This window comes from Notolepis coatsorum, assembly GCF_963971535.1.
Source record: "Notolepis coatsorum genome assembly, chromosome: 3".
Lineage (NCBI taxonomy): Eukaryota > Metazoa > Chordata > Actinopteri > Aulopiformes > Paralepididae > Notolepis > Notolepis coatsorum.
In genome coordinates, this window is record NC_140167.1 from 19,017,278 (window position 1) to 19,294,833 (window position 277,556).

The window sequence follows — 277,556 nt, forward strand, 5'->3', positions numbered from 1 at the left end:
CGGCTACGTGGCGTAGTGGGCAAGGCGCTCGCCACGAATGACTGAGACGCTGGGCTTGCCTGTTCGAGCCCAGCGCTCCACATTGCTTTCAGTTTAGCTGGTCGTTCATACTAATACACATTAGGGGGTGGGAAACTGATGGGTGGGGATTGGGCGTTGTGGACAGCGACTCCTACAGGTCGGTTGGTGCGCCTGCGCAGTAGAATCAGGAAGTGTCGGGGGCAGCGTGAGCCTCCCACGCGTTACTCCTCGCCACTGAGAGATCGAGCTGCGCAGGTGAAAAGATGCGACTGCTGTTACCTCAAGTACCGGAGGGGACTTGTGCTATGTATGACTTAGTCCACATTGCAGCCGGCTTGTGGGAGGCAAGAAACAGCGTTCGTGACAGGGGAGGGTTGAATTGGATGATACGAAATTGGGATGGGAGAAAATATAGAAAATGGGAGAAAAAGTGTATAAAAAAAAATAATAACAGTTATGTATGTAATCAAATAATTACTTTCATAAATCTTGACCAATGTTTTTAATAATTTTAACTCCAGGCCTCCTTGTGGGCCCCGGCCCCCTTGTTGAGAACCACTGATCCAGTTGCCTGCTGGTTTGCTGTAAGGAGGAGAGGGCTGTCTTCAGTGTAAGGAGGGTTGTTGCTCCTTCTCATGAGAGGGCTGTCTTCAGTGTAAGGAGGGTTGTTGCTCTTCAGGAGATGGCTGTCTTCAGTGTAAGGAGGGTTGTTGCTCTTCAGGAGATGGCTGTCTTCAGTGTAAGGAGGGTTGTTGCTCTTCAGGAGAGGGCTGTCTTCATCAGTGTAAGGAGGGTTGTTGCTCCTCATGAGAGGGCTGTCTTCATCAGTGTAAGGAGGGTTGTTGCTCCTCATGAGAGGGCTGTCTTCATCAGTGTAAGGAGGGTTGTTGCTCCTCATGAGAGGGCTGTCAGAAAAAAGACAACCAAAGATATTTTTCTGACTACAATCCCCATTTGACTTCATCTTGTCTGATGGAAATAGGACCAATCTGGCTCTTTCCAGCATGATGCTATCATGCGCATCAATTCAACACTGGATCAAAGCTACTCATCAACTGAATGACATTTTAGGATGCATTCAGCCTCATTAGAATAAAAAGTTTGTTCCAGGATAATGTTGCAAAAAAGGTATCATGGTAGTTTATGTTTTACCATGGTACTGGCCATTGTACAAATACTTTACCATGGTACTGTCATGGTAAAGGTCATGTCACCATGGCAGGCACGTGCACACATAGAGCCCAAGTTGTGCTTGAGCACCTGCCTTTTTGAGCCTCATAAAAAAAGTGCCCTTTTTGGAGAAAAAAAAAATCGTTACGCATATAGACTGCCCTTCCAACTGACAAATGTCAGGATAGAATCAAAATATTAGGTAAAGAGAGAGAGATGCCCCATATTCCATTGCAGTTTGCACGGCCTCAGCGTGCCTCTCCGTGGACCTATATATTTTATGCATAGCGTGGGTGATGATGATGATGATAGAAACCGCTGTGGCCCATACAGTTGAATGCTGGTATTATACTCACTGAGGGACACGAAGCAGTCATGTCTGATGGGATTTGGGAATCTCAAATACAAATAGGGATTGGAATAAAAAATGCATTTATATTTAACAATACAGAATATACAGCACTTCTTGGGGTCTGTAGGGTAAGCACTTATTCCCTCCCCCCTGAACATTTATGGAGATGTATGGGCCTTTTAACAGTCAGTGATAAAAGTGTCTTTCAAGGATAAGTGAGCTCCTGCACTGATTATTATAGTTCAATATTCAATATTTGATCACCAAAACCCCCCAAAAAGCATAAAAAGGGGGCCCCCTGCCCGAAAAGGGCCCTTAAAAATCGCGCGCGCGCTCGGTTAATGTATACACACAAGTGTAGTGCCCTTTTCAGCCTTTGAGCACCTGCCCCTCTAAAGTCCTGTGCACGTCCCTGCTACTGTATGTACATTGTTTTCAAAGCATGATGAGATCCAAATGACGAAACACTTTCCCTTCATTGCTGTCAGCAGCTCAGCACCGCAACTTGTCATTCAAGTTGAACTTGTGGACGGTCTTTCTCAGCAATGAGGCACATCACATCCAGAACAACAATGCGCCAGAAGAGACATTCAACTCTGAGTCTGCTTCACATTGAAAGTGATCTCACAGACAAAGTTAAAGCAGAAAAGATCATTGATGCCAAGACGAAACGTCGCATTTTGCTGCATTAAAGACAATGGTTAATCTATTATTGGATGCCTTATTTGAACACTTAATTTGCACTATAATTATATTAAATGAGTGTGGCTCGCCTCGCATAGCCTAGTGGGTGTGTGTATTGACAAAAAAGGGGGGGGGGATGCGCGATCTGTTCGGCTCACCCGCCGCCTATGCGAGAGCCATTAACATTATTATAAGGTAAGTCTCTGACCGTGTCGCGTTCGTCATTTGATACCATGGCAACCGCCAGGTGTCTGTGTCAGTCAGAGCAGGTGGAGTGGCAGGTAACGTTTTGCTAAATTGATCATGTATCTCGCCTGAAGACGTAATTATGTAAATGCTGTAAAATTGTTCTTGCTTGTCTTTTCTTGTACTGACTCTGACTCGACCAGGACTAACGTTTTTCAATCGCTCGCACTGAAGTCTTTGTGATGTTTGTAAGTGAGCTTTTCAGTTAATGTGTATGTTTGCGCTATTTTCATTATGCTTAGTTGCAGGAAGCCCACATATACTTCACTAACGTTAACCCTGTCACAATAGCCAACACAACATTTCCTCCAGTAAATTACATTTGCAAGATACAATAGCCAATCCAAAACCGAGGTGGTGTTGTCGTCATCTCAATCGAACTTTAGCAGCTACCCAGCAGTGGTGCAGTCGTAACATGGGAACTGCCCAAACTTTTTGATGTTGATGACCACTACCAACCGTTATTTCATCATTAGGCCTATAGGCTTAAACTGTTTATATGTATCGCATATCTAACGCTAGCTAACGTTACAAATTATCAAGTGCCAGTTTCCGTTACTTCCAGCCCCTCAGCTGAAGACATTATTTTGCCAGTGTATAGCAGCTCACAAAGTCGGAGCCCCGTTACTTGTATAAGGAGCCACCCCAGTTAGCAGTTACACCTGTGTTCTCTCTTGATTTATAGCTTTAGGAGAGTCAGGCATGTTCACACACACATTGACTGAACTGTCCTGGGACACGAGAAGAAATTAATTATTTAAATGGATGGCACTGCCATAGTGTATTTATACCTGTATCACTGCACATATTAATACTATAACTCTGTACATCTGATTAGTACTATTACTCAGTAGTACTCATTTATACACAGTTTAATCACCTGAACATTGTATATTACTATTATTGCACTCTGGTTGGATGCCAAACCTCTTTCTGTTGTACTGTACTTGTGCTGTATACATTACATTTTAATCTAATTCCCTTTTAAGTTTGGCTGCAATAACTCCCATTCGAGCTGCTGTGGGGAAAACTTGAGGACACGATGTGCAATAATTCCACCAATTACATGTTCTGTGCCCTGAGCAACTTCATGGCAACTCCTCGGATAGAACACCTTGCTCAGCCCAAACCCAACCTGCTCAGATATCCTGACCGGTAGGCCTTTTGTAGTCTCTCTCTCTCGCTCTCGCTCTCTCTCTCTCTCTCTCTCTCTCTCTCTCTCTCTCTCTCTCTCTCTCTCTCTCTCTCTCTCTCTCTCGATCTCGATCTCGCTCTCTCTCTCTCATATCAATCACTAGAATCCTCTTTTCTTTCCCCAGTCCCTCTGTATACTGGAGGGATGAGCTACCACTACAGAGGTCAAGCTCCACTACTACTACATTTGGTATGTGACTCTCTCTTCATCTCTCATTCCTTTTGTTGTGACATATAGGCTAATCCTGTTATTTTCTTTTGTAGAATTGACACCTCGCTGGTCCCAGCTGTGTAGAAGCAAAAGATCACATACTGGTGTTGAAGAACAGTTCAGGTGAATATGTATCAATCAGTCTGTTTTAATACTATAGTTGACTCAACCCAAGGTACCCATGTACATGTCAAAATACTTCCCAAAGGTCAGTGAATACCACGACCACAACACCAGAGGGAGCTCAACAAATCATGTTAAACCCAGATTCGGCTCAAACAAGGGACTAAACACGTTTCGCAATTATGCCACATCAATGTGGAACGCCCTACCCAAAGCTGTAACAGAATGTGAATCCCTACCCACATTCAAAACCGCTCTTTTTTTTTTATCCACTTTTTCTCCCATTTTTCTATATTTTTCTCCCATCCCAATTTCGTATCATCCAATTCAACCCTCCCCTGTCACGGACGTTGTTTCTTGCCTCCCACAAGCCGGCTGCAATGTGGACTAAGTCATACATAGCACAAGTCCGGTACTTGAGGTGACAGCAGTCGCATCTTTTCACCTGCGCAGCTCGATCTCTCAGTGGCGAGGAGTAACGCGTGGGAGGCTCACGCTGCCCCCGACACTTCCTGATTCTACTGCGCAGGCGCACCAACCGACCTGTAGGAGTCGCTGTCCACAACGCCCGATTCCCACCCTTCAGTTTCCCTCCCCGTAATACGGCCAATGTGTATTACTGTGGACGACCAGCTAAACTGAAAGCAAATGTGGAGCGCTGGGCTCGAACTGACGAGCCCAGCGTCTCCAGCATTTCGTGGCGAGTGCCTTGCCACTACACCACGTAGCCGCCCCAAAACCGCTCTTAAAGAGCACCTACGGGAGGCTGCAATTCGAAACTGGCCACCGTAAATGTCCAAACCCCCCCACCCCCACCCCCTCCTAATAGACAGTCTCCTCCCCACCGTATGTATATATTCTCTCCTCACCGTATGTATATTTCTCTCCCACCCACCCACCCCCTCCTAATGTACAGTCTCCTCCCCATCATATGTATATATTCTCTGTTAGGAGCTATGGGTAACAGTACTGTATATTTGCATATCGTATATGTCACAAATGTAACAGTACTATATGCCTGTATGTCATGTATGTCCCTATGCCATAAATGTCATGATGTCATGTATGTTGTGTATGTCATAAATGTCACTATGAATTGAAAATGGGGGACCCTGATGTAAACAAGACAAACGTCTTTCTCTGGTCTGCATCCCCTTAACAATTGTGTGTATTGAGCCGTACTGTATTGTACCCATTCTGCAATCTGTTAAATAAAGTTTTCATTCATTCATTCATTCATTCATTCATTCATTCATTCATTCATTCAACCTGTGCCATTTTTTCTACCTATTTTAAAGGCACTTAATAACATTCTCTTATTTGAACCATTATTAACTCTCCGGTCATCTCTCCCCCTTACTGCCTCTCTGTTGACTTATCTTCCCCTTCCCTCTCTCAACCTCCTCTCCTCCTTGCATCTGCTCCTTCCTCTCTTCCCCACTTCTTCTCTCTCTCTCTCTCTCTCTCTCTTCCCAGGGACTCTCCCACATGGGTAGTAAATGAATGGGCGCTGAGGGCCCATCCCTCAGAAAGAGTGTGTTCTCTGGCTCTACCTCACCCACCTACAGCTGGCTGGCAGCCGGCCCGCCCACTATTGGCCCCTGTGAGTGGCAGCTAAAATTCTCACAGTGCAGCCTAGTGTTTCCCCCATAATTATGTGTTCTACTGTGTGGTGGATCTATAACCTTCACCGACCGCTGAACATAGTTGATCAATATACTGTATATTTATTCTCCTGAACATCCGTACAGGCAGTGTGAATACTTTCCCCAAGGCAGTTGTCCTTCCGCATTCGGTTTACGCGGCCTGATTGGCCACTGACGCTTCTCTCAGCGCCCAATCGCGTTAGCCCTACTATTAGCCTAACTACTCGCTCAATATACCACTATCACTCAACTCGCTACCGCCGTGCACAATATACTAAAACTGCTACCGCCGTGCACAATATACTAAAACTAACTAACTATCGCCTAATTCGCTACCGCCGTGCACAATATACTAACTCAATAGCTACCGTGCTGGAACTTTATTCTGTCAACCTTGACAATGTGCTATTGATGTAGACTAATCAAAGTATTTTTAAATGCTTTATGTCTAATAAACTAGACTAAATATAGCCTATAGAACAGATTTTTACAGCCTAACGTTAATATAGAGAGATGAAAACAATACGTTATTTATATTTTGATGTGATGTCGATTGATATGAATAGCGTGTTACGTTAATATAGAGGCGAAAACAATACGAGGAAATGGGCTACGTTAATATAGAGAGATGAAAACAATACAAGGAAATGGGCGAGGACTTGGGCTGTGGAACTGAAAGCTAGGCGCAACGCGATTGAGCGCTGAGAGAAGCGTCAGTGGCCAATCAGGCCGCGCAAACCGAACGTGGAAGGACAACTGCCTTTGGGAAAGTATTCACGCAGGAAAAACATACACAACCTATATAAAATTACACACAACAGTCAAAAATAATATCACTTAAAATACACATCAATGTCCCACAAATAGACAGCTGTGCCAATGTCTCCACATAGATGAGTGGTAAGTAACGTGTGACACTCTCACATGGTGCTTTGTCCTCTTTGTGTGCTCATCCTGCTCATGCATCAAAACTGTCTGACTGTAGTTGAGCGGCGCGGGACAGACTGCAGTAGCCACTCCGAGGACCTGTCAGCTGGCCCAGCCAAAGAGAAAGCTGCTTCTGGACACATCCATCCATGAGATCAAGACTACGTTGTCGTCTAGCAAACCTGCCAAACCATCCCCCCGCATAGAGCTTCTCGCTAGTAAGATACTTTTATTATGTTTATGGCTTGTATCTGAGGATGGTACTGGTAGCCTGGACGTTAGAGAGTCTGATCTCCGGCCATTGACCAGTTGCTGGTTCAGACCCCTGGACCCAAAGTGTCTGTCTTAAAGGAACACACCAACATTTGGGGAAATTAGCTTACCGTCTTCTCCAGAGAGAGCCAAGAAGATAGATACCAGTTTCCTCTCTGTGCGTTCAGTAGAAAGCTATCTGGCTGCACGTTAGCCTAGCTTAGCACAATGAATGGAAGCGGACCGTGCCGGTTAGCCTAGCCCTAGGCATTGTTCAACTAACACCTCTCCTGAAGGCTAACCGGCACTGTCCGCTTCCATTCATTATGCTAAGCTAGGCTAGTAGCCCAAATAGCCAAGCCAATGGTCAATGGCAAAGCAGCTTGGTCAGCGGCTCCTTAACTGCGGCATTCCTTATGGGATTGTAATGCATCATATAGCAGGATGGTACAAACTCAGCTGTGTTTCCAACCACCATAATTGCATTCCTTAAAGGAACACGCCAACATTATGGGAAATGTGCCTACCATCTTCTCCAGAGTCAGACAAGAAGATAAATACCAATTTTCTCTGTGCATTCAGTAGAAAGCTATCTGTCTGCAAGCTAGCCTAGCTTGGCCTAAATTAATAGAAGCGGATACGGACCATTAGCCTAGCTTAAAACTCCAACAGCTAGGCTAGTGGTCTGTATCCGCTTCCATTCATTTATGATAAGCTAGGCTATCTTGCAGCCAGATAGCTTTCTACTCTCTCTCCCCCCTGCTCTCTCTCCCACACACACACACACACACGGTTGTCTGGTAATCAGAAGGTTCCCGGTTAGATTCTGGCTCCTCCCAGGCAGCGTGTCAAAGTGTCCTTGAGCAAGACACTTAACCCATAACTGCTCCCGATGAGCAGGCTGGCACCTTGCATAGTCGCCTCCGCCGTCGGTGTGTGAATGTGTTGAGTGAAAGGGTGAATGTGAGTTTACGCTTGTTAAGCGCTTTGAATAAAAGCGTTATATAAAATGCAGGCCATTTTCCACGTCACAACACAACCTCTCCTCTGTTTATTTGTCTCTCCTTCCTGTAGCCCCTAAGCACAACCACCCCAAGTACGTTGGTGATCGTCCAGCGAGCTGGCCCATCCCCGGGGCGGTGAGGAGGGCAGTGGCCAGCCACAGGGTCCTGGCGCTGTCCCATCCAAAGGAGAGGACGGCTCTGTTTGAAGGCTACGACCCTTACATCGTTAGCCAAGCGGCACTCTCGGCCAATCCATCGCTTCGGTTGCAAGAGCTCTGTAAACCCCTGCCCCGCAAGAACAGGCCAATGTAAACCAGCGCAGAGAAGGGAGAGGAATAAAGAACAACTCCAGTATCTGCTCCCCTGGAAGAGGGACCCCCCCCCCTCTTACTTTAAATGGTAAATAAATATAAATAAAAAGGTTACGTCCTCCTCGTCTTTGATTTGATTAGACTTGCACACGTAAAAATGTATTATACAAATGCAATACAGTATTTATAAAGTGGGTGTGCAGGTGAGGTAAGAAAAAGTAAAGTAAAAAACACTTAAAACAATCGAATAAAAGCAACAGCAAAACAACACAATATTGATGGAAATGTAGGTTTGTAGGCCTATGTGTGGTGTTCTTAGAATTATATAACTATGGTGTTCTCAATGTGGGGTCTGGGGACTCTCAATGTGGGGTCTGGGGACCCCCAGTGTGACCCCCAGTGGGCCTGAAGGGGGTCCCGGGGGGGGGGGGGGGGGGTTCCCCAAAAAGGGGTAATGATTTAATATAATTATTTCATTCACTAGAATTCAACCCAATGACAGAATATAAATGTGACGATTCTGATAATAGGTTTCACTTTCTCCACTTTTTTCACCTGAGACAATCAAATGGGCATATGCAGCCTAATGTGTATCAGGAGGTCCTGTGTATCAGGAGAACCACAGTGAGTGTCTTCATCGCTTAGGCTATTTATACAGTGATGAATTATTGTTACTGAAAAAGAGAAATGACCTAACCAAGCTCTCGTTGCAATTAAGATGACTTTGAATCCTACATTTGTTGGTCAATTATATTATTTATTATTCATTTGAGAGCTGGTGAGTCAATCGCGCGCCTGGTTAAATGAAAAGTAGACCTTATCATAGAGCAGAATATAATCAGCGCTTGAACTGAAGCTCAATACTTGTAGGCGGTACACGAAAGGCTAGAAACCAAGGGTGGAATTCAACAGTTCTCATGGCGCATTATGATCTTTGAGAATGCTGCACGCACCTGTTAACTGGTCTATAACCTGTGGATCGGATGTGAGACGCACGTGTTGACAAATCAGGATTACACACCGGTAAGTATGGAGGTTATACTGTAGTTTTGGTCTAGACATTGTGATCTTCACAGCATTTGTTAAAGACGAATCCGTAATCCAAACATAAATTCATCTGTAGGCATAAAAGGAGGCCATTCATGGAGAAATATATTTGGATTAATTCAATGACTAACTTGATAACAGATTGACAGATATCTGTATTGTCTATATTATATATGTGTGCAGGCTAAGAATGATTATTTTCCATCTGCAAATCAAACAATGTACGTCTATCCTTATATGAATATGAATCCCCGACCCCAACAAACGTTTATTTTGACCTAATAATCCCATGTTCACGATTACTGATTCGCCAGGTCACCCACACTAATAAAAACCCTCAATGGTAATCTATACTATTCTTTATTTCTTTATTTATTCCACCGATTTTGCAAACACTACCCGTGCCAGAGTGTTCGCGCCCCATACACGTGAAAGGTATCTAAACAACCGGCTTGCCTATGGCAACAACGCTATTCAAACTCGGAAAGTTTCACCACACCGCTTGGCTACGAATCGACTTTAAACGGGAAAATGTCGGTCCCATTGGAAATGCATTGCAAGTTAGAGTGCGGTAGCCGGAATAATTTTTTTTCACTACCTTGGGTAAATTGCGAGAGTGATCTCAATTTTGGACGTAGAAAAAAACACATCAAAACGATGACACGGCTGTCAGTTCACTCACAAAAGAAAAATAAATGGAATTGGACATTTCTATCTCAACTGATGACCATTTGTTTGAAGGTTCTCCTCCCCATAGACACCAATGTAATCCCACTCTAGGAATACGATGATTTTTTTGCTTTTTTCCCCTTCTGTTCCGATCGCCACCAGGGCCACAATTGTCGACGGAATGCCACAATATCGCACACAACCCTTCGCCTACTCCTTGAAGTGCTCATGTGCGCTTCACAACGCTTCATCTCTTATGGTTTGCTTTTAATCATCGTGACAATGCAGTCATGCATCTGCTCCCATTGGAATACATTCAAAGTGAAAATGCAAAGTCATTCGTGATTGCATCACCTGTGTGGCTCATGGCTCATGATTGGTTCAGCCTAACAGCTGTGAGGCTCATGGCTCCATAGATATATATAGAACACTAGATAGCTTGCCCGCGCTGCCGGCCAATGGAGAGCGACGTCACTGAACCGCCGCCATCTTGCGGAGGTCAGCCTTGAGTGAGAGTGAGTGAGCTGCACAGACAAAAATACTCATAACTCGCTGAAATATTGACGGATTTACAAACGGTTTGGTTTATTACAAGCATTATTAACGTGGCTATGATTCAAGCGGTTTGTAAAAAAAAACATCTTTAATTTTTTTTTTATAAGTATGCAGTATCTACATCTTTGATGTTTATAGCAAACCAACCCGTTTGTAAATCCGTCAATATTTCAGCGAGTTATGAGTATTTTTGTCTGTGCAGCTCACTCACTCTCACTCAAGGCTGACCTCTGCAAGATGGCGGCGGTTCAGTGACGCTGGTGACTCCGCCTTAAGCTATCTAGTGTTCTATATATATCTATGGTCGCAATCATGAGCCATGAGCCACACAGGTGTCATATGCTATACACTAAGGACGCAAGGGGCTGATTCTCTGACATATATACACACATTACATATATACACATACACATATATATATATATATATATATATAATATACACCAGCGCCGCCAATAGATACAAAAAATTAACTAATCAATCTCACAATTTTCTGTAATCAATCTAGATTAATCTAGATTAAAAACAGCATTTTTCTACATAAAACCGAAGCTTGTAACAGATATTTACTTGAGTAAAATCATGGAATTAATGTAAAATCAACACAAAGAAAGTATATTTAGATTCAAAGACTATTTTAATAGCTTTCTTTGAATACAGTTTCTCTCCTGTGAAATACAAATGTTCAACAAAACTATCATTTACATAGCATTTACACTTAAAGTAGGAAAAGTTTACCCTACAACGAATGGCTGGGTACATACAGGTTTTGACCAGCAGATGGGAGCGACGAGGCAGCTCCATTGGGAGGGGGCGGGGCCGGGTGGGAGGGGGCGGGGCCGAGGGGGCGGGCCGGGGGAAGGGGGGGGGGCTAAAATGTACACGTTTTGTCGAGTAGGGGGTATCTGCAGAGCCGCAGAGCCAGGCTGGACGGGTATAAGTGGTCTGGACAAGTATAAGTGGTCTGGACAAGTAGTTGCGAATGGGGGGGGGGGGGGGGGGGGTTCGTCTCGTTTACATAGGTACATTATACATAGACAGTAATGTTACATCTAGACATGTAATAATAGAGTAAACTTGTACCCATACAGTGTTACATCTAGACATACCAGATCTAGTAATACTAATAATAGAGTAAACTTAACTTTCGTCTCAGTAACAATGTTCATAAAGTGTTGAGTGCTACAGTGTAGGTTAGTTTATTAGGACAATTCCACCATTGTGGGGCAAGGACTAAGAATAGGCGACTTCTCTTTGATGACCCGACTTCTCTTTGATGACCCTCCCGGAGCTTGGATAGGAGTAGGAATAAACTGTACATATACAGCACTGTTTGAACCTGGCACACAACATACTTCACATGTCATTTTTCTTTTTGTGGAGACGAAGATGATGAGTACCGGTCTTCTCCTCAGACATAAAATCAGTTTTTCAATACAAGTACGACTCAAGACACAGAACATTAGTATGCAAAACAAAAAATGTAGAGGGCAGAAGAGTTTCAGCCATGATTTTGTTCTGCTTTACTCTCTGTAGAGAAGCCAAAGCTATATATTTAGGTTATTGTATTTATGCATGTTTATATGTTTATTTTTATAACCTTACATTGAAACGGCATTAGTAATATTGATTGGATTTAGATAAAGTCATTTAACCATCTTTTTTGTCATAACATTCTAGAACATTTGTGATGTCACAGTATGATGTCATAATCAAACATTCTAGAACATTTGTGATGTCACAGTACGATGTCATAATCAAACATTCTAGAACATTTGTGATGTCACAGTATGATGTCATAACCAAACAGAGTGGGAAAGGGGGACCAAGGGAAGGCACTATTTCTCTCTGCAGCCTCGGGTCAAGATCACGGTGGATGGATATGGGTCAAGGAGTGATAGGGTGAAGATGTGTAGACTGAGGCTGGGACACTGTGGGTTGAACAGTAGCTTGTGCATTGTGGGCAAACATCCAGATGGGGTGTGTGAATGTGGAGAGACTGAAACTGTCGGGCATGTCTTCCTAAAATGTGAAAGGTATAGGAAAGAGAGGGAAATCTTTTATAAAAGTCTGGTAGAGCTGGGAGTCTCTTCCTTCTCTCTTAAATCATTCTTTGGCATGGATAATGAGAACCACCAGCTGATCACAGAGGCAGTGCTGACATTTCTGCATGCTTCAGAGTTGTACCAGAGGATATAGCGTTAGTGTATGTATTAGTATTGGACAGGCAAGAGGAGCAGAGAAGAAGGAGAAAGTGTGAGTTGAAGAGGCCTAAAGATGGCACACCACTAGTGTAGTATAAGAACTGAGGAGGGAAGAAATACGCCAAGAAAAAAGAAGAAGAAGAAGAAGAAGAAGAAGAAGAAGAAGAAGAAGAAGAAGAAGAAGAAGAAGAGATCATCAAAATAAGTGCGGAGGGCAGTAATACGCCACGATGCGTCTACACTGCCGGAAATTTAAAAGAAGAAGAAGAAGAAGAAGGGAGGAAGAGATAGGCATTTCAATGGGAATTGTGTGTATTGAGCCGTACTGTATTGTACCCATTCTGCAATCTGTTAATAAAATGTTCAATCAATCAATCAATCAATATTTAACAGATTGCAGAATGGGTACAATACAGTACGGCTCAATACACACAATTGTTAAGGGGATGCAGACCAGAGAAAGACGTTTGTCTTGTTTACATCAGGGTCCCCCATTTCCATTTTGAAACATCTCTTACAAAAATGTATCCTGGCATTTCTATGATAACAAATGATGCCATGTACCATTGATATCATGGTTTAAAATTGACTATACCATGTTATAACCATGTTATTAATGGTTCCATTACATTTACTATATGGCTGTACCATGGTAAATAATTTATATGACTGGTACCATGGTAAAACAGAAAATATTTTTTTTGTAAGGGCATATTCAGAGCACCATGTGAAACATAAAAGCAACTATTGAGCTGCTGATCAGTTTGATCAAAAGTGTCCTTATTAGTAAATACTGTTCAGAAAAGTTAGGCCCTAATCTGTGATTTTATGTTGTATGACAGAAACACATCTAGAGAAATTGTGACTAGATTTGAAGCATTACCATTATGAGTGGAGAGAGCATGGTGTGGTTTATCAGTGAATTTGTTGAAGTCCAAACCACAGGGGATGCCTGATGAGCAGAGTAACCTTTCAGCCAGATGTGGAGGCTGTGTATCCTGCTAAACATGGAGGGAGAGGGGACCGGAGATGATCAGTATTGCTGAGGGTTACTTATGAAGTCAGATTTTAGACTCTGATTGCTGGAGTTTGATGTCAACAATAACGTTATAAAAGGTTATTGTTGTTGTAATAATGCATTTAACATACAACGCAAGGTTGTAAATTGTACAGAAATAGAGCTCATATGATCAAATAATGAATACTATTTGCACTTGACTATTGGAAATCATAAGACCTGTGTTTGGCTATGGGGTAGTTCATATTTTTCATTATAATTAAATTAGCCTGGAATGTATTATTTTTGGAATAGCATTTCCACTTTGAAAATGATAAAATCAACATTATCGATGTGTATTATAAAGTCCAATAATGTATTATTGATCAGGGTTCTAATACGGCAGGTGATGATATATTAATTGACTGTATAAATGTGATGTACTAAGCTAGTCTATCCAATCTAGCTACTTGTCAACAACCTAAAATCACAGGATTTTGACTAGTAAATATAATTTGCAACTTAATAGCCATCCAAACTATGATTAGTTATTTAGTAGTTAGTTATAATTTATTAATCAATTAGTAACATACAACTTCATCTCCCGACAGAACCCCCTACCATGATAATAACTGTTCAAACTAAAGGCAATACGGGGCACTCAACCACTTTGATGAATAGCGCGATCATTATAATAATAGGAATAACTCTCTCAGGACAGAGTGGGTGGCTCTTAAAAGAGCCTTTGGGTTCATCTTCAGTGAACAGGGTAGTTTACTTGGAGCTAGTGTACTTGGTCACAGCCTTGGTTCCCTCAGACACAGCGTGCTTCGCCAGCTCACCGGGCAGCAGCAGACGCACAGCGGTCTGGATCTCCCTGGAGGTGATGGTGCGACGCTTGTTGTAGAGAGCCAGGCGCGAGGCTTCTCCAGCGATGCGCTCGAAGATGTCGTTAACGAAGGAGTTCATGATCCCCATGGCCTTGGAGGAAACGCCGGTGTCGGGATGAACCTGCTTCAGGACTTTGTAAATGTAGATGGCATAACTCTCCTTCCTGGACTTTCTGCGCGTCTTGCCTCTGCCTCCCTTGGCAGCGGTCTTGGTGGCGGCTTTCTTGGAGCCCTTCTTGGAGCCCTTCTTGGGCGCTCGCTTGGCTGGCATATTCGACGGCTTATCAGAATCGAATGGTGACGGTCGCTTACGGTTTCCTGCCTTATTTGTAGGAGGTCGATGCAAATAGTACTACGATACGATTGGTCGGTCGTGGCGCACGTGTGTAAAGCTAATAGAAGTTAAGTTCTCATTTAGCCAGTAGAGGGCAGAAGAGTTTCAGCCATGATTTTGTTCTGCTTTACTCTCTGTAGAGAAGCCAAAGCTATATATTTAGGTTATTGTATTTATGCATGTTTATATGTTTATTTTTATAACCTTACATTGAAACGGCATTAGTAATATTGATTGGATTTAGATAAAGTCATTGAACCATCTTTTTTGTCATAACATTCTAGAACATTTGTGATGTCACAGTATGATGTCATAAATTAATCAAACATTCTAGAACATTTGTGATGTCACAGTACGATGTCATAATCAAACATTCTAGAACATTTGTGATGGCACAGTATGATGTCATAACCAAACATTCTAGAACTTGTGCTGGCAAAGATGGGTGGTGGAAAGAAGAAGATGAAGGGAGAGGAAGAACGGCAAATGGAGCTACGAATAGTAGATATTCGCGATCAGTGGAAGGGTAAGGGGTCGGGTGAGAGTAGGGGGGAGGAGAGTGGGGGAGAAGGGAAGAAAGTGCGGGACGATAGCTAAAGTGGAAGAAACGATGGTGACATGAAAGGGAGTGACAACAAGGGGTGGGAATTGATGAGCCTTGACGAGCTGGAGAGGTGTGACGACGAGTGGTGGAAATTGTTGAGCCTTGACGAGTATAACTCGGTCTTGGCGAGACTGAAACCTGACTGACATGCTGTGCTTTTTTTTTTTTTTTTTTTTTTTTACATACCCATTATAGGTCTTGAAGCCACGCATACAGGAGATTCTATTATTGGACTCGAAATACATAGAGCATACCTCTGGCTTTGGCGATGAAGACTACAGAACTGTTTTTAGGTACACAGATGAGAGCTACTTTTTGTTGTGTTCATATGGCATTTAGATGTGATGGTTCACCGATGAGCGATGCTGCCCTTGGGGGGAGGGAGTGCAGAGACTCAAACGCATCAGCGACCCAACTAACTGCGTGTCTGTCTGCATGAATAAAGACTTCTCAAAGTCCAGTTATTATACTGATATTGAATAATTAATTCTGCTCCCTCCCTCCAACCTTGGTTGCTATGCCAACACAAAACGGCAAAACTTCACCCTGGACTCCGGTTTTCAAAGACCGGGGTTGCAGTGTAGCAAATCCCCGGTTGTGTGTGGCCGAACAGTGCAACTGCGCACATACAATCATGGTTATATTAAATCCAGCGCTCGTGTGGACTGGGCCTAACTTGCCTGCCATTACGTTGCGTTCTGAAAAGCGAAACTGACCCTGAAAACGAAACGAAAATGGCCCTGTGTGTAACTGCAGCCGTCTCTGTGCTAACAGTCACGTTTTTAGTACGAGAAGACAAGACAAAACTTCTTTCTCTGGTCTGCATCCCCTTAACAATTGTGTGTATTGAGCCGTACTGTATTGTACCCATTCTGCAATCTTGTTGAAATAAAGTTTTCATTCACACTCAAAATCTGTGTTCATTTTTTATTTTGCATACTAATGTTCTGTGTCTTGAGTCGTACTTGTATTGAAAAACTGATTTTATATGTCTGAGGAGAAGACCGGTACTCATCATCTTCGTCTCCACAAAAAGAAAAATGACATGTGAAGTATGTTGTGTGCCAGGTTCAAACAGTGCTGTATATGTACAGTTTATTCCTACTCCTATCCAAGCTCCGGGAGGGTCATCAAAGAGAAGTCGGGTCATCAAAGAGAAGTCGCCTATTCTTAGTCCTTGCCCCACAATGGTGGAATTGTCCTAATAAACTAACCTACACTGTAGCACTCAACACTTTATGAACATTGTTACTGAGACGAAAGTTAAGTTTACTCTATTATTACTAGGGATGTCCGATATTATCGGCCGATATTGGCAGTAAAATGTGATATCGGAAAATATCGGTATCGGTAAAAAAAAAAAAAAAAAACAATAACAATATTTGTTATATAAATATCCAGTGAAATTATTAGTTACCTAAAATTATTTCGTTTTTTGGGGGGGGGGAAACCCTGCATATATCGGTATTGGTTGATATCGGTTGATATCGGTATCGGAAATTAAGAGTTGGACAATATCGGAATATCGGTATCGGTAAAAAAGCCAATATCGAGCATCCCTAATTATTACTAGATCTGGTATGTCTAGATGTAACACTGTATGGGTACAAGTTTACTCTATTATTACATGTCTAGATGTAACATTACTGTCTATGTATAATGTACCTATGTAAACGAGACGAACCCCCCCCCCCCCCCCATTCGCAACTACTTGTCCAGACCACTTATACTTGTCCAGACCACTTATACCCGTCCAGCCTGGCTCTGCAGATACCCCCTATTGGTTTTGTCTCCTGCCAATGTTGACAGCTATGCACCCTCCCCAGACTGACAGTAGGGCAGCATGTGATACTTAGTCTAGAGACTCTACACACCCTCCTCAGACCGACAGTAGGGCAGCATGTGGTAGTCTATACACTCTACACACCCTCCCCAGACCAACTGATTTTGGTCTGGCACACATGCTGCATTCGCTCACACACAAATGGTCACTTTAATTCAATTATGAATTGAAAATGGGGGACCCTGATGTAAACAAGACGAAAGTCTTTCTCTGGTCTGCATCCCCTCTCTCTTAACAATTGTGTGTAATGAGCTGTACTGTATTGTACCCATTCTGCAATCTGTTAATAAAGTTTTAAATCAATCAATCAATCAATTGTACTGTAGGTGGCGGTATGCACCTTTCTGTGGTTGCGACCCGCCATTAACCCCATAGAAGAAGAAGAAGAAGAAGAAGAAGAAGAAGAGATAGATAGTCTGCCTGCCTGGGTCAGCAGCTCAGCTAACGTCAGGAAACAAAGCAAAGCATGTTTTATTTTTCGGTCGGATAAAGCTAAAGCGGTGGATGTTAACCAGACTGGTCTACTTTGAACTGGGGACCGTCCAGGCAAAGCGGGTGAGAGAGAAACGAGCTCACGTTCATGTTGACGCCAACTGTAGCTAAGCTAGCCTGTAGTTAACAGCAAAAGCTGTTAGCTGAGTAGCAACTACGACCAACATTACCCTATCAAGTGATCAAAACCAGGCCATCGTTTTGTTATGACTAGGGGTTGGCGATGTTACTAGTTTAACTAACGAGATGTACGAGCTAGTAGTTAGTGACACTTTCTCCACTTCTAACTAACACCAACGTCTTTGACTCAGTTTAGGCATCGTCGTAAGTAACTACGTTAAATTGTTGATCTAAGATTAACGTTTACTGTGTTGGTATTGACGATACGTTTTGATTTGAATATTGAGGGGGGATCCTAGTCAACCAGTTGTAGTTTAGAGAGCATCAAGGCAAGAAAACAACTTTTTATTCACGGCCAGACCAGTGCGACTTTGATTGATTGATTGAAAACTTTATGAACAGATTGCAGAATGGGTACAGTACAGTACAGCTCAATACATACAATTGTTAAGGGGATGCAGACCAGAGAAAGACTGGTGGTTACGTGCATTTCTCAAACTGGCAATACACAGTAATACTGTTTTTACTCCTCGTTTCCTAGATCCATGGCAAAGTGGCTGAAGGACTACTTAAACTTTGGCACCAGGCGCGACCCACCACAGCCCCCAAGGCCAGATTACACCGAGAGTGAGATTCTGCGGGCTTACAGGGCCCAGAAAGAGTTAGATTTCGAGGACCCATACCAGACCTCAGAAAAGCAACTCCAGAATGGTGGTTTCAGTGCATGCAGTGCCACAGTGAGCTTGCCCTCATTCTCGGCATTTGGTTCAGTCCTGCCCAACGGGTTGGAGGTATGGCATGCATAATATTATTTTCCTATATATTGGTCTATGACCAGTTTACCATTTGGGCCATAAATTCTACCTCATATGTCTCACACTGCTCTCTGGCGTTGTATAGTAATACTTGACAACTGAATATTATTAAGCGATGAAATTATGCACATCCATATCAGTGTGTTGACATCCAATGATGTTTATATTCTAGGTAAAAGTGGTGTCTCCCAAGCATCGACTCATCAAGGTGGACTCTCAGGAGTTTGGGCGCTGCAAGGTCCCCCTGAGCCCAGTGACCATTCAGGAAGAACCCGTGAGAACTGTTCTGCTTTGTTATCAATTACCTTTATTCTGCCAGGGATCCAACCGCCGACCTAAACGGTCACAAGCCCTCTTCTCCAAGCTTTAGGCCAATGCTTCCTGGTCACTCATGCACACATTACCCCCATTCCCTTCTAGGTGGTTCCCTCTGCCCCAGCAGCGGGGGGAGACGACACGGACTACTCCGATCCGTTCGACGCCCGCCCCGACCCGAGGGTCCGATCAGACTGGGAGCCCATCCCCGCCCCGCCCGACTGCTGTAGCTACATGGAGCCGTTTGAGGCCCAGCGGATCATCTCGGGTCAGTCGTCTTCCTGCCTGTGACCATCACCTGTCGCTGGTGGATTCATTACTGTCTAGCCGTGCTTTATGAGAAACTATATAGATATCCACGTCTTTCTGCTGAAATTGACTTTTTCTGTGTTTTGGGAGGGAAAAAAAGCTTTTCGGGCACGCACACGTATTGGTAAAAGTAGCGTGAGAGCCAGAAATCTCAGGGTGGCGCTCTTTACCAGATTACCGGGCGCTAGGGTGGTGCCAACGTGTATCCAGCTGCATCACCAGCCTATAATTACAGTAAAGAAGGCCTCACAGGGATTATCCTTGTAATGACATGGTGTGTGTGTGTGTGTTCCGTCCTCCGTGCAGAGCTCCAGCACAGCACTATGACTAACAGGCCGGGGACCAGTGACGGGGGCCAGCTGTACGACAACCCCTACGAGGAGAGGGCCCAGCACTACCACCAGCCGATCGCCTCGGCGCCCCAGCTGCAGCCCCAGGGGGTGGAGGGGGACGGCAGGGAGAGCAGGCTGCCGCAGGATGACGAGAGGCCCGCCGATGAATACGACCAGCCCTGGGAGTGGAAGAAGGATAACATCTCTAAGGCGCTAGCAGGTAACTTTACCTGTTAGGATGGGTGGGATTATACTGTAGGGTCTGTGTTGTTGTTTTATTTTTATTTTTTTATCTTTTTCCCCCTCCTTTTTCCTCCGATTTTCTCCCATCCCAATGTTAGTCTTTATGCCAATTCCCAATCCCCTTCCTGGTCGCTGCGCACCTACCCCCCACAGTCGGTCTGGGAGAGTGGAGGCTATCACGTGCTTCCTCCGACACACGTCTAGCCAATCAACCGCTTCTTTTCACCTGGCAGCGCGGATTCTCACTGAGAGGGTGTAACGTGTGGAAGGATCACACTACCCCCCCTTAGATCCTATCCGCGCTGAGCAGGCGCCCCGACCGAACTGTAGGAGTCGCTGTTTACAACGACCCGGACCCACCCCGCCAGCTTTCCCACCCTCTAATACAGCCAATTGTATTAGTGTGAACGGCCAGCCAAGCTGGTGACAACGCCGGAGCTGTGAGCTGGATTCGAACAGGCGAATCCAGCCGCTCCGGTGTTGGTGACGAACGCAATCTCCGCTACGCCACCTGACCGCCCCAAGGGTCTGTGTTGTTTTATTGATCTGTTGGATTCGATTATTCATTATTGTCATTAGTACAGTACAACGGAAATAAGTTTGGCATCCAACCAAAGTGCAAATGTAGCAGTAAAGTGCAACAGCAATATACAATGTACAGGTGATTACACTGGGTACAAAATAAAATATATAAATTAGTACTACTGAGTGTAGTGCTAATCAGATGTATTTACAGAGTTGTAGTATAATATGTACAGTGATACAGGTATAAAGACACTATGGTATAGTAAGTCATACTGGCCAGCAGCGTAACTAGTAAGAGTAGGTAAGGGATATGTACAGATATAGAATCTACAGATATGTCAAATGATTATGTTCAGGTATGTACAGACAGATGTGGATAGATGGATATGCTGAGTGTAGTGCTAATCAGATGTATGTACAGAGTTGTCATATAATATGTACAGTGATACAGGTATAAAGACAGTATTGTTGTCAGCACTTGAATCACTGGTGTCTTTATGAATACATTTGATTACCACTGTTCTCCCTTTCACCTGAGAGACGTAGAGAAATCAAAGCAACATGGCTCTTCTGGTTGCGTTTGATCGCTCCCATGTTCTCCCCTCCCTGTCTGTACGTAGTTCAGTTTGAAGGAGCAGAAAGGGAGCGTTCCCGCGCTCAGACGGACCAGGCCAGGCTCCCCAGGACCAGCCCCACATCCACCACCATCGCAGGGGCCTCAGCCACTCTCCGCATGGTCGGCGATACCCCCCCTGTCCTGGGGGAGAGAGTGGATCCATTCCTGGCCCTGGAGAGACAAGTGTAAGTGTACAATCTTATAATACTGTATGATTAGAAGATAACTCTGTTCATTTTTTTAAATTAATATAAATAAGTATTATTTTAATTTAAAAAAAATTCCAAGACAAATTTTAGAAAAAAAAAACGTAAAGATCAAATCTTAGAGAAAATATGATAGGGTATCGGGACAGAATGTAGGCTACTCATAATACTAACGCCTAAATGAAATTGTCCTGTTTACAGAAAAAAAATAAAGGAAATATGAGTAATTTAAGTGAACATTTTATTAAACTGTACATTTAGGCATATTTCTAACATAATGTATATCCAAAGTGAAAAATAAAACCATAGGTTATATTTCAGTTCGACTGACTCCTTGATCACCATGATCTTAAAATGTGATTTATAACTCCTGACCTTGGTTTCAACCCTCTGAAACCTACTGGTTAGCCAGTAGAACAGCTGCTAGGAGGAGAACTGGCAGGGGTCAGCAGTTGGCTTTCGGACAACAGGCTTTCTCTACACCTAGGTAAGACAGAGGCAGTATTATTGGGCTCCAAGCTCAGGAAATCTCGGGAGTTCAATATCCAGTTAGGGGCTGAAATGGCAAAAAAAAGTTAAGTATCTAGGCTGCATGATAGACGGGAGTCTAGATGGGGAGGCTATGGCCTCCCAAGTACTGGGCAAAGTCAACGCCTGCACCAGGTACCTATCTAGGAAAGCCAACCTCCTTGGCAGAGATAGTCTCAGGCTACTAGCAAATAGCTTAGTACTCTGCCACTTTGACTATGGTAGCGTGTCTTGGTTCGAGGGCCTGACAGGGACCATAAAAAAGGAGCTTCAGGTCAGGTTTCCCAAAATATGTTGGTAAGGGTGGTAATGGGTTTTGGCCCCTGCACCCACATAGGGAGGAGTCACTTCCAGGAGCTAAACTGGCTTCGTGTGGAGGCCAGAGTTACTCGGCTCAGACTCAACGTAGTGCACAATATTATCAACCAAAGGTCCCCTAGATACCTTCAGAACTACTTCACCCCGGTCAGTGAATCCCACAACCACAGAACTAGAGCAAGCATAGCAAACCTGAAGCCTGCTTCCTTCCATTCCAAACTGGGCCAGTGCTCCCTTGCTTTCTCTGGAGCCCAGGATTGGAACAAGCTGCCTATCCCCATCAAGCAGAGCTCGTGCCTCCACAGCTTCAAGAGAAACGTCAGGAAGTGGCTCATGGACAGAGTATACTATGAATAGGATTCCAATTTCCAACTGTTTTTAGTTATTGTGTGATATACAATTTTAGCTATAGCAGGTTAGTCTTTAATGTATGTGTTTTGTGTCATTGTCGTGATTTTGTTGTGGCCTAACAGCCCTGAGACCATGATGGAAATAAGGGTCTTACTCTTTTTCATGTTATCCTTTGGATCCTTGTTGTGTGTTTTTAATCCATCAATAAAATAAAATCAGCTAGTGGATCACCCAACATTAACATCACTGTCTTTTGAAGGTCGTATTTGGCTCTTTTTTTAAGCTTGCGCGAAGCCAGTCATATCATATGGATCTTGAGATTGCTATCATTGATATCAAACATGTCATACTAGCTTACCGGGAAAGGGACTAAAGTCAAATTAAAATGTTCACAGTGTAATTTGTGGCTTATATTTGGGACAATGCTGTGCGTCTGCGTCTGCTAGGTATTTGCGGTCGTGCTGTTTTGTTTATTCATTGGGTACAAAAAATGTTGTAACTTCCAGAGCACTCAACACGCAAGGTTTAGTGATTGCTTACCTCACACCTACCAGTGACCACCGATCAAGCCTATCTGTATGCCAGCCTGTCATGATAAGACCATAGGTGGTGAAAGTGGCCTTGCCAGATCCCCAATTCAGCTCTGTAAACGTGACCAGGCACAGAGAATAGGGTCTTGTTGAGCAATCTTCCAAAAAACTAATTTTACATGATATGAAAGTACAGGTTAACCTCTTAAACCCTAGCCCTATTTTCAGAAAATCCGCCGAAAAATACATACCTAAGTAAATGGAAGATTGCTCCACTTCTACAAGGTCCATGTGCATGTTCTTGGTATCTAGGAACATCAATGGGTTTCAGGGAATGTATTCCCAGTGTCAGAAATATTGTGTCTGTTACTAGGCTTGAGTAAATTGTAATGAACTAAAGGAGAATATCAATTATATATATTTGTGAATAACACCATGCTAAAATTGACCAGACATGAACAATTTACACTGAGCTCATTCAGCACCTACTTGAGATCACATGTACAAAAAAATCTAAGCAAATTAATAAAGGGCAGATGATTAAACAGAAGGTTTTGTAGATACAGTACTGAATTCTGCCACCAATTTGAAATAGGATTATAGAATATCAGGCCTATAAATGACCTTATTATGGCCAAGTCGCACATCTATGGATCGGGCCAAATCTCCCCTTTCCAATGGCAAAGTTCAATCTGGATTTAGTATCACCAGGCATGCAGGAAAAAGTGTGAATGAAATCTACTGTAAGTACAGTTACTTTTTTATAATCTACATTTTTCATCCGATTGCAACGCCGTTTTTGCTAGACGTTAACAGAAAGCTAGAGAAACTAACTGCGTTCTAATTTATGGCAATAACGTTCAGGTTAGTTCCACCTGTGAGATATGATCCCGAAAATAAAGAGGAAGAAGACTAATGAAAAAAAGTCATGGCGTGAGCTTGGAAGTGTAGTTTTCTTTATTTATTCGAAAGCCCTGGGTCTCAAGTCAAGTCAAGTCTCTTCTCTCAATAGGCTACACTCAAGTTAGGTTGCGCCAAATCCTCACGTCAATCCTCTCCTTTTTCTGACTCGATGCCCTGAGATTTATATAAACTAATATTTCACTAATAACACTTAAAATCATTGCTAAACAAACGTAGTGCTGAAAATATACACTTTGACTGCTGTTTTGACAGCAGTCAAGAGTGTCTGGGTGTAATGATGGTAGAGCGCTGGCGTACTGCACGGCCCTGTTGTGACCTTTCCCCTGGTCGTCTGCAGGTGGTACCACGGCACCCTGGGCAGGTCGGAAGCTGAATCTCTGCTCACGCTGTGCAAAGAGAGCTCTTACTTGGTGAGGAAGAGCCAGAGCTACCAGAACGACTACTCTCTCTCCCTCAGGTACATTCGCACACTCTCTCCTTCATCCACACTCTCTCCTTCATCCACACTCTCCTTCATCCACACAATCTCCTTCATCCACACTCTCTCCTTCATCCACACTCTCTCCTTCATCCACACTCCCTCCTTCATCCACACTCTCTCCTTCATCCACACACTCTCCTTCATCCACACACTCTCCTTCATCCAGACACATCTTCCTTTATACCTGCATGGTATTAAGAAGCCTTAAAAAGTAGTAAATTCATAATTCTCAATGTAAGGCCTTAAAGTATTTAGAAAGTCTTAAATTTTATTTGCACTGGTATTATATTTGGGGGGGGGGGGGGGGGGGGGCAGTCCGGCTGGAAATGAAATAATATTAAATATATGAAATGTTTTTGTATTTTGTGTCGTTGTTTTTTCCGGGACTACCGGGAGCTTGGTGCTTCTGGCGAGCGCTTGTATGGAACATGCAATAATGGAAATTGTAGCGCAAGTGCAGCCGCGAGTTCAGTGTCGCTATGTTTGGCTGTGGTATTAAAAAAATCTAGAATTTTGCTTGTTGAAACGGATACCCTGCTGTTAATTGTACTTTCCCGCGCAACTCCCTTCTCTTATTCAGTCAGTGAAATTTAAAAAGTGAAATTCCCCCAAATCCAGAATATGAAGGGTTCCATTCCCAAATTCATGTTGTAAAAGAAAATGTTTGCAAAATGTATCTAATCAGTTTTTCCCCAAACACACATATTTGCATTGCTTTCAGTTGCTCTTCTAAATTGTGTATATCTCAATTGGGAATGAAACATTTTAGTTGCATCTACCCTTTGTTTGTACTGGTTGTGGGAGATGAATGTTTGTTTATCCCGTCCCTGTATCTTCACCAATGTTGACCTCCTATCAGGCCTAATAGTCAACTGCAGCCGGCCAATTAGACATTCCCAGTTTCACCAGGCCTGTAATTGGAGCAACATCATAATTGGAGCTTTCCAAAATGATCTGATCAATGTGTCAACAGACTTGTGAGACAATGAAAATCTTACATTGCTAGTCCACCCTTTACACCAAATAAATTTTACTTAAAATAAGAAAAATAAGAAAATGCTAACTTTCTTTAACTATTTCTCTGCCAGCTATGATCTCATCCTGTAGTAAATGCGCCACGCTTTAAAATATTGGCATTTTCACTGTGTGTTGCGGTGTTTGCAGGGCTATATCTATATTCTATATTATAGCTATGGAGACAATACTATGGCTCATTTGCACATTCAGCTCACAGTGTCGTGGTAGAAAGGATGTAAAGTGCACTATGGCTGACTTTTTTTTTTTTTAAACTTTGGCCATTTCCCTGGCTCTTTTATACGTTTATCGCATTTATACTTGGTCTAGTTCGACCGACAGAAGCAGGCTGAAAGGGTTCAGATGGGGGGGAAGACACTCTGGGAAAGGCACGGCTGCAGTCCGGGATTCGAACTCGCTCAGCCCCAGATCCGTGACGAGCACGGTTGTCCACGGCGCTGAAATAGCACTCGCGGTACGTGGTGAGCTACTGGAGCTCCCTCACTATGGCTGACTTTAGCTAACTGGGTGTGAACAAGCTCCGAGAGGGAACATATGTTGAACAATACCAGCCTAGGATCCACAATAATATGTGCAATAACATTTTAAAGCAGAAAGTGATTTAAGTTGGGAGGCAGATACCTGGGGCGAGCTGAGCAGTGCTCTGCCCGTCGCTAGTCCTCCAAACAGCATCCCTGCTTTCTGATGACCGGGGCGAATTTAGAGAAATCACAACGGACAGATACGGAGCAGATAAGCCACATGGGGTCAATAGCGCTCTACCTACAAACTGCCACTCCACTGTTAACCCTTTGTAGTGTGGTAGTGAAAGGGTTATTAGCCTTCTGTAGTGTGGTAGTGAAAGGGTTAACCCTTTGTAGTGTGGTAGTGAAATAGTTAACCCTTTGTAGTGAAGGGTTAAGGAAATAACATGGTAATTTTAGGTACTACAACACAAATGTTGAAATGACAATAGCTGTATGTTGATCCCCCACTGAAGGCAAGAGGGGGCAAAGCAAAGACAATAGAGACAACTCTTGATATTAATTTCAGAGTTGTAAGCATTAGCTAGCTAGCATTCCTTACACAATGAGACAAGACAAGAGTGGCCATTTTCTGCATCACCGGGAAATTAAAAAAAGCATGTCTACTAAAGTTAAAAAAAATACGTGATTTTAAGTATAATCTTTTGAGTGTGCATTGCATCCGAGTCGGAGCTGTCATGTGTTGTCATAGTTCAATAAATAACAATGGATTTCTTTCTTTCTCTCTCCCTCCCTCTCCCCTCTATTGTTTTTTAAAGGAGCTGTAAGGGCTTCATGCATATGAAGTTCGCTCGGTCTGTAGACGGCCGCTACGTGCTCGGAGAGAACAGCCCTCCCTTCTCCACCATCCCTGAAGTCATCCACCACTACACCACCCACAAACTGCCCATCAGAGGAGCTGAACACATGTCCCTACTGTACCCCGTCATAGTGCAGACCCTTTGACACACGCACACAGGTTTTGTATTTCTATCCTCGTGAGGACCTCCCATTGACTAGTCCACTCCCTCGCCTTAAAGGGGAATATCGCCCAAATGAAAGTTCCAATATGTTATTTCTGTAGTCCAGTCAATATTTGTGAACATAAGCTACTCTCTCCTAAGAAGTAAGACTCAAAATGTGTGTCATCATCAGGTATAAAGTCTGGAGCTGCTCCATTGACATCGAATGGGAGACTTGATTTTGTGGACCCACAAAATATTGTTATATATATTTTTTTTTATACCCAAATGAGCTTTATTCTCCAGTAGTGTTCTGAAACAGAAAATGTACCTGTATACTCAGAACATTCCCCTGGGTGCTGTCAGTGTTGCCTTTACCGTCTTACCCAATTCATTGTCTATGGAGCAGCTTCAGACTTTCTACCTGATGACATCACAGATTTGAGATGTACTGTAGCACTCCAGTTTTAGCATTTGGGAAAGGGTTGTTCCATGTTCGCCAATATCTTTCGACTGTCTCGGATCACGGCAATAACATGTATCAATTCTGAATTTGGTTCCTCTTTCTTAGTCCCATGTCCTACTGAGAACGGACAAATTGTATTATCTTGGAAGGATTTGTACTCCTTTCTATCCTTGTGAGGATATTTGGTCCTCACAAGGATGGAGATACAAGAGACACACACACACACGCTCTCTTAATTCTCCTGGTGCTACTGAAGACATACTCCGATCCCTGCCCCTCGTTTACCCGCCTCCCCGTGCCATACATTCTGTTTTTTACCTATATCGTTTCCCCATAACCCAACTGACCACACTGGTAGCTCAGTAGGAGCAACGCACTGCCTCGTGAAATTAAACCTGTGAGCTGGTATCGTTACTGAAACCCCCCTGCATTTTATTGCATTTTGGACCCTCAGAGATGGGCAATCCTGGAACTTATATTTGGTATTACTTGTTGTTATTATGAGATCTAGGCTCATCGTCACACTCTCCAGAGAATATGAGAGGGATATTATAATTCTAACCTAAGAACAAGAGTCTGGAGACAATGGAAGTTGTTTTGAGATTCTCAACTGTACTGTTAAGTTACTTGACTGTTAAAGGAGAAGGCCTGTCATTTAAATTTTTTCTTATTCTCAACCTAGCCTATGAAAATACCAAAACCTACATGTATTTCTTCAGCTGTATGTAGCCAACACCAGATTATACCTCCGTTATATTTAATGATTTTAGCAGACAAATGGGAACGTATGACTTCCTGGTTGAGAGCAAGAAAACTATAAAAGAAGGAAGGGTCATTGTGTAGCGTGTGTGAACGCACATTGGTGCCACGCATAGGTGGAAACCTTCAGTTCAGGCCAACATTGAGTTGAATGGGATCAGCCATTTCCTTTTTAAACAGGCCTTGGATGTCAGAATCATCTGCAATTTGTTGCGTTGTTAACGAGCTAACGTTTGATGTGTTGATTGATGTATATTTCCTCAGATAGCTGGTATATATTTTTTATTTTAATACAGGCTTTACTAGAACCGGCACCGAGCAGAGCTCGTAGCAGAGCTGAGGCTGGTATTCTGATGTAATGACCCTTCCTTCTTTTATAGTTTCCTTGGTTGAGAGCTCCTAATGTTAGGAGAGAGCAGGGAGAGTATTGCGAGTAGATTAAATCCAATGTAGGTTTTGGGGCTTTTTAATTAGGCTATGTTGACAAAAGCAAAACAAAAATACACTGGCCTTAACCTTTTTAACGATGCACCATTTACATTTGAACCCTGGCTATGGATTTCTCCACGTGTTTTAAGTGAGGCCTGTGAATGTGATATGATACTGTAGCCTGTAGGTGTGTGCCCCTACAGTGTTTCTCCTGTTATTGTCTCGTGTCGATTCAGAAGCAGTAACGGTTGGTAACCATGTCAGAGGCACATGTAGTTAGTAGGGTTTGTGTCGATTTTAGCTTTCGGTTCAGAATTTAAATATATTGAAAACCTTTGGGGGTTGGCCCGTCTTAATTCTATTAACAAATAAACTATCAAATACAGCGTGAGCCGTTTTGGTTAACACTTGGAATTTTTAATTGAAAGTGAATGGACCTGTACCCTGGTAGTTAGCTCGGCACAGCTACGACTTGACTCCTGCGGTAGGCTACTAGTGTAGAGAGTAACTCTAATATTATATTAAAAGCTTATTGCTTTATGATCATGAATATTAAAGAAGCATTGGTAGATTCTTTACTGTGCTGTTTTATAAGATTGAAATGGTCTGTTGAAAATAAAGTGTTGTTTTTGTTTTTAAATGTTTGATATTTGTCCTTTTTTTTGGTGGTTTGGTCAATTGTTTTTTGTGTGCATTTGATATTTTGAAATAACTTGAGTATAAGTATTTGAATCAATTGGAGACAAGATTTTGCTAAATAATTTGTGAATCTGCCACATGTTGAGGGGACCCTGATGTAAACAAGACGAAAGTCTTTCTCTGGTCTGCATCCCCTTAACAATTGTGTGTATTGAGCTGTACTGTATTGTACCAATTCTGCAATCTGTTAATAAAATATTCAATCAATCAATCAAAGCTCATGGTTGATGGGGCATCAACCAAAGCACCTCAAAGGCACTTAAAAACTCAATTTACAAACGTCACAAAACAAACTGGTCAGACTACTTACTGTTTGACCTTACTCCTAGAACCCACCTCACCCCTGCCCACTTTGACAACCTAGGATGGCTTAGAGTAGACGACAGAGTACAGCAACTTGCAATGGGCCTGGTCTACAAGATACACTATACGACCAAGGTACCCATGTACATGTCAAAATACTTCCCAAATGTCAGTGAATACCAGAGGGAGCTCCACAAATCATGTTCAACCCAGATTCGGCTCAAACAAGGGACTAAACACGTTTCACAATTATGCCACATCAATGTGGAACGTCCTACCCACAGCTGTAAAGGAATGTGAATCACTACCCACTTTCAAAACCACTCTCAGAGCACCTACGGGAGACTGCAATTCGAAACTGGCCCCTGTAAATGTCCTAACCCAACCCCCTCCAATGTACAGTAAATGTCCTAACCCAATAATACACAAGACCCTCTTCTTGGGACCAAGGAAGGTTTAGTCGATAATCCAATGTACAGTTCCCCACCTACCCAACCCCCCCACCCCACCTCCAATGTACAGTTTCTTCGTCAAATGTATATACTCTCTTTTTTAAACTATTTTTGTATCACAAACGGTACTGTATTTGTAAATCTGGTATGTCATAAATGTATAGATGTAGCAGTACTGTCTATCTGTATGTCATATATGTTATGATGAATTAAAAATGGGGGACCCTGATGTAAACAAGACTAAAGTCTTTTTCTGGTCTGCATCCCCTTAACAATTGTGTGTATTGAGCTGTACTGTATTGTACCCATTCTGCAATCTGTTAATACAATTTTCAATCAGCAAACTGTTTAGATCTGGGCTACGAGCCATTAACATTATTATAAGGTAAGCCTCTGATCGTGTCGCGTTCGTCATTTGATACCATGGCAACCGATTTTTTTGTTTTGCTAAATTGATCGTTTATCATGAGAGTAGGCGGCAGCCTAATAATAATAATAATAGATAAAATGTATATAGCGCCTTTCATAGAACCCAAGGTCGCTTCACAATCGGGACAAAAAATAGGGCTAGGGAAATAGGGGGGAAAAGGGGGGTGAGGGAAGGTAAGGGATAATGGACCTAATCTAATCTAAACTAACTGATGGGGAAAAGCCTTGGTGAAGAGGTGTGTTTTTAGAGCAGATTTGAAGGTGTCCAGGGTTGGGGCGTTGCGGATTTCGGGGGGAGAGAGTTCCAGAGGGTAGGGGACGCCACGCTGAAGGCTCTGTCCCCAAAAGTCCGTAACCTGGTGCGAGGGATGGAGAGGAGACCTAGATCAGAGGATCGTAGGTTCCGGGATGGAGTGTGCTGGTGGAGGAGATCAGACGGGGATCGGGGGGCGAGGGCATGGAGGGACTTGTAGGTGAGGAGCAGGAGTTTAAAGGTGATGCGGAACTTGACTGGGAGCCAGTGGAGGTGGATGAGGGTGGGGTGATGTGCTGCCAGGGCTTGGTGTGAGTGAGAACCCTGGCAGCTGAGTTCTGAACATACTGGAGCCTGTCCAGGGCTTTGCTGGGTACCCCGAACAGGACTCCGTTACAGTAGTCCTACTGGGAGGTGATGAATGAGTGGATCAGGGTCTCAGCCACAGAGTCTGAGAGTGAGGGTCGGAGACGGGAGATGTTTTTGAGGTGGTAGAAGGCAGACTTGGTGACGGATTTTTATGTGGGAGTGAAATGAAAGTGTGGAGTCAAGGGTGACGCCCAGGTTACGGACTTCGAGAGACGGGGAGATGGAATAGCCGTCAACGTGGAGGAGGAGATCTCCAACCTTCCCGAGCAGTGCCTTGGGGGCCACAACCATGAGCTCTGTCTTTTTGCTGTTGAGTTTCAGTAATTTGGTTGACATCCAGGTTTTTATGGCGTGGAGGCAGTTGACTACAGACTGTGGGGGGAGCTGGGAGGATGGTGAGATGCTGATATAGAGCTGAGTATCATCAGCATAACAATGAAAGTTGAGTCCATAGTGACGTATAATCTTACCGAGGGGGAGCATGTAAATGGTGAATAGTGTAGGGGACCCAGCACGGAGCCTTGGGGGACACCGTGGTTGACTGGGGCCGGGGGGGAGGATGAGCCGCTGACAAACTGAGATCTATTTGTGAGATATGAATGAAACCAAGACAGAGCTGTACCGGTGATGCCAAGGTTGTCGGAGAGGTATTTGAGCAGGACTGAGTGGGATATTGTATCGAATGCCGCGGAGAGGTCGAGAAGGATGAGGAGGCTGATGTGTCCGGAGTCTGCAGCAAGGAGGAGGTCATTAGTGATCTTGATGAGGGCAGTCTGTACTGTGATGTGCTCGTTAGGCTGACTGAAGGGGTTCGTAGAGCTCATGGTTGGACAGCCTACACAGATCTGTAATGCCTGATGAGACCAAACACCCTTATATTCTGCCCAAAGATGCTCACACTTCAGATCTCCTACTACGACACATCCACAAACACTCTGGACACAGCGGGAGAAATTACATGCTTTCAGAGCTCCGTAAAAAGTATTGGGTTTTAAAGGGAAACTCGGCAGCAAGGAAAATAGTCTCAAAGTGTGTTGTGTGTCGGCGTGTGAGGCAAGACGGGTGAGCAGAAAATGGCGCTCTCTCTCTCTCTACTGGTGCGCTTTGAAAAGGTTCCTCCATCCTAGTGTATCTGCCAGTACAGGTGGGTGACTGTCAATCATGGGTGGAGCCCAGCCAAAAACAGCTTGTACTTTGGAAGGGGGGAAAGTGGTGCACCAAAGTACTTGATTAAAAATACAAAACAATGAATTTTATTGAAAGAAAACCTTACAGATGTGTTCCATAGACTCACAGGAATTGTGTAAAATTGCCCAAATAGTGAACAATAGGGGACCTTTAACTCGTAGCACTTTGTGGCCTGATCACTAAAAACATGAACCAATGACAGACCGAAGCCTGGGTTGAAGAGACAGATCCCCCATTCACCTCCTGGTAGAACAAGGTGGACATTGGTCGAGTCATTCGCAAGATTGAACGGTGCGACGATGGTCTGCAGGAAATCTGTGGAGCTGTGGTGTAGAGCAGGCGGGGGGGGGGGGGGGGGGAGTTAATCTGGGTTAAATTTTCCAGTGATATTGCCGGGTGCTTCATCAGTGTAGCACCACCAAGTCACTTCAACTCAAAGAACGCAGCGGCTTGCCTGATCTCCAACCTACCAAAGTCAGCCCACGTTACCCCACTTCTAGAGAGCTGCACTGGCTTCTCATTGCTGCACGAATTCGCTTCAAGGTCCTTGACCTGGTATACCATGCAGCGAACGGCTCCCTCCTACCTCTGGTCAATGGTCTCTAACTACACACCCTCAAGACCCCTACACTCTGCATCTTCTGGCCGCCTCAGACCCAGTCCTATCTGAGCTCCTGGGGGGTCATCAAAGCGAAGCAGGCTATTATCAGTCCTCGCTCCACAATGGTGGAACGAACTCCCCACCACAGTCAGAACAGCTGAAACCCCCGCCAATTTTCCGGGTGAATACAAACCAGTTCAAGAGAGTGGGAAGATGTAACACCAGGAGCAGATAGGATGTTGTCATGACAAAGGTTCTTGTGTGAGGATGGCTGACTTACCTGACTTCAATGTGCAACAGGTGCACAGCCACATCTGCTCCCATGTCTGATTAGGTAGCTTGACCCGGGGCCGGTGTGGCTGATCCCAGGTCTGATTAGCTTGACCCAGGGCAGGTGTGGCTGATCCCAGGTCTGATTAGCTTGACCCAGGGCAAGTGTGGCTGATCCCAGGTCTGATTAGCTTGACCCAGGGCAGGTGTGGCTGATCCCAGGTCTGATTGGCTTGACCCGGGGCAAGTGTGGCTGCTCAAATCAGTCATCCCCGCGTCTATACTTTCCATAGCCGCATTTCTGGCAGACGTTTCTGGTCATGTGACATGTGCGCCCAATAGCGTGACGAGCTGTGTCTTTGCCCATTTCCACGTCAAACAGCCTGCAAACTACCTGGCGTTCTATCACCATGCTCTAAGACAAACTCTAACCTTAACCAACTTCGAAAGAGTGCCTAAGCTTAACCGTCGAAAGAACTTGCCTAACCTTAACCAACTTCGAAGATTGCCTAAGCTTAACCAGTGTAGAAACTGACGTCGGCCAATCAGAGAGTGTCTGCCAGAAATGCGGCTACCTTTGGTAGAAATGCGTCATCCCCACACGACACCACAATCATTTTTCATGGCGAGTTGGTTCAGTCCTCTCCTGCCTGTTCTGAAGAGCTCCTGTTATGAAAAGCATCCTTCCTATGCTTCCTAACATGCATGATTGTGGACTTTAGGAGGACGGTTTTGCTCACAGTCACAGCACACACGTTTTCCATCTCGAAAGTCATGGAAAAAATAGTATACGAACAGGTCGAAAAGTACCTAGCGGAAAAAAATCTAATCTACGAATTCCAATCTGGCTTCAGAACATCCCACTCCACTGACATATGCCTTCTCTATTTGAACGACCACATCAAGCAAGAGGTGGATGCGGGCAAATACTGCGGCATGGTCATGCTGGACCTACAAAAGGCCTTCGACACTGTCAATCACACCATTCTGATTGACAAGCTAAAAGCAATTGGTTTTGATAGTTTATCAGTGAGCTGGATACAATCCTACCTGGAGGGGAGAGAACAGATGGTGGAGGTAAACCGTACCCTATCCCCCCCCCCTCACAGTGAACTGTGGTGTTCCACAAGGAAGCATACCTACAAAGCAGCCCCCCCACCCCCCACCCACCCACACCCATCAGCAACGGCACCCCACCCCCAACACCAGCAGACTGCCCACCACCCCCACCCCCAACCCTGACGATCACAACCAGTCAGGTCAGTAGGCAGCTCTCCAGAATTAATGTCAACAAGGCCAGAGGACCGGACAACACCAATCCCAGGGTGCTCAAGGTATGTGCAGAGCAGCTGGCAGCACCGCTCCAGCATCTTTTCAACCTCTCCCTGAGGCTGGAGAGGGTGCCCCAGCTCTGGAAGACCTCCTGCATTGTCCCGGTGCCCAAGAAGGGACGTCCCAGCACCCCCAACGACTACAGGCCAGTCGCTCTGACGTCACACGTCATGAAGACGTTTGAGAGACTGGTCCTGCAACACCTCAAGCCCCTGGTGCGTGACTCCCTCGACCCCCTGCAGTTTGCATACCAGGCAAACATCGGGGTGGAGGATGCCATCATCTACATGCTCCACAGAGCGTACACGCACCTGGAGAAGCCGCGCAGCTCAGTGAGGATTATGTTCTTTGATTTCTCCAGCGCCTTCAACACCATCCAGCCGTCACTGCTAGCGGAGAAGCTCTCTGCGATGCAGCTGGAGCACGGCTTGGTGGCCTGGATCAAGGACTACCTCACTGAGAGGCCACAGTACGTCAGACTAAAGGACAGTCAGTCTGACGTACTGGTGAGCAACACCGGCGCCCCCCAGGGAACTGTGCTGTCACCCTTCCTCTTCACCCTCTACACCTCAGACTTCTGCCGCAACTCCAGCGGGTGCCACCTGCAGAAGTTCTCAGACGACTCCTCCATCGTAAGCTACATCACCGACGATGATGAGGAGGAGTACAGAGCCCTGGTGGAGAGCTTTGTGGGGTGGAGCGACAGCAACCACCTCCAACTCAACACCAGTAAGACCAAGGAGCTGGTGGTGGACTTCCGGAGGGGCAAGAAGAGGCCCCCCCCGATTGCCATCTCCATCCGAGGGGTGGATGTGGAGATGGTGGACTCATACAAGTTCCTTGGGGTACACCTGAACAATAAACTGGACTGGTCGGACAACAAAGAGGCCCTCTACAGGAAGGGACAGAGCAGGCTGTTCTTCCTGAGGAGACTCAGGTCCTTCAATGTGTGCAACAAACTGCTGCAGTCTTTTTACCAGTCTGTTGTGGCCAGCATCCTCTTCTATGCTGTGGCATGCTGGGGAGGCTACATCAACTCAAGGGACACCAACAAGCTCAACAAGCTGGTGAGGAAGGCTAGCTCCGTGGTGGGAGTCGAGCTACCTAGACTTGAGGTGATGGTAGAGAGGGGGATGATAAGGAAGCTGGATGCCATCATGGAGAACCCCTACCACCCCCTCTACGACGAGCTAGTCAAGATGAGAAGCTCGTTCAGCCACAGACTCATTCCCCCCCGACACTCAACTAACCGCCTCGGACAGTCCTTCATACCAGCGGCCATCAGGCTCCACAACAGTGGGCAGCGACTAGCAGCCTCCAGGCCCCACAACAGGGGGCAGCGACAGCGACTGCTACCAGACATTGACCTGGGACTTATAGGAACCCAAGGGGGACAACGTAGACTACCCTGGTACTTTGATTAATGTATACTCAGTAGATAGTAAATTATAACACTACCTCATGCATACTGCACCTTATGTGACACTGTGAATAATGTGAATATTCCTCAGCTAGTCAGATAGTAAATTATATTGACCATATTGATCAAATTGTTTACACTGCCTGTGTTGTCTTTTACTACCTGTATACTGTGTTGTTTTACTACCTGTACCCCTCCCCCCCCCTCCCCCCATGCTGCTATGATGCCTGAATTTCCCCAAGGGGATCAATAAAGGAATATCTTATCTTATCTTATCTTATACTAGGACCGCTACTGTTCCTAATTTATGCAAATAACATGTCGTCAGCTTGTGACTGCAACTTGTTCCTGTTTGCGGACGACTCAGCCCTGCTGGTCTCTGACAAGAACAAGTTACAGGTTGAAAAAACCCTCAGCTTGGAACTAGGCAAAATCTGCATATGGCTCGCCGACAACAAACTATCATTACACATGGGCAAAACAGAGTCCATTCTCTTCGGTTCAAATAACAAACTCAGCAAGACCAACGGCTTCTCAGTTATAGTGGGTGACAATATTGTCACAAGGAAAGATGAAATGACCTACCTGGGTTCCATCCTAGAGGCTAATCTTTCCTGTGACAAAATGGCATCCAATGTAATAAAAAAAAGTCAACCAACGAACTCGATTCTTGTACCGGATCTCCTCTCTGGTAAACAAGAATACCCTGAAGACTCTGGCAGAAGCACTCATTCAAGGGTACTACGACTATGCTTGCACATCATGGTACCAAAGCACCTCAAAGGCACTAAAAACCAAATTAAAAACATCTCAAAACAAACTAGTCAGACTACTGCTTGACCTGACTCCTAGAACCCACCTCACCCCTGCCCACTTTGCCAACCTAGGATGGCTTAGAGTAGATGACAGAGTACAGCAACTTGCAATGGGCCTGGTCTACAAGATACACTACACGACCAAGGTACCCATGTACATGTCAAAATACTTCCCAAAGGTCAGTGAATACCACGATCACAACACCAGAGGGAGCTCCACAAATCATGTTAAACCCAGATTCGGCTCAAACAAGGGACTAAACACGTTTCGCAATTATGCCACATCAATGTGGAACGCCCTACCCAAAGCTGTAAAGGAATGTGAATCACTACCCACTTTCAAAAACACTCTCAAAGAACACCTACGGGAGACTGCAATTCGAAACTGGCCCCTACAAATGTCCTAACCCAGTTGTACAGTAAAGACCAAGTATGGCTTTGTCAGTATTCCAATGTACAGTGTACAGTGTCCCCCCCCCTACCCCCCCCCCCCCCCCCCCCCCCCCCCCCCAATGTACAGCCCCACCCACCCAACCCCACCCCACCTACCCAACCTCCTCCAATGTACAGTTCTATGTCAAATGTATATACACTCTTTTTCTGGACACTTTTTGTATCACAAACAGTACTGTATTTGCAAATCTGGTATGTCATAAATGTATAGATGTAGCAGTACTGTCTATCTGTATGTCGTGTGTGTCATATGATGAATTGAAAATGGGGGACCCTGATGTAAACAAGACGAAAGTCTTTCTCTGTCTGCATCCCCTTAACAATTGTATGTATTGAGCTGTACTGTACTGTACCCATTCTGCAATCTGTTAATAAACTTTTCAATCAATCAATCAATCAATCAATCAAACTAAAGCAGTGGTTCCCAACCCCCACTAGGCGTCGCCAAAGCTCCATGGGGTGTTGCGAAGCCCTCTTGATTTTAAGGGTGTCGAATGTCTCAGCATTTAAGTAATTTCTGTGGAGAAGACAAGTACATTTAAGGGTTACTTTAAAAGTTGATATCTTCATTTTAGGAATTGTATTAACCCTTTCAATATCACACTACAGAAAACCTTCTGTAGTGTGATAGTGAAAGGGTTAACCCTTTGTCGTGTGGTAGTGGAAGGACTGATTGATTGATTGAATTGATTGATTGATTGATTGATTGATTGAAAACTTTATTAACAGATTGCAGAATGGGTACAATACAGTACAGCTCAATACATACAATTGTTAAGGGGATGCAGACCAGAGAAAGACTTTCGTCTTGTTTACATCAGGGTCCCCCATTCTGTATTGTATTTGTCGCAGTGAAAGGGTTAACCCTTTGGTAGTGTAGTAGTGAAAAGGTTAAAGAAAAAGATTTTAGCTAGTTTTACACAAACTTCCTGCAGATTTTCAATTATTAATTTAGGTTCATTGTACAGCTAATTGTTCTGTGTTATGGGTTTTTTATGCAATGAATATAATGAAATGTACATGGAGATATTTCAAAATAAGTTGGCAACTCTTTCCCCATTTTCTGTAACTGTATGTGGGTGGGGGGGCGTTAGTGTATACAATGGTAAAACAGGGGTCACTTAAAGGGGCACGTCACCAAAAAACAATGCTGATTTCCACATCCATACAAACTAAAGTATTGCACACATTCATTTAGTTTGACAGTTATTGACAATAAATGAATTGGGGACATCAGGGACATTGAATCCTTGTGTATTTGTATTTGTATTTATTGGTTTAAAATACAGACAGTGCATATTAAGGAACATTTGACTGTAAATATGCCAGTTTAGCCAAGTTGGCTAATTTTCAACTGTAGTCTCTGGGGCAGGTGACATGAGTACAACAATAATTAAAACATAGTACAATAATTAAAACACAGTAGGAATCAGTATATGTTACAATACACTAAAATACATACAAATAAATACATTAAAATACATTACAATACAAACCCCTCAGTTAAATGGTCGCACACTTGACCATCTCTCAACCATGATTTTTAAGTTAGTTTTAAATGAAATGTATCTTTGATACTCCCTGAGCCGTGTTGGCAGACTGTTCCAGGTGTGGGCTGCTCTCACGGAAAAGGCTGTCTGACTAAAAGCAGACCTGTTTGGGACTACACAGTCCCCTCTGACTACAGACCTGGTATATCTGTTAATCACAGCTCAATGGACTGATGTAGATAATAAAAATACCAACACCTTGTCTTATAGGGACGGATACCTAATCATTTCATTGAGCTGTAATTAACACAAGGATTTGGTGTCCCTGATGACATCACAGGTGGCCATATACAAACATATTGGTATAGAGGCCTTATGACATCCTTTTTAAAAAATATTTATGTAATGTGATGACACACATGACAAGATAGCTTGAATGAATATGTTACTTATTACACACATGCTTAAGCTCAATGGAGCTTTAAATCAGTGCATGATCATACATGTGCACAGCATTCATGATATAGGTGAAAAGGTTCTCTCTCACTTTTGAATCTGCTTACGGGGAAATAAAAATGGAGTGTAAAGGTTTAGAATACGTGTGTCGGTCAGAAACATAGGCCTACATTAAGAAAAAGAACGGGTCTCGTGAGGACTTTCCTCCTGTAGAGTGAATGTATTGTGTCTCTTGAAGAGTCTTGATTCATAGAATAAATACCTTCTTTTAGTGCTTGACTTTGTGTTTTAATCGAAGCAAATAACCATTATGCTCTACAGCAGATGTGTTCATAGTAGGATGGAGGATCTCCGGTGACTTGGTGGCAAACAATAGGTGATTGTAATCAAAGAGCAGGTGATTAGTATCAAATGACCAAATTAGCTGCTGCTGCCATTGTATTTGTAATTTTTTTTTAAAATACTATCAATAAGAAATACTTCATAGGTTTTGTCAACTTTGAATAAAAATCTCATAAATCTAGCCCAGACTAATACTTTTCAAACTGGGGTCTGGGGACCGACAGGGGTCCCCGCAAATGTTTGGTTATGACATCATACTGTGACATCACAAATGTTCTAGAATGTTTGATTATGACATCATACTGTGACATCACAAATGTTCTAGAATGTTTGATTATGACATCATACTGTGACATCACAAATGTTCTAGAATGTTTGATTATGACATCATACTGTGACATCACAAATGTTCTAGAATGTTTGATTATGACATCTTACTGTGACATCACAAATGTTCTAGAATGTTCTATTATGACAAATAATATAAGATGGTTCAATGACTTTATCCAATCAATATTCCTAATGCCGTTTCAATGTAAGGTTATAAAAATAAACATATAAATATTCATATAATACAATAACCTAAATATATAGCTTTGGCTCCTCTACAAGGAGGAATAAAATATTTTAACTTTTATATATTTTTTCTGGATGTTAGAACAACAAGGAAAGATAGGGTTATTGTGATTTATAGTGATCCTAGTTTGATCATCATCACTTATTTTTCATCTTCAAACTTTAAAATAATAAAAATCACCCAGAGTTTTCCTTAACACACAATCCTCTCAGATTGGAGGGTCCTTGACATTAACACATTTGTGAACCCCTGGACTATTAGTTTGACCTAGTTTGATCTCTCCCCCCCCCCTCTCTCTCTCCCCCTCCCTCCCTCCCTCCCTCCCTCCCTCCCTCCCTCCCTCCCTCCCTCCCTCCCTCCCTCCCTCCCTCCCTCCCTCCCTCCCCTCTCTCGTCAGGAAGGGTTTATTATCTGTCAGTCTTCGCTGACACCCACCACAATGTGTGTGAACTGGACAACGCGCGTGCCTCTCGTATTCAGATTGTGTTGAAAAGGCGCAGAGCAGCCGCGTCCTGTTGCCGTGCGACACTCTCTCTCCACTGTCCGCTGTGAGCAGCGCGCCGCGTCCACTGCCGCTCCGTGCCGCGCCGTGCCGCGCTCACCTGGCCGCGTCAACAACAGCAGGACAGGTAGAGGAGGAGTGGAGCCGGAAGAACGAGCATATCGGGTTGCTGCTCTCATTTTTGCCCACCTTTGCATGAGAAAGGCACCTGAACTTCTCTCAAAAACACTTGTTAGATGACAGCGATGTTGATGTAAGGTCGTTGTTTACCGAGGAAAGTGAACAGGCAACGGGGGAAAAAACATGACGGAGCAAAGAAAGAAGATGATGTTGATTGTAGTGGATGTTCTCTGTGTCTTTGTTGGTAAGTGAGCCTTTTCCTGATAACAACATGGCTGAGAATATGATTTGCTCTGTGCTTTCTTTTACTAGTCTATTAAAAAAAGCTTCGACGTGTGCGCTTCTTCTACTGGGGGTGATTAATAATAGACACATCTAGACAAATATAAATAACAAGATAATATCATAATTTACGTATGGGCGTAGTTGGAAAACTAAATTGCGCAGATTTACCTAACACACCCTCTCTCACTCACTCTCACACACGCACACACACACACACCCTCTCTCACTCACACACACACACAATCACGATCAAGGTGTATTGGTATACAGATACTCACGTGTTGACACTGGTTGAGCCATAAGGAGACGGATAGATACTGATGAATTGAAAATGGGGGACCCTGATGTAAACAAGACGAAAGTCTTTCTCTGGTCTGCATCCCCTTAACAATTGTGTGTATTGAGCTGTACTGTATTGTACCCATTCTGCAATCTGTTAATAAAGTTTTCAATCAATCAATCAATCAGTCTTGATGGCAGTGATTGTAGGCTTGACTTGACTCATGCATCATGTAAATATCAGTATTGCTCTCATTCTCTTGTTGCAACAAGCCACACTCTTTCACAAGAGTCAGTGTAGAATGCTGTTATACCGTTAGACATGTTGTGGGGGGGCTTTGGGTGTTCATTGATTTGAGTAATGTTCAGCGACCAAACTCACTACTTGTCGAATACTGTGATTCAGCTGTTATCTTTGTGTGCTTACTGGATCTTATTAACGACAGATAGTCATGGTGATGATGATGCACTCAAGTCATTCAACGCCCACTGTAGGCTACTGCATGTGGCCTGAGTGACAAGCTGCTTATGAGTTTGAGTTTATATGCCAGTAACGTAGGTGTTTGTAACCCCAGTTACCATCTCTCTCTAGTCTGTACTGATTATAATTGTTTGTGTGTTTTCCTACCAAATATCCCCACAACAAGGCATGACAACAAGATTAATTGTATTCCATCCTGTGGGGACCTTGACTGGACCCTACAAGGTACAGGAGTTATTTGAGCACAAGGCAGGGTTATGGTTTAGGGTTAGGCTAAGGCAAGGGGTAGGGAAAGTGATCTGTGTAATGTCCCCACAAGGCATGGCAACAAGCGTGTCTGAGTGTGAGAGGTTTATATTAATTTGTAATATCAGATTCTGATAATAATAATCATCATCCCCCTGGCTGCTGGCTAATGGCTCTCTATGAAACGAGTATAAGAACACGCGTTGATCTTGTTCGGTTTCGGGCTCCTTTGCATATGATTTTCCTGTTGCCCCTGACTCTGGTGGAATTAGACCGAGCTGAAGTGTTCTGTGTATGGATGTTTCTTTGACAGTTTAAATCCCATGTTTTGTTGAAGTCTCCCCCTCTACACACACACAGAAAGTATGGACCACCAGACTCTGTGTGTGTGTGTGTGTATACATGTTTGTATGGGAGAATACCATGCAGAGAGCCGCCTGTTGGGACTTGCTCTGGACTTTCAAACCTACACAAGCCATAGTTGGAGTAGACATGGATGAATGGACAATGTCTCCTCTCCTTCCCTCCCCCTACCCCCCTCTCCTTCCCTCCCCCTCTCCTCTCCTTCCCTTCCCCTCTCCTCTCCTTCCCTCCGTTCTGTTCCTCTGTCTCCTTTGATCCCTTGGGTCAGTGATTTACAAACTGGGGACTTTAGAGTGTCAGTTTTTGTCAGGGCTTTTCTATACTAAATCAACATCAAAAATCTTCTCAGACTGTGGTCTCTGGCACAACATGTAGTGTTGGTTTGAGTGGTTGGAGGGGGGGGGGGCAGCATCCCTCATATCACAATGTGATTCATCACAGCCCCCTGGATTTATGGGGAAATGATTTGCCTGACATTTCTTTTTAAAGTCTGCACACCGAGAGACTCCTTTTTAAAGTGATGATCGGTAATTGCGGGCGTGAATTTTACTGTCTGTTTTCAAAAACATTTCCCACAAGCATCTTTGTTCTGTTGCATCAGTGTGCTTTTGTTGCATGCGCAGGTTTTGTGAATTCTTGGTGGTCGAGATGGCATGCAAATTAGTTTTCCATTGTTATAAAAAGAAAAAACTCTTTCTGTGTGAATTTTAATTGTTAGACTAGAAGTCTTTATTTGTCATGCAGTTTTAACACACACGCGAGATGGGCGACCCACAGGAACACACATGCACTGAGTCGCAGATGAAATGTCTCTCTGCACTTTTCCCATCCCGTCGTCCTTCCCCCCCAAGGGCAGCCGGGAGCAGATAGGGCGTCAAAGTGAGCCGCGCCCCGGGGACCTGTCCGTCTTCGTCAAGGACGCCACAGCATTAGCGATCTGTTGTGCATGTTTTTCCATTGGGTTTATCTTATCGGGGGGGGGGGGGGGGGGACCCTTGCGAGCACGGGGAGAACATGCAAACTCCACACAGAAAGGCCCGGGAGATCCCCCACCTGAGTACCTGGCATCATGGAAACCTGGTCCCCAAGCAGGAATCGAACCCTGGACCTTCTTGCTGTGAGGCGACAGTGTTCACCACTACACCACCGTGAAGAAACTCACGTCTGGTATCATGAGAACAGCGGGCCGCACCAGTCCCACTTGAGGCTAGAGAAGCGAACGTGAGTGGTGGTGGTGCTCTCAATTTGTTCTGTACACGCTTCTGGAACTGAATTTCATTCATAGAAAAATTACACATTGTCGCTTTAATCTTGTGTGACGTTTATTTGAAGGAAATCGTCTGCCGTCTGTAGGTAAGAGGAAGACCAGAGGCCTAGGCAGGTAGTCTAGTAGGTACCATGGTGCTTGACGTATAGAGCTCCTAGACGTTCTTCTCCTTGTGTGTGTGACTGACTGTGTGTGTATGTGTCCAGTTGAGGAATGATAATGACTACCCTTCCCTTTAACCCACTGTACCCCCGGGCAGTGTGTGTGTGTGTGTACACTTGGATCTGTTTGATAAACAGCTTTACGATTGGCCGCTTGGTCCCAGGTCACTCTTTAATGCTTTTATCACCCCCTCATTTCCCGCTCTTTATTTCCTCTTTCAATCTTTCCTCTAAGTCTTCCTGTTCCATGTCGTCCACCTCGCCCCTTGCTCTCTCTCTCTCTCTCTCTCTCTCTCTCTCCTGTCTCTATTTGTGTTGGCCCTCCATCAGAGCAGTCATCCGCTGCAGCCTATATGGTCCGTGTGTAGAGGATATACCCTCGTCAAGGTTGATTCCCTGCTTCATATTGTATGTGTGTGGCAGCAGATTGATATAGTTGGAATGTGCTGAGTGTCCAAACTGTAACTGATCTCCTGAACTCGCTCGTTCTTATCGTCCTAATCCCTCCGTCTCTCCCTCTCTCTTTCCTCTGTGCTCCCACTCTCTGTTCCTCTCTCTGTTCTGTCTCTGTCCCTTTCTCTTTCTCTCTCTCGCTCTCTCTCTGTTCTGTACCTTTCTCTCTCTCTCTCTCTAGTTGCCTTCACCTCTCCCACCCTCCTCTTTGTTATAACACAAAGATGTGTCACGACTCACCACCCTTGCGCGCACACACACACACACACACACACACACACACACTTATTCATCACAGCACATTCAGTTCTCACATTGACACAAAGCAGCAGCAGAACACCCTCAGCAGGGCATCAGCCCTGTTCAACAAAACATGCTACTTTTTGTCCTGCGTTCAGATCTTAGTCAGAGAACGGACCGTGCCTTTTTAGGAGAACCTTTTTCTGTTTTTGTTACTCGTCTCGACTTCACCCCGAGCAACGCCGGACAAATCGACTGGAAAGTGACTAGTTGGAGTTGTTGCCGTTGGCCTTTTGCTCCGTGTTTATCTCTTCCAGAATGTTATTTGTACAATACGACACATTGAAGTGCCGTAGTCTCTCCAACACCCCCCCCCCGTCAAGCGAGGCTGCGCACAGCTGCGCACAGCTGCCGCTGCTCTCGCCAAGTCAAGCCCCCATTGACGAGGGTTCTTCTGAGAACCGGTGATTCGACCGGCCTGGTCAGTTCTGGTTAAAAGCCCACGGTCCGGGAATAGATGATTAGTGAACTGAAGACGATGAGGCACACGCCGTGTTGGAGGTGTTACGGGGACACAAGTAGGCTATACTTAAAACCTAGGCGACCCCGCTTATTATTTTAAAGGGGAACTATTTTACTATTTCTTTCACTATTTGGGCACTTTTACACAATTCCTGTGAGTCTATGGAACACCTCTGTAATATATATATATTTTTTTATTCATTGTTTTGTATTTCTAATCAAGTCCTCAAAAACAGCATTTTTCTACCTCAAGATCTTAAGCCGTTTTGAGCCTGGGCTCCAACCACAATGGTTGCACCTGGTTCGCCTGAACATTAACATGCAGCGGTGTCTCTCTGACATCACAAATCGCGCACATTTTCAAATGACTCAGTTCAGTGAGGGTGAATATTGTGAGAGGAGAATTGGAAGAATGCGCCAATATGAGAATTTTGAGACATGGATCATATTAATATAAGTTCACATAGCTAGGAAACAATGCTAAACACTCAAAAAGGCCATTTATAAGATAGTTCCCCTTTAAGAATTCACATATATATATAGGCCTGTTCTTTTATGAACATGGAACAAATCTGTCCCAAAGCTAGAAGTGAGAGCACTGAGACTCGAGAGTCCGAGACGGGACAAGACATGATTATGAGAAGCCAGACTCTATTGGAGACTCTATCCTACTTGTATAACTACTACCACATAATAGTGGCATTTAGACTAATTGAGAGATATTAGGAAAAATATCAATGAATTCTTCTGTTTCTGTTTTTGAGAACTTGGCCTTTTTGGCAGACGTGAGGTTCTCGTTACAACACAGCTGACCCAGGATCTGATGTTGGGGACCAGGCGACACACACTGCCTGATTGACAACGGCTGCTGCTGTTTGTCACATTAGTTTGTTATTTATGTGCCATTTTAACATCATGCAGACATGTTTGGGATGTTCCCCTCCACACACACACACACACACAGACACACACACACAGAGAAAGATATGCACACATTTGCACTCAGAGAAAACACACGTTGACAGAAAACACACACACACACACACACACACACACGCATAATACACACACAGAGAAAGATATGCACACATTTGCACTCAAGAGAAAACACACGTTGACAGAAAACACACACACACACACACACACACACACACACACACACACACACACACACACACACACACAGTATCTGTTTCTGCCAAGTATGTGTCTTGTGTAAAGTGTTGACTTCTGCTCCCTTGCATTCCTGTGTGAAAATAACCAGGATTCTGACAGAGAGGGAGGTGGGGAGGGGGGGAGGGAGGGAGGGGGGGGGGGGGCAGAGAGAGAGAGAGAGAGAGGGAGGGAGGGAGGGAGGGAGGGGGCAGAGAGGGAGAGAGGGAGAGGGAGGCCACCATCTAAACCCCACTGTGAGAAAAGCTGCTGTGTGTAATATGTAATGATGCACTTTAATGATGCACTTTATTCACATCGCCGCCATATTGGTCAAGTTTGATACACTGTGAGGCACGGAATGTGGAGGTGTCCCCTTCACGTCAGTGTTAAAACCTAGCTCTAAAAACTCCACCTCGATAGTCAAAACGACTATAACACTGTTGGAATGACAAGCTCATGATGACAGGATGCTGAGTCACCGCTGAATTTTTTTGTATTTTTAAAATACATGGAAGTGAATTAGTCATTGATTGATTTAAAACTTTATTAACAGATTGCAGAATAGGTACAATACAGTACGGCTCAATATACACAATTGTTAAGGAGATGCAGACCAGAGAGAGACTTTCGTCTTGTTTACATCAGGGTCCCCCATTTTCAATTCATAACATTTATGACATACATACAGATAAACAGTACTGTTTAACCCATTCAGTGCCAACCACGAGTATAGTCGGGTTAACTCGCCATTGCTTGAGAGTGCCAATCACGAGTATAGTCGGGTTTTAATCGTTATTTCTTTTATTAGTGATATCCATTCATTTTTCATCCATCCAGCCTGACGTTATCATTGGGAATGGGTCTGAGCTTGCAAAGGGCAAATACCGCCGCCTATCGTCTCCCGGATGGTATTGCACATCATTAGATTGGATTGGCTGGGACTGCATCAAAAAAATAAGTCCGGTCCAGGTTTTACTTCTCGGGCATGCAGCTGGTTACTATTGCATTGACTAGGGGGACTGCGAGCATCGTGGATTATGTGTTTTGGACTATAACGTTAGATCAATGGACGCGATCGATATTTGGAATGGCGATCAGGAATTGGAGTCATCTTTTTGCATGACATCAGATGTCAGGTAAGGCCTTTATGTTACGAATCTTGGGGTAATCAGATGTTCCTTTCTCCTCCATCGGAGCGTGTGTGTGTGTGTGTGTGTGAGGTTCGCGCCGACCAAAGTACGGAGAAGCGATTTTTCAGACCCCGCTTCTCTTTGTGCATGAGGACGCATATACTATCGATAATCTAGCGTTTATTTGAAAATGATTCATAAATCAGCTGAAAAATGACAACGTGTTTTGTGTATTCCACTAAAGGGTTATTATCGTGTCTTTCTCTGGAATTACTAGAAATCCCAGTTTAGAATTGCAGCCTCCCGTAGGTGCTTTTTGAGAGTGGTTTTGAAGGTGGGTAGGATTCACATTCCTTTACAGCTTTGGGTAGGGCGTTCCACATTGATGTGGCATAATTGCGAAACGTGTTTAGTCCCTTGTTTGAGCCGAATCTGGGTTTAACATGATTTTTTGGAACTCCCTCTGGTGCTGTGGTCGTAGTATTCACTGGTATTTCGACATGTACATCTTAGTGGTGTAGTGTATCTTGTAGACCAGGCCCATTGCAAGTTGCTGTACTCTGTCGTCTACTAAGGCCATGGTTAGACTAGTGTATTCCTGGCGTTTTTTTATGCGTTTTTGACGACGTTTGATGTCCCTATTACACAGAAATGCTTTTTTTGGCGTTTTTTTGTGGATACGGCTGAAACGCAAAATTGTGTTTGCGTTTGGAGATACGCCAAAAAAACGAATCGACAACAGCGTGTAGTCAGCACGCTAGCCGTTGTTGCGAAAACGCCCATGCGCAGTAGATACCATCTGCGTGCCCTTCCGGTGACAACAGTGTGTGTGTTTGTGTTTGGGACATCGCTCCGTGTCCCAAATAGCTTCAGCTACCATGTGTTGTCAAGTTATTGTTATAAGGACCCCAGTCCAAGCTACAACAGTCTGCATTCCCTTAACAATTGTTTGTATTGAGCCGTATTGTATTGTACCCATATGCAATATGTTAAATAAAGTTTACATCCATTCATTCTGCTAGCATTACCGATTGCATGAGCAGCTGGCTAACGTGAGCTATCAGGATTCAGACCCTGTTAGCTCAGAGCTCCTCTTTCAACTTAACAAGCATTAAACAAAATGGCCCAGTCATCTATTCACCTTTGTTTAATACACACAGCGTTGTCTCTAATGTTATCTAACTACTGATAGTTTTGGTGCTGGCTAAGTAACGTGAGCTAACGTTAGCTTCTAGCCACAATGCTATATTGTTATAATGGCATACTCCATTGACGTTAGCATGCAGCTAACAATGCTACAGATCGTTTTTTAGACTAAACTATCCGCTCTTGGTGGTCACTTGTGTTGATGTTAGTTTTGTTTCATCAACAAATGACAGGCAGAACACACAGTGAATGTATCCGTTTTGTTTATTGCACTTTTATTAGGCTTTGCTGAAAAATAATTGCTGCATTGAGTAAATAGGCAAGATGGTGGCGCGGCATAGGCGCCTGCCTTATTGACATTTTCTTTGCTGGAGCTTCCAGGAAGTGTATTGGCACATTCGTTCTGATTGGTTGAAATTGCCTTCATGTTTGCCACCTACTGCCACCTACTGCTTTGGCAGTGTACTACATCAGTGTGCTCGGGTGACAGAAACGGAAAAAAAACGAAAGTGTGACTCGAGGCGCACGACGTCGCGGCGATACACATATGAAAACAATACGAAGATGATACGAAAGGTGTAACCGCCGCCTAAGCCATCCTAGGTTGTCAAAATGGGCAGGGGTGAGGTGGGTTTTAGGAGTAAGGTGTGATGTTTGTAATCTTGTTTTTAGTGCCTTTGAGGTGCTTTGGTACCATGAGGTGCAAGCATAGTCGTAGTACCCTTGAATGAGTGCTCCTGCCAGAGTCTTCAGGGTATTCTTGTTTACCAGAGGAGATCCGGTAAAATAATCTTGTTTGTTGGTTGACCTTTTTTATTATATTGGTTACCATTTTGTCACAGGAAAGATTTGCCTCTAGGATGGAACCCAGGTATGTAATTTCATCTTTTCTTGTGACAATATTGTCACCCACTGTAACAGGGAAGCCGTTGGCCTTGCTGAGTTTGTTATTTGATCCAAAGAGAATGGACTCTGTTTTACCCAGGTGTAATGATAGTTTGTTATCAGCGAGCCAGGTGCAGATTTTGCAGAGTTCAGAGCTGAGGCTTTTTCAACCTGCACCTTGTCCCTGTCAGAGACCAGCAGGGCTGAGTCGTCCGTGAACAGGAACAAGTTGCAGTCACAACAAGCTGACGACATGTCATTTGCATAAATTAGGAACAGTAATGGTCCTAGTATACTTCCTTGTGGAACACCACAGCTCACTAGGAGGAGTGGGGGGTATAGTGTACCGTTTACCTCCACCATCTGTTCTCTCCCCTCCAGGTAGGATTACATCCAGCTGAGCTCACTGATGAACTATCAAAACCATCACGTTATAGCTCATTCAAATGAATTCATATAGCGAGCTACCAAAACAAAGATGGCGGTGATGTGAATAGATTAGATTATCAAATGTATTGTCATTATACAGCACAAGTACAGTACAACGAAAAGAAGTTTGGCATCTAACCAGAATACAAATGTAACAGTAAAGTGCAATAGTAATTTACAATGTACACGTGATTAAACTGGGTATAAAATATATAAAGTAGTACTACTGAGTATAGTGCTAATCAGATGTGTTGACTATGTGTATTAATATGTTCAGTGATACAGGTATGAAGACACTATGGTAGTAGTCATACTGGCCAGCAGCGTAACTAGTAAGAGTAGGTAAGGGATATGTACAGATATAGATAGGGTGTCTCTACAGATATGTAAAAAGGATTATATGTAGGACATGTGGATAGATACGGTAAGAATGCATATATATAATATATATATATATATATTTATTTACACAGCATTATTGTACATGCTATCATACAGAGTTATATGGGTTATATTTAGGGATGCTCCGATATTGGTAGCGGTATCGGCCGCCGACATCTGTTAAATTTGCTGGATCGGGTATCGGTAAAAAAAAATATATATATATATATATATCTGATTTCTTTATTTATATTTTTTTATAATAAATAAAATAAGAAATAACCATTCAGTACATTTATATCTATGTGTTAATTTGTTACATTTAGTTTCACTAAGTTAGGAAAGTAATGTTTTAAGTCAAGCCTGATGTTGCCTTGCACAAAAGAATGATCCCAGTCTCTTCCACACAGTGACAGTGAGGCATACAGTTTATTAATTGAATGAATGAAGTTTATTTTCTGTCTTTGTTTAAATCAAAAACACACTTGTGATCCTTTACAATTATAAAAAAAAAAGAAACATGAATTTTTTTTTGAAAAAATATTTGGACAATGGCTATCGTATCGGTATTGGCCGATACCCAAACCCAGGTATCGGTATCGGGACTGAAAAAGTCGGATCGGTGCGTCCCTAGTTATATTATATACAGGTGTATAGAAGGATTATATGCAGCCAGGTAGACCATCTAAAACCCGCTGTGAGAAGAGCTGCTGTGTGTATAATATGTGTGTAACGGTTGTGACATCGTCACCTTAAACTTCGATGCCCCGAGGGAGTTTTGAACCCGTGGTCTCCCACACCGCGGGCAACAGCACAGACCGCTATACCAAGAAGTGAACTCACTGCTTTGTAACGTGTCTTTTGAGGATGAGAGTGAGTTTAACCCATAGCACCGCTACTCGCCCCAGTCACTTCACAACATCGAAAGTCCATCGTGACTGCGCTCCGCGGTGCCATCCGTTACAATGACGCACCGGTACTGCTTTCTCATTGCTGTTCCAACCAGTCCTCCTGAGTCCTGAGTGGTCTGTTGCATTCAGGCCTTCCCCCTCAGCGTCCAGTAGTCAATCCATCGGATACCAGTTTTCTCTCTGTGCGTTCAGTAGAAAGCTATCTGGCTACATGTTAGCCTAGCTTAGCACAATCAATGAAAGCGGACATGGTCGGTTAGCCTAGGCATTGTCCAACTAACACATCTCCCCCGAAGGCTAACCGGCCATGTCCGCTTCCATTCATTGTGCTAAGCTAGGCTAACGTGCAGCCAGATAGCTTTCTACTGAACGCACAGAGAGAAAACTGGTATCTATCTTCTTGTCTCTCTCTGTCTATGGAATAAACTTTCATTGTTTTGTCGTCATCGACATCGAGAACAGACGGCCCCATTTCCGTGGCGCTACTTACAGTATTGACGAAAAACAACATGCATCATAACCCTCCTTTCACTATAAGTGAAAATACTGTCATTTCAGTGATAGCTTAAATTGCACCCGTCTGTACTTTCATTTATAGTGACAGGAGGTTGATGATTTATATTTTCTTTCAACCCTCAGGGACTTGGAATAATCCATACGTCGACTACATGACATCCATACGTCGACTACATGACATACTGTACTGTCTGTTCACCATAAAATATCATTAAGTCCCATTCAATATATTGAGGGACTTTGGTCTCTGCTTTGTTAGCAGGAAAGACTAAATAATATCATGAATGCGTTCCCAAAGACTCGGATGAACTTTAACAAGCGCTAATCCGCGACAGAGCTGCAACCTTTTACAGACCTGCATGCATTGTGTGTACACACCTTAAACACACACGCACACTTGACCTCCACGGCACATTTCAGCCTCTAAAGGGTGAAAACTGTGGCTGCGGGTGGGGGTGGGGAAATGGGTGGGGGTGGGGAAATGTTTGGTCCAATCAACAGAGCGAGCTCTAGAGCTGCTCGTCGCACCGCAAAACTAAACTCTTAATTAAAATATCTATTCGATATTTTAATTAAGAGTTTCTCTGTGCTTACAATTACGACATGCATGTTTTTTTTTTTTTTATACACCTTTTCTCCCATTTTTTCTATTTTTCTCCCATCCCAATTTCGTATCGTCCAATTCAACCCTCCCCTGTCTCGAACGCTTTTTTTTTTGTTGGTCTTTTTCCCCCTCCATTTTCCTCCGATTTTCTCCCATCCCAATGTTAGTCGTATGCCAATTCCCAGTCCCTTCCTGGTCGCTGCGCACTTACCCCCCACAGTCAGATCATCTGGGAGAGTGGAGGCTACCACGTGCTTCCTCCGACACACGTCCAGCCAATCACCGCTTCTTTTCACCTGGCAGCGCGGATTCTCATCGAGAGGGCGTAGCGTGTGGGAGGCGCCCCGACCGAACTGTAGGAGTCGCTGTTTACAACGACCCGGACCCACCCCGCCAGCTTCTCCCACCCTCTAATACAGCCAATTGTATTAGTGCAGACGGCCAGCCAAGCTGGTGACAACCCCGGAGCTGTGAGCTGGATTCGAACAGGCGAATCCAGCTCACAGCTCCGGGGCTGGTGACGAACGCAATCTCCGCTCGGCCACCTAACCGCCCTCTCGAACGCTGTTTCATGCCTCCCACAAGCCGGCTGCAATGTGGACTAAGTCATACATAGCACGAGTCCCCTCCGATACTCGAGGTAACAGCAGTCGCATCTTTTCACCTGCGCAGCGCTATCTTTCAGCGTCAGGGGTCTGCGCTTTGGAGGGACGCCGCCCCCGTCGCTTATTGATTCTACTGCGCAGGCGCACCAACCGACCTGTAGGAGTCGCTGTCCACAACGTCCGATCCCCACCCATCAGTTTCCCACCCCCTAATACTGCCAATTGTATTAGTATGAACGACCAGCTAAACTGAAAGCAATGTGGAGCGCTGGGATCGAACCCAGCGTCTCCAGCATTGGAGGTGAGTGCCTTGCCCACTGCACCACCTAGCCGCCCCGACATGCATGTTTCTAAGAAAAAAATTTATTTCTTGATTTAGAAGAAGACGAAAAAAAGAAATCGAAAGCTCCCGGTGGTTGGTCTGGTTGGGAAAATTCTCCAGTCTTCTTATTCCAGCCTGGTCTCGGGTTGATATCTGATACCGGCATCAATGCATCCCTGCTAGTAGCCCCAGAGACGGGAAGGAACTGAGACATGGAACTCTCTCTATACTTCCGTCACCAGCTCTGGGAAAATAAGCAGAACCGGGACTCTACGAGATGAAATGTGAGTGAAGGAGTGAGACATAAAATAGCTTGTAAAAGTAGAGGAGGCTTATTTGATTGAGCAACAGATGTGCCATGTTTAGGGTCTTGGAGACATATTGACACTTTAAACTCTTTTTAAGGGAATTTTTGTTATATTTTGGGTGCACTGCATGCTGATGACGTATTTGACCTCTTTTTGGGCGATTTCCAAAAATGTTGGGCGAACTAGATTTGGAACAAATTAAGAACATAATATTTAGACATTTGAAATTGACATTCTTGATATTTAAGCAGTTGGTTGCCAATTCAGCACAAGTCAGTTTATCTAATGAGGTGAATGATGTGTGTTGAGTTTTCAGTGATGACATCACCTCCTGTTCATTTCCCCACCTGTCTTCCCTCTTCCTGTATCCAGCCTCTTTGGTACCACCACAGTAATGTAGTACACTTAGTCAGAATGTGGAGATTGTTGAGGGGAATTGGAGCGCTGCTTAGATGTTCTAATCATAATAATACGAGAGCGTATTATTTCCCTCCTGATGTTTGCTCCTATATGTACATAGTCACACTCACCCTTTCTGGTGTCGAGATATACAATTCCAAGGCATGCATAAATGATCGATAAATTATTGGCTTAAACTTGAATCCTTCTTGATTAATTATTGGGTGAATCGTATGGGCCAGCAAAAAGTGTTCACTACTGGACAACGCTAGACTAGCATTAGGTTAACAGAATTTTAATGTTACATTTTAGTTTGCTTTGCTTTGCTTTATATTGATTTTTGTTTTGACAACCTCTTGGCACTCTCCGGCTTTCCCAGTGGCACACACCACTAAACGGTCGGGATTAAACAACCGGTCGTCAAAGAGGCAGAGCAGCTAATGTCAAGATACGTGGCTTTCAGAGTCATCCATGTCCATCCAACATACAGGCTTATAAGCAGGTTTTTTATAGTAAAACACAACATACTTGTGCCCTAATGATGAGGATAACCGCTCAATGAAGAAACCCGCTCCCATTGCCAAGGGAATGTCAAGTTTCAAGTTTCTTTAATAGTTGTCATACAGAAGTACAGAATACTTTTGTACAAAATGCTTCTTACTGTTGCGCTCCAGAGACTGTGCATGACAAGATAAGTATGAAATAAAAACATAGTAAAAATTTGAAGTAAAAAAAGAGGTCACAGTGTTCAGTTTAGACATATGTACAATGTTCGTAGACGTAGTTACCATACAATATACAATACTGTGCAGTGTACTAATATACAATGCTATATAGTGCAAGGCATAAATGGACGAGGTGCAGTTTAGGTACAATTCACAGTAGGTGTACGAGTTGTAGTGCAAATCCTTTATCAATAAATATAAAGTGTAAGTGTGTTTGTGTGATCTAAAGTGTGGAGAGTGGGTGCTGCAGTGTGTTGTTTGTTTGAGTGAGTGTGTGCGTGTGGGTGTGTGTGCTGTGTGCATTTGATGGTTGTTGCATAGTGATTATTGTTCGTTTAGCGATTATTGTTCGTTTAGCAGCCTGATGGCCTGGGGATAGAAGCTCCTTCTGAGTCTTTCTGTGCTCGCCATAAGACTCCGGTATCGCTTGCCTGACGGCAGCAGTTCAAAGAGGCAGTTGTTCGGGTGGCTCGAGTCCTTAATAATTCTCTTAGCCTTCCCCTTGCACCGCTTGTTGTAAATGTTCTGGAGGGTGGGAAGCCCCCCTCTAATTGTGCGTTCGGCTGAACGTGTCACTCTTTGTAGTCTGCTACGGTCTTGTGCAGTGCTATTCCCAAACCAGGAGGTGATGTTGCCGGTCAGGATGCTCTCTATTGTACATGAGTAGAAGTTCCTAAGGATCTTCTGACTGACTTGGAACTTCCTTAGGCGCCTGAGGAAGTAGAGGCGTTGTCGTGCCTTCTTCACAACACTGTCAATGTGTGTGGTCCATGTCAAGTCCTCGGATATGTGGGCTCCGAGGTACTTGAAACTGTTCACTCTCTCAACTGGTGCCCCGTCGATGCTGAGGGGGCTGTAGTCCTTGACCCCCGACCTCCTGAAGTCCACAATCATCTCTTTTGTTTTGCTGACGTTCAGGGAGAGGCAGTTCTCCTGACACCACTGTGACAGGTTCTCTACCTCTTCCAGGTAGGCCCTTTCGTCGTTGGCAGAGATCAGGCCCACCACTACTGTGTCATCAGCAAATTTGATGATGGTGTTGTTGTTCCGCTGTGCTACGCAGTCATGTGTGTACAGGGAGTAGAGGAGGGGGCTCAGAACACAGCCCTGGGGGGCCCCTATGTTGAGCGTGATGGATGAGGAGGTGCAGTTGCCGGCTCTTACCACCTGGGGTCTGCCCGTCAGGAAGTCCAGGACCCACTGGCACAGGTCATAGTTCAAGCCCAGGTCCCTGAGCTTGGCTATGAGTTTGGAGGGGACTATGGTATTGAATGCTGAGCTGTAGTCGATGAACAGCATTCTCACATAGTTCCCCTGCCTCTTGTCCAGATGTGATGCTGCTGTGTGCAGCACATGGGCTATGGCGTCCTCCGTGGACCTGTTGGGGCGATATGCAAATTGCAGAGGGTCCAGGTTGATGGGGAGGGAGGAACAGATGTAGCCCTTCACTAGCTTCTCAAAGCACTTCATGGCTATGGAGGTGAGGGCTACAGGGCGGTAGTCGTTGAGGCAAGCGGGCGTAGATTTTTTGGGTACAGGGATGATGGTGGACTTCTTCAGACAGGTGGGGATGACGGCCTGTTCCAAGGACAGGTTGAAGATGTCAGTGAATACCGGGGCCAGTTGGTCGGCACAGACTTTTAGGACGCGGCCGGGGATGCCGTCCGGTCCTGCTGCCTTCCTGATATCCACTTTTTTAAAGATCCGTCTCACCTCATGCTCTGTTACCCTGAACACTGAGTCTCCATCAGCAGACCCCCCCCCCCCCATTGCCGTGGTTTGTAGGCTGGTGTTGTTATTCACAGCCTCAAACCTCGCATAGAAGGAGTTGAGATCATTTGCTAAGGAGATGTCACTGTTCAGTTTGAGGGGGGTTCCTTTGTAGTCTGTCATTGTTCTGAGGCCCTGCCACATGCCTCTAGAGTCAGCCTGTTCAAACTGAAGTTCAACTTTATCCCTGTAACGCCGTTTTGCCTCTATTACTGCTCTCCTGACGTTGTATCTTGCCATCTTGTGTTCTTCCATGTTGCCTGTCACCAGCCCGGTGTTGTATGCTGATGTGCGCACTTTCAGAGCCTCACGGACGGATTTGTCTACCCAGGGCTTTTGATTTGGGTAGATATTAATTTTGGTGGAGGGGATTATTACTTCTACCTGAGTACAGACATAGTCAATCACCGTTTCGGTGTATTCGTTAATATTGGCTGTGTTATCACGGAATACACTCCATTCTGTGCTTCCCAGCACTGCTTGGAGTGACTCCACTGACGTCACGGCCCAACGCTTAACCTCTCGCGAGACCACCGGCGTTCGCTTGAGACTCTGTTTATACTTTGGCAAAAGAAAGATGGCGGCGTGATCGCTTTTACCGAATGGACTAAGAGCCTGTGACTTGTACCCATTCTTAAATTGCGAGTATACATGGTCTAATATGTTCTCGCCTCTGGTGGGACAGGTCACATGCTGATAGAAATTCGGCAGCACCTTTTTAAGACGCGCGCTGTTGAAATCCCCCAAGACCAAAATGGCAGCGTCAACATTAGCTGCCTGGAGTTTGTTTACCTCGTCGTGAAGTTTTGAAAGTGCGACCCCAGTGTTCGCGTGTGGTGGAATGTACACTCCGATGAGGATGATGGACGTTAACTCTCTTGGGAGGAAGAAGGGTCGACATTTTATCGTGATAAACTCCAGGTCTGGGGAGCAGTGGTTAGACAGTTCCTTTGTGTTGCCTAAATCGCACCACTCCTTGTTTATCATGAAGGCAATGCCGCCTCCTCTCGTCTTTAGTGACTCTTCTGCCGTCCGATCTTTTCGGAGAACGAAGAAGTGGTCTGCCGGTTCTATTGCGTGGTTCGGGACATCTGGACTCAGCCAAGTTTCTGTGAAACAGAGGACGTTACAATCCCGAATGTCCCTCTGGAATTGGATCCTTGCTCTGATGTCGTCCAATTTGTTTCCTATCGATTGCACATTGGCCAACAATATGCTGGGCAATGTGGTTCTGTGTCGTTTGGACCTCAGTCTGTTCCGGACCCCGGCTCTCTTTCCTCGTCTTCGCGGCGGCTTTTGGTCTTGGCCATGGCCGGCATAACAAAGGATCTCGGCGGGCCATTTCTGCTGTTCAGCGATCCGATCCAGAGAGCAATCCAAACGGTAAGTTTTTCTTAATCCAATGTCAATGATTGACTGACGGTCATACACATATAATGCACCAACAGTTGGTGCAAATAAAACTCCTAATACTATAAAAATTAACAAAATAAAGCACAGTCTCGTCGGAGCGATCAGAAAGGCAGCCATCAGAGCAGCGCCAGTGCCGTGCATACTAATATGCCTATAGTATAAATACTACTGTAGATGTATTACATGGTCATAACGGGCCCAAGCAGCGTTGCCAACTTCAACAGAATATAGTGGAGTGGTAGCTGAGGGTGACCCCCCCCCCCTAAACCTAGTTTACCTAAACTGTTGAAATCTTTTATGACTGAAATTCATAGCATATATTATTTTAATTGGTATCATAAAAACCTGGATGTCAACCAAATTACTGAAACTGAACAGCAAAAAGACAGAGCTCATGGTTGTGGCCCCCAAGGCACTGCTCGGGAAGGTTGGAGATCTCCTCCTCCACGTTGACGGCTGTTCCATCTCCCCGTCTCTCGAAGTCCGTAACCGGGGCGTCACCCTTGACTCCACACTTTCATTTCACTCCCACATCAAATCCGTCACCAAGTCTGCCTTCTACCACCTCAAAAACATCTCCCCGTCTCCGACCCTCACTCTCAGACTCTGTGGCTGAGACCCTGATCCACTCATTCATCACCTCCCAGTTGGACTACTGTAACGGAGTCCTGTTCGGGGGTACCCAGCAAAGCCCTGGACAGGCTCCAGTATGTTCAGAACTCAGCCGCCAGGGTTCTCACTCACACCAAGCCCTGGCAGCACATCACCCCCACCCTCATCCACCTCCACTGGCTCCCAGTCAAGTTCCGCATCACCTTTAAACTCCTGCTCCTCACCTACAAGTCCCTCCATGCCCTCGCCCCCCGATACCTGTCTGTTCTCCTCCACCAGCACACTCCATCCCGGAACCTACGATCCTCTGATCTAGGTCTCCTCTCCATCCCTCGCACCAGGTTACAGACTTTTGGGGACAGAGCCTTCAGCGTGGCGTCCCCTACCCTCTGGAACTCTCTCCCCCCGAACGCCCCAACCCTGGACACCTTCAAATCTGCTCTAAAAACACACCTCTTCACCAAGGCTTTTCCCCATCAGTTAGTTTAGATTAGATTAGGTCCATTATCCATTACCTTCTCTCATCCCCTTCCCCCCCCCCCCTATTTACCTAGCCCTATTTTTTGTCCTGATTGTGAAGCGACCTTGGGTTCTATGAAAGGCGCTATATAAATTTGATTTATCATTATCATTATTATTATTATTATTATTATTATTATTATTATTATTATTATTATTATTATTATTATTATTATTATTATTATTATTATTATTATTATTATTATTATTATCATAACTGATGCAAGTTATGTGAAAATAAGGTCTGATTGAGGAAATAAAACGAATAATACTTGTCTGAAAATAAATCCATTGTAATATATATATAATATATACTTAACCTTCTATATACATTTTGTAGGCTATTTGACTGGACTTAATTTTACCACTGCATCACAGGGGAGACGGCGGCTCAGGAGGTAGAGCAATCGTCTGGTAGTCGGAAGGTTCCCGGTTAGATTCCCGCTCCGCTCCTGGGCAGCGTGTCGAAGTATCCTTGAGCAAGACACTTAACACTAATTGCTCCCGATGTGCAGGTTGGCACCTTGCATGGCAGCCAGCTTCCCTCAAATACACGTCTGGCTTCTTCCCTCCCATGTCTACCCCCTCCTAGCTCACCACCCCGTCACCCCTCATCCCCTCTTCAGTCCTCCCTAGCCCCAATCCTCCTATCTCATTCCTACCTGGGCAGACCAGACCACACACCCCTTTATCCTGGTATAAAGGTCTATGCTCCAACATGATTCTGGAGCTCTATGGAGGATACCAGGCCTGTACCTTCCTGGAGTCATCCAGCATGACTCTTGATTACTTTGTACTTCGATACTCTGTTTGAGCTAAATATACCTGTGTTAACTAAGTCTATATTTGACTGAGTACACCCTTCATCCGGCAAAATTCCTCCACACTCCACCATCGGTGTGTAAGTGAATGGGTGAATGTGAGGAATAAAAATTGGAAAGTGCTTTGGATAAAATCTGCTATATAAATGCACCATTTACCATTTATTTACTGTATAAGCTATGGCCACAAGCCTAGTGGCTTTGTTGGGAAGAGACCCAGGGGTTTGTTGCTGTTGGATGGGTGTGTGTGATGTGACAGTCCTGGACGATTAGGGTCTTATCTTGAAAGCTGAATAACAGGAACACTTCCACTTCCCGTTGGGGTCAAAGGTCAGGGGGAAGTCGTACTCGCGTCTGATCCCAAATTCCAGAATGTTTATTTTCTCAAAGAGGAATTCGAGGGGTTTTTCCCGCCAGTAGATTGTGAAAGAGTATAACAATACTTTCTCCTCTTCCTCTATCTGTCCCGTCGACCGCTCTCTGTCCGTTTGGTTCCCGAGGACAAAAAGACTCCTTGTGCCGAAACTGCTACTAGTGTTTATCAGAGAGACAAGGGGAGTGTTCTTGGTGTTCTCTGATAAACGGGTTTGTCTCAAACTGAAGACTCAAATGATGGAAGTAACTATTCTTTCGTACAATAAAATTAAATGGAATATTATTCATTATCTACCAAAAGACGGACGTCTTTCCATTAGTCTCACCAGAGAAGAGTAAAATGTTAAGGCCCATTTACTGTAGGCTAAATTAATTTCTTGGACTGTAGAATATGGGCAGCTGTATAATCACATACACTTGGAAGAGTTTGATTTTAGAGATGGAAAAAGGACCTTTTCCAAACGTTCTTAACTCATTGCAAATAGAATATTGCAGAACATAAGAACATTATCAGCGTAAAAACATTTTACAGTCACGAAATACACTAAATCCAAACTCACGTAATATGCAAGTTATCAATTCCTGTTTTTGTTTTGTTTTTTGGTGGTCTGTCCATTTGTTTACTTTTGGATCATGGATTGGGCCTTTTTTAAGATGACGTCTCTTGAGTAGAGCTCTAGTCGTGTTGAATTTCTTTCATCTGTAATAGGTCCCTCTCCCTCTCTCTCTCTCTCTCTCTCTCTCTCTCTCTCTCTCTCTCTCTCTCTCTTATCCTCTGTACCAGTTCAGCCCAGCCTCGGGAGGGGGCAGCCGCACCAATAACACAGGCCTATAAAAATAATGGTTGGTTTCAGGTTGCCGACCGACCCTGCCGATTTAGGTGCGACCCAATATATTTTATGAGTTTTAAAAAAAAAATTATATATTAAAAAAAAAAAATCGTTTTTTTTTTTTTTTTTTTATAATAAAGTTTCATAGAAATCTTAGTCAAACATTTAGTATTATGGATATTAAACATGCTGGCAGAGTACATGCATCCATGTTGTTGTGAACATTTTAACCCTTTCACTGCCACACGACAGCCGGTTAACCCTTTCACTGTGACAATACAGAAGGTTAGCCCTTTACTATCACACAACCGACGGCGATGCTCCATCATTAGCATCATTAGCTCCGCATCCGCGGAGCTAATGATGCTAATGATGGAGCATCGCCGTCGGTTGTGTGATAGTAAAGGGCTAACCTTCTGTTGTGTGGCAGTGAAAGGGTTAATTAAATAAAGAAATTCCCTATCCATAGTCGCCGTGGGAAAGAATAAATTAAAAAAAAAAAAAAAAATTCCCTACCTACCCATGGCCAAACTGACAACCAACCTGAAACCAACTATTATTTTTGTTAGGCCTTATCCTCTGTACCAGTTCAGCCCAGGCTCGGGAGGGGGCAGCCGCACCAATAACACAGGCCTATAAAAACATGCCAGGCCTTCTGGAATAATAGAGCAGATAAAAACAGCCAGCATCGCTAAGATAATAGGAACTCTCCACGGGCTCCCGGAGAAGACTCCAGAGAGAGAAACGGCTGGAGTGTGTTTAGTTTGATATAAAGTAGAGCCGGCTTCCGCCAAGATCCTGTTGTGAAATGATGTGTGTGTGTGTGTGTATGTATGTGTGTGTGTATGTGTGCGTGTTTGTGTGTATGCACACAGGCAAGCTTGTATCTGTGTTTTTTCATGCGTGCGTGTGTGTGTGTGTGCACGTGTCGGCGTGAATGTGTCCTGATCCTGTTATTAAAGGAGCACGCCAACATCATGGGGAAACGCGCTTTACCGTCTTCTCCAGAGTCGGACGAGAAGATTGGATACACAAATGTCCTCTCTGTGCGTTCAGTAGAAGGCTATCCCGCTGCAAGCTAGCCTAGCTTAGCACAAACGAATGGAAAGCGGATACGGACCAGTGGTCTGCGTCCGCTTCCGTACGTGTCCAACTCTTTCCACCCCACGTCTCCGCCCCCTCCTGGAGCTAAAGCCACCAGGGAGGGACCGCTGTTAAACAAGCCCTCTCTTATCGCTGTTATCACGGCACCATGCAGAACAAACAGCAGTACTTGGGACACACTTCAAAGAGGGCCCGAGAGCATGCTTCTGACCCGGTGGAAGCATGGCTGACCAGAGAGATAGGCTATATTCATTACATCAGCCATTCACTGCTTACTTCCATCATATTGTATATAGAGTTGGGAGCTGCCCTGCACTGTACTTTAAACATAGTCATGAATCTACGCAAAGATGTGCCGTTTTCAACACACCAGCACCAACATACATAATGCAGTCTGCTTCTGGACATGCATTTGCTTGTGTATATAACAGGAGTTGCACGTAAATAATTTTTGCTGGGAATTCGAGATTATATTTATTTGGTGTATTTACATTATATATATCATTTTGAATGAAGTGACACTATTGCATCATCATGAGACGACCATATTACCAATACAAGACATCATATCACACCTGTAATGGGAAATATTAAAGGGACAAACGATGAGCCGTTTACATGAATGATTCTGAGTCATTATTAATAATAGGAGCGTTTATTTCATCCGTGGCCACAAATGAAAGGACCGTTTACAGTCAGAGACAACATGTTAATACAGTAGCGTCTGGCCATAGACTGACCAAGTGTTCTGTTCAGACGTATGTTAAATACACAGTTGTCAGACGTAACATAATATCAGATATGATGATGAGAATGGCCCAGTTAGGAGAATCAACCTTGGCTAGTAGGCGGTGATGTTCTCAACCGGAATGTTAAACAGTCTTGCTAACAGAGTAGAAGATTTAAAGAGACAGTAGTGTAAAAGTGCACCAGTCAAGCTGTCTAATGACATGATAATATATTCCACGACACACCTTTTTGTACTGGATCTTTTCCAGATCATCGAAACAACATTTTAGTTATAATATGATGCATGGCCATATTGCCCCAAACCCTAATTATATGCTTGCATATAACAGCGGCCTAGTGCTGTTCGTCATGGTGCTTGCATACCGCTGAGGCCTTGCATCCATGTCCGTGTGTTACTGTTCACACATGCTGCGACTCCACAGACTCCTCAGTGTGCTTGTGGTTGAAACTCCCGACCGCACTGGCAGATTAGCGGGACGTCTGACTTCTCTGCTCGATGCAGTCAGCTGAGAGGAGCTCCGCGAGCTCCAAAACAGAAGAGAACCTGGGGGAGAGGAGGTATGGGAACGTTCAGTGTGAAAGATGACACCTGAATGATTACACTACACAGTATGACCTCAGACTTAATGGATACCGCTGGCTGGGTTGTAGAGAGAGAGACACACGCACACACACACGATACAGAAAGGTAAACATGTCGCAGACAGGTAATTTTGGGAAGGGAATTCGGACGTGATGTCATTGATGAAGTGCGTGCGTTCCCGTTTGTGTGTGTGTGTGTGTCCCTGTGTTAAGTCTGCATGTGGTTGTACTAAGTCCTGGCTGTCAGAGCGAGCGTCTCACAGTGTTAGGAAGGAAACAATCTGTTAACCGAGAGCTCTCCGTGGCGTTCCCGTGTAAATATACGCCTCGCGCTTGGAAAAACAAGCAGCGTTCCTCCGCTCTTATTAACTCCACCGGTGCAGCGCGGAGCTCTTGAAAACAGGAAACGTATTTAAAGGCTCCAGTATAGAACGTTCCTGACATCAGGTTAGCGGAGCGGCCATTGTCCTGGTGAGATTTAAGAGACAGCTTTACGTTCTGCCGGCCGGCCTGTGCCTTTTGTCTCACTGCTCTGAGTCACCGCTGGACAGTCTCTCTCACACACACGCACGCACGCACGCGCGCACACACACACACACACACACACACACACACACACACACACACACACACACACACACACACACACACACACACAAGCATGCATGCACACATAGGCTACACCACACCCAGACACACACACACACGATCGCACACACATGCATTGCATACATACCGGTACACACACATACACAAAAGCATGCATGCACACATACTGTAGGCTACACCACACCCAGACACACAATCGCATATACATGCATACACACACACACACACACACACACACACACACACACACACACACACACAAGCGTGCATGCACACATAGGCTACACCACATTCAGACACACACACACACACACGATCGCACATACATACAAACAAACACACACGCAAGTGCGCAAATGCAGGCCACGTGCAAACACCACACACACACACACACGTACAGTACAAAGTAAACACCACAACCCACACAGTTGTGGTGAAATTCTGCGGGTTACATTTTGTCAGGACTTACTCTCTCTCTCTCTCCTCTTTCTCCCCCTCTCTGTGTACACAAGTGCATGTGAAAGACGGGGGAAGAGGGAGAGAGACCGAGAGAGAGAGGGAGGGAGGGAGAGCACACAGGACTAGTGGGGAACAAGGCCTCTATTCCTAGGACTCTTTTGTGGGAGATCAGTTTGGGGGAATTTCTCATAACTCTATTTATACGTGATTCAATTGGAGCCCCCCCACCCTGTATGTACAGTATGTGGAGACCACTGGCTCTGTGCAGGCTGCCTCTTACACAGCAGAGCGGAGCCACCCACCCGGCTGTATGTATGTGGACCACTGGCTCTGTGCAGGCTGCCTCTTACACAGCAGAGAGGATGTAGCGAGTGAGGGTTGGCATGTAGGAGCGTACATGCCTTTGCACTTGTGTGTGCACGCTTATGTGTGTGTGTGTGTGTGTGTGTGTGTGTGTGTGTGTGTGTGTGTGTGTGTGTGTGTGTGTGTGTGTTTCCATCCAGTGTTAGGCTCCCAGGCCCTTGACTTTGTCAACTGTACCCTGAGGTCAAAGTTCAAGGCTGTTCTGTTCAGCATTGTCACCATGGTGATAGGAGCTTCCTCCATGGTGATATACACTGGGTGATGAATACCTTCTCATGGATTGTTGTATGGCACAATAGAGCCTTCTGCCTCCCTTCCCCCATCCAGTACATCAGTCTGTCAACTGTATTTTTAGCTGTGAAGTAGACAAGTAGTGTGGCACAGTACACGAGGAACCTGCCAATTATGCCTTCAAGATATACCACAAAATATCATATTGTGAATATTATTATTATTTTTTTTTTACCAAATATGCTTCAGAGGAAAGCAACAGTGGTGATTGGAGGATCAAGAGAAAAGAGGGCGGGTTTGAGGCAGGTCAGTAGATCAGTCGGTCTGTCAGTAATATCGGTGTAGCTGTTTCCTGAGGCCCACTGTATGTGTGGGACCTGTCAACGCAGCGCTGATGGATCTGAGCTGAACCCCGCTCTGCTCCGCCGTCAGGCTGGATTTCCCAAAGAATGTCAACTCCTGCAGTCAGGAACCGCTCGAGGCGCGCCGTCCGAGACCTCTTTCTGCTGACAGAGTACGAGTACTCGCTTGTTGAGTACTCGGCGATATACAGAGTGCTGATATGAGTACTTTACTTGATGTTGAGCATTTTTTGTGACAGCTACCGTACTTTATTTTGTAGAACATTGTTTGTGTGTGTGTGGGGGGCATTATCTCTACAGGCAGTTACATTGTATGCGTTATTTATTTTTAAACATTTTACAAATAATCCTTTCATGATCATTCGATAGCATTCTACTAATACTCTAGTTCTTGGTGTCGGTGACATTAATCGACAAGAGTATTTCATCCTGGTATTCGGCCAATAATACTGTACCTTTAGAAAATACTGCTATTTGCTGCTAATATTGTACACAAATCCAGTTGTTGCGTTGTTTATTCTGTAGTTGCTCCAACCAACACTAATCGATTATTCGTCTTGTTGAGCTTTATTACTATTATAGTGTACCATGATTAAAGGCATTGTTGGACATGAGCACAGTTATTAATGTTTTAGATAAAATGCAGTCTATATGGTTTATAACATATTTATTCAGTTTGTATTTATCGTTTTGAATCTGAGAGGACAAGAAGGACAAACCAACTTCTATTATTTGGACATATTTTTATTATTAGTTCAAGTTCAAGTTCTTTAATAGTTGTCATACAGAAGTACAGAATACTTTCATACAAAATGCTTCTTACTGTTACGCTCCAGAGACTGTGCTAGACAAGATAGTATCAAATAACATAATAACATAATATAGCATGAATTTAGAAGAAGAAAATGAGGTCACAGTTGTTCGGTATAGACATATGTACAATGTTCTGAGTTACCATATAATATACAATACACAATACTATGCAGTGTACTAATGTACAGTACTATCTAGTGCAAAGCAGAAATGGGATGAGGTACAATTTTAGGTACAATTTACAGTAAGGTGTACGAGTTGTAGTGCAATCCTTCATCCATAAATATAAAGTGTGGGGAGTGGGTGCTACAGTGTGTTTGTTTAAAGTGGGTGTGTGCTATAAAGTGTGTGTAGTGGGTGCTACAGTGTGTTTGTTTAAAGTGAGTGTGTGCGTGTGGATGTGTGTGCTATGTGCGTTTGGTGGTTGTTGTTGTGTAGTGTTCATTCATTGTTCGTTTAGCAGCCTGATGGCCTGGGGATAGAAGCTACTTCTGAGTCTTTCTGTGCTCGCCTTGAGACTCCTGTATCGCTTGCCTGACGGCAGCAGTTCAAAGAGGCAGTTGTTCGGGTGGCTCGAGTCCTTAATAGTTCTCTTAGCCTTCCCCTTGCAACGCTTGTAGTAAATGTTCTGGAGGGTGGGGAGCCCCCCTCCAATTGTGCGTTCGGCTGAACGTGTCACTCTTTGTAGTCTGCTTTGGTCTTTTGCAGTGCTATTCCCAAACCAGGAGGTGATGTTGCCGGTCAAGATGCTCTCTATTGTACATGAGTAGAAGTTCTTAAGGATCTTCTGGCTGACTTGGAACTTCCTTAGGCGCCTGAGGAAGTAGAGGCGTTGTCGTGCCTTCTTCACCACACTGTTAATGTGTATGGTCCATGTCAAGTCCTCGGATATGTGGGCTCCGAGGTACTTGAAGCTGTTGACTCTCTCAACCGGTGCCCCGTCGATGCTGAGGGGGCTGTAGTCCTTGACCCCCGACCTCCTGAAGTCCACAATCATCTCCTTTGTTTTGCTGACGTTCAGGGAGAGGCTGTTTTCCTGGCACCATCCCGCCAGGACCTTGACCTCTTCCAGGTAGGCCCTCTCGTCGTTGGCAGAGATCAGGCCCACCACCACTGTGTCGTCAGCAAATTTGACGATTGTATTGCTACTCCGCTGAGCCACACAGTCGTGTGTGTACAGGGAGTAGAGGAGGGGACTCAGAACACAGCCCTGGGGGGCCCCTATGTTGAGGGTGATGGATGAGGAGGTGCAGTTGCCTGCTCTCACCACCTGGGGTCTGCCAGTCAGGAAGTCCAAGACCCACTGGCAGAGGTCATAGCCCAAGCCCAGGTCCCTGAGCTTGGCTATGGGTATGGAGGGGACTATGGTATTGAATGCCGAGCTGTAGTCGATGAATAGCATTCTCACATAGTTCCCCTGCCTCTTGTCCAGGTGTGATGCTGCTGTGTGCAGCACATGGGATATGGCGTCCTCCGTGGACCTGTTGGGGCGGTATGCAAATTGCAGGGGGTCCATGTTGATGGGGAGGGAGGAGCAGATGTAGCCCTTTACTAGCTTCTCAAAGCACTTCATGGCTATGGAGGTGAGAGCTACAGGGCGGTAGTCGTTGAGGCAAGCAGGCTTGGATTTTTTGGGTACAGGGATAATAGTGGACTTCTTCAGGCAGGTGGGGATGACAGCCTGTTCTAAGGACAGGTTAAATATGTCAGTGAATACTGGGGCCAGTTGGTCGGCACAGACTTTTAGGACGCGGCCGGGGATGCCGTCCGGACCTGCTGCCTTCCTGATATTCACTTTTTTAAAGGTCCGCCTCACCTCATGCTCTGTTACCCTGAACACTGCGCCTCCATCAGCAGCCGACCCCCCCCCCCCCATTGCTGAGGCTTGTGAGCTGGTGTTGTTATTACCAGCATCAAACCTCGCATAGAAGGTATTGAGGTCGTTTGCTAAGGAGATGTCACTGTTCAGTTTGAGGGAGGCGCCTTTGTAGTCTGTCATCGTTTTGAGCCCCTGCCACATAGCTCTAGAGTCAGCTTGTTCAAACTGGAGTTCAATTTTATCCCTGTAGCGCCGTTTGGCCTCTGACACTGTCCTCCCTACGTTGTGTCGCGCCACCTTGTGGTCATTCATGTTGCCTGCCACTAGGCCGTCATTGTATGCTTTGGTGCGCTCTCTCAGAGCTTCACGGACGGATTTGTCTACCCAGGGTTTTTGATTTGGGTAAACTTTCATTTTGGTAGTGGGGATTGTTTCTTTCACCCTAGTACAGACATAGTCCAGCACTGTCTCCGTGTAGGCATTAATGTTATCTGTGTCGCGGAACACAATCCAGTCTGTGTTGTGAAACACTGACCGGATCGTATCCTCTGACGTCACATCCCATTTCTGCACCTCTCGCGAGACTACGGGAGTACTTTTAATTCTTTGTCTGTACTTTGGTGTAAGGAAAATGGATGCGTGATCTGACTTGCCAAAGCCACTATCAGAATGAGCCTTGTAGCCACCTTTAAATTGCGTGTAACAGTGATCTAGGATGTTACCGCCTCTGGTGTTGCAAGTCACATGCTGGTAGAAATCAGGCAATACCTTTCTCAGATTGGCGCTATTGAAATCTCCCAGTACTAAAATGGCGGCGTTAACGTTCGTCGCTTGTATACTATTTACCTCGTCGTGGAGTCTGGAGAGCGCGGCGTTGTTGTTGGCTTGCGGTGGAATATACACTCCGACCAGGACGATCGCCGTTAACTCCCTCGGGAGGAAGAAAGGACGACACTTGATGGTTATATATTCCAGTTCTGGGGAGCAGTGGTTGGATAATTCCTTCACATTCGTTGGATCACTCCAATTTTTGTTAAACATGAAGGCAATACCTCCACCACGTTGTTTACCGGACTCTGATTGTGTCCGATCCTTCCTATGGATAAAGAAGTGATCCGCTGGTTGAATCGCGTGATCTGGAACCTCCGGTGTTAGCCATGTTTCGGTGAAGCAAAGGACATTGCAGTCCCTAACGTCTCTTTGATATTACTTTATTTTATTTATTATTACTACCATTACTAGTACTACTACCACCTACTAGTACTAGTACTACTACTACTATTGCAACAACTTACTACAAGGCTTGCCTACTACTGTATATCACTACTACCCCTAGACTCCACTGTTTGCAGTGCTTGTGACCATGTGATGCTGAAAAAGGCTGAATGAATTTATTTGACAAATTAAAATACAATGTGCCCACGAGCACATCACATTAAAACAATCGTAATAATGACTTATTTCCATCTTTCTCTCACTAGTGCTAACATTTGATCACTCTATCCTCATGTCTTCTCTCTCTCTCTCTCTCTCTCTCTCTCTCTCTCTCTCTCTCTCTCTCTCTCTCTCTCTCTCTCTCTCTCTCTCTCTCTCTCTCTCTCTCTCTCTCTCTCTCTCTCTCTCTCCCTCCCTCCAGCGGCCCTCCCCTCGGCCATCCTGACGCTGATGTTCACCCCCTATCAGAGGGGGATCTACTGTGATGACGAGAGCATCAGTTACCCTTACCGTAGAGACACCATCTCCCACGGAGCCATGGCTGCCGTCACCATCACCAGCTCCATAATCATCGTGAGTCACAGCACCAAGTCATTAAAGTAATCAGTAGTGTTTATACACTACATACACACTGTTTATAACCACTGTGTCCTCTGCTGTCCTCGAGTCCACTAATAGTTAGGGATGCTCCGATATTTATATCGGATATCGGCCCCGATATGACTAAAATAGCTGGATCGGGTATCTGTATAAAAATATATATATATATATATCGGAATTTTTTTTTTTTTATAATAATATAATATAATAATAAATAAAATAATAAATAACAATTCAGTACATTTATATCTGTGTTAATTTGTTACATTTTGTTTCACTAAGTTAGGAAAGTAATGTTTTAAGTCAAGCCTGATGTTTCCTTCCACACAGTGAGGCATACAGATTATTCATTTTTATTACATTTTAAAAATTTTGTAATTTTTTTGCTAGATATATTTTTTTTTCAGGGCAGTCCGGTACAGAGAGAGAGGACGTATGGGAGGATAGAGGGGGAAGACATTCGGCAAAGGTCGCCGGGTCCGGGAGTGTTGCACCGCAGTGCTGTACTCTTTTTTTTCAGTTTATTAATTGAACAATGGGTATCAGATCGGTACTCGGTATCGGTACACGCAAAATCGTACTCGAGTAAAAGTCGAGTATCTGGCTAAAAACACACTTGAGTAAAAGTAAAAAAGTTTCTACTTTTAAATGTACTAAAAATTTAAGTAAATCCCCCCCCCCCCCTGACTGTCTATTCTTCTGATAGCAGGTGTTTAATCAAAGATCTCCACTTTCTAGTCTTGCACAAGGACAAATCAGCATGGGTATGGGCGGGTTCACTTTCCATTTGATTGGCTATTTTTAAATAAAGTGCGGCCGCAGGATTAATAATGTTAGTTCAGCCAGAGAAACAAATTATACTAATTAAAATGGTTGGACCTGCGAGATTTGTACTTTGTAGATCTGCATTTTAAATGTAAGGAGTCAAAAAGTGTGTTTTTTTTCCTCTGAAATGTAATTGGGTAAAAGTACAAGTATACAAACCTAATAATAGTACAAGTATACAAACCTAATAATACTTGAGTAAGTACAAATCCCCAAAAACAGTACTTATAGTGGTGCATCCCTACTAATAGTCATAGGATGCATCTATTCAATACCACACTTTAAAAGATAGGAGTCCGTCACCTTGTTTGTAGAGCTATAACTATATTCTATATTATAGCTATGGATACAATACTATGGTCATTTGACAGTGACTTTCTTCCGGTCAAGATGCAAAAAAGAGATAATTTTTACATGCATACATTCGCGCATTATACCGTGGTGAATATAATTGTTTTTAGATCGGTCTGGGGTAATTCCTGAAATGCTGAGGAATAGCATTATTCCTGTATTATACTATAACCATTGCCGTTTCTTGCCTGGACCCGCTATTATTCTCAAATCAAATCTATATCATAGGGGGGGGGTTTGATGCTTTGATCGCCACCAACGGCATACGTTGTGGACTACCGTTACACACACACGTTCGGATCGAGGTGAAGACATGCTTGGATCAACGCAAGATTGATATCATATAGCCCTTACCTTGACTAGGATGTCCCCCAAAAAGAATATTCCAATTATCTGATCGCGATTCCAAGTATTGATGTCCATCGTGTCGCCAACATAATCCACCACACATCATGCGTCGGGAGCATTTCATTCTTCTCAATCCGACCGTTATAACCGCTCAGCTTGAACAAAACAAATAAAAAGGCGAGGCAGACCCATTAGATCGACGCACAGGCCAATAAACAAGGTTTCAAAGGGTGCTCGATACCGCCGTCTAGCTGGATGCGGCCGGTATTGCACTTTGGCGACCTCAGACTCATTCCCTCGATGGTAACAACAGGTTCCCTGGGTGGATAATGAATAAAAATATCGACCCAGAAACTACGTAAGTAGTTTTTGGCACTGAAAGTGTTAAAAGGGGCAAAACTGTATTTAGCACATAATCTCACACGTGTCCGAAAACTCAAACAGTCTTGCACACATTAATTTCGTTTGAGAGTGAATGAGTTTGAATATGGCCACCGGTGATGCCATCGGGGACATTGAATCCATGTCAATGTATGTATGAAAAAGTAGCAATATCTTGTCTTATAGGGACTGCTAGCTTATCGTTTCATGGAGCTGTAATTAACACGACACAGGGATTCAATGTCCCCGATGACATCAGTGTTTCCCACATGCAGTCAGGCTCGAGGGGCCTCTTTTTAAATCTGGTGCAACATTTGGCTCAATCTTCCACACAGAGAGAGGACGCCACACCCTGGGGCTAATTTAGTTACCAAAACATTGCCACATAAAACCAAAACTATGGTAAGCCTGGAGGCCAAAAGGAACAAAAGGAGGGGTTAGCCTGGGTCAACCACACAATACACACAGACCCCACAACTTCCCCCTGAGCGACCAGAACAGTGTAGTACTAAACTGACAAATAAACCTGCGGAAACTGGACTACCAGGCCTCCGTCCTCGAAAGGAAATATAAACACAAAATTAAAGAGCAAAAGCAACAAAACACTCAAGGCGGTCAGGAAGGCTGCTTCTTCTGGGAGAGAGGGCCCCTCCTCCCCCAGCCTCCCTCACATGGGGGGCAGGGCCACCCGCTAATCAACAGATCATGAGCACCTGAGAGAGGGAGAGGGAGAGAGAGAGAGAGAGAATGAGAGAGAGAGAGAGAGAAACAGAAAAGGGGGAGAGTGTGACAGACATGCTTATCATTTTTCAGGAAATGACTCATTCAGCATGGAAAAAAGCATAAAAAATTAGTATGGACATAACAAAATCTTTCTTGGTGAATAAGGGGTTAAGTATTGGCTCACACAACTGAGGAACAAGGAACAACATGATTTGTCTACACTGATATCTTGGTAAATTAGGTCCAGAATGTGTTTTGTTGGGCGAGGTCGATGAATCACAATCGTGTTTATTGCCAAGAACTTGCATACAAGGAATTTGTCTTGGTTATTGATAGCATACATTCAGATTCAAAATTCTTTATTGTAATGTATAATATAATCGACCGGCATACAGACCCTCATCTGCACCTTTGTTTACACTGAATATAAAAATATGAGAAAGATAAACGGTTAATTATATCGTTTATGCATTTTTTCCCCCCCTCATTTTTATATTCGGATCAAATTCTATTGCCTAAATGTATGTCTTTCTACTATTACCCTGCCCAATACCTGTACCTCTCCTCCCCCATGCTGCTATGACGCCAGAATTTCCCCAAGGGGATCGATAATGGAATATCTTATCTGGATCACATCTATATAAAAGGGGAATTGTCCGTGTGAGAGAAACCAAGTCACCAAGCCCCCCCCCCCCCCCCCCCTTTGATCCCACAGGTCACGTCGGGCGAGGCCTACCTGGTCTACAGCAAGCGACTCCACTCCAACTCCCAGTTCAACCGGTACCTCTCGGCGCTCTACAAAGTGGTGGGCACCTACCTGTTCGGAGCCGCGGTCAGCCAATCGCTGACCGACCTCGCCAAGTTCACCATAGGTCGCCCCCGGCCTAACTTCCTGTCTGTGTGCAATCCGGTCGCCTGCAATGGATACATGCTGCAAATCAACTGCACCGGCAGCCTCCGCAGTGTCACCGAGTCCAGGTGGGACTTAACCCTTTCACTGCCACACTACCAAACAGTTAACCCCTTTCACTGCGACACGACATAAGGTTAACCCTTTCACTGCCACGTGACAAAGGGTTAACCCTTTCACTATCGCACTACAGAAGGTTAACCCTTTACTATCACACTACAGACGGTTAACCGTCTGTAGTGTGATAGTAAAGGGTTAACCGTTTGTAGTGTGGTAGTGAAAGGGTTAAAGGATAACACGCCACTCAAATAAAAACAAATCGAATATGTTATTTCCATGGCCTATGAGCTACTCTCTTCCAAAGCCAGAAACCAGAGAAGGGAGAATCAAACCTGTGATGTCATCTGGTACAAAGTCTGGGAGCTGTGCCGTTGACAATGAATGAGACTGATTTTGTGGACCCACAGGACATTTGTTTTAATATTTCTTTTTTTATATCCACTTGTAGTGTTCTCGGTTCTGGAACAGAAAATGTACCTATGAACTCGGAGCATTCCCCTGGGTGCTCTCGGTGTCATCTATAAAAAAATCTTTCCCAATTCATTGTCTATGGAGCAGCTTCAGACTTTATGTTTGATGTAGTGCTGTCAGGCGATTAAAAAAAATTAATCTAATTAATTACAGGATTTGTAATTAATTAATCTAATTAATCGCATTTTAATCGCATAACCATTTTATGCCTGATATTCTATATTCTATAATCATATTTCAAATTGCATGTGTCCGGATGGCAGAATTCAGTACTGTATCTACAAAACCTTCTGTTTAATCATCTCCATCTATTAATTTGTTTAGATTTGTCAGGTCTGGTCAATTTGAGCATGGTGTTATTCACAGTCAAAGATTAAAAAAAATGTATTGATATTCTCATTTGGTTCATTACAATTTACTCAAAATAAAATTTTCATTCAATCAATCACCGCGCAGATTGATTGATTGAATGAAAATGTTATTAACAGATTGCAGAATGGGTACAATACAGTACGGCTCAATACACACAATTGTTAAGGGGATGCAGACCAGAGAAAGACTTTTCGTCTTGTTTACATCAGGGTCCCCCATTTTCAATTCATAATGAATTGTAAGTAAGGGTGCAACTTGCACTGTACTGCAATCCATTCTTTGTGGATCTAGCCCACAGTATTTCTGACACTGGGAATACATTCCCTGAGATTCATGTCGCTAGAATCAGATACCAAGAACATGCAAATGGACCATATTAAAAAAAAAGTCTGTAAATGTGTATTCTACATTCTTATGGAATGAATGAGATACAAAAAAAAAAAAAAAAAAATTGTAATTAATTTTGAGTTAATTTTCATAACGCGATAATTTGCTGTGTAATTCATTAATCTAATAAACGCGATAAACTGACAGCCCTAGTTTGATGACATCACAAGTTTTGAGTTTTGGCACTACTTGGATTTGGGAGAGTGGCTCATTTCCCCTCATGTTTTCGTACTGTCTTAGACCAGAGGAATAACGCGCATGAATTCTGGAATTGGGCGGAGTTCCCCTAATACCTTTTTTATATTCTCTTGTTTAGCATATTTCCACTTGTGCCTTAAATGAACACACCAACATTATGGGAAATATACTTACTTTCTCCAGAGTCAGACAAGAACATGGATACCAATTTTCTCTCTGTGTGTTCAGTAGAAAGCTATCCGGCTGCAAGCTAGCCTTAGCTTAGCACAAATGAATGGAAGCGGATACAGACCACTAGCCTAGCTTAAAACTCAGTTTTGGCCAACAGCTAGCGTAGTGGTCCATATCCGCTTCCATTCATTTGTGCTAAGCTAGGCTAGCTTGCAGCTGGATAGCTTTCTACTGAACGCACAGAGAGAAAATTGGTATCTATATTCTTGTCTGACTCTGGAGAAGACAATAAGCATAATTTACCATAGTGTCTGCATGTTCCTTTTTAATTCTTTCTTCTCCTCTTCACTTGATTACTTCAGATGCAGTAAAATCAACTAAATGACTTGATGTCTTTGTCTGGTTTTCTCTCCAGGCTCTCTTTCTACTCTGGCCACTCCTCCTTTGGAATGTACTGCATGATGTTTCTAGCGGTAAGTGCACAGTTGTCGCTAGTTGGTGTTTATTGTGGTTTGATGTGTTCCTGGATGAAATAGGATGCTGTAGAGGGACTTTAACATTGGAAGGGACTTGATTTGAATGAAGATTATTTTATTGTCAATGTACACAAGGCAATTGAAATGTGTCTTTTCCCGCCTAGTTACACATACACACAGTCTTCATATCCCTCCTAGTTACACATACACACAGTCCTCATATCCCTCCTAGTCACACGTATACACACAGTCCTCATATCCCTCCTAGTCACACGTATACACACAGTCCTCATATCCCTACTAGTTACACATACAGTCCTCATAAGATAAGATAAGATATTCCTTTATTGATCCCCTTGGGGAAATTCAGGCATCATAGCAGCATGGGGGGAGGGGGGGGGGGGGGTACAGGTAGTAAAACAACACAGGCAGTGTAAACAATTTGGTCAATTTGGTCAATATAATTTACTATCTAACTAGCTGAAGAAAATATTCACATTATTCACAGTGTCACATAAGGTGCAGTATGCATAAGGTACACATACACATACCTAGTTACACATACACACAGTCCTCATATCCCTCCTAGTTACACATACAGTCCTCATATCCCTCCTAGTTACACATACACACAGTCCTCATATCCCTCCTAGTTACACATACAGTCCTCATATCCCTCCTAGTTACACATACAGTCCTCATATCCCTCCTAGTTACACATACACACAGTCCTCATATCCCCCCTAGTTGCACACACAGTCCTCATATCCCTCCTAGTTACACATACACACAGTCCTCATATCCCCCCTAGTTACACATACACACAGTCCTCATATCCCTCCTAGTTACACATACACACAGTCCTCATATCCCCCCTAGTTGCACATACACACAGTCCTCATATCCCTTCAGTGCATTGCTCAAGGGCACTTAGGCAGGATGGTGGGTACCGTAGATATAATACAAGCCAATTTCCAGTCACCAGCTCACAGCTGGAATACACCCTCCTGTTGGGGCCAGGGATCGAACCAGCGACTTTTCGGTTACTGGTCGGCCTCTTTAACCTCTAGTCTAGCCCATTCTGCCTCCTCATACCGGTAATATGGAGGGAAGATCTACGGGGAGTTGTATTATGTTTGATGGGAGGAGTCTGCCATCGATTTTTCATATTTTTTTCGGGTGGAATTCCTAGGTGGGTCAAAACCTTTTTCTTTTTTTCACATAAAATTTTATTTCCATATAAAGATACAATGGAATGGAATGTCCATGTCCATTTATGGCATGTATTTGGACATATAGTAGATGCACATCACCTGGTGGAGAGCAGACCTCTAGTGAACTGCAGACCTCTAGTGAACTAGGGCGGCACGGTGGTGTAGTGGTTAACACTGTCGCCTCACAGCAAGAAGGTCCAGGGTTCGATTCCCGCTTGGGGACCAGGTTTCCATGATGCCAGGTACCCAGGTGGGATATCTCCCAGGCCTTTCTGTGTGGAGTTTGCATGTTCTCCCCGTGCTTGCAAGGGTTTCCTCCCCGATAAGATAAACCCAATGGAAAAACATGCACAACAACAGATCGCTAACGCTGTGGCGTCCTTGACGAAGACGGACAGGAGCACTTGGATTGGTCCCCTGGCGCGGCTCACGTTGACGCCTGTCTGCTCCCGGCTGCCCTTGGGGGGGAAGGACGACGGGATGGGTTAATCGCAGAGACAAATCGCATCTGCGATCCTAAAGAGACAATGCATGCGTGTGTGTTCCGGTGTGTGTGCTAAACTAACCGCTGTGTGTACCACTAAAACATTGAGTGTCGTTGCATGCCGAATAATGACCTCTGCAACAGGTCCTGCATTATTATTATTATTATAACTGCAGACCTCTAGTGAACTGCAGACCTCTAGTGAACTGCAGACCTCTAGTGAACTGCAGACCTCTAGTGAACTGCAGACCTCTAGTGAACTGCAGACCTCTAGTGAACTGCAGACCTCTAGTGAACTGCAGACCTAGTGAACTGCAGACCTCTAGTGAACTACAGACCTCTAGTGAACTACAGACCTCTAGTGAACTACAGACCTCTAGTGAACTACAGACCTCTAGTGAACTACAGACCTCTAGTGAACTACAGACCTCTAGTGAACTGCAGACCTCTAGTGAACTACAGACCTCTAGTGAACTGCAGACCTCTAGTGAACTGCAGACCTCTAGTGAACTGCAGACCTCTAGTGAACTGCAGACCTCTAGTGAACTACAGACCTCTAGTGAACTACAGACCTCTAGTGAACTGCAGACCTCTAGTGAACTACAGACCTCTAGTGAACTACAGACCTCTAGTGAACTGCAGACCTCTAGTGAACTGCAGACCTCTAGTGAACTGCAGACCTCTAGTGAACTGCAGACCTCTAGTGAACTGCAGACCTCTAGTGAACTACAGACCTCTAGTGAACTACAGACCTCTAGTGAACTACAGACCTCTAGTGAACTACAGACCTCTAGTGAACTACAGACCTCTAGTGAACTGCAGACCTCTAGTGAACTACAGACCTCTAGTGAACTACAGACCTCTAGTGAACTGCAGACCTCTAGTGAACTGCAGACCTCTAGTGAACTACAGACCTCTAGTGAACTACAGACCTCTAGTGAACTGCAGACCTCTAGTGAACTACAGACCTCTAGTGAACTACAGACCTCTAGTGAACTACAGACCTCTAGTGAACTGCAGACCTCTAGTGAACTGCAGACCTCTAGTGAACTACAGACCTCTAGTGAACTGCAGACCTCTAGTGAACTGCAGACCTCTAGTGAACTGCAGACCTCTAGTGAACTGCAGACACCATTTCCTCAACTGTTTTCGTCAACCGTCCTGGAGTGGGGTCTACTACAGTTGAAGAAATAGCTTGTGCAGTTCATTAGAGGTCTGCTCTCCACCGATGAAGTCATCTAGCAGAGTCTCTGGGGGAGGAAGCTGTCGATACACAGAACACATTGGTACGCTATGTTATGTCTGATTACCACAGCAGCGTGATAGGATTAAGGTTGAATATCAGCAAAGTGGCCCTTTAATGAATGATCCATAACTCTGTGTGTGTGTGTACAGCTGTATGTTCAGGCCCGCATGCAGGGAAAGTGGACCCGCCTGGTCCGGCCCACCATCCAGTTCTTCCTGGTGGCGTTCTCTGTGTATGTAGCGTACACACGTGTGTCTGACTACAAGCACCACTGGAGTGATGTGGTGGTGGGTTTACTGCAAGGGGCTCTCATCGCCGTGCTCACTGTGAGTAGACCTATGCGCTTGTGTATGCACATTTGTGTGTACGTAATATGTATTTACATGTGTGTGTGTGTGTGTGCAATCCTTGCGTGTGTCGTTGTCTCAGAGCTATTATTTGTATTCTTATTTAAGTCTTCTCTCCTCTCTTCCATGATCCATTATTCAGTCCTGCACATTTTGTAGATATGGTGTACATAAAAACCTTGGAGCCTACCAGTTTGTATTCAATGTCTCTTTAAACCAAGAGAAGGAAAGTATAATTTAAGAGGGTTATGTATTCTTAAAACATGTAAAAAAGTAAGAACTCATGTAAAAGCTAGATGTGTTTAAAATTTTGGGAGTTAAATGATGGAATAGCCTTAGTGACGGGTTGAATAATTGTGTACTTCTCAGGGGAGATTTAAAAAAGCTTTAAAGGATAAAATAATTCGGGAGTACAGTTGAGTAAAACATCAAACATTTGTTTTTTTCAAAAAATGATATCTTGCAGCATATTTTAAGTATTTTTCTTTTTATATTAAAATATATTTACTTTTTAAGAATTTGTAAAAGGATAGGCAAAAATAAGCATGTGCTTCAGCCTATTCCTTTTTTTCGGTCATTGATTTTGGATTTTGTGTGTGAGCTTACCTTGAAATTATGTACATTTGTGATTATTTTTTTTTTACATCAATTCTTTTTTGGGCAGTCCACACACGTGTGTTTTTGATTGATCTGTAAACAAGACAGAAAATAAACTTAATTCATTCCTTCTCAGGTTTGCTACGTGTCGGACTTCTTCAAACACCCCCAGGTTCGCCCCCCCAGCTGCACACGAGCGGCAGCGGAGACGGTGGAGAGTGAACAGCTGGAGTGTAAACCCAGCCCCCAGCCCCCCGACTCCCAGCATGGAAACCACTACAACTACTCTGCTCCTGTATGAGCACACTACTACTACTACTACTACTACTACTACTACTACTACTACATCACCACCATCACCACCAGCCAAACTACTACACCAACTCCATACAACACTGCTGCAACTAACCTGAACTTAACATTTCTATCTACCACAACAACAACAACAACAACTGAAGGATCGCAAAGTATCCAGAACTTGTAAAGGCAACTAATCAAGACAATCAGAATGAACCACTACCCGAGACTCTTGTTCTCAGGCTAGACCTGTTTCACCTGAAGGCGACTTAACAGTTTTTACAATACTCGCTGCAGATGTCCAAGGCCTTTTAGTGGAACAAACCCTTTTTATTGTGTGTGTGTGTGTGTCTGTATGTATGAATGCTGTAGAAATGCACAAAAGACGCAGTGCATTGACAGTGTGCAATTCTTTTTTATATATATATATATATCATATTTTGCTATGTTTCTTTTAAAATTCTATGTTGGGTTTGTTGACAGATTTTAAATGTAACATAGGCGGTGTGCTGTGGAATTATACGTGCACTATGCAGTTTCAGGGGAGGGACGTTTTTATTTTATTTTACATTTACAGTGCCTACAACATAATGACTATAATTCTTAAATTATTTCTTGTCGTCTTGAATCAAAACTAATTTTGAGGCACTGAACCAAACTTAAGACTAGAAGATACTTCTGTAGACAAAATGGTCGCCACCTGCCATTGTAAACAAGGATGAAAACAGTACATTTTCAGGTTTCTGATTCCCAGCTGTGTATGTACTGCTACGCTTTGTTCGCAGCCGGGCAAATTAACATGGACTGAAATGAACCAGTTAATTTCCAGGTCGCTTCTAGCTCCAGTGTTCCAGGGACCCAGTTTTCCTCTGAGCACAGTTTGTTTATTAGGTTATATTTTTCTCCTAAAACTGCATAGTGGACATTTAAGCCTGTAATGTATGACATACTACCGAAAAGAACTGTCCATACATTAAAAAAAAAAAAAAAAAAACACCAACTAAAGACTAAAGAGTCTGTTGGAGCAATTCAATCGTGATGATTGTTTGGGGTCAGCCCTCATTGGCAGTCAAATGAGTCATATCGTTTTTATTTTCAAAGGATCAGTGTCTACACTGGAAATAGATATATCTTTCTCCCCTTTTACTGTGTCGTGTCTCCGTATTCTTACTGTCTTTTTTAGGAGACATGAATGTGTATCGATGGACTGCTACAAGTGTAACATATGCCAACAATTATGTATAGTACTAACAATTTTGGTTTTTATACTACTCTACTTTATAAACTGTATAATTTGACGAATGTATTATTACCACTATTTTGCGTACGTCACAGCCTGCCAAACACATCTGTCTCTACAGCTATACGTCACAGCCTGCTAAACAGCTCTGTCTCTACAGCTGTACGTCACAGCCTGCTAAACAGCTCTGTCTCTACAGCTATACGTCACAGCCTGCTAAACAGCTCTGTTTCTACGGCTGTACGTCACAGCCTGCTAAACACCTCCGTCTCTACAGCTATACGTCACAGCCTGCTAAACAGCTCTGTCTCTACAGCTATACGTCACAGCCTGCTAAACAGCTCTGTCTCTACGGCTGCACGTCACAGCCTGCTAAACAGCTCTGTCTCTACGGCTGTACGTCACAGCCTGCTAAACACCTCTGTCTCTACGGCTGTACGTCACAGCCTGCTAAACAGCTCTGTCTCTACGGCTGCACGTCACAGCCTGCTAAACACCTCTGTCTCTACAGCTATACGTCACAGCCTGCTAAACAGCTCTGTCTCTACAGCTGTACGTCACAGCCTGCTAAACAGCTCTGTCTCTACAGCTATACGTCACAGCCTGCTAAACAGCTCTGTCTCTACAGCTATACGTCACAGCCTGCTAAACAGCTCTGTCTCTACGGCTGCACGTCACAGCCTGCTAAACAGCTCTGTCTCTACGGCTGCACGTCACAGCCTGCTAAACAGCTCTGTCTCTACGGCTGCACGTCACAGCCTGCTAAACACCTCTGTCTCTACAGCTGTACGTCACAGGCTGCTAAACACCTCTGTCTCTACAGCTGTACGTCACAGGCTGCTAAACACCTCCGTCTCTACAGCTGTACGTCACAGGCTGCTAAACACCTCTGTCTCTATGGCTGTACGTCACAGCCTGCTAAACAGCTCTGTCTCTACGGCTGCACGTCACAGCCTGCTAAACACCTCCGTCTCTACAGCTGTACGTCACAGCCTGCTAAACGTCTGCTTGAGAGACTAAATCTGTACCAAATCCTTATATCTCTGACCAAATTAGTCTGAAAGAAACTGTGGCTGTAACTTTGAATTGGGTGTACACACAGAGTATCACTAATAACCAAAGATTAGGCATGTCTGACCATTTAAGTATTTATCATAAAAGTAAACGCACGTTCTTTTTTGCATAAGGAAACCATACCCTTTATAGCTGTGTTCATTGTCGTTTCCATGGACGCTGTGAAATAAAATTATTCAACTTTTTTCAAAGAAAGAAATTCAGTTCTTATTCATAAAGGAGGCAAGAAAATATGGGAGGAACGATAATATATTATTTATTCAATATGTTTTATATATAATAATGCGTATAGGTTAGCAATGGTTAGTTTGCGTCCTCTTGGGGCAGAGATGTTTAACAGTGGAATGCTCTGTGTAGGAGACTGGCTGATACAATCGCTAATTAAGCAATATGGCACGAGAGGGAGTGAATATGAGCACGGCTGCCACCGCAGGCTGAGTGCCAAAGATGATAATCAGCCGTGCTCATATTCAGTACAACGGCACAACCTCTAGTGTGATATTGCTTTTATACAATCGTCATATTAGTTAACATTAATAAGAAACAACAGATTATGATTTATTTGTTTATTTCATCATTTATTTGGCTTTGCCAACACATAGTTCTACAACTGGACTGTTGCCAAGCAACATAAACATTCTCCTGCACAGTGCACACTAGCTTGCTACTTTATGTAGGTCTACAGACAGTAGGCTACATGTTACAGCATGCCAGCTACTTTGTATCATGTACATGTATCTGTATGTTTGATTCAGACAAGTTAACAGCTTCTGTTATTTAGAACACCAGTAAAGTGGAGTGATACAAAGTCTCAGTGCTGTTATTCTCTATGTCAGCGCTCATGGAACGCCTCTCGTCCAATCAAATTACTTGGTCGGAACCAACGGTTGTATAACAGGGAATACACTTGGGTCCAAACTGTCCCATAGCAACAGAATTCCAGTGACTAGAGCCACCTTTCCAACAAGACTGGTCGGACAAGAAATTTGTCTTTTGTCAAATTAGAGTGAAATACTGCCTGTATTTTAATTGTTTCCATAGGAGGGGGGGGGGGGACAAAACAAAAGTTGTTGGTCAAGAATTGCCTGTATTTTAATTGTTTCCATAGGAGGGGGGGGGGGGGGAACAAAACAAAAGGTGTTGGTCAAGAACTGGCAAACATCACTGATTCTAAGTCAGTTTTCTTTTTGTTCTTTTGATGTACCATCAAATGTTGCCTCATGTCGTGCCACACCCTTGTCCACAGTATGTAACAGTTACATTATGCCATGTTAAATGCTATGTGCTTTGTTTAATCAAATGTTGGCATTAAGTTTGCCGAGATGAGCGTTAAATACCCCATTGTGGACTCTGAAAATGCAGCATTTTAGCCATTCTATCGTGACTGCGTCCCACTTTGAACTTGACACTATGTTAGTCAGTTTCCAGGTTACAGGCATATTTTCTCAGCCATTTAAAGGGAGAGAGATGCTTCCTGTTTCACGAGGTGTGCCTTGTACCGTGGAACCACCACATTCACTTTTCATGGATGTAATGGATTGATTACGCATGACCATGGATCATGTACGGGCAAGAATAAACCCCACCCCCTCCCCACGAGGAAGTTGGTGTGTAACTATTACACACTCACGAGATAAAGCTGGGAACGAGGTTAGTGTGTAACCCACATGTTGACATTGCAGATTGTAAAAGCTTTTTTTCATTTGATGCTATTGCCCCCCTCCTATATTCTGTGTTTTTTTGTGTAGATCCTGTATAAAGATTGGCAAATATGTTTGTCTATAGTGCTTACTTGTACAACAGACAAAAAGGCAGTGGTGGAAGAAGTACACAGTTCCTTTACTTAAGTATAAGTAGAAATACCCAGATAAATGAGTACTCTGGTAAAAGCAAAAGTCCATTCAAATTCTACGTAAGTAAAAGTAGAGAAGTGTTTGCTATTGAATGTACTTGCGTATCTAAAGTAAAAATATGTATTCTACATGATGTTTGTGTATTCCAGTGCTTGGGGGCATTCGATCCTTGGTCTATTGACCTCTGAAGGTTATGTTAAAATGGTTTGTGGTCCAGTTATGCTGCTCTGATTACGTCCTCTTGAAGTTAACAGGCTTCAAATGTGAAAGTACATAATATTCATACATTTTTGCCATGTTTTCTATGCAGTGCTTTTCTTCAAAGTAACTGAAAAATGTAGTGGAGTAAAAAGTACAATATTTAAAAGCACAAAGTTCCCTAAAATGAAAATACTCACATAAAGCACCAGTAGCTCAAAAGTACAGTACTTGAGTAGAAATACTTAGTCCACCACTGCAAAAAGGAAATACATTGTTTGTGAATGAGAGGGAGCATGAATGTGGTTAGATACCATACAGGGGAACATTTTCTCCACTGCAGTCTTTCATCTTGAAAATGGAGCACAATGCAGGCGAGGTTCATGTCTGGGCCTGTTGCAAGGGGTTGTGGGATTCCTCTGTGCCAGAGGAATGGGGCTGTTACGCTGTGTCAGAGAACCTTTCAAGACGGCGGCCCTCTTAAAGGTGTTAAGCTGGCTTTGTGCAGGCATAAATGATTGTTAGAAAATTCATCAGAAATCGGTTACCATCTCTCCACTCAAGGATTGAAGGCCCAGATTAGGTCCATACGTTATTGAAGTAATTGAGTTGTGAATGGAAATTAAACCTTTGTAATCTTTCTCATCTGAGCATAAGTGAAAATAGCTATTTTACTCCCAATTTTGCAACCAATCTTCTGTTTTGAATTCTGCTGCTGGGGCTCCTTTATTCATATATCTCGATTGCAGATTCTGCTTTTAACCACATAGAGCTTGATTACCCCCTTTTTGACAGCCATATACGAGTCAGATTTGTCTCACAGGGGGTTCAAATCCAGACGATTGTTCAGCCTCATATTTCTATGGTAAGACTCGCCATCTGTGAACCATGGAAGTGATTAATCCAGATAGAATGTACAATCCATAACCATTAAATTACTTACACTGCCCGTCACGTCCTAGGCTGTAGCATATGAAATCGATTAATTTCTCACAATACTAATATACATCTATTAGCAATATCCCTATTTGATCCCGTACGGAGGAATCACGTACATTCTTTCTGTGTCCTAGGAGAGTTGAGTCAGTGTTTGTAAACACGCACCACTCTCCTAAAGCTAGAAATCAGAGACATTCCAATTGGTGATGTCACTGGGATGAAAAATCTGAGGATGCTCCGTAGACAATGAACAGGGCTCTGACTTTATGAGACCATAAAATGTTTGTATGGGCTCTTGCGCCCCAATGAGGGTTATATTCTAGAGATTGACAGGTGTGAAGGTAGACTATATTCACACCTGACTTGAGCACAGAATTCTGATCTTACAGGCTCTTCTTGGAAGAGATTTTCACCTTAAGAGAGATAGAGCGGGGGCAAGGACATTTGCTTTCTTTCTGTCTGTCCCTCTTTCCATCTTGCGCTCTCTCTCAACAGTTTACCAACTGTGACAGAAGTCCAGGTTTACCAAGTGTTCTGGTAGGTTAGGTTGGTGGTTTGGGGATATTTTCCCAGACTAGAACAAGACTTTGGTTCGTCTTCATCTTTTGTCGAAACGGCTGTGAAATTATGCCATTGGAAAAATCCCTAACCCACCACTCTTACTAAAGACGACGTGGGTGATCATAAGACATCACACTTGGCTTGACCCTTTGTGGTGCAATTTTGTCTCTCCTCAAGTAGTTGCTTGTTGGAAAGATAATTCTAGTCTTGGGAAACGCCCTCCAGCGATCCCTGACCCGTAATCAGGCTACAACACAGGATGACTCCAGTGGCAAAGCAATAGTCTGTCCTCCACACCTGTCCATCACACATATAATAAGCAATGAGACATAATTCTGGCCACCCGACACCTGTTCAAATTCCTGTTCAGTACACCCACGATCATTCAGTGACTCATAGTTGGCAGTGCACTGCTACCGAGTGCCAAAGTAGAACAAAAGGGCTCGGGACAGTCTTCACTGACAAAATACTTACAGAGAACAACGTTTTGGTATAAAGACTTTCATAGTCTTGTCAATCTACAGGTGTGCAAAGGTTCTGCTCTTTTGAGTAGACTGAGTGCAAAATTGTCAAGGACTTTTATAATATAAACCGCTCAAGCACTTCTTGAGCAGTTTACTGGATGATGACACAAGACATCTGTGCCACATACAGAGCAGTTTGTGGACAGCCTTGGGTATTGGAAATACAAGACGGACTCCCTGACAATGGGTATTTGATATATGAAGATCTCGTCGCTGAACTTGCTGGTCATCTACATTTCTCTGGCGACAGAGTCGACGCGCAGCAGAAAGTGTAAATCTGAGTTGGCTACCAGTGCAAGGCTCTTTTACTTGTCGTATGGTGTACGTTTTGTACCCCGTGTTTTCCCCCTGACACAAACACACATACACGAGATGGAGGTAATTGACAATATTCACGTGGGGGCCATTTTGCTCTTTACAGTATATGGAACCCAACCTGAGCGTGACATAAGTGCAAAATGGACAGTGTGTGATTAAGGTCAATGAGAAACAGAGACAAGAGTATCCATCAGGTATTTTATTTGTAAGGCACCAGAGACGCATCCTTACTGCTGAATGGTTCATTCTGTTATTAAGAGTACAGAGTTGCTTGTTGTAGGTCTCCCCCCTCCCCCTCCCCCAGGCCCACTACTTTTTTTTTTAATGAGGCTATAGTATTGATTTAATAAACAACATACATTATAAACAAGTCCATGTTTAAGTTTTACACAAGAAAAAAAAAAAAAAGACAAAATGACATTTACAAAGCTCAAAAAAAGGTTGTTACTGCCTCATTGTTACAGAGAGAAGGGGTGGGGGGGTGGGGTGGTATTCAATATAGTGCCTCTCTTACTATAGGCACGTGATGCACACACGCAATACCAATGTATTCCATGACATTTGCTCGCTCACACACACACACTACAAAGCAGCTTTGAAACATACAAAAATGCTTTAAAAAATTATATGTATATCGATATATTTATATATGTATATAAATTGGCCCTTCACAACAAAAACAAAAACATATACCATTCATATGTCTGAGTTTTGCCATGGAGGTTGTTTTAGTAGAGATTTGCTTCAGCGTAAAGGGTGCATCTCATTCTCACCTCCTCCCTAGGTCTGCTTTCCTCGATCCGCACTCCTACTGGACAAGTAGTGGGCGAGACTCCCGGTAGGTGACCTCTCTATTCTAAGCAAAGACTAGAACAGATGAAGGAAAGGAAAGCAACCAGAGAGGAGGAGGGAGAGGGTGTGTGATTAAAGTATTGAGACACAACCTCAATGCTGTTTTAAGAGGGGAAAGTAGGCGCTCTTACCACACTGTCAAAACATGAACACAGTCATTAGAAGTACAGATGAGTTTGCTAATGCTCTGTAGAAACACTCACATTACAGGGGAATACCATCAGTGTAAGAACCAATTGGCCTGCCGTCAACAACTAGTGGCATAAAGAGAGTACAGAGTTGTGTGACTCCACTCAAACGCCTGCAAAATGTGAACGGAACGTGTCCATTTGTACCCTTTTCACACTCTTCACCTCGAGCTTTGAGTACAACAGTATAATGGCGGCCTCCCTGACGTGCCTGAATGTAGGGCTTTGCCGCCATCTACTGGCGACTAGATGGAAGATATTATATTCGAGGGAACACCAGGTGAAGCGGTTTGCAGTTTCTTACAGAAGTTTATAGCAAGTCACACTCTTCCGTTGAAAACAGGGGGGGAATGAAGGGAAAGAGACGTTCCACTCCGTGGTGTTTCACACCGACAAAACACAACACTACTAGGAAAGATGGGATAGTTATCAATATAAACTCAAGTGCTATATGCTAAAATTTTATGTTTTATGTGGAAATGCAGTACTCTCAAAATCATGCTCTATTTTTCTTTTTATAACCGACTTGGTTCTAAATTTTAGGTCCTATTCAAGTTCATCTTGGTCAACGATAGTGGACCGACAAGGGGGGGGGGGGGGGCAGGAGAAGGGAAATGTGAAGGGCGCATTATAAAAACAAAACTACTGAATAACCATCAAACCCCGTCTCATTCACTTGTGAACATGCACACACATTCTGAATCCCTAAAATCAGCCTCTCTACGACTTTAACCACCACACTACAAAGGGTTAACGCTTTCACTAACCACACTATAGAAGGTTAACCCGGTCAATACCGCACTAGGTTAACAGTCTGTGGTGTGATAGTGAAAGGGGTTAACCTTCGGTAGTGTGGTCAGTGAAAGTGTTAAGGAACAAAATGTCAATGTTCTGGGGAAGAGACTGTTAGGGCAACGTTCCTCAACAGAGAAGGAGGAATACCAGGGAAAGATGGAGGGTAGCCAATCACGAAGATGCCAAAGATGTCCTGAGCCAATCACGTCATATCTTCATTGATTGATTTAAACCTGATCCAATCCCTTCCCTTTTTTTGTGTAAAAAAAAATCTATTAAAACCATTAAAAAGAATGCTGTGATGCAGGTTATTTTATTGTATTAATGCAGAGCTACTCAATTGTAAACCATATCTTACCTACATTGGATTGTTTTTTACTAACGTTTGAGTGTGCACTGTACTATCTAGGAAAATACAAATGATGGAATCGGGAGTAGGGACTTGGTACGGGCAGACACTCGATATTAAATGACTCGGATCGGGAGCGACAAGTAAACAAAAATGTATGACGAAATCCGTGGCTGTCGGCCAATAGGGGAAGAGGGGCGGGACAAGTGAGGGGAGGCAACAACAACAACAAAATCACATACATACAAACAAACTACACTGATATTAATAATGTAGAAGAACTAACAAAGCAACTGAAAGAAGTAGAGGTGTTTGAATGAGTACTCCTGCCATAGGGCCGTGTGTGTAGGGGGGGCTGTTACACCCTCGTCTCTCATGTCAGTCTCAGGTTGTCACAACCTTGAGTCTTGCAAAGTATGAGAAAAGGCTGAGAGCGAGTTTCCTCATTCCTCAACTCGGAAGGTTGACCTTGGTCAAGCCTAACAACAGTGGCATCCTACAAAAAAAAAAGGGGGAAAAAAAGCAGTCTCTCGAAAGCCTGGGATGCGGAACTGAGTCTATCGCCGCTAAAATAAGACGTTCAACTCCCACTCTCCCTCACTTTCGTTCTCTCAGTCGCTCTCTCTCTCTTCAAAACCTTCTTTTCACACCAACCCTGTCACCAAGGAACAATGGGAAAGACTAGATGGGAATCAAGGTGGATGGGCTTAATGCTCCCTCTTTGTGATTGGCTGCCAGTGGCACCAGTGGGGGTGGGGAGGGGACGACAACAAATGAGGCCAGGCAACAACAGTAGAAAAAAAGAAAAGAAAAATATCACATAAACAAAATTGATTTGATAACTGATAAAAAATAAAAAATAAAAACGTGAAAGCAACCGAGAGGAGTAGAGGTCTTTGAACAAGAAGTGAGAAACATGTACTGCGTGTCTGAACCATGGGGGGAGACTGCCAACATTCATCCTCATCTGTCACTCCTAAACTCTAAGGTTTACCATGATAAAGCCTAACAATAGTGGCTTACAAAACACAACAAAAGAAATCCCCACTGAAAGTCCCAGGATGTGGAACTGGGGTCTATCACCACTAACTAATATCAACATTCACCTCCCACTCCCCCCCAGCGTCAGCCATTCTCTCCCTCTCTCTCTCTCAACATCCAAACCCCTCACCTTCACACCGACCTCCACACCGTAAGACAAGTCAAACCTCAGCCCCTCTCTTCTGATTCACTCCTTCAGACTCTCTTGGCACCTTCAAGTGCTGTCGGAAATACCGGAAATACGAGCCGAGCGCGACCCAGCGGGTGGAATTATGAGCGGGGGAAGTCAGATCCTTTTCTCTTTACGATACTAGAGTTGCACCGTTTAAGGGGGGCAGGGAGGGGCGCATGCCGATACACACACATGCGCACAGATTTGTTTGTCTTTCTTAACTTAAGTCTAGCGTAGATAATTTAGCGAGGGAATCAATGTTTGCGGTTCGAAAGAGACATATTAAAACATCAATCACATACATAATGCGTTAGAATAGGTTTGTGCTGCATGATTTCCGAGAGATAAAAACGAGCTCCACAAGAAAATTATTATTCGTCATTTCACCGCATCCTATCGTTATTTCCGACCAAAAGCACTTGAACGTGTGACACGTCGTATTTTTTACGACTTCCGAACTCGAGAAGTAGTAGGAACTTCCCAGGAGGACTCGAAGGCAACATTTATCCACCTCTCCGCAAAAAAAACCGGGCATTTGAAGTTAAAAGACTACAACTCCCAGTTTCTCTCCACCTCCAGCTCCTTCCATTATCCCGTCCCTCTCTCCCCCCCCCCCCCCTCGCGTCTAGTCTGACTTGTCCCCGTCCTCTTCCCTCTGCTCCCGCTCCGCCGCGTCCCGGGCCTTGTCCTCCTTCGCCAGCTGCGCCTGGGCGTGGGAGTGGTTGGCCAGGATGGAGGAGAGGGAGAGCAGGCCCTGGCTGGAGGAGACGGCGGGCAGCGTGGGGGCAGTGAGTCCCAGGGGCAGGGGGGTCATGGGCAGGGCCAGGCCCTGGAGCTGGGACAGCTGGTGTACCTGGAGCTGTTGCTGCAACACAGAGCACACACACACACACAGGTTAGTGCGTACATACTGAACATGTAGAGCACACACACAGGTTAGTGCGTACATACTGAACATGTAGAGCACACACACACACAGGTTAGTGCGTACATACTGAACATGTAGAGCACACACACACACAGGTTAGTGCGTACATACTGAACATGTAGAGCACACACACACACAGGTTAGTGCGTACACACTGAACATATAGAGCACACACAGGGGTTAGTGTGTCGTACATACTGAACATAGAGCACACAGGTTAGCACATACATACAGAACATATAGAGCACATACAACAAATTAAAAAAAGATAAAAAAAGGAATTATAAACAAAACGTCAAGAGCAATGTGTTTGGTTAGCAGACATGTCCAAAAAAGGAGTAGAGGGAAGCTAAGCTTATTGATCCCTACCCCCTTACATTTATGTTTGTTCTTCCATACATTTGACTAGATATAACATAATTTAGTATTATTACAATATAGAATATACTTTTACTTATATAAAAAATTAAAATATTGATTCACTTGACGGCAGTGAATACAGTACAGCACGACATAACACAATATAACATAACTTTGTTTATCCTCATTACTCATTTCTGTATTTCTCTAATGTGTATTTTTTTTTAGCTGCTTTTTAAATTGTGACACATGTTTACTCAGTTTGATGTATTCAGGTAAATTATTCCACAACTTCACTCCACACACCGATATGCACATGCTTTTCAGCGTAGTAGTGTGTACCATTGGTTGTTTAAGATTCCCTCTCCCTCTTAAGTTATATTCTCCTTGGATACAGAACATAGAGCACAGACAGGTTAGCAGTAGCACAGACATATAACATATAGAACACACACGCAAACGTCAGTGCATACATACTGAACATATAGAGATAACACACAGGTTAGTGCATACAGAACATATAGAGCACAGACAGAACATATAGAGCACAGACAGAACATATAGAGCAGGGACAAGATAGCATACAGAACATAATTAGATTAAATTAGATTCATCTTATTGTCATTGCACAGTGCACACAAGTACAGAGTAGAACGTAATGAGGTTTGCATCTAACCAGAGTGCAAATGAGCATTGTGGTATACTTGTATATATGAAAAGGCTATGGAGTAATATGCTAAGCTAATGTATGTACACAGTAATAGTATATACAGTGGTATGAGTTTGAATACAGTATGATAATAAATAAAGACTTTAATGATGATACAAATCTAGCAAGTGGTTTAAATCAGGGCGCGACCCCCAAATAACAGTGTCAGAGAGCCGCGACCCCCACTATTATAGGAGGTAAAAAAAAAAAATATATATATATATCTTTTTATTTTTTTTTATAAATGGAAATGTATGGTTGAAACATGCAAACGTTCAAACGCACACACACTAATAAGCATTGGAGGCTTTTAACCAGGGCCGGACTGGGGAAATCATTCAGGCCAGGAAATATACAGTAGTGCAAAATATAGCCCCAGTCAGGCCACCTTTTAAGCGGGGGGTCTGGGGGTTCCCCACCAGGATTTTTTTTGTTACAAAGACTTAATTTCCTGCATTTTGGTGCAGGAATTTTTTTATTTGTACCCTTTAAATGCCAGTGTTTGTGATGGCATCACAAATTATTGTTAAAAAACAGGCTAGCATATTATGATTAGCAACAACACTGATTGATGGATTTTCTGTTTTTTTGTAATGTCAGATTGAAAAAAATACAATCTTTTATTCAACTTCAGCCCTGATCATAACACCACATATTCATTGTATAATTCTAACCCTTTAAATGCCAGTGTGTGTGATGGCATATATTTGCAATATATCAAATGCAAAGTAGATTTTTCTGGGGGGGATTATTACAGGCTAGCAGTTTTTTGTAAGGGTCCCGCCTCCACCAATCACATGCGGCTCCCTGTGTGTGTGTGTGTGTGTGAGAGTGAGTGAGTGAGTGAGTGAGTGAGTGAGTGAGTGAGTGAGTGAGTGAGTGAGTGAGTGAGTGAGTGAGTGAGTGAGTGAGTGAGTGAGTGAGTGAGTGAGTGAGTGAGTGAGTGAGTGAGTGAGTGAGTGAGTGAGTGAGTGAGTGAGTGAGTGAGTGAGTGAGTGAGTGAGTGAGAGAGAGAGAGAGAGAGAGAGAGAGAGAGAGAGAGAGAGAGAGAGAGAGAGTGAGTTCTCCAACTTGTGTGAGTTGCAGTGATCTCCTGGTTGTTCCCCACCTAGGTTATCTAATTCTAACTATTGCGCTGCTGCAACTAGAAACACTGGCCTGGCCTGCTTCTAAGTTCAGTGGCCTGACTGCATAATTAAAAAGAAAAATCATCTGGTGACCCGCACTTTGGGAACCCCTGGTTTAAATAATATGAGTATACCGGTACATATATATGCACACACACACAGATAAATATATATATACAGTGTGTACAGTGTTATATGAATAAAGTAGGTATGAGTACAGTGTAAGACAAATGTAGGCAGTAGATTTCTTTTTGTTTTGACCATATTAATGTGGGGTATAATCACATATTCTTTTTTTTTGATCCACTTTTTCTCCCATTTTTCTATATTTTTCTCCCATCCCAATTTCGTATCATCCAATTCAACCCTCCCCTGTCACGAACGCTGTTTCTTGCCTCCCACAAGCCGGCTGCAATGTGGACTAAGTCATACATAGCACAAGTCCCCTCCGGTACTTGAGGTAACAGCAGTCGCATCTTTTCACCTGCGCAGCTCGATCTCTCAGTGTCGAGGAGTAACGCGTGGGAGGCTCACGCTGCCCCCGACACTTCCTGATTCTACTGCGCAGGCGCACCAACCGACTTGTAGGAGTCGCTTGTTCACAACGCCCGATCCCCACCCTTCAGTTTCCCTCCCCGTAATACGGCCAATGTGTATTACTGCGGACGACCAGCTAAACTGAAAACAATGTGGAGAGCTGGATTCGAACACGCGAATCCTAGAGTCTCCACACTGGTGGCGAGTGCCTTGCCCACTACACCACCTAGCCGCCCTATTCACATACATTCTTGAAGAGTTTGTTCTGTAGATGGAAAATATGTTAAATGGAACATTCTTAAAACCCTCACTCCATACAACCTGTAGGTCTGTGTGTGTGTGTGTGTGTGTATATGCGCACGCTCACAGCTTACCCGTATGATGGAGTTCATCTCGGGGGGTGTGACTTGTTTGGCTCTTTCTATGGCACCCATGACCTGTTGCTGATGCTAGAAACACAAACATGATGCACAATCAGACGTTCCACTGGAGACAACAGGTTCACAGCTATTATGCACATTCATATTTCAGATGCTATGGCGCTTACATGCATTTTCACACGATTACCGATACGCCTTTATACACGGGCAAACGGAAAACTGCAGGCTGCTTTACCATGGAAACGGAACTCACGCAGAACAACAAACAATCGTATTTTCTCGCCGTCGGATTATGAGCTCGTCCAGGCCATTATAAAACATAATACGACGTAATATATCGGAATATATAATGCAATGATGTGAATGTAAACTAAACAAATTCCTTACATCTGGCCATGTGTTTTCTGATTCCAAGCAGAAGACAAGTGGTATATATATACTCAACTTATACCTACCTACTGCTTCACTGTCTACCCATATACTCTGTATGATAGCATGTACAACAGTGATGTATATACCACATATTTACATTTATATCTTTATATTACCACATACTCATATTTGTCTGAATATACTCTGCATATATCCCTATATACTTGCTTGTACACCTGCGCATAACTCTTGGCTCTGTATGATAACATGTACAATAATGCTGTATATACCATATATATACGTATATATACCCATCCTCACCCGTCTGTACTTACCTGCACATAGTCCTTTACTAAATCTATATCTGTACATATCCTACTCTAACTAGTTACTCCGCTGGCCAGTAGTAGTCATACTGTCTCTATTATATACAAATACAACTCTGTACATACATCTGATTAGCACTACACTCAGTAGTACTAATTTTAAAATGTACAGAGTTTAATCACCTGTGCATTGTATATTGCTGCTGCACTTTACTGCTACAATTGCATTCCGGTTGGATGCCAAACTTCTTTTCGTGTACTGTATAATGACATAATATATAATGCCAATAAATTTGAATCTAATCTAATGAGTTCACGGAGGTGCATTGTGTTATCAATGAGTTGCTAAACGTCAGCACGCGGACAGAGAAACACTCGACTACAGCTGTGGGGGCGAGGTGGGGTGCGTGTGTCCAGTTTACGACGGGCCATACCTCCTGTGAGAGGTAAGGGATCACCTGAGCACATATCCCATTCAGTCTCTTGACTATTTCAGCCTGCAAAGAGAAGAAGAAAGGTTCTCAGAATTAGACTAGAACAACATGGCATTGAGACAGAGACAGACGACAGGTTTTTGGAAGGACAGACGGCAGAACGGAGTATTGAGGGTGAAACTGAGGCTACGTTATAGAGAGTAGTAGACTGTCAATCATCACTTGCCTGTTTGTGCATTTCAATGTTGAGTCCATAGGACATCTCGTAGTACTACAAGAAAAAGAAGACAATGACAAAAACAGGTTAATACTGAACTACATATGGACTATACTCATTCAGTAGTATGCACTGTGTCCTTTATGAGAAGGTTGGTAGGTCCTCTTGATGAGACACATTTTTCATCTGCATTTAGCTACGATGCCCCTCTAGCTCATGGAATGTTCTCCAACCGTCCTTAAAGCTCGAGATTCTCCCCTCTGTTGCAGAGTAAAACCTTGATCTCCAACCTTTGTCAATCAAGTTCAAGTACGCGTTCTAATTTATTTGTTATCCTCACTTTTGCCTTGCCTCGTCTTATTGTTATGATTTTATAGGCCCTTTTTTGTACACTCAATGAGACTGTAAATGAGGGGAAATCGAGTCGCTTTTTGAGTAGTGGTGCACTCACACCACAGCAAGACCGGCACCAACCATGCGCGAGGGAGGGGAACAAATATTCCCCCTCCTGAAACACAAGCATATATGAGGCCAGTTGACCTCAGCCACACCCCAGTGGCGTTTGATTTCCAGCTGCTGAACTTTACAACAAAGATACTGGAGACGATTCCCAAACCAAATAAATAATGCACCATCTATATATATATATATACATACACACATATACATACACACATATACATACATACAGCTGCTTTGCTAGCTCATTCTTCTTATAACAAAGCTCTTCGTCAAGTAAAAGAACAAGGGGCATGTTGTTTTGCAATTCAAAAACCACTGACCTCCAAGGCTAATATAGCCCTTTCTATGCACGCTGTCGAGTGTACATCAGAAATGGAATACGAAATAATCAACCTTTTTATTTTATTTGATAAAGTATCCAATACGATACATTTTAACACTGCTATCTGCAGTAGAGCCAAAACAAGGACGGGGTAGTGCAGGGAACCAACGGCTAGTTTTTAGCACACCCTACGAATACAGTATAACAGAGTACGGTCCAGGGTGGGAAATTGTCACCCGTCAAATATTGGTAGAAATCCGTTGGTACACTTGGAATCCATGAAGGATCTTTTTTTTTATGCGAATTCCCCTCTGGCCGTTGCACTGCCCAGGGTCCCCGTAATTAACCATTTATTTTACTGGTAAAAATCTGTTGAAGTCCCGACATACTTCAATCTCTTCCGTAATAATGTCCTGTGAAAATAATTGCCTCTTATTTTGATTTGGTTACCAAGTAACGCATGGCCACTAAAAGTGCTATTTTTGTTGCCACTGAAACAGAAATGTAGCTCAAACAAACAGAAGTCTCGCTCTCCTTTTGCCAACGGTATGGTATTTATGATTTTGTATGAAAAACTCTCCGATTGTATTGTTTCCATGTGGCAAATAAAACTCTGAATCGGAAACCCTGTGAGACGTGTGTTTACCGTGTGAACCTGCAGCTGTGTGATATGTGTGAGCCAGGAAAACAACAAGGATTCTATGGACTAAAGTAACATGACCAAGAAAGGTTTTTTTTGCATTGGAATACAGGCGCCATAGCATTATCCAAAAGATTAAAAAAAAAATAGTTAATAGATTATTGATATGGATGAGCATGCTGAAGTTGTGGCTAGCCAACTGCTAACATGGACCTAAACACTTGAGACAACCTGGTTACTTGCACCAAAACACTTTTCTTTCTCAAGAAATCCGCCGTTCCATGAGTGGAAAGAGCCGCTGCCGTGTAGAGAGTGGAGGTAACATGTTCCCCATTACTAACTAACTAACTAACTAGTGACGCTGCATCTCTCACTACTACTAACTCACCATGATGTAGTGACGCTGCATCTCTCACTACTACTAACTCACCATGATGTAGTGACGCTGCATCTCTCACTACTACTAACTCACCATGATGTAGTGACGCTGCATCTCTCACTACTACTAACTCACCATGATGTAGTGACGCTGCATCTCTCACTACTACTAACTCACCATGATGTAGTGACTCTGCATCTCTCACTACTACTAACTCACCATGATGTAGTGATGATGCTGCATCTCTCACTACTACTAACTCACCATGATGTAGTGACGCTGCATCTCTGACTTCTCGCTGGCCAGTTTGTCACACTCCAACTTCAAACTGCAGAGAGGAAACAACAACAACAACACTCAGTGCCATCTTTAAAAGGACCATTATGGGAAATGTGCTTACCATCTTCTCCAGAGTCAGACAAGATGTATACCAATTTCCTCTCTGTGCATTCAGGAGAAAGCTATCCAGCTAGCCTAGCTTAGCATAAATTAATGGAAGCAGATAGCCTAGCTAAGACGGTATGTGAATTTCCCGTTGGCATGTTCCTTTAAGGCTTAATCCTGCTGCTTGATGTGCTCATTAGCACCTGCGGCTGGAACGGCGTCATTGTGGCCAAAATGACCATCCGTCTTCATTGCACAAACAACAATCTGTTTAGTAAAAGTCATGCCACTAAGAGTTGACCATAAAAAGAAAATGGTTGGAGTGGAGGGGATCTTTAATAACATCGTGTCTCTCAAGATTTGTGACAATGAGGTGTCGCTGACACGTGTCATATTTCTGGTCGATCCTTGTAGCCAACTGTGATCAGGAAAGCACAGATGGTTAAAGAGTAAGGAGAGCTTTGCAAACAGTATGCGAGGAGATTGTATGCAGACTGACGCCTGATGTTTGTTTAAACTTGGTGTGTTTGTGTAGCATGTACGGTTCCCCTACTAGGCGATGTGGGGGTTGGAAGCCTGTCTAAAATGTATTTCTTTGGTTTCGATTAAGACTGCAGCTAATTTTAGTAATAAGAGTATTCTACTCGTGATTCCATCGATTAATCGGATAAGAAATAACTTTTGCTTTTAAAGAGCAATAGTAAATACAAAAGAGAAAATAAGACTTCTTCCTTTTTCAAATTTTTTATTTTCTATGGTTATTTTCTTGAGCAACTTGGATAATTTAACATAACTAGCCACCATATTGATTTATGTTCATAACCAGCCATTACATGTAGCCACGGTTAACGTTAACGTACAAAAAGTATTTGCCTTGATGCATTTTTTGTAATAGATTTTAGAAACAGCATTTTGTCCATGTGGCAGCAGAACCATATTCCTGGAATTGTTTCAGTTCTAGTTTCGACAGAAGGTTCTGCTGCCACATGGACAAAATGCTGTTTCACAAGCCCTTCGCCCCAAGTGTCTTCTAGTGTGTGTGTGCTTGAGCTAGTGTGTCCGTTCGGGCTGGGCGACTAATCGAGTTTCAAATTCAATTTTGCCTTCCCACAATCAACAAGGTAATTGAGATTAAACTGGTATTGTGCTGCATTGCTCTCATTGTGTCTTGTGTTGTAAACACGGCGCCTCCCTTCCTTCACACCGGTGCGCTCCGCACCTCCCCATGCCCCCCCCCCCCCCCCCCCCCCCCCCAAGCTCTAACAGTAGTTTCAGCTTGTGTTGCGACGGGGGAAGAGGGAGCAACGGCATGCAGTTATTTTGAAACGTCTTTGGTAACTTGTAGATGATAGAAAGGCAGCCTTTGGTCGAGAAAAAACGTTGTCGTCATATGATGTTCTCGAATCAATGAGTAATAGTGTTTAATAATCGTGCTTTCAATCAAAATAATCGCGATTATAATTTTTACAATAATCGAGCAGCCCCAGTGTCCGAGTCTCTGTATGTGTAAAAGACCGAGACTGTACCTGTGGTATTGTGTGCGTGTGTGTGTAATAAATAATAACTGGACTTTGGAGAAGTCTTTATTTGGCATAACTGGACTTTGGAGAAGTCGTTATTCAGCATGCAGGCACACGAATGCGATGGGCGGCACACACACACAGGAACACACACACACATGCAGTTAGTTGGGTCGCCGATGCGATGAGTCTCTGCACTTGACCCATCCCGCCGTCCTTCTCCCCAAGGCCAGCCGGGAGCAGATAGGGGCGCCGACCAATCCAAGTGTTCCTTTCCGTCTTCGTTAGGGACGCGACAGCGATCTGTTGTGCATGTTTTTCCATTGGGTTTCTCTTATCGGGGGGGGGAGAGAAACCCTTGCAAGCACGGGGAGAACATGTAAACTCCACACAGAAAGGCCTGGGAGATAACCCCACCTGGGTAACTGGCAACGCGAAAACCTGGTCCCCAAGCGGGAATCGAACCCTGGACCTTCTAGCTGTGAGGCGACAGTGTTAACCACTACACCACTGTGTGTGGTATTGTTTGTGTGTGGTATTGTGTACCTGTGGTATTGTGTGTGTGTGGTATTGTGTACCTGTGGTATTGTGCTTGGAGGAACTGGAATTCATCCTTGATGCGGTCGCAGGAGTCTGAGGTGGTGAACTTGAGAGGCTGACTGGACTGAGACGATGCCTGGGAAACAAAGACTCTCGTCAGCTACACACTCATTCAACCTTGTTTATTATTTTGCTAACATGGATCCCTAAATAAGCAATATAGACCCTGGGACACTCAGTAAAAAAAATTATGAATTGCTACTCTTATGTGGGGAACCCACCAGAAATAACTCCATGACCCATTTGAGGCCAACCCATAGTTTAAGAAACCACAACTTAATCGAATGCGCTATAAACACTACCCTCGCTCAACAACAACTTCCCAATGCAGACAGGAAGACAGTCCAAAACCAGACCACCCGACGGACACAACTTTCCCTTCACTAAACCCTGTGCAACCACAAAGCAGATAAGATGGTTGCAGCCATAGCCGAGAGGTGAATGACTAAAAACCACTACTGTCAGCTATGTGTGTCTGTTTGTGATGTATTTTAAGTTTGTTTAGTTACAGAAGGCTGACCTCTGCGATTAACCCTTCCTTATCTGTGACTTTTTTTTGTATCTACTTTTTCTCCCATTTTCTATTTTTCTCACATCCCAATTTCGTATCGTCCAATTCTACCCTCCCCTGTCTCGAACGCTGTTAGGCCATGCCTCCCACAAGCCGGCTGCAATGTGGACGAAGCCTTATATCACGTGTCCCCTCCGGTACTCGAGGAAGCAGCAGTCGCATCTTTTCACCTGCACAGCGCGATCTCTCAGCGGCGGGGGTCTGCGTTTGGAGGGCACGCCGCCCCCGTCACATCGTGATTCTGCTGACCTGTAGGAGTCGCTGTCCACAACGTCCGATCCCCACCCCCTAATACTGCCAATTGTATTAGTATGAACGACCAGCCAAGCTGATAGCAATGCGGAGAGCTGGGCTCTAACCCAGTGTCTCCGGCATTGGTGGTGAGCGCCTTGCCCACTGCACCACCCCCTATCTGTGACTTTTGAGGACAGTAAAGCAAACATTAAAGCCTCTGTCTATGTGTGTATGTACGAGATATGCATCTGCCTAGTTTCCTACTGCTAGCAAGGTGTGGAGAACAAATTAGCTTCATGATCGTTTGAGGTTTTTCTAGAGTAGACAACCTCACAACAACCTCTACAAACAATATGCAACGTATCCCAGTCACCAGGAGAAACCTTCACACAAGGTTCCTTCATACGTGTGTAGTATTGATTGGAGGCAAGTGTTCGTTTACACGAGGCTAGATTTAAATGTATGCCACGCTGGCCATATGGTAGCTCTGAAACGGACCCTATGAACTCCAATACAAACATTAGAGTGTGTTTCAGAGCTGGCCATATGCGAGTGGTGCTTAGAGGACCATTGCAGTCTGGTTAGGTATGTACAGCGACAGACTACACTCAAAACTGCAAGCCAAGAGCTGTAATCCATGGTTTAATCTGGTGCCCTAAACCTTATTACTCTCTAAACAAGGGCATGAGGTTTCCAGAGGGGATTATAAGACTAGAGAGAGAGAGGGAGAGAGAGAGGATCCAGTCACATGGTGACTCAGAGGTCAATGCTGTACTTCCAAAACACAATGACAGCATAAAATGAAATACTGCACGATTGTGCAGTACAGTAGTGCTGTGCTCGACAAAGCACACAGCTAGAAGCTATGCACACGAAATGTCACACACACACAACAGTGTGGTGAAGTGGTAGTGAGGTAGATGGGTATGTATTAACATTATCTTACTGGTGAGAGGAGACGGGTATACTGGACCCTACCATCAAATACATTTATGGCCTGTACCGCACTTTATGGTCTCTTTGCAAGTGGATGGGTTTAACACGATTCTCAGACTTGACCACTCTTCAGCATTATAACACTAACTACGTTAGCTCTGATTGATTGAAAACTTTATTAACAGATTGCAGAATGGGTCCAATACAGTACAGCTCAATACACACAATTGTTAAGGGGGGATGCCGACCAGAGAAAGACTTTCGTCTTGTTTACATCAGGGTCCCCCATTTTCAATTCATCAGGATTGCTAACGTTCATTTAACAAGTGACTATGTTAGTTACCTGTTAGATTGTAACTAACGTTGTCTATATTTACACACTCACTGTAACGTTGCGTTGTTATTAAATCGGTCCCGATTGAGCTGCTATAGGGGGCTGAGTTGGAAAATAAATGGCAAGTAACTTAGCGATCACTTGCTAACGTGAAGCTAGCTAGCAGTTAACGTGAGGTTAGCTACTGATGTGAGACGGCGAGGCCAGCTAGTGCCATGATCACGTTAGCTATAGCTAGCTGTGGCTAACTGGGGCTGATCATAACCACGTTAGTTAGCTCAGCGACGCTAGTTTGTCAACTGATCCGAGTCAGCTAGCTCACCCTGCCAACTTACCGAGTGTCTTGATTGTGGAAACATCATGTCAACAATAGATCTGACGGTGTTTCCTTGTGATTAACCGAATAAACAGGCTAACGTTATAGCTTGCTAAGCTAACAGACTCTCGCCTTTTTTCTTTTTTATGATTGAAGAGGCCGTTTTCAGAATGTCATCGTTTAGCTTCTAACGTAGTAATCACTGCTGCAGCGATATTGTCTTTCTTCAATCTCTGCAGGACGATCACTGTCCCAAAGGATATGAGAAATGGAGCGACATCAAAGGGCCGTCGCGTTGTTCGGAGAACGCCTTTCTGGAGTGATCCTTGATGTTGACATACGAGCCCCAGACATTCCTCTGCCGTGTAAAGAGGAACCGCACCGCCGACGGATTACACCGAGCTGTCGAGGAACGGGCGCCCCGCGCGCTGCAGGACAGAAGTGGCGGTGCACCGAGGGGCCATTCACTTCTACAGCGTGTGTCGCTGACGAAATCACGGCTCACTGAAGTGTATGGCGTGTGTGCTGCCCCCTGTGGGAAGTGTGGGAGTAGGGCATATCTGCAGAGCCGCAAGCCCAACGTCTGGGCGGGGCTTCGTGGCTTGTGCTCGGTTTGAGGCGGAGCTTCGGGGCTTGTACTCGGTTTGACTGTGCGTGGGCGGGGCGTCGTGGCTTGTACCTTGTTTTGTTTCCTGTAAAACCCGGAAGTAGTCAGTTTGTGCTGTTTATTTTTTAACCCTAAGCTTAACCCTAACCCTAACCTGCAACATGGAACAAAGTCATGGAAAGAATTGTATACGAACAGGTCAAAAAATACCTTGCGGAAAAAAATCTAATCTACGAATTCCAATCTGGCTTCAGAACATCCCACTCCACTGACACATGCCTTCTCTATTTAAACGACCACCAGTTTTGTTTGTATAGTTGTACAGTGTCCCCCACCCACCCCTCCTAATTAATTTAATTTGTTTTCTCGTGATAACGGGATAATTTTCTCGAGAAAACGAAACGATAGTCTAGTATATATTAAACCACTGCAGGAAACATCATTCAGTGTCGCAATGTCAGAGGAGCAGGTAGCCCCTTTCGTGACTGTGATGAAGGGCCTAAAGGAGCAGGAGGATATTGATCACCGCGTCACATATCTCTTCAATGAAGGCCTGACACAGGCTGAAATAGCTTTATGCCTTGCTGTTACAGATAATATATATATATACACATTAGTGTGTGTCAAAGTGAGCTCTCAAAGAGCACCTGGGCTGGCTATGGGAGGCTGCAACTCGAAAATGGCCCCTGTATGTCCAACCCGCCCCCCCCCCCCCCCCTCCAAATGTATACAGTTTCCTCTCCCTCATACGTATATTTTCTGTTAGGATCTCTGTATATTTTCATATCTTGTATGTCACAAATGTAACAGTACTACCTGTATGTCATGTACCCCCCTGAAATAAATTAATCCGTTATCACGAGAAAACGGAATTTGTTATCTCGAGATAAAGAGATAAGTCGTTATCACGAGAAAATGGACTTTGTTATCTCGAGATCGAGAAAATTATCCTGTTATCACGAGAAAACAAATTAAATTAACTCGTTATCACGGGAAAACGGAGTAAGTAAAATGTATGAATGTATGGCCTCTTAGGGCTTCCGTACATACATAAGTTCCCTGGCAGAATACTTAAATTGTTTGCGAGGACAAAGGTATACAAAGAGGAGAGAACCATTTTAAATCGGGGCATGTTAGGAGTTTCCGGATAGCCGGCTAGCAAGCTAGCTAGCTACTAACGTTATAAACTATACACAATATGTACAACGACACAATGATTTACATTAGTATTTACAGTGATTTAATATGCAGCAAAATAACGTTATACGATTTAAATTATAAATACAAATATGGTAACGTGGTTGTGGCTTTTACAAATAGTGGTTAGCTTTAGAGATAAATGGCTACGATCACGGAGCAAGTGTTGGGTGAAACAGATACTAGCCACAGATTCAGGGTCAGTTATTTTCCCATTGTACGAATTGTTAAGCTTATGGAATGTAAGGGAAATCTGATCCTAGGTCTGTGACTAGTAGGCAGGAGGCTACGCTGTGGTGACGTCATGTCAGCAGCGCCAAATAGCAGTGTAGTTTACCAGCGAACGAAAACATAAACGTTATTTTGCTACCTTTACGATTAATTGCGAATATTTTCATGTTGAGCTATAGATTGTGGATAAATACGCACAGAAAGGTACACCATGCCAACGTTCATGCTTTATTTATCTAAAACCAGCCGATTTAGAAATGCTCAATGGGGAAATACATTGCATTCCACAGAGGGTGGAACAGGAAAAAACGAAAATGACGTAACCACTACACCTCCCTATTGTGTGCGTGTGTGTCAAAAATAGACTAAAACAAATAAAAACGGATTGACAAAAAAACAAAAGATACGAGACCAGTCATTTTTGTGCACTGTTATTTTGAGTTCCGAGCCTTGATATTTAGGATTTAGCCTTTATCCTATTGTCATACTAGCGCTCGTTTCCCTCAAGTTTCAAGTTTCTTTAATAGTTGTCATACAGAAGTACAGAATACTTTTATACAAAATGCTTCTTACTGTTGCGCTCCAGAGACTGTGCAAGACAAGATAAGTATGAAATAAAATAACATAGTAAAATTAGAAGTAAAAAAAAAATGAGGTCACAGTGTTCAGTTTAGACATATGTACAATGTTCGATGCAGAATAGACGTAGTTACCATACAATATACAATACTGTGCAGTGTACTAATATACAATACTATATAGTGCAAGGCAGAAATGGAGAAATGGGACGAGGTGCAATTTAGGTACAATTCACAGTAGGTGTACGAGTTGTAGTGCAAATCCTTTATCAATAAATATAAAGTGTAAGTGTGTTTGTGTGATCTAAAGTGTGGAGAGTGGGTGCTGCAGTGTGTTGTTTGTTTGAGTGAGTGTGTGCGTGTGGGTGTGTGTGCGTGTGGGTGTGTGTGCTGTGTGGGTGTGTGTGCTGTGTGCATTTGATGGTTGTTGCATAGTGATTATTGTTCGTTTAGCAGCCTGATGGCCTGGGGATAGAAGCTTCTTCTGAGTCTTTCTGTGCTCGCCTTAAGACTCCGGTATCGCTTGCCTGACCGCAGCAGTTCAAAGAGGCAGTTGTTCGGGTGGCTCGAGTCCTTAATAATTCTCTTAGCCTTCCCCTTGCACCGCTTGTTGTAAATGTTCTGGAGGGTGGGAAGCCCCCCTCCAATTGTGCGTTCGGCTGAACATGTCACTCTTTGTAGTCTGCTACGGTCTTGTGCAGTGCTATTCCCAAACCAGGAGGTGATGTTGCCGGTCAGGATGCTCTCTATTGTACATGAGTAGAAGTTCCTAAGGATCTTCTGACTGACTTGGAACTTCCTTAGGCGCCTGAGGAAGTAGAGGCGTTGTCGTGCCTTCTTCACAACACTGTCAATGTGTGTGGTCCATGTCAAGTCCTCGGATATGTGGGCTCCGAGGTACTTGAAACTGTTCACTCTCTCAACCGGTGCCCCGTCGATGCTGAGGGGGCTGTAGTCCTTGACCCCCGACCTCCTGAAGTCCACAATCATCTCTTTTGTTTTGCTGACGTTCAGGGAGAGGCAGTTCTCCTGACACCACTGTGACAGGTTCTCTACCTCTTCCAGGTAGGCCCTTTCGTCGTTGGCAGAGATCAGGCCCACCACTACTGTGTCATCAGCAAATTTGATGATGGTGTTGTTGTTCCGCTGTGCTACGCAGTCATGTGTGTACAGGGAGTAGAGGAGGGGGCTCAGAACACAGCCCTGGGGGGCCCCTATGTTGAGCGTGATGGATGAGGAGGTGCAGTTGCCGGCTCTTACCACCTGGGGTCTGCCCGTCAGGAAGTCCAAGACCCACTGGCAGAGGTCATAGTTCAAGCCCAGGTCCCTGAGCTTGGCTATGAGTTTGGAGGAGACTATGGTATTGAATGCTGAGCTGTAGTCGATGAACAGCATTCTCACATAGTTCCCCTGCCTCTTGTCCAGGTGTGATGCTGCTGTGTGCAGCACATGGGCTATGGCGTCCTCCGTGGACCTGTTGGGGCGATATGCAAATTGCAGAGGGTCCAGGTTGATGGGGAGGGAGGAACAGATGTAGCCCTTCACTAGCTTCTCAAAGCACTTCATGGCTATGGAGGTGAGGGCTACAGGGCGGTAGTCGTTGAGGCAAGCGGGCGTAGATTTTTTGGGTACAGGGATGATGGTGGACTTCTTCAGACAGGTGGGGATGACAGCCTGTTCCAAGGACAGGTTGAAGATGTCAGTGAATACCGGGGCCAGTTGGTCGGCACAGACTTTTAGGACGCGGCCGGGGATGCCGTCCGGTCCTGCTGCCTTCCTGATATTCACTTTTTTAAAGATCCGTCTCACCTCATGCTCTGTTACCCTGAACACTGAGTCTCCATCAGCAGACCCCCCCCCCCCCCCCCCATTGCCGTGGTTTGTAGGCTGGTGTTGTTATTCACAGCCTCAAACCTCGCATAGAAGGAATTGAGATAATTTGCTAAGGAGGATCATTCCCTATATGCTTTCTCTTTTGTTGTTGTCGTTCTTAGCACTATTCTATTTAAATCTTTCAAAACATTTATGTACCCCAGTTGCTATTGCATGTACATGTGTTTTATTACACGTATACATATTATGTAGATAGTTACATACCAACTATTTCGCCTGTTTTATTCTACACCCATAGCAACACTATTACCGACATCCAAGAAGGGGGATCCCCCCTTGAACAGCCCTTCTAAGGGTTCTCTCCTCCATAATACCTGTGGTGCTTTTTTCCTATTGCTAGGTTTTTAGTGAGTTTTTCCTTACCTTCGCTGGGTTATGTCCGGGAGTTTTGTTTTGGATTTTATGATGGGTTTTTTGTTCTTGATTTATTGTGGTTTCTTCTTGACTTGTTTAAAGAAGACTTGTCCAGCCCATGGGGACATTAACTTGCGATTGCAGGCTTTACAAATCCATTTGATTTGTGTCTTATTGTTATGTGAACTTACTTGTTGCGTCTGTTATGAGATACACGTTCACTTAGTTTTTCCAGATTTTAATGGTTGCACAATTCCTGTATAGTGTATAAATTGGATGTACAATAGGGAGTATATTATATTCCTTCAGCAGAAGATCCTTCACTATCTGCTCTTTCTGACTGACCAGTACTCAACATATTCCACTGGTCTGAGTAGGGGGCGGGGCCTTATGATTACCTGACCAATGTGATCAGTTACTCGTTCTCAAAATGTTATATTCATTCTCATTAGACTAATGTGACAGTACTGACGATACTGTCATTGTCAATTAGCAATGACACATTCCAAGGCACACCTTGGAATTATTTTGCTTGTAAATGTCATATAAAGCATATAATGACCATATAAGAGGATATAGTCAAATAGGAGCACCACTGATTACATTTGATTGAGAAAACGATCATCAAGGCTGATCTTATTAGCTATTCGAATGATAACGTTTTTTTCTTTGATCTCAAAGCACACCAGCTGAGACCCACTGGTCTACACTAGGAATGAGCACTATCTGACAAATCAGCTGTTATGGCCCAAGTAGACACTTTATTCTTTTATGCTGAATGAGTTGGATCACAAAAATGATATGCTTTGCTTTTTAATGAACACCAGATTTAAGAGGTCCTTCTGCATCGACGGTGGAATTTACACACTATCCCACACGCACAATCACATACACAGCCTTCAGTTCAGACATACCCATCTACACACACCACCCCTTTCGCAGTGTGCGCGCATGGGAGAAAGATAAGTGTGTTGGTAAATCTCCCATCATACATTATTGTTTGCATTTGCAGGACAATGTGAGAAATGCTGTTTCATATATATATATATATCCATTAAATGGATGTTTAGCCAACAAAATAATTGAGTTAACGAAGGATGTTTCCCCAAATGTAGGCTACACATTTTACTTCAGCTAGATCTTCCTTAAACGTGTTCAGCCAGGGGCCCTCGCCCTGGAACCTGGGCTGACTAAAACACATCGCCGCTCGCCATGTTCTCTCCCACTGTGTTGTTATTTTTATTCTAATTTGTGTATATACACTGAACCACAATTATATTCTATTGTACTTCCATTTTAATTTATATACAATTTTATTCCACTTTAATTGTCTGTCCGTTAATGTCGCATGAAACGACCAAATACAATTCCTTGTGTAAACTACCTGGCAATAAAGACCTTTCCGATTCTTATTCCGATTTGGGAACACATGAAACCGGGCCACAAGCCTCTTCGGTTCATGACCCATAGGTTCAACATTTTAGTTTAGGATCAAGGGATTAAGCCAGTTAAAAATGTCCAGACCCAGAAGCAATGCTGATCTGATGTAAAACAAATACATTTAAAAAAAAAAATGACCACGAATACAGCGTTACCTTGATCCTCCAGACACCATGAGGACATTTCCATGACAGGAAGGACTACCATACACAACATTTACATGATCCTAGGTGCTGGGTAATCATATTTATTTGTATAGCACTTATTCTAAAACAGTTTACAAGGTGCTCCACACAAAACAGATCAATGATTCAATATAACAAGGATATCTGTTTGGACATTGTCAGCTGCGATTTAGTGAGTGACCTTCGAAAAAAAAAAGGTCAACCGTAGAGGAAGTTGAGGCTCCGTGACTTCTCGGGCTACCCGCATTAAAAACTGGACGGCGCTGCTACGTACTAAACACAAGCAGCAATGATGAATCACACTTACCACACACCCTCAGCAAGTATAGGAACAAATTTATTTCAATTTAAAACGGATACCTTGTCATTATGTTTCTCTCTTAGAAGGCGGCAATGATCATAAGTCATGTTCATGTTTGAATGAGGATCAGGCAACAGTGGTTGAAACAAATACATGAAACACATAAAAAATAAAAATATATATGGCAAGAGTAATGTAAATCAATTATCGATAATAATCAACCGATTCAACCCTTTTAATCAAGGGCTCTGCATCAATGAATACATCCAAGCCCTCACTTCCAAAAAAAAAAAAAAAAAAAAAAAAAAAACGGCACATGCAATTATAATTACACAGTTTCTTAGAAAACAGCAGATTATCTTTTAAATCTTCAATCTTAAATACAGAGTAAAGTCTTTTTGTGTGTGTACTTAATCATCTATCTTTTCGTGTAGTCTCTTGGGTGTGTTTTTCTTTTAAAAAGGGGACCGTCTCAGGTGGGCAGTCCTCCCGATGATGACCTCAGCGTTGGCACTTAAAGAGAGCCTGGCTCTAGAGTGGGGTTGGCACACTCAGTATAATACATCATTTACATTTGGTTTACATACAAAATAAAGAAAAAAAATAACAGCATTGTATACACCACTACACATTTAACCATCAGGTCTCAGTTTAAAAAAAATGAAAAGAAAAAAATGAAGAAAAAAGATCAAGTGGTCCTAAATACAATAGCGTTCCGTAAAGTATTATGCTTTTTTTTTTATTATCTTACAAATAAAAGAAAAGTGAAAAAAAAAAACTTTCTTGAAAAGGAAACCAAGCTTGAAGTTCTGAATATGCACTAAACTCCATGTTGATTCCGCTTTAACAGGACACCTCATGAGTACCAACGGGGCCCCACAGGAAGTTATGCCATATACATTTACCACCCGGGTCATCTTAACGGGTCATAGAACATGCTAGGTATCGCTATAAGGTTTCAACCTATTAGGCTATAACAGGCCTTCATTATTAGTCTCATTTCCTTCATGACCACATAATAAAAATAACTCGATAACAAGGGAAAAGTATTATAGCGGGGAAACCCAATTGGGTCTTCTCACCGGTCAGTGCTCATAGGGTTAAAAGGTGACAAAGAAAGGACACTGTTGGAAAAAAAATGAAGTGAACTGATTCTCATGTCGGCCACCTACAGCTCATATGTAGTGAGATAGAAAAAACAAAAGAGTCAAAAATACATTGTGCAACAGGGGCCTTACTGAACCAAAACTCATAGCCAGTCAGCCCTCAACTATCTACCACTAGATTTGTAGTGTCAAGTATGAATGTGACCTGAAAACACAGGCTTCTCAGGGTATTATAGGTCACCACTGAAGTGGGTTGCACTCAAAACACATGAGTAAATGCTTACAAACTGTAAAACGGCAAAAAAATAAGAAATACTTGAGTACATCTATACTGGGATATCCATTCCATATTAATACTGACATCCTGAGCCACGCAGAACCTCTTAACACCAGATATCTGTCTAACGGTTGGCTGTCTGCTCCCGCAGTATTAAACTAGTGTAACTTTCAGGGAACGAAATGGCAGTAGAGGTTTGTTGGCCATTAGCTCAAACACTTGGGGGGGGGGGGGGGGGGGTCTTGATAAGTGTGTAGTATCAAGTCTTTTGTGACATTAGTGTTTATATACTGTATGAGGTCAACTGTAAAATAGAGATAACACCATGCAGTCAGGGCAAACAAAAAAAAGGACTTGTGAAGGTAAGGGGGCATATTTACATCTAAGGGATAAAGACTGGGTTCATTTGATTCACTGCTGAGACAGTAGTATATAAGGGAAAAAAGGAGAAGTTGAAAGAAACTGCTTAGTGTTGGTCATCTCTACACACACCTTCAATTTGCTTTAACACCTCGACTACTACTCTTAGAGCACACAAGTAATCTCCACGCAGAACTTGAATCAATAGAAAGGTCCTTTCCCAGTGTATCATGGTAATTTCCTTTGGTACACCCAAGGTGGCTTTCATAGAAGTTCGACATGTTGTCATGGAAACAAGGATCGCTTTTGAACGGCGCACAAGACTCAAAAGTTAGAACGCTCGACACCGCTGGAACGCTTGTCCAAATGATTCCGTTGCCGCAGTAATAGGCTCAACCTTGCGAGTCTCGCGTGCGCGCAACGAACAAAACTGATTTTCGAAACGTTCCAAGGAAACGTCAACTTTGAGGCGTACCAACTGAAACAACCAGTTGGGGCATGTAGGTGTTGTAGATTTGCACGGGAACAGCTGTTCCATCGATTCGAATTATATGAATTTCCATTTTTAAAACAAGCAATAGTGGATTTCTAGTGTCACCGTGGTCCTGTATTCCACTCCCACTGTCTGCCTGATGCACTGTGATAGCCCTTAATGACAATGAAGGTTAAGTCGCCTGTAGAAAAGTATATCTGCACATCACTGGCACTATCAAAGCAAGCTTCAAAACTGGAAATTAACAATGCAAACCAACGACAGAACTTTTCTTGTGTTAAATTACAAATAGCAAGCATGGACCGCGATAGGTCTTCAATCACTGATAAAAATTCCACCTACTTTCATATTGTACATTTTCTATGTATGCATTACAGCGCTGAGTCTATAAACCCAAGAGGAAATACAAGTCGTTTTTTTCCTTTTTTTTTAAAATCAAACAAAACAAATGTGAGGGCTGCTAAAGAAACCATACTGATTTATCATGGATGGAGATGTAATAATGGCAAGAACAACTGGAAATGTCTTAAGAGAAATAGTAAGCAGAGATCAAGTCCATACTATACCAGACTTTTCTTTTTTTTCCTTTTTAAATGTTTTTCCTTTTTAAAGTTTTTTTTTCTTTTTTTCTTTTTTTTTACACAGCAGGTTAGACTCAAGTAGGCTCCACCAATGAGAAAGGAGCAATTCAACATGACAGAATCAAAAGCAGTCAAATTATCAACACCTTCAAACCTGGTCCATAAATTAGATAAATAAATAAAAAGAAAAGAATTACTCTTTTTTTTTAATAATTTCTTGTCACCGTATGTGAAGAATCTTATCAGCCCTAGTGTTAGTATTACTGTGGAGCTGGAGCTGTTGCAGTAGTGTGGAGTTGTGAGGGTAAAAGAAAGAAAGAAAAGAATACAAGCACGAAACCGTCCGGACCCAAGGCGCAACTAACATTATGTGTTTTGGCGCAGCCAGTTGTGGAATGTGAAAGTTGTTTGGTTAACGTTACACTTACTTGGTAATGCTAGCAGCCCATATATCATCCCGACCTTGACCACTGTCCTCTGAAGGCCGTACCGGGCTGAGTTCTTAAGCTAGCACAAATTCATTGATATCATATGAATCTGATTGCAGGGAATCCATTGATACCAAACATGATACATTAGCTTACCAGGAAATGGGCTAAATATCGCTCCTACGTAGCGGCGTCTTCACAGGGACGCCTCCACTCCCTAAAGCGCAATTATAAGACGACCCCTTTTAGTACAGGTGGTATTCAGAGCCGAGGCTGTTAACGTAAACGACCGTTCACTCACAATGTGAGCTAGCGCACCTCGGCTCATCAATTCCTTTTTACGAACACAAACTGGGAAATACACAAAGGTATGCATGTTAACAGGAAATAAACTTGCTCTACAGTTGAAGAAATGCGAGTAGATTCTCACCTTAAATCACTGACGCACACAAAAAACAAAACAAAAAGGTGAAGAGGGTTAATTGTCCGTGCCGAGCTGAAATGAAGCTGCCTCCGGCGGATCCGTGCACATCCCGGTGTGCGCACGAGAGTGCTCGTTAGCAGCTGGGGGCAGCTTTTGTGTCGTTAATACCGTGCGATTGAAAGCGGGGGGGGGGGGGGGTAATGCCGTTCGAGGATGATTTGGGGAGATGCAGAGAAAGGCGTCGCTTAGTGTGTGTGTGTGTGTGTGTGTGTGTGTGGTGCGGCCAGACCCCGCTTCCACGCCACGTTAGCGCCGTGCCAGCGCAGGAGAGGAGTCGCTAGAAGCGTGTAAATGATCTGCGCATGCGTTCGACTAAATGTCCTTCACGGAACGTCCATGAGTGAGTGAGTGAGTGAGTGACCACAATTTGCCACGTTACAGCCCCACGGCGGCAGTCCTGCGCGCCGCGGGGGGAAAAGGTTCTTGGTGGACAATCCCCCCCCCCCCCTGCCCCCCCGCCCGACTATTGCTCCTGGTCTCTCGTTTTACTCAACAGCACTCATCTGTGTGGAGTCCTCTAATAAACAAATAAAATAAAAAAAAGCCATAATCACAGTATCATTACTACCGTAAATTCATAAGAAAACAAAAACAAAACAGTACACTATCGAAAGAAGTGGATTATTATTTTTCTCTCTTTTTTTTCTGTTTTTTTTTTTTTTTGCCAAAGATGGTGTACCACAGAGCCGTCTTTTCTTTTTTGTACAGGAGCGTTTTCTGTGTATATGTATTTACAAACATAAATATACACAAACAAGAACGTTTGCAAACGCCAGAGTGCGTGTCTATGAGAGAAGGGTCACAGCTCTCCTCTCACCACTCAACAGCAAGCAATCTTTTTTATAAACAAACAAAGTGACTATACAGTACAAAAGTAAACAGAAGCAGGCCCTGTGTGTGTTGATATAATGGATGTCACCACATCACCGCCAGGCTGTGTCCAATAGGACTGCCGAGTGACGAGCGGCGTGACATCTTCAAAGATGCCACGGCCTGGATTCAAACCCTCGCCCCCACCCCCCTCCCGGACATGATTTATGTACAAAACTTGACGGTTTTTGATTTTGGTCAAAATACGCCCCTTGCATTGAAAAGCCCATCCAGGCTGCTAAGAAGATAGAATCTCGTGGTTAACTCTACTGGCAGATGCATACCGATGACATCGCGCTCACCTCAGCTCTGCCCGCCCGCCCGCCCTGATCTTGGCATAGCCTGTGTCAAAATGTTAAGTCTTCTCACTCACTCCTAGTGTCATGTAGTAGTGTGTATCTCAATGGAACCAGGCGATGTCACGTGGAAGGTTTACAGACAGGTTTCTGTGAATCTGTACAGAAAACATCTGGAGGGAAGCAGTATGATCAACTTAAAACGAAAAGAAAATAAAAATAAAAAAAACAAAACAAACGGAAATCTGCAAAGGATACCTATTGTCAAGTAAATTTCTGGTTACTTGTTTTTTTTACATTTCCGTTTTGCGCATTTTTAAGTTTTTGTGTTTTTCGAATGTGCCGTTATTTCGTTAAATAGAAGTAGACGTAGCAACTACTATCATTAAAAATGTTTAAAAAATCTCAGCGATGAACAGAGATTTCGATTAGCCTTACTGCTCCCCCTCGTGCTTTTTCTCTTAGTGTTTACATAATGCATTTACTTTATAATATATATATATATTTTTTTTTCTCTTTTCTCTTTTTTGCGATTGCAACGCTCACACGGGAGGGTACATTCATAGATGCAAGGTGGAGACAGAATCCTATGCCCGCCCACCCCCCCCCCCCCCCCCCCCCCCCACTTCCTGTGTGCAACATCACATCCCGTCGAGGTTACGTCGTTACCCCGCTGTGAGCTCGTGGCGAGTCCCTGTGATTTTCCTCGCGCGTTCCGCTTTACTTATCTGTATCGCCGGTCAGGAGCTACGATAACGACTTCCTCCTTCCCACGCCGCCGGGAGCTCCGACGAGGAGACAAATCTCAGGATCTGATCTCACACCAGCTAAAAGATCAACTCCTAAAAGGGGCGGGGCCTTGGAACCCACAGTTCATCCAATACACAGCTCCTCACTGGTCCTTGTTGCCCACACACACACACACACACACACACACACACACACAACACAAACACAAACACCAAAGTCCCCTCCGTAGTCACCTGTGGGATACAGGCCATGTGCCAGACCAGTGTGCCAGAGACAGCAGTCGGGGGGGCAAATTTGAGACGAGGACCAGAATCGGGGAGGGAGGGAGGACTCTGACACAAGCTGCCGAGAGGAGGAGGAAGAGGGCAAGCTTTGGTGAAAGAGGAGGGGTGTATGGGAGGGGGGGGCGGGGCGGGGTCTGTTTGAATCCGTTATACTGAATAAACAAAAAGGGAAGGGTTCTATCGGTGTGTGTGTGTGTGTGTGTGTGTGTGCGTGCGGGCGTAGTATGTGTTGCGACGCATGTGGAGTCGAGCGCACACGTGGTGTGCGTTTGTGCAATGGGAAGGTGTGCGCTGTGTGTTTGTGTTTGTGTTGTGTTGTGTTGTGTTGTGTTGTGTGTGTGTGTGTTGTGTGAGCTCCTCAGACAAGGTTGTACTCTTTGAGGTTGAGCTGTAGGATGGTGTCTTTGACCGCCGCAAACACGAAGCGGATGTTCTCAGTGTCCGTAGCGCAGGTGAAGTGGGAGTAGATGATCTTGTCGCTGTCCGGATTCAAGTCCACAAACATCTTCAGGATGAACTCCCGCGCTGCCTGGGCATCTCGCTGGGGACCTGCATGCACACAGAGAGGAAGAGCAAAGAGATGAATAAATCTATAGAGTTCCGTTACATCTCCATTGCAGCAGACGTCATACGCATGCAGTTAACGGAACGTAGACCAATCTCAGTCACTCTCATTGTCTCGGACCAAATTCGGCCACGCCCCATTCCCAGTAAAAAGTGGGAATCTCTAGAATGGGTTTTGGGCGACGGTGTTTACGGAAGTGCCTCTCAAGTTGACGATACAAAACACTTTCTGTTGTCAGTAGATAGTAGCATTGGTTTAAAATTAAAAGGTGAAAATGTTGAAAACTACATGAATACATTTCCCAAGACCTTTAGCACAGGTCACTGGGACGCGTCTATTCTTTGACGCGATCTGAACAGCGGTCAACTATTAATGCGACCTCAGTACAGTGACCGCGAATGGTAAACTAATTATCTTAACAAAAGTGCATCATTAGCATTATGTTTGTTGTCTAAAGGGAAACAAAATGGTACAATTTAAGATTTTAAATGTTATCCGCATATATAGGACAAATAAAACATTGTTAATTTGTAAGAAACCTCAATGAAAATGGCGCAGGGTAAGTAATATTCGCTATTGTTATGAAAATGTGATAGAATCCTATAAAAATGTGGACGCATTTGGTCACCGTGACGCTACTCAAACAGTGAACAGTGGGCAGAGCGCTGCCAGCAGCTGGGGAACTAACGGCAGCAGAACTCGAGAACTGCTAGGAATGTCTGATCACTAAGTGCGTCCGACTCTTAAACCACCTAAACTGCACGGACTACAATGTATGACGTATATCATGCCAGTTAGGGTACCTTATGTATACTGCACCCGTGTATACTGTAAGGCTGAGACGATATGCCATTTGGAAGAATAGATAAAAATCGGGACAAAATTAACGGTAAATATCGATTTTTGAATGAATGAAGTTTATTTTTCGGTCTTGTTTAGGTTAGTTGTAACGTTAGTTTAGGTTCGTGTTAATGTTAGATAATGTACAAAATAAACGTATTCCGCTGCTATAGACGTCGCTCTTTTATTTTGAAAACCCCCAGAAAGGAAGTCATTATATTAGCTTTAGTATTAGCTCCGGTTAGCTCTGAGCGTACAGTAGTTAGTAGTATATTATCAATACCAGCCATTGGATTACTGTTTTCTAAATTGGGGAGGCTTTTAATGGTCAAGGTAAGAGGATTTTAAGTCATGGTATCCATAAACTTCAATCGGTTCGGATCCTTTGAATGAATGAGAATGTAAACAAACACGGCTTCCACGTAGAAATCACTGACTGCGCGCAAAAATAAGTTCTGAGTATATCCGTTTAGAAAACGTAATTGTCTAATTCAATTATTTTTTATTTCTCCACGTGGTAAATACACAGGTCACAACATGTTTACAGGAACGTTTTGGAGTTTTTAGTACTGGGAGATTTCAATAGCGCCAATCTGAGAAAGGTATTGCCCGACTTCTATCAGCATGTGACTTGCAACACCAGAGGCGGTAACATCCTAGATCACTGTTACACGCAATTTAAAGGTGGCTACAAGGCTCATTCTGATAGTGGCTTCGGTAAGTCAGATCACGCATCAATTTTTCTTTCACCAAAGTATAGACAGAGAATTAAAAGTACTCCCGTAGTCTCGCGAGAGGTGCAGAAATGGGATGTGACGTCAGAGGATACGATCCGGTCAGTGTTTCACAACACAGACTGGAATGTGTTCCGCGACACAGATAACATTAATGCCTACACGGAGACAGTGCTGGACTATGTTTGTACTAGGGTGAAAGAAACAATCCCCACTACCAAAATGAAAGTTTACCCAAATCAAAAACCCTGGGTTGACAAATCCGTCCGTGAAGCTCTGAGAGAGCGCACCAAAGCATACAACGACGGCCTAGAGGCAGGCAACATGAATGACCACAAGGTGGCGCGATACAACGTAAGGAGGACTGTGTCAGAGGCCAAACGACGCTACAGGGATAAAATTGAACTCCAGTTTGAACAAGCTGACTCTAGAGCTATGTGGCAGGGGCTCAAAACGATGACAGACTACAAAGGCGCCTCCCTCAAACTGAACAGTGACATCTCCTTAGCAAATGACCTCAATACCTTCTATGCGAGGTTTGATGCTGGTAATAACAACACCAGCTCACAAGCCTCGGCAATGGGGGGGGGGGGGGTCGGCTGCTGATGGAGGCGCAGTGTTCAGGGTAACAGAGCATGAGGTGAGGCGGACCTTTAAAAAAGTGAATATCAGGAAGGCAGCAGGTCCAGACGGCATCCCCGGCCGCGTCCTAAAAGTCTGTGCCGACCAACTGGCCCCAGTATTCACTGACATATTTAACCTGTCCTTAGAACAGGCTGTCATCCCCACCTGCCTGAAGAAGTCCACTATTATCCCTGTACCCAAAAAATCCAAGCCTGCTTGCCTCAACGACTACCGCCCTGTAGCTCTCACCTCCATAGCCATGAAGTGCTTCGAGAAGCTAGTAAAGGGCTACATCTGCTCCTCCCTCCCCATCAACATGGACCCCCTGCAATTTGCATACCGCCCCAACAGGTCCACGGAGGACGCCATATCCCATGTGCTGCACACAGCAGCATCACACCTGGACAAGAGGCAGGGGAACTATGTGAGAATGCTATTCATCGACTACAGCTCGGCATTCAATACCATAGTCCCCTCCATACTCATAGCCAAGCTCAGGGACCTGGGCTTGGGCTATGACCTCTGCCAGTGGGTCTTGGACTTCCTGACTGGCAGACCCCAGGTGGTGAGAGCAGGCAACTGCACCTCCTCATCCATCACCCTCAACATAGGGGCCCCCCAGGGCTGTGTTCTGAGTCCCCTCCTCTACTCCCTGTACACACACGACTGTGTGGCTCAGCGGAGTAGCAATACAATCGTCAAATTTGCTGACGACACAGTGGTGGTGGGCCTGATCTCTGCCAACGACGAGAGGGCCTACCTGGAAGAGGTCAAGGTCCTGGCGGGATGGTGCCAGGAAAACAGCCTCTCCCTGAACGTCAGCAAAACAAAGGAGATGATTGTGGACTTCAGGAGGTCGGGGGTCAAGGACTACAGCCCCCTCAGCATCGACGGGGCACCGGTTGAGAGAGTCAACAGCTTCAAGTACCTCGGAGCCTACATATCCGAGGACTTGACATGGACCACACACATTAACAGTGTGGTGAAGAAGGCACGACAACGCCTCTACTTCCTCAGGCGCCTAAGGAAGTTCCAAGTCAGCCAGAAGATCCTTAAGAACTTCTACTCATGTACAATAGAGAGCATCTTGACCGGCAACATCACCTCCTGGTTTGGGAATAGCACTGCAAAAGACCGAAGCAGACTACAAAGAGTGACACGTGCAGCCGAACGCACAATTGGAGGGGGGCTCCCCACCCTCCAGAACATTTACTACAAGCGTTGCAAGGGCAAGGCTAAGAGAATCATTAAAGACTCCAGTCACCCGAACAACTGCCTCTTTGAACTGCTGCGGTCAGGCAAGCGATACCGGAGTCTCAAGGCGAGCACAGAAAGACTCAGAAGTAGCTTCTATCCCCAGGCCATCAGGCTGCTAAACGAACAATGAATGAACACTACACAACAACAACCACCAAACGCACATAGCACACACATCCACACGCACACACTCACTTTAAACAAACACACTGTAGCACCCACTCCACACACTTTATAGCACACACCCACTTTAAACAAACACACTGTAGCACCCACTCCCCACACTTTATATTTATGGATGAAGGATTGCACTACAACTCGTACACCTTACTGTAAATTGTACCTAAAATTGTACCTCATCCCATTTCTGCTTTGCACTAGATAGTACTGTACATTAGTACACTGCATAGTATTGTGTATTGTATATTATATGGTAACTCAGAACATTGTACATATGTCTATACCGAACACTGTGACCTCATTCTCTTCTTCTAAATTCATGCTATATTATGTTATTATGTTATTTGATACTATCTTGTCTAGCACAGTCTCTGGAGCGTAACAGTAAGAAGCATTTTGTATGAAAGTATTCTGTACTTCTGTATGACAACTATTAAAGAACTTGAACTTGAACTTGAGTTGTATTTGGAGTGTATTTGGTGACTGTAGGGCACTGTAGGGAACGTCAGGCTCTAAAACCCCCCCACTTCCAGTGATGAAGCTAAGCTACGCTAACGGAGCGACTGTTCCCTAAGCTAAATGCACGCACAGAGACAAAAAAGGTATGTATCTTCTTGTCTAACTCCAGGGAAGATGTTAAATAAGCTAATTTCCCAAAATGTTGGAGTTTTCCTTTAAAGTTTAAAGGTCAATATATCAAAACGTGGCACTTTACAGTGAACTGCCGCCTCTTTGAACTGCTGCGGTCAGGCAAGCGATACCAGAGTCTCAAGGCAAGCACAGAAAGACTCAGAAGAAGCTTCTATCCCCAGGCCATCAGGCTGCTCAACGAACAATGAACACTACACAACAACCATCAAACGCACATAGCACACACATCCACACGCACACACTCACTTTAAACAAACACACTGTAGCACCCACTCCCCACACTTTATAGCACACACTCACTTTAAACAAACACACTGTAGCACCCACTCCCCACACTTTATATTTATTGATGAAGGATTGCACTACAACTCGTACACCTTACTGTAAATTGTACCTAAATTGTACCTCATCCCATTTCTGCTTTGCACTATATAGTATTGTACATTATATGGTAACTCAGTTACGTCTATTCTGCATCGAACATTGTACATATGTCTATACTGAACACTGTGACCTCATTTTCTACTTCTAATTTACATGCTATACTATGTTATTTGATACTATCTTGTCTAGCACAGTCTCTGGAGCGTAACAGTAAGAAGCATTTTGTACCGAAGCATACCGTGCGGCAAAGGGAACTGCTCCCGCCTACCTCCGGTCAATGGTCTCTAACTACACACCCTCAAGACCCCTACGCTCTGCATCTTCTGGCCGCCTCAGACCTACTCCTATCCAAGCTCCGGGAGGGTCATCAAAGAGAAGTCGCCTATTCTCAGTCCTTGCCCCACAATGGTGGAATGAACTACCCACCCCAGTTAGGACAGCCGAAACACGTCCAATCTTTCGCCGTCGACTAAAGACGCACTTCTTCAACCATTATCTGAATTAAAAAAAAAAAAAAAAAGAAAAAAAAAAACCTAACCCTAACTAACCATACTGTCATGCACTTGTCCTAATAAACTAACCTACACTGTAGCACTCAACACTTTGATGAACATTGTTACTCAGCTGATAGAGTTGTGCCCTTCCTGATGGCTTGTCGTACAGAACTTGTAAGTCGCTTTGGATAAAAGCGTCAGCTAAATGACTAAATGTAAATGTAAATGTAAATGTATGAAAGTATTCTGTACTTCTGTATGACAACTATTAAAGAAACTTGAAACTTGTATTGAAAACAATATTGTTTTTCATTTAAATGTCTGGAAGAGCTAAAAAATAAAAATGTCAAATGATATTTTCGTTGCCTTTTTTGAGTTGATCTAAAATGTTACAGATTGTTAATATTGTTCATATTTATTTACCTAATTTATGTGCAATCCTTTAATTTCAGCTCAGTGTAGAGAAATGCACCAATGCTAACAACCGCCTTACTACGTGTGTCTATGACAACACTGTTGACGCCACGTATCCGTGACACGCGCGCCCGGCAACAACACTATTAGTTTCGGGGGCCTACCACCCCCCTGAAAAAATCCTAGGGAAAACACTGAAATGTATAAAACCGAGATTTTGGACAATCATTATGCTTTAATAACTTAAACACAGTGTGTGTGCATTTGTGTGTGTGGGGTATATACTATATGATCAGTCCTCCAGCTCATCTTCACTCCCCGTCAGCACCAGCTCATCTTCCTCATCTCCCCTCTCTCTTGACGACCAGGGGTTAATCCCTGGTCTACGCTGAACGATTTTGGGAAAATATCTAATTGTGATAACAGGTATTGCGATTGCGGTTCAATTTGCGATTATATTTAAATTCTTTTTTAACTCTTTGGACGCCAGACCCGATAATAGTCGGGTTATCTCGCCATGCGTTGAGCGCCAGGACCCCCGAAAACCTGTGTATAGTTGGGTTTTCATCGTTTTTTTTTTTTTTTTTTATTATCATCTTTTTCCTCCTCCTTTTTCCGTTTTTCTCCCATCCCAATGTTAGTCGTTATGCCAATTCCCAATCCCCTTCCTGGTCGTTGCGCACTCTACCCCCTACCGTCGGTCTGGGAGGGCGGAGACCAGGGCTCCAGACTAACTTTTTTCACCACCGTCCCAGAACCGTCCCGAAATACAATCTTAACCGTCCCAAAGTGAATGTAACTGTAAATCAAATGTCGTTTCTTTACTTTGGTTTTGTCGTCTATAGTTGTTATTGCCATAAGAAACACCATTCAGAGAAGGGGAGAATAAATTGATTTAGTCAAAAGGCTCCCAGGTGGAAAGATTTCACAAGAATAATTATGATTAAAAATAAATAAATATATATATATAAAAAAAAAAAAAAAGTGTTTAACAAGGTGCTAGTATAGGGATATTTGGTCACGGTCAGTGGTGCAGTCGTAATATGGGCCAAGGCCAAACGCCACGTGCGCTCCCGCACGCACGCGCATACATGTATCTCTCCTCTTTCATGAGTCGGAGCTGGGGACGAGACGGGCGGTCTTTTGTCACATAACACACGCCCAACACTCCACACACACACAGTCTAGGTGATAAGTACCGGCCGGCACTTATCACCTAGACTTTGCATAATAATAGGATGCGCGCAATTCTGCCTCAGTGACGAAGCCCAAACGTCGTTTGACCGCGTATGCCCAGCACTGCACCCCTGGTCACGGTGCTGTTATAGTCAACCAATTGGAGCCATGTTGATTATTCCTTCCATAGGAAAATATATTTATATTTAAATGTATTTGTATTTTATTTCGTTTTAGTTTTTTTTGTTATTACAAATGTGTGTGTTTATGGTTGAAAATGTTAGAGATAAATAAAGATCAAATCAAATCCAACTGAATAAGTTATCCCTCTCCTAACAAGAAAGAAAAACGTAGTTTAGCTCTAAACTATATAATATCATTGCGTCCAGAGATTCCACCTTTGATAACTAAAGTAATGACACTTGACTAGTAATGAAACATGTCCCTTAGATCGCGCTGTCCTCCTGGTCGATATTGATGATAACTGCTGCTAAAATAAAATAAAATAAGTCCCGAGTCGAGACTCCGTGCTGCTGTTCCCAACGAATCCCAATAGTATGCAACTGCAGAGCCAGGGGCGCTTTCAGGTCCGGTCACAGGCCCGCTCAACAGCGCCCCCCACCCAACGGCTGAATTGCCAATGGCTGAATCAGAGTATTGCACACAAAAAAATGTATTCCATTTTTATTGCTAAATTCCGCGATTCCGTGAACGCGGATTTCATATGGCTCTACTCTAGAGGTATGTGGCAGGGCCACAGATTACAAAGGCACCTCCCTCAAGCTGAACAGTGACATCTCCTTAGCAAATGATCTCAATACCTTCTATGCGAGGTTTGAGGCTGTGAATAACAACACCAGCCTACTGCAATGGAGGGGGGGGGGGGGGGGGGCGATGCTGATGGAGATTCAGTGTTCAGGATAACAGAACATGAGGTGAGGAGGACCTTTAAGAAAGTGAATATCAGGAAGGCAGCAGGACCGGACGGCATCCTCGGCCGCGTCCTAAAAGTCTGTGCCGACCAACTGGCCCCGGTATTCACTGACATCTTCAACCTGTCCTTGGAACAGGCTGTCATCCCCACCTGTCTGAAGAAGTCCACCATTATCCCTGTACCCAAAAAATCTACACCCGCTTGCCTCAACGACTACCGCCCTGTAGCTCTCACCTCCATAGCCATGAAGTGCTTTGAGAAGCTAGTGAAGGGCTACATCTGTTCCTCCCTCCCCATCAACCTGGACCCCCTGCAATTTGCATATCGCCCCAACAGGTCCACGGAGGACGCCATAGCCCATGTGCTGCATCATCACAGCAGCATCACACCTGGGCCCCGTTTCATGTACCTGGATAACTGAGTTAGCCGGATAACTTTAGCTGGATAACTGGGTTAGCCGGACTTTCCGGTTTCATGTACGTGGATTTTCCAGATCACCATGCCAACAGATCCAAAAGTTTGAGCCTGCTCGAAAGCAGAGTTCAAGTTCAAGTTAGCCCGATCACGCAGAGCCACGCCCCCGCAAAGAAGTGACAGCTCGTTTCCTGAAACTATTCCCACAGTCTACGATCTGCATTATACCATTCTGAATTACGTTTTTGTGCTCCATTCTTCCAGAGGGGGCTTTTGAAATGTAAAATAGACCCAAAATGCTGATATTAAATTCACTTTGTCCTAAATAATGCACGTTATATATACCGTGGCGACGGTGGCGCTCGCTCGTGCGATGTACACATGATGTGGTTATTTTAATTGTAACTGGGATTAAGATGTCTGATGAGATGCGCTGTTTGACGGATTTGAGAAATTGAATGAGCCGTTGACGTCACATTAATGAATGAGGATAAAGAGATAAACTTCATTCAAAACAAAGGATATTCTAAACACGGGTCTCTCGTTCATTAATGTATAAACAATGAATTTATCCCATCTGGCCCAGTGGCCCAGCGGTAGTGCTCAAGCCTGCCAATCCAGCGACCGGGGTTCAAATCCCGGTGTTTCCAATATGATTTTTTTGAATATAATATTAATGATTATACGCCAAAGTAGCCTGGTTTTAAGTTAAAATATTATAAATCTACATGCATTGAGGATGTCATTCTTTATATAGCTCTCAACGTGCACCAAATTGAATTATTCCTATATTGCAAAAAGAAGGAAAAGACTAGGGTCTTGAACCCCGGTCGTCCGTGTGAAAGTCAAAAGAAGAACCCGTTACACCACAGAGAAGATAAGTAAAAGATTGACTATACATCAATCAATGGGTAAGAGAGCCGTATCGTAATTCTGTATAACAGTTAACTAATAATTTTCGCTAGCAAGATCTCATTTGATTATTCAATCCAGCAGGCAAGTTTAAAGAAATATAATCTGATTGATTGAGGTAATGAGGGACTTAGAATTAGCCTATAGATAACGCATTTAACTTGTCGGCGAGGCGATTGAGCCGTATTGCAATCTGTCAATAAAGTCTTAAATCAATTAATCAATCAATGCCGTTGAGAATCAGGGTCTCTGCCATCGATACGTGCTGGCTTTTCACCTAAAACGGCCGCGCGCATTTAGCCTGACTCGCAAGTCTGGCTTGAGTTAACGAGACTGAATCCACCTTTGTGAAACAGGAAAATCCCGGCTTCGAACATCGGGTTAACTGAAGCTGGATAATGGACATCTTGATCGACTTAGTTGAACCACGTACATGAAACAGGGCCCTGGACAAGAGGCAGGGGAACTGTGTGAGAATGTTGTTCATCGACTACAACTCAGCATTCAATACCATAGTCCCCTCCAAACTCATAGCCAAGCTCAGGGACCTGGGCTTGAACTTTGACCTCTGCCAGTGGGTCTTGGACTTCCTGACGGGTAGACCCCAGGTGGTAAGAGCAGGCAACTGCACCTCCTCATCCATCACGCTCAACATAGGGACCCCCCAGGGCTGTGTTCTGAGTCCCCTCCTCTACTCCCTGTACACACATGACTGTGTGGCACAGCGGAACAACAACACAATCATCAAATTTGCTGATGACACAGTAGTGGTGGGCCTGATCTCTGCCAACGACGAGAGGGCCTACCTGGAAGAGGTAGATAATCTGTCGCAGTGGTGTCAGGAGAACTGCCTCTCCCTGAACGTCAGCAAAATAAAAGAGATGATTGTGGACTTCAGGAGGTCGGGGGTCAAGGACTACAGCCCCCTCAGCATCGACGGGGCACCAGTTGAGAGAGTGAACAGTTTCAAGTACCTAGGAGTCCACATATCCGAGGACTTGACATGGACCACACACATTGACAGTGTTGTGAAGAAGGCACGGCAACGCCTCTACTTCCTCAGGCGCATAAGGAAGTTCCAAGTCAGTCAGAAGATCCTTAAGAACTTCTACTCATGCACAATAGAGAGCATCCTGACTGGCAATATCACCTCCTGGTTTGGGAATAGCACCGAACAAGACCGCAGCAGACTACAGAGAGTGGCCCGTTCAGCCGAACGCACAATTGGAGGGGGGCTTCCCACTCTCCAGAACATTTACAACAAGCGGTGCATGGGTAAGGCTAAGAGAATTATCAAAGACTCCAACCACCCAAACAACTGCCTCTTTGAACTGCTGCGTATTCATCCACACGCACACACTCACTTTAAACAAACTGACTGCAGCACCCACTTTAGAACACCTAAACACACTTTATAGGTAAAGAATTTGCACTACAACCCATACCTCATTACACCTTACTGTAAATTGTACCTCATCCCATTTCTGCTTTGTACTGTATAGTATATTGTATTGTAACTCAGTTACTTCTACTCTGCATTGTACATTATATATGTATATACTGAACACTTTGTCTACGTACTTGACTTCTATTTTATACCGATACTTATTTTATACTTATCTATTTTTCTCTAGCACAGTCCCTGGAGCGTAACAGAAAGAAGCATTTAGTATAAAAGTATTCTGTACTTCTGTATGACAACTAATAAAGAAACTTGAACTTGAACTTCGAGTCCAAAAGTGTCTTGAATCAAACAGGATCAATACATATAATGTTAGGTAGCCCTCATGAGTCTTCTTCATCTGCTCGAGCCAGACTATATATATATGATTATATATTTTTTTACATTTTACCAGTAGTGCTGAGTCCAACATAGTCCATAGTCTGGTGGAAACGCACCTTATCAACCATAATCATCATCCATATAATCCGTTTTGTCTTTCTCATAATATCCAATAGTTCACTCTAGGCGATCGCGATTGTCGAACGTGTCCTGCTCATTTCTGCCCTAGGTGTTTGGGGGCTGGCACTAACACACTAATAGCTGGCCCATGCATGTTCATAAGGTAGGTGATACTGCCAACTGGCGAGATTCAACAGTCATTGCAATTCCAACGTAGGCAGATGTGCCAGGGAGCTCCGGCTGAATGTTTAGAACGGGGATCAAAGGGAAAATATCAAAGGATCGAAAAAAACGAGATATTACGTTTTTGGCGCTCAAGCGTTTGCGGCGAAACACGATATATTAAGTTTTTGGCGCTCAATGAGTTAAGAGGATAAGAACGTTCTAAATTAAGTTAATTTATCCGACTGTTTGTATCAATTGATGAAAAAGTAGGCATGTGCAGTAATGTAGATTAGAAAATTGAGGATGCAATATATTATCGAGATGCCACTTGGACAGCGGAATCGTAAACGAATCACAGCTCTACGGGACAGACAAAGACATTAACAGTGGTAACAGTGCTTGCACTGCACACAAGAGTCTTTTTCACCAATTGACCATATTAACATACTCGGGTGGGAACAGGGAGGAAAGGAACCGGACCTGAGCATGACAAGCAAAACGTATTTTCTATTCCAATTGAGTGTATATACCGTAATTCCTCTAATAGTAACCGGGTCTCAAATACAAGCCGGGTCTCTATTAATGGCCGGGTGCGCTCTTGAGCTAAGCAATTATAAGCCGGCCTCCTAATACAAGCCGGGTTACTAATATACTGAGCTGCATACTGAGCTGGTTACTTGATTTCACTTTGAAAATGTTGAATTGACCAGTGACCACCTGTAATTGCACTGTTTACTATTTCATACAGTACTTGGTTTCAATAAATGAACCCAGTACATTTTACTGGGTTCAAACTGACACAAAATGTTGATTTATTCATTATGATCCGTTTGAAATCTGAAATATAGGCCTCCCTCTTATACAGGCCTCCTCCTAATACAAGCCTGGTACCCGCTACAGTTGAAACAAATACAAGCCGGGGTTACTATTAGAGGAATTATGGTACTCTACTACAATCCTGGACAATTTCATAGCCCTGTCCTATATTCTATTCTACCTTTATTTTCATTTAGTTTATATATCCTATTTTATTTTATTCTACTTTAATTGTCTGTTAATGTACCAAATGACCAAGACAAATTCCTTGTATGTGCAAGCTTACTTAGACATTTCTGATTCTGATAACTTAGCATTCATCCGACATAATCAACGATCCAAGCCTTCAGACGAAGAACCATATATGTCAGTTTTTGAAAGGTTTCAAACAGCCAACATCATTACAAATATAAAAACAGTTTCAGTGGAATTGCATTTACTAGGGAACGGCCTGGACCAAAGTGTATTCCCTGTTGCGGTGTTTGCCATTAGCAACTTGCTAACATCAATAGCAATCCATTTAGAATGTTTTATGTTGCCAAGTTTTAAACAGTCTAGTCGGTCCCAATCATTTGGAGAGGGAATGTTGTACACAAAGAACCAAATGCCGCTGGTTTAAAGTTCTACATTACCTTTAATGATGAATATGCACACAACACTCAAAACGGTCTTCAGGTGATGGAATTTGGAAACATCACTCATCAAAAACGGACCGGTATGGTTCTCCCTCAATATAGTATTCAATCGTCGCTATTCACCATTTCACCATAACTCTCCCCCTCCCCCACAAGCACTAAAGGATGATTTCACCATCGCTCTCCCTCTCACACACAAGCACTAAAGGATGATTTCACCATCACTCTCCCTCTCACACACAAGCACTAATGGATGATTTCACCATCACTCTCCCTCTCACACACAAGCACTAACGGATGATCTCACCATCACTCTCCCTCTCACACACAAGCACTAACGGATGATCTCACCATCAAACTCGGGGAAGTAGTCGACCAGGTGCGAGTAGGAGATCTTCTCCTCCAGCAGATCCTTCTTGTTGAGGAAGAGGATGACGGAGGAGTTCTGGAACCACGGGTAGGTGATGATGGTCCTGAACAACGCCTTGCTCTCCTCCATGCGGTTCTGGTGTGGAGGGAAGGGAGACGAGAGTTACTAGGACCGCATCCACACCACGTCTTCACCACCCATACAGAGCGCCTGAACGTTGAGTATGGGTCCATACCAAGTACCCATCTGATCCATGGATCTTTACTGAACAGTATAGACAAAGTATTGAGATATATAATCAACGTGTCTCCATTAGAGAGAGCCAACATAATTTTATATGTAAAAGAAATCCAGCAAATCAAGTCACTTTGCTTTGATTTATGGCATGTTGCACATTTCTTGTTATCAGATTTTAGTATTGGGGAAATTCTCCCATACAGATACCCTATTTTAGCCTGGTATCAAACCGATATCCCATACTACCATCTAGTTTAGTCTGGTATCAGACAGATATCCTATACTACTATCTATTTTAGCCTGGTATCAGACAGATATCTTATACTAGTATCTATTTTAACCTGGTATCGGCTGATATCTTATACTAGTATCTATTTTAGCCTGGTATCAGACAGATATCTTATACTAGTATCTATTTTAACCTGGTATCGGCTGATATCTTATACTAGTATCTATTTTAGACTGGTATCGGCTGATATCCTATACTAGTAGGGGTGCAACGATGCATCGAAATGCATCGATCCTAATGTGACGATTCAACTGCATCGATTTGAAAATGTTAGAATTGATTAGAAGAAAAAAAAAGAAAAACAAAATCTTTTTTTGTGTGTGTTGTTTTTATTGACCTATAGTCCATTCATGCCGAGTGAATCAGTTCCCCCAGCCCCATTTGTGTATTCAACATTTTTCGAGGAATTAACCGATAGAAAATTAATTGAATCGAATCGTGGTCAAATTAAGAGATTTCATGATGCATCGAATCGTTGCCTGAAGAATCGTAATCGAAACTAATCGTTGCGAGGTCGAATTGTTACACCCCTATATACTAGTATCTATTTTAACATGGTATTGGACCAATATCCTATACTAGCATCTATTTTAGCCTGGTATCAGACCAATATCCTTTACTAGTATCTATTCTAGCCTGGTATCGGCCGATATCCAGTACATCCTTAAGAACTAACAGGTGTTCTGTGTAGGAATGCACCAATGACACTTTTTCCACTGCTGTTATCAATGGACCCTTTTCAGACATATCATAGCAGGGTAAACTGTTGTTCTTTTTGTTGCAATAGATCCGCAAGATGCTGGCCCAATAGATGCAAGTGGGCCAGCATTTACAATGCTAGTACCAACTAGTCAATGCCGGCTCACTGGCACATCCAAATCAATTAATGTTATTAGGTGCAGCTGTATTTCCGCTGCTATGTCCGAGTCCTAAACTTGAAGTACTGGCAGGTATTGAGTACAGGTTCCATCCATTGACCATAGTAATACAGCAGCCATTTTGATTTTATGTCAAACCCCAACCTGATGCAACCATGACATAAGAGCAAAATGGCCACCGTGTGAATATGGTCAATTACTTTTACTGAACAGCATAGAGTTAGTTTGGGGGGTTATTGGACAAAAAGGAGTGATACGTAATAACAATCTTTCTCCATTAGAGATTCGACATGCCAAAGATAAGGAAACAAATCAAGTTACTTTGCTTTGATATCCGACATGTTTATACATGGTTCTTGGTATTGGCTTTTCAGTACCTGGGAAATTCTGATACTGATGCCCCGTTTTAACCTGGTACCGGCATGATATCTGATAACCAGCGGAAGTATCAGTCAATCCCTTGTTTTGTGGTATAAATCTTTGATAGAATTGTTTTTGTATGTCTCTCTCAGACCAGCCATAGTTAACTAACAAAACAGCCTCAATGTGTCATTTCACATCCACAGTAATAGGGAGTAGGAAGCAAAAAATATCAATGTGTCGCTGTCCCTGTCCCAATACTTATGGAGTCCAGTGTGTATGTTGTGTGCTGGTTTTACTATACTTGTGAGAACAGACTCTCGACAGACCACCTATAATGTGCGAATATTTTGAGTTGTAGGGACATTTTGGCCAGTCCAAAAACAATGCTTATAGGGTTATGGATGAGCATATAGCGGGCATGGTTAAGGTGTGTGTGTGCGCGCGCCTGTGCCTACCTCGTTGTCCGATTCCACCAGGACCTGGTCGTACTCGCTGAGGGCCACCAGGAACATGATGGAGGTGACGTTCTCAAAGCAGTGGATCCACTTCCTCCTCTCTGACCTCTGACCCCCCACATCCACCATTCTGATTGGAGGGACGGCGGGGAACAGAGGGAAAGGACGAAGGAGCGAAGAAACAAAGGAAGGGGAAACATATTAGAGCGCATCCCTCGCTGTGCGTCGACCTACAGTCAGGTACCTAAATATTTGGACATTGACACAATTTTGGCTCTGTACACCACCACAATGGACTTGAAATGAAACAATCAAGATGTGCTGTATGTGTGGACTTTCAGTTTTAATTTGAGGGCATTTACTTCAAAATCAGGTGAACAGTGTAGGAATTACAACAGTTTTTACATGCCCACCCCCCTTTTTTTTTAAGGGACCAAGTAATTGGACAAACTAAGAATCATAAATCAAATTGTCACTTTAAAATACTTGGTTGGAAATCCTGAGGTCTGGGACCCATAGACATGACCAGACGCTGGGTTTTGCTCTGCCAGGCTTTGACTGCAACAGTCTTCAGTTCCTGCTTCAGTTTTGTCTTCAGCGAGTGAAATGCATGCTCAATTGGATTCAGGTCAGGTGATTGACTTGGCCATTGCATAACATTCCACTTTTTGCCTTGAAAAAACGCTTTGGTTGCTTTCGCAGTATGCTTCGGGTCATTGTCCATCTGCACTGTGAAGCGCCGTCCAATGAGTTCTGAAGCATTTGGCTGAATATGAGCAGATAATATTGTAGAAATACCACAATTGAAATTAACTCTAGGCCTTTTAGCTGCTCCTTGTAAATGAATTAATGAAGGAATAACACACACCTGGACATGGAATAGCTGAGCAGCCAATTGTCCAATTACATTGTCCCTTAAAAATGGGGAGGCACATGTTGTAATACACCATTTACCTGGTATGGATGTAAATACCCTCAAATTAAACTCTACACTTAAAGCACATCTTGATTGTTTCATTTAAAATCCATTGTGGTGGTGTTCAGAGCCAAAATGATGAAAATTATGTTGATGTCCAAATATTTATGGACCAGACTTGCTAAGACGTGATGTTTAGTCAAGTTACACATTCCAACATCAAGAAAGACAAAATCATACAGAGCTCCAGTGGGGAGGGGGAGGGGATCTCAATATTCAAATAGCTGGCACGATGTTGTCTTTCAGTTTTGAGGTTATAAATCCATCAGTGTCATTTTGTTGGACGTTTAACCATCTTTACTACCCTTCCAGTGCAGACTAGTCTGAAAGAGAGAGAGAGTCTTAAAAATCGAAACGTTTTTCATTCCCAGAACAGAGGCTCCTGAGCGCACGCTGTTGCCCGACACGGTGGAGCGCACCAGAAGCAGGCCTGCCCTATACGGTCCTGTCCCGAGGTTCTGACCCACAGTTTAAGAAAACAGTCCCTCATAGTGTTTATTCTGCTGCTTCAATAAGAACATGCGTCTCAGTATTCCGTGTCATCAGGGCTTTATAATTTTATAATATATAATTTTACCTCTCTCCACTGTCCCAGAACAGAAGTTAACCAACATTTTGTTCATTAACACCAGGATTTGGTTCACCCAGCACCCCAGGGCTGTTCCTAGGTCTGTTTTGCAGCGCCCCAGACGCAATTTACACTACATCTTCCCAGGGGACGCGCTTAATTTCAACACTGCGTATTATGTAGACTTGCTGATGATTGCTGGCCCTAATTAACAACTGATGGATTTAACACCTCAAGTGGGGGTTAGAACCAGAGTCCTGGAATAAAGAGTTCAGCAAGCGTAACCATGATCAACATAGGACGCTGTCTCAAAGTTAATACGGTTTGATGAACTCTGCTATTTGGTGGAAGATCTTTTCAAACAGACACATATATAGACACACGGGAGGCAAACACAGGTGATGCACACAGAAATGTCTTCCGTCGGAGTGAATGAGTGAGTTGTGCCCGTCACCAGCACCGCATAGTTTAAACTAAAGCATCCCCTTTGAGATGGATCTAGGATCGATTCGACCTCCCTTGATCAAACAAGAGAGGGGTGGCGTCGACAGTATTTCTAATGCTAGATCAGTCTCTAGGGTGAACTTCTATTTAGTCATTCCACACAGAAACGAGGGTGATGGAGGATCTTTTACCATTCAGGTCTTCGATCCAGTGACAAAGTGAGTGCAGTAGTAGAATAAAAAGGTGGATAAAATGCAAAAAAAACGATGACCACAGCAATGGCAGTGATCACAGATAAAACAATAGATACACACGCGGGTGAAGTGTGCGACAAATAAGCACCAACACCATGGTGAAGCCGTGGACACCCGTGTGGAGGAAACAAACCGCAAGAGCAGAAGAAGAACGAAGGGCGAAAGGAGAAGGAGAACAGACAAAGAGGAAGACAGGTAGAGAAGAAACAGGTCAGGGGATAGAGAGCAAGGGAAGAAAAGGAGGGAGAGAGAAAGAGGGAGAGAGCGAGAGAAAGAAGGGAACGAAAAGCAAAGGGTACAGAGCAGAGGGCACCTCCGATGAAGGGATCCCTCCCGATGGTTGAGCGATGCAGTCTTACGTCATCCGAGGACTACGGCACAGACTGAGAAAGATCCATCTCGAGAGTACGACCTCGAAGGAAGACGACACATCGAAACTGGCTTCGCTTGCAAAATGTCAACTCTTTTTCCCAAATAGCAAGCAAGGCACTTAACCCCCCCAGTTTCTCCTGTGATGCTCAGTGGCTGGCTGACAGCCCAACGCTGTGGTTGTACAGGGGGGCGGCTCACGGCCCGGGTGTGAATGTGTGGAATTGTGCGAGGTGAGCGTGTGCGGCAGGGCGTTACTGAACAAGATTGTACATGCTCAGCGTATCTCCCCTGTGTAAATAAAAGGTTCATATATATATATATATATATATATATATATATATATATATTTATAATAATAATAATAATGGATTGGATTTATATAGCGCTCTTCTCTGACTCAGAGCGCTTCACAGAGTCCATTATTCGTTCATACACAGTCATGCCGGTGGTGGTAAGCTACAATTGCAGCCAGAGCTGCCCTGAGGCAGACTCACGGAAGCGTGGCAAATAATCATCGCCTACGGCCCCTCCGACCACCACCAACATTCATTCACATGCGTACACATTCATATTTGTTATATATATTTCTGCAGACCAGCATAAGCTGAGCCATAAGCGGGCAATAGCCATTCAGTGACAGCAACCGTGTCAGTCTGCTCTAGTGAGCGAGAAGTGTCTCGACTTCCTCACAAGATTTTCCTCAGAGATTCTCCTGGACAAGGTCACCCTCTCCTCGTCTGGGAGTTTAGGTCCCAGTTTCATTAAACCCTTCATCTGAGACAACTGATCTCACACTAAAATGCTTTCCAACAAGCCAATGGAAGAACTCTTGTATTTAAGCACATCTATACCCGACGCATGTAGAATCTGACACACGCAAACCATGAGCATGTTGCCCACCGTGAGGTTGACCCGTGCCGTGCACACACAAGTCTCGACAACAGGATACTAATAAGTGGTCTCTCATTGAGCTGAGCATACACACAGTACATCTCTTATCCAATTGTCTGTGCGAGAACGCCCCCTGGTGGTGGCCCACTCCACTGCGGTCTACAGAGACCGGAGGGCCAATCAGGGCCCTGCAGGACCTGCGGCCCAAAATAACAGTCCTCCACAGCGGAGAGGACGACCTCGTTTCCACTGCCAGCCGGAGAGGAGAGGAGGAAGAGAGGAGAAGAGCGAGGTGACCCATTTAAAGAGAGACTTGGCTCCAAAAATGTAGGCAAGGGTGTGTGTGCGTCTCTATGTACAGTGTGTGTGTGTGTGTGTGTGTGTGTGTGTGTTTGTATGCACTTACACGCCGTGGTCGTTGCTGGGGGTGAGGGGGCAGTGGAAGTGAGAGAAATGTAGTAGTGTGTGTACGTTTTTAATGTCTTTCTGTCAATGTCCATGACTGAGAGGGGGGGGGGGGGGGGGGGGGGGGGGAGACAAGGCTGGGCCAACGGTTATGCTCACAACTCATTCCTACAATGATTAATGGATTCTCTCAGTTATTGAAGGAGTCAATGTAAAAAAAATAAAAATAAAATAAAAACAAAAAGGGGAGGACAAAGACACATCAGATGATTCATCACGGGGGTTAAAAGACTCGTCACTGAGCAACATAGAGGAAGTCAGGAGGAGGCACCGGTTTCAGGAGCATCTCTCTTTCTACCTGAAGATGATGCTCTGCAAGTCGAAGGGGTACTCTATGATCCCCGTGGTGGGGATGCGCACCCTGAGAACGTCCTGCTGGGTGGGAAGATAGCCGGATTCTGAGATACGATCCAGATCGGAAAGATAGCTACACAGAGACAGACCAGTCGAGAAGGAGAGTGAGGGAAAGAGACAGGGACACAAACAGTTATATAAAGCGTGACAGGCGAGTTACCACAACACCCCCCCCCCCCCCCCATTCCAGGAAGAGTGGATCGGTCCTGTGGAGAAGAAGGCTTTATGGAAAATGCCACACCTCAGAAACAGGGGTGTTAGTTGAACCACTGCTCCACCACCACCAGTGCCGGACCCCTTGACACCTCTGAGATTAGATCTTACTAGCCTCTGGCTACAGATTTGAGCTCCTCTCTTCTCTACTACCCCCCCCCCCCCCTCTTCTCTACTATACCATTCTCTCACAGCAAAGGCCTTCATTATGAAGCCGTTCTGGCCAATTGACTAGTTTTAAACCCCGCCTTCTCTTTCCTCGATCCTCCAATAACAAAAAGGTTGCTTCTCGCGGACAAACTAAAAGAAAGTAAAGAGGGCAGAGCTTGAGATGGGGTCAATTTGCAAACGAGAACATTTCTCCATTTGGCTGCGAGGCTGCATCACGTCTCAAGTGTGTTTGTAAGCACGGAGGCTGATGGTGGAAGCAGTGGCGGCAGTCGCAGTGGCCTTAGCAGCAGAAATACAGCCACCTGGAATGGGATGAAGAAGGTTAAGACAAGAGAGGCTGTTGTCAAAGATAAACCAGGAAGCATAATCCCACATTTTCACATGAATATATATACTGTATATATAATACATAATATATATATAAAAAAAAAAAAAAAAAAGGTCCATTTCAATATCAATGAGTTCTACGAGTTCCCAATATATAATATAAGATTATAGGGCAACTTCCTGGAAAACCTATGACATCAGTGTCTAATCCTTCCCCGTCTCCGTGCTCGGTGGCGGCTCCCCCTCACGCTCCAGCGGCGACCGTCCGGCTCCTCTTCTACGCCGGGCCCAGAACATCAGCAGAAGCCTGACCCCAAACCACTGATCTAAATACAAACAACTTTAATTTCCTAATTTTTTACATTTTACAGTGACCTAGAGGCATGGATGTTTGTCCACAGTGGTCTTTAGCGGCAGCCATGTTAGCTCCGCGTCCATAGTAGTCTTCAGTGACATCCATGTTAGCTCCACGGTCATTACTAGGCAACTTGTGATTCGGTGACGGGTGCTTTAGTTTAGCATGGCACCATGGTACTGTTATGAAGGGGAATATATTACATAACAGCACGTGCTTCTCCATTCCATAGAATGGGGCACCAACATGGCCCCCACACACCACAGTACAACATGACCAAACTAGTATTGTTTTTTTTCTCTGCGTACCGATCTCGCCAAGTAGCAGTGTGTGGGTAATGGGTATGTATTTAATATCCTGACCGACTGTCCCGTCAGTGGTTTGGGGGTCAGCCCTATAGCTGCTGAGGTGCTGTGGTCCTGGTACCACAGGGGTACCTGAAGATGACGTTCTCCAGGTCGAAGGGGTACTCAATGATGCCCGTGGTGGGCACACGGACCCTCAGCACGTCTTGCTGGGTGGGAACGTACCCCTGCTCACTCACACGGTCTATATCGCTAAGGTAACTGGAGACACACATTACAACGTGAGTAACAATGAAGTAGAGAAGCACTCTCTCTCTCCCTCTCTCCTCTACCTTACACACACTTACCCAAACAGTCTAAAATCATCAAAGATAAAAGAAAACACAAAATCATGGGTGCATAAGCGCGCACACACACACACACACACACATCCTCGTCTAATGGAAGCTGAGAAACGGAGCTAAACTGTAATACATTAGGCCCACATCCAGGGGGCAGTGTGATGAGTAGAGTACATCAAGTATTTGGCCATTTATCCCTGAGTGGCATATTTGAATGGCACACTGAACAAGGCAGTCAATCAACCTTCTTGATCTAAGCTGAGAGTTTATTAGATACTAATCATAGCAGTGTTGCGTCTGTCAAAGCCATGACATCAGCCCCTCTCTCGCTCTCTCTCTCTCTCTCTCTCTCTCTCTGGCATGATTCTGTGCATCACACACACATTTTAAATCCAATGCACCGATTGGTTGGTTGGCCGGGTGACCAGAAGCGGACGGTTTTCAGCGTGATCGGCTGTGACCGGCTGACGGGTCTTGTATACGAGAGTGAAATTTACAGGCATGAGGTGCATGATGCATGTGGATTTTATTTGTATTTAATTTTTTATTTGTGAATTTTATTTGTAGTGTGAGAGTGAGAGAAGGCCCTGTAGCCTGGTGCAGTTTGAGAAAATGCAAGTTATTTAATAGTCAATGTTTCATTATGAATGTTTTTCCATTAAAGAAAAGTTACAAAACAACGTTATGTATGTTGTCAATTATACTAGTTCTTAGAAAGAAAATAAGAATCGGCTAAAATCGGAAGGTCAGACGTTTAAAAAAGAATATATCAGAAAACAAAATTGGCCAAGAAAATTGCAATCGGTGCACCTCTAGTTAATCTGTTTCAGCATTTTTGTAAATTTGCTGTAGGATTGCTAGGTGATGTACTAGTCGACTAGATATATACTCAAGTCATAAAATCAGATTCACATATTTAATGTCTAGGCTAATTTATTAAGAAATTAAGTCCAACATTCGATGAATGGGTTTTTGCTTTCACAATAAATCAATAATTTCTTTTAGAATAGTTACATAAATTACATAACGTTCAGATCAGTCGTCAAGACAAAATTCCCATCCCTAGTTTGTTAGCTTTGACCGCTAGTGCCGTAGACGAGAGACCGTTTCCAATCCATCTTAAACATTTTTTAAAACATCTTTAAAAAGGTCGAGCATGTTGAAGGAAATTAAACTGCCTGCAGTGAGATAAGAAAACCATCACGGTGAGTTTCTGGAGATCCAGTTCTGCTCTCAATTAGCCGGCAGGTTTAGATGGGTCAAAGAGACCGCGAACTCTGCTGTCCGGGTCAAGGCTCTCCGTCTCTCTATTTCTGTCTGCCTCGCAAGAGCCCCGGTGTTAACGCACTGCAGATTGCACTTATAGCTCAGCAGGGTATCACACACACACACACACACACACACAGGAGATATAGATTGTACAACTCCCCAAGCCCCAGCGCCCCCCATTACAACATCGTGGCAACGGCACGAATGCAGATAAGACTTTACACGCGTTATTATGAAACCGCTTCTCCTTGAGAAGTCCTTGACACATGTCACACACGCGCCACATACATACACAAATACACCTCTATGTATGCACAGTCGCATGGACACAGAAGCACTCCCCAAGTCACATACACAGTATACTCAATTCCTGAAGAAAGACACAAAATATACCCGATTGACCCATCTCAAGCCCCGCCCTCTTTTCTTGATCCTCCAACCGCAAATGTTGCTTCCCTCAAAGTTTGTCCGAGGGAGGCAACAATTGTGATCGGAGGATCAAGAAAATAGGGTGGGGCTCGAGATGGGTAAATTCCTGTATCCACACACATCCACCATCTGCAATTCCCTCACTCACGCACACGCTGCGCACACTTAGCGGGACATACTATTTGGTGGAGTCTGAGAGCTGGTACTCTCTGCGGCGGTCATAGGCCTCCTGGATGCCCGGGTCGGCCCACAGGGTCTTGATGGCCGTGATGTAGGGCTGGTCGAATCCGTTGATCTTCTCGATGTCCACCTCCTTCACTATCATGGCATTAGACTGGGGGGGGGGGGGGGTGATATGGGGGAGATGAGGATGGAGGAGAGGGATGAGGGAAAGTGGAATATGAAGGGAAGACGGTGAGATAAGAGAGATGGGGTGAGACAGGGATTCTTAAAACCTTTCCAGCACTCGACCCAAAGGAGAGTGAATTGGTCTCACCCTGGGAACCAATCCAATTAAAAAAACATACAGGTTCTCTCATCGGGTGGAGACCCACCAGAGACAGGCCTGAGACCACTTTTGGGTACGACCCATAGCTTAACACATTGAGCGCCACAAGCTTCCCCCATCCTTCACTGTCTAGCGCCAGCTTTTCTTGACCATTTTCACGATATTTCACGATCTTTGCGGAGCTAGTATTGTATATTCTATATTATAGCTATGGAGACAATAGTATGGCTCATTTGACACACTATTTCTAGTCCAACATGTAAAAAAAGAGTTTGTTTCTACACACTGTAGTTTGTAGTTTATTACATGCTAAACATCGCCCATTTCCGAAATAGTCCAGTCTTTTTCCATAGATCACGAGATAAAATGCGTTATACGCAATAAGCCCAAATCGTTCTGGTTGATCCCTGAACCACCAAATACTCCCAAATCAAAAAGGTACCATGTACACATGTGCCTTCACAAGATCATCCAGGGGGGGGGGGGGGGGGGGGGGGGGGGGAGTAAAATGCGATTGTTACAAAACGCTTGGTTTAGGTCCGGTTGAGGAAGATACTTGTGATCGTTACAGAAACATGTTTCAGGTTCGGTAAAATAGACATAGGGGGTCCTTACCTTAGCAGGGCTGTACGTTAACTTTTTTTGCACATAGCACTGGTGCTACAGAGGTTGATAGTTTTGTAGCACAGGCCAAAATCTTGTAGCACAAGTATAAAACATGTTATATTTGTAACAGTCACAAATGTGCCTATTGTATTTGTGTTATTTAGTTGCAGTGCCATGTTTGGCTGTAATTTTCATGCTGACAAGTTGACGTCACACAGCCAGACATGTTACATGTAAGGAATTATGGGATTTGGTGTTGGGTGTATGGACTCATCACAATACGATATTGATTCTTTGGACAACGATACGATATTTGCCGATATCTGCCGACTGCCATGATACGATGCAGGTGCCTGCAATCGATATGAGATGATATCATAAGCCCATTTAACACAATCAGTAACATTTAGATCAAGTCAAAAAAGGGAACGAAAATAAAAATGAATTGAGCTCTTCCAGACATTTAAATGAAAAACAATCTATTGTTTTTAATACAAATAGACCTCCTGTTCACTATAAAGTGCCACGTTTTGATATATTGAGCTTTAAACTTTAAGCACCGTAAAACATTTTGGAACTCACAACACGCAACCTAAAACCCCTTCCTCTCCCAAACCATTCCTGCAATTGTTTTATGTTGCATGATGATCATGAATACATTTATAATGTATTGTATTTTTTACATTTAAATATCAACATTATCTGTCCACCCTCAGTACATTTACTATCAATATAATATACTCGTCTGACTTCATCTGATCTTTTCAAATGCACACACACACACACACACACACACACACAAAGGGAGAATGCCTGGCCCCCCATTCATTTGTGCTAAGCTAGGCTAGCTTACAGCCGGACAGCTTTCTACGGAAACCATCTTCTTGTCCGACTCTAGAGAAGCATATTTCCCATAATGTCGGCGTGTTCCTTTAATAAACCCCATTGTGGGTGTTGGGGGTGAACAGATTGATGATCATATAGCGTGAGCTTCTTTATATCCTGACAATACTTAACGTTACTACATCTTTATATCCTGACAATACTAAAGCTGGGATCAACACTGTCCCATTTACTGTAAAGTTCTGTTCCCATGAACATATGCAGCACTCTTTATACTCTATATTTATTCATGCTATATTCATGTTAGTCATCAGGAGATGATGGCATATAAAACACCATATTCAGATAAATAGCTTAATATTGGGTTTATTCAGATAGAAATCACTCATATCTGGAGTGTTAATGTGCCTGCAAACAAAAAACTGTGCGCTATAATTATCTGGGCAGTGTGATGCACTCCGTTGTTCAGATTCAACAATAGTTGTGTCCAATAGTTTACCCATCTGTGCCACTCAACACTCAACACCAGCAGACATCTGCTAAATCTCATCTGTGGCTGGTAGGCTGGTCTGCTCTCCTAGATGCTTAACACATCCACCGCCGGAAACGCTTTATTGCCCGCCATGCTTATACCACCAGACCACGCTGTACAGCGATATTGAGATCAATATTTCATTTTTTCGCCATGGCATTCATATATACACCTCCGGCGCTGCAGCTGGACCCTACGGCTAAAAAAAAACGACGGCTCAATACCGCCGCCTGGTGGATGGTCGGGGGCGAGTTACACTGGTAAACAGGATATGACTGCTGTGCGTCCATTAAATTCATCCGGCCGTCAGATATTGTCGCAAGGCTCCCGACAGATACTATAGTACATATCGATCGCTTTATAAACTTAATAATCGATATGATTTAGGCGTTTATTGCAACATACAAACCGGAAATGGACCTAGGCGACCTATACCTGGGATCTTTCACTGCCAGTCTCATTGATGCACGGTAGGCTTGGGCGGTATGACGGTATTACGGTATACCATGGTATTTAGAAATACCGACGGTATTGAAAATCAATACCGTCAAAATCAGTTGGGTTTCAGTTTATATTTACACTGAAACGGAGTTTCGACGGGGACTGCGAGGTGCATCACACTAACCTCAGTAACCTGTATGCATTTCCTCTATCTCTGAGCACTGAGCAGACTGTTAAAGCTTAAACATCCTCAAACTTCCAGAACGTTCTAGCCTGTTCTAACCGGTTCTACTATGACATCATACTGAAGCGTAACTTGAATTACACTGTGACACGACTGCAGTTACAATAATAATAATACGTTACAATTGAACGATGAAGCGTCGAAGTTAACCAACGTCACTCCACCCCACGATGAGCTCCCTGACCACAGATGGCTAACGTTTTGTCAAACGAGCTAAACTTGCACACACTGTCGCATTTGGACAATTAAAGGACTGGAGTCTGTTCGGATTTAAGCAAAACCCTCGCCTCCACGAGTCGCCAGTGACTTCATCCAGCACAATGAGACTACGAGAGACGGAGGCACTTCTTTGGGAATGTACTATAAAACGGGGTGAGTGAGTGTTGACATTTTTTAATCATAATGCAACTGGCTCACGTTGATACGAGGCTAACTAGCTACCGTTAGCTCACGTCGATACCTGGATGGTGGCGGCAGTGGCTACTGGCTACCTTCTGTGATTTCTTTACTTCGAGGTTGAAGAAAGTGCACTTTCAGGTTGAAAGAACGGCCCTAATCTCAACGTGTTTCAATATAAGCAAGTGTTATGTATGGTGATAATAACAAGTATATTGTTAGCTCCGCCGCTGGATGCTGCGGGCTTCTGGCTACCATTCTGAGAGCTAACGATAGTAGTACTGGATGCTGCGGGCTAACTGGCCATCTCCGTGATTTGTTTACTTGGTAACACAGGTTTTTAAATAGCGTGTATCGGGAATAAACGGCAGTTGATAATCTATATATGCGTTTATGCCTATAACTCACGTTCTATGAATTACTGCCGAAAACGATAAAAACATACTTATATTCTAGAAGGTATTTTTGGAAGAATCTATGAATGAAAAAGTATAACGTTCCTACATCCTGAACGATAGATAATCGATGTTGAATGGGCCATAGTAATGTCAATTTAGCAATACAATTTAAAAGGTTATAGCCCTGCAAAGAAGGTGAACATCTCCATAGGCTTAGAGTGGTGGCAGTGAGGCTACATTGATGGATATAACCGTGGCAGGGAATGTGTTAAGCTGCAAGCATGTAAAGAACTATGCTATATAGGGGTCTAACGATGCATTGATTAATCGAAATGCATCGATTCTAATGTGACGATTCAACTGCATCGATTTGAATATGTTAGAATAGTTTATAATCAAAAAAATTGTTTGTGTGTGTATTGTTTTTATTGACCTATATGAGTGAACCAGTTCCCCCAGCCACATTTGTGTATTCAAATTTTTTTGGGGAATTAACTGATAGAAAGTGAATAAAAAATGTATCGAATCGTGGTCAAACTAAGAGATTTCAAGATGCATTGAATCGTTGCCTGAATAATCGTAATCGAAATTAATCATTGTGAGGTTGCATCGTTACACACCCCTAATGCTATAGTATCTCCTGTTCTATAAATCATCTTTTGCCAGAAGTGTCCAACCGCTGTAGCCGTGTCATGAACGAGTATGCCAAATCACACACAGTACACAAATTACAGGGTAATTACTGTGTAATAACACAGTAATATCACCTGCTCATTTCTGTTAGGTCTGGTAATGATAAGTAATTACCGGTATTTTGTAATTATGGACCAGCGCTTTCTGAGGTAGGTTTTGCCTAGTCTTGTTGGACGAGGCAACTGAGAAAGCACTGGTCCAACGAGACTAGTGAAGCCTAGTCAAGCCGGACCACGGCACGCACCCATGATGTGTGTTTTAATAACGGGGAAACAGCCAGCCAGTCAGTTAGGAACATTAACAAGTATGTAGGTGATTACTACGTTATTACACAGTAATTATTACAGTCATTCGTGACAATACGAGGCGAGACCAACGTGGGGTTCCTGCTCTGTGTCAATGCCCTTGGATCAAGACCTCACCCGGTTCTGTTCGTATTTGAAGGGGATCTTGAGGTTCTCTGTCGCACGGATCATGGACTGCATGGAGGTGAAGATATTCTGGTAAACCAGGCGGATGAAGCCCCTCTTATCCTCGTCTGTGTAGCCCGCTCCGTGGATGATCCTCATCTGCTTGATGAAGGTGCTCTTCCCACTCTCTCCCGTACCTGGAGCGCGACACGGAACACACAAGAGAGAGAGAGAGAGAGAGTCAGACGATGAGAGAACGAGAGGGGAGGCAGGACGCCCCAGAGGTTTACAGAAAGGTCCGCGGGTTTGATCCCCGACGGCCGAAAAGGAGGGTGTGTTCTAGCTGTGAGCCGGTAAGTGCAGGGCAGCTGGTATTACGTCGTCTATGGTGCCCCACCATCTTTGCAAGCACAGAACAAAGCGTTGAACTCCCCGAAAAACGCTCCAGAGGCACTGTACGGCGGGCGACCCTGCGCTCTAACCTGTGATTAAATATATATGTATGTGTGTGGGGGGGGGGCTGTGTGTATGTGTAACTAGGAGGGGATGTGTGAAAAAAAAAGACACATTTCAATTGCCTTGTGTAAACTGACCATAAAGTAATCCTAAGAGTCGGCACAGAGCAAGGTCACAGTGGGGACACACACGAACACACACACACGGACACACACACAGAGCAGCGAGCTGACAAACTGGCACACTGAGAACATAGGCTTGCTGGGGAGTCACACAAAGAAACCAGGAAGCCAGTCACAAAGAGAAGAGTCGGGCACAATGAGAACACAGAACCTTTAGAACAGAATTGAAAGAACCCCCCCTCCAACCCCACCCACCCCCAACACACACACACACAGTAGTCGGGTTTTCTGCTGTTGAAGAACAGTGCACAATGTGTCCATCAAGGACAACCGGGCTTGGAAGAGGGAGAGAGAGAGCGAGGGAGTTCTGTCTGTCAGACAGACTGAGGAGGAATTCAGGGAGGAGGACATCTCCGTTTGAGGAAGATTGACATTCTTCAAACTCCAATCTGAGAGCACGACGACTCTCCGGGAACAAGCGGTTGGAACACACAGACACATACATACCATATACACATACACACACACACTAGAGAAAACAATATTTGTCAACGCCACAGACAGTTGCTATATGCTATACATGGCTATATTCAGCTAAATCTCTGTTCGGGTTGGATCTACTTTGAGGAAGAAGACCTATGCAATATCTCTCAATGCCAATTAAAACATGAGGTATGAGAACATATCCAGTGAGTCTGCTTGCTTCTGACTGGCTGATGTTAACGTGACGTATGAGAACATATCCAGTGAGTCTGCTTGCTTCTGACTGGCTGATGTTAACGTGAGGTATGAGAACATATCCAGTGAGTCTGCTTGCTTCTGACTGGCTGATGTTAGACAGACAGTTCAGGCAATCAATCAGCAAACAAAATCAGCTCCCCCCCCCCCCTCCTCTACAACCCTGGGGATTAGGGGTGGGACGGTAAACCTTCCCCAAATGTTCCTGTGGTATACGGTACTACCGGCTAATTTAACAAGCGTGGAATCACAATAGCTGCGAGCGTGTATGTGCATGCATCCCTATTTCCTACACACACAAGAGGGCGTGGCCATGCGTGTGTCCTTGCCCCATGATCAAGCTTTCCACAAGGTATGGCCATGTTTTACGTGAATCCTTTTAGAGGTTCTGCACCGTTCTGTTCTAGGCCACTCCCACTGCCACTCCCTTTTGGGCCAATTGGCATCAACAGTTAATCAGCTGCCCTTTGGCTCATGACCAACCTTTCCACAAAATCTTGTGCAAGTCTGTGAATCCATTTGGAAGTTATGCGCCTTTTTGCGATAGGCCACTCCCGTTGCCACGCCCCCTTTCAGCCAATTGGTATGGACATGGACACACACACACACTTGACCTCCATGCACACTTTCAGCCTCCTAGGGTAAAAACTGTGGCCACTAGAGGGTGGGGAATTTTGTGGAATGACCAACCGGCAGAGGAACCAATAGAGCTGCTGGTCGCAGCAGATCATGAGATCTTTGGCCGCAGCAGCAGGAGGAGGAGGGGTGGTGGGCTCTCCCTTGTCATTCGGTCAGAACCCGAAATGCTGGCGAAGTGGTCTTCTTTTTAGAGACCAACTCGCTTGAGCTTGCCCTCTTTTTTTCTCTCTCTAATCCTCCCTTCTGAGGAGAAGCCGTCACATGACAACATCACATCCACAAAGAAATGTCAACATTCTAGGGCTGTCCCCGACTAAGGATTTGGATGGTCGACCGTCGACTAGGATTGGCCAACATTTGCCGTTAGTCGACTATTGGCCGACTTAAAAAAAAAAAAGTATGATATATTTATTTTTTTTTAACTTTTTTATCATTCCATTTGGGCTGTGGGGGGTGCTTAATGTCTGAAGGAGTCGACTGAAGGCTTCTTGTCCTCTGCAAAAGCATGCAATTGGTCCACTGATGGATACATCTTGATATTTGTCTAGTCTAGTGTGTTCATTAGATGGGTGAAATCCTCTTTCAGTGCCTCTGTGCCTGTTTTCGTAGGCAGTTAGCCTCTGGTATGCGCGCCATTAGCGTTAGCCACGCTTCTAGGCCTCTTTTCTTTTGGAAAGAATGATAATATTTTTTTTATATATTTTTTTTACTAAGAGGTTGGCAGTCGACTACGGCTCCTTTCGATCGATTAGTCGACTAATCGATTAATATGAGTCAGCCCTACAACATTCTAACAGAAACATTCTACTGGGGGGGGGGCGGCTGATTGGCGCAGTGGGCAAGGCGCTCGCCACTAACGCAGGAGACGCTGGGTTCGAGCCCAGCTCTCAGCGTTGCTACCGGCTGGCCGGTCGTTCATACTAACACAATTGGCAAGTGTTAGAGGGTGGGAAAGCCGGTGGGTGGGGATTGGACGTTGTGGACAGCGACTCCTACAGGTCGGTTTGGTGACGCCGGTGCGGCGGAAGCAGGAAGTAGCGGGGGCAGCGTGAGCCTCCCACGCGTTACTCCTCGCCACTGAGAGATCGCGCTGCTGCGGTGAAAAGATGCGACAGGCTGCCTCCTCGTGTACCGGAGCCGGAGGGGACACGTGATGCAAGGCTTCTGTCCTCACTACAGCCGACCAGTGGGAGGCATAGTGTAGCAACGTTCAAGACAGGGGAGGGAAGAATTGGATAATATGAAATTGGGATGGGAGAAAAATAGAAAGTGGGGACCGGCGGCACGGTGGTGTAGTGGTTAAGCACTGTCGCCTCACAGCAAGAAGGTCCAGGGTTCGATTCCCGCTTGGGGACCAGGTTTCCATGATGCCAGTTACCCAGGTGGGGTATCTCCCAGGCCTTTCTGTGTGGAGTTTGCATGTTCTCCCCGTGCTCGCAAGGGTCCCCCCCCCGATAAGATAAACCCAATGGAAAAACATGCACAACAACAAGATCGCTAACGCTGTGGTGTCCTTGACGAAGACGGACAGGAGCACTTGGATTGGTCCCCTGGCTGCTCCCGGCTGCCCTTGGGGGGGGAAGGACGACGGGATGGGTTAATCGCAGAGACGAATCGCATACATGCCGATTGATGACCTCTGAGAAGGTCCTAAATTATTATTATTATAATAAAGTGGATAAAAAAAAGAAAAAAAACATTCTACTGGAGAGACCAACTGAAAACTCACCCACACAGACTGTAGTGCTGGACATTTAGATACACTAATTTAGATACTATTGCATACATGTATAGTCATTGAAAAGAGTACAGTTGTATTACAGATAAAACAGCAAGAGAAATAATGTCACGCTATGATAATGCATATTACATTTCTTAAATTTTTTGTAACAACTAATGATAAAGTACCATAGGAGCTAACGAGGAACTATATTAATGAGGTAAGCAGGTAGAACCTGGGGATTCCAGAGTCAAATAGGTTTAGGGAAGTGAAGTAGAAGCCTTTCTGGAAGGATTTCCCTGTGCCAAGGCATCAAGTCGGTGGTTGTTGTCGTTTGCCATTTCTCAAATACCACGGGACACACCGTATTACCGGCCAACCCTACTGAGGATGACATCATATTCAGTTCAAAACAACAAGGTCAATCTTGGCCACCCGCCTCATTGGTGACTTTATCATGCAGCATTACAGAACCCTTCTAGGAGAATATCTCAAATTGATTAAGCTAAACGGTTTACGATGCGTCCACTAATATGTCAGGGGCTCTTTGTCCAACATGGAGAACATCAGAGAGAGAGAGAGAGCTTGGACGGCGAACAAAGTAAAATAACACAACAAAATGCTTCCAAGGAGGAGGAGGAGGGAAATACTGGGGGAGAAAGTCAACTGAATCAAAGGGGAGATCCAACTGCTCGTCTGCCTTTCCTTTGAGGTGACGGCAGGGATGGGGAACGTCGTGTCATATAAAGACGCGTGCGCCGTTAAGTTTTTATCTCCTGGCTCCTGGCTGTGTGTCCTTATCTGGTTGTGTAGGTACATGATGTTATTATTTCAACTTGTGTCTCGTGGAGTTTCCTCTCTGTAGCCGCTTTGAAGTCGTCGTGGGTCAGTTGGTTCCGTGCCTGTCCCCCATTTTTTGTCCAAGTTTTGATGCTTGTAGTGTAGCGCAGGTCGCAGCACTAACACTATTCTTAAATGGATTTGGTTGGTTAATAAAATATTGTTAAACATTAATACCCCACACTTGTGCATTTTGAGTGAAATCGGGCGACAGTGGCTCAGTAGGTAGAACGGTCGTCTGGTAATGGGAAAGGTTCCCGGCCTCTACCATCGGTGTGTGAATGTGTACGTGAATGGGTGAAGCGTAAGTTGTAAAGCCATTTGGATAAAAGCCGTTATATAAATGCAGTAATTTTTTTTTTACCTCAATCACTATAAAAGTCTACACCTTCATCTTTCCGGAACTATGTAGAGGGGAAGCCGCTGAAGGTGGAGGAGCCATAAAACCATTCAGCCTACTTACTACATTTCATAATTTTTTTACATTTTACAACTTGGTAATATTCAGAAAACACAATCTGAAGATTCCCTCGTGTTTAACCGAGGTTTGAGGAACAGCCTATCAAAGCATGGCTCATGTTAAACCGAGGTTTGAGGAACAGCCTATCAAAGCATGGCTCGTGTTAAACCGAGGTTTGAGGAACAGCCTATCAAAGCATGGCTCATGTTAAACCGAGGGTTGAGGAACAGCCTATCAAAGCATGGCTTGTGTTAAACCGAAGTTTGAGGAACAGCCTATCAAAGCATGGCTCGTGTTAAACCGAGGTTTGAGAAACAGCCTATCAAAGCATGGCTCATGTTAAACCGAGGGTTGAGGAACAGCCTATCAAAGCATGGCTCGTGTTAAACCGAGGGTTGAGGAACAGCCTATCAAAGCATGTGGTTTCTAGGGACAATGCCTGTTTTTATACCCTGGCAAAATGTCCAACGCTTGCCAGAAAAATCCCCATTTTGCCGAAGGGGGCTAGTAGGCCTAACCCACATTTCATACCATGCCTTCCTGTCCCACATGGCCAGAAACTACCCACCTCAGGCCCCCAAACGACTGCCGTTTCAAGCCTCAACGTTCACCAAATCAAAAGCATTCAACACAGATCCATGATATCTGCGGACGACACACGCACACATCATCACCACCACCTACATTCAAGGTTTTTGAAGAGCAGCCATATTTCCGTTACCATAGCAACCCCTCCTCTGTCTCCCTCTCTTTTTTCATTCCTGCGTTTTCTCTCCCTCTCTCTCTCCCCTCTCTTCTTTCCTAGCGGATAGTAAATATAACTGTGTGCCCTGCAGGCCGGCTCTCTGTTCTCCATTTCTGCTGCTGTGCCAAGGAGAAGAAGGGCTCTCTCTCTCTCTCTCTCTCTCTCTCTCTCTCTCTCTCTCTCTCTCTCCTAAAAAAGATCAAGATAGAGAGTTAAGCAGGTCCCGGTTCAGCTAGCGAATAAGCGAAGACTCCTCACACCAAAGATCACGGTCAGGGTTCGGAGAGAGAAAACTGATTCTAGACACACAAGCTACTTCCATCAGAGATGCAGAATACATCATCATCATAAGAATAATGGCTAAACACAGTGGGGGTTAACAGAACATTTTATTGATTGCCTGCCTAATCCTATTTTTACCACAAATGTCAATTTTGGCAAGCAAAGATGTGCCCAACGACACAATAAATAAAAGGTCTAAACTTCTAAACTCAGACTCCAAGGCAAATTCTCTTTCCTGAAAACAAAAGATTGACAACACATGAATGAATCTGACACAGTGGATGCAGACGCCCACCGATGACCGTCGGGTACAGAGCTGAATCAAAACAGTCAGCTACAGAGTATCAGAACAGTCAGCTACAGAGTATCAAAACAGTCAGCTACAGAGTATCAAAACAGTCAGCTACAGAGTATCAAAACAGTCAGCTACAGAGTATCAAAACAGTCAGGTACAGAGTATCAAAACAGTCAGCTACAGAGTATCAAAACAGTCAGCTACAGAGTATCAAAACAGTCAGCTACAGAGTATCAAAACAGTCAGGTACAGAGTATCAAAACAGTCAGCTACAGAGTATCAAAACAGTCAGCTACAGAGTATCAAAACAGTCAGCTACAGAGTATCAAAACAGTCAGCTACAGAGTATCAAAACAGTCAGCTACAGAGCTGTATCAAAACAGTCAGCTACATAGTATCAAAACAGTCAGCTACAGAGTATCAAAAAAGTGAGGGGAATGAGGTGAAGGGCAAAGCATGTCTGGGCAAGGGAGCAGGAAAGGAGGCGAGAGGCAGAGAAGGGACGGGGCAAGGGAGCAGGGAAGGAGGCGAGGGGCAGAGCAAGGGAGCAGGGAAGGAGGCGAGGGGCAGAGCAGGGACAGGGCAAGGGAGCAGGGAAGGAGGCAAGGGGCAGAGCAAGGGAGCAGGGAAGGAGGCGAGGGGCAGAGCAGGGACAGGGCAAGGGAGCAGGGGGATCACTCTTCAACTAATGTGATTTATTTCTCGTGACCCCGTCACAAGATCTTCCTTCGCCCGCTCCCTCTCAACCGCCGCTTCCCCCCCGTCCTCCAGACAACACACTACCAGCCTCTGTCTCCGTACACCCCCCCCCTCCTCCATCCCTCTTCTCCTCCCCCCTCCTTGATTCACCAGGCCCAAACCAGGGCTCTACGCTAACCTTTTTCCCAAGGAGCACATGTGCTTCTAAATGAAAAAATTTAGGAGCACACAAAGAAATTTAGGAGCACAGTGAAAATATTTCAAGTAACAGTTTTTTTTTTTTTTCAAAATACATGTATATTTGTACTGTGCGTGCGTGGGCAAACGGGAACGGGACACACATCTGTGCAATAGCATACCACCAAAGTCACTGGCCCACTGTGTGCGTGTGTGTGTATCTGTGTGTGCAAACGGGAACGGGACACAGAGATTTGAACTATTAAGTGATTAATGCCTACTGTGGCAACGTTGTAGCCAACAACTAGGCCTAATAAAAAAGGCAGTGACATTGAACTACTGCTACAAAAGTAACAGTCACTTAACTTTAGCCCCTTTTATGCATACAATGGGGTTCGAAATTAACAGGGGCTTGGGGCAAAATGCCCTAAAAAATTGACCAAATGCCCTCGAAAATCAGTTAAGTGGGACAAAAAAAGCCCCAGACAGTTTACCAATTATATATATATATATATATATACAGGGAACAAAATAAGCACCCGCAAAGCGCCAATGGCGGGAAGATTTAAACAGAATAGTCATGTAAAATAAAGGACAGTCTTTTTTGTAGCCCTCAATCTCTCCTTGTTTACACTGCTTGCACTGTAACGTTACGCCCGATTAGCTAACGTTAGCTTAATAACGTTAATGGGTTATAAATATGTGGAACCATATGGAAGGAGTAAGCCGGCCGCTAAAAAGAAAACCCACCGCGGCTTTCTCAGATGAAAAGGATGAGCGGGACCACCTGACAAAAGAAAGTTTCCAGAGCAGTGGAAGTTTGATTGAAGATAGTTTCAAGAGACTGGCTAGGCTACAGTATGATGCGGGGGCTGTAGACAGTGGTGAGTTGTTAACTTGTTCCGTGTGCCGCAAGTATGTCAAAAAGAAAAGCAGAAACAACACGTTTGTCATTGTCGTGTTACTTCACAGTACAAATACGTGAGTCCTCTGCTGTGGTTGTGAGTATCCATCCCTCCCACCCCTTTTACTGCCTTCGCCCCAGTTGACTCCTCCTTCATCATGGACCTCATGACCACCTCCAAGACCACTACCTGCTCCCTTGACCCCCTACCCACTACTCTCACCAAAGCCTGCCTCCCTGCTCTCATCCCCCACCTCACCGCCCTTTTCAACCAGTCACTATCCCTAGGCCACGTCCCCTCCCCCTATAAACTCGCCGCTGTCACCCCTGTCCTCAAAAAACCCACTCTTGACCCATCCAGCCTCTCCAACTACCGCCCCATATCCAATCTTCCTTTTTTCTCTAAAACACTGGAACGTATTGCTGCCTCCCAACTCCACTCCCATCTCCAGTCCAACACCCTCTATGAACCCCTTCAGTCTGGCTTCAGTCCCGCTCACAGCACCGAAACTGCACTGGTTAAGGTTATCAACAACCTCCTCATCTCCGCTGACTCCGGTGCCCTCAACATCCTGATCCTACTCGATCTCAGTGCAGCCTTTGACACAGTGTGTCACTCCATCCTCCTCCAAAGGCTATGCGAGACTTTTCCGAGACCGTAACATTAAGTTAATGTAACTTATTCTAATCTTACCAATAGCAATAGATTTTAGAACACCTAGATTTATCGATAGCAATAGTAATATATATGTAACGTTAATGCAACAAAACGAATGCCTTGTTTTGTTAATCATAACGTTGACGCAGTAGCGTATGTCGTTGTGTTGGCTGTACCGGACATGAGAATAACATAACACTGTACACATTAAAATTGCGCTTCTAATAGATTCTAACATTTTCAAATCAATGCAGTTGAAATTTCCCCTTAGGATCGATGCATTGCGATGCATTGTTACACCCTTACACCAAAGTCACTGGCCCACTGTGTGCGTGTGTGTATGTGCTAACTTGGCTAGCGCTATCAGCCGTGTACCGTGTTCTCATTTCCTTTCTTTCGCTTGAAACCAGTCACGTCACTCTACTGTGATTGGGCCCTTGGCTTGAGTGAAATGTGGGACTTGTAGTTTTTGAACGATTAGCAGCAGAGAGAAAAAAGCAAGACTGAGGTTGTAATCTTCACTCGCACACTGTGCAGGTAATTGATTTTTCCGGTTCACACACACATATTCTTAGGGGCAAATGAGAGTAAAATGGTCGCACTGTAGAGCCCTGCAAACCACAACCACTCTGCACCACCACCACCCCCCCCCCTCTCACCCCAATCACCACCCTCTCTTCTTCCACCCCGACCAATCTCCCATAGACTAGAAATATGCCTACCCATTCTCATCTACCTCCCTGTCTAGAATTTTGGATATTCATAACTAGAATCTGTACATTCTTTTTTTGGTGATGACCTAGAAAAAGGAGGTCACCTTTTAATAGCTCACACACTACTTGGGCTTGATAACGCTTTCCTTTCCAGCTAGCAACAAGAGACAGAGAGAGAAAGAGAAGTGCTTAGAATACACCCCCAATGCAACAGTGTATGGTAAAGTAACTACACTGCCCACACACGCATACTCTGGTTCTATGTGTGTGGAACCAAATGGTTCCGTAGAATAGAGCTGAGTCAACAGGGTCGAGGGAAATCTAACTCCTGACTCGTATGAAGAGAAAGGGGGGGAGAAAACCATACAAGATCACTTTGAGGGAAAAAAAGGCAAAAGAAGGTTCGCTACTGGCTCATAATGAAATGAAAACAATGTCTAAAACAGCAGCAGCCATCCATCACGTAAAGACGGCCGGCCGACGGATCACCTGTACCTCCCGCCCCCCTCCCCGTTACTAGGCTAGCTTTCATAAGCCTTTACATAACGTAATTGATGTCAGCTCATGACACGAGACCTGATGGACTTGACACCATTGCCTTAGTAAAGCAGATTTGGTAGGCCAGTCAGTGTGTGTGCGTGCGTGCACAGGCCTGCCTATAACAATGCTTGTTAATGACCTATATTTCTTTTGCTCTCACAACACATACACACAGAGAGAGGGAGAGAGAGAGAGAGAGAGAGAGAGAGAAGTGACATCTCTGCTACGCTGGTAGCTTTCTATGAACCAGGGAAATCCTGAGTTAGATATTTGCATCGTGGTAAAACTATATGCAAATAGGAGGTACATTAGGCTAAATTGTGTCAGCTTATCTCTGCTTTATGACTGTTCAGCCTTATTCAAACAGATCAGTCGGTGTGAGCCAAGCCAATCTCAGCGCCCCGACACACTATGGGGCAGCAGAGGTACCATGTTATTAACAAAAACATCAAGACTTGTACGACGAGGCAAAAACTAGGGATGTGCCGCGATGCCGCTTCCTCACCACTCGTCTGATCCATCATCACCTTCACTGGATTGAACCCGTCTCAAACCCTGCCCTCTTTTCTTGATCCTCCAATCACGACCGTTGCTTTCCTCTGACAAGCAAAGGTGCAACGGACAGTCACAATCACAACGAGGCAAACCAAAATGTAGTGCGTGTGCCTCGACTGATGGAAAAATTCTACTTGGGAGCCGGCCTCTTTCTTGCGCACACACACACACACACAAAAGGGACAAGTTTGAGCCAAGGCAGCCTGGAGCTACACAACACACACACCAGCTGCCTACCAACTGTGAACACGCTGGGATCCTGTGGTCAACCTCCAGGCGTGGATGTTACCTCCACTGTGATGGCCCACTTCCTACATCTCTCCCTGACACACAAGCACACAAGTAGACTTCTAATACAGACACACAAGCACACAACACAAAACATTCTGCACTTGCACACACAAACGCACCATAGGTCACTTTAAACACAAGAAAAGGACACTTTAAAGGAAGGAAAAAGGACAAGAAAATAACTTGTTGTGATTGTTGCATAGTATAGTTAGTAACAGCAAGTATAGCATAGGGACATAGAAGAAAAACTGCACATTGTATAGGAGTGTACATAGGATCCAGTGCCTTTAAGCCAGGGCTATTCAACTGGCGGCCCGCGGGCCAGATCCGGCCCGCGGGATGATTCTGACCGGCCCGCCAAAGATTACATGATAATAAAAAGAAAAAAAAAAGAAAAATATTTTTTTTTAATATTTTTTTTATATTTTTTTTATGTCAACGTTAACACGCACAATTGAGCCAAAAGTCACTCAATTAATGACAGATTTCATTGATAAATTGAGGGAAAACTTCGATTTGATGAATTTGACATGTCCAGAGAATTGATGCATTTTGTGAGCAACCCATTTGCCAATGTAGCTGCTATTTCCACAAAAGGACAAGAGTTCCTTGCATCACTTCACATTGATGAAGGTCTCCTGCAACTTGAAATAATTGACATGCAAGCATCATCTGCTCTGAAGCAGGCACTTGAGAATGAATCCACCACAACATTTTGGATAAAGTGTATTCATGTCAAGACATTCCCCAAAATAAAAACGCTGGCAATATCTGTGCTAACAATGTTTGGCTCAACATACACCTGTGAATCCAGTTTCTCTCACATGAATGCCATTAAAACAAGCAACGTGCCTCCTTGACAAATGAGCATTTGCATCACTGTTTGCGGGTAGCCCTCACTTCCTATGAACCCTCTTTCTCTGCCATTGCCCAGTCAAAGAAGTGCAATCGCTCTCATTAGATGTGTGTATGTAGGCTAGGCCTGTCTGCCCCCCACCCCCCTGATGTTTGAGAGTTAAGAGTGGACAATAAGTGCTAATAAGATGCTGTGATTTGCTGTTGTTGCACAGACATGAAGCACTTTTTCATAAGCTCAGCTGCACTATAAATGTGTTTTTTTGTTCAAGTGTTGATGTTAGAATGTTCAGATGCACATCATGCACTTGTTTGTTTTTTTATTTTATTTTTATATTGAAATGTTGAAGAGGAGATGTTGCAGTTGTTGCACAGTCATAAATGAAGCACTTTCTGCAGGAGATGTTGCAGATGTGGCACATAAATGAAGCACTTTTTTTGAAAAGTATACTACTTTTGCAATGTAGTTAAATAAAAGTTGTGAAAATGTGGTTGCGTGTTGTGTCAAGTGTACATATATTCATAGCACGGGGAGGCGCCGTGGCAGTCCGGCCCCTGGCCCCTTGGGTTTCTGACAATGTGGCCCCCTGAACAATTTTGTTGAATAGCCCTGCTTTAAGCGATTTATTAACATGTCTATTTACCATGTGTACTATTCTAGTTATCTTATTATACTACTATTACTATTGTTTTTATTGCACAATCGTAGCGTGCATGGCCAACCGCATTTCACTATATGCCCTGGTATGTATGTGATGAATAAACTCTTGAATCTAATACAGACACACACACAAGTAGACTTCTAATAGACACACACAAGTAGACTTCTAATTAGGGTTGGGCATCGTTTGGATTTGAACGATTCCGATTCTCCATTTCTATTCCTGTTCTAAACGATTCTCGATTCCGATTCTTTGAGGTGCAGGTCAAAACCGGTCACAGCTTATTTCGCAGTAGAATTTTTCATACTATTCAGTATTCACATTGTCAGTTGACTTGATACAGTTTAATTTGGTTGGTGTACTGTAAGGGCTTGTGTCCACAGCGGATGTTTTATAAGTTGTCAGCTCCTTTCTGTCATTCATTTCTATGCTACAGACGCGACAGGCGCGCTCCTTTTCCCAGCGCCGCGCCTCGCGTTTATGCGCTCTCTGCGGCAGCGTTTTTGGCCGGAGCGCTCCCAGCGCATAAAGTTGAAACTAGTTAAACTTTGAGAGGAGCGCCGCTCATCAAGGTAACTTTTTCCGACTGACCAATCAACATCGAGGAAGTGGCGAGACTCAGGAAAACGCTGAGCTTTTTTTTTTTGCTTTTCAAAGCGGTCCGCCTTGAAAAAAACATCCGCTATGGACACAAGCCCTAACTAGGGTATTAATTAACAAATTTTTTTTTTTTTAAGAATCGAAACTTCCGGTTCCGGAACCCAACCCTACTTCTAATATACACACACACACACACACAAAGTAGCCTTCTAATAGACACACACACAAGTAGACTTCTAATACAGACACTAGGGCTGACCTTCGAAGCTTTTTTTGGCAATCGAAGCCAAAATCGAAGATTTTAATTCGAAGCTTCGAGAAAAAAATATATATATATATATATATTAATTCTAATATTTTTATTTTTTATTTTTGTGGGACTTGTACAGCACTTTGGTAAACTTTGTTTTTAAATGTACTCTATAAATAAAGTGGATTGGATTAATTAATTAAGTAGCCCCTTTCGTGACTGTGATGCAGCAAACAAGGTTTCACTCGGCTGCGCTGCCTGGGTGCAGTGGGGCTGCTCTCACAGCCAACGACATGACATGTTGCAACCTTAGTCTATCAAGCAAACAATTATATTATATTTAATTTATAATTATATCAGACAATGCACCTACAAAAGCAGATGATTACAATTAAATTAGCCAACTTGGTAACACATTAGTCATAGCAGCATAGGCATAGCCTTATTAATGTTTTGTGTGGCGTCGCCGTCGTGTACAACGATACTTACGTTTTTTAGGTGATTTGACAAAATTGTTGTAGAGTTGTGATATGCCATTTTCTTCTGGCATATCTGGCACTTTTTGGGCATTGTCTTTGCATATTTTAAAGTGTAACCACACGTCTGATGACTTCTTCGTCTGACATGTCTGCTGCACATGTCCTTTTTGTTTTCAACACAGATAATCTCCACGTGCTTGTTGTAGAGAGGTGGAGTCGAGGCACCGCTACTTTCGTTTCATTGGAATGGAGGCGCAAGATTTTGGAGGCAAAAATAAATATATATTTTTTTTTTGTGTTCGAAGCTTGTGCCATCAAACGAAGCTTCGAAGCTTCGAAGTATTTAAGACAGCCCTAATTATCACTCCATTCTGATTGACAAGCTAAAAGCAATTAGTTTTGATTAGGGATGCACAGATATGAAAATTGGCCACCGATACAGATGGTTCAACTAACACAATCGGCCGATACCGATATTTGTGGTAAAAAATAAGTATTTGTAATTTTTTTTAATATTTTTTTTGTAATTTTTTTTTGTAATTTTCTTATTTTTTTTTAATGAAACTACTGTATATTTGTATGTGTATGTTTGTATTTGTAGGCCTCTTTACTTACTTAAAAAAAGGAAACATCAAGAAATATATTTATGGTATTAATTCCACCATGCCATGTAGCACTATCCCTCTCCCAGTATCGTCTGGCGGCCTGCAGATGGATACTATTCTCTCAACCAGCGCTCTCAACCAATGCAATAGAACCATTTTGATTGACAGTCGATTCGGCCAATTACGTCACACTGCCGCGGTATTGATTATTTCCTTACCGCACAAATTTGCAAAATATTTCCTACCGCGCGGTTATTACCGCACGCACACAAAATTTAAAAAAAAAGTTTGAATGCATTTTTTTTTTTTAGTAGTAGTCTACTCTTTATAGCATATAGCCTGCCTCTAGTCTAAATGTCTATCTTTAGAGGATGACTTTGCAGCATGAATATTGTTTGGGATTCGGCAAGCACGCATTAGTTATTGAAAGTGAAACACGGATTCGAAGTCTCCCCTCTGGTCGTGCGCCGTTCACTCGGTGTCGCGGGCAGGGTTGGTTACCCCTAACCCCCCCGACCCTTTCTTATTATTATTACTATAAAGTTACTACTTTATAATAAAGGCATTCGTTTTGTGGCATTGACATTATATAGTTATACGTTCAATGACATCAGCGTATTTACCGGACCATAGCAAGCAATACTCTATTCATATCTCAGTTCCTTTCTTTGCTCAGAGCGTGCCGAGTTGTCCCATTCTGCGGTCTGTTAATAAAGTTTTCAATCAGACAAGTGTATAGAACGAAGGGCTTTTATTGTAACATTCGTTGCAGACAGTAAAATCATTATGTCTCGTTTAGTACTCCTGAGGCGCGATGGTAGTCCACTCCGGCGGAGAGTTAAAGCTAACGTTATTAGCCGTGTTGTGATGAGGAAGTAAAAACCTAATACGCGCTTGCCGATTGGTGGTAACACACTGCATGACGCTACAACGTGTGACGCGTCTCTCTTCTGACCAATCAGTGGTCTGCAATGTTTCATGTGACTTTTCTGGTACCCAATAGGGTCGCTTGGAACCTCGATAGTGGAGTAGGGTATATCTGCAGAGCCGCAAGCCCAACGAGAGGGGGGTAATTTATTATTATTATTATAAAAAACAGCGGTGACGCGGTATTCAGCCTACTCTGCGGTGGCCGTGATGTAACAGCGATACCGCGGTAATGCGGTAATCGCGGCAGCTCTACCGCTAGCACCCACCTCCTGCTGTTCTTACCAATCGGCAAGCGTTTATTAATTTTCTACTTCCGGGCATGCCGCCATTGATCTGCTTGCGAGAACCACAACAAGCTAATACGTTAGCTGCCCGCCGACCAGCGCTCCACAAGATGACCAAACGAGACAATGATTTTACTGCAACAAATGTTATAATAAAACAAAGCCTTTCTATACATTTGTCTGGTTGAAAACTTTATTAACAGATTGCAGAATGAGTAGTTGGGTACGGAATGAGCAACGGAATGGAACTGAGCTATGAACGGAGTAATGCCTTGCTTACTTGCTATCTTCGGGTAAATAATATGCTGATGTTATTGAACGTGTAACACTAACTATATAACGTTAATGCCACAAAACGAATGTTTGTGTCATTTTAACAGATACTTTCTTAAATGCCATCTTCCCGAGAGAGGGGTGTTGACGGGGAGCTGTGATGGGTTCGCTTGGTTGTGTTATTAATAGCATTGAACAGCTAACCGAAAGCTAGCGTTAACTAACGTTAAAGGTTTAGCCATAACGTTACCTTGGCTAAAGTTGGGGCTATTCATAATCCAGCAATAATGGCTGCAGACCTGCAAGCAAAGTACAGCAAGTTGGCAAAGGAGTATTCCAACGTAAATCACATTTTCACCAGTAACGTTAGTCTTCCATCTGCCGGTAGCTCATGCTAGCTAACCTAGCTCATGTTAACATAGTCACTGAGCGACCACCTCGCGTACACAATTAATGACATGTTGCGGACAGCCATATCGGTGACAATGTTTAGCTTTTAGTGCCAAATGATAAGAGTCTGAAGCGGAGTCTCAAAAGAGAATGTTGAATATTTAGTAGTAACTTTGATGCAGTAGTTTGTGTGTGTGTGGGGGACTGGGGGCGGCGCCGTTGTGCAGGACGCCACTGAATTTATCGGCTACTGCCATCGGCACATTTGAGCTTATCGGCCGATAGGCCGATTGCAGTCAACAAGGCACTTATCGGCCGATACCGATACCCGACCGATACATCGGTGCACCCCTAGTTTTGATAGTCTTATCAGTGAGCTGGATGCAATCGTACCTGGAGGGGAGAGAACAGATGGTGGAGGTAAACGGTACCCTATCCCCCCCCTCCCAGTGAGCTGTGGTGTTCCACAAGGAAGCATACTAGGACCGTTACTGTTCCTAATTTATGCAAACAAGCTGTGTGGTCAGACAGACACATAACAAGCTCAACATAGCAATGTGTCATGTTTATTTAAATTGTTTAGCAAATACCCTGTTTTGTCTCTGTGCTCACACTTGGTTCCTTGTAGAATATCTGGCTGCCCAAACGCTTAATCATTTTAGGCAACCAGCTTGCGCCTAGCCACGCCCCCGCGGCTCTGCCGCGGCATTATGCAGCCGTAATCCCCCCTCTTTTAACATCGACGGTTAGCTCAACTGGTTCGCCGCCTTGCTGTGGATCCTGCGGTGCGTTGGTGACAAGTTCGAATCCCTTCAATTTTTTTATTTATTTTTTTTTTTTAACATGCATTCTTTTGCCGGTTAAGTTTAGGCATTGTTTCGGAGTTGGTTAAGGTTAGGGTTAAGTTTAGGCATTGTTTCGGAGTTGGTTAAGGTTAGGGTTAAGTTTAGGCATTGTTTCGGAGTTGGTTAAGGTTAGAGTTTGTCTTAGAGCATGGCAATATTCTTTCGGAGTTGGTTAAGGTTATGGTTAAGTTTAGGCATCGTTTCGGAGTTGGTTAAGGTTAGGGTTAAGTTTAGGCATTGTTTCGGAGTTGGTTAAGGTTAGGGTTAAGTTTAGGCATTGTTTCAGAGTTGGTTAAGGTTAGAGTTTGTCGCAGAGCATGGCAATAGAATGCAGCCTATTTCCGCACTGCCGCTGTCTCGCGCTGCCGCGGTCACATGGGTGTCGTGGCCAATCAGAGAAACGCTGAACACAAGTTGGTTGCCTAAAATGTTGACGCTGCCAAAAAAAAGAACTGGGAGAGGCTAATGAGAGCATAATGTAAATGTAAACTACGGATGAGTCGGTCGCAGTCTAGCACCTGCTAACAGGTCTGAACCTTTAGCTCAAATGGTTAGTATGGCCGCCTGTTGATCCTATGGTTCAAATCCACTTGGTTACATAAACAAGAATGTAGTCAGAAGTGTCTCTCTCTCTCTCTCGCTCACACACACACAGTGACAGTGCGCTCTCAAAGTGAACACACACACACAGTGACAGTGAAAGTGAAACTTCGGGACAGTTAGTCAAATTAACCAATGTCTATAATACGATCTGCATTTGTGGGAAGTACCTAGGTCTTTTCGTGGAAGACGATTACTCATCCTTTCACAATGCAGATGCTGGTAATATTTCACAATACAGATGCTGGGTGGTAATATTAAAACGGACTAATGTTATGATGCACAACAGCAAGAACATTTTCTCACTGATTACTGGTCACAAAAACATGCTTTTTGCTCAAAATGCTGACAACACTTTCAGATTGTGGACAAATTGAGTATGCAGCCTTGTTTATTCACGGTGCCAATGGCAATGACAATGAACAAAGCCATAAAGGTATGGTTTCCTTACACAGAAAAGACATACAGTAGCACTATAGTCTGTTTACTTTTCTGATAACTACATCACTGCATAAGTCATAAATGTTCAGACAAGCTAAATTTTTTATTAGTGATACTCTGTATACACCCAAAAGTTATGGACACACAGACATAGAGACAGCTCTGCATAGGAGTGTGGAATCCCCAGCGCCGCGCCTCGCGTTTATGCGCTCTCAGTGGCAGCGTTTTGGGCGGAGCGCTCCCAGCGCATAAAGTTTAAACTAGTTCAACTTTGAGAGGAGCGCCGCTCATCAAGGTAACTTTTTCCGACTGACCAATCAACATCGAGGAAGTGGCGGAGCCGCGAGACTCAGGAAAACGCTCCAAGCTTTTTTTTTTTGCTTTTCAAAGCGGTCCGCCTTGAAAAAAACATCCGCTATGGACACAAGCCCTAACTAGGGTATTAATTAACAAATTAATTTTTTTTTTTTTTTTTTTTTTTAAATAATCGAAACTTCCGGTTCCGGAACCCAACCCTACTTCTAATATACACACACACACACACAAAGTAGCCTTCTAATAGACACACACACAAGTAGACTTCTAATACAGACACAAGCAGCCTTCTAATAGACACACAAGTAGACTTCTAATACAGACAGTGACACTAGGGCTGAAGCTTTTTTTGGCAATCGAAGCTTCGGGGGCCGAGCTTCGATTTTAATTCGAAGCTTCGAGAGAGAAAACATTTATTCTAATATTTTAATTTTTAATTTTTTTTATCTTATGTTGTGGGACTTGTACAGCACTTTGGTAAACTGTTGTTTTTAAATGTGCTCTATAAATAAAGTGGATTGGATTAATTAATTAAGTAGCCCCTTTCGTGACTGTGATGCAGCCAACAAGGTTTCACTCTGCTGCGCTGCCTGGGTGCAGTGGGGCTGCTCACAGCCAACATGACATGTTGCAACCGTCGTCTATCAAGCAAACAATTATATTATATTTAATTTATAATTATATCAGACAATGCACCTACAAAAGCAGATGATTACAATTCAATTAGCCAACTTGGTAACACATTCGTCATAGCAGCATAGGCATAGCCTTAATGTTTTGTGTGGCGTCGCCGTCGTGTACAACGATACTTAAATTTTTTAGGTGATTTGACAAAGTTGTTGTCGAGTTGTGATATGCCATTTTCTTCAGGCATATCTGGCACTCTGCTTTTTGGGCATCGTCTTTGCATATTTTAAAGTGTAACCACACGTCTGATGACTTCTTCGTCGACATGTCTGCTGCACATGTCCTTGTTGTTTTCAACACAGATAATCTCCACATGCTTGTTGTAGAGAGGTGGAGTCGAGGCGCCGCTTACTTTCGTTTCATTGGAATGGAGGCGCAAGATTTGAGGCAAAAAATATATATATTTTTATTTTTTTAAACTTCGATTTTTTTTCATGTTCGAAGCTTGTGCCATCGAACGAAGCTTCGAAGCATTTAAGACAGCCCTAACACACACACAAGTAGACTTCTTCTAAGTTCTAATACTGACACACACAAGTAGACTTCTTCTAAATACACACACAGTGACACACATACTAGGGATGAGCCCAAACGTTCGGACCTTACGTTGGCATTCGAATTCTAAATCAACATTCGAATTTTTAATAAAAAGAAAAATATATTTTTTTCTGTGTCTATTCATTCTGTTTAAACCAATGGGTTTTTTCTTCACGGTTCCAGATAAAGATTAGGCTACAGTACACTAATATACTATTATAGTATATGATTCGTCATAACAATTTTAATAAAACATTTATCATAAATGATGTACTTGTAGCCGCTTGGCACTCTGCGCTCCATCAAGACGTCACCATCACTTTCGTACCAAGGCATAAAATAAAATATTGTTCGTTTCCTGTTGGTTGTCAGTTAAGGCCATGGGTAGGTAGGGAATTTATTTTATTTTATTTTTTATTTTATTCTTTCCCACGGCGACTATGGATAGGGAATTTCTTTATTTAATTAAAATGTTCACAACAACATGGATGCATGTACTCTGCCAGCATGTTTAATATCCATAATACTAAAGGTTTGACAACGATATTTATTAAACTTTATTGTATTTAAAAGAAAAATAAAAAAATTGGGTCGCACCTAAATCGGCAGAGTCGTCAGCAACCGGAAGCAAACCATTTTTTCTTTTAGGCCCAACCGTGCCCTTATTGGATTATTTATGTTGATGAAACTGATGAGTTATATTCATTAAAGAAAGTTGATTTAATAAAAAAAATACTTTATTCAAATTGAGGATTTAGTTAGAGGATCATTTCTTTATTAAAAACTAAGGTTCGAAAAACCCTGACGAAGTTCGAATCCCAAAAACAGGCTTGGGGGACAGCCTTAACACACACACACAAGTAGACTTCTAATACAGACACACACAAGTAAACTTCTTAATACAGGCACACAAGTAGACTTATAATATAGAGAGTCAACAGCTTTAAGTACCTCGGAGCCTACATATCCGAGGACTTGACATGGACCACACACATTGACAGTGTTGTGAAGAAGGCACGACAACGCCTCTACTTCCTCAGGCGCCTAAGGAAGTTCCAAGTCAGTCAGAAGATCCTTAAGAACTTCTACTCATGTACAATAGAGAGCATCTTGACCGGCAACATCACCTCCTGGTTTGGGAATAGCACTGCACAAGACCGAAGCAGACTACAAAGAGTGACACGTTCAGCCGAACGCACAATTGGAGGGGGGCTCCCCACCCTCCAGAACATTTACAACAAGCGTTGCACGGGCAAGGCTAAGAGAATCATTAAAGACTCCAGTCACCCGAACAACTGCCTCTTTGAACTGCTGCGGTCAGGCAAGCGATACCGGAGTCTCAAGGCGAGCACAGAAAGACTCAGAAGAAGCTTCTATCCCCAGGCCATCAGGCTGCTAAACGAACAATGAATGAACACTACACAACAACAACCACCAAACGCACATAGCACACACATCCACACGCACACACTCACTTTAAACAAACACACTGTAGCACCCACTCCACACACTTTATAGCACACACCCACTTTAAACAAACACACTGTAGCACCCACTCCCCACACTTTATATTTATTGATGAAGGATTGCACTACAACTCGTACACCTTACTGTAAATTGTACCTAAAATTGTACCTCATCCCATTTCTGCTTTGCACTAGATAGTACTGTACATTAGTACACTGCATAGTATTGTATATTATATGGTAACTCAGAACATTGTACATATGTCTATACCGAACACTGTGACCTCATTTCTCTTCTTCTAAATTACATGCTATATTATGTTATTTGATACTATCTTGTCTAGCACAGTCTCTGGAGCGTAACAGTAAGAAGCATTTTGTATGAAAGTATTCTGTACTTCTGTATGACAACTATTAAAGAACTTGAACTTGAACTTGAATATACACACAAGTAGACATCTAATAGACACGCGAATAGACTCCTTCCTTTCTCACACACCATCTGCAGTAATATTTCATCTTTTAACAATGTTGCTTGCCGTCTGTATCTGGGCAAAGCTGGCTGCTTTGCTCTGGACCCCTCAGTATCTGCTGAGTGCTCTGCTCAGTGTGTGTGGGTGTGAGAGAGCTGCACATTGCATATAGACTCTATAGTGCAACACACACCAGGGTTGTCCCGACTCCCGAAGACCTTTTTCTGGGCGGCAAAGCTTCAGCACCAATTATTAGCAAATATTCAAAGCCTTGCGACTTTTTTCAAACTTGCCGTTATTATTAATTAATTATGTCTTCATCATCGCATGCTGTTATTAGGCTTTATTATTGTAATCATTAGGCTATTGAGAGATCAGCTCCATGACACGATTTAAATGGAAAAATGGCAACACCTCGTTTTATAGGGACTGCTACCATATAATTTCATTGAGCTGTAATTAACACAACAAGGATTCAGTGTCCCTGATGACATCACTGGCGGCCATATTACAACTCATTCACTCTCGATAACGGTCAAACTAAATGAATGTGTGCAAAGCGGTTTTAGAGTTTTTGCTCAAATAAATCAGCATTGCAACATAAACTAACATACCTGGAGCTTTGAATGGTATGTTTTAGGTTTAGGTCGTATGACAGAAAGACCAAACTGTACACGTTCTTTGGCAAACACAGGGAATTTCTCGTTTTGCTTACAATAAAGCCAGCTTCCGGGGGGGAAATGTGCCCTGGAGGCGCTGTAGTGACAGGGATGTGTAACTACCGTCACCAGCCGCAGATAACAATCTGCATTTTGTCTCCACCACTCAAGAGGGCCGGAATCAGTCTTTGACCCGTCTTTTTAAAAAGTGTCCCAGTTCCTTCTGTTATTGTAGGTGCCATCACAATGATGATTAAGCCCATTACAGATAACTGAAAGCCAGTCACAATAACGGATGCTGTGTGTATCTCATTCATTGCTCAAGACAAGTCTTGCATCAATATTTCGGAAGGGGAAGGATTTAAAGGGTTAATGAAAACACTGGAGCCATGGGTAGCCAACTCTCTGTGTAAAAGAGATATCACCCGTGTGCGGACAGCGAGGCACAATGACATACGGGACAAAGAAATGTAAACCTCGTCAAGAAGCGCAAAGTTTCACGGGTAGACGAGAGCTAAACAGGTAGCTGGGTTTTCTGAAAGTTCTAAACATCCTTGGTTGAGACCGATTAATGTTGATTCCTAAAGGAATAACGTTGGGATATTCTTTCAATAAGCAAATTCTTATTTCTGGCGGGGTAAAAAAAGAAAGAAAAGATTTTGGCGTCGATCATCATGGCAACGATTGGAGCTTTGAAGCATTGGCAGTGAGCCCTTGCGCGCACATCCTCACACCTCCTCAGTGCCGATACCTGAGATAATACAGATCCATTACCTTTAATGAACAATATAGACTTTGGGGTCATTAGACTAAAAGAAAACATAATACAGGAAAGACAGTTAACGTGGCAAAAACGCAGCAAAATCAAGTCACTTTGCTTTGATTTCCGGCACGTTAAGACGCATTTCCCTGTATCGGATTTTAATATCAGTGGAAATTCTCCTATCGTGATATTGTATTTCAGCCTGGTATCGGACGGATATCCGCTAAAACGGTATCCGTGCGTCCGCAAGTGCGGAGTGGGTGGGCGAGCAGCAAATCAAACACTGGCCTTACAGCGCTATCTTAGCCCTGCAGTGCACTTCACAGAGGCTGCTACCAAATAAAGACAATAGCCTGGTCCTGCAGTACGCTGGAGTTTTCTTTGACTTTGATGGTCCTATCCTAACTTTTCACACTGAAAGGAGGAGATGGGGGTGGGGGTGTTGGTTTGAAAGCGTAAGAGGATAAATGTGGGCTCGGTGGCACGCACACACACACACACAGAACACACACACACAGAGCTGGTAAAAGGAAACGAGCGAATATGCCACCCTGACGGCGAACAGAGGGGCGAAGAAGATAACGGTGGCGAACAGAAAGCCAGTTGATGTGACCGTCCCGTCGGGGGACCGGGGTAGCAGCAGTATGTGGGACAGTCACCATCAAGCCTCATACACGCGGCCCTTCTACATCTCCTGAGGAACACACATGGCCCCGTTTAGGAAAGTGTGAGTGTGTGTTCATCCATGCACAAGTGAGCAATATGAGAGTAACTGTGTTCTAAAGACAATAAGTAATTGAGAGAAAGGGTGAGTGAATGTGTGTGTGCGTGTGTGTGTGTGTGTGTGTGGCTGAAGCAAAGAGTGTACGTGTGCATTTACTGCAACCTGGCTGAGATCTAAGCTATACAAGGCATTACCTCACCTCCTGAAGTGTGAGCCAGGATGGACTTACTGTAGCTACACTCAATTGAAAGGGGAGCAAGAAGTGAGTGTGTGCTGTATTCAACTACATAAGTTCTTAATTGACTATGATAGCATGTACAATAATGCTGTATATTATTTACCATATATATATATCTCACATCTGATTCTGTCTAATGTATACACTTGCATACGAATATATATGAACTTGTAAGTCTCTTTGGATAAAAGCGTCAGCTAAATGACTAAATGTAAATGTAAAATGCATATAATTTTGTACATACCTGTAGATAAGATACTATATCTGTACATATTCCTTACCTTACCAGTATGACTTACTACCATAAGGTATTTATACCTGTATCACTGTACAATAATAGTATAACACTGTACATACAGTCAGGTCCATAAATATTTGGACATTTGACATCATTTTCACAATTCTGGCTCTGTACACCACCAGAATCGACTTGAAATTAAACAATCAAGATGCGCTTGGTGTGTGCAGCTTTCATTTTATGGTATTTACATCCAAATCAGGTGAACAGTGTAGAACAGTTTCTGTTGTTGTGTGCCCCCTCTTTGCAACTTGGTTGCAAATCCTTTGCAGTCAATGACAGCCTGAAGTCTGGAACCAATAGACATTGCACCAGATGCTGGGGTTTGCTCTGCCAGGCCTATATACTGCAACCGTCTTCGGTTCCTGCTTGTTCTTGGGGCATTTTCCCTTTAGTTTTGTCTTCAGCAAGTGAAATGCATGCTCAATTGGATTCGGGTCAGTTGATTGACTTGGCCATTGCAAAAATTCCACTTCTTTGCCTTAAAAAACCCTTCACAGTTAACACAGTATGCTTTGAGTCATTGTCCATCTGCACTCACTGTGAATGAGTTCTGAAGCATTTGGCTGAATATTATGAGCAGATAATATTGCCCAAAACACTTCAGAATTCATCCTGCTGCTTTGCTTTTGTCAGCAGTCACATCATCAATAAATAAATCCGACACCATAACACTACCACCACCATGCTTCACTGATGAGGTGGTATGCTTTGAATCATGAGCAGTTCCTTTCCTAATCTCCATACTCATCTCTTCCCATCATTCTAGTACAAGTTAATCTTTGTCACATCTGTCCATAATATGATGTTGTTCCAGAACTGAACAGGCATTTTTAGATGTTTTTTGGCTAACTCTAATTTGAGCTTCCTGTTTTTGAGGCTCACCAATGGTTACATCTAGTCGTGAACCCACTGAAAGTCTTCTCTTGGTCGTTGACTATCGCACTGCGCAGCCTACCTCCTGGATAGTGTTCTTGGTCTGGCCAACTGTTGTGAAGGGTTTTTCTTCACCGGGGAAAGAATTCTTCCGTCATGCACCACACAGTTGTTTTCTCTGGTCTTCCAGGTCATTTGGTGTTGCTGAGCTCACCAGTGCGTTCTTTATTTTTAAGAATGTACCAAACAGTTGATTTGGCCACACACCTAATGCTTTTGCTATCTCTCTGATGAGTTTGTTCAGATTTTTCAGCCTAATGATGGCTCGTTTCCCTGATAGTGACAGCTCTTTGGACCTCATATTGAGTCGACAGAAAAAGATTCCAAATGAAAATACCACATTTGTAATGAACTCTAGACCTTTGATCTGCTCCTTGTAGGTTTGCCCTGAGAGGGAGGTTTGAAGAGTCAAAGAGGGTATCAAACAGGAGGGAAGACTGTCAGTAGGCCTGTCACGATAACACATTTTGCTGGGCGATTAATTGTCCCAGAAATTATTGCGATAAGTGATATTATTGCGGTTTTGAGAGAAATTATTTTTTTGAGAAATGTATTTCCCAAACGTTACATTACTAATATAATGATAATAGCATAATAATGCAAGGAAACCGTTTCAAAGTGCAATAAACCTTTATTTAACATTGGAAGACATTTTAAATATCCTAAATTACTACCTAACCAATCAGATATGAGGTAGCGTCAGAAGCAGAGTAACCTCGTTCCCAGTTTTTTATCTCCGTGAGAGCAATGATAAAACGAGCAGAGCAATGTGTGTGGACAAGAGGCGGGTTGCTACGTTTACTGTAGGAAGGGGCTTTTAGACCCATGTTTTTATTTTTTGCTTCGAAAAGAGGGACATCCTCTCAATATGCGGGACGTGGGACATTCGGTCAAATGGCTGTGCAGTATACAACCAAAAGCGGGACACCTGGTCACCCTAACTGTGGCTCGCGTTTGTTTACTGTGGCTCGCGGATTATGTGATGGGCAAGCTACTTGGAAAATGTAGTAAGCTACACTACCAGTTACTCTCGATTAAAATATAGCTCAACAATAATCAAATAAACACAAATATATACTATCTCTATTGGAATGGAGACTTTTCAGCACAGGATAAACTAGGGATGGGCAAAAAAAACAGATCGATTGATCACATGATGTACTCGAGTACTCGTGGAGGAAAACGCTGTACAAAATAAATTTCTTTTCCGGTGTTTTAGACTTTGCTCTTTTATTTTGAAACCCACCGACCGGAAGTATTGTTGTTATTATCCTAGCAGAACCTATGAGCGGACAACTTGTGTCGTCCGGTTCTGTGTTTTTGAGCTAATGATAAAACAAATGTTGAGATTGTTGGTGAACAACTAACTTTAGGTTAGTTTTAACGTTAGCTACTAACGTTAGATGCAGCTACTACAGGCAATCAACGATGAGGAGGAAGCGTCATAGCATCAACGCTAGATCTTTAATCTTTATTTAGCAGTCCAGTTTCTCCGGGCAGTAGCGTATAGCGTTTGTTCACGCTACATCACTACTTGGGTCTAAAAATAGCTACACTACAAAGAACGCTACTTGGTTCAAAAGGAGCGACGCTACCATCACGCTACTGAGAAATGTAGTTAAGCTATGTAGCGTTGCTACTGCCCAACATACGCATGGTGCTCACAGGAGCTCCCGTGCTGTACTCTGTAGTAACGCCAGCGGCCCGCCTCCCCACACTGAGAGGTACTGGTTCCCGCCTCATTAAAACAAACACGCAAATAGCAATTAATTGCGCCCGTCAAAATCATTGCATTCATTTTCATTATTGCGTGATAAATTGATTTATTGCTTATTGCAACAGGCCTAACTGTCAGGTTTTAAACTATGGATACCAAAGAGAGGGAAGGTAACAGGTTTTAAACTATGGATACCAAAAAGGAAAGGTAACCGACTTTAAACTGTTAAACCGTAATCAATAACTATTTTATTGCACCGTCTGCTGCATCATTTTACTGTATTCTATTCTACTATTTTATTGCACTGCACTATTTTATTATCGTTTATTTTTTATAACTGAATCCAACCATAAACAAGGTGGCCTATTGGGATGTTAGATCCTAATGTGAAAAACTGATTTTATACGTCTGCACTTTATGTATTTTTATATTTAAACAGACATTGTACAATTTTACACTTACTGTATATTTTATATTAGAATGTATACACATAACATAGGAAATGTATATCCCAGACCGTATTTTATAAAATTTTAATAAAAGTCTTATTTTTATTCTAATTTGTGACTTTGTTTTTTGTCTACCTAAATCATGTTTACCGTTTAATGTGAGCGATTAGTAGTGCCAAATTCCCCTCGGGATGAATAAAGTATTTCTATTCCATCTATGTGCTCTTTTATGCCTGTCTTTTTTCCGTTGTGAAGCACTTTGCGCTGCAATTTCTGTATGAAAGGTGTTATACAAATAAAGTTTATTATTATTATTATTATTGTAAATTAAATAATGAGAATAGCACACACCTGGAGGCTGGAGTAGCCAATTGTCCAATTACTTTGTCCTTTAAAAAGGGGATGAACATATAGAAATTGTTGTAATTCCTACACTGTTCACGTGATTTGGATGTAAAATACCATCAAATGAAAGTCTTTCACTTAAAGCACATCTTGATTGTTTCATTTCAAATCAATTGTGGTGGTGTACTGTACAGAGCCAAAATGATGAATTTGGTTGTAAAGCACTTTGGGTTGTGTATGTCAGATTCTAGTCGTGTTATAGTTGTATACAAGACAATTGACCCATCTCAAAACCATGCCCTCTTTTCTTGATCCTCCAATCACAACTGTTGCTTTCCCTAAAGAGGATCGGGCTTGTGAATCAGGTCAATTGACATCAAACCGCAATGCCGCCTATAAATCAACAGTTTCACAAGATCTGCTCAAGCCTCAAGCAATACAATTTCATTCATAACACTGCTGGACATACGCACATGTGAAAAACAAACTACACAGCTAATGCATCATATTTGCTGAGAAATGCCAACATACTTTGATTGCCACGTGTTTACATTATTGTACAGAGGAAGATCACACCGGGAATCCGCTTGTACGCGGTTAGGGTCTGTGCAACTGTAGGGGACAGAGGGAATTATTACAATATCAAATCTAATTTTCCATAACTGAAATCTTGCTCTGGTGGGATGTTTTGAAATGATTTCAAACATTAAAAAAAGAAAGTGAAGGCTCTGTCTGTTGTACAGACAATGTTCCTCTTGTCTGGTGATGATCAGCCCATTCCACAAGTCACTGTCAGTCAGACCTGACAATGACAAATGTAACTTCAGTAATAACGACCAGGAGCATCTCTCCAGCACTCTGACGTAAAGTGACATTAATAATATGAGCACGCAAGCACACGCACACACACAAACCACTGAGGAGTAAAGCCAAGGGGGGACCACATTGCCTTATATGATCAAAATAAGTCGGCTTGGCAGGAGAGAGGAGGTCAGCAATAAAAACCTCAACCTAACCGAACACACTTCCTGGTTGAACCAGAGACAAACCCACTAGGAGGTTCTGCCGACCAGGTAACATGTGTCACAATAAATCCATCTGCTCCGTATGAAGCAACTCCCATGTAGTCGGGTAACATTGTGGTTTTGAATTTGATAACCCTACGATGAAACTAGAACACTTACGCAATAATAAAAATAAAAAACAGCTGCATAAAGAGACTTAAAGCTGTACTTTTTGGAGAACATTTGACTATATATGTTCCTTACGCCCCAATTACAATCCATTGACTGTAATTGGCCGAGAGGTGGCCATTGTTTCTGCACAACGCCCCGAATACACCCGGCTAGTCACTGTTCTTCTAAATCAAATCAAGATTTACACGTCTGTACTGAACATCTTTGGACATGTATCGGCTTTCTAATAAATGACTGCTGTTTACTTCGACTGCAATTCCTCTCGGTGGCGGTAAGGCATTAGCCTCGCAAGCCGGAAGAAATATTGCGTTGTGAAATCACGTACGATTTCCTTCTGGCTTGTGAGGCTAGTAACGCATTACATTAAGTCTACAATGTTCAGCGACGTCACTACAGTATTTCATTCGATGGCGATTCCCACAAATGAATGATGTAGATATAAAAACAGTGACAATCTACCGAAGTCGGCCCATGTCACCCCACTTCTTAGGGACCTGCACTGGCTCCCCATTGCTGCACGAATCCGCTTCAAGGCCCTCGACCTGGTATACCATGCAGCAAAGGGAACCGCTCCCGCCTACCTCCGGTCAATGGTCTCCAACCACACACCCTCAAGACCCCTACGCTCTGCATCTTCTGGCCGTCTCAGACCCACTCCTATCCGAGCTCCGGGAGGGTAGTCAAGGAGAACCTGCCTTTTCTCAGTCGAAACCCGTCCAATCTTTCGCTGTCGACTAAAGACGCACTTCTTCAACCATTATCTCAAATAAAATTAGAACATTTAAAATATCTAACCCTAACTAACCTTACTGTCATGCACTTGTCCTAATAAACTAACCTACACTGTAACACTCAACACTTTGATGAACATTGTTACCCTTCCTGATGACTTGTCGTACAGAACTTGTAAGTCGCTTTGGATAAAAGCGTCAGCTAAATTACTATATGTAAATGTAATATAAACACAGAGCTAAACAGCATACCATTATCTTGAGGTAAAGATAGAGTTTAGAGCCATATGAAATCCGTTTTATTTTTTTCCAAATTCCATTTTATTTTTTTCCAAATTCCGTTTTTTCCGTTTTAATATTTCAGAATTCTGTATTTTGCTTTGTACGCTCATTTTACCATCAGAAATAGTGTCCGATAAGTGGGAATGAATAAATGTCCACAATTTAATAAGATATAACAGTCCATTTAATAGGGCTGTCTTAAATACTTTGAAGCTTCGTTCGATGGGCATGGGATTCAAATATGAAAATAAAATTCGATTATAAAAAAAAAAAAAAAAAAAAGTATATATATTTTTGCAAAATCAACCCTGCCTCTCTTTGTTAATTACAACAAGCAATGCTGTTTGTTATTTAAGATGAGGTCGGACTCGGCACTGACAGATTTGTGTTCATTGTGCTGCTTTTATAAAGCCTCAAATGACGGCTTACAATATTTCATGAAAGCAAAGTGTTTTGTTTGTCTAAGATTTAAAAAGGTTTAAACTTTACAGCACTGACAAAGTTGAACAAAGTGCTGTACAAGTCCCACAACATATAAAAAAAAAAAAAAGTAAAAACAAAAAAGTTTATTTATTTTTTATTTTTTTTAATAGTCGATTCCATTTTTATTGCTCAATTCCGCGATTCCGTCTGCGATTCCGTGATCGCGGATTCCATATGGCTCTAATAGAGTTAAACATCCTCTCCAAAGATAAACTTTCCCAGGTCTGAAGGATGATTTTTGGTTCATTTCCTGGGGTACCCAAATTAATTATTATTTTTCCTAATTTACTCATTGCCTTCGTTTGTGATTGATTGATGTCGCTATGAAATGAGGTATGCATGCTGTCATCACATTGGCACCTGGGGAAGACTCTCTGGAGCTGAAACACATTGGTGGAATTTCTTTTTAACCGACGGTCGCCGTCGGTTGTGTGATAGTAAAGGGTTAACCTTCTGCCGTGTGGCAGTGAAAGGGTTAACCGGCTGTCGTGTGGCAGTGAAGGTTAACCTTCTGTGTATTGTCGCAGTGAAAGGGGTTAACCGTTTGATAGCGTGGCAGTGAAAGGGTTCATTGTTGTACTTTCGGCCACATCACAATAAAGGCCTTTTATTTTTGCTATGGAACAGTGTGCCTTGGACATTTTTTTATGTATCTAGAGACGACCAAGATTTTGAACTATTCTACTAAAGGAGACAAACTTAAAAACTCTTAATTGCTTTCGATCCCAACCCGTCCCAAAGAGCACCTGATTCCCGTTGGTATAATTGAGGTCCCGCGAAGCGCTCCCATCCAATATATTGTATTATACCATTATCTTGATTTTGTTAACATTTTAGAAGCCACTGAAATAACATTAGACAGCTTTCAGCTCAATTATCATGAATGATCATCAGCTGCAGCAGCAGGCTGTACAATATTAAACTCATGAGGATGGATGGAGAGGGGCTTCTCTACTGCTTTTGATTGTCTGAATCCAATGCCTTTCCTTTCCATTTACAATACAGTAGCATATTAGCTAGTTTGGTCTCCAGACAATATATGACATTTAGTCAGATATTGGTGGAGGAACTATGAAAGCTACTAGTTGCTACATCTTCACTAGGGACTCGACTACTAATCCAGACCATTTCCATTGCATAGGAATCCAATGGTCCCGGAACGCCGTTTTCTAGTCATTAGTCTGAACACATGTTGCTATGGAAACTGTAAAACTGACCACAAATTATCAACTTTTCAAAGCTAATATTTACGTGCAATAGATGGATTTTGTTTTCAGAAATATGTTTTCCATTGAAAAGCCGCTGTGCGAGTGGGATAATGGACTTCTGGTCTTGGCATTTCGCAGTTCTAAATGACCTTCGCTCTTACACCCAAATTAGGTTTTAATCTAGCGTTGCTAGGATATAAACCTAATTTGGGTGTAAGAGATCACACAAAACATTTTATGGCCTCAAAGTCTGAGCCCCGTCTTGGCGTCTATGGAGCGGTTCCAGAATGTACATCCCGGTTACATCACAGATTTGAAGGTGCACGGATACCGACTGCATGGTCCTGTGGAACAGGAAGAACATACGGCACAACGCTAGGCCCCTCGTTCATTATCCCACATACTCAATCCTGCCGCTGACTATCACCAGTAGATTCTGTGTGGAGAATGAATATTTACCATTTCCCCCCTCTCCATTCACTTCCATGTGTTTTGCAAATGACTTCAAAACATGGAATATGAAGAAAGTCTATATCAATAAACGTCAGAGTGTCAAGAGTTCTATTTTCATTATATTTGCAGAAAATTATGAAAAACGTGTTCACTACTGTAATGTAGGCTAAATTAAATTGGAACCAATGGCAGACAGGGGGAGGTCTGAGCCAGAGACCGGAACATATGCAGACCTGGGAGCTGAACAAATGGAGTGGGATGTCAGATTTCTTGCGTGAGCCCTACCTCACATTGCATTAACCCATTCAGTGCCAACCACGAGATTAGTCGGGTTAACTCGCCATGCGTTGAGTGCCAAGACCCGAGAAAACTCTGGTTTTAATCGTTATTTCTTTTATTAGCAATATCCATTCATTTTTCATCCATCCAGCCTGACGTTATCATTGGGAATGGGTCTGAGCTCGAAAAGGGCAAATACCGCCACCAGGGGAGGAAATTAGGCCACTTTACTGGCCAAATGCTAGTATTTTTTACGTTTGGCTGGTAAAAAAAATCAGATACCCGCCAGTTGGCTGGTAAGCCAAAAAGTTAGTTTCCTCCCCTGCTGGCGAGTATACAAAAAAATAAAACATTCTGCAATCACTGCACTGGCAAACGGTGCGCGTCTTCTGAGTGTTCGCTTTAGTTGACAGTGCCACGAGAGCACTGCACAAGACCACCCGCGGACATATAATGTTTAATAAACGTTTGCGCAGTACTGGCCAACCCGCGGACATATAATAAAAGTCCCGCGGTACTAGGCTAGCCATCAGGAGCACTCGCAAACAGATAACGTTAAACACAGCAGAAGATGGAAAACAGACTGACTGACCAACGGGGAACTGCATCCAACCCTAGTACAACCCTCGAGTATAAGTTACTAAGGACACATTTAAATCACAGAGGTGTAATGTTAGTCTACTGGAACTGTATACAGTGGTTAGCTTCTAGTTAGCGTTTTAGCTATAGCTGCTTGCTAGCTAACGTTAGCCCCGTGTGCTCAAAGCAGCCAGCTAGGTGTATCTGTTTCTGTTATGACTATAATGTTTCCAAAAAAGCACCGGACTACGACGTAAGGTTAGACATTTTATTTCATGCTCAAAAGCCCCTGGCTTGCACATCGCAGTCACGAAAGGGGCTAGCTCAACCAGTGCACTGTGCACAACAGCACACCAACCCAACTGACGTTACCACAACACTTGACGGTACTTCACAGCACTGTCGTAAGACCACCGTGCTGTATTAAAGGCAGTGTGCCTACCCAGATGCATACACAACGCAGCTTGACATACAAAGAAGTAATTATCACAATTAGCGATTTTTTTTGTCTGGTAAAAAATCTGTTTGGCTGGTAAAAAAAATCAGATACTCGCCAGTTGGCTGGTAAGCCAAAAAGTTAGTTTCCTCCCCTGACCGCCACCTATCGTCTCCTGGATGGTATTGCACATCATTGGATTGGATTGGGTGGGACTGTGCATCAGAAAAAAACTCCGCTCCAGTATCAGTTACCACATTCACTGGGGAGGCTCGGAGCAGCTTTCGATTATGTGTTTTGGTGCTATAACGTTGGATCAATAAACGTGATCAATATTTGGAATGGCGATCAGGAATTGGATTAATCTTTTTACAGAACATCTGATGTGAGGTAAGGACTCTATGTTACCAGTCTTGGGTTAATCAGATGTTTTTTTCTCCGTCATGGCAGCGTGTGTGTGTGTACGTAACGTTAGCCGTATCCACTGCATGGATATTAGAATTAGATAATCGATTTTTCAGCCCGCTTCTCTAGCGTGCATAAGTACACATATACTATAGATAAACTAGCGTTTATTTGAAAACGATTAATAAATCAGCCGAAAAACAACAATGTGTTTTGTGTATTCCAGTAAAGGGCTATTATCGCGGAATTTCTCTGGAATTACTAGACATCTCCAAAACTATACTATAAAACGGAAATGTACCAATGAAAAAACAATCCGTTTCGTACATGTTGACTGCAAGCAAGTCATTGATAAGCGAGGGGTGTTTTAGACCCATAGCCATAATTTAAGATATAGTTTAGGCGTTCGCAAATTTCCCCGTCCTCCCATCGACTTCCTTACTGGCACGCTAGCCCTAATATGGTCAAAGGGGCGTGGCTCTGAATGAGTTAAACTTGACCAATATGGCGGCGAAGCGAGTAAGGCAGATTCCGCAGACAATTGTAGGTGTGCACATATGAGATTCTTCAGTGATGCGGTCGTGCTGGACCTCTGTATGCAAACACTGTCTTTCCGTTTGTACAAAAGGTTCGGTCTCATCTAAGGCTGTCAAAGTAACTATGGACAATCATGCGATTAATCAGATTAAATATTTAATCGATTGACAGCCTTAGTCTCATCATGAGTAGCCCTATATCTTTACCTTAAAATATAAACAAATTACTACTGTGCAAATCTCAATAAGAGAGAAATTGATGATTGTTTTTTTTGGCATTTAAAAAAAACACATCTGGTACATTTGTTCTAGGTTTTTTGAGTGAGCTGTGTTTGCCTTGCATGGAATGTTTGGGCAGTGGTTAAGTGCCATCTTGTTGAAAGAAGGTTTCCAAAAAAGTTGGTGAGCAATGGCTCCTAACTGATCATTTGAAAATGGTGAAACACATAGGCCTACCTTTGACACAAAGAAAATTACATAGAATCATATTGCTGTAGTTTGTTTTAGGACATATGATATTTAGACTAGGTCCCCGTAATGAAGGAAGCAAACTAGGGGTCAGACACCCGAGAGGAATGGTGGTGTTGACAGCGGACAGCAGTGGTCGCTAGTTGACTCGGAGTCGTTACGTCAAGGACACTTACATCAAGGCATTTTGACAAGTTGTACTTAAGTGAAATATCCCTTTAACGTTTCTGCAACAGACTAGGGAATCTCCAGACCGGTCTAAGGCTTAGATCAGTCTTAAACTATACGCAGCTGGCTAAGACATGGACCACAAGCTCCATTAGAAACCACAACCCCTGGGCTTCGAGAAAGCCGTGCTACAAAGTTACCAATGAGCCAATAATAACGTTTAAAACTACTGAGCCAAGTTGGTGAAGCTTTGCCCAAATCAGACCCCTGTCTGTCTTCACACGTCGTCTGGAAGATATTCTGCTTTATGATGACAGAACGTTAAGACGTGTTCTTCTGATCGCTGTAACATGCCGCCTTTCCTTTCCAGCAAAAGAAAAAAACACATTCTAATCAAAGTAGCCTATGTGGAACATCAGCAACTTAGATGAGAGTTGCACGTCTGCCTCAGTCAGCACTCTGGGATACACCCGAGAGCAGCACGTTCTCTTCTCTAAGCTTTTTGGCTTGTATACCCCCCTCCCTCTAAAGATTTTCTTTCTGCCAAGTACCCCCTTGACCAACCGTTTTCATTCTGACAGTTTCCAAATCAACAGACAAAGGCCCTTTGCCCCGAGCTACATTGCTTGTGATGGAAATATACATTTTAGATTCCTTGTCATAACGTCGGAACATTGCATATTCACTCTCGATTCCTGTGATACAGCACCCCCTCCAAATAAATCTTGTATTCCCTTGTATCCCTCCCTAGGGTGTACACCACAGACCCCCGTTTGCTCTAGAGGTTGTTGTTTTTTTGCCTTTCCCTCTCACTTTACCGACTGCTCCTTTGCTCCGGCAGTTAATTTACCCAACACAGCAAAGGCCACAGCTCCCAGCCCACTGTGTTTTGACCAAGTAGAGGCAAACCACTGATCTGTGGAGCAGCAGCTAGTCTGTATGGCCTGATATGGCCCTCGGAGCTAGGCAGAGTCAGGCAGCCAGACCATGGGCACCGCTGCAGCCCTGGCAGGGGAAGGGGGGGTTGGATGATGGCAGGAGGAACATTTTGTTGACTGGGTTAAACAACATACAGTGGTAGTAGCAGCAACAGCAGTATTGATGCCATCAGAGACCTTTCAAAAGGGAGACTAACCGAGTCGTTCTCACTTACTGCAACGTGTCTAAGGTCGCTTTCACACAGGGGCTGTTTGGTCCGGATTATCGGACCAGAATTCGATAGTCCGGTTTTTCGGGTTTGTGTGAATGCGGTCGAACTCGGTCCGCCGGACCAAACAGGCGAACTCTGGTCCGCCTGAAAACGTAGGTCTCGGTTCGCTTCATCGGACCAAACACGAAACAAATATAGGAAGTGCTTATTATTACCACTGCTCGCAGCATTCAATGCAAAACAAGCACACTGCATCTATCTATCTATCTATCTATCTATCTATCTAACTGTGCATCTTGGGAAGAAGGAAGAAAAAACGCGGTTTATTATATTGTTATTATTATATATAACAACATGGTGTACAAGTTGTTTAGCGAGAGGATGGTGGTAATCGGCTTCAATAGAACAACTCGCCTCCGCTGATCTGGAGTCAGACAGAGCTCGCAGTCCACACACAGACACACACACGCGCACGCACACACACGGGCTCGCAGCCACACACACATTTCCACTGTCCAATAGACGAGCGCCCTTTTCGACCGCGTGACATTGTTCAGATAGTTTGGTGCACCTGACAGATTGCTATGTGAAAGCAGGCGAACCAAATGAAGAATGCAACAATGTTGCAACTTCACCACCAGAACCGCACAGAGTCCACCAAAACTATATGTGAAAGCGACCTTAAGGCCTCTACATGCTACAGCAACTTCAAAGCAACTGCACCACAACATCGACAAAGCAACGGTGTTGTAGACTCTGCCTTTATGCTTCTGCAACATCGACGCGCAAAGTTAGTTTAACTAAAGTTAGTTTAGGTTCGTGTTAACGTTAGATAATGTACAAAATAAACGTATTTCCGGTGCTTTTAGACGTCGCTCTTTTATTTTGAAATCCCCCGACCGTAAGTGTTATAGTGTCTGTTGCTAGCAGCTTAACTTCTGTCGCCCGTTTCTGCGCTTTTCGAGCTAACGTTACCGTAACGTCATTAGTTTCCAATGGAGAGGAGAGAAAGACCTCGGCTCATGCAGCTCAAACTACCTGTTGGAATAAATTAATTGATTGATGTTTAACTTGTCCCCGTGTGTGTCCAGTCATTTCGACTAGCAAACGTCGTATTTAACGTTACCTCAGGATACCATTGTATTTAGTTGGTTAGCTATGTAGCTAATGTGGATAGCATTTTGTATAGCATCAATGCTAGCTGGCTGGCTACAGCTTTATTTACTAAATTATGGAGGCTTTTTAATCGTCAAGGTAAGAGAGGATTTGTCATGATCAACTGAAGGCGTATGCTATGGAACAATATGTGCTTGGGTTTTCAGAAAAAGGCCAGCTATGACGCTAATTATTTAGCTAATATTGATAGCATAGCTTGCTGGCTACAACAATGGCGGATGGTATTCATCGCTGCGGGACCAATATTATTCTATGACAGCCCCGCCCCCATTCACTACCAACCAATCACTGCTACGCAATATCAACGCAACGGCTGTTTAGGTTAGATTTGGGGGACATGTACGCAACGTCCTCGCAACACAGTCTACAAGACCCTCTAAAACAACCGCGTTGAAATCGCGCCGATGTTGTGTTGCAGTTGCTTTCAAGTTGCTGTAGCATGTAGAGGCCTTTAGTCCTACACAAGCAGTATTGGCTGGCTTACTGCCCCCAATTCTGTGTGTATTCTGAACACTGATGCTTTTTTGACCTGTAGACCCAGTGCAAATCAAGACCAGCGATCTCAGTGTTAACAACAGTGCTCATGTAAAAGTCCCTCCCACTTAGGTGACGTGACAGGAAGCGTTACATCCATCAACCTATAAATCCACAATCTAAAAGAAAAAAAGGGACCAGCAGGTTGCAAGACCAGGTGTTGATTGGATTTTAAAATGACTCGAAATAAGAGCGTTCGGAAGTTCTACTGTGAACAGGCACTGAGTGGAGCATCTCAGTAGTGTCTCAGTAGTGTCTCAATAGAGCGCCTCAATAGAGCCTGCTCTCTTTCAGACGGAGCGCTTGGGGACCGTGGCTGCTGAGGTGTGTGGCGCACATTGGGAAAAAATAACACAAGCTGTGACCGTTAGGTTTGTCTAAACGTGTCAGTTTGGCAGGTAACCAACTACTGTTCCTAGGTTCTTGTCTAGTCCAAGAATCACACCGGCCGGCTGGCAAAATAGTAAAAAATAAAAAATGGCTGCCAATGTTTGGAAACCTCTAGATAATGTGTGGACCCAAAAGACACTCCAGTTTCCTCTCATGCCTTTCAAGTCCATTTACCGTTTGCTTTTGGAGGCAGCAAAAAAAAAGTCTTCCCAAGTGCAGCTGAAATTTACAACGCATCTCCTCAACAAGCACTAATATGTTGGAATGCGGGGTAGCGAATGACACGACTCCCACCACCTTCCACTAAAGGAGTGGAGAGCAGGGTTAGTAAAACACTGAAAGACCCGAGTTAGTATCGCAATTGACCCCATCTCAAACCCTGCCCCGTTTTATTTATTTGGTTTTGCGGACAGTGGCAAGGATCAAGAAAAGAGGGCGGGTTTGAGATGGGGTCTATTCTATTTCTTTTGCAATACAGTACAGATTCTCAAAAACACACAATTGATTAGAGAATCAATCGTATTGCGTAGTGCTAGGTTCCAGCTAGGGCTGTCCTCCTCGACTAAAGAACTTATTAGTGAAGGACTTTGTTGACTAATCGATTAGTTGATTTAAATCAGGAAAGCAAATGTGCAATAAAGTAAAAACACCTCTTTAAATCCTATACTTAGCAGAGATGTGCTTATAATTTGTCAGCAAATAAAAATCAACCAATACAAATTCCTGGTGGACAAAGAAACATAGTAATTAATCAACTACAAGTGGGCAGCCTTTGTTCCCAGACAGTATTATAATCTTGTATCGCCAGTGTTCAACATACAACCTAACGATGTAAACAGTGCAGCAGCAACCATCTTAGCCAGAGCAGTTTCATAACGATATACTACAACAACAAAATCACTATATGCTGCACTGCTTTTAGCACTGTGATATATTAAACCATGATTCTGACCAAAGCGCATGGCCCTAGTGGAAAGAGAGTGGCTGCCGATTGTCACCATCTGACTCCTTCTGATATAACTGAAGGGCCGTGGCGGTAGAACGGCGACAGAAGGATGGTCTCCTCTTGCGCCGAGATGTCGGCAGGGAGGCAGCTCACAGGGGGGTAAGGAACACTAGAGGATAATAGGAGTCCGTGGCATCTCAGAGGCTGAGTAGCGGCTGTGTTTAACAAAGCCTATTAAGACCTGGACTAATCCCGCCTTACACGTCCTTATCCGGGCTCTCACTGACAGCCCTAACTCACTTAGGATAGGCCATTTACAGCATGACTGATCGCAGCTCCCCCTCCATCTCTCACATGCACAATTTTCAAGATACTTTTCCACAGAGTTTCTCCGCCATCGCAATCAAGGATATGACCGTCAGTGTCAAGTCGTCGGAGAACAGCGACGTGTATATTATACCGTCTCGCTAAGCTGTCCCAGTTGTCTCGTCACCCGGTGACAAAGTCGGTAAAGGTAGTTGTCGCCTTGTCGGTTGAAGGGTATTGTGATTGACAACCTGAATCACTAAATATCCTTATTATAACATTTCCATTAAGCTAGGCCGGTCCTTCTGGAAATGTCTAACCACTCGAGTATAATTTCCAATACACCAAAAGGGGAGATTTTCAGAGCAATGAAATGCCTGGCTATTTTATGAAGGAATAACATGCTTTTTATTTTTTTCTTCCATTGCTCAGATCAAGAGCTAGGTAGACTACAAGAGAATGGGGAGGGATGCACTGCGCACAGTTACACATCCTTGTGGCAGATTTTTTTCCTGAAGTTGCTATGAGCAAATCATTTATTATTCAGTTTTTGTTCACTTTTCACACTCTGCTATATATTAAGGCTGAGTGAGTGATGTGGATAAATAAATATCACAATATTTAGATAAGACTTCAAATCGATAAATATATCTGCTTAGTATGCAAAATCACATGTTAGATGAGCCAATTGATGTTCACATTATCACGGTATCAAACTGAAAACCATTTGTGGTTTACATTCTCAAATATTAAATTCTTTGCATTGGGAAAAAAAATCTAACTTAGGCTAATATATTCTTTCCTTGACATCCAAATTGTTTTTTTTATATTGTGAATCATGATACATTACACAATATAAAAAAACAGAGAAAACGATAAAACTATAAATAGCAATATATTGCCCAGACCTGATTATAGGCATTATTAGGCAATAGGAGTATTCATATGATCATTCTGTTTGAATACTGTATACTTGGTTTGATTTGTAGGATAATCATATCAATTGTGAAAAATGGGAATACGCTTTTATTTCTTTCAAGCTAAATATATATATATATATACACACACGTTATATAACAGAATAGAAAATGTTACATCTATAGCATCAGCATGGCTATGGTGTGGCCTACTTCTAGAGCAGAGGTGGTCTGCAGGGAAATGAATGGAGATCCACACATGTCAAATAACCTGCTGCTGCTTTTAGTGGGCAAGAAACGGGAGCAAACGTTTTGAAACAGAGGCAACCTAGATAAGAATTGTCCTCAAAAACAGATAACTACCTTTACAGAGACAATTTGTCAACTTAGCTGCGAGTTCAAAGGATGGTGGGCTGTACAGTACACACATCATGTGCATCCAATTGATAGTAGAGTAGTCCCCATTACAAACTCCTGCATGAATACTAGCTCTGTGTGCTCATTGAACTATGAATCAATGCAGCACAGGCCTGCTTATTCAACAACACACACCTGCCCACAAGCTAGAAGCTACACAAGTGGCAGTTCACTGGATTCCAAGCTCAAAGAAAAAACATATTCCTCCTGTATCCCTGAAGGTTTTTTTTTTATTTTGACACTGGATAGACTTGATCAAATCTTCCAAAGGATAAAAGGGATGACTATCAAAATATAGCCAGCCAGTTTGGACAAGACACCACTGCAAAGATTGCAGAGCTTCATCTTGCCAAGTTATGCAACATGGTGAAGAAAAAACAACCAGAAACTCTAACAGTGCAAGGCTGCCCATACTGCCAATGATATACTGGCCTTTATTCTGCAGCTAGTGTGACCATCTTATCATCCCACCCAATGGAACTATGATCCACCACCATGTTAGACGGCGTGAAGCTAGTAGCAATATCATCAGGGCAGTTTACACTTAGTTTGTCAACTGGTTTAGCTGGGATAACGTTAGCTATTATTAGCCAACGTCATTGATCATCAACCTGGACGTGTTAATAACGTGTGATTACTGACATTAATGACAGTGTGGTTAAAACGTAGATGTCATCAGGCGAGCTGTTGTCCACACTCACCAACACAATACACTAGAAATGGATTCAGAATGGCTGGCTAACCCAACAAATATATATATTGGCTAGCAAGCCAGCTAACTTAGCTTTAGCCAAATCAGCCATGAGGCAAAGAAGGGTGACCAGCCAGCCAGGCACTTTATGAAACATTATGACATAATAATTGCAACTAGACCACTAAACGTTAGCCAGCTAGCTAACCTTAACTAGTAGTCACCTAGCATGTTAGCTATAGCTAGCTGGGTCCAGAAGAAGAAGGCCCGGGCAACATGGTTACTTTTCAATCATGACGACATAGAATTATTAAAACAGCAAAAAGCAAGATGTGTGATAAGAATTAGCAAAAAACATTATACCGAGTAGGAGTAGCTTCAGCTCTCTCCTCGAGTCCCGCTTGTCTCGGCGGAGTTGCTTGTCAATTTCTGCATTGATTCGTTTCGACTCCTTCGCCTCTTCGCTCAGGCAGCAAGCCATCATGGACTCCAGAGTCATCCCCTCCTCTCTCTCTGGTTCTGGTGGCAGCAGCCCGGTGGTTCAGACGCGGGACCCGACACACTGTCCACGGTGTTCAGTATCCACCGAAATCCCCGATCCTCGCTTCTTCTTGGGATTCTCCGGGGGGCGAGGAGGCGAGGCGGCGGGCGGTGCGAGGGGGCTGGCTGGCCGGGTGGGTGGGGTTGGGGGAGGGGAGCTCGGGGCCTCGCTGTCAGGTTGTCCCCCCAGCCGGGGAGGAGGAGGGTAGATCTGCAGCCGAGAGACACTGCGACTCACCCGGGTGTTGTTGGTTCAAATCACGGGGGGAGACTCGCGGACACACAGCCGGGCGGGGAGTCGAGAGACACGGCGGGCCTCCTCTCCCGAGATGCTCCGTCCACCAGTGTCTTAATAATAGAGCTAGTTTAATTATTGCAAAAGCCCGATAGCTAACGTTATTATAGCCGGGCTAGTGTTATTATTATCCTTTTGGTCGCGGTCACTTCGTTTTAGTCCAATTCTAGCTTCTTCAGGAAAATCCCCGTCTCTCTAACAGAAAATCAGTACAAACTGCAGCGTCGCGACGACATCCAAAGCGGGCAGAAGAGCAGAGTCTCCCCGACGTCAGCTAATAAACGAGGAATACTAGATAACTAGATGTGTTGCACTATAACCTCAGCTGCCTGCCTATCGACGCTACAAAAAAATGCGTCCTCGGGTTTTTCCGTCCCACTCGATGAGCTAAACGTTGTTACATTAATGTCCGCGTCGGTGGTTGAGTTGGGAGGAACGGAGCAGCAGAGCTCAGCCAGACAGACGGTCCCCAGCAGCTAACGCGGTGTTCAGCTAGTCAGCCTCGGCTCCTCCACGACGCCTCCTCCGCAGATCTGTGTCACAGCAGCCCGCAGTGATTGAAGCAGCAGCGGCTGGAAAACAGGCTCCTGGTGACGGGATGTGTTTGTCCGCCGAGCTGCTAAAGAGCTGGACAGCTGTCCATCATCATCATCATCACACATTCCATATCATTATTAATATATAAACACAATATTTTTTGGTCTTGCTCGAAAAATATATCTTTGTGATATCAAGTGACTACCTGGTAAAAATAAAGGTTAAATAATTTGTGGTTTTTTTTTACATTCTCAAATATGATTTTTTTTGCATTGGAAAAAAAATCTAACTTTTAGGCTAATATATTCTTTACTTAATTAATGTAGACATCCAAATTGTGTATTATGATTCACAATATAAAAAAACAGAGAAAACAAAACGATAAAACTATAACTAGCAATAATAGCTAAAAAGCTGGACAGCTGTCCATCACACATTCCATATCATTATAAATATATATATAAATACAATATTTTTTTGACAGGAATAAATGACTAAAAGAGAAAAAAAATGCGTGTTGTCGACCCCGACGGCTTTCAGTAAAAAATATATATGACCGTTGGTACAATAAACTGGACACACTACACTAGTTTGATGCCAAGGCGGTGCTAGGCAACACGTTGATTGACAGACAGGGTACAGCAGCTCGAGACATGTTTTGGGACAAACCAATTGAATGAACGAGGCGCGTGCTGGGGGCGGGCTCTCTGAGAACTCATGCTAGGTCGATGATGACTCGATGAGGATGATAGCCCAAAAATCTTTATGAAATATAGGTTGGAGGCGCCCGTGACTGTAATTTTCGCATCACACGACAGGATGCACAAGGCCCGGCGTTGAAAATCAGCCAGTGACATCAGAGAGACATAATGTTAACGTGTTCATTAACACTCACTGTAGCTATACAATGTGTTTTTATTGATTTTGTCGAGCTCGACGCTATCCCACTGAACGGTAGTACAGACGTTCTGGTGATATCCATTTTGAAGTAACTAGTCGTAATATTTTATTTATTTATTTTGTATAATACATTTGCATTATTCAGAAGACACAGCCACAATAAATGCAAGCAGCAGACCACCACAACCTAGGATGGCTTAGAGTAGACGACAGAGTACAGCAACTTGCAATGAGCCTGGTCTACAAGATACACTACACGACCAAGGTACCCATGTACATGTCAAAATACTTCCCAAAGGTCAGTGAATACCATGATCACAACACCAGAGGGAGCTCCACAAATCATGTTAAACCCAGATTCGGCTCAAACAAGGGACTAAACACGTTTAGCAATTATGCCACATCAATGTGGAACGCCCTACCCAAAGCTGTAAAGGAATGTGAATCACTACCCACTTTCAAAACCACTCTCAAGGAGCACCTACGGGAGACTGCAATTCGAAACTGGCCCCTGTAAATGTCATAACCCAACCCCCTCCAATGTACAGTAATTTACCTAACTAGTATGGTTTTGTCAATATTCCAATGTACAGTTTTGCTTGTTTGTACAGTGTCCCCCCCCCCCCCAACCCCCTCCAATGTAAATTACCTAGTATGGTTGTCAATATCCCAATGTACAGTTTTGCTTGTACAGTGTTTCCCCCCCCAACCCCTCCCTACCCAACCCCCCCTCCACACAACCCCACCCAACCTCCTCCAATGTACAGTTTTTACGTCAAATGTATATACTCCCTTTTCTGGACTCTTTTTGTATCACAAACAGTACTGTATTTGCAAATCTGATATGTCATAAATGTATAGATATAGCAGTACTGTCTATCTGTATGTCCTGATGAATTGAAAATGGGGGACCCTGATGTAAACAAGACGAAAGTCTTTCTCTGGTCTGCATCCCCTTAACAATTGTGTGTATTGAGCTGTACTGTATTGTACCCATTCTGCAATCTGTTAATAAAGTTTTCAATCAATCAATCAATCAATCAATCAATAGAAGTCTATGGCAGCATATGTACTGTAATACCAGTGACATCTAGTGGCCATATTGTATAATTGCATGTCACAACCTTAGTAAAACGCACATTGGTCCGCCAAATTGGTCAAAAACACACAGCATGCATTCAATAGGTCGATATGCAATATGCTCAACGTTGTTATTCAAGATTGTACACACTTTACACACAATTCCACTTTACGCAAGCTTGCTTTATGCAACTGTACTGTGACAAAATGGCAATCAATATAATCAGGAAAGTCAATCAACGAACAAGATTCTAAATGAAAACTTTATTTAACAGATTGCAGAATGGGTACAATACAGTACGGCCGTGGACCGCGGAACCGGTATGGCCAGTAGGGCCGCGGCCCTACCAACTTTTGGGGTGTACATTTTTTTCTTTTTCTTTTTTTTTTATTTAAATTTTTTTTCTTTTTTTGCTCTGCGCAGTTTTGGCGCCCTATATATCGGCAACCATTATTTTTACATAAAAAATATTCTAACATAAGGGAAAATGAGCCAAAAATCTAAAACGGTCGGTCGATCTGAGCCTCAGCTTTAGGTGTTCACAGTCTTTCTTTCTTCTTAATTTTCTTTGAAAGCAAATTTGCACATTCTTTTATTGTTTGTTATTGTTATTATTATTATTGTGTGTTAGCTAAGTTGTTTATTTGTTTTAATTCTTTAGTGTGCACTTTACATTTATTCTTAGCTCTTGTTCTTGCTTGTAAAAAATAAAGGTGCAGTACTTTACTGTATAACTGTTAACCCTTTCACTGCCACACGACGGAGGGTTAACCCTTTATTATCACACAACCGACGGTCGTGAAAGGGTTAACCTTCTGTGTATTGTCGCAGGGGGGGGGGGGCGCAGTGGTGAACCTTGCCTAGGGCGCCAAATGTGCTAGGTCCGCCCCTGGGTGTATCAAACTCAAACATTATGTAAACATTAATAATAATAATAATAATAATAATAATAATAATAATAATAATAATAATAATAATAATAATAATAATAATAATAATAACAACATTAATTAACATTGTCAAATGTATATCAGCAAATACATTTACGTCGTGCAGTGTGCAGTGTGAGTGCTGCAGGGATCTATCAAAGTCCAATCAACGAGATGACCCCGCTGTTCTTGCAGGTACAAAACGGATACAGGGAGAAGGTACATCTCAGAGAAATCGGTCTGTTCATTCCAAGTGGTTCAAGGACCACAGATGGCTAACGTTTTGCCAAACAAGAGCAAAACTGTTCTGTACACAATGTCATCTTTGGACAATGAAAGGACTCGGTTCTGGTTTAAGCAAAACCAACGAGAATGCATTTTCAGTGCTTGGATTTCAAAATTGGAAAAACGCTGTACATGCCTTTAAAAAACACGAGAGTAGCAAATACCACAGAGAGGCCATGGACTACCACCAGGTACACGTTTCCTACCAACGCCCTACCAACTTTTGGAGTGTAATTTTTTTTAAATTAATTAATTAATTAATTACTTACTTACTTACTTAATTGGCCATACCTATTCCAAATGCGCAATACACACAATTGTTAAGGGGATGCAGACCAGAGAAAGACGTTTGTCTTGTTTACATCAGGGTCCCCCATTTTCAATTCATAGTGACATTTATGACATACATGACATCATGACATTTATGGCATAGGGACATACATGACATACAGATATATAGTACTGTTACATTTGTGACATATATGATATGCAAATATACAGTACTGTTACCCATAGATCCTGACAGAGTCGGTACCGGATCTAGTAAATTTCGCAGAGTAAATTTTACTCAAACTGAGTCCATTTGAGCCCAAGTGAGTACAATTTTACTCAGTTTGAGTAAAATGTACTCAGTTTGAGTAAAATCTACTCAGTGAAATGTATACCTTGAAGACTCTAACAGGAGCACTCATTCAAGGGTACTACGACTATGCTTGCACCTCATGGTACCAAATACTTCCCAAAGGTCAGTGAATTCCACGACCACAACACCAGAGGGAGTTCCACAAATCATGTTCAACCCAGATTTGGCTCAAACAAGGGATTAAACACGTTTCGCAATTATGCCACAACAATGTGGAACGCCCTACCCAAAGCTGTAAAGGAATGTGAATCCCTACCCTCCTTCAAAACCGGTAGGGATTCACATTCCTTTACAGCTTTGGGTAGGGCGTGGCTGCCATTAGAAACTGGCCCCGGTAAATGTCCAAAGTTTTCAATCAATCAATCAATACTATCATGGGTATCTGGCACTCTAAAATGAGATTGAGGAAATTATATAGGTTTATAAGCACACCATGTGTGCGTATGTCAGACCTGGGTCAAATAGTAATAGTAAATAAATGTCCGGATTAAGAGCGATGTGCTCGAAAAACACATTCCCCCCCATGGTATAAATACATTGATTGCAGCAGGGTGCAGACTCTACCTCTCTGTCAAATCATATTTTGGGTGAATGAATAATGCTGACTTTGTAATTGTACAAACTTGCTTCACCAATAAAAACTTGTTTAAAAAAAAAATCATATTTTGTAAATAATTCTGACTGTGTGTGTTAACCTAAGTATGGTACCAATGGGCACCTTTTCCAAGGAGCAAAAAATGCACGCAGGAAAGAAGTTTAGGAGGATGATCTGTGAGAATGGTTGGAAATGCCCATTTCTACTTTGAATTCCAAGTTGCACATGTGCTCCTTTTTCTGCTTAAAATAAAGGATCCCAACTGGGCTACACGATGACCATCAACCAACAGGAGGGATACAAGCAGGTGTTGTCAACCTCAATGAAGCAATTATCCATACTTCCACTCAGAACACCAAGTGGTTAAATAAATGGTAAATGGAATGCATTTATATAGCGCTTTTATCCAAAGCACTTTACAACATATGCCTCACTCACTCACACATTCACACACCAATGGCAGAGAAGACCATGCAAGGTGCCAACCTGCTCATCAGAAGCAGTTAAAAGAACACGCCAACATTTTGGAAAATTAGCTTACCAACTTCTCCAGAGAGAGACAAAAAGATAGATACCATATTTCTCTCTGTGCGTTCAGTAGAAAGCCATCTGGCTGCACGTTAGCCTACCTTAGCACAATGAATGGAAGCGGACATGGCCGGTTAGCCTAGGCATTGTTCAACTAACACCTATCCCGAAGGCTAACCGGCCATGTCTGCTTCTTAACCCCTAGGTGCAGGAATCTACCCCCTGAGCCGTCACCCCAGATTATTACAAGGGATTGAAAAAGTCAAGTCCCATGAGCTCAAGTTAGGAGGCATTTATTTCCAGGAGCATTATGCTACTAAATGGTAGCCCTATACCCCCCCTGCCACACCAGATGGGTTTATTAATACAAATGAGTGCCAGGATGTTTAGAGTAGACTATTGTGTTCAATTTACTTCACACTATTTGAATTGTCCCGATGCAGTAAATCTGAACTGGTACTCCCAAGCAGGTTAAAACAAGACACCAAGAAGTGTTCACTAATGCTATCTGACCTAGGTCTAGTGTGTGAATGGAGGAGGAAATCTATCAGGAGATCTCAGGTCAGGTCATAAGAGCCATGCAGGTCCTTCTTTGGCTGCAGCCAGTACGTCACCGGTGCTGCTGCCCTGATTGGTACATTCTCTGGTTGAACCTCCAACCAGGCCAAATAGGAACCTATTACAAGGCAAAGTCTACTTATACCGATCAGGTTGGCCCTTAGTAATGTCCTTCTCTGAAATCAGTCAAGACTGAAGTACCTTAAGTTCTGACTGAATAATAATAATAATGAATTCAGTCTCGAATATCAGGACATGACAAACAGAAAACTGAAGAAAACCAGAGACCACAAACTTGTCTTTCAAATCGACCTTGTAATAATAATATCCAAGACACAAAAACAACATTATAGAAACATTTACCGAAATTGTCATTAACAAACTATGTACATGGCACTGGGCTGTACCGACAAGACTTGAGACATGTAATATATTACTGATCGTGGAACTTCAGAACTTCTCTCAGCATTTCAACACATCCAGTCATCAGTTTCTGTGAAAACCCCCACAATGTTATTTATTCCCGCTGCTGAAAATTTCCTGCTGCTGAAAATAATCACAGAAGAGCGGTCGGACATCTTCCTCCTGGGGCTGGTCAGCGCCGGGAGGAGGGCCCTGGCTGTGGCCTGGCTGAGGGCTCTCTCCCTGGGCCGCCTCCTCCTGCCACTCAGGCTTGAAGACATCCCCGTTGGACTCGCACAGGTTGTGCAGGATGCAGCAGGCGAGGATCATGGTGGGTATGACGTCCAGCCCGCAGTCGTTCCTCTTGCTGAGGCACTGCCAGCGCGCCCTCAGCCTCAGCAACGCCTCCTTTGCCACGCACCGCGCCCTGGCGAACTGCCGGTTAAACACCTGCTGTGGCTCCGTCAGCGCCACTCCACCGGATCCCTTCCCTTTGTCCTCGGGATAGGCCTTCATCAGCCAACTCTGGAGGGGATACGCCGCCTCTCCCAGCAGGACGTACCTGGGGACGAGACAGTCGGCTAACGTTATTGCCTATATTTATTTACCATTACCCTGCCCATACCTGTACCTCCCCTCCCCTCCCCCCTCCCGCCATGACAAATGTCCACCCAAGGGGATCAATAAAGGAATATCGTATCTTATCTTAATGGATATTAGGGGGGGAAAGCCGATGACAAGACTACTGGCAATTAAAGACGACAATCGTGATTCGTGATCGTGGCAGTTAATGTGTAATATTGTCATTCTTACACACATACAGATCGGTGCTAATCCGTACACCTTTAGGGTAGGGATGCAATGATCCGACTTTTTCAGTCCCGATACGATACAGATACCTGGGCTTGTTCTCCATTAGAGACAGTTAATGTGTAAAAAAAAAATGCAGCGAATCAAGTCACTTTGCTTTGATTTCTGGCACGTTAGACGTGTTTCTTGGTATCGGAGATCTGCAATTCTCAGATACTGATATTCTATTTTAGCCTGTTATCAGACCAATATCGGTGCATCCCTACTTTATGGCTTATTCAGATCTAATCGGACAATGCGGCACCTCACCACAGGGTGGTGCGTTGGAGTGGACGGGCCTTTCGTGTGACATCATGCTGTGTGCTTTTAAACCCTCCGCCTCAATCCCTCATCCTCCGCTGTGATCGATTGGCCACCACGGCGTGGGGAGGGAGGGCTTGCGTCCGGCAAAAGTCGACTCGAGTTCTATTTTCTCATGGAACGCTGCTCTGTTTCTGAATGAGCTCAAATGTATATTTCCAAATGTGTTATTTTTCATAATTCCTGCAGCTGGTTAAGTAAAAAATAGCCAAATAATGTTGTGATATTAAACAAATACCTTGCATGCATAATTCAGGTGACAGTAGCCTAGACAGTAACACAATTAATTACGTGAATTGGAAATCATTAAATATTTCATAAAAAAATTTGTCCACATATATAATCTCTCTTACATTGCGATGCAGCTGGATTCGGGAGATCATGAGATTCTGTGGCACAAACCATCTGGCAGATCAGGTTATACTGTATAATCTCCCCTTTACCCAAAACGTTTTTAATTAATCAGGCTTTGTATGGTGGATATGTGTTGCCAGATTAGATTGTTTAATCTCCTTCATGGACTACGTTTAATTATTCCTGCACATCCTGGCAACCCAGAATGAACGTACACCTCCTGCCTGTGCGCAGCCAGCCTCAGACAAAACTACCAACTACCACACCTTTACAAAAAAACTCAAGACCTGGCTATTAACCCTTTGGAGGCCAACCCCGAGATTTCTCGGGTTAACTCGCCATGCTCTGGGCGCCAAGACATCTCGGGTTTTAATCAATATTTCTTTTATTAGCTATATCCATTCATTTTTCATCCATCCAGCCTGACGTTATCATTGGGAATGGGTCTGAGCTCGCAAAGGGCAAATACCGCCGCCTAACGTCTCCCGGATGGTATTGCACATCATTGGAATCCTTCTGGCTGGGGCTGTGCATCACTCTAAGAAGTCCGGTCCAGGTTTTCCTTCTTGGGCATGCAGTATCGTTATAACACATTGACTGGGGACACTTGGAGCAGCGTGGATTATGTGTTTTGGATATATATAACGTTTTTGCAGGACATCAGATGTGAGGTAAGGACTTTATGTTACGAATCTTGGGTTAATCAGATGTTCCTTTCACCGCAATCGGAGCGTGTGCGTGTGTGTGTGAGGTTTGCTCTGACCAAAGTACGGAGAAGCGATTTTTCAGACCCCGCTTCTGTTCGCCCATGATGACACATATAATATCGATAATCTAGCGTTTATTTGAAAACGATTCATAAATCAAGTGACAAATGGCACAATCTTTTTTTATTTTTTATTATCCGTTTCCTCCTTTTTTCCGTTTTTCTCCCATCCCAATGTTTACCGTACTTTTCGCACTATAAGCCGCACCTGAATATAAGCCGCAGCAGCTAAATTGAATGATGTGTACATATATAAACCGCACTGGACTATAAACCGCAGGTGTTTTAATGTTTAATTACCATATGTAATTAGCATTGGGACACAATACTGTCGGACAAATAACAAGAATTAACTCATTTACAAGTTGTATTAAGTTTAGCAAATAAGGGAACAGATAAATAACATTTCAATGCAGTCAAAAAAGCAATATTTAGATTTTTACATTTTCGGGTTTGGTCACGTCAAGTCACATATAAGCCGCACCGTTATATAAGCCGCAGGGTCGAAAAATGGGGGTAGTCGTTATGCCAATTCCCAATCCCCTTCCTGGTCGTTGCGCACTCTACCCCCTACCGTCGGTCCGGGAGGGCGGAGACTATCACATGCTTCCTCCGACACATGTGTACCCAGCCCACCGCTTCTTTTCACCTGGCAGCGCGGACTCTCACTGAGAGAGTGTAACGTGTGGAAGGTCACACTACCTCTCTTAGATCCTTCCCTTGCTGTGCAGGCGCCCCACCCTCTAACACTGCCAATTGTGTTAGTATGGACGGTCGGCCAACCCGGAAGCACCACAGCTGGATTCGATCCCACTGTCTCTGTGGTGCTAGACAGACGCTTAGTCCGCTGCACTACCCGGCCGCCCTAAATGGCACGATTTCTAACTAAATACATTGAAGTTCAATTTGCTGGAGTTTATTGAGATGAGACAGAACGCTCTAGAAATATATTCATCACGGTATAAAACGGAAATGTATGTATGAACAAATTATCTGTTTCGTGCATGTTGACTGGAAGCAACTCATTAACGATCACTGTGTTATTTAGATCTATTGCTATTATAATTGATATATTTTAAGCACTCGCAAATAAGTCCTATCCTACATTGGATAAAGCACTGGCACTGAAGGGCCATCAGCGCCCTCTGCTGTTGGCGCCGGAAGTGTTAACAAATCAAACATGTGACCACTTTTAATCAGTTCATTGTGTATTTTATTATTGCTATTATGTTGGATTGTGTTGTAAATATTGTGTTTTACTTTGAATGCTTCTGTTTTAGGTGTATGGTTTTATAGCATCTTGCCAAAAGGACTACAGTTGCAAATTAGCCAGCTGGCTAAAACTGGCACATTTACAGTTAATGTCGATAAATCCTTTTTAAATAAACTGAAACTGAAAAAGGAACGAGGACGAAACGACCAACATTTAAGAAATATCCCTGCAAGTTTGAAGCCCTTTTTTTTAGCATAACGTTGGCAGGTATGGGATTCAAAATGATGTCCAAAACTGGTGGTTGTCATCCACTCATGTATTATTTTCAGTTTGTATCTGTTTTTATGTTCCCCCACGCCCCCTCCTCTTCCCCAAGCATAGCTGTCTATTACTGAGACATTACAGGCATGCTGGTAATTGAGAATGTGTTATACAAGGTATTTGTATGCCTGTACCGTCTTAATTTTGTACTTATAAAAACAATAAGTTGAAGTTGGTGTACTTGACAAAGTGCAGTGTGAAAGCTACCCGAACCAAATGAGAAAAAATGCAACAATGTTGCAACTTCACCCTTAGATTGCACCGAATCTACAGGTGTGTATACGCTTTAACGATACCTGAGTGGTTTCCCCATGAAGTCAGGGGGCAGGGCAGGCGACAGCCCCCCTTCCGAGGCAGTCGCCCACAGTGTAGAGTTCTGTAAGATGTCGGCTGGGTCTGTCCCACCTGGGAAACTGGCGCAGACGTCCCAGAACTGCCCGGAACCATTTACCACCACCTGAGTTACCACAAAGACAGGGAACGAGAAGGAAGAGTCCATGTTAGCCGACAGATGATTCTGATGAATCATCGCAAGTCAATTTAAACGTATTTAAAGACTGATCTGTACATTAACACTTTAAGTGCCAGAAAACGCTTTCCAGCGTCCTTCCCGGCCATGCTCAAGTTGCCGAAGGACGCTTTACAGCGTCTTTAATATCAATATTTCAAAAATCTGTGATCGGATTCATATTTCCCCTCCGCTGGCCTGAGATCCACCAGGAGGACCCACTGAGCTCTCTGGCGGTTCAGGAGCGCCATCTGGTGGCCGATCGGCGCAATCGCCAAACAGGAAGTGCTGTGGAGGTTGTGCTGTTCGGCCATATTACTTCCGGGCACTCGGTTTGGCTCCCGGCACTCTGGCTCGTCACAATACATAGCGATCCATTGCCAATAACTCGATAAACAACATGATTTGGACGTATATACCATTATACAACCTGGAAATGGACCGGGTAAATCGACATCCCATAATGGTAAAATTTCTACTCTACGCTGATCGCCCAACGGCGCGAGGAGACTGGGGTGAGTTTTAGCGTGTAGTATTACCGTCTTTGATTCTAACTGCTATGATCAACATTTTACCCACATTAGATGATTGGTATAACGCTGCCCACGGAATTATAAACGGCCCCTCGCCCATCCGGTCAACATCAGATGACATGTAGTAACTTCTAGAAGTACGTCTAGTTGGAATTTTTTATATCGCGCCGATTGCCATCAAGCTGTATTGCATCATCAATATAATGCATTTGGGGCTATAGATCACGTTCTGGAGAAAGCTGCAGAAAGAGATGAAAACATACTTATACATTAGACCATACTTTAGTATGAATATGTGAATGAAAAAGTTTAACGTTGCTTCACCCTGAACAATACATATAGGACTTTGAATGGGCGCTAATAATGGCAATCTAGCAATATGATTTAAAAAGTTATAGCCCTGCAAAGAAGGGGAACTTATCCATGTTAAATATAGCTGGCAATCCAGTCATTTTCCGGATTTCTGGCCGGCACCCAAAGTGTTAATAGTTCCAAGGCGGCAGCGGTTGTGTACTTTTTCCACACTAGGTGATGACTAGATCTACTACAACTTAAGATTGTTTGTAAGATATTCCTTTATCGATCCCCTTGGGGAAATGTGGGCGTCATAGCAGGGGGGGGCATGGTAATAGTAGAAAGACGTGAATATAGGCAATCAAATTTGATCCGAATATAAGAAATAAAGAAAATAAACAGTCAGTGTAAACAATATAATTAACTCTGAATAGAAGAATATGAAAAGTAGACAGTGTAATCAAAGGTGCAGATGAGGGTCTGTATGCCCCATCAGTTTTATTATACGTGACAATAAATATGGGCAATAAAGAATTTGAATCTGAATATATACTATGAGTAAGTAAAGTAAACAGTATAGTATACACAGGTGCAGTATACACAAGGTACCCTAACTGGCATGATATACGTCATACATTATACGTTGTACTTGTAGTCCATGCAGGTTAGGTGGTAAGAGTCAGACATGCTTAGTGATCAGAAGTTCCTAGTAGATCGCAAGTTCTGCCGCCGTTAGTTAGTTAGTTAGGTCTCCGGTCCCTGTCCACGGTTGTGGAGCCTGACGGGGTATTCGTCTGTGTTATTATGGCTGTTTAAAAAATATACTGTATGAGAATCAAGGGGTTTCGCGAGCGTAGGAGGTTATGTTCCCGCCCTCTTTTCGGATTGAAGCAACAGCCGTGTGATTGGAGGGTCACGGAAAGAGGGTGGGGCTCGAGATAGGTTGATTGTGCCTATAATATCGGCTGTTGCCAATGCCAGCGTGTCAGTGCAACCCTACGAATGGAAATAAAATGTAAACCGAACACTTAATTGCATCTGTATAAAAGTAACGTTTTACGTCCGCTCACCTGAGAGAGCTCGGAGAGCCAGCCGGCGGGGTTAGCGTAGTCGGACGCGTTTGCGGACGGCGTGAGGATGGCGGTGTGGAGGGTCGCCACGACAGCCACGCAGTGAGGGAAGCCCCACTTGTACAGGAAGAGGTGGGCGGAGTCCTCGATCTCCCAGTCGACCGGGGGCCGCAGGAACACCGGCCTGAAGACGCCCACGATGGCGTGGCACATATCCCGGACGCAGCGGCACACCGTGGACTTGCCCACGCCGAACAGGCGGCTGATGGTGCGGTACTCCACGTTGGACGCCAGGCGCCACAGGGCCACGGCCACGCGCTTCTCCAGCGGCAGGGCCAGGCGGAAGCTGGTGTCCCGGCGGGCGAGACGCGGCCGCAGGTTGTCGCACAGGAAGACGAAAGTCTCCCGGCTCATGCGGAACTTGTCCAGCCAATCGGAGGGCTGGAACTCCCTCATCACCACGCGCTCCCACCAATCGGTGCTCCGGGTGTTGGTCCAGGGTCGGGTGTGGATGTCGGAGCGCATACCTCCTCCTACTATCATCATCTGTGGGAGGAAGGAAGGAAGGAAGGAAGACATGACGCTGTGATTTAGCAAACGGGTGGTTTGGAAGTTGTAGCTGTTGTAAATTGTGATTTGGTGATGAGATCATACAACACGTTTTTGTTGTGATGCTGTAAGTGTGAAGGGGTGAATGAATGAATGAATGAATGAATGAATGAATGAATGAATGAATGAATGAATGAATGAATGAAAACTTTATTTAACAGATTGCAGAATGGGTACAATACAGTACGGCTCAATACACACAATTGTTCAGGGTCCCCCATTTTCAATTCATAGTGAATTGGGTCAAAACTATGTTATGTTTGTCTATTGTAATTTGTGTGTGTGAGAGAGAGAGAGAGAGAGAGAGAGAGAGAGAGAGAAAGAGAGAATTCTCCACCTGATTAGAAACCCAAACACACACAAATTCATACACACACAGAGAGAGAGAGAGAGAGAGAGAGAGAGAGAGAGAGAGAGAGAGAGAGAGAGAGAGAATACTGTATGTCTAGATGAGAGAGAAAGAGAGAAGGGGGAGATTAAATGTAGCCATGAAGGCCGAATTTCCATTATTTTCACAGTAAATTAACTAGTGTTTAGTTACCATGAGCATCCTCCTCTGTCTCTGGAAGAAGTGCTGCCTTTGACGGATTCGCGTTTGAACCTCAATACGTCTCTGACTGTTCGCGTTGTTTATATCTCTTCTGCGCTTCATTAACATGTAAGTCATTACAAACATTAGAGACCGAGTCCTGTCCTCTTCTTCCATTTTAACACTTCAACCGAGAGAGAACAGAAACGAGACATGTGTTGTGCTGTGCATCATAATAATGCTGAGCACTTTAACTTCCGTCAACTGGCGTTCTTCTTGTTTGTGACCGACGTGCAGTGATCACAAAGTATACTGCTGCCACCTAGCGGCGCAAATGGATTATTCTGGTGTTCTAATCACAAGTAAAGTGCTGCCACCTGGCGGCTGTACTTGATTAGTCTAGTAGTAGTCTCTGCAGTGGTTCTCAAACATTGCAATTTTGTTATGACTGTGTGTGTACCCTCATTTGTTTGAATTTGTCCCAGGGAGTAAAATACGATTTAGTCCAGGATTCCATAACTGTTCTATCTCTCACCTACAATTTACTGATCAGAAGTCCTTATATGTTCTCGTGGTAACTCGTATTGAATTAAATCATTGTGATATTAAAATATTATTTTTGACTGGGGACCCCCTGGACCCGATGGTGTAGTGGCTGTATGTGGGTCTGGTCAGGGCGCATATTAGAACTCTTCAGTCAGCACCCAGAATGAGTTGCAGGCCTGTCTAAGGTGGGTCCCCAAGAGCAATGTGTCCAAGCAGAGACCGAAGATTAAGAATACCCACAGTGCAATAAATCACATATACTGTATGTCCTACTTATTAGTACAGTGTAGTGTAGCATAGTACACCTATGTGTAGCTCAATGGGTAAAGCACCCAGAACTCTTGAGCATGGCAGTAACACTGCCAGGGTTAACGGTTCAATTCCCACTCACACCCAGGCCACTACAGATAATGCAGCCGTTCCATTGTGAGGCACTTTGAGTAGAACTTATACAAGAAAAGCACTATAGAAATGCAGTTCTTCTTATTATAATATACTAGAATAAAGCGTATTCTGTTAAAGGGGAACTGCACCCAAATATTTTTTCATACATGTTATTCTTATGGTCTCAGACGGTTCAAAAATATAAGTGAGAAGGCGGCTGGGTGGCGCAGCGGACTAAGCGCTCGTCACCAACGCGAGAGACACTGGTATCGAATCCGGTTGTCAGCGGTGCCTCCGGCTTGGCCGGCCATCATACTGACTCAATTGGCAGAGTCAGAGGGAGGGAAGCCGGTGGGTGGTATTCTGGTCGTTGTAACCACCTGCACAGCGAGGGAGGGAGATGGTGAGGGTAGTGTGACCTCCCACACGTTACACCTCACCAATGAGAGTCCGCGCTGGCAGGTGAAAAGATGCTGCTGGCTGTCTCCTATGTCTCGGAGGAAGCATCTGATAGACTTCAGGGCTCCCTAGACCGACCAGTGGGGGGCACATGCGAGCAACGACCAGGAAGGGGAGGGGGGAATTGGCATAACGACTAAATTTGGATGGGAGAAAAACACAGAAAAACAGGAGGAGAAAAATATATATATATAAGTGAGAACAAACAGCTCTCTCACAAATCCAGAAACTAGAGTGCTAAAGCTCAAACATGTGACGTCATGTCTGGAGCTGCTCCAGAGACAATGAATTGGGTAAGATGGTAAAGGTGACACTGAGAGCACCCAGGGGGATGTTCTGTGTATACAGATATATCTTCTGTTTCACGAGTGAAAACACTACCATAGAATGAAGCTCAAACTAACAAACTCATTTTGAGTCTTCAATAATTCATCGTCAATGGAGCAGCTCCAGACTTTATACCTGATGACATCACAAGTTTGATTCTTACTTCTCTCTGGTTTCTGGCTTTGGGAGAGAGAGTAGCTCATGTTCACAAATATGGCCATGGAAATAACCACATTATTTATTCGAGTGATGTTCCCCTTTTAACTGTAGCACAACAAAACACAGCAGAGAAGTTGAAGATCCCCCCTTGAACGGCCCTTCTAAGGTTTCTCCCATCCACATTGCCTGTGGTGCTTTTTTCCTATTTCTAGGTTTTTAGTGAGTTTTCCCTTACCTTCGCGTGGGGTATGTCTGGGAGTGTTGCATTTATTTATTTTACATTTTATTTAGGATTTCATGGTGTTTTTTGTTTTGTTCTTGATTTCTTTTTGATGTTTCTTCTTGACTTGTTTAAAGAAGACGTGTCCGGCCCATGGGGACATTAACGTGTCGGGCCTTACAAATAAATGTTATTTGATTTAGAAGTTGGGTAGAAGACAATTATGTGTTTGGACTCAAAACACGTTATGAAATTGTCAAATTATAAGTAAAAATTAAGTAACCTCCTAAATAGCTGCATGCCATTACTCAGAAAAGACAACACAGAGACGATGGTTTAATCAGCACCAGCTTTTAATGCAGTGTGCAAGTCACAATTTCACATTACAACCAAACTCTTGTAGTCCTCCTCCTGTCTCCCATTACAACTGGACAGCTAAATGAATTCAGCACTGACTTTTCTCATTTTTGCCTTTAAGAGCTATTATTTCTGTACGTGAATAAGGGTCAGTCAGGGGCAATTCATTTCCAACTCTGCCAAATCATTAAGAGGAAATCCCGCTCGATCTAAGAATTCACATGCCAGGCCAGGAGAGTACAGGGGTTACCAAATGAAGCCTGCCTGTGGGATCCAGGCTCATTAAAACATCATATTCTCTAGCATCATGCTGTGAAAGGTCAATTAACCCTCGAGAAACCAGCCAAACTAGACACTTTAATATGCTCCTTTCTAGGCCCGAGGCTTCAGCGTTCAGACCTGCAAGCTGCTCTCCTTCTCTCCGCCGAAGAAAGAATGAAGTTTATTTAGGCCATAAGAAGTAAGGCGTCATAACAGAGACAGAAATACACCCCAGAGAGAGAGAGAGAGAGAGAGTTTGCTGTGTTGCGCAGTATAATGGGCTCCAGACAGAGTGTCTGGCCCCTTTTCACATTAAGCTGTGCATAATATTAATAAGCAACACTGGAGAAAAGAGGGAAGGAATGACAGGACATCAATCATGATGTCATCCCCTTCCTGACCCCTCCTAGTCGATAAGTCGACCAATTTTTTGTCTTTTCTTCATGCTGGATGAGCTATTGACTGAAAAATTATAGGGCTGTCCCCGACTAAGGATTTGGATGGTCGACTATGATTGGCCAAAATTTGCTGTTAGTCGACTATTGGTAAAAAAAAAAAAAAAAAAAACGTATAATATTTAAAAAGATTTTTTTTAATATATATATATATTTTTTTATTTTATCATTTCATTTGGGCTGTGTGGGGTGCTTAATGTCTTATCCTCTGCAAAAGCATGCAATTGGTCCACTGATGGATACATCTTGATATTTGTCTAGTCTAGTGTGTTCATTAGATGGGTGAAATCATCTTTCAGTGCCTCTGTGCCTGTTTTCGTAGGCAGTTAGCCTCTGGTATGCGCGCCATTAGCGTTAGAATAATAAAAAAAAAAAATAATAATAATATTATAAATATTTATTTTTATTTTTATATTCGACTAAGAGTTTGGCCAGTCGACTACGGCTCCTTTCGACCGATTAGTCGACTAATCGACTAATAGGGGTCAGCCCTATAAGCACATCTCTGGTAAGCACTACATTTCAAGAGGTCTTTCCGCATGATGTAGGAGACACAAGTTTACAGATTTGTCGCTACAATAAACGAATCATTTACCGTGAGGTCAATTAAATCCACGCCTATTAGTCGACTGAGAACTTAGTCGAGGACGACCACCCTACTGAGGTAGGTGTGTCACAGGTGCGCGATTTTTTCCCCGTAGCCTCTGTTTGCGAAGACGCTCTCTGATTGGCTAGCCCGCGTACAGCGAAGACCCTCTCTGATTGGTTTAGCTCCGAAGGGCTCTGGGATAGAAATGTCCGCCTTGTACATATATATTATCTGCTTCGAAGTGGTTATGCTTTGGCCCTCTTTCGAAGTGGGTTATGCTTAAAGTTATGGTTAGGGTTAGCCCTAACCCTAACTCTAAGCATAACCCATTTCGAAAGAGGGCCAAAGCATAACCACTTCGAAGCAGAGAATATATATGTACAAGGCGGAAGAGACCCTTCGGAGATCAACCAATCAGAGAGGGTCTTTTCTTCTTCGCTGTATGCGGGCTAGCCAATCAGAGAGCGTCTTCGCAAAAACAGAGGCTACGGAAAAAAATCACGCGTCACAGGTTTGAGCAGCTACAAATGATATGTTCCTCTGGTGATTTCACGAGAGAAACAATGTTCAGTTACACACTTGGCAAGAGCATCTGCTCAGTGGAAAACTTCACTTTTACGAACCCTCAGTTACAAGTGTAACCGAGTGGATTTGAACCTGGAACCACAGGATCCACACAGGCGGCCGGCCGCACTAACCAGCTGAGCTGAAGGGTCAGACCCGTTAGCAGGTGCTGGTTGACTGCGACCGACTTAACCCTTTCACTACGACACTACAGAAGGTTAACCTTTCACTACTACAACCTTCTTCTGTAGTGTGGTAGTGTAAGGGTTAACCTTCTGTAGTGTGGTTGTGAAAGGGTTAACCCTTTGTCACGTGGCAGTGAAAGGGTTAACCCTTTAGTAGTGAAAGGGTTAAGGCACTGAGATCCCACCCCCATTGCTACGTGAACCTGGATACAGATTCACAGGGCAGTGAGATCCCACCCCCATTGCTACGTGAACCTGGATACAGATTCACAGGGCAGTGAGATCCCACCGCTGTCACCAATGTAACCGACTGGATTTGAACCTGGGACCGCAGGATCCACAGGCGGCCGCACTCACCAGCTAAGCTACATTTAAGGCCTGTTTAAAAAAAAACACTTTTATTCCCTAGCCTTCGATTAATCCTGATTCTCCCACACCCTAACCCACACACTCCCATGCAATTTTATCCTGCCCCCTCCCTCTTGTATCTCTTCTTGTGCTCCTCTGTCCCCGGTGTGCTATACTGTACTTTGTGCTCCCCTATCCGCTTGTCCTATTTTTTTTAGTGTACTGTCCTGTCCTGTTGTGCCTTTTTGTATTTGTGTATTTTATAGGACATTGATTTTATGCTTTGACTGTACTGTACAGCACTTTGGTTGGCTCTCGAGCTTTTAAATGTGCTCTATAAATAAATTACTTACTTACTTACTAAAGGGTCTGACCTGTTAGCAGGTGCCGGTTGACTGTGACCCGACTCATCCGTAGTTTAGACAAGCATAGGCTATGAAAAAAAATATAACAAATTAAAAAGGGGAAGAACAGAGGAATAAATAAAACACTTTGACTCATAATCACACAGTGAATGCAGTATAAAACTGGATTGCACATTGCATTTTACACACTGCTAAGAATGTGCACATTGCACATCACACAACATACTTTGTTTTGGAACTGTACATAGCCATTTTGTTATTTAAATTGTATATAACTGTATATAGTAATCTTTATTTTAGTCATATTTTATTCTTATTCTATGCAAATTCTATTGTATTTATATTATTGGAAGCTGCTATGGTCGAGGAACGACAACAAATTGAATTTCACTCTTTCTTTGCTGTAAGGTACTGAAATACGTGACAATAAAGGAATCTGAATCTGAATCAATAAGAGGTGCCACTTGTACAAAACAACACGGCTTCGGGTTTCGTATTCGACTAACGGGACGGAGAGATGCGGTCGCCTGTGAGGCAACACTGGCGTGGAGTCACTTTGTCAGTGTATAAAGGGGTCAAAGGTCACTCGGACAGCTGTCCTTCTGGGCTTATGACTCCTATATCTTAGAGATGTATCGATACATAAAAAAAGGCACACGATTAGAGGTGGGGTCGAATCCCAATCTTGTTTGTGGCTATGGGAAACAGAGGAGAATGTTATACGTACCACAGACTACACTGTCCTCCTGGACAGTAGGAATGATGTGTTTAAAATCTGAAAACCTGTTGCGTTTCCCCTTTAAGTAGCACAGTAGTGTAAATCAAATCAAATCAAATGTATTTGTAAGGCCCGACAACACGCGTTAATGTCCCCATCACAATAAATCAAGAACAAAACAAAAACACCATAAAGTAAAAAAAATTTAAATAAATTAATGCAACACTCCCAGACATACCCCACGCGAAGGTAAGGAAAAACTCACTAAAACCTAGGGGGGGGGGATCTCCCTTCTTAGATGTCAGTGATAGTAGTGTTGCAATAAAACAGGTGAACAGTTGGTACGCATGCACTCATATGTGTAATGAAACACAGATAAGTGCATGCAATAGCAACTGAACAACTGTAAAAAATAAATAAATAATAAAACAGGCTAAGCAAGACTAGTTAAGCTGGACCCAACCACCACATTCATACATGCTTGTTTCAATAATGTGGAGTCAATCAGTCAAAAATCATGAAAATGTGATCATGAGTCAAATCATGACATACGTATAGCTTAGCTTTGAACCTCATGGAAATGGATGGGAAGTGACTCATTCCATATATATGCATGATATTCATTCTTATTATTTTACTTTTGTATTTGTTGTATTCAGACCGTAACCAACCCCTACCATGGAGGGTATCATCAGTGGACGCCCCGTACACCTGACGAGGAAACACTGAACTAGGACACGACTCTCACTCGAGCGATAAAAAGCCCTGCTGCTGCATTCTCAAATTCCTTGGCGTCCATATCTCCACCCGGTGCCCCCGTCTGCACGCCGGCCATGGCCCGGGCAAGCTGGCAGGGAGAGATCTTAGCACTGGCCTCCAGGTAACGGTTAGCTTTTACGTTAGCCTCCAGGAAGGGATTGGCTTTGGCGTCAGCCGCGTTAGCAGCGCGGTTACCATCGCAGCCCTGCGAGGTCTCCAGAGCATCCCGGAGGGTCCCCAGCACGGCCGCACAGAGCGCACGCCCCGCGGGGCCCTCGGCCGGGCAGCACACCTCGGCGTACAGCCTCTGCGCCTGCCGGATGTAGTCCGAGAACACGGCGCAGGTGAGCACGCCGTACCGGAAGACGTCGTAGGGCACCGCCTCGTGGTCCTGGCAGTGGAGGCGACGGAGAAGAGGGGCGGAGGTGGAGGCCGGGACCCCACCCTCGCTGCACAGGCATTGAAGCGCCTGGGTGTAGAGGCCCCCCCTCACCCCACCTGGAGCGGGGCCATTAGTGCAGGGGCCCTCGGAGGCCTCAGGAATGCCACTTTGCTCATGTCTCTTGGGCCCAGTCTGGGTCAGGAGGTCGTAGGCCACGCCCACGTTGTTGCTGAACGCAGACCTGGAGCCAAGAAAGAGGAGACGTGAAGTGGATTGTCTGTGACATGAAATAATTCCCTTCCGCTTTCTCATACATTGCAAGGGTATCATTCTCATTGCCACATTTTTTTTATCCACTTTTTCTCCCATTTTCTATATTTTCTCCCACCCCAATTTCGTATCATCCAATTCAACCCTCCCCTGTCACGAACGCTGTTTCTTGCCTCCCACAAGCCGGCTGCAATGTGGACTAAGTCATACATAGCACAAGTCCCCTCCGGTACTTGAGGTAACAGCAGTCGCATCTTTTCACCTGCGCAGCTCGATCTCTCAGTGTCGAGGAGTAACGCGTGGGAGGCTCACGCTGCCCCCGACACTTCCTGATTCTACTGCGCAGGCGCACCAACCGACCTGTAGGAGTCGCTGTCCACAACGCCCGATCCCCACCCATCAGTTTCCCATCCCCTAATACGGCCAACGTGTATTAGTACGGACGACCAGCTAAACTGAAAGCAATGTGGAGCGCTGGGATCGCGCGTCTCCGCATCCGTGGCGAGCGCCTTGCCCACTACGCCACGTAGCCGCCCTCTCATTGCCACATATTTAAAACTGTAGCCTAGCTACCGCCTACGCAGACAGAAAAAGAGATAGCCTAGTCAATAATACATAATATTATAGTCTAGAAAAACTGAAAACACTTTTTGTTAAATAATAATAATACAGCTCAAATCTATATTTGATTATTTATTATAACTATTGGTCCTGTAAAATCTGCAGACCTTTGAGAGTGATGCGACAGCCGCAGGTGCCACAGGGCCCTGTTGAGATGCTGCTGCTCCTGTACGCATGCGCTCAGGGTACCGTTGATCAGCTGATCTCCATCACCGCATCCAGCGACGCTGTTCTCCGACACTGATGATGCAAGGTTGCAGAAGTGGTCGGCTAGAAACCCGATGGGGTCGTCCGATCTAGCCTCAACCATCTTCATTATCGCCCCTCGGATTAGCTCTCCCACTCCCACCTGCGAGAGGAATTCCCTCTCGCTGTCTGATTTTGTTGTCTTGTTTTCGCACATCTCCCCCGAAGAACCGCCGGACCTGCGCTTCTCCGCCATTATTATTCTGGGTGGCACTGGCAACGTTAGCGGAAGTGATTCGTAACGTACTACTGTACCCTGCCTGTTGGCGCGGTCCAGGCGGTCCGGTCCGGTCTGCTTGGAAAATGGGGCCGTTTCTTTAATGTATTTATTGGTCCAATGTTGAAAATGTGCCAGAGAAACGTCACGTCGACCCTCTGAGAAAACGACGGCTTGAAAAAAAAATCCAACCTCTATACTTGCACCTTGCCCTCATCCTTTGTTTACATTGGTTACTATGGACACTAGCCGATATATTCGTGTTTTCTGTGTGCAAACTAAAGCCACAAACTATGCGAAGACTCATAGGCCGAATTTGTAGTTTACCAACACATACACGGACAATTCACTATGTATTTGTAAATCTGGTATGTCATAAATGTATAGATGTAGCAGTACTGTATCTGTATGTCGTGTATGGTGTATGTCATGTTATGATGAATTTAAAATGGGGGACCCTGATGTAAACAAGACGAAAGTCTTTCTCTGGTCTGCATCCCCTTAACAATTGTGTGCATTGAGCCGTACTGTATTGTACCCATTCTGCAATCTGTTAATACAGTTTTCAATCATCAATTGAAAATGGGGGACCCTGATGTAAACAAGACAAACATATTTCTCTGGTCTGCATCCCCTATAGGCCTTAACAATTGTGTGTATTGAGCCGTACTGTATTGTACCCATTCTGTAATCTGTTAAATAAAGTTTTCATTCATTCACACAATACTCGCATTCATCTAAAATACTTGCACATGGACATGTAAATTTGCACATACATACTGATTACAATACTCACACATACTGTACATGACACTCAAATATAGGCTACATTTGTGCATGTTTCATGTTTATGTGCATGGGTATTCAGTAGATGTATGTGCAAGTGATTTACAAGTATATGTACAAGTATTTCACATGTATTTATTAGTATTTTGTCTCATTTATGCGTTTCATTATGCCACATCAATGTGGAACGCCCTACTCACAGCCGTAAAAAAAAACGTGAATCCCTACCCACCTTCAAAACCTCTCTCAAAGAGCACCTACGGGAGGCTTTAATTCGAAACTGGCCCCCGTAAATGTCTGAACCCCCCTCCCACCCCCTCCTAATGTACAGTTCCCTCCCCCTCGTATGTATATATTTACTGTTAGGATCTGTTTAACTAACAGTACTGTATATTTGCATATCTTATGTCACAAATGTAACAGTACTGTATATCTGTATGTAGGGCTGGGCGATATGGCCTCTAATTGATATCACAATATCTTTTGGCTATGTCACGATACACAATATATATCACAATATTTTGACATTTCCGCTAAAGCACTTAAAAATGCTTGATTTAACCCTTTGATGCATACAGTCACGCCAACATGAATGAATGAAAACTTTATTTAACAGATTGCAGAATGGGTCAAATACAGTACGGCTCAATACACACAATTGTTAAGGGGATGCAGACCAGAGAAAGACGTTTGTCTTGTTTACATCAGGGTCCCCCATTTTCGATTCATAGTGATGAGGCTTGATGATGAGACATGATGATTATAATAGTCCCTGCAACATATGTCTGCATTAAACCATGAAGATGCTCTCAAAAATAATTAAATGAAAAGTTTCTAAAAATCTAAGAGTAGTCTACTGACACACTAATACAGATTTTTTTTATTAACATCTAAGACAATTTATATAAAAACTCTTGGGTACCTAAGACTTTTGCACAGTACTGTGTTTTCTATCCACTTTAGCCAAAAATACACACAATTATATATACTGTATGGATGAGGGTTTGTGCAAAACATCACAATGTCCACGATACGTTTAAAAAGTATCGTTAATGAACTGTACCCGATATTTATTTAATATCGTCATATTGCCCACCCCTATCTGTATGTCATAAATGTCATGATTAGATTAGATTTTTATATTTGTATGTTGTGTAGGTCATAAATGTCATTATGAATTGAAAATGGGGGACCCTGATGTAAACAAGACAAAAGTCTTTCTCTGGTCTGCATCCCCTTAACAATTGTCTGTATTGAGCTGTACTACTGTACCCATTCTGCAATCTGTTCATTAAAGTTGTCAATCAATCAATTCATGTATACTGTATCTAAGAGTATTCTGTATGCATGTACATGTACAGCCTATAGGCAGCTTCCCATAAATGGCCTGTGTGTTTATGCCATATTATTTGACCATCTATTTCCCCCCACATCTACTGCGATACAATAAACAAGTTCAATAACCAAGCACAACATTTATTGTTTATAAATAGGCCTACATTCTCCAAAGACTCAGAAAAAACATCATTGTATATCGCTGGATGAGGCTTACAAAAATGGTTGCAATAGACATTTATACAAGATAGCAGGATGTTTGATCCAAGATTACAGTAACAACACTAGAGCCCAAACGATATTGACCTATCACAGACATATCTTAATTTGCCGATATGTAGGTCAATTGGTGCCGATATTAAAACATTTTCTTTTACAGAACATAATGTAGAGAAAAATGCTTGGGGTAATTTAGAAATGTTGTCATCACAGTTAGAAATGGTGTCATCACAGCAAGATATAATTCAGTCATAAATCATAATACGAATCTCATAGCTAGCTGTTTTCACGTTTTTGCCAGTGACTTCTCTTTTAAAACCTACCTATTATGTAAATATAAAAGATAAATTCATCATTAGTGAAGATTAAACTTTTTAAAATAGAACAGAATAACATAGAACATGCAATGCAAACTAGTTGGGTTCCGGCTCAAATATAATTCAGTTAATGTCTCGCACCTTTAAAAAAAAATTATAATTATGTTTTACAGACAGCTGAGACTGGAAGAAGTAAAGTGTGGGACTACATTAAAAACCTTTTTATTTTTAGGACCTTGGCAGATATCGGAATATTTTACTCCTTAATATCGGTATCGGCTCCAAAAATCCAGTATCAGTCGGGCTCTAAACAATACCTTTCAATTCCATCTCGGGCTGCTGATATAGACCACCGCACACCAGTATGCTCAAATCATGGGGGAGAAAATGAATGAATGTGGATGAGAGCCTTGACATTAAGTGGTTGTAGCTACGGCTGTGGGGGTGCGGGAGACATGATCCAATAGACTTTTATATGCTCGAGTCTCCTGAACATGGAGACACCAATCCCAAGTCGATCGGCACTTTCTCGGCCGAGCTATAGTCACTTTTCCGCACCTACTCCGCATGCGCAGATTGATAAACCTAGATCTCTGGACCATCCAGAGAGACTCCGTGGGCAATCGGCGCATGCGGAGTTCGGAAGTAGGTGCGGAAAAGTGACCATAGCTCGTCCGAGAAAGTGCCGATCGACTTTGGACTGGTCTCTCCGTATACAAGTCTATTGGATCATGTCTCCAGCACCCCCACAGCTACTGTACAACCACTTAACTCATTGACTGCCACGCTGTTTTTCCATCTGTACTCCCTGGTGCCAGCGCTTTTGACCATTTTCACGATGTTTGCAGATCGTATATTCTATAAAATAGCTATGGAGACAATAGTATGGCTCATTTGAAAGGCAATATTTATACTCCAACAGGGAACAAACCGTTTATTTCTACATACCTTCGTTCCTGCGCAATCCCAGGGTAAAACCTGTCCCGTTTCAAAAGAATCCAGTCGTTTCCTGGAACGCGAGATATTACGTGTTTTCTGTGCAGCATGCGCATTTCGTGCGGGTTGCTCGCCTGACACCTATATTATTTCCAGGTCAAAGCTAAATATGACCATACATAGAATGGTTCTATTCACAAAGCCACCATGGATGGGGGGGGTTCCTCGCGGACTCGTTTTCTGACGCTGGGATCATCACAAATACATGTTTTATGATGGGGTTTGGTAAAATAGACTTTACCTTTGTCAGCAGGTCCACCAAAACCTGTCCACTCTTGCTCCGAAGTGTCTGAGTCAGAACAGGAACAATTTAAATAAATAACGTTAGTTGGCTCTAGGCGTTCGCCATTGCCGAACGTTAGTTGGCTCTAGTCTGGAGCTAACGTTACATCCAAACAGCCTGTTTGAAAATACTAGAATCCAACATAGTCTGGTGAAAACGCACCGTATGTTATGGATGGATCGTCACCGTTTGTCCTCTTCATAATAATCTCCAATAGTTCGCTCTAGGCGATCGCCATTGCCGAACGTTAGTTGGCTCTAGTCTGGGGTGCTCTCAACTCGGCGACAGATAATGTTAGATGCTCGGCCGGTTTGACTATAGTATTTTTTATGATTTACTAGAAGGGCTGAGACCAATGTAGTCTGGTGAAAACGCACCTTATCATCCATAAGTGTGATCGTTTTGTCCTCTTCATAATAATCTCCAATAGTTCGCTCGCCATTGCATAGGCAGTTCACAGGCTAGTGGCTACTACTGTGCACAGCAGTGAGTGAGCAACCCCCCCCCCCCCCCCACAGTAAACTAGCCCAGTTCAAAAGGTAGGCGATGCTGCCACCTATCGGGATTCGATCGTCATTTCAATTCGAATTCACTCAGAGGTACCAGGATCACACAACAAGGTCCGGCTGACTGTTTAGTATAATAATAATTAAAAAATTCAAAACGAGTATACTCGTTTTTGGCGGTGAACACATGGGAGCCAAAAAACGAGTATACTCGTTTTTGCCGTTCAATGAGTTAATGTCAAGGCTCTCATCCACATTCATTCATTTTCTCCTCCCACTCTCTCTCCCATGAGCTCAATGTAACGCGGAAGTGCAGTGGTCTATTGCTAACGTTATCCAAGCATCTCGCCGTTATGTGCGTCGACTCCATTCTTCAGATACACACTGTGTCCATTGCTGTGGGCGACTTTCTTCTCCGTGGCCATCGCGTCGTCGTGGACGGGGGTCCCGGGACGAGGCAGGAAGCCTCTCTGTAGCTTGTGTTCCAGGTGCATGTGATTCTGAGGGGGCAGTCCTAGGCACGCTCTGAAACAGACAGGGAGGAGGAAGACCATGTTAACATATGTGTTTTAGACATGATGAGGGGCAGGTCAATTCAAGCATGCGTGACATCGATCTACTTTGTGTGCATTGGTGGAGTAGGGTTTAACCCTTGCACTACCACACTACAGACGGTTAACCCTTTCACTACCATACACTACAGACGGTTAACAGTATGTAGTGTTTGGCAGTGAAAGGGTTAATCGTCTGTAGTGTGGTAGTGAAAGGGTTAACCTTTTGTATTGTCACAGTGAAAGGGTTAACCCTTTGGTAGTGTGGTAGTGAAATGGTTAAGGTTAGTCAGCATGTACACACGGGAGCTTGGCTCCCGCTTTGCATTCATTTGTGGGCGAACTAGCCGTCGTTTTATTTTAAATTTTTTATATTTCTATAACCTTTATTTACCCAGGCAAGCAAGTAAGAACAAATTCTGATTTTATTTATTGTCAAAAGTATGCATAATGTTGTGTTAATTCCACAACAAGAGATATGTAATGTTAATTACCTGAAATGATTCCGTTTTTTGGGGGGGGAACCCTGCATATATCGGTATCGGTTGATATCGGTATCGGAAATTAAGAGTTGGACAATATCGGTATCGGTAAAAAAGCCAATATCGAGCATCCCTAATTGTGGCTCATGCCTATTTGACAACGTCATAGGTAAGAAGGAAATAGGGCTAAGGATGTCCCCACTGGCTCTCGATCAAGGAAAGCATTAACTTCAAAATACTACTCCTCACCTTCAAAGCCCTCCATAGTCTGGGTCCCAGCACAAGAGAACATAATATGTGTGTAAGCCAATGGGCATAGACTACCGCGAAGATCTGGCAACGTGGAACCCAAACCCTGGCGGGGGGCGGCTGAGCGTGTTCTGACCTCATGACGTTCTCTATGCAGGCTCTCTGGCGGAAGAAGGCGTTGACCAGCGGGCACCCCGGGGGGACCAGAGGGGCCTTACAGAGGAAGGAGAGCAGAGCCAGGACGCTGTGGAAGGACTGGTACTCCTCCTCTCCCTGGGGCCGCACCGCCACGCGCTGACACAGCTCCGTCAGGATCACCAGGTCCAGGATGATGGGGCTGGCCAGTAGAGAGTCCTTACAGGGAAGAGACGCTATCAAATTACTGTCATGTAAACATGTGTGCTGTCAGGCGATTAATTTTTTTTTATCTAATTAATTACAGGATTTGTAATTAATGAATTAATCTAATTAATCGCATTTTAAGCCTGATATTCTATAATCATATTTCATGTGTCCGGATGGCAGAATTCAGTACTGTATCTACAAAACCTTCTGTTTATAATCATCTTCCATTTATTCATTTGCTTAGATTTTTCAGGTCTGGTCAATTTTAGCATGGTGTTATTCACAGTTAAAGATAAAAAAAAAAAAATTGATATTCTCATTTGGTTCATTACAATTTACTCAAGCCTAGTAACAGACACAGTATTTCTGACACTGGGAATACATTCCCTGAGATCCATAGATGTCCCTAGAATCAGATACCAAGAACATGCAAATGGACTGTAAATGTGTATTCTACATTCTTATTGAATGAATGAGATAAAAAAATAATAATTTGTTTTTAATTAATTTAGTTAATTTTCATAACGCGATCATTTGCTGTGTAATTAATTAATCTAATTAACGCGATAAACTGACAGCCCTAGTAAAACAGTTATGTTTTCTTTTTTCGTATACTAAACACAAAACACAAAATCAATTACGTGATGAATAAAATCCATTGTATATAATAATTGTTCATCTGAAAACAAACAAAGAATTATTTTCAAATACTATTTGACCCCAGGTCTGGTCATTCACACATACGTATATTGTATTATCTACATACAAATCATGTGTAATAATCACTTACCTCACAGGTATTGTGCAGTGCAATAGTGTTGGTCCCTCCCATCATGATTTCAGAGATGTACTCGTCCATAGCGCGCTTACTGTCTCCCACGTATGGGACGTACTTAATCACCACCTGCACACATAAAACATGCACGTCATAACAATCCTACCCCCATATGATGCTCTCTCTCTCTCTCTCCATCACACACACATTTGAATGATTTATTCATGTCGATATAAATCACAAACAGGCAAGTGACATAAACACCGTAAATGTTGTCAGTTACTCAGGGGCCTTTCAGTCTCATACATTTCAATTGTAAATCAGGGTGGTGGTGCTGCATACATTAGTCAGACAGCCCAATGACATATAGAGTCTGCTTCAAGGGTATAATAATCTACCACGTACAGACGTACACAGTGGTCTGGTTTTTCTGCTGGCTGGTACAGTATGGGGTTGGACTGGACCATGACATATAGAGTCTGCTTCAAGGGTATACTGAATCTACCGTGCACACACGCAGACTTACACAGTGGTCTGGTTTCTCTGCTGGCCGGTACAGTATGGGGTTGGACTGGACCATGTCATCTACCACGTTGCTCTTGGAGATCTCCTTGGAGCGGAACTGCTGCGGAGCCGACAGGTTCTTCCCGTCGTTGTTGCCGAGGTGATTGTAACTAACAATGGAGGCCGGCTGTCATGGAAACAGAAAAGTCCTTGCCTGCTTCAATTTGATGCATCTTATAAATAATATCTTACTTTTCCTTCCTACCTCTTGCACTGGATTGCTCTTTGCAACTATATTTGCACAGTTTTGTAAAGTTATTTATTTATATGATCTTGTGTTGTCATTGTTTGTATGTGTTTTTAATGCCATTCCTTGTTTGACTGAAGACGTGTGTAATGTAGTCATATTGTTTTATTGCTACCATCCCCTGGCTGGCTACAAAATACATTCCCCCCCCGGTGTGACAGTAAAGATCTTAATTCAGCTGAAGTGATCGTACTATAAACGCATTAGTAGTTTTCTCTCTGGGGAATGCAGAGGGGAGAAGGGAGGGAACAACACATTGTTAACCTTTTCACTGCCACACGACAAAGGGATAACCCTTTCACAACCACACTACAGCGCATAAACAAAAGGCCTAACTTTAGTCTTCCTGGTGTCAAAGAGAAGCCTCCTCCGTCTCACCTTGATACCGGCGCTGACCAGGAAGTCCACCAGCACCGACTTGATCTTGGTCTGACCGGACTTGAAGTCGTCTCCTCCGATGAACACCCCTCTCTGCACCGCCAGCTCCACGGCCCCCGGGACGAAGGTGTTCTGCGGGGAGCCGTTGATGAAGGCACAGCCTTCTTGTATGCTAGCGACCGCAAACAACGTGGAGGGAGACACCTCCTCTGCACCGGCCTGGGAAGAAGACGACAAGTAAGACAATAATAACCACTACATACATAGGAACTAATGACAAACGATACGTTAAAAGAACACGCCAACATTTTGGGAAATTAGCTTACCGGTCATGTCCGCTTCCATTCATTGTGCTAAGCTAGGCTAACGTGCAGCCAGATAGCTTTCTACTGAACGCACAGAGAGGAAACTGGTATCTATCTTCTAGTCTCTCTCTGGAGAAAACTGTAAGCTAATTTCCCAAAGTGTTGGCGTGTTCCTTTAACAAACTGTTAATTAATCATCAGTTATTCAAGCCTCAGACTTGATGTCTCAGCACAGGGACGTCCTTCCAGAAAGGCTTCTACTTCACTTCCCAGTAGTCTGTGATGTATGTATTGGGCCGTCTCTTTTCTATATATATATAATTTTTTTTGTAAATGTCAACAATGCCACTGTTGAGACCAAACACACTAGCATCTCTCCACACCAGTCTTGCTAGTCATCAACCGTCAAACTGATGTGAGTAAAGCGAGACAGAATATATCTCTTTGCGTCGTATTTAAATGTTGCAAATCATGTATTTGATTCTGCTCGTCCGAGATCGGAAATAGCTAATACTGTCTATTTCAAACCCGTCGCCGCTTTTGAATCACACAGCCACAGTGGAGTGCTGGAGGGACTAATCCTTTCATCTTTTAAGCTTTATTAATCACACAATGTGATGAAGGATTACCGTTTGACTCCTAGTAGTTGTTGGGAGGTTAAAGTAGAACAGGTAAATCACAACAAGCTGGGCCAGTCAGGGGTTCTTCAAAACAAGACGGTTACAAGGACCCAGGCTCACGAAAACAACCTATGGATCCGTCTCAAACCCCGCCCTCTTTTCTCAACTGTCGCTTCCCTCAGACAAACGACAGAGGAAGCGACAGTTGTGATTGGAGGGATCAAGAAAAGAGGGCAAACTCTAGGTTTGGGATTGTGTATTGAAGTTATGTAGGGAACCAAAATTATTATTATTTTGAGACTTTTATTGTATTTTATATATATATATATATATATATATATATATATATATTTTTTTTTTATTGCACCAGTACAATACATTCCATATTGATGCACACAAGCAAACTTATCTTTCTTTTTCTTCAAAGAACATTTTTACAGCGGCATATAACAACAAACATTCTTTCATTTCATTTTATACATAAAAATTAACAGGTTAGCTAAATAAGATAGATTCTTTCTGGAAAATAGGAAAGAGACCAAAAGACCAAAACAATAGAAAAAGGCTAAAAGCCAAGACAAAACAGAGAATATACTGTACCTTCAGCCATTAATGTTGCAAGAATAACACTGTGAAACTTATATACCATCTTCATCCTCCCTCAGACCCTAAGTAATCCAACACCGTCCCCATGCCTTATCAAACACCTTTCTCCGTCCTGCATTTTTAAATCTAAGCCTCTCTAAGTAGAGGGTCTCACCCAGCTCTCTCATCCACATTTCAAATGAGGGTGCTGCATCAGACTTCCAGAGTCTCAAGATTAGCTTTTTAGCCAATACAGCACCTAAATATACCTAAACATTTTCACAGCCAGAATACAGAGTAGCAACGTCGAAAGAGCCCAGAATGGCCACTAAGGGGCAGGGTTCCCACTGTTTGTTAAAGGTCCTGTGTCTTATAAATGGCCTTTTCCAGTGTTTAGCATTGTTTTATATGGGGGTTAGTATCAATGGGTCTGTGTCTCTAATTACCATTTTGGTGGATTGCACTAATTCAGTTGAGACAATCTCCCCCGCCCACAATCAACAATTCGCTCAACAACAGAGCGAGTGGAATTACTTCCTCAAACAGAGGGTGCCGACAGACAGCAGAGAACGAGCGAGCGAGAGAGATAGAGGGAGAGAGAGAGAGATAGAGGGAGAGAGAGAGAGATAGAGAGGGAGAGATAGAGGGGGAGAGAGAGAGGGACCGCGCGCAGGAGTGTGTAAATGTGTGCGCGCGCGGGGATGGTTGTTCTCCCCCGCAGTCGGGAGCACTCGCATGACTGTCAAAATATTTTTGCGCATGCTCCCACGCGCACGCCCATATTCCGATCCGTGTAATAATATTCACAGGGGTATATATTGTCATTTGAAACAAGTTACCAATGCATTGTCCTGTGGGATTATGCCCCCCCCCGCGGCGAAATTAATTAGTATCCCCCTCAATCTTTCTATCTCTCTCTGTCTGCCAGTCGCAGACTGTGGGTGACTGTCACTCAAAGCACTTATGGGCGGAGCCCAGCCCAAAAACTGCTTGAAATTTTGAAGTGGAAAAATGCTGCTTTAGAGTAATTGATTAGAAATAGAAAACAATGAATTTTCTTGAAAATAGCTTTACAGATGTGTTCCATAGATTCACAGGAATTGTGTAAAGTTGCCCAAATAGTGAAAGGAATAATGCATGTCCCCTTTAAAAGCTTTTGAGTACAAATCAAATATAGCAGACCAGAATGTGTGTAGGTTGGGACAAGACCAGAGTTGATGTGTAAGGGTACCATCTTGATTTTTGCATTTGTTACACAATGCTGATACACTATATACTAGGATACATCTTATTTACTTTCACCTTGAGTAGTGCAACCTATGTATCACTTTAAATTTAATCAAATTATGTCTAACATTTACAGAGCACCGGTGAATATTTGTAAGACACGTTTCTTTGTTGTATTTTTAAGTGTGCTATATAAATAAAGTTCATTCTTATTATTATCATTATTATTAAAGATGACTTCAAAGTGTACCTCCTGTCCCTCCAAAGGTATTGTCGGTACAAAAGAAGATGGTATATAATATACTATCTACTTTTGTAGGAATGATGACTTTAGCGGGACAGGAGATAATCTCGGAGAGCAGAGAATCTCGATGATCTATGAATCGAGACATGTCTGAACAAAACCTTGTTTTAACGCGAGCCTGACTTGAACTTTGCGGCACCCTCTGATCTCTGGTGAGACCTCCCCCCCTCACCTGGATAGCCGCCAGCAGGTTCTGGGCGGTGTCATTGAGCCCGGGTCTGATGTCACAGAAGCGTTCGGTGTTGGCGGTCCACAGGACGATTACTTTTTCCACACGGCTTGACTGACGGAAGTCCCTGATGTCTGCTCTGATCTGCTGCACCTGGAGAGGAGCAGGGGGACAGTGTATTGTTCTTAAAAAGGTGCTATAGATAACATTCAGCCACTAGATGTCGCACTAGAGCACCAGCATGTAATTTATTTGTAACATTTGTATGTAGGAGTAATCTTTTTTTCCCCCACAGAGCTTTTAGAAAGGTGCAGAATAAAAGGTATTGCTTCCCGCCCCCCTCCCCTCCCCCCAAAAGAAAATATTGATTAATGAATTTATCATTGAAAAAACCTTTGCGGATCCAAAATTAATGTTGTTGTTTACAGCGAGGCATGTATCCCCTCCCTACTTCCAATTTCCCCATGTGCAATGCACCCGATTGGATAAATGACATGCTGGCGCGCTAGTGCGACATCTAGTGGCTGAATGTTATCTATAGCACCTTTAAGTAATAAATCATAGTTACGTCTCATTACACTGCATGAAACACCAGTAAGTGTGCAGGCTTCACTTTTATCATTGTACAGTGTTAGTACAGTAGAGTTGTTTTTGTTTGTTTACATTGAGTAACTCTGCCCCTACCTGCTCAGCCATACTGCCCGTCAGGACGTTGTTCGCTCGGCTCGCTTGGTTAGCAGCAATGAAGTCTGGGATATAGATGGAGGGTCTGGGTTTCATGCAGCTCATGTGAGGGCGGAGCTTCTCCTGAAGTGACCATTCGAACACCTCCGCCCGCTCCATTGCACAGCCAAGGTCCATTGACGAGATGTCCCAGCCTAATCCAAACAATTACACACACACACACCAATGAGTAATGAATTACATACATGTTCTTAAATCAATGAGTAATCATGTTTAATAATTGTGATTTCAATATCAATCAAAATAATCATGATCATAATCAAGCAGCCCTAATTGGGGGCAGGGGAGACCAGTGGTAATCACACTGAATACCATAGTTCTGCATTTAACAATCAATATTCTACATCAAAAGGTTACCAAAGCTTTTAACCTCCGGTTTGTCATCTCCTTGTCGACGTCTAGGATCACACATACCATCAAAGACGATGTCATTAGGGTGCACCATGGGTAAGAGGTCACGGAAAGGCACGTTGACCTCTCCCTCGGGCCCGGAGCCCAGACACACTGTGGACGCCTGCAGGAGGGAGCCATAGTAGTTTGCTTTCTGGGGAATGCAGAGAGGAGGGAACATATTTTTAACCATTTCACTACCATACTACCAAAGGGTTAACCCTTTCACCGCAACAATACAGAAGGTTAACCCTTTCACCGCCACACGACAAAGTGTTAACTCTTTCACAACCACACTACAGACCGTTAACCTTTTCACTACCAAACAGTGTTTGATCAGTTTGACCCAACAGTCATCCGTAAACAAAATCACTTGTCCATCAATCACATTAATATATAATAATTACAGTTAATAAATAAGTTATTTTACTATTTGACTATTATATTTCAGAACAAAAACGGCAACAAATGAAAACAAGTCATCATTTCAACATCTCCAAAAAATTTGTTACAACCTCCCTCCTCTGTACTGTACCTTTCTAGAATTGCTCTTTTGTAATTTATTTTGAGTTTAATTTCGTCATCCAATCCATTCCAGAGAGTTACCCCACAAGCAGAAACACACATGCTTTTAAGTCCCATCGTTGAGTGGGCATATTGTGTTTACTTGGTGTTTCATGTCAGAAGTTCCCCCCCCTCCCCCCCATGCTGCTATGATGCCTGAATTTCCCCAAGGGGATCAATAAAGGAATATCTTATCTTATCTGATCTTAAGATGCAACAATATTTTCTATAGGTTCGCTGCACATGGTGTTGTTTGTTTTGGAAGCGAACGTGGGCGTCTGACCATGTCATCGTTTTGTAAAAGTCTCTGTCCATGCTAAACCCCATTTTGTAAAAGTCTCTGTCCACACTAGGGGTGGAACGGTTCACAAAATCTACGGTTCGGTTCGTATCACGGTTTTGGTATCACGGTTTTCGGTTCGGTTGGGTATACGTTTTTTTTTTTTTTTTAATATTTAAATGTAACACTCCAAAAATACCATACATCAGCATAAGATATGTAGCCTAAAAATAATCCAACTTTTCAGTTATTCTCAAGGACGTAGTCATGCAAAAACTGAAAGAATGAGGCAGTTTGACATCGGGCACATTATTTTGACAGTGATGGTTAGAGCTAGTAGTCTGGTCAGTTTAGGCAAAATGGCTGCAAAAAATTATAAAGCCAATGTTTTTCTGTTAATTTAGGGCCTGATAAACAAATAAATGCAAGGAGCTAGGCAAAGTCCCTGAAACGGCCACGCCCACTTTTTAGGCCTGGAATTTTGTATCTCGGCTCCTAAAGGTGGGTTGATTTTGGGCTCAAAAGTTGCGGAAACACCACATTTATATTAGTGTTATGAACAAAAGACTCTTTACTTTTTCAGATATTTATGAAAAATCGCCCCATCGCCCTGTACAGACCGTCAATGTTGAGGAATTTGACGCAGAGCTTGGAGTTGTGTTTCAGAAGAGCATGGGAGAGGAGGAAGACTTTTTGATGGCGGCTATGAAGAACATTGGATCTGATGCATTACAGCCTGCAACTTGGACCTCACACCACGCTTCAAAGGAGCGTGACAAGACAGATGTCCCCAAAACAATCAACTGCATCATGCCAGTGATTGACCATGCTAGCAACACCGAACAGCTTCAGCTCCATGTCATGAGAATAGCAGTATCATACACAAGATATCTTAACCCAGGCCAGGTTGCAGTGGGTGGATCCGATCAGCCCCTTTATGCCATCGAGAAGATGATACAGTGGGCCATGGGAGAAGAGTTTTCTCATTCATACTTCTCTTTTATGGGTGGGCTGCACCTTGAGAAGGTTTCTCTGGTCTGTGTTGGCCAGTTTATAAAGGGAACTGGCCTGGATACCATCTTAACCTCAGCTAATCTGAACATCACTGGTCTGACAACTGCTGTATGTGATGTGAATTCCATAAAGAAGGCTAGCTACTGTGTTACAAAGGATCAGATTAAACCGAATATATATATTTATTGATTGATATATATTGCATAGTATTTGTATGTCGTTTGATATCCCTTGTATATTCCTTGTACATATACACGGAATATCCCTTTAGCCTAGTACAGACCATGGTGTTTCGTTCTCCTATTGGACAGCGGTCCACAGGCGCCGGGGCCATGCCTCCAGAGTCAGGTTCGGGGCCACCGTCAGGACATGTCTGTACATGCCCGGCCTTGCCCAGGAATACGAGACAGAAATGAGGTTGGCACTAGATTGTTCGCCGTGCATATAAATATGGCGCAGGTGAATACAGAAGTAGAGTTACCCAATAAGTTGAAGCCTCACCCACGATACTCTGTGCGGTGAAGTATGGCCTGTTTGGCCCCAAATAGAGCATTGAGACCGCGTGCGAATTAATAACTGAATTGTCAGAGTTTGGCGCTATACCGTCGAGTGCGACATATTTCTATTAAGTCAGTAATAGTCTATTTGTGTATAGTGTATCGTGCGGCTAAAGTTCTACAGTGACCAGCATCACCAACGCTTCCTCGTACCAGCTAGAGTGCTTATCCAGGCTGGGCTGCTTTCATGGCGCTTTCACCCGAGGAGACCTAGACGAGAACCGTGTGGACATGTACACTGGATTAATCTACCCGACGACTACATAGCCCTTTGCGGCTGGATTATATTTGTTTTGGTCCTGTGATTTATGGAGCGGAGAATCGCCGACGCCTACACGTGTGGGATTTACCCTGTGAGGAGCCACGTCGAGTCTGCGCCTCAGAGAGCCTGAGGCCGGCTAGCTTTCTTCACTGTGGAGCTACAGTCTACGGAGAACAGCTGTATTCGTCTGTGGATCAAGAGACTATTGCACCGTCTCCTGTACTTGGAGTCTCCTTAGTCATCGTTGACCAGACTCTCTACTACCGACAGATCCTCTACCCCTGCTGGCTTACAACCGGGGGGACCCTTCCAGTATCTCCCGCTATATATTACTAGTGTACCATAGATATAATTCCCTAAGATTCAGGTTGTATAATTACCTCCTGCGTAACCAGAGAATGGACATTCATTATTGATTTGCCTACGCACATTCCTTTGCCTTATAAGCGCATCCAAAGTAAAATAGAGAAGTATATTATGTACCTTTTGCTGCAATAAATACTTAATCACAACTTTGTGTGGAACCGATTCATTGTGGGAAGTGTTCATCATATTTATATATCATGTACTGTATGGCCAGTAATTAAAGTACATAAAGCGGTAGTGGTTTAATGATACCATACTTATCAATACAGTCAGGGAATTGTACCCCTCAGTTACATACTGCATTCAAATCCTGGCTGTGGTCCTGGCCAAGAGAGACGAGGCATTCCAGGCAAAACATCTAGAGGACAACAGTTTGATTTGGAGCAATTGGGTGGCCAATGAAAACAGCCCCATGTTTTCACTACTGGACCAATGTCCTTGAAGCATCAAGAAGGTTCTTATCTTCATCAGATCCTTTTGGGAGGCCAACTTCATCATGATGATCAGTGCACTTGAGCAGCTCATTCCTCTTTACTTTGCATTTGATCATACACACTATGCCAGATGGACATCAGTGTTTCTTCAATACACAATTTCACAATACACGCTTACCTAAGAATCTAAGCAATTCTTTGAAGGTTTTCTGTCTAATCAAGACAACAAGGTAGCCCTGAATTTCCTTTTCACCAGGATTGGTCTATTCTTTCAGCGGCTGTGATTCTGTGAGCGCCTTCTTTGGCCACTCAAAGAATGCTCAATTCAAAGCCTGGATGAACCACAGTAAGTTGACAGAGCTCACTGCTGCATTGAGAGGACTAAGTTGCGGTCCTAGTATCGAGACTGTTAAGAACAGCATGGAAGTTATTGAACCCTTGGTAATGAGCTGGTACAACAAGGCTGGACTGTACAACTGTGCCAGTATACGGTAGATGGACTCAGATTCCAGCTGTTCAAGCACTCAGTTAAAGATGAGCTGCGACACCTGCCCCCAAGCCAGGATGCACTTCTACAGCATCTGTTGAGAGCTGCATTCCAGGCAGGATGGCTGTGGGGGAACAGCCTTCTATGCCCTTGTCCCCCGGTTGTTGAATGGGGATGGACTACCGATGGGGAGGAACTCTTTGTCAAGTGGACCACAGTTTCCGCAGGAGACACATTGTCTCAAGTGTTTGAATCCCGTATGATGGGATGTGTGATGTGTTCAAATAAAGTTTTTTTGGACTTCAAATGGTTTGCTTTGTTTCTTGGGTGGTTGTTGGGGTCCTCATCTTCTAACAAAGCCTCAACCTAAACACTAGTATGCCCCATGAGTAGATTTAGAACTTTGGCCCAAACTAACTGCATGGCGTTCAGGGGAAGATTTGGCTGAAGTGGCTTTGGCGCTGATCAATCCAGAGATAATTTTCTTTTTTCATGAATATCTCAAAAAGTAAAGGTTTTATGGCATATGTTTGTTCATAACACTAATATAAATGTGTCATTCCCACATTTGTTGAGCCCAAAATCAACTCTGTGCGACCTTCAAGAGCTGAGATACAGAATTGCAGGTCTAAAAAGTGGGCGTGGCCGTTTCAGAGACTTCGCCTACCTATTTTTTTGGGCTCCTTGCATTTTTTTCTTTATTGGACCCTAAATGAACAGAAAAACATTGGCTCAAATGTTAATCATGATTTGCAGCCTTGACCCCATATTTGCCCCAAACTGACCAGACTATATGAGAGAGAGTGGAGGCATTGCTGATTTAAACATGCTTCTCATTTATTTGGTAAAATTTAATTTTAATAATGTTTGGCACACAAAGACTGAACTGACTGAAAAATATAGGCAACATTTGTCAATTAACTTAGTGCAAACAAACAAAATAATTAAACCTTTTCTATTTTTGTGGCCACATTATAGACAAAGGCCATCATCAATAATGCATAATGCAACATAATGTCATGCACTTGTCCTAATATACTAACCTACACTCAACACTTTGATGAACATTGTTACTCAGCTGATGGAGTTGTACCCTTCCTGCTGTCTTGTTGTACAAAACATGTATGTCGCTTTGGATAAAAGCATCAGCTAAATGACAAAATGTAAAACAAAGTATGCATATGCTCAACCAGCACTAGACTTTATCAAAAAGGAAAAGTCACTGTTATTTAAAATAAATAAATCATGTGTACTAAATATATATTTACTTTTTAATTGCATGAAACATTATGAAGTATTCTCTTATGCCGCTTTTCACTGCATGGTACCTAATTGACTTTTGCTTTTTGAGTGTCTTGGTAGCCGTATTTGAAGTGACGTCACACAAGGAAGTAAATAGTCAACAGTAACACTTGTTAGGAAGGAGAAGCCCTGATGATATAATATAAACCAACAGCCAATAAATGTGAAGTTAACTTTGAACCTCTGTTCTCCGTTTTAGGGGTTAAAAAACACTGGAGCAGTGTGGACGCCAGGGGCAAACGTAGCAAAAGTGATGTGGTTTAGAGGCATCCAGAGGTGTGAATGGCTTTCCTCCAGAGCGCAGATCTGGCAAATTCATGCATTCACATGCAACGATTACCACTCTACATAAACAATGTAGTGTTACCTTGTTAACACTTTGATCGCCGGGGTTAAATTCATAATTTACCATCCCTCGCCAGCCCTATTTAACATGGAGAAGTTCCCCTTCTTTGCAGGGCTATAACTTTTTAAATTGTATTGCTAAATTGACATTACTATGGCCCATTCAACGTCCTATATCTATTGTTCAGGGTGTAGCAACGTTATACTTTTTCATTCACATATTCATACTAAAATACGGTCTAAAGTATAAGTATGTTTTTATCGTTTTCTGCAGCTTTCTCCAGAACTTGATTTATAGCCCTAAATGCATTATATTGATGATCAAATACAGTTTGGTAGGAATCTGTGCGAGATAAAAAATTTCAACTGGACGTGCTTCTAGGAGTTACTACGTATGATCTGATGTTGACCGGATGGGCGAGGGGTCGTTTATAATTCCGTGGGCAACGTTATATCATTCATCTAGTGTGGGTGATATGATCATCAGAGCAGTTTATATGGAACACGTTAAAAAAAAACGCTGAATCTTACCGTAGCTTCCTCATAGCGTTGGGCGATGAGCGTGGAGCAGAGATATTCCTATTATGGGATGTAGAAATACCCGATCCATTTCCAGGTCGTATAATAGTATATACGTCCAAATCATGTTGTTTATAGAGTTATTTGCAACCGATCGACATCCATTGTGTCAAGATGGAGTCCTGCTAATGATAGCGAGTGCCCGGACGAAATATGGGTGAGCACCACTTCATCCGCATCACTTCCTGTTTGGGCGAGCGGCCGATCGGCCACCAGATGGCGCTCTTGAACCGTTGGAGAATTGAGAGGGGCTCACCAGTATTATATAATATAATACGAGAAATATTTCGATCACAGATTTTTGAAATATTGATATCAAAGACGTGTTACAGCGTCTTCGGCAGAATGAGCATGGCGGGGAATGACGAGTTTCGGCGTCTCCGGCGATCAAAGTGTTAACACAAGTGTGATGATGATGATGATGAAGAGGAGGGTGGCGTCTGTCCTCACGTGTCTTCAAAACAACATAGCAATTATAAAAATCATGGGAACAGGGTGAACAAGCCAGTGCCTGTCCTCACATTACTCTCAGAGACAACCAGACATATGTGCAAAAACAAATAGGCTGAACATGTTGACAGTGGCATCAGAGACTATAGTTGGCCTATTGATCTATTGCACAATATATGAAACGTTACACGTCGGTGGATGAAGTTTGATACAATTCATAGCTTTGATTAATAACCATTGTACGTCATTTTGTAATTGCTTTTAGTCTGCTTTTCCCATTTTTATCTTATTTTAACTTGATTTTATTGTGCAGATTACAAATTATACAAAGATAAAAACAAGTATAGTGTTTGGTTTTAATTCTTTTGACTTTTTTACTGTATGAAGCACAATCTCAGGGGGCTCATACAGAACCAAGCATTTCACTGTAATGTACATGTACCTTATACGTGACAAATAAAACTAAACTTGTGTTATTCCAACTCTTTTAATTGTATACTCGACAGCACTGTCAATTAGGGAAACCTCAGTGTCCCTCGAGTTTAAACAAAAGTTGAATGAATGAATGAATATGTTAATAAGCAGCATTTTCTCCTTTTTTCTCCAAACATATTAGAGAAAAAAAAGTAGGGGTGGAAACCGAGACACAGCAGTTACTATGAAAAGTAACAATGATGCCCATATAAGTAAATAGTCTGTTAAAAGTGAGACCCAGAGTCTGTTAAGCTCTCAACAGTCTGCTGAACCTGTCAGCACATCAGGTCTATAATGAGGTCTTTCTTCTCTCCCTAGAGAGTGGCTACAGAGAGAGACACAGTATATTTAGAAAATAGGGCAAGACTCCCTCTGTTAGCTCCCTAATGGCAGGCTACCTTATTATCACAGCCTGGTGTGTTATGTGTGAAGTGTTCACTTTAAAATTCTTAAACGAAGAAACAAAGTAAGACAAACTGGGCAAATGCCAAATTAAACCTTTTACACCACTGCTTGTGTGTGTGTGTGGGGCCTTGTTTTTCTACCATTGTGAGAAGCAAATAGACTAGCAAAACTAGATTTATTTTGTCGTTGTGGGGACATTAGCCCCACAGGGTAAAGCAGCTATTTTAGAGGTTGAGGTTAATGTTAAAGGTTAAGATAACGGTTTAGGGAATGAATGTACATCTATGGAATTACCCCACAAGGCATGGAAACATGGCTGTTTGTGTGAGTGTGTATGTGTATGTGTGTGTGTGCATTAACCATCTGTGGTGGTAATGGTAGAGGAGCTGGTAGTGACCAACGCTAACTAACCCGTCTTGGTAATAATGGCCAATTGTAAACAATATTAATATTAACGATATTAAGATAAGGTATTGATCCCCTTGGGGAAATTCAGGTGTCATAGCAGCATGGGGAGGGGGGGGGGGGGGGTACAAGTATGGGCAGAGTAATAGAATGAAGACATAAATATAGGCAATAAAATTATAATATTTTTTTTTAAATAAACAGTGTAAACTCAAATCAAAAGGGTTAAACAATATAATTAACTCTGAATATAAGAATATGAGCCAGTAAACTGCAATCAAAGGTTCAGATGAGGGTCTGTATGCCCCATCAGTTATATTATACATTACAATAATTATGGGTAATAAATCATTAGAATATATACTATGAGTAAAGTTAAGTAAACAGTATACATAGGTACAGTATACACAAGGTACCCTAACTGGCATGATATACGTCATACGTATACACCTTGAAAGCACACCACCTATGTCTTCACATAGCAGTACACCTTAGAAACACACCACCATGAGGCTTCATATAGCAGTACACCTTAAAAACACACCACCATGAGGCTTCATATAGCAGTACACCTTAAAAACACACCACCATGAGGCTTTATATAGCAGTACACCTTGAAAGCACACCACCTATGTCTTCACATAGCAGTACACCTTAGAAACACACCACTGTGAGGCTTCATATAACTGTACACTTTAAAAACACACCACCATGAGGCTTCATATAACAGTACACTTTAAAAACACACCACTGTGAGGCTTTATATAGCAGTACACCTTAAAAACACACCACTGTGAGGCTTCATATAGCAGTACACCTTAAAAACACACCACGGTCCGTGAGGCTTCATATAGCAGTACACCTTAAAAACAGACCACTGTGTGGCTTTATATAGCAGTACACCTTAGAAACACACCACCGTGTGGCTTCATATAGCAGTACACCTTAGAAACACACCACCGTGTGGCTTTATATAGCAGTACACCTTAAAAACACACCACGGTCCGTGAGGCTTCATATAGCAGTACACCTTAGAAACACACCACCGTGTGGCTTTATATAGCAGTACACCTTAGAAACACACCACCGTGTGGCTTTATATAGCAGTACACCTTAAAAACAGACCACTGTGTGGCTTCATATAGTGATGCACTGATGTGAAAATTGTGGCCGATACCGATATTTACCGATGTCGATATCTCTGTATAGAAAACACTTTTTTATGATAATCAAATAAAGAGCTATTTTCCTAAATGCATTTTATTTAAATTTTTTTTGTAACTTATTTTCAGAAATGACTGATATTTAACTATTTAAAACCAAAACATGTAAGAAAAAAAATAAAGAAAGAAAAAAAATGTGCCTATATATATCTTTTTCTTTTTATATCGGCCCCATCTTGATATCGGACCAATACCGATGTGTAAAAAAATTACCATATCGGCAGATATATGGTATATATATATATATATACTTTTTTTTGTATCCACTTTTTCTCCTCCTTTTTCTATTTTTCTCCCATCCCAATTTAGCCGTGCCAATTCTCCCCTCCCCTGTCTTGAACGTTGCTCGCATGTGCCCCCCACTGGCCGGTTGTAGGGAGGATAGAAGCCAGTCACATGTCCCCTCCGATACATGTGCAGGCAGCCAGTCGCATCTTTTCACCTGCCAGCGCGGACTCTCATTTGGCGAGGAGTAACATGTAGGAGGCTCACACCGCCCCCGCCATTTTCCTGTCTCTGCTGTGCAGGCGCCCCAACCGACCTGTAGGAGTCGCTGTTTACAACGTCCAGATTACCACCCATCGACTTCCCACCCGCTAACTCTGCCAATTGAGTTAGTATGACGGCCGGCCCAAGCCGGAGGCAACGCCGACAGCCGGATTCGAACCCGGTGTCTCTTGCGTTGGTGACGAGCGCAATGTCCGCTGCGCCACCCAGCCACCCATATACAATATATACTTGAAAAGATATAAAAATATAACCTAATGTAATTTTTGGTATAGTGGAACCTTTTGCAATGCACATTCAAACTCAATTCATTAGTATCTATTGGTCACCAGCCTGCAGCTATTTTCAATTATTTTAAATGTTTACTTGATTGACTTTCTGTTTCTACATTGTTGTTTTGTATTTATTATGTGTTGTATTTCTCAATGTCATTGTAAATGAGAGCTTGCTCTCAATGATCCTTTGAGATTAAATGAAGATTGAATTAATAAATTTTTTTGGTATAGATGCTTTTTGAAGCGAAAAAAGGCTGAGAACTAAATTCAAATTGGCATAGTGATGGTTAATTACCTTTATACAATGGCATGCAAATTTCTTGATTCTGATTGGCTGAAACAGTGAAGTTACCGGTTGTTATTTCGTATAACACACTGCACGTGACCCCAGAACCCGCCCACAACCGAATTACTTTTTTTCCGAATGAATCCGCCATTCATTCTTTTCCGAATGAAACCAAGATGGCGGACAATAATCTTTATGAATGGATGTATTGATTTCGTCATGACGACTCATTCAAAAAAGATACAGTCACCGGGCCCTATTCCCCGTAACTGGTTCAACTAAGTCGATCAAAAGTCCCATTATCCAGATTAAATTAACCTGATGTTTGAATCCAGGCTTTCCCTGTTCCTCGAACGCTGATTCAGTCTCGTTAATTCGAACCAGACTTGATACTCAGGATAATTGCGCGCGGCCGCCTCACCTGAAAAGACAGCAGGTGTCGATCGCAGAAATCCTGATTTTCTAACGGCATTGATTGATTGAAAATGTTATTAACAGATTGCAGAATGGGTACAATAACAGTACGGCTCAATAGCCTCGCAGACAAGTTAAATGCATAATCTATAGGCTAATGTTAAATCCCTCATTACCCCAATCAATCAGATTATATTTCTTTAAATGTGCCTGCTGGCAGTAGGCTTAATAGAAACATTAACATTAGCGAAAATAATTAGTTCAACTCTTTCAGAATAAGTAGATACAAACAAGCCCAAAGAGTATCTAATTGATACGAATTAATAGATACTTATGAGGATATCTGTACTGTATGCGCTCGGCTTAGGTATCATGTACTTTATATATAAACAAAGTTTTCAAGGCACGACCCCCGAAATAACGGTGTCAGAGAGGCTTGGAGGGAGGCTATACAGTTTCACTATTAATCAGGTTTTAATCTGCTTCGGACATCATCCATACATGCATTGAATTGATTAACCTTTGGTTTATACCAGTGATACCTCATGTTCATAATCAGATAACAGTGCTTGAACAGATAAATGCATTTTCTCAAATTCATTCGTCAAAACGTCAATGGCTCATTCAATTTCTCAAATCCGTCAAACAGCGCATCTCATCAGACATTTTAATCCCAGTTACAATATCACAATAACGTGCGAGTGACTGATACAATTCAATAGGGGTGGGACGATACATCGATCCAGATCGATATATCGATCTATTATCAATTATCAAATAGGATCGATGCAACGTAAAAAGATCGATTCATATTGCGATACTCTTATTTTGAAAATCCCCTCGTGAGCATATCCGCCCGGCTGGCTGCAACAACAACAGTAGCTCAGCGCAGCTCCGTGTGTAGACGTTAGACTGCATTGCTTCAGAGTCCGCCTATTTTGCCCGAAATAAGTGCCTGTTGTTTTTTTCCCCATAAGGGGTCAAATGCATCTAACATGCTTTCCATCCTCGCCATTCCTTATAGTTTATGCCCACGTCGCGTTAAATACCGAAATTAACGTTGCGTTAGCTTGAGCTAACTAAGCTAAGCTGATAGAGAGAGCAGCAGAGGTCCACTAGGGACTGGGAAGGAGATAGCCCCACTAACAGGATCTGGCCGGTACTGCACCTTCTGACTCCCAATATGCCTTTTCCATTCAAAATACAGTGCTGTGATAGGATATTAATATAGGAAAAAAAAAGAAAAACTAACCAAAAACAGTGAACAGGAGGTCTATTTGTATTAAAAACAATAGATTGTTTTTCATTTAAATGTCTGGAAGAGATCAAAAATTTAAATGTCAAATGATATTTCCATTCCCTTTTTTTTTGTTGATTTAAATGTTACTGATTGTGTTAAATGGGCATATAATATCATCTCATATCGATCGCAGGCACCTGAATCGAATCGAATCGTATCGTATTGTGGCAGACTTTGTGATATCGGAAAATATCGTATCGTTGTCCAAAGAATCGATATCGTATCGTATCGTGATGAAACTGGTGATTCCCACCCCTACAATTCAACAATCCACAGATTCAGATTCCTCGTAATTCATAATCCACAGTCCACGCATAAAGACGCTTCAATTTATGCTTGAATGAAACACAATCCGAGCGCTCCGTTAAGCAAATGCATCAACAGCGAAGAATATGAAACTAATCAGAGCCAAACGCCCGATAGGTTTCATTCATTAAAAACATCCCGCGGGGGGAGCTCCAGTAGCTCACCACGTACCGCGAGTGCCATTTCGGCGCCGGGGACAACCGTGCTCGTCACGGATCTGGGGTTTAGCGAGTTCGAATCCCGGACTGCAGCCGTGCCTTTCCCAGAGTGTCTTCCCCCCCATCTGAACCCTTTCAGCCTGTTTCTGTCGGTCATCCTTGACCAGAATAAATGCGATAAACGTATAAAAGAGCCAGGGGAATGGCCAAAGTTTAAAAAAAAATAAAAACATCCCGCGGGATTCACATTTGCAATGCTCCGCATTATTAAAATAACCACTTAGTATGTGTCGTGACTCGCGAGCGCCGTATCCATATAACTATGACGTGCATTATTTAGGACAAAGTAAATCTATATGCTGAATATGATTTATTAATCAGCATTTTAGGTATATTATTTTATGTTTCAACAAAAGCCCCCTCTAGAAAAATGAAACACAAAAACATAATTCAGAATGGTATAATGGGATCTAGACTGAGAATTATTTCAGGAAGCGAGCTGCATTCCTTTGCGAGGGCGTGGCCATGCAGGTTATCGAGCTAACTGAACTAAACCCTGCCCTCGACCAGGTTCAAACTTTTTGATATGTTGCCATGGTGATTTAGACAATCCGACGTCGGGGAACGGAAAGGTCTGGCTTAAGTCAAGCTATGCTGAAAATTATCCGGCTAACTCAGTTAGCCAGGTACAAGGAACAGGGCCCAGGAATATGTTAGTTGTTTACACAATGTTGGATTATGTAATTATGTAATGGGTGAATTCGGCCATTGTATAAAAGTATTACATCACTTGAAGTTGTGTGTTATACAAATGCGGCTGTGCCTCGGGCCTAACAACCACCCATAGGCGTGATCTAATTTGTATAACACACTCCGTCACGTGATGTAATGCTTAATTACCCACCCCACCCCTCTCCCTATTGTACAAGAGATTCTGCTCTGACAACTAAGCTGACCAACTGGGTGGTTTCAACTGGCTGTTTCTGTGACTGTAACCGAAAATAAAACACTTCTCCTATCGTGAGTCAATAGCCTGAAAATGATAAATAGAAATCATTATTTTGTGTCAAAGTTCACCACACCAACAAATGTGTAGACATATAGTTTACAGTGTACAGTTAAGTATTCTTAGCTATTTCAAATAGTTGATTATTGTATATGAGAGCTTGCCGTGTGTGTGTGTACTAGTTCAAGTCTCTAGTCCTTTGTCCTGATTACTTGTAATGTTATATATCACAATTTAAGTATTATGACTGTGTGTGTGTACTAGTCCTTTGTCCAGTTTACTTGTATCATGTTATGATGTACAAGTATTATGTTGCATGGTCACAATGTACGTTTTTTGTGGACCCCAGGAAAAATAGCTACTGCAATGCTGTAGCTAATTGGGGATCCTAATAAACTAAAAAAAGAAGAAAAAAAACTATCATTGAGAACCACTGCCATAACCCTTTCACTACCACACTACCAAAGGGTTAACCCTTTCACCGCGACAATACAGAATGTTAACCCTTTCACTGCCACACGACAAAGGGTTAACCCTTTCACTACCACACTACAGACGGTTAACCGTGTGTCTCTGTCTCAACCGGTCCCATGGAACAGCTTCATAACGTCTTCTGTCTGGCCTGCAGTGCTGAACCTTACCTGCTCTGCCCTGACCAATTCTGAGTGGTTTCTCCTGCCCCCCGGGGCATACGGCCCTGGGCTATTGTCTTGTATCTCATCCTGTATCCCCCATCTCTCTGAGTGGTTGTCTCATAGTGTTGACCAAGGTGGTGGATGTCTCGAGGTCTTGGCCAAGATTGCAGTGACTGTTCTACGTGCACCACCGAGGCCATGGATCAGCTTCTTACCGTTTTCTGTCCGTGGTCTGTCAACGTGGTTTAGAGTTCATTGCTGGGTTAAGTACTTCTATTCTATTCACATAATATGCTTACTACATATATTTATTCTATTCACATATATGCTTACCACTTGTATCTATTGCTATGTCCGCCCATCACAATCACGCAAACTCTCCAACGCCTGTCCTGTCTCCCTGTCTCCGGCTGTCTCGTAGTGATGACCGGAGTGTTGGACGTCCCGTGATGACCGGGAGGATGTGACCCTCTCTGCGCCGCCCCCTTGCCTCAAATAGATCCGCCATCAGCTCTATTTTTTTTTTTATCTTTCAAAATGTTCAGTTGCTTGCTATTGCATGCACTTATCTGTGTTTCATTACGCATATGAGTGCATGCGTACCAACTGTTTTGCCTGTTTTATTGCAACACTACCATCACCGACATCAGAGAAGGGAGATCCCCCCCTTGAACGGCCCTTCTAAGGTTTCTCTCCTCCACATTGCCTGTGGTGCATTTTTTCCTATTGCTAGGTTTTAGTGAGTTTTTAGATTAGATACCACCCATCGACTTCCACCCGCTAACTATTGAGTTAGTATGACGGCTGGCCCAAGCCGGAGGCAGCGCCGACAGCCGGAGTCGAACCCGGTTGTCTCTTGCGTTGGTGACGAGCGCAATGTCCGCTGCGCCACCCAGCCGCCCCAGGTCTAAAATGTTTACACTCTGCACCATCCTCACCTTCTCCCCAGTCTTCGTCCTCCAGGTGAGGCCCAGCCGGTTGGCCAGCACGGCGGCCGTGACAGTGGTCCCGTTGTTGCCCCCCCAGCCCACCAGCATCACGCCCAGCCGGGGGACTTGGCGCTCGGTGCGAAACGTCAGCTCGCTGGAGGAGGGAGTCACCTGAAACAGTAGTGGGGTTGGGAAACGATGGGAGAGAGACATTTCTATGCATCTCTCAAATGGTGGATCTCTGTATGATAGCATGTACAACAGTGCTGTATAATATACCACATATATACATTATATATTTACAGCATATATATACATATCCATATCTGTCTGCATATAATCCTCCTATATACCTACTTATACACCTGCATATAAATAACGCTGTATGATAGCATGTAGAATAATGCTGTATATATATTATATATATATTTATTTTTACCAGCCCTTTTACATATATATAGATTAGATAGATACTATATATCTATATCTGTACATATCCCTTACCTACTCTACTAGTATGACTAGGACCATACTGTTTTTATACCTGTATCACTGTACATATTGGTATTACAACTCTATACATACATCTGATTAGCACTACACCCAGTAGTACTAATTTATATATTTTATACCCAGTTTAATCACCTGTACATTGTATATTACTATTGCACTTTATTGTTACATTTGCACTCTGGTTGGATGGCAAATTTATTTTCGTTGTACAATGGTAATACATTTAAATCTAATCTACAGTAATCTCTGTGCAGGTGTGTGTTTGTCTGTATATGGTGTCTGTAGATTAGGGCTGCTCGATTATGGCAAAAATCTTAATCATGATTATTTTGATTGATATTGGAATCACGATTATTAAACATGATTGATTACTCATTGATTTGAGAACATCATATGACGATGACGGAATTGGTTTTACCTTTTTACCAAAGGCTGCCTTTCTGTCATCTTCTAGTTACGACATTTCAAAATAACTGGAGAAACGGAGTGCACCACTGTGAAGGAAGGGTGCGCTGCATTTACAACACAAGACAAAATGAGAGCAACACGGCATGCGGCACAATAATAATTGTATCTTGATTATCTTGTTTTCATGACCGTAGGAAGCCAAAACCATTTTGAAATGTAACACATTTAATCGCCAAGCCCTACCGTAGATGCCCTAAAATCATATTGGACCTCTGTAATATTTGATTTTCACATCTGCTTTGATCTGGAGATTCAAATAAAGTATTTAAAACACGTGTGTCCACAGAGCCCTCAATTTGCCACAGTGACAGGCAGATCTTACCGTGATCGTGTTCCCATCTCTGTGCACTGCCGTGGTGTGGTAGGAGTACTGAGCCTCGATGTGTGTATCCGTGTACTTCACATTAGGACTGTGGATGCGAATGTTCTCCGACATGGTTGTAGTTCTACACAGAGGGGGGGGGGACAGAAATGGAAACCACTACATATTAGCCAACTGTTTCCTGAGGAAAGCAACAGTTGTGATTGGAGGATCAAGTCAATAGGTCTTGTAGCTATTATGAATGGTCACAACACCGGCACAGCTATGTCGTAGCTCTTGTATACAGTAGCCCAGAATATGTCTGGCTAAACACAGACCACTTTTAGCCTAAGCGGTTTAATTCATTGCATAATTTATATATAACACAAACAACTGTACATGTCTAAGATGCACAACTGAAGTCCATATATTGTGTTAAAATAATTTGAGTAGTTCTCCATTTATTTATTCACTAGGCTCTTACCACTTTCGCGGCCAACCACGTATATATACGTTATTGGGCGGCAACGGTTATATATATGTTTTTAGATCGTTTTCCCTTTTATTCTATTTTAATAACCTATTCAATGTCAGGGAGCTGTATTTTGACTGTAAAAGGCATACTGGGACTCCGAAGGTGCAGTACCGGCCAGATCCTGCTAGTAGCGCTGTATCGAGAATGCAGTAACCCCTGTTCCAGACCGGGTGCCACACTGAAAACGCTCCGGGTGTTCTTTTCTACTAACCTGAACCTAGGGCTTCACCCGATCGCATTGAATAGTTTTCAGGACCCCCGATTCATTATGCTGTGGTGGGTTATGTCGTAGACCAAATGGACATACGATCTACCAGATGGCGAGCAAATAATTGGAATATTCTTTTTGGAATCCCACCAGCCACAGGTAAGAACAATTTGACGTAAATTTCAGCTTGATCGTGCAAGGTTTTCATAGCCATCCCCCCGATCAGCGTATGTTGTGGTAATAACGAATGCCGTTATTGGCAATCAATTAATCAGAAACGACCCCCCCCCCCCTTTTATGCATTCACGATGAAACATAATACCTATCATATGCATAATTTTTTTTTATTGTACGTGTGTAGGGACGAAACGCCAATGGATTTGGTATAATACATGTTGCGGCTTATAAACAGCCTCCCAGGAATTTGCCCCGATCATTCCAAAATAACACTTATAATTATTCACCACGGTATAAAACGGGAACGTATGGATGTAATTTTTTCTTTCTTTTTTGCATCTTGAACGTAAGGTTCTTACTGTCAAATGACCATGATATTGTATCCATAGCTATAATATAAAATATAGATTTAGCTCTACAAACAACGTGACGCACAGTGAAAGTGTGTAATGAAAAGCTGGCCGTGGCTAAACAGGCCGGGGAATTCCAACGGCCGGGAATGAGTTAATTACCACTACAATACGTAAAGTTGGCATGATGTTTTCCAGTGATGGGGGAGTAGTCTCACTGCATGTAATTAAATTAGTTGAACTACATTTAGCTTTCAGCTAAATTAAAATTGACATAGTGATAGTCTTTCAGGTCCCCTAAACCTGTCTTTGATGTTTGTTTTGCTGGAACCCCGCCCTTCAAATTATGCATTCTAGCTGCCTCTATACCCATCTGTTTCAGTCCTGTTCTCAACTGGCTGTTTTTGTGCCTGTAACCAGGGAGCGAAATTAACTTTTTGACTCACCGGCCAGTGGCGGGTAGATGGGAAGAATCTACCCGCCAAGCATATTTCTTACCTGCCAAATTTTTTTTGATTAAAAAAAATATATATATATTTTATATAAAAATTTTTTTTAAATAAAATATATATTATATAATCATACTTGTAGTTGTATTATCTGCGAGACATCGCCACCACGCAATAAGTCAAAATGCTCGCTATCTGCAAACAGCTCCACTGTCTGTGTGTATACTTGAGTAGCCTCCAGCTCCAGCAAGGATTCTCCGGCCCTGCAGCTAGACCCTATATTCAGCTAGACCCTACATTCAGCATGCAAGGATTCTCCGGCGATGCAGCTGGACCCTATTGGTATAACGTTATGGTTATTTTGTCAAATCACATTCAACATGCCCTCAGCTAGAATACGCATTCAATCAATGTTATAAGACATTGATATCAGGAGCTATCTGTAGCTACTGCTAGCCCGGTAGATAACGTTAAGACAATTTAGTTTACTGGGACAGATAGATCTAATGTGAGCTAGCTAACGAGGGATCGGAGGTATTATGCACTCGAGTCGACTATTGCTGGAGCATTTGTTGATATCAGCAGCTATCAGTAGCTAGCCAGCTAGATACCGTTAGACAATGCCTCGTCATGTATTAAACTAAAAGTGAATAGTTGACTGGGTCATTGTTTAAACAGTAACGGTAGCTCATGGAGGTCCGATATAGACTAGAGCAGACTGCCCGCATATCCCAATGGTGGCGTTTCAGGAAGTAAACAAGCCAAATGAGAGCTTCCGATTGGTCATTTGCTTTCTTTCTCATGAAACCAGTCACGTCACTCTACTGTGATTGGACCGTTGACTTGAGTGCAATGTGGGACTTGTAGTTTTTTAACAATCTCGCGGCGGAGAAAAAAAAGACGAGAAAGGCTATAATCTGTACTCGCACAATCAAAATAAGAGTATCGTTATGAACTACACGTCTACACGCCACACGGCGGGCAGCCCTCTAAGTGTCAAGCGCCAAAGGTAAAAACTGAGCGCCCCTGGCGGGCGGCGGGCTTTAGTTTCGGTCCCTGCCTGTAACGAGGGAACCACTATATCGTACAAAATAGAAGATTTACGAGTGAGCCCACCCACACACACACACGATCTCTTCACACGCACGTTATTAACTACGGAGTTTGTGGCTGCAACTCTGAATAGCTCGTTTCAAGAGGAGGGTCCACAGCTGAACTGCAGACACGGCACTATGTACATTTTCAATTGAGTGTTTTTTCTTTCATTTTTTTTTTTTACAATAATGTCTCTTCATTTTGTGTTAGCCTATATGTTTTTTTATATTGCATTGCAGATGTTATTACATTTTTGTTATAGTAGTTTGAACTACTTTTTCCAAGTAACTAATTAACCAAACTATATTTCTCTTGAGTCTTTGTTGTCCAACTTCTTCCAGTGTGAAGTTATTGGTAGCTTGTAAAACTGTGCTTTAAGAGTAGCGTCTCCAACACTGATGTCTTCACATTTTCACAAGGTGATTATTACTTAACGTAAGATTGATTGATAACATACCTCAGGGTATAATAATCCCAAATCACAAAGGCATAACACATATCTCCCAAGCAAATTCACAGATGTTGTATATAGTCAATGGTCTCATTGAGAGGTTGAGATGGATGACACTTTTATTTTTTGATACAGCTACATTGACACTCTTACGCTTGGTAAATATTCAGTAACACATACATACAGCGGATTATTTAGAAATTGTACTGTATCTGAATGGTATTCATGTTCTGTTTGGTATTCATGTCTGCTGGTCTAATTAGTGCACATTTTCCTAACACAAACAGAAAGCCTGGGGCTGTGCTCTGAGTGATTTGAAAGAACATGGTATAACATGCGTGCTGGACAGAGGCAATGGAACCACAGTGTAACTATAGTGAGGACGTTATGATTTCTGCAGAACATATAGTGGGTTCCAGTCAACTATTCACCTTTCCATTTGTATATCAATTAACGACGCTGTACAACACAGGCTGTGTAGCTGTTCTAACCTGTTAACATGGTCACTGTGTAGCTGCTCTAACCTGTTAACATGGTCACTGTGTAGCTGCTCTAACCTGTTAACATGGTCACTGTGTAGCTGCTCTAACCTGTTAACATGGTCACTGTGTAGCTGCTCTAACCTGTTAACATGGTCACTGTGTAGCTGTTCTAACCTGTTAACATGGTCACTGTGTAGCTGATCTAACCTGTTACCATGGTCACTGTGTAGCTGCTCTAACCTGTTACCATGGTCACTGTGTAGCTGCTCTAACCTGTTACCATGGTCACTGTGTAGCTGCTCTAACCTGTTACCATGGTCACTGTGTAGCTGCTCTAACCTGTTACCATGGTCACTGTGTAGCTGCTCTAACCTGTTACCATGGTCACCGTGTGCCTGCTCTAACCTGTTAACATGGTCACTGTGTAGCTGATCTAACCTGTTACCATGGTCACTGTGTAGCTGCTCTAACCTGTTACCATGGTCACCGTGTGCCTGCTCTAACCTGTTAACATGGTCACTGTGTAGCTGATCTAACCTGTTACCATGGTCACCGTGTAGCTGATCTAACCTGTTAACATGGTCACTGTGTAGCTGATCTAACCTGTTAACATGGTCACTGTGTAGCTGCTCTAATCTAACCTGTTAACACAGGCTGGGGGTGTGTAGTTAGAGACCATTGTATGCCAGGTCGAGGGCCTTGAAGTGGATTTGTGCGGCAATGGGGAGCCAGTGCAGGTCCCTAAGAAGTGGGGTGACATGGGCTGACTTCGTTAGGTTTGAGATCAGCGGGCCGCTGCATTCTGAATGAGCTGAAGAGGCTTGGTGGCAGTGGCCGGGAGGCCAGCAAGCAGTGCGTTGCAGTAGTCGAGGTGGGAGATGACTGTTGATTGGACAAGGAGTTGGGTGGCTTCCTTTGTCAGGAAGGGGCGGATCCTTCTGACGTTGCTCAGGAGGAATCTGCAGGTTCTGGTTGTCGCTGCGATGTGAGCGGAGAAGTTCAACTGGTCGATAATGTTACCCAGAGATTTAGTGTAGAGGGAGAAGAGAAGGGGTCCTAGGACCGAGCCCTGGGGGACACCCATCCGCAGGGGGCGGGTGGCCGACAGGGTCCCTCTCCATGACACTTGGTAGGAGCGGTCATTGAGGTATGATGTCAGCCATGTCAGCGCAGAGCCAGCCACTCCCATTCATGCGAGTCTCATGGCCAGTACAGAGCGACTCAGAAGGAGCTTCTATCCCCAGTCCATCAGGATGCTCAACGACAATAACACTATGTAACAAACCATCAACTACACTCACAGCACACACATCCACATGCACACACACTCACTTTAAATAAACACTCACCGTAGCACCCACTTTACTCACGTTAGACACTTTAACACACTTTATATTTATTGGTAAAGAGATTTGCACTACACTGCTTTTCCTGTGTTATATATAGTAATATTGTTTCTACTCTACCACTGTACAGACGTTGGGCATCTTCTTTTGAATGTGGTAACTAACGGATACAGGCAGCCATGCTGGAAGAGAAAGAGAACTCCACAAACATTCTGTGCAAGGCCTCTCTCTATTCATTGCATGTGTGTGAAAAAAATACAGTCCTCGAGGGCCAGTGTTCTGAAAGATCCAGTACAATTATGTTATGTCATGAATTGCTTAGTGTGTGTAATGTTAATGTCATAAGTATTATTTTTCAAGTTCAGATGTGTCGTTTGATTTGTTATAACTGTTTTAGGTCACCCTCTCTGGGCACTGCCAACTCTCAGTAGGGTGAGGGGGCGTGGTGGCCTTCAGACACTAAGCTATTGTAGAGAGAGATGCATGATTGTTAAGTACCACTGAGAATCAGGATTAGATGCGACTGTTGGGCCAATCAGAGTAATTTGTGTATATTACATAATATTCCAAAGGAAGGGGATTGGTTATCTGAAATGGCTTGATTTTGTTGATATCCAGGGGGACATATCAAAGGGCTTCTTTAGTCATAATTTTCACAACAACAGTTCTAAAATGTTTGGTAATTGTAAAACACGTTTACCATTGTACTGAATCTTGAAGAAAATAGTTTTGGTGCTGTCAAATATTGTTTCTTATTGAAATGGGTTATCTTTCAATCCTATTTTGGCTGTGGTTGACATTCAAATCACGTTTTGAAATGGAGATAGCATCTAAATAGTGTCTGGCGTCTAGGGTTGCTAGGCCAACATCGGGGTTAAAAGTTTAGCCGTTGATTTGACGTCATTTAAACGTATATATGTAGCCTTTAAATTACGTTGAATCAACAGCTGTGTGTTATCTAGTCTACACAACTTAACATTTTTAACGAAATGCAACACGATTTTTAGACTAGATGGCTATGTACGTACCATTTACCAAACATTGCTCAATGAATGGATGCATCAAGTCTCGAAATGTATAGGCAGCCACACATTACTAATAAAGTATACCGTGTGGTCATCATAGCCTCTACATTACGCTCCACAACAATGGGGTGTTGTTATGACGTTTAAAACGCGGAAATATAGAAACGATTGTTTCGCTACTTACCGTTTCTGTCTGATGTATGAATCAAGAGAACTGTCTCCAAATGAATGAAATGCCAGTCGATTATTTCGTTGACAGTTTGAACGTGTATTCGCCTGCGTACAAGTGCATGAGATCAGATACACGGTCAGTTCAAATGTCCTCTCATTCAGAGTCTGCACTTGTCTGCACTTGTTGTAGAAACGCAGTTGGATGCTAAACTGCGTGAGGATGCTCTCTGACATATCCGGTTACGTGACGTAGCGTATTAAGAGGAGTGTCCGTTCACTATGAATTACAAATGGGGGACCCTGATGTAAACAAGACAAACGTCTTTCTCTGGTCTGCATCCCCTTAACAATTGTGTGTACTATTGAGCCGTACTGTATTGTACCCAGTCTGCAATCTGTTAAATAAAGTTTTCATTCATTCATCCGTTCACCTTGGATGTGCTCTAAAAATCTGTATTTGGCTATTTACAACCAGTAATATTACTAGCCCATGGCATAGCTTATGTAGACTTTATTTTTATTATAATTTTTTTCCCTCACCATCGCACATTGTGCTAACCACTTTACTGGACAGTTTTATTTATATGTGTCGTCTTATTGCAACTGATTGTTGATTGTCACATCCTGGTTGGACGTACTTATACAATTTCGTTGCACTGTCTTGTAACTGTGTAATGACAATAAAGTGAATCTAATCTAATATTACAAGTAATTCATCAAGAGAGATTTACCGTTTTGACAACCTAGGATGGCTTAGAGTAGACAACAGAGTACAGCAACTTGCAATGAGCCTGGTCTACAAGATACACGATTACACCACTAAGATACCTATGTACATGTAGAAATACTTCCCAAAGGTCAGTGAATTCCACGACCACAACACCAGAGGGAGTTCTACAAATCATGTGCAACCCAGATTAGATAAGAGAAACCCAATGGAAAAACATGCACAACCAACAGATCGCTGACGCTGTCGCGTCCTTGATGAAGATGGGCAGGAGCACTTGGATTGGTCCCCGGGCACGGCCCCTCGTCGACGACCTGTCTGCTCCCGGCTGCCCTTGGGGGGAAGGACGACGGGATGGGTCAAGTGCAGAGACTCAATCGCATCGGCGACTGAGAAAAAGACAATGTATGTGTGTGTGTGTGTGTGTGTATCCCAGTGTGTGTGTGCCGCTCCCATTGCATGTCCTTCGTTGCATGCCGAATAAAGACCCCTAAAGAGGTCCTGCATTATTATTATTATTATTATTATTATTATTATTATTATTATTATTATTATATATTATCCATTGAGTTTTACTTCTCTGGTTTATGGCACACATATTGATTGAACTGTCCTGGGTCATGGAAATAACATATTTGTTAATTTGGGTGGTGTTCCCCTTTAAGATAATAAAGATAATCCTCTTCTTCTATGCTGTGGCATGCTGGGGGGGGCTACATCAACTCGAGGGACACCAACAAACTGAACAAGCTGGTGAGGAAGGCTAGCTCCGTGGTGGGAGTCGAGCTGGTCAGACTAGAGGAACTGGATCTCCTCTCTGGTAAACAACAATACCCTGAAGACTCTAGCAGGAGCACTCATTCAAGGGTACTACTATAGTATGCTTGCACCTCATGGTACCAAAGCACCTCAAAGGCGCTAAAAACAAGATTACAAACATCACAAAACAAACTGGTCAGACTACTGCTTGACCTTACTCCTAAAACCCACCTCACCCCTGCCCATTTTGACAACCTAGGATGGTTTAGAGTAGACGACAGAGTACAGCAACTTGCAAATGGGCCTGGTCTACAAGATACACTACACCACGAAGGTACCCATGTACATGTAGAAATACTTCCCAAAGGTCAGTGAATTCCACGACCACAACACCAGAGGGAGTTCTACAAATCATGTGCAACCCAGATTCGGCTCAAACAAGGGACTAAACACGTTTCGCAATTATGCCACAACAATGTGGAACGACCTACTCAGTACTCACAGCCGCAAAATAATGTGAATCCCCACCCTCCTTCAAAACCACTCTCAAAGAGCACCTACTGGTGGCTGCAATTCGATACTGGCCCGGGAAAATGTCCAACCCCCTCCAATGTACAGTTTCTTACCCCTCGAATGTATATATTTTATTTTATGAATGATGTAACAAATTTGATTCATAGGGCCATTGATTTAAGATTAAATTAAAACTAGCAAGATAAATAATATTAGTATGTGGATTTGATTTGAGACACAGTTGTCTCCAGCCTAAGGAAGACACACTATTTCGCTAAATTGTCACACACCCACGAAACCAAACTGACTTAATCACCCACACATACTCTCTCTCACACACACACACACACACACACACACACACACACACACACACACACACACACACACACACACACACACACACACACACACACACACACACACACACACACACACACACACACACACACACACGCATGCACACACACTGTAGGTTAACCCTTTACTGTTGTTAAACACACACACACACACTGCTTCACATTCACACAGTTCCATTCACACCTGGGAGCTGCCCAGTACAACCACAGTCTGACACCGTTGGCCACTGAGCAACTCCACTGGAGCAGTTGGGGGTTAAGTGCCTTGCTCAAGGGCACTTCAGCGGTTGGTGTTAAGGGTATGGGAGAGAGTTATTCATTCACTTCCCCAGCCCAGATTTTTCCTGCCAGTCCGGGGGATCGAACCGGCGACCTTCCGGTCACAACCCCGTGTCTCTAACCTTTAGGCCACCGAAGTTGTAACCTGAAGAATCGCGATCACAAGGGCGGCTAGGTGGTGTAGTGGGCAAGGCACTCGCCACCAATGTGGATACGCTGGGTTCGCATGTTCGAATCCAGCTCTCCACATTGTTTTCAGTTTGGCTGGTCGTCCGTACTAATACAATTGGCAGTATTAGAGGGTGGGAAACTGATGGGTGGGGATCGGGCGTTGTGGACAGCGACTCCTACAGGTCGGTTGGTGCGCCTGCGCAGTAGAATCAGGAAGTGTCGGGGGCAGCGTGAGCCTCCCACGCGTTACTCCTCGCCACTGAGAGATCGAGCTGCGCAGGTGAAAAGATGCGACTGCTGTTACCTCAAGTACCGGAGGGGACTTGTGCTATGTATGACTTAGTCCACATTGCAGCCGGCTTGTGGGAGGCAAGAAACAGCGTTCGTGACAGGGGAGGGTTGAATTGGATGATACGAAATTGGGATGGGAGAAAATATAGAAAATGGGAGAAAAAGTGGATAAAAAAAAATAAAAAATCGCGATCACACAAACATATTATTTTTAAAGTAAAAAACATTGAAGTTAAATGATCTTGTGGAATTTAAAACAGCACAATTAATGTATAAAGCAAAAGGTAATGTACTTCCAGGAAACATTCAAGAACTGTTCTTTGATAGAGAGGGGGGTTATAATCTGAGGGGAGAACTCAATTTAAGAGTTCTTAGTGTACGCACTACCATGAGAAGACACTGCATCTCAATATGTGGAGTGAAACAAGGTACAGGGATGAGGAAGGGATTTGACATTCACGGGTGTTTACATTTGTATTTTATTTCTTTCATGTTTTACATATAGTTTTAATTTTTAGTTTTGCATATATATATGTATATATATATATATATTTGTTTTGTAAGGTTTTAAATTAGTACACTCATTTGAGTAGTGGAAAAGGGGTAGGATTAAATAAGTGTATACTTCTTCCTACTCCTTTTCAAACATGTAAATTGAGTTATGTTTTGCTTTTGTTTATTTATTATTATAATTTCAAAATAAAAGTTAAATAAATAAAATAAACCTGTATGGGGGATATGTGTTGCCAGATTACATTGAGAAACCATTGTATCCGCTTCATATACGCTTATTATTCCTGCAGATCCTGGCAACCCAGAGTGAACGTACATCTCCTCAGTACCATGTGCACAGTAGGACAACAAATGAGAGTAGTTATTTTACAAGCATACTCCTGCTAAAATGGTGATTTTATGTAATGGAAGATATCTTTAAAACTTTGATTCCACTCATTATCTGTTATATTTATTTTCAGTTCCTTCTCCCAATTATTTTTAATATAGCTTAAATCTTCAATTTTGTTTTCTTGAAGTATTCTGTAGATTTGTCCAGTTGTGTTTTTGAGGTTATGGCTTTGTTGAGTCTTTATCATGTATTTCAGAAGGGGATGGAGATCTTCAAGAGTTTTAATTTGCACTTTTTCTTTCAAGTAGCTTCTTACTTGCAGCTATCGATGGAAGTGATTACTAGAACAGGCATATTTATTAGCTACATTTTCAAAAGAATCCACTCCTTCATTGTACTGTACATTTACCTTATGAGAGTAGTTTAAATCTGCGTGATCACATGGCTTTGTGATGTCCAATAAGAGGCTGATCTGCGTGATCACATGTTGTTGTTTTTAGAAAGCTTGGCTTGTTTGTCTATTGGCAACGTGAACCTGCGACAAAAGTAACAATGTCACTTTTGATTCGGACCATTTCAAATGAACTTGACGAGACCGGTCCTGCTATCTGTGTTGAAATACCTGCACAGGAACGCTCATTGGTTTGGAATGACGGTCTGGTTTCATGAGAAATTAAACTACATGCAGGAAATGGTAACACAGTGATTCAACAGTAGTAGTAGCAAACCAACCTCAAGGTATAGGAGAATAACATGACTGTGTGTGTTTGTGTGCGTGTGTGTGTGTGTGTGTGTGTGTGTGTGTGTGTGTGTGTGTGTGTGTGTGTGTGTGTGTGTGTGTGTGTGTGTGTGTGTGGTGCTGGTCATAGAAGTAGGCTGTACCTTTGATCTGTACATGGACCAGGCCTTCCGGGACAAGTCAAATACCAACCACTGCTCAGCGTGATGGCTGACCTTGGGTATAGGTGTAGATATAGTGTACTTGTATTCAGAAGTCTTGGCCATGTATACAAATGCACCATGACCGGTCTGAGAATTGCTGCAATGTCTAAAAGAAAAGCCAAATAAATTGCCAAATATTGCTCTGTCTCAGCTATTATTGGCAGCTTAGCCACGTGGAGAAGGAGGTGCTATGTGTAGATATATTGGTGTAGATTTAGGAACAAAAAGTTCTCCATTGACAAACTAGCCCATTTTGCGCAATCATAATTTTAAAGTCGGGACTAGATCTTTCCTCATCAACAAGCTTCTTGCACCAAAAGTCCAAAAAGAGTTCACCATCGAGCTTAGAAACCGCTTCAGTGCACTGGAAGATGAAGATGGAGAAGAAAATGGAGATGTTGAGAGAACATGGGGGAACATCGCAAAAGTATACAAAGAAACAGCAGAGAGTGTCATAGGCTTTATTTTTATTTTTTGATCCACTTTTTCTCCCATTTTCTATTTTCTGTAGGAGTCGCTGTCCACAACGTCGGATCCCCACCCCTCAGTTTTCCCTCCCCCTAATACTGCCAATTGTATTAGTACGGACGACCAGCCAAACTGAAAACAATGTGGAGAGCTGGGCTCGAACCCAGCGTCTCCAGCATTGGTGGTGAGTGCCTTGCCCACTGCACCACCTAGCCGCCAGAGTGTCATAGGCTTTAGAAAGAAAGGAGACAAACAATGGATAACACACCTCAGACATGGACAAAAATCGATGAGAGGAAGAAAGCCAAAGACAAACTGCTGAGTGCAAAGTCACCCAGGTTAACTGAACGTGCAAAGAAAGAGTACAAGGTGAAAGACTTAGAGGTCAAGAGGAGTGCCCGAAGGGATAAGAGAGCCTTTGTGGAGAACCTGGCAAGTGAAGCAGAGACGGCTGCAGCTAAAGGACAACTCAGTATAGTGTATAGGATCACTAAACAGCTAAGCGGTCCAAGGAACATCTACACTAAACTAGTGAAACTTGAAACTAGTTAAGGATAAACAAGGTAAACTGATAACAACTGAAAGGGAACAAGCTGAAAGATGGGCTCAACACTTTGAAGAAGTGCTCAATGGACCAGAACCTGAAGAGCCTGCAGATCCAGAACCTTTGGATGACATCGCTATTAACACCGATCCTCCCTCCCACGCTGAAGTACAAACGGCAATCAAGGATATGAAGCGGGGAAAAGCCCCTGGAATCGACATGCTACATGCCGAAATGTTGATGGCAGATATCACCACAGCCTCCAGGGTGCTGACCGACCTCTTCGCCAAGATATGGGAGCACAATGCCATACCAAGGGAATGGAGCAAGGGCCTCATATGCAAGCTTCCTAAGAAAGGTGACCTGAAAAATTGTGACAACTGGCGAGGCATAACACTTCTGTCCGTCCCTAGTAAAGTCCTTTGCAGAATTCTTCTTAAGAGATTTGATAGTGCCATAGATGTCAAGCTAAGAGAGGAACAGGCAGGATTTCGCAAAGGTCGAGGTTGTATCGATCAGATCTTTACCTTACGCAACATCATCGAACAGTGTATTGAGTGGAACGCCCCCCTGGTCACATGTCGCCCTGGACTTCGTCACCGGTCTGCCCCCCTCACATGGTAACACAGTCATTCTCACCATTGTTGACCGTTTCTCGAAGGCCGTGCACTTTGTTGCTCTCCCCAAACTTCCCTCTTCTTCAGAGACTGCGGACCTGATGGTGCTCCACGTCTTCCCGGTGGACATCGTCTCCGACAGGGGCTGTCAATTCATCTCCCAAGTCTGGAAGGCCTTCTGCAGGGCCCTGGGGGCCACGGTCAGCCTCTCCTCCGGATACCACCCGCAGACCAACGGCCAGTCGGAGCGGGCCAACCAGGACCTGGGGTTAAACTATCTTCCTAGGTACGACGACAAACCTAAGCCTTGCAACCCTGCCCTCGTTGATATACCTTGTCCTAATCTGTTTCTCTCTGTGCCCATGACCACAGCTCCAGTACACCTCCTACCTGGACGTCTCGTGCTGCACAAGGTGTGCTCCCGCCCTTGCCTTTTCACATCCTTGTGCCTATTGCACATTCCTTTGCCTGTAAACTGTCTGCTTGGGGGAATAACAGTAAAACCACCCTAAAACGCTTCATTCTCTCTCCTCCTGTGTTCTGCTATTGGGCTCCGCCAAACCCCATCCTCACAGGAACATCATAACCTTTAGCTTATGATCGATTAGTCGATTAGTTGTTGCAGCCCTACTGACCAGAACATTACTTTCCTATGTTTGTTTGTTTATTTGTTTGTGTTTTTCTCTGTGTGTATGTGTGTGTGACACTGTTTTCAACTAATTTGTTTGTCTGAATTCAAAAACTTAAATAAACTAGAAACATTTCTCCAATCAATGGTACTCATTCCACCTACTAACCCCTACACTACATTAGGAAATAATCAAGGAATCATTTAGAATGTTTAGACAAGCTCTATTGCCAGTATCAGGGTGTGAAGAGAATTCCGAAACCAACCTGCAGTATGTGGGTCATGCAGGCGGAACTAAATCAAAAAGATTTACCATAAAAGCATTGTTTTCATTCTTCTACTTTGTCATCATCATAATCCGGTAGCAATAACCAGTCAGGCTGGAAACTATAGTTTTTGAGTCCCACACAGGAGGTGTGGTTTTAATTTATAAATACTAAAGGTAGGCCGCGTGGCATAATACAAATCGGACTATAAATCAACGTTTCTTTATCGAAACATTACAAAACCTGCAGGACATGTTTCATAACACTGCTGAACCGTATGTGTGAACTTATTTTGCAATCCTAATGATCAATATTGGCTTGAAACCCAGTAATTGCCTCTGCGGCTATATTCCTAGTTAATTTAGCTTTTTCAAGCTAATGGTTCAGTTGAATGACAAAACAGCAGGCTATAATGTACTCTACCCCTTTATTTGAGAAATTGGCCATCTTTAATATCCATCAAATGAACCCTCCGAATGCACACTTTGTACCATGACAGCCACTTTTATACCATGACTTCTTCCCAATGGATTTCCAATTTCATAACTACACATACTTGATATTGATTGAGAAAAGATATGGAATTCTCTTCCCACATATGTTGTCAGTCTGACTCCTGACACTAGAAGCGTCCAAAAACAAACCTCTTACACCAGATCTAATTCAGATTACTACTTGTTCCCTGTTATTACCTTGTTTTAGCTTGTTGTTACCATATTACTGCAAATACTTTCTGTGTGTGTGAATGCGTGAAACTATGGTATGTGCATAGGTGTTTTAGATTAATTATCCTTATCTTAGCTATTGTATGTGATGTGTCTATTGTATGTGATGTGTCTATTGTATGTGATGTGTCTATTGTATGTGGTGATGTGTCTATTGTATGTGATGTGTCTATTGTATGTGATGTGTCTATTTTATGTGATGTGTCTATTGTATGTGGTGATGTGTCTATTGTATGTGACCCTTTCATTACCACATTACAGAAGGTTAAACCTTTCACTACCACATTACAGAAGGTCAACCCTTTCACTACCACACTACAGAAGGTTACTTTTACACTAAAGAAGGTTACACTAAAGAAGGTGAACCTTCTGTAGTGTGGTAGTTAAAGGTTAACCGTCTAGTGTGGTAGTGAAAGGTGAACCTTCTGTAGTGTGGTATGAATGAATGAATGAATGAAAACTTTATTTAACAGATTGCAGAATGGGTACAATACAGTACGGCTCAATACATACAATTGTTAAGGGGATGCAGACCTGAGAAAGACGTTTGTCTTGTTTCCATCAGGGTCCCCCATTTTCAATTCATATAGACATATATGACATACATGACATACAGATAGTCAGTACTGCTACATCTATACATTTATGACATACCAGATTTGCAAATACAGTACTGTTTGTGATACAGAAGGAGTCAAGAAAAGGGAGTATATACATTTGACGTAGAAACTGTACATTGGAGGAGGTTGGGTGGGGGGGGTTGGGTACATTGGGATATTGACAACCATACTGGGTAATTTACATTGGAGGTGGTTGGGGGGGGGGGGGGGCGGGGGGGGGGGGGGGGGGGGGGGGGGGCGGGGGGCACACTGTATAAACAAGTAACACTGTACATTGAGGGGGGGGGGGAGGAGACACTGTACAAACAAACACAATTGTACATTGAACTATTGACAAAACCATACTAGGTAAATGACTGTACATTGGAGGGGGTTGGAATGATTGGGTTAGGATATTTACAGGGGCCAGTGTTGAATTGCAGTCTCCCGTAGGTGTCCCTTGAGAGAGGTTTTGAAAGTGGGTAGTGATCCACATTCCTTTACAGCTTTGGGTAGGGCGTTCCACATTGATGTGGCATAATTGCGAAACGTGTTTAGTCCCTTATTTGAGCCGAATCTGGGTTTAACATGATTTGTGGAGCTCCCTCTGGTGTTGTGATCGTGGTATTCACTGACCTTTGGGAAGTATTTTGACATGTACATGGGTACCTTGGTCGTGTAGTGTATCTTGTAGACCAGGCCCATTGCAAGTTGTTGTACTCTGTTGTCTACTCTAAGCCATCCTAGGTTGTCGAAGTGGGCAGGGGTGAGGTGGGTTCTAGGAGTAAGGTCAAGCAGTAGTCTGACCAGTTTGTTTTGAGATGTTTGTAATTTTGTTTTTAGCGCCTTTGAGGTGCTTTGGTACCATGAGGTGCAAGCATAGTCGTAGTACCCCTGAATGAGTGCTCCTGCCAGAGTCTTCAGGGTGTTCTTGTTTACCAGAGAGGAGATCCGGTACAAGAATCGAGTTCGTTGGTTGACTTTTTTTATTACATTGGATGCCATTTTGTCACAGGAGAGATTAGCCTCTAGGATGGACCCCAGGTAGGTAATTTCATCTTTCCTTGTGACAATATTGTCACCCACTGTAACTGAGAAGCCGTCGGTCTTGCTGAGTTTGTTATTTGAACCGAAGAGAATGGACTCTGTTTTGCCCATGTGTAATGATAGTTTGTTATCAGCGAGCCATATGCAGATTCTGCCTAGTTCCGAGCTGAGGGTTTTTTCAACCTGTAACTTGTTCTTGTCAGAGACCAGCAGGGCTGAGTCGTCCGCAAACAGGAACAAGTTGCAGTCACAAGCTGACGACATGTCATTTGCATAAATTAGGAACAGTAGCGGTCCTAGTATGCTTCCTTGTGGAACACCACAGCTCACTGTGAGGGGGGGGGATAGGGTACCGTTTACCTCCACCATCTGTTCCCTCCCCTCAAGGTAGGATTGCATCCAGCTCACTGATAGACTATCAAAACCAATTGCTTTTAGCTTGTCAATCAGAATGGAGTGATTGACCGTGTCAAAGGCCTTTTGTAGGTCCAGCATGACCATGCCGCAGTATTTGCCTGCGTCCACCTCTTGTTTGATGTGGTCATTCAAATAGAGAAGGCATGTGTCAGTGGAGTGGGATGTTCTGAAGCCAGATTGGAATTCGTAGATTAGATTTTTTTCCGCTAGGTACTTTTCGACCTGTTCGTAGACTATTTTTTCCATGACTTTCGAGATGGAGGTGAGAATAGAAACAGGGCGGTAGTTGCCTGGGTCTAATTTGCTGCCCTTTTTGTGCAGAGGGGTCACCCTCGCAATTTTGAAGTCCTTGGGGACGTGTCCCTGTTTTATGGAGAGGTTTATTATGTGTGTGATGATTGGTGTGATGGCGGCTGCTGAGTCTCTGAGGAATTTGGAGGGGATGTTGTCATGGCCAGTGGCCTTGTTAGGTTGGAGGGCGCTCAGTTTATTGAGTACCTCATCTGTTGTTACCATTTCCAGCTTGAAATCGTCCTTGCGGACCCCTAGGTTTTTGTAGTAAGCTACTATGTGTTCTACCCCATAAAGCCCTGAGTGGGAGGGTAGTTTGTTTACCAGTGTTGTGGCTATGTTTGTGAAGAAAATGTTTAAGTAATTGGCTACATCCAGCTTGTCTGTGATGAGCGTGTTGTCCGTTTTTATGTTTATGTTTGAGAATCTGGTTTTAAGTTTTTTACTGCATCCTAGTTGATTATTGAGTAATTTCCAAAGTTCACGTGGTTTGTTTTTGTTTTCCTCAGTTTTGTCATTGATGAAATTCTTTTTTGCAGTTTTGATCATGGAGTTTACGTCGTTTCTTAGTCTGTTTCTTTCTAGTTTGAGTTCAGTCACGTGGGCTTGGAGTTCACTGCTCGTGCTTTTAGTAAGCTTTGACTGACTTTTACGAAACTCAGAGCATTTTTTGTCTCTGGTTTTCATAGCGGCCAGTATTTCGGAGTGCATCCACGGCTCAGCGTGATTTTTTACCCTGGTGGTTCTTAGGGGGGCCATGTCGTTTAGTATTGCTGAGAATTTGGTTTTGAAACCAAGCCATGTTTCGTCAACCAGTGTACCATTGAGTTCATCTGACCAGTCCAGACTCTCCAGTTCAAGGTTGAAGGCCTCGCTAGAGTAGGTTTTGAGGTCTCTAGATGTGACTGTTTTGTGGCAGCCAGCCTTTTGTTTTAGTTTTTTTCGGGTACAGAATATCATATAATGATCACTTAACCCACATGCTATAACCCCTTTATTTGAGATCTTGGACTTGTCGGAGGTCAGAATGAGGTCAATGGTAGTCTGAGTTGATTCACATACACGTGTGGGTTGGGTGATTAGCTGGCTGAGGCCATGCAGATCACAAAACCTACTGAAGGCCTTGAAGACGGGTGCATCTTTTCGTTGCATATCCGTGTTCCAGTCTCCAATAAGAATTTTGTCTACATCCTCAACTCCAGCTAAACACCCATCCATTGTATCATAAAAGCCACTATGATCTGGCGGCCTGTAGACTGTGCCAACCAGTAGGGATTTCGCCCTTTCGAATAGGATTTCCACCCATACAGTTTCAATTGATTTATGATTCAGGTCATTTCTGTTGATGAATTTGGTGTCCTTGTGTATGTACATACAGACACCACCTCCATGTTTGTTCCTATCATTCCTGATTATTGAGTAGTTCTCAATCTCTATCTCTGGATCTTTTACAGAATCGTCGAGCTTAGTTTCTGAGAAGCACAGTATGTTTGCCTTACCATTTATGAATATTTGTTTGATTTCATCCAATTTGTTTTTTAAGCTGTTAATGTTAATGTGAAAAATGTTCAGTCCATTGGCGTTGGTTATTTCATTGATGTTGGCAGGTTCGAAGTATTGTCCGTTTGTGATCTGTTCCTCTGTGTTGTTGTGGGTGGGAAGGGGGGAGGGGGGGGTCGGGTCCCGCGCCGTGCTGGAACAACAAAGAAGGGGGGAGGGGGGGGTCGGGTCCCGCGCCGTGCTGGAACAACAAAGGACTCGTTCCTGGTTGTTTTCGTTGTTAGCTCTGCTAGCTAGTGAAAGGTTAACCTTCTGTAGTATGGTAGTGAAAGGGTTAACCGTCTGTAGTGCTGTAGTGAAAGGGTTAACCTTCTGTAGTGTGGTAGTGAAAGGTTTGATTGATTGATTGAAAAGTTTATTAACAGATTGTAGAATGGGTACAGTAAAGTACAGCTCAATACATACAATTGTTAAGGGGATGCAGACCAGAGAAAGACTTTCGTCTTGTTTACATCAGGGTCCCCCATTTTCAATTCATCATAACATATATGACATACATGACATACAGATAGACAGTACTGCTACATCCATAGGCGCCTACGTAATGGAGCAGCCGAAGCACGTGCTCCAGGAGTATTGAACTTGGGGGAGCAAACTTGTCCCTTTGCTCCCTCACTTTTTGATCATATGATATACCCCCCCCCCCCCCAATATATAAATCTTATCTAACCATAACTACGTAATTTCAATCAAATTAACTCTTTCAGTGCCACTCACGAGATTTCTCGTGTTTTTTTATAGGTGGTTGCTAGCCACTCACGAGATTTCTCGGATTTTTTTTTTTTTTTTTTTTGCGATCTGAAAAATTATTGCATCACCCGAGCCTACCCGAGTATAGCCGAGGGGCGCCGACGATCACTGTGGAAAAAAGCGCCCCCTGTCGTCTCCCAGATGACATAAGTGATTTTGGAATGGACTCAATGAAAATGAATGGGGAAAAAAATCCGGTACTCCACATTTTCCAGTTCACTGATCCAGCCGGGGTTACCAGAGTTCATTCTGGAGCCTCAGATCCCCGCGGATCATAGAGATCTACTGTGTCGTGTTGGATCCATACACGTATCGATTTTTTCGAATGGTGATCAGGAATTGGAATATACCAGTTGGATACCATCTGATGTCAGGTAAGGACTCTATGTTATCAGTGGTAGGATAATCGGAGTAAGTTTGATGAAGTTATAAGCTGTTTTGTGAAATGTCTTCTTTCGGTTTCACTGTAAAACTCCGTGAGGTAATCAACGGAGCGATTATCAGTGCGCGGCCGTAATGTGCTTGCGTGCACGTATAATATTGATCATCTAGCGTTTATTTGAAAACGATTCATAAAAAGGCAGACGAATATCAACGTTGTGGAATATTCCACTAAAAGACGATTTTCATAGAATGCTCCAGAATGAGCTGTTTTTTATATCAAAACGGGGGCTTTTCTAACTGCTCTGAAATGGAAACGACGCGATAAAAAAACAATCTGTCTTCACAGTGTAGCAGAGTGAAGTTGTTATGCTAGAATCATGGACAGAAACTGTTATACTTTATCTTAAATAAGTAGGTCAAAACGGAAACACTCTTACTTTGAAGGAACAAAGTGGAACAAAGTGGACCGAGCCCACTTTAGTGTTATGGAGGGGTGTCTTGATTATTACTTCATATTAATTTCCTCACATTGAGTTACCAATTCTCCAAACGAAATCCCTTTTGGGTCTTTTATAATGGGTTTAGAGAAGATAGGATATCTTTCCATTGAATATCTGTTGTATTGTAAATACGTTCAACTAATGTATAAAATGGTTTCGCCGGTTTGTTGACGAGACACACGCTGACGGAAGTGCTCGCTCTCTTTGTGTTTGTTGAGGACGAGAGCAAGAGGTATGCGCTTCCGTTTATCTAATATTGGATTTAACTGCTTTGTATAAATTGTAAAACTGATTTAGGTTTTGGTTTTGGTACTGAAATACCCTGTTGTGTAATGACATTAATTCGCCCTGTGTAAAACAGCCATAGTACGTTCGTGTACTAACTCAGTATTCTGTTTGGTAATATCAGGTGGAGTGCACTTTGATGACGGTCGCTAACGCCGCCATGTGTTGTGTACGTGCTGTTTTGATTAACAGGTATGAACCGTTGGTTTTGTATTTTGGTTTAATTAATGCTTACACACTGTCTTTTATTTCATATTGTTTTGTATGTTTTTGCTGAGGCTAACTTGCACTGAGCTAAATGTATCTAATGGTCGTGACTGTAGACGGCGCGCTGTTTTAAATGTGCGCGCGCTGGCTCTCTTTGTGTTTGTTGAGGACGAGAGCAAGAGGTGGAGTGCACTTTGATGACGGTCGCTAACGCCGCCATGTGTTGTGTACGTGCTGTTTTGATTAACAGGATTGCCAAATAAACAACCACCAAATGGGTACCATTGTCTGAGTGTCTACGTCCACCTCACACCAGACACAACGCAGAATTCATCACGCTACAACTGGTGCCGAGACAACCGGATCAACTGGTCAGCAGAGGCCGACCACCGGTGTAGCTGGAGAGACGTGGAGGCTTCAGGGGCGGCCTAGACGCGTGGATGCTGCTGGCGCGACCTAGTCACGGGGACGCTGCATTCGCCGCCTGGTCCTGAGGTCTGTTCCTGAGGAGGCTGGAGAGCACTGAATCCTTTGAAAAAGATAGTCTCTAATCAAGTTTACTGATTTCGAGTGTGTTACCCAAAACACACTGAAGAGTAAAACGGTAAAAGTACCATTTGATATTGAAAATGACTTTGAATGAAGGAAACACTCCTACAAGGGACTTGAATGTGGGGAGAGGGAGAGGGGTTCTCGATTACACACCGGTTATGCAGTCTACTCCGGGGAGTCAAGGTGGCTCAGGTTCCTCTAGTCCTGAAAGGAGGAGTGTAGAGGGTCACTTAGAGGGAAATGCCCAATCGTTACTTTTCACTCCGGTTGTTCCCTCACCTGGTGAAATCAACAACACTAGTGTTGAAACATCCCCCAGTCAAATGGCCAATTTGATAAGATCCATTGGGTCAGAAATAGGGGAAGCTATTAGGATGACGTTAACGCAGAACACAATCACGGGGATTTCACCTGTATTAGCTTCTCAAAATCCCCAACAGACGTTCCAACCTGACCAATGTGGGAATACTGTGATTGATGCATCTAAAATGAATCTCGTGTTACGTTCAGATGCAAATGCCCCACCCTATTTTAGAGGGGACAGCACGGATAAGTGTTCTGTTTTTGAGTGGGAGGAACTCATGAGGACGTATCTCAGAAAGAAAAATAACTGTACTGGAACTGAACAAGTTGAGGAGGTTATGAACAAGCTAATGGGGAGGGCCCGGGACGTTACCAAAGTATGGCTGCGTAGCAACTCCACTGTCAGTGAAGTGGGTGTTATTTTTAGCATTTTGAGACAACATTTTGGTGATATTATCAGTAGGAGTTAGATCATTTTGTGTACTGTACTGTGTAGGGACTGTCCTGCTCCACTAGGGGCAGGCTTTTCTCATTCACTCGGCTCGGGGCGGGGCTGGCTTTTCTAATTCACAGGAGCGATCTTTTCTACTCTACGTTGGCTTTGAGAGTTGTGAATGAATGAATGAATGAAAACTTTATTTAACAGATTGCAGAATGGGTACAATACAGTACGGCTCAATACATACAATTGTTAAGGGGATGCAGACCTGAGAAAGACGTTTGTCTTGTTTCCATCAGGGTCCCCCATTTTCAATTCATATAGACATTTATGACATACACAACATACATGACATTTATGGCATATAGGTATTTAGTACTGATACATTTGTAAATTGTGACATAACCGGTATTCAAATATACAGTACTGTTACCCCTAGATCCTGACAGAGTATATACATATGATGGGGAGGGGACTGTACATTAGGAGGGGGTGGGTGGGTGGGAGAGAAATATACATACGGCGGGGAGGGAATATATACATGTTTGATTGATTGAATTGATTGAAAACTTTATTAACAGATTGCAGAATGGGTACAGTACAGTACATAGATGTAGCAGTAGGCCTACTGTCTATCTGTATGTCATGTATGGGGACCCTGATGTAAACAAGACGAAAGTCTTTCTCTGGTCTGCATCCCCTTAACAATTGTGTGTATTGAGCTGTACTGTATTGTACCCATTCTGCAATCTGTTAATAAAGTTTTCAATCAATCAATCAAAACAGCTCAATACATACAATTGTTAAGGGGATGCAGACCAGAGAAAGACGTTTGTCTTGTTTACATCAGGGTCCCCCATTTTCAATTCATCATACTGTGCAGGACAGTGATGCAACAGTAGCAGGACAGTGGATCACAGTGATGTACTGTAGCAGGACAGTGATGTAGCAGGAGTCAGGACATTGGATCACAGTGATGTACTGTAGCAGGACAGTGATGTAGCAGGAGTCAGGACATTGGATCACAGTGATGTGATCATTTTGTGTAGTGTACTGTGTAGGGACTGTCCTGCTCCACTAGGGGCAGGCTTTTCTCATTCACTAGGCTGGGGGCGGGGCTTGCTTTTCAATTCACAGGAGCGATCTTTTCTACCACATTGTACAACAGAACTGCCGAGTCCCGAGGCTGGTAAGTGCTAGTTAAAATGTACAGTAGTGCACAAACTCTACGTTGGCTTTGAGAGTTGTATTATACTGATATAAAAGTTATGCTGTAGGTTGTATGTGGGAGGGGGGCGGGGGGCTGACCAGAGAAAGACGTTTGTCTTGTTTACATCAGGGTCCCCCATTTTCAATTCATCATAAACAGGGGTGTAAAAAGTACCCAGAAATTATACTTTACTACTACTATTATACTAAGTACACTGTACAACTGTACAAGCAAAACTGTACATTGGAATATTGACGAAACCATACTTGGTCATTTACTGTACATTGGAGGGGGTTGGGTTAGGACATTTACAGGGTCCAGTTTCGAATTGCAGTCTCCCGTAGTTGCTCTTTGAGAGTGGTTTTGAAAGTGGGTAGTGATTCACATTCCTTTACAGCAGGGATCAGCAACCCTTTTGATACAAAGTGCCATTTTAAAATGTTCTTGTTAACCAGTGTGCCATATCAATGTTAAGGTTAATTATGACACCACATCACAATGTAAATCTCCAACAGATCTGTAATTCTATTCCATCCATATAGGCAACGTGCATAGCAATAGTTTTAATAACCATTTTCCTCTCATAAATATATAAGAGAATGCTGCCGTCTTTATGAGATGCTTGCTTGCCATACCTGGACACATTCAGCCTTGTCTGCCTCATCCTTTAAAGTTCTCATGTTTGGTCTCAAAATGGCGTTTAACACTCAATGTTCGGCAAACAACAACAGACTGACCCTTCTCATTGGCTCTGACCATGAAATATCCCTGGTATATCAGTCAACCTACAGTACCATAAATAACAGGCTGTGCAACTGCCAATGGCTGTGAAAGAGGTAACTGCATGGGGAGGTAACTCAACATTTCCAAAAAGGTTCCTCTTGCACATTTGCTAGTGTGCCATGTTGGTTTAGATAATGTGTACCAATGGTGGCACTCGTGCCTAAGGTTGCTGACCCCTGCTTTACAGCTTTGGGTAGGGCGTTCCACATCGATGTGGCATAATTGCGAACCGTGTTTAGTCCCTTGTTTGAGCCGAATCTGGGTTTAACATGATTTGTGGAGCTCCCTCTGGTGTTGTGATCGTGGTATTCACTGACCTTTGGGAAGTATTTTGACATGTACATGGGTACCTTAGTCGTATAGTGTATCTTGTTGACCAGGCCCATTGCAAGTTGCTGTACTCTGTCGTCTACTCTAAGCCATCCTAGGTTGTCAAAGTGGGCAGGGGTGAGGTGGGTTCTAGGAGTAAGGTCAAGCAGTAGTCTGACCAGTTTGTTTTGAGATCTGCCAGGTTATGACATTTATGCTTCTACCTAAAACTAGGTTATGTGAGTAGCTGGGATTGGTTCAGGTTCTGATATTGCTGTACAGGCCAAGATTTCACTGATCGCTTTAGTACTTAGACACATAGCACTATGTTGTATCCTCTCACCAGGCTCCAATGCAATGGGGCACATTTTCACATGATGTTGCTGTCAATGACGCATTATACAAAATGGTCATCAGTAGTGGCCACAGAAATAAACCCATATTCCATAATGGGACTTGAGTATACTGAATATTTGACCATACCAAATACCAAATATATTGCCAAAAGGAAAGGCCAATTTAAATTAGTATTAGCAACAGTAACAGTGTATTGCACTACTATTACTACTACTGTTAACTGTTAACTGTTACCCGTTATTGCACAAATGTATTGTTACCTGCTACCTGTTATTGCACAATTTTATTGCACACATTTTTTTGTATTGGATTCTATTATATGTTGTACCAATTGCACATCGTTGCGGGCAAGACCACCCGCATTTCATTGTATATCCGTATGCCGTGACAAATAAAACTCTTGACTTGACTTGACTTGATCTCATATAAAAGGCCTTCTAGTAGGCCAGTTGACTAACTCACATAATTAGCATCATATAGCCACAATACTAACTAACAATGCTTTACTTTTTCTCTTTCCTTGGCATGTCTCCCAGGGGGCCCGGAATCACTACTTACTGGTCTGTTTAGTCCTATCTCATTCCTCATCTCTCCTGCTCCATCCCTCATCTGCTGACTGTGGTCATCCTGTCCTGGGTGTGTTTGGTCTCCTGCTCCACTCTTCTTCAGGCTCTGTGATCCTGCACCTTTTTAGGGTGGAGGATATCGGCAGCCATTGGATGTGGTTGGCTGCCTGAATTTAGCTTAAGTCTATTGCTCTTTTTGCCCAACAAAGTAACTGCAATTTTTTTGAGGACCAGCACCATGAAAGGACAAGACAATCTGAATGTGTGCACATAACCTCACCATGCTCACTGAGAACACCTGCACAATGAGGATTACAGTTGATCACAAATGATGTGCTTGTTTATGTGTTGTGCTTGTAGTAGTAGTGTTAGCTTGTGTGCTATTTGATTGTTATTATTTACACTGTTTCTAAACAACTCCTAACTGATCAGAAAAAGTTACTGGAATATGTTGTTTCTTTACACATATGTTGGATTATGTAATTGGTTTGTCTTTTTTATTGGTTTGTCATGACAAACCAATTACATAATCCAACATATGTGTAAAGAAACAACATATTCCAGTTAACGGTATATTCTTTTAATGATTCGTTACGGCGAAATCAATACTTCCATTTGTATAAATTGCATTAAGCGGACCTTAGTATTGCTGCCTGGCTGAGGGGCTTGTTGCGGCTCATGTGCATGCGCACGCTCGGCCAATCAGAGCAACGCGGAAGGGCTTGTTGCTTACCGAAAGTATTCACGCGGTTGGGGCTCCTTTTGCACAAATTACTGCATCAATACAGCTAAATATATACTTTTCCACGATATTCTAATTTATTGAGCTGCACCTGTACATCACTGTGCTCAGGAGGCAAAACGATGTCTAACATGCCTGCCATGTATCACAAACAGTACTGTATTTGCAAATCTGGTATGTCATAAATGTATAGATGTAGCAGTACTGTCTATCTGTATGTCATGTATCAAGTGTCATGTGTCAAGTTCAAGTTTCTTTAATAGTTGTCATACAGAAGTACAGAATACTTTTATACAAAATGCTTCTTTCTGTTACGCTCCAGAGACTGCTAGACAAAAGATAAGTGAAATAAAATAGTATAGCATGTAAAAAAAATAGAAGTAAAAATAGAAGTCACGTACGTAGACACAGTGTAAGGGCCATATGAGTGTTTTGATTATGTCGGTAGCTTCTCCGATATATATATATATATTTTGTAATTGTGTTTAGTTTAAGGCACAATTAGGCGCCGGTGTGTAGAATATTAGAATTCATTTTGTCTAGAATAGTGTCTTATTTATGTTTGAACACTAGAGGGCTCACCGCCTCCATTATAGCCAGCTGGAAGTCATGAGATTACTTGAATGTAATTCAAGCATATATACCTTTAGGAGTTGAACATGAAGTAGTATTTTAACTTTGGGTGGAATAAAGTTTTAAAAACATTTGGGATGAATACACCTTTAAAGCTATTTGTGGGAATACACATACAAAAATAAAAACGAAAGAATGGAAAAACATGCAGAACTGATCGCTAATGCTGTCACGTCCCTGATGAAGATGAACAGGAGCACTTGGATTGGCAAGGTATTGTATTGGAGCGGACCCACGACAGGATGAAGGATGACAGGATGGGTCAAGCGCAGATGACATTTCAATGGCAACCCCCCCAAAGGAATGCGTGTGTGCTGCCCATCTCACATGTGTTACAAATAAAGACTTCATAGTCCCATTTCATTCATTTATTCATTCAAACTATTTGGGGTTATAAGCTTTAAAAGGATTTAGGGAAGACACCATAACACAATTGGGTATTAGAACCTTTAAAACCATTTGGGTGGAATACACCTTTAACTGTCCTGCTACTGTTGCATCACTGTGATGTACTGTCCTGCTAACCATTTGGGTGGAATACACCTTTAACTGTCCTGCGACTGTACACCTACTGTACTGATACTGTACACATACTGTACTGATACTGTACACATACTGTACTGCTACTGTACACACCTCCTGCACATTGTGATGGGGCTGTCCTGCTAACCATTTGGGTGGAATACACCTTTAACTGTCCTGTGACTGTACACCTACTGTACTGCTACTGTACACCTACTGCACTGCTACTGTACTGCTACTGTACACCTACTGATACTGTACACATACTGTACTGATACTGTACACATACTGTACTGCTACTGTACACACCTCCTGCACATTGTGATGGGGCTGTCCTGCTAACCATTTGGGTGGAATACACCTTTAACTGTCCTGCGACTGTACACCTACTGTACTGCTACTGTACACCTACTGCACTGCTACTGTACTGCTACTGTACACCTACTGATACTGTACACATACTGTACTGCTACTGTACACCTACTGTACTGCTACTGTACTGCTACTGTACACACCTCCTGCACATTGTGATGGGGCTGTCCTGCTAACCATTTGGGTGGAATACACCTTTAACTGTCCTGCGACTGTACACCTACTGTACTGATACTGTACTGCTACTGTACACATACTGTACTGATAATGTACACATACTGTACTGCTACTGTACACCTACTGTACTGCTACTGTACACACCTCCTGCACATTGTGATGGGGCTGTCCTGCTAACCATGAATGAATGAATGAATGAAAACTTTATTTAACAGATTGCAGAATGGGTACAATACAGTACGGCTCAATACATACAATTGTTAAGGGGATGCAGACCTGAGAAAGACGTTTGTCTTGTTTCCATCAGGGTCCCCCATTTTCAATTCATATAGAATTTGGGTGGAATACACCTTTTTAACTGTCCTGCTACTGTTGCATCACTGTGATCCACTGTACTGCTACTGTATTAAAACCTTTAAAACAATTTGGGTGGAATACACCTTTAAAATCATTCGATTTGGGTTATAACCTTTAACACTATTTGGGTGGAATACACCTTTAACTGTCCTGCAGCCATTTTACCACTGTCCACTGTACTGTACAGTCCTGATACATCACGGTCCTGCTAACCATTTGGGTGGAATAGACCTTTAACTGTCCTGCTACTGTTGCATCACTGTGATCCACTGTACTGCTATTGTATTATAACCTTTAAAACAATTTGGGTGGAATACACCTTTAAATCATTCGATTTGGGTTATAACCTTTAACACTATTTGGGTGGAATACACCTTTAACTGTCCTGCAGCCATTTTACCACTGTCCACTGTACTGTACTGTACAGTCCTGCTACATCACTGTCCTGCTAACCATTTGGGTGGAATACACCTTTAACTGTCCTGCTACTGTTGCATCACTGTGATCCACTGTACTGCTATTGTATTATAACCTTTAAAACAATTTGGGTGGAATACACCTTTAAATCATTCGATTTGGGTTATAACCTTTAACACTATTTGGGTGGAATACACCTTTAACTGTCCTGCAGCCATTTTACCACTGTCCACTGTACTGTACAGTCCTGCTACATCACTGTCCTGCTAACCATTTGGGTGGAATACACCTTTAACTGTCCTGCTACTGTTGCATCACTGTGATCCACTGTACTGCTACTGTATTATAACCTTTAAAACAATTTGGGTGGAATACACCTTTAAATCATTCGATTTGGGTTATAACCTTTAACACTATTTGGGTGGAATACACCTTTAACTGTCCTGCAGCCATTTTACCACTGTCCACTGTACTGTACTGTACAGTCCTGCTACATCACTGTCCTGCTAACCATTTGGGTGGAATACACCTTTAACTGTCCTGCTACATCACTGTGATGTACTGTCCTGCTACATCACTGTAATGTACTGTCCTGCTACATCACTGTCCTGCTACATCACTGTGATGTACTGTCCTGCTACATCACTGTCCTGCTACATCACTGTGATGTACTGTCCTGCTACATCACTGTCCTGCTACATCACTGTGATGTACTGTCCTGCTACATCACTGTCCTGCTACATCACTGTCCTGCTACATCACTGTGATGTACTGTCCTGCTACATCACTGTCCTGCTACATCACTGTCCTGCTACATCACTGTGATGCTACATCACTGTCCTGCTACATCACTGTCCTGCTACATCACTGTGATGTACTGTCCTGCTACATCACTGTGATGTACTGTCCTGCTACATCACTGTGATGCTACATCACTGTCCTGCTACATCACTGTCCTGCTACGTCACTGTGATGTACTGTCCTGCTACATCACTGTCCTGCTACATCACTGTGATGTACTGTCCTGCTACATCACTGTGATGCTACATCACTGTCCTGCTACATCACTGTCCTGCTACATCACTGTGATGTACTGTCCTGCTACATCACTGTGATGTACTGTCCTGCTACATCACTGTGATGCTACATCACTGTCCTGCTACATCACTGTCCTGCTACATCACTGTGATGTACTGTCCTGCTACATCACTGTGATGTACTGTCCTGCTACATCACTGTGATGTACTGTCCTGCTACATCACTGTCCTGCTACATCACTGTCCTGCTACATCACTGTGATGTACTGTCCTGCTACATCACTGTCCTGCTACATCACTGTGATGTACTGTCCTGCTACATCACTGTGATGCTACATCACTGTCCTGCTACATCACTGTCCTGCTACATCACTGTGATCCACTGTCCTGCTACTGTTGCATCACTGTCCTGCACAGTACAGGACACAAAATGATTTAACTGCCTCTCGATATTATTCACTCAGATCTTCCATTAGCTGACTTTTATGCAGTCAAAGCATATGCAAGCGAGAATCCTCTTGATTATTGGATTAGGCTTAACAAAGCAGCAGAAGCCACAGAGCAGTGTCTTCTTAGTAAGGGGGAATCTCAGACTAGCCTGAGCAAGCATCTAGTTCTCATGTTCATCCGTAACTGCCCCGATAAGGAGTTGTCTTTAGTGTTCAAAAGTAAGCCATCTCGTGAGTGGACAGCAGGTGAGGTGCAGGGACATTTGGATGAATATTTGAGAGAACATAGAGCGAGTCGAGGTCGGTTGACACAACAAGTGGTCGCCATTGAGTCACCACAGGAGAGGGTGGTTGTTAATCACGAACAGAGCGCGTCACCTGTGGCTGTCAGTAGTACAGAGCTAGAGCAGCTGACGCCTGTATCTGAGAATAACACAATGGATATGGTTCTGAGAGTGTTAGAAATGGCGTTAGGCAACAACACTCAGTCTGTACAAAATGGCCCTTACGTACAAAATGGTCCTTATGTACAAAATGGCCCCCAGAGACAGTTTCCCAGACCTTCTCAAGAATGTAAGGTTTGCGGCAGTTCGGAGCACGATACTAGGACACATTGCAGGACACACAGGCTGTGTTTCAAGTGTCTGAGTCCAGGGCATATTGGTATCTATTGTGGGCAGACCACTCCTAGACAGCCCCCTGGTCAGAGACAGGCTGGTCCTCCCCAGGGAAACTAGCCGGCCCTCGTTTAAAGGAGGACAATGTGGGCCCCTATGGTTTTTCCTCCAATTGCAATGATGATATCCAGTCTGTATATACGTCTGTTTGTGAAGCAGCACCCAAAGACAAGACAGTAATTATGCAGAATGTGACCAGAACATCCCAGAGTGACAGTTTATTTTTCACCACCGTATTGACAGGAGACAAGGTTGAGTTACAGGGGATGTTAGATAGTGGATCCATGGCTACTTCTCTGCGCGCTGATGTGGTTCCTCGGCTGAGGGAGGCAGGAGTAGTGACGGGTGATCTAATATCGACCACCAATGTTGTTCTTGTGGGGTGTGGTGGGAAACAGACTAGCCCGGTGGGAACGTGTGAGCTGAAACTTAAGCTTTACGGTTTTGAATACATAGTACCAGTCTTAATAGTGGAGGGTCAGGTAGATGAGCTCATTATAGGCACCAATGTGATGAAGCCCTTAATTAGGCAGTTCAAATCCACGGAGGCCTACTGGCGCATACTGGGAAAAGCTGAGTCACCATGTCAGGACGAAAACAGTCAGTTTATCAGGTTCATGGCCAATCTTGAGAGATGGAGGGGGGAGGAAATTCCTGACAAAGTGGGAACAGTCAAGTTGAAACAGGCCGTAACACTTGAACCAATGAGTGAGCATGTAGTGTGGGGTCGTCTCCCACCCAAGACAAAACTGTCTATGGGAAGTACTGTTATCGTTGAGCCCAGCGCCTCTCGTTGTGTGCACCGTAACATACTAGTTGGCAGGGTAGTTACACCTCTCTGGGGGGATGGGTGGCTTCCTGTCAAGATTATAAATCCGACTAACAAGGCTATCACCTTGAGAAGAAATGCAAAAGTGGCTGACGTATATCCATGCATTGCATTAGAAGATTTTGACAATGATACGGACACTTCAGTCCACCAGAATGCCGGTAGAGTGAGTAGTGGCAGCTCTCACGGCAGTCTGACAGCTAGGAGTTGTGATAGCAACAATGTAGCTAGGGGGAACGATAGACTGGCTAGTCTAGGGCTCCAGAACCTGTCAGTTGATGACTGTCAGGTCTCACCAGTCTGGAAAGAGAGACTGACTGATTTAATTGAGAACTATGAGGATGTGTTTTCTAGACACCGGTTGGATTGTGGTGAGGCTGGTGGCTTTTGTCACCGTATCCGACTGACTGACGATCGGCCCTTCCGGTTACCTTACCGGAGGCTCTCCCCCGCCCATTACCAAAAGTTGAGAGAGACTCTGGACGAGATGGAGGACAGGGAGATAATTAGGAAGTCAAGTAGTGAGTATGCCTCCCCCCTTGTTCTTTGTTGGAAAAAGAATGGGGAATTGAGATTGTGCACAGATTTCAGGTGGTTAAACGCTCGTACCGTGAAAGATGCACATCCATTACCTCATCAAGCAGATGTACTTGCAGCGTTGGGAGGCAATGCCTTTTTCAGTTCCATGGATTTGACATCCGGGTATTACAATGTCCCACTGCATGAGGATGATAAGAAATACACTGCGTTTTCCTCTCCTCTCGGTTTACATGAATATAACCGTATGCCCCAGGGGCTGTGTAACAGTCCAGCTACGTTCATGAGAATGATGCTCACAATCTTTGGTGATCAGAACTCACTGAGTCTTCTTTGTTACTTAGATGACCTTCTGGTCTTTGGCAAGTCGGAAGAAGAGAGCTTGCAGAGGCTGGAGATGGTATTTCAGCGTTTACGAGAACACAACCTGAAGTTGTCTCCATCTAAGTGTCAGTTTCTGAGAAAGTCACTGAAGTTTTTGGGACACATTGTTTCTCGGGAGGGGATAGCCACAGACCCCGATAAGGTGCAGGCGATAGTGGGTGTAACGGAGAGCGATATTATGGAGTCGGATGGGGTCACCCCGTCTGCCAATAAGATCCGGTCATTTTTAGGAATGATGGTGTATTATCAGCATTACATTGAGAACTGCTCTGTAGTTGCAAGACCACTGTTTCAGTTGACCACGGGTGTGAAGAAGCCACGGAGAGGCAAAGTAAAAAGCAAGAGAGCTGCCCCCCTTCGTAGGCTTAGTGCAGCAGACTGGACTGTGGAGTGTAGGGAGGCCTTTGAGGCGTTAAAAGCCGCATTGGTGGGACAAACTCTGTTGGCTCACCCTGACTTTTCTCAGCCATTTTTATTGTCTGTAGATGCATCCACTAGTGGACTGGGAGCTGTGCTTTCACAAGTGCAGGAAGGGTGTAGCACAGCCAGGCCCATAGCTTTTGCTAGTAAATCTCTGAATCATGCTCAGTCTAAATATCCCGCTCATAGGCTTGAGTTTCTCGCCATGAAATGGGCTATACACGACAAGTTTAGCCATTGGCTGTGAGGACATAAATTTACAGTGTGGACAGACAATAATCCCCTTAAGTACATCCTCACAAAGCCAAAACTCGATGCATGCGAGCAGAGATGGGTGGCGAAGCTGGCACCTTTTGATTTTGACATTCAGTACATTCCTGGGCCTAAAAATACAGTAGCTGATGCACTGAGCAGGGAGCCGTTTGCTAAACCTAGGGTGATGCACAGGCTGACAAGGACCTCGTATGATGTCTTGTTGAGGGAGGCTAGAGGTTTAGAGGTGGATGACGTACAGAACATGTTCCGTCTTACCTGTGAGGAACCAGAGGTGAGGAGGAAGGGCCTAGGATTGTCCATTCAGAGTTCCATTAAGGCCGGTGGTGAGGTGGGTAGTGACAGTGGGAGCATATCTCGTGAAGAGGTATCTGCTGTACTCCACACACATCGCTGTTGGGAGGATGGCGCAGCTATGAGAGCAGTCTCTCACGTGCAGCAGCTAGAAAGGTTGGTGTCCATGGGTCAGAGCCCATTGCCTGTCCTCACTCATGAGGAATTGTACGACAAACAGTGCCAGGACCCTGTCACCGGTAGAGTCAAATTCTTTGTAGATAGAGGCCGCCGCCCATCTCGAAGAGAGAGAGTTCATGAGTCGAAAGAAACAAACCGCACACTGAGACAGTGGGGAAAACTCACAACAAAATTGGGAGTGTTGTACCGTGTTTCAAAACACATTGTGAGTGGGAAGAAGGTCTTTCAATATGTTGTACCGAGCGCTCTGAGAGGACAGGCGCTGCAAGGGGTACATGATGAGGCCGGGCACCAGGGCCAGCAGCGCACATTGTGGCTCACTAGACAACGTTTCTATTGGGACTCCATGGAAAAGGATGTCAAAGAATATGTGAGTCATTGTAAGAGGTGTGTACTGAGCAAAGCACCTGAGCCCGAGGCTAGGGCTCCGCTGGTATCTATAGTCACCACTGCACCACTGGAGTTGGTGTGTATTGACTTTTGGTCGGCTGAGGATGCCAATAATAAGTCTATTGATGTGCTTGTTATAACTGACCATTTTACCAAACTAGCGTGTGCTTATCCGTGTCCCAATCAAACTGCAAAGACGGTGGCCAGAGTGCTCTGGAATAACTTTTTTTCTGTTTATGGTTTTGCAGCCTGCATTCATAGCGACAGAGGAGCTAATTTTGAGAGTGCACTCATAGCAGAAATGCTTCAGATGGCAGGGGTTGAAAAATCCCATACCATGCCATACCATCCTATGGGAAATGGACAAGTAGAACGTCTAAACCGCACTTTAGGTAGTGTTGTGGAAAGGTTGTTTGACACAGCAGGAGACGATATTTCCAATTGTAACAAATAGGTAATTTATTTAAGAAAAGAAGTTCTTTAACAGCAAGAGCTATGGGTCAAAGATGATCGCCACAGCTTGAACAAAAACACTCTGTCCTGGAACCCTTTGCCTGTCCCTAAATCCCCTCTCAGTCCTGCCCCCATGACAGATATGATGACGTATCACATCATGTCAGATCTGACATGACGTACATTAAGATGATACGTAGATTTAACATTGGAGAGAGAGAGAACATGAAGAGAGATAAGCAAGATATGATATCCACACACGATATGATGTAAAACATTAAGAACGAAGAGAGAGTGAGATGTGTGTGTTTGTGTGTGTGTGTGTGTATGTGTGTGTGTGTCTGTGTGTGTGTGCGTCTGTGTACAGACGTGTGTATTGTATGTGTGTATTGTGTGTGTGTGTCTGTGTGTGTGCGTCTGTGTACAGACGTGTGTATTGTATGTGTGTATTGTGACACAGGGAATGTGTGTGTGTGTCGGTGTGTATGTCTGTGCGACTGTGTGTGTCTGTGTCTGTGTGTGTGCTGTGTAACTGTGTGTGTCTGTGTGTGTGTGCTGTGTCTGTGTGTGTGCTGTGTATGTGTGCTGTGTCTGTGTGTGTGCTGTGTATGTGTGTAAGAGAGAAAAGACACAAGATTAGAACACACGATATGATGTACTGAAATGTCCATCTGCTATCTTGAGGCTGTTTTAAGAACATCAGCCAGACTGTCGCCCTAGTGTCTTTGAGCCCTGCTAGTTGACCTATATTAAACTAGTCAAGACTAACCCCTTTCCTACCTCCACCCTCGTATACACATTTTCCCCAACATTCCCCCATTTGGGGCTATCCCTAGTCCCACCCAAATCATATAACCAAGAAAATGTGAACGTCTAACTAAACAAGAAACCTTACTTCATTCACTGGACCCCTAACGGACCAACAAAGGCTGACTACCGTTCTCACAATAAACACAAAACCGCTCAAAACAAGAGTAATAATAAAACATCAAAAAAAAAAATACCCCAATTTATAATCCTAACCTGACAGACAAAACCCCCCAACCTCCACCGCTTACCAAATGAGCCACAGTTCCGGCCGGAAACCGCGACTCTCATCAGGGAAAGGAGAAGTTGACCGTCAGAACTAAACATAGAACATCCCTCCCAAAAAAATGACATTGTCTCTTCCATAACATTGAGTCCCAGTGTCCATCGCTCAGCCCCCCTTCCATGCCCACGCCATAGTCTCCTCACCGTATTGCCAAAAGTCACATTTTGCCAATACAGCAACCACCACGCCACACCTCCAGTCCTCGTAGAAGCATGTCCCCATGCCTGGACGGGAGGCGCTGGTACCGACCTCACCACGTGTCCCCCATCTTCGACGGGAGGTGCCCATCTTGCCCACTGCGTTAGCCCCCCCCCTTTGTCCCTCCAGTCCCCAGAACCGATCCCCCGACCACTTCTTCTCAATGCTTCCTCAGGCTCAGAACCGACACTCTGCCGATGCCCCTTCCCATTCCGGTTTGACCAGGACCACAAGTAAAATAAACAAAAAATAATAAAAAAATAAAAAACAATGCAATGATTCTCAATGGTTGCAATCTCTATGCCGAAGGATCATTAGAAAATCAGACTAAAATTCCTAGTTAAAGGAATAAACCAACAAAACTGCACTCAGACCATCCCCCGTCACTCTTAAAGGAAAGAACCAACAAAAAGAAAATGTCCCTACCTCACCATACCCCTAATCCTCTATCCCCTCGTCTCCCTCTAAGGCAGCATAAAGCTGAGGATATGGCCCGATTTGTGGCTCAATCTCTTTCTGTCCCACCATTAGCATTTGGCTCGTTACGTGTGAAGTTACCAGCCTACCCAAGAGAGGCATACCACAACAGAAAAGGAGAACCAATATCAACCCTGCCACCCCAATGGATATCCCCGTCTGCATCACTATGCTTCCCCACTGTCCCAATCTTTCCAACACCCCACTCCCCCACCATTCTTCATTCCGGCCAGAATTCCCCCTCAATTCCTCCCTCAAATCCTTCAGCTTAGCCATGGCCTCGGAGAACTTTCCCCCTGGCCCCACATTCGTCGGAATGAATGTGCAGCAGTACTGTCCAAACATGGAACAGACTCCACCCTTCTCCGCCATTAACCAGTTCAGAGCCTGTCTATTCTGCCACGCCACCGTACTGGTCGCGTGCATCTGGTCCCCCATTGCATCCAACGCCTCCTCGGTGTAATTGAGATACCGCTGCTGATTGTAAAACAAATAGTTGATCCACCCGGTGTTCTTATTGACCGATATCCATGGCAGAATAGACTCAAACCCTGCCGCAATCTCATTCTTAGCCATGAACTCGGCTGGAATGCCCCTTGGCTGTCCTATGCTGTCCAGATACACCCTTGGGTCTGCCTTGTAGCTACGCTTCGTTCGAGAGATAGGAGACTCAGAAGGTCCTTCCGTCACTGATAATGGTAGGACCACCATTGGCATGATCGCCTGAACCCGGGCACATCTACCTGACCAATCTAAAGGAAGTGTATTCCTCAACCTCCTACCGCCGCAGAGCCAGTATTGGTCCGCCAGTGCCATATCCTGGACATGAAAAGGGCAAGCTACAGGCCGTGGGTTGGTATCCACTCCCTTTAACACGACCCCGTGTCCACACTTTCCTTCTTTCGTACAGTTAGTCGTGATGCTCCAAATAGTAGTGCACCGCCCCTCTGCCACCTCCCCTACATCCCGGGTCCCCTCCTTTTGCAAGCACTCGAAATCCTTGGTCAGCCATAGTTTGACACCTCTGGGTATTGGCAACCCCGTCGCTCGCTTTGACCCTTCTAACCTCCTTCCAGTTAAGAGTACCCTCCTCCCGTTCGGATGCACTCCTTGCCCTACTTAGATGCACCTCTCCCCTCCAGGATCAGGAGATACCACGTGTGGGGAAACCGGCTTTTTCAGGGCCGCATTGCCGCCTACACTGGACCCCCTCTCACCCAACCAAGGATACAGGCCTCCACTTCCAGGCTAAGGTCTCCTCACATGAACAGAAGAAGTCCCCTTATTTTACCTTCAGGTGCAGTTTAAGGCTGGGTCCCTTTCCAACCTTAGGAGAGACAATTCAGATTCCTCTGAATTGACACCCCTCATCCCTCTGCTTCCCAGCATTTTCTTTTCAAAAACACTGATCACAGAAGCACAGCTCGCCTACTAACCCTGTATCGGCTAGTAAGGTTACCGTGGCCTGACTGTACATTGAGCCAAGTGCATTTATGCCCATACTGTCCAGTCACTCACGGTCCCCGTCCCGCTATCTGTGACTATAAGCAGGGGTCATAACGCTCTCCTGACCGGCTGGCGACCCAGTCGATAGCGACCTCATAGTCCGTCATCAAGTCAGGACCCCAAGCAGCTGACTGTCCGTAGTATCTATCAGCCACTCAGTTTAGAAACCGACGGTCTTGTCCCCACCCCGCTTGCTCTGGGCATGGAAATATTGACCGTTTTCGCCAGCCTTGCCTGTTCATGGCAGGAGCTGTGCCCCCTACGGTGCACCGCCCTGCTCCTAGGTGTGGACTGTCGCCCACGTACCACCCAGTGCCCACACCAACTTACGTGCGACGTTTCCTGGGCCGACTAGACGGTACCACAGTGGTATGTTATTTCATACCTCGTTACGCACGAGGGCCTTCAGTTTCTCCCCAGCACTATAGTGTGTGTTTAACGTGCGCCCAGACTCTTGCGAGCCCACTGCCGCCTGTTAGAGGCTAGAGGTTCGGGGTGCCTAATCCCCTCCCTAACCCCCTGCACACGTACATCCAATTTCCTACACCGTTCCCGCATAGTGACATCCTTGAAATCCGTGACGTTTCCTGCCGCCTTAAAACGACTAGAGCCGAGAAACCCCAAACACTCTGCCTCGCACCAAGGGCGACTATTATGGGGCCCCTCCCATGCCTCTGCGTCCCTGTCACACTGAGCCCAACTGAACTTCGTGCCCTTCACCAGCAGCCTATCCGGACGTGCCTTGGAGCAGACATAACAATCCTCTATCTGATTCTGCGCGCTCGTGTACTGGACCCACTTAAACCACTCATTCCCTAAAGCCGCCCTATACATCGGGTCAGCCTCCGGGTCTTCCTCGTCATAGTCATAGTCGCCCCCATCTTGTTCCCCGGAAGGAAGCAAACCCCTCAACCTGGCCCAGAGTGAGCCCACTGAGTCCCTCAACGTTCCGGCTGTCCTCTGGAACATATCCTGTCCCCCCACCTCTTCCGACTCAGTGTCCTTGACCTCCCTTTTTCCCCTCACCCCTGTCCCCTGTGATTGGTTCGGGACAGGCTCAACTCTCCTATCTACCCCCACAACCCGATGCTCGTTAGTATAATGGTAAGTATCCCCGCCTGTAACGGGGGAATGGTCAAAATCAAAAACATGCCCTTGCGGTCCTACGGGAAACACCCCGTTTGGTTGTAGTCTTATCTTCTCCCCCCCTTCCTCGATGGAGGGAAAAGGGGGCGCCTGATTCTGAGCCTGGTCATGAAAGTCTGCTGGTACTTGAGCCTGAGCGGGACCCCGTGGGACTCCTACCCACTCAAACCCGTCATCCTCAAGGACGGGTCGACCGTGACGGTTCTTAATGACGTCGTTGTGCCCGGCCGACCGTCCGCACACTGCTGCCAACATCTGCGGGAGCATCAGCAGGCACTGCACCTTCCAGTTGCCGTCTCGGACCCTCCATGTCGGGTTCTGCATAACTGCGATCGATTGTATCCCCCAAGAGATCGCCGCTGGCCTTTATGCAGTGATTGAAGTGGAACCAGGTCGCTGATCCTTTGACTTGGACTGCCGTTCCAGTCGATCGGATCACCTCGTACGGGCCCTCTCTCCGGGGTGATGACCACTTTCTCTTGTGGACCTTTACGAAGACCAAGTCCCCAGGGATCAGTCTCGGTTTGGTGGCTTCCTTCTCCGCCTCCTTCTCCCCCTTTCCACTTTCTCTGCTCCTGTCGAAACACAGCTTCATGTATTTTAGTCACTTGCTGAAGATATTTTTTCAGATCTTGCTCAAAAATATCTAATGCCGGGCCCCTAGCCAGGTGTCTAAATGGCGGTGCTGGCATGCTGCGGCCTGTAAGCATTTCATGCGGTGTTAGCTGTGTTTGGCGGTTTACGCTGCTTCTAATAGCCATCAGAGCAAGTGGCAAAGCATCAATCCAGTTAAGCTTAGTTTGCATACAGATTTTCAACAGTTTGTTTTTAATGACCAGATTGGCCCTTTCCACCTTCCCCTGCGACCCGGGACTATAGACACAGGAAAGGCGCTGTCTTATACCTAATTTCTGCATCAGCCCTTTAACCACCTTGTCGATGAACTCGCGGCCATTATCGCTTTGTAATATCGTGGGAATTCCAAATCTCGGAATGACCTCGCGACACAGGAACTTGATCACTGTGTCCGCGTTCTTGTGTTTAGATGGAATGGCCTCAATCCAGCGACTAAAGCAGTCCTCTACTACCAGGAGGTATCGTTTGCCCTGCACTGGCGTTATCATGTCTGTATAGTCCATAATCAGATGTCTGAATGGTCCCTCAGGGAGGGGTGTGAAAGCCGCCACTGTCGGTACTCCTTTGCGCACATTGCCCTGTAAGCATGTTAAACACCTGGCTAGTGTAACGTCAATTTGTGCCTGAAGCTTTGGGGACCAAAATCCCATTTTCGTGATTCGTTTCAGGGTCTCTGCTCTTCCACAGTGATCAACACCATGAGCCTCAGGTATCACTAAGGACAGAAGATCGATGGAGGCGACTATCAAACCGTTATGACTCCTCCACAGACCATCTGCCCCCCTTACAGCCCCCCTCTCCGTCCACGACTGTTTCTCGGCCTGCGTGGCTGAGTCCTGAAGATCACTCAAATTATCCTCAGTTACCTCAGTCGTCAGTTCGGCCGCAAACATCAGAACAGCCGTGGACGGCACCGCAGCCGCCGCCTTCGCGGCCTCGTCCGCCGCGTTGTTTCCCGTCGTCACAAAGGACAGGTCTTTTCTGTGTGCCTGGCACTTTACGATAGCAATGCTTTTGGGCAACTTTACAGCCTGAATAAGCGCCACAACCTGCTTGTGGTGAAGGATCGGTGAGCCGTCCGATTTCTTAAAGCCTCTTGCCTTCCAAATGGCCGCGAATAGGTGGCATACGCCATGCGCATACGCAGAGTCTGTAAAGATGTTAACCGTGCGATCTTTAGCTATTATGCATGCTTCTGTTAGTGCTATTAGTTCTGCAAGCTGGGCCGAACATGGTTGCATGCATTGTTCGGCCTTTCTTGTTAGTGTTTCTCCGTTAGGTTTGCACTGTACGACGGCGTATCCTGACCTTAAATTTTCCCCCTCCCGATAGCAGGACCCATCCACAAAAAGTGAGAGTTCTGCTATCGCGAGCGGGTCGACTCCCAAATCAGGACGGAGTTTCACGAAAGCCTGTACCTCCACCTCACACTCATGCGGTTGACCCTCGCTCGGGAGTGGTACCAGATCCGCCGGGTTACTGCCGTGGCATGTTTTTATCATAACGTCCGAGTACTGCAGGAGCCTCATGTAAGCCTGTTGCCGTTGGCTGGTCAGAACAAATTTGCCTCTTTCAATCAAGTTTGCCAATTTGTGATGTGTCCAAATGCAAATGTCATATCCCATTGTCACGGCCGTTGCCTTCTCATACATCAAATGTGCGGCGGCCAGGGCCTGATAACAAGGTGGCAGACCCTGCTCTACCGGCGAAAGAGCTCTAGAGTAATATGCTATCGGTTGTTTTTCCCCAAGAATCCGACCGTCCGAACATACTGTCCAGACTGGGGTAAGTGAGCGGCGTATTTTTGCTTTATGCAGGAAAAACCTGCTCCAGTGTCTGCCATCATCTCTGTTAATTTGCCCTCCACTAGGACCTGCAGAATAGGTTCTTGCTCAGCTCCCTTGGAAACCACAATCATTTGATTTCCCCCCGTCGCATTCTCCGGGCACCCCTAGCGATTACCCCCCTGGTATCGGGGCCCTCCTGTCTCCCCCTGGTCGTGGGGCCCTTGTGACTCCCCCTGGCGCACGGGTCTTCCATACTCCGAGCCGGGACGGTATGGTTGCCTACATCTCATTTCCCTGTGTCCCTGCATGCCGCAGTTCCAACAGTGGAAACGGGGAAACTGTTGTTCGTTCCCCGGTCCCTGTGTAAACCGTGGGCCTGATTGCCCATTCCCTGCCTGCCGCCTGAACGCCTGGTTCTGTGAACTATAGCCATAGCTTCTCACTACCTGAGGTGCAGGCGGGGGTCCCTGGTCCTGCATGGGTGGAGAGGTCGCAGATGACACCATTACTGCCTGCAACCTCCTTTGGGGCTGCA

At 43.6% G+C, this 277,556-nt stretch overlaps 9 protein-coding genes across 11 annotated transcripts; 3 read left to right on the top strand and 6 right to left on the bottom strand.

Annotated features, from left to right (window-relative positions):
- Positions 1–3,515: 3,515 nt before the first annotated feature.
- On the top strand, positions 3,516–8,142 carry spmap2 (sperm microtubule associated protein 2; the record flags this gene model as incomplete). Its single annotated transcript, XM_084311105.1, has 5 exons — positions 3,516–3,628; positions 3,906–4,001; positions 5,478–5,604; positions 6,633–6,792; positions 7,901–8,142. 5 exons carry the CDS (start codon positions 3,516–3,518, stop codon positions 8,140–8,142), a joined length of 738 nt encoding a protein of 245 aa, XP_084167231.1.
- A 6,245-nt stretch (positions 8,143–14,387) lies between these two features.
- Positions 14,388–14,774, bottom strand: LOC311224941 (histone H2B 1/2-like; the record flags this gene model as incomplete). Its single annotated transcript, XM_084310101.1, has 1 exon — positions 14,388–14,774. One exon carries the CDS (start codon positions 14,772–14,774, stop codon positions 14,388–14,390), a length of 387 nt encoding a protein of 128 aa, XP_084166227.1.
- Positions 14,775–17,688: 2,914 nt separating this feature from the next.
- shda (Src homology 2 domain containing transforming protein D, a) lies at positions 17,689–29,183 on the top strand. The gene is made up of 8 exons (XM_084310692.1): positions 17,689–17,839; positions 18,438–18,687; positions 18,884–18,985; positions 19,132–19,294; positions 19,642–19,887; positions 21,056–21,236; positions 24,246–24,365; positions 26,707–29,183. Exons 2-8 carry the CDS (start codon positions 18,442–18,444, stop codon positions 26,891–26,893), a joined length of 1,245 nt encoding a protein of 414 aa, XP_084166818.1. The 5' UTR covers positions 17,689–17,839; positions 18,438–18,441; the 3' UTR covers positions 26,894–29,183.
- Positions 29,184–40,429: 11,246 nt separating this feature from the next.
- On the top strand, positions 40,430–80,481 carry plpp2a (phospholipid phosphatase 2a). Its single transcript, XM_084310907.1, has 6 exons — positions 40,430–40,858; positions 69,496–69,647; positions 73,018–73,280; positions 75,287–75,344; positions 78,441–78,617; positions 79,372–80,481. Exons 1-6 carry the CDS (start codon positions 40,798–40,800, stop codon positions 79,534–79,536), a joined length of 876 nt encoding a protein of 291 aa, XP_084167033.1. The 5' UTR covers positions 40,430–40,797; the 3' UTR covers positions 79,537–80,481.
- Positions 80,482–86,545: 6,064 nt separating this feature from the next.
- LOC311226194 (TLE family member 5-like) lies at positions 86,546–102,159 on the bottom strand. Its single transcript, XM_084311569.1, has 7 exons — positions 101,744–102,159; positions 99,312–99,409; positions 97,094–97,157; positions 95,036–95,080; positions 94,810–94,872; positions 93,672–93,746; positions 86,546–90,501 (listed from the first exon to the last, which is right to left on the bottom strand). The coding sequence occupies exons 1-7, from the start codon at positions 101,768–101,770 to the stop codon at positions 90,262–90,264; spliced, it is 612 nt and encodes a 203-aa protein (XP_084167695.1). The 5' UTR covers positions 101,771–102,159; the 3' UTR covers positions 86,546–90,261.
- Positions 102,160–114,026: 11,867 nt separating this feature from the next.
- On the bottom strand, positions 114,027–185,633 carry gna11b (guanine nucleotide binding protein (G protein), alpha 11b (Gq class)). Of its 2 annotated transcripts, XM_084309861.1 has the most exons (8): positions 184,704–185,633; positions 142,947–143,131; positions 138,043–138,197; positions 135,957–136,085; positions 134,398–134,526; positions 130,130–130,259; positions 127,889–128,042; positions 114,027–114,988 (listed from the first exon to the last, which is right to left on the bottom strand). In XM_084309861.1, exons 1-8 carry the CDS (start codon positions 184,837–184,839, stop codon positions 114,798–114,800), a joined length of 1,209 nt encoding a protein of 402 aa, XP_084165987.1. In that variant the 5' UTR covers positions 184,840–185,633; the 3' UTR covers positions 114,027–114,797. The 2 variants fall into 2 exon arrangements, with proteins under 2 accessions (XP_084165987.1, XP_084165986.1); XM_084309860.1 differs by lacking the exon at positions 135,957–136,085.
- A 5,903-nt stretch (positions 185,634–191,536) lies between these two features.
- Positions 191,537–199,246, bottom strand: LOC311225295 (uncharacterized protein). The gene is made up of 4 exons (XM_084310515.1): positions 199,013–199,246; positions 197,863–198,408; positions 195,754–195,914; positions 191,537–192,195 (listed from the first exon to the last, which is right to left on the bottom strand). The coding sequence occupies exons 1-4, from the start codon at positions 199,175–199,177 to the stop codon at positions 191,745–191,747; spliced, it is 1,323 nt and encodes a 440-aa protein (XP_084166641.1). The 5' UTR covers positions 199,178–199,246; the 3' UTR covers positions 191,537–191,744.
- A 6,421-nt stretch (positions 199,247–205,667) lies between these two features.
- tpgs1 (tubulin polyglutamylase complex subunit 1) lies at positions 205,668–207,411 on the bottom strand (the record flags this gene model as incomplete). Its single annotated transcript, XM_084309654.1, has 2 exons — positions 205,668–206,319; positions 207,077–207,411. The coding sequence occupies 2 exons, from the start codon at positions 207,409–207,411 to the stop codon at positions 205,668–205,670; spliced, it is 987 nt and encodes a 328-aa protein (XP_084165780.1).
- A 2,269-nt stretch (positions 207,412–209,680) lies between these two features.
- On the bottom strand, positions 209,681–242,524 carry LOC311224729 (inositol-3-phosphate synthase 1-A-like). Of its 2 annotated transcripts, XM_084309822.1 has the most exons (11): positions 242,357–242,524; positions 236,076–236,199; positions 234,782–234,943; positions 219,834–219,963; positions 219,360–219,553; positions 218,679–218,828; positions 215,466–215,684; positions 214,803–214,967; positions 214,292–214,405; positions 213,293–213,510; positions 209,681–212,399 (listed from the first exon to the last, which is right to left on the bottom strand). In XM_084309822.1, the coding sequence occupies exons 2-11, from the start codon at positions 236,187–236,189 to the stop codon at positions 212,207–212,209; spliced, it is 1,659 nt and encodes a 552-aa protein (XP_084165948.1). In that variant the 5' UTR covers positions 236,190–236,199; positions 242,357–242,524; the 3' UTR covers positions 209,681–212,206. The 2 variants fall into 2 exon arrangements, with proteins under 2 accessions (XP_084165948.1, XP_084165949.1); XM_084309823.1 differs by lacking the exons at positions 236,076–236,199; positions 242,357–242,524 and adding an exon at positions 235,704–235,744.
- Positions 242,525–277,556: the final 35,032 nt, after the last annotated feature.

Excerpts from the sequence above, each read along its gene's own strand:
- shda (XM_084310692.1), top strand. The coding sequence starts at position 18,442 with ATGGCAAAGTGGCTGAAGGACTACTTAAACTTTGGCACCAGGCGCGAC. Across the intron at positions 18,986-19,131 it reads TGACCATTCAGGAAGAACCC|GTGGTTCCCTCTGCCCCAGC; the intron begins GTGAGAACTGTT and ends ATTCCCTTCTAG. Across the intron at positions 19,888-21,055 it reads CATCTCTAAGGCGCTAGCAG|TTCAGTTTGAAGGAGCAGAA; the intron begins GTAACTTTACCT and ends GTCTGTACGTAG.
- plpp2a (XM_084310907.1), top strand. The coding sequence starts at position 40,798 with ATGACGGAGCAAAGAAAGAAGATGATGTTGATTGTAGTGGATGTTCTC. Across the intron at positions 69,648-73,017 it reads TCACCAGCTCCATAATCATC|GTCACGTCGGGCGAGGCCTA; the intron begins GTGAGTCACAGC and ends TTGATCCCACAG. Across the intron at positions 78,618-79,371 it reads CTCTCATCGCCGTGCTCACT|GTTTGCTACGTGTCGGACTT; the intron begins GTGAGTAGACCT and ends ATTCCTTCTCAG.
- LOC311226194 (XM_084311569.1), bottom strand. The coding sequence starts at position 101,770 with ATGATGTTTCCACAATCAAGACACTCG. Across the intron at positions 99,410-101,743 it reads TTCCACAATCAAGACACTCG|GCATCGTCTCAGTCCAGTCA; the intron begins GTAAGTTGGCAG and ends TTTGTTTCCCAG. Across the intron at positions 94,873-95,035 it reads ACATTGAAATGCACAAACAG|GCTGAAATAGTCAAGAGACT; the intron begins GCAAGTGATGAT and ends TTCTCTTTGCAG.
- gna11b (XM_084309861.1), bottom strand. The coding sequence starts at position 184,839 with ATGACTCTGGAGTCCATGATGGCTTGCTGCCTGAGCGAAGAGGCGAAG. Across the intron at positions 134,527-135,956 it reads CTGGAGAACGTCATCTTCAG|CTATCTTTCCGATCTGGATC; the intron begins GTACCCCTGTGG and ends GTCTCTGTGTAG. Across the intron at positions 130,260-134,397 it reads TTGCAGAGCATCATCTTCAG|AATGGTGGATGTGGGGGGTC; the intron begins GTAGAAAGAGAG and ends CCCTCCAATCAG.
- LOC311225295 (XM_084310515.1), bottom strand. The coding sequence starts at position 199,177 with ATGGAAGAAGAGGACAGGACTCGGTCTCTAATGTTTGTAATGACTTAC. Across the intron at positions 195,915-197,862 it reads GGCTCTCCGAGCTCTCTCAG|GTGGTGGTAAATGGTTCCGG; the intron begins GTGAGCGGACGT and ends GTGGTAACTCAG. Across the intron at positions 192,196-195,753 it reads TTCATGGGGAAACCACTCAG|GTACGTCCTGCTGGGAGAGG; the intron begins GTATCGTTAAAG and ends TCTCGTCCCCAG.
- LOC311224729 (XM_084309822.1), bottom strand. The coding sequence starts at position 236,189 with ATGTCGGAGAACATTCGCATCCACAGTCCTAATGTGAAGTACACGGAT. Across the intron at positions 234,944-236,075 it reads GAGATGGGAACACGATCACG|GTGACTCCCTCCTCCAGCGA; the intron begins GTAAGATCTGCC and ends CTACTGTTTCAG. Across the intron at positions 214,968-215,465 it reads TGGTCAGCGCCGGTATCAAG|CCGGCCTCCATTGTTAGTTA; the intron begins GTGAGACGGAGG and ends TTTCCATGACAG.